The sequence below is a fragment of the Zonotrichia leucophrys genome, chromosome 5 (assembly GCF_028769735.1).
Source record: "Zonotrichia leucophrys gambelii isolate GWCS_2022_RI chromosome 5, RI_Zleu_2.0, whole genome shotgun sequence".
Classification (NCBI taxonomy): Eukaryota; Metazoa; Chordata; class Aves; order Passeriformes; family Passerellidae; genus Zonotrichia; species Zonotrichia leucophrys.
In genome coordinates this window covers 50588123-50873107 of record NC_088175.1, presented here as the reverse complement: position 1 = coordinate 50873107, position 284985 = coordinate 50588123, and the positions used below count along the sequence as shown (strand labels likewise).

Here is a 284985-nt window from a genome sequence, read left to right as displayed (position 1 = left end):
TGGGTCCCCCACACATCCCATGGATGGAGAGGGAAGCCTGTGGGTGCAGAGAAGAAAGAGGAGTTCAGGGCAGCAGCTGAGGGGAAGCATGCCCAGTTCTGATTTTGATCTGTAATTTTCTCTGGGAAAATGGTGATGGAAAAGGGATAGGTAGTGATTTCAGGACACAGTTAGAGAGAGAATTGTGCTCAGTATTGTTTCCTAGCAGTGAGTCAATAGTGAAGGAGTTAGAGGACTTTTTTTTTCCCTTACTTATTCCTCTCAGCAAAATGTCCACAGAAATGGTTTGGGTAATCTAGTAGCCATCAGAGCTGGCAGCATTATTTGCTCAGTTCATTATATTTTTGTGTTCATTCCTATTCCATTAATTGCATTTCTGAAGCAAGAAATACCTGCACGACTCCTCCCAGCAGCGATGCTGCTGCAGCCATGGAAGTGCACAGGACGCCATACAATACACCTGGAAAAGGTAAGGTAGGGAGGCTCTCAGTGCTGGTTAAGGTGGGGATGGCTTCCAGCTCAGTAGTGTCTGAGGTGACCAGCCAGCAGAGGGGAATTGTCACTTCTTATTGCGTGTTTAGAATAGACCATTACACACCCGTAAGTGGCTTGTATGAAGTCTTGTTGGGTTTTTGGTGGATTGATATTTCTTACAAAGTAGAACAATAGCAATGAAATTAATTTAGAAGTTATGCCTCATATAGGAATTTTTCTGTTGCCTTTAAGTATCACTTCTAAAATAATCTAATAAATGAGTTGAGAAATGATAAAACAGCATGGCTTTTTTCCCTTGACACCAGTTTTAACTTTATGGTAGGTGAAACTCTGTATCAGCAGCCTTGAGTAAAGCCAGCCAAAACTTCTGGGCTAGCACACCTTGGTTTCAGATATAAAAATTATCTTTCTAGGTCCAGAGTGAAAAAACTAAGTAGTAAGTGGAAAAACAAGAAGGGAGAAGACTAGAAGCAGTTACAGAAATAGAAAATAGATGAGTTTGGTGCTTTCATTATATTTATGAATTTTAATAGAATTCTTATGGTATTATCATGGTATTTATAAAAAGGTTATGATGTTACTGCTATAATTGTAACAAATGTCATAAAAATTTAAATAATGTTGGATGCTTGATATGTTGATGATGTTTAGTGGTTTTGTTTTGGTTTGGTTTTATGCTTTGTTCTCTGAAAAGCTGAATAACCTGCTTATGCGATACTCTGAATAGAAGTTATCTACTGTATTACTCTAAATAAATACTACTATAGAGTAATATGGTAATAACTACATTAACATTCTTTCTGTGTTATGAAGAGTGTTTTCCAATACTTTCAGTAGACTAGACTTTTCCAAGGATTTTGAGTGGGGGTTGTTCATGCTAGTCTCTGTTTGTTCCTCTGCCCTATGGTGCTGATGATGCTACCAAGGCCTCAGCTGATGTTCACCTGGGGGGTTTATAAAGTGTTGCATTCCTGTTTCTGAGGGAGTCTGTCTGTGCCAGTGCCCTTTGCTGCTAAAGAAAGGGGTCTTATCTGGAGTACCCACACAAGCCTTTGCTGATCCATGTGCTCATCTTCTCAGAGATGTTTGGGAAACCTTTCTTGACCAAGTCTTCAAAGGTAACAGTTGCTAAAGCATTGATGCTGGCAGCTACCGTGCTGTAAAAAGGGAGAAGAATGTAAGTAAATAGGAAGCAATATAATCTGGAATCAAGTTGTATTCATATAGAAATGCTTCCTCTTTTTCAGCACTAATGCTCTCCAAGAACTGTATGATTCACAGTATTTTTCATATATGCTACTTTAACTGGGGAGGTTCCTGCTGCTTCTCCAATTGCTGGGGGCTCTGCTTCGTGCTAGCATGGAACAAGATAAAAACACATCCTAAGTGACCCTTCCTTTTACAAGTTTGCAAAGACTTTAAGTATAGACATGTTCCAGAATTAAAACCCTACTCCCTCACAAATTGAAGGATGTGCAGTAACCCCTACTGCCACCCTGGTCCTCCATGAATGGCCCAACTCTTTTAGCTGGGTGAGTGAGCCTGTTTTTGGTGAATACAGTTCAGATAGACTTAGTGAAAATGTTTATACCCCTGACTATGATATTGTGGCAGTTACCTTAAGTAAAGACAGTTTCACCATGAGCAGCTCCCAAGAGTATTTTGGGAAGTTAAACTCAGTTTTTCTACACTTTCTTTGTATTGGTAACATTATTCTAAAATGTATTTGGGATAAAAAGATACTGGAGATGTGGAGTTAGACTTTATCATAAACATAATCATAGAATAATTTAGGTTGGACAAGACCCCTAAGGTCACAGAGTCCAACTGTTTACCCAGCACAGTCAAGTCCACCACTAAGCCATGTCTCTAAGTGCCACATCCATGTGTCTTTCAAATATCTCCAGGGATGTAACATAATTAAACAAATTCTTAGGGTTTCATATTTTGACCTCATTCTGGATCCTCAAGAAATTACCATAAACAGCTAAAATATCAATTCAGATTAACAAACCTTAGTGTTCCACTGAATGCACAGGCAACAAACAGTCCTGGGACTCCTGGCATCGAAGAAAAAATGTCCATAACAAAGTATGGCATGAGCTAGCATAGAAGGAGCACACAAGCAACACAAGAAATTAATTAAGGTAATGGAAGCAAAGTATTTTATGTTTATTAGCATGTTGCTAAATCTGATGTTGTCCCAAATAACATGGTTTCAGATTTTGAGCGAAGGGAATATCTTTTGGGGAAAATACTCAACTGAATTAATACTGCAGAAGTGCCAGAATAGATATTATTGTAGCCCTGATATGGCACCCACCTTAGTCCCTGAGTGCTGGAAGGACATAGAGCATTGCATAAAATTAAACTGTTCTGATATGTGCTATATCTGAGCCCAAAGCAGCTCCTTAATATTGTAATGGACATCTGTACCTGATCAGGAGCTGAAATGAAAGCAGCTGTCCAAGGGTCACAACTCTTGTAATGAGAGTACATCACCAATCCACAAAATACTGCACACACCAGGACTATCCAAAGTCCCAATAAATTCAGGTAAAGTGCCCTAGAGGAAAAGAGGGAAACTGTTTAATGGAAGATAAACTAAAAAGTTGTTATAAGATACTTATTCTGAAGTTTTTTGGGAGATCTCTTAATTTCATTTGGTTATATAATTCAAACTGGCTGTATAATTCAAAGCAAGATGAAAAATAAAAAAAAGGAAAAGCACACCATCTTTGTGGCTATAGGGCAAGGATAAAGTTTCCAAGCAACTCCATAGAGCTGGGAGAGTCAAGTAGCCTCAATGCAGAATGGGCTGCACTGAGGGCTGGGTCTGTAATGCCTGTCCCTTGTAAGAACAGATTTTTGCCTCTTGGGAGATGCTGATGCTGCTCTCCCTTTAGAGCACACAGAATATTGTTTCCAATGTTACCGTAACAGTCAGTACAGTAACAGTCAGTGGCTTTTTAACAGGACAGTAACAGTCCTGGTGGCTTTTCTCTGTTCCATGAATGGATGTGGGTGACAGCCTCTGCTGGGGAGGTTGTATGGCTGTGGATCAGCAATCCTGCAGGCTCTGAGAGCTGCCAGGATTTACAGAGCTCACATCCTGTTTGGACACACTTTGCACAAGATCTGTTGCTAAGGCCAGTTCAGAGTGTGCTGCCAGGAAACAAAGGTTAACACAACTTGTTACTGGTGATGTTCTCCCTGGTGTGACTTCTAAATGCTTTTCAGACACTGAATTATCTACAGGATGAATTCGTATAGACAGTCATGACCTTCAGAGAAATTAATGGCTTTACAGTCAGCAAAAAAGCTAACTGTTTTAAAAAGGAAAAAATTAATACCTTTATTCTTTAGCTGCATGTGCAGGCAATTGGCCCTAGCTGTGTGAAAAAAATCTGATTGTTTAGTAAAATATGTCTACCTATGAATATATTACTGCTGAAGTTGAGGCAGGTAGCAAGCTGGAGACCTGTATATCTATATTGTGAAGATTCACTTTGTTCTTCATTGATTCTGATTATTCTGACACTGCAGAATTTTAAGAAATTAAGATTTACTTTTATTTAGGTAAGACCTTGTACTGTAGTGCTCCACTAAATCAATAACAATTTGTAATCCTGTATAACATAAACACAGTTCCAATAGATACATTTTTACAATGAGATTGTAGATAGCACAACTTCGGTGTTGGCGTCTTTGCCATACTCTCCTTCTGAGGATTAGTTTGTCAGCCTGATCACAAATTGATAAGCTGCAAGAGATGGATTTCTCTTTTTCCTCTGCATATACTTAGGTCATTTTGAGCCAGAGGTAGTAAGTCTGTCAGAGCAAAATTAGCTTACTACCACCTAATGGCATCCCAATATTTATTTATCATATAAATACATTTTTTCAGTATAGCTGACAAACTTAGTGTAATTCTTGATTGATTGCAGGAATAGGTTAACAGCAGGTAGCTTACAGTTTAGCATGCCTTTCTGATTTGCAGGAAATGCATCTCTGTATTGTGGACTGATTGACTCCATAGAGCCCTAGCCAGGTAAATGTTCCCCCAATAACTATTGTCCAGAAGGTATGTCGTCTCAAAGGATCAACATCAAAGCTAGAAGAAAGAAAGAAAGAAGAAATTATTTTTTTTATTTAAACATATTTTTTTCAGCAAGAGGTAGGTGATTTTTTCAGAACTATCTGGTGTGTCCTACCATTTGAATCAAAAAATTCTGCATTGGTAATATGGTTTTCCAGAACAGACGGCATCGGATGTGTTCAGGTTTGGAAGTTTTTATACTTTTATACTGGAACATATTGTTTTCATGACAGGATAAACAAATATCATTCAGACCTAGTCAGAGGATCACTTAATTCAGATTAATTAAATTTATAATGGTGCTTATGCTCAGACATCTGACCTGTGTCATGCTGTAGCAGACCTACAAGCCATCCTGCCTGGGACCCCATCTTCTATAAGGAGCAAGGTTGTTTACCAAACTCTAAAAAAATCCAGCAGAGTTTTAGTAATAATTTTTAATAATTAATAATAATTTTATTTATAATTAATAATAATAATTATAACTGCCTTTACAAGAAATTGCTTCAGCTGCTGTGTTATCTAACAAAATTCTGCTACTCTGCAAATCTAACTTGTACAAGTATATTTTTCTGTCTCGAATGTGTAGTCTTTGCAGTTCTTCTTATCTTGGTTGGGACAGCAGGTAACATTTGACCTTGCTGCTGGATTCTGTCACTGACTTGCCTTGGTTAACCAACAAATACCCCAAACAACCAAACGAAGATCAGATTTCTATCCCAGTGCACTGGTGCACTATTGCCTGCTGCTGTGGTGAGTGCAAGTAAAACAGTGTCTGTTTTATGAATAGAAAATGAAAGATATATACAATTAGCCACTGAGATAAGCTCAGTTGAGTAGAACATGGTGCTAATGGCATCAAGGTTTCATGTTTGATCCCTTTATGGGCCATTTACTTAAGAGCTGGACTTGTTGATCCTTGTGGATCCCTTCCAACTCTATTCTGTGTATGAAATTGGAAGGTATAATTAGGCTGCATTTGTAGCTACACATGGAAAAATGGCAAATCTCCCCTTCGGTTCAGCAGACCTTTGATTTTTTCAAAGAGTAAAGCTTTCCTAAAGGTCAAATGCACTGCCAGTAGCTGAAGAGATGAGGAATGGACTTCTCTGAGTTTCCAGAGTTATTTAATAGCAAGTTTGTGTATTTTTGACTTACTGAGGGAATGGTTTCTAAACATTAAATATGTTTAGAACAGAGAGGAATGGTTTGCATCATTTGTTTCTTACTCAAATATGTTTAGCCGAGATCCTTCATGGGCATCTTCCCAGACTTTGGTCACTCCACCGTTCAGACTAGTGCCTCGAATCAGAACCGCCACGAAGCCAGCCACCATAACAACCATTTGAAATGCATCTGTCCAGACAACAGCTTTTAATCCTCCCTAGAACAAAGAGAAACTGTACACCCCCAATCTTCTTTCCTGTTGCTCAAGTACTGAAAAATGTAGCAAGACTCCTAATTTTGACAGCTTCTGATCTGTATGTGCAGGACCCAGCAAATCAGGGCTCTGTATTCTCCCACAAAGTGTGTATTTTTGCAGGTCAGAAAATTTCGCAGCCTAAATAGTTTGTTCACAGGCACAGAAGGATATTTGACTTTCAGTTAAAAGCTTTTTTACTGCCTCCTTTATATGCATTTGAAGAACATATGATAGTGTGGAACTTAGGGAGTTTTGGCCCGTTCCTACATCTCATAGGAATCCATATGTTCTCAGAGCCCACAATTAGCACAACACAGAAAAACATCTCCAGACAATTTGCCATTCAGCTTCTTCCATAGCTTTCTTATTTGATCAAATCAGTACTAGAGCACATAATAAGTGTTTTCAACAGGAGTGGAGCGGTATATTGAAAAAAAAAATCATTAGTGGCAATGAGAATGGCAATTATTTGTGTCTTGAGCCACAGGGCTCTGCTGCTTTGCTGCAAATATCTATACAATATATTTGGTTTGGAATTTGGAATCTCACGTTGCTTCCACTCAAAAGTAAAGCTCTCTGACCTTTATTATCCTTCCTAGGTTTTAGTGCTTTGTTCTTGAACACAATTTTCATTGCAGTGTTTTTCAGCTTATAATTTGTAAAAGATAAGAATCATCTTCTCAAAAGAAGACAAGGGAAGCTTATTGCCTCCTTATCTGGATTCTGTCTCAAGATGTCTTGTTTAAACGTGGAGACATACAGCAGAGGATTAGAGAGGTTTTTTTTCCCCACCAAATAGATTTCCTTATAACACAGAATGTGGAAGAAATTTATCTGTGTTCTTCACAGGAGCCATCTTTTTCTGATAGTGTGTAATGTTTAAAGGATGGTTGAATTAACCGTCTGCGTTCCAAGTATTCAGTTACGCCTGTTACATACCAGAGTGCAGTAGAAAGTGCAGACAATTCCTGTTGCAGCTACAGAGCCCCAGAGATCAAATCCAGTGACTGTGAAGCCAATGAAAACAAAATTGTGAGTGAAATGGGTGTGAGTCATCTGGAAGGTAGCAGAAGAGCTGTAATCCTTTAGCTTTAGAAGGATAGGAGCAATTACTAACTTCAATCTTTCGTGTCTATTAGGAACTTTGCTGGATTGTTCAAGTTTTGTAGAACTTCTGGATACTGTTTTTCATTGTTGTTTTCTTTTGAATTGAAATTAACTAACTTTCAAGCAAAAGTAAGAATACTTGCATAAAGCAAAAATGTCATTCTGACAGGACAGAGCTTTATAAGCAATGCTTCACTTCTGTTCTTAGTCCAGACTTCGTCTTGAGAAACCAAGTTCTTCAAAGATTCCCAAAAATCCTAAGATGAATAACCCCCAACCCCTAAGTAATTCCATTACCTGCATCTAAGAATGATTTAATGCTAAAATGAACTTCATTAAAACAAATTTTTGTGTTCATTTTGCTTCGTTTTACACAAAATGCACACATTTTGTTCTGGCTGATACTGAAATTTCACCCACCAGTCATAACCTGTGAGGGCAAAACCTATTTGTAAAGGTTCTCTTATTAGCAAAGTTAGTGTGGTATGATAATGAATGAGAACTTTCACATGGAATTCAGCTGCATGATAGAGGAAGAAAATTTGGTGCTGTATGAGCGGTGGGATCAGTCTGAATGCAACTCAGATAATGAACAAAGAAAAGATATTTACAATCTCTTCCCAGACAATTTTGGTAAAATCAGGTTTTGAGCCACAATGATTCCTTGTGCCCTATGACAGCAAAATTACAAATCCCACCTATGATGATGGATTCTTTATGCCTAATTTGCAAATATTAATTGAAGAAGTCTAGGGGCAGACAGATGAACAGCATTCATCTCTGGCTGCAGGAAAAGGGGCTATTCCCAAGGAAACCTGAACACAAGAGACAGGAATGGGGGCAATCAAAGTACATAGTATGGTTTTGGATCATCAGCTTGTACTGTGGACTTTGTCAGGATGTTGGGAAATTGTTTGCTTCAGGTCTCTTCAGGCGGTACTGAGTGGGAAGGAGAGCAGAAGAGCAACCACGAGGTTCCTGCTAATTTTGGGTGTGAGAGGAGCTAGGGGAGTCAGAAATGTGGAGTTATGAGGTGAAGGCAAAAACCTTCTTATAGCACCTTTGAGCAGGGTTGGGTTTTTATCTATTTTTGTTACTTCTATGTGGTTATTTGGGGTAGCAGTGTAGTGCAGCATAAGAACTCACCTTGGTTGAGTGCCAGTGATGGAGCATAGACCACTATTCCTGTGTACAGGATCTGAAGGAAAAAAATTATATGTTTGAATGCTCAGTGATAGAACTTGTATTTAGAGTAGGGCTGTGAGCAAAATAGCAGATCTAGGGTTTCTCTAGATCAGCTTGTATTGTACTATGGCTTTCTGTTTCAGCCCTTAAAAATTAAAATGTTGTGTTTAGTTCTTTTCTGAGGGGAGAACCATTATCTGTCTTTGTATTACCTATTTCTCTACTGCTAAGACAAGTACATGACAAAATATCCTCATGAAATAGAAAAAGGATATCTCCAGAAAACACAAATAGTGATACAAAGTTGCATTGATATTAGAAATTAAATTTTCATTTTTCCATTCAATCCCTTTCAAAGTAACTGACTCAATACCTTTTATGTCTAAGATCTGAGAGAGCTGATGGAGAAACTAAGCATCAAAGTCACTTAGCATTCAGATCTGTTGCCAAATGTTTGGGAATAATTAAAATGGAATTAATGCAGAAGAAAATGTCTCCTAATCTCCCATTAAAACCTATCTTTCCATTTAATACACAAATAATGTAACCTTTCAAGATGGTCACAGCAGTGACCATCATGGGACCACAGCTAGCAGGGCATCTGCCCTACAAGGATACCTTGTAAAGCAGTTTTCAAATAGGACACTTCACCTCAGTGTCATAAATGGGTAACTAAACATACCCAGTGAAGCTTGACCAGCTTCTCAACAAAGGCAGAATCCACTTGTTTGGGAAGAGAGAGGCTTCCAAAGAACATAATGTGACCAAGAATGTGCTGAGAGAGTACAGCCCAACATGTGTTAAATACAGCTAAAGAGTGTTAAAGACAGCTAAAGAGTGTTAAAGACAACTAAAATGGCATTCTTAATACTAAACAGGAAGGGTTAGGGCAGTTAGACAGTTAAAAATACAATCTGACTTACTTTTCAGCATTCATAGTTCAAGTGAAAAAACTAAGAAAAAAGACTACTCATTAAAACATCTCATTATAAAAAATGTGATGTATGGGACTAGGCTGTGAAAATCAATGGTGAGTGAAAGTAGCATAAAAAAAGAGTCAATGTTGTCTTACCGTCTGGAGGATGTAAATCAGTGTTGCAGCAAGACGGACAATCTTGTTAAATCTTAACTCCAAATACTAGGAAAAAGCGTAATGTCAGTAAAGTGCACATGTAGCATCTGTGACACAGCTGTTACCTTCTGTTTGCCCCAAGTGACACCTTACTGTGCTTACCAGTAAACTTCCTGTCAGCTGGCCCTGCTGCTGTGAGCAGCTAATGAGGAAAGCAAGATTGTCATTAGACAGAATGATAATTAGATTTAAGAAATCAATCTCCTCATCTGAACCAGGGGAAGATCTATATTGGGTTGCAGTCATCAATACCTTCTTTGCACCAGGAATAACTAGAAGATCCCAAGAACTACAAAGAAATTTTAACTTCAAATGAAGGTATATTCCAGCTCTACAATGAGGAAACTTGAGCTTGTCTCTAGTAGAAATAGCATCAACTCCAGTAGTGCCAAAAGTGGAGGTGGGCAGATGGTGAAACAGCAGCATGGAGTTTGCTGGTGCAGGAGCTGAGCTGGCTTTCCCCCTTTTTCTGTGTTAGCCTAAAGCCAAATCTTCACATCACCAATATGGAGAGGCACGAAGGGGGATCTTAGGGACTTCCAGGTTCAAGGATGTGGAGAGGTGTTGCCACCTTCAAAAAAACTGCAGAGGTGAGTGGATCTCTAGACCCAAAAGCCCAGGTTTTAAGGCTGAATCACAACCTGGAGTCTTTGCAGAGTCTCTCTGCCCCATGGCAGCCCCCATACAGGGAGGCTCTTCTTGGGCCACAGTCCCATGTGCCCCCCAGACACCCAGCTGGAGGCCTGTACATGTTTTTGCATGTTCATGGCCTGTACATGTTTTCTCTCTTTACAAGTCTCTAGGCTGTGCACTTCCTACTGCCAAAATATCTTTTTCTTTTCCATTTTTCTCATGTTGATCTTGTGTTTCTTGCATAATAAACCCCACAGTCTGCCATATAAATGCATGGCTAATTTATGTAACTTGATCTTTTTCTAAAAATAATTTGTGAAGCCAACAGTCATCTTTGCAGCATGCTTGAAGGGTCTCTCCATCTACAATGACCCTTTTGCTGGTTCATATGACAAAAATAATTAATTCTCTAGCATTGTATCAAAACCAGCTAGAAAATGCAACTACTTGCAGCAGTGGTCAATTTTGCTCTTCACTGACCTGAAAGTATTTCCAAATACCCAGGCAGATCTGTTTGGCCAAATTTCCTTCCTTGGATTTGGGCTCAGTGAGCATGAGCAGCTTTTCTGTTACCAGAAGGTTCCGTGTGAAGGAACCCAGCTTTGTCATCCAATTCATGCCTAGTTGAAACTGCCCACAGTGGAGCAACCAAACTTGCAGGAGCTGATTGAAGTGAGTAAGAGGCCATCCCAAATGGTCAGTAGCTGTCCTGTGGATGTGCTGTTTATAAGGACTGCTACTGAACTTTGTTATGAAGGAAAAAAATGTGTTCCAGAGAAAATGCCAGGCAAAAAACTCTACAAATTTAAGAAGTCATTGATTTCTTTTCCTAGAGAATGCTTGAATTTATTCTCCAGCCCTGACTGGTTTTTCTTCTTCTTTCTTTTTTATTTTTTTGAACAAGCCTGCCACCTTCTTTCTCTTCTTCCCACCGCAGCTACTTAGATATAGTAACTTGGTCAAATTTACCATATCTAGACTAAGTTTGAATTGGATAGTATTGAATGTTGTTCTTAAAGTCTGTCTCTCTAAACCAGAGCAGAATACTCAAAGACCAGAAACATTTGGATACGCTTAAATATTTTCCAGCTGTAATTTAACTTGATGCTGTGCGTAAACCCTTTTCCAGTCTGTGCTATATGTGCATAAAAGGAGCTCTGACCCTTAGACTAGGATTTCAGCTTATGCCATATAAATAGCTAGTTTAAATAAGTAAATTAAATTTAAATGCAAATTATTTCTAAAAATAATTAGTATATCAATATATTTGTTCTGTAAAACACTGCAGAAAGCTTTCTGTCAAAGATTTTTCTCTAAAAAAATATATTCATGATAATTAGTTAGGCTAGAATAATGCCTTTATTTTATGATTTCTACTTACCTCATAAGTGCTTGTGATGCCAGATCTATAAAAAACAGGTAGAAAAAGTTCAGAAGTAAAAACGATGACAAGTGTGTATGAAAGAAAGAAGAGCACAAAGGATGCCCCATAGCGATAAACTTCGGAGGGTGTCCCCAGGACTGTCACTGCTGACATGAAGCTTGATGTAAGAGAAAAAGCTATGGGTCCACATGTCATCTGCCTACCGCCCACCAAAAATTCCTTTGAAGTTTTCTTTTTCCTCTCTTTAACTGCAAAAAAGACTCCAATGCTGGCAGAGACTAAAAATAGGGCTGCAAAAACAATATAGTCCCAAGTCACAAATTTTTTAACTTCTGGAGCTACAAAGTTTGGCATTGCCAAACCAATTTACCAATTGGTATAATTGATATACCGAATGTATAATTCTCTGATGGAAGATTCTGTTTTCCTGTGTCTGCTGCTCTGACCAGATTGACTCTGTTGACAGCAAAGATGAATCTTATCTGTAGCTCAGCAATGACAAAAAATAAACTGGAAGAGTGTTCAGCCAGAACACTTTTTCTAATCCAGTTCTGTTCTAAGGAGTTAAAAAAAAGGTAGCTAAGGATGAGTTAAGGAGGAATACACTTAGACCCAAGTACTGTGGGTGCTTCTGCCAGGCAAGCTGAAATAAAGGAGTTAGCTGTGAAATCTGTAGTACAATCCCTTTTTATCTGTATTGTGTAAGTTTAAGGTTAAACATTAGCCTGTCACATTGACATGATCCAACTATTTTCTAATGTCTCAGCATTTTCAAATAATGAAACGAGAGCAATAGAGGGGGGAAAAAGGAGAGAAAAAGGAAGGGAAGCTCAGTGTACAAACCTGTAATCTCAGTAGTGAGTTCATTTTCAGAGAAGCAGTTTCCTCATATGGTTAAAAACTGATCTTGAATGCCAGCAATAGGCTTTGCAGCTGTCCTTTGAGATGCTAAGTGTGCTCCTGGGTAGAATTCTCTGGAACTTACCATGGCCATAAGAAACTAAAGTGATTAATGGTTAAAACTAATTATGGTGCTCCCCCCCCCACCTGCTGGAGTTCAGCCTTGGTGTGTTTGGAAACCCAATGGGCCTCCAGATGTGTAGTTTGTGCTGAGGGTGAGTTTCAGTTAGAAACTAATTTTTAACTGACTTCTGCCAAAGACAGTATAGCTTCTGTGGGTTCATGTGAGAAATTGCTTATTTTGTTTGTCCATATAAAACTTTGTTGGACTTACAGGACTACAGAATCATAGAAAAACAGAATGAACTGCAACATTTATCTTAACTATTTCTTTGGCATAATTTTGTAAATTCAATTATTAGGTTTTCCTTTTGTGTTTGTGTTTTAAATAATTGAACATTGATTTTATCCTCATTAATGCCATAAAATACATTTTCCAAAGAAGCAGGAAATTACTTGTCATCCTGAAGGATTAACTTTTACAGAGAGGTAGTGTGTGCAGTCACAACCCTGAAGGAAGAGTGGAGAGTGTATTGTGAGGAAAATTTTAAAAAAGAAATTACGTAACCTGGAAGAGCTTTAAATAGCAGAAGTCCTTTTCTTCAGCCTTGTCTTGGTGAGGGATGGATCCTCACATCTCTCTGTTAAGTCATTGGTAAATAGAGGTGGTTTTGCTATATCAGTAGCAACTTAGTGTGTGACCAGACCTGAAGTCTTGCCTGTTCCCATCTATTGCTCAGGAGAAGAACTTCTTCTGCCCATGTGTGCAGTAGAGAGTGTGCGATTTTATAGTTGATTTTGGTGAGACTGAGTGTGAAGGGGGAAGTTGAAATTCCCCTTTTGTTGCCAAATATGAGCTGAAAAAGACAAATAAAAAACCCAAACCAAAGGTACTTCTTTAAAGGTACTGCTGCATACAGAGAAAACACTTTTAGTCCATGTAAGTTAAAAATATGGAGTGCAGGTTTGGGACCCATGACCCCAAATGTGTGAAAGCCAGGATATGGATGTAGCAGTTGCCATGGCACACCACTGTCTAACCTGTGGCCTGTGGGTGGTGAGATGGAGGGGCCAGAGGAGACAGCAGTGAACCACTTTCCATGGTGTGCATTAGAGTCAGTACAGGTAACAAGCTGAGAGTTTTCACACAACTCTATCCCAGTATGCAACCATCGCTAGTTAATATTTCTCTTTTGTTCAGACCAAATGCCTTAGAGTGTTGCAGTCTCAAAAAAATAGGCAAGCGTTCCTCTGCCTTTGAGAGGGTGAATTTTTTGCCTTTCCCCCCCCAGCTTTTTGCTCTTTTCTCCTTATAAGTGTGGATATGGATTTGAATATTTTCTGCATGTTTTATTTCATACCTAGAGGGTCTTATTAATAAATGTCTCTGGCAATGGTAAGACCTATGCCATTACAACATGGAGTTTCTGGGGTCAACCATCAACCAGGTCTGGCAGGAGGCTAATTTAATGGGGTTTGCCTGCAGTTTGTAGGGCCAACCAGGAAAATCATAGATTGATCTAGCCTGAGCACAGGGACATCAAGTGAATTCACAAAAAGATGCAAAACCCTCAAACTTGAGGGTATTTCTTCTTAAATTTGAGCTGCTGAACATGTGTTATCTAAATAAGACCTCATCACTTATACAGTGTTGAGAGGGCAGAGAACTCAACATTGAGTTCTGCACTGGGGAAACTGATTCTAAAGCCTGGGATAAAAATTGAAAATATAAAGCAAATGAAAAAATAATCATCTGAGTCAGAAGGTTTTTCTCCTAGCCATGTTACCAAAGAAACTGTAAGTGGAAGATCCCTGTAATATCCATTCTAGGAAAATAAGTGTAATGTAAAAATTTCTATTGGCATAAATGTAAGTCTGCAGAAATTTTTTTAAATTACAAATGTTTTTTCCAGCAGAAAAGTGTGGATTTTTTGAATGATAATATTTTACACAAAGTAGGAAAAAACTGATGGAATAACAAACTGAAAATGAAGCTAGAAATGTAAATTTGTGTATTTATCATGCCATAGTCTTCTGACACATTTTCAGCATCCTCTCAAGAGGTTGTTCAGAATAACCATTTTGGCTAAATCTCATACAGAAAAAATAATATAACTTAGAAATACAATTTCTGGAGAAAAAGGTATTTTTAAATAGTATGGAAACATTTGTTATTCTGTCATGATGTTATGTTTTATATGGAAATAATTGGTATTTTTATTTCCCTGAAATAATAAGATTCTTTTAAATTTATTTATGCAAACTCTTGTGAAACTAATTTTTAGCCAGGGTAACCCAAGGAAGAACCTTCATTTTTTGAAGGTTCAATACCTCTTTCAATATCTGACCAAGAATCTGACAAGAAATTCCAAACTGAGTATTTCATTTTTCCTCTCCAGGCTCTATGTATCTGAGGTTCTATGTCAGGCCCCATTTCAACATGTGAAAAAAGCACTTGAGGATAGCAAAGTTTGGGGTGTGACTAATGAGCTGCAGCCTGACTTGCTGCAGTCAGGCAGGAAAACTTGCAAGGAATGCTCTTTTCCATGAGCTGCTATCTCGTTTTGCCCCTGTCTGTGGAGAACATAAGCCTTTTGATGGGGACAGGAGACACAGCTGGGTGTGTGGATATATATATCATTGCATCTTTCAGTTTGGAATCAGGGAAAAGACAAACCTTTATTCAGCATTCTACTGGCTTGAGAGTTGAGCACTTGTGAGACACACCTGCCTTATCCTAAAATGCAGTTATATATATTTTCCTATATTTATATTATTAAAATGATTTATCCTAAAATGCAGAAAAGTGATGCTGTATGTGCACACTGTGCAAATTTACAAGCAGTTCCCTAGGAGGAAGCTGAAGACACCTCTGCCTAATGCTCTCACCACCACAGCTACATTGCCCTTTTTTCTTGTCCTTTTTTCTTCTTTTTCTCCTTGCAGTGAGAGCTTTCAGCTTGGAGTAAATGCCAGTTTGAGAGGATGGAAGTCATTCCTGTCTGAGGCCAGAATAGAATCATGTAGTCTGAGGCTCAGTGATCAGATCATGAACATTTTTTTCTGGCTTCAGCTGAGTTAATCTGGTAGATTTGTCATGTGTAACAGATCCAGGACCTGACCCTTGATCCAAGACAGACTGGTCACTAGTACTGAGAAGAAGAAAAGTGGGTTTTGAATTCCTAAATTACTTACTATTTTTTCATCTTCTGCACTTATTTTGATGCTGAAGTCCAGTACTTGAGTCTGAGATGTGTCCACTGTTATAAACGGGTCATTCTGTGACATAGGATCAAGTCACATGTAAATTTTATATCCCTTTGTTGATATCCATTTGTTGGTGCTTAGGTCTATACATAGAAAATACACTTGATTTAACTTACAAAATTAAGATCTCACAGGTTTTATACTTTGCATAGTATTCATAAACAGCAACAGCCTATAAATATTATTACAAAAAAATAAACCTTACATGTATTTCTCTAAGGAAAGGATTGCTAACACCTAGGTCAGAAAGTTTCTCTGTTTAGTATATTGCTTTCCACTAGAAATCATTTAAAGTGCAACTGTCAGTTAAATACCTGTGCAGTACTGAAGGATTTTTTTTCCTTCTAAAAATGCAAATAATAGAATAAAATATGTGAATAATATATTTTGCTAAAAAACCCAACTATTTTGCTGTACCCTAATATACAACTAAATTATTTTCATATTCCTTTTCATTATTTTTCAATAGCAAGCTGTGAAAAATTCATAGAAAGAGGTACTGGAGGATTTAAGTCACATTTGATTGGATAGGCAAAAAAGAAGTGCTAACTAGTTTATTGAGAAAAAGTAAATTTCTGGAGCAAAAGAAGTGCACTGAAAACTGTATCTTCCAGAAAGAAGTTAAACTTAGGGGTTATTATCTTTCCTTGACAGTGGACTTTGGTTTTTCTTAAGAGGCTCTTCTTTAATGATTACTCTTTCCTCAGAAAGTTTGCTCATTTCTCTATAAAAAGATGATTATAGTCCAGTAGTATGAGGAACTGGAGGTATTGCTTAGAGTTTCAAAATAGATCATTCTCTGGGGACACAGAGTCCTCCCTGTGGGATTGTTCTTCCCTGGAAGTGCCAGGTCACATCAGGGCACCTGGTGGCCTCTGTGGCGAGTGATCAGGACCCATCCAGTCCTGCTTCCCTCTACTTTCATTGTAGGATGCAAAGTTTGTGGAGCTGCTTGCAAACACAATTGTTCACTTTGTGAGCATTTTTCAGGAGACAAATGCATGGTTTACACTGAGAATTGGATTTTCTTCTGCAAAGACAGCTAGAAAGTTGGATGGGAAGAAAAATCTGAAACACTGGATTTTCAATAGTCATATTATTAAGAAAAAAACCAAACCAGCTTAAAATCATATGTCAGTTATCATTTATCCCTCCACAACTGCAGTGGTGTCTTGTATTTGTTGGGTTCCCCAGACAGAGGAAGGAATGATGAATGAGTCCATGTTCTTAGAAGGCTAATTTATTATTTTATGATATTCTATTATATTAAAGAATACTATACTAAACTATACTAAAGAATACACAAAGGATACAAACAGAAGGCTCAAAAGATAATAATGAAAACTTGTGATTCCTTCCAGAGTCCCGACACAGCTTAACTGTGATTGGTCATTAAGTTAAAAAAATTCACATGAAACTAATGAAACAACCACCTGTTGGATAAACAATCTCCAACCACATTCCAAAGCAGCAAAACACAGGGAGAAGCAAATGAGATAATGTTTTCCTTTTTCTCTGAGGTTTGTCAGCTTCCCAGGAGAAGAATCTTGGGCAAGGAGATTTTTCCAAAAAATATGACGGTGACAGTGGCGGAGGGTCCCTCTGTGGCTGCAGTTTCCCAAGGCTCTGAGCCATCCTCACATCTTCCCAGCTGCCTCTTCCCAGCAGTGGGAAGGAAAGTGGGATATAGGAAAGTAGTTTGCCGCTCATCTGCCTAGGGAGTATCTTCCTCTGAAGCCTATAAACTGGCACCAGTGGGCAGACATCAGTGCAGAGCAAGGATGAGACACATCACATCCTGGCACTGTGGCTGGGAGTGTTCCAAAACAGGATGGGACATTTCCCAGTCCCATCTTTCAGGGAGTATTTGCCGCAGTGTCTATGTGGAAAAGAGAGACAACCAAATGAATAATTTTCTAGAAATGGCACAGATATGATGTAGAAAGATGTTTCTATCCAAATATCACCCAAAATCAATCAATCATTGGCTAATGCAGTTGGATCACAAGCTGAATAGCCGAAGCGACAAAGCTCATAACAGACCAGAGTGGGTGAAGGTGTGGAAACAGCTGGTGCAGATCTGCTGGTGAAACAGAGCAGGCTGGGAAGGCTGCTGTGCTCTTGGTGTGGACACCAAGGAGGTAAGGCTGTCCTTTGGTAATTTCTATTTTTTTTCTGACTTTGCCAATGGAAGACTCTGTGAGAGGGAGTATGCATGAGACTGAGCATGGCAGAGAGGAGGGAAGGAGGCTGCCTGAGGGAAGGCAGGGCTAGGCTGCACTGGGGAAACTCACTGCAGTGGCCATCTGAGATCCTTACAGGGAAGAGTAGAATACTACTCTTTACCAATAACTAATGAATAAACATAACTTATTTCTGAGAGAACATGACTTATTTTCTCTTTGGCTTACAGCTTTGCAGACAAAGGCTGTTAAATTTGGTTTGACTTTTTAGTTGCTGAACAAGCCAAGAGGTTGTAAAACTTGTGGACTGACAGATGGACCAGCTGTGCATTCCAGTGTACCTCAGCAAAAGAAAGCAGTCAAGGACTGAACAAAATAGCAACATTACAGTTCTACTTTAAAACGAGGAAAAGGCACAGCAAAAGTAAGCCACTTTATACATGAATTAAAAAGCACTTTGGGGAGAAAATAGTTGCAATTGGTAAGGAAAGAGGGGGTTGAGATATCACTGCAGGTGATTTAAGAATAAAGAAGCAGAACATGCTTTAGGAGAATGAAAAAGTAATGTGCGCTTCATTATTCCTGTGCTGTTCAAAGCTTCCGAAACCAAAGTCATCTGATTTGGTCTTCAGTTGTTAATAAGTTATAGACATTCCACCTTAACCCTGCAAAAGAAGCATTTGGGAACAGTCAGGCAGCAATCCTAGGGACAGACAGATAATATGTACTTTACAGGATTGCAGCTGAGGTCTGAAGGTCTATGCTGTTCATGAGCAGCTTTAATGAGCATCCCTGCCCACAGCAGAGCTGAGGATCAGAAACATCCCCTCACCTTTGTGATACCCTGCTAAGCATAAAGGAGAAACTCAGGCACTCCCTGAGGAGCGAAGATGTTTAACACCAAAGAGGCATGACATCTTCCCCCAGATAAGATGGTTCATGCACTCTAGTGTACTTGTGTTATAAGAAGTGTGTTTTCCCACATCACAGAAATCCAAATTAAAGGGACACCTTCTTTAGTAGGACTTGGAGATTAATCATCTTTAATCATTATTGGCTTATTTTGTCACATTCATTTTTCATTCTTAGTGTTCTTCAGAAAGATCCCATAATCCTGTTTTGCCTACATAATTTCAGTTTCCTTGTGTACTTACATCCTTATCTTTGTATAGATTAGAGTGCAATATTATTACACAGCAAAAAGGTTTTTGTATTTTTCTGCAGAGAATAGCTTCTCTTGAACTGTTTGTTATATAGCTTGTTATCATTAAATTCCCTCAATTATGATATCTTATTTTCTTTCCCCTAGCTTAAAATGAATAAAGTTAAAGAATAAAGATCTAGTCATAGTTAAAATAATCCATCAAAATAAGTGAATAAATAGGATTTTGCTTACAACTGCATGATATATTTGGCTTGAAAGAATCCAGTGGAAGAGCTTCTGTTAGTCATGTTGGTTTTGTTTGAGATTTCACATTTTTCCTTGTATAACAAAATACTTTGGGGTGGTTCTCTGTTTAAGCTGCAGGGAATTTAGTGTTATTTTTATGCAGTGTGAGTCATTCATCCATTTGGAAAATTGACTCTGAGTACACATGTTGAACTGTTTTGGAAAGCTGATCCCTGAAATCATACATATAAAAGAAAAATATTATGATAGTAAAATGCTATTTAGGAATGGCATTAATTACACATCAAAATTAAGGATATTGCAAATGAGCATCCATTCAGCAATAAATTCTAAACCAAGATTTTTGCTGTATGTGATGGCCTATGGTAGAAAACTGCACTTTTGATGTACTATATATTGTTGAGGAAAGATGAATTTTTGTCCTGACAGAACATGTGAAGCTCTTTAAACACATCTCTCTAAGATGAAAAGCTTTTATTTTATTTTATTTTACTTTACTTTAATATGAATGTAAGTGTACATGTAAACAGGCCATCTCTCTATTTCATGTTTATTGAATGCTGCCTTGGTGGAATGAAAACTCAGAAGTGAAACAAATATTGCCTGTCCCCTGCAGGCTTGAGAATAGATCAATTATTTTGCTTCTGCTTTAGATTCCTTTTAAATCTGTGATAGGGCAACTGAAAAATTCATGGTAAATCGCTTGCTGTTGATAATCAACATCAGAGTGAAAGAATTTTTGACATGAAAATGAAAGGAATTGTTTTTCAGCATTTGGCTTTTGCAACGGATCATCTTCCTTTGCCTTCTTGTATGAAACACACCCAGTGCAGAGTAGTAGCTTGTTGAATTTTTGGATAATGTTTTTACTACTGTATGGGGTTTTCCCCATTTGCATTAAATCTGGGGTTTTTTTGGCTAGGGGATTTTCTGCTTTGTCTTTTTGTTGGATGTTTTTGAATTAGCGTATATATTTTTGGTGTTGTTTTGCCCTGTAACATCTGTGGAACATTAACTTTTGCTTTCTGGTTAGAGGAGAGAAGGGAAAAGTGAAAGGCAGCAGTCTTTTTTTAGATTTAATTTTTGAGCAGGCTTTGTCTGCGGGTGAAGACTTGGAAGTGGGACCTCTGATGGGATGCCTAGCTCCTGCCAGCTGGCTGCACAGGTCTGGGTTAGTAATTCAAGTTTTCATTTTCTTTTTCCATAGGAAAGAAAAATAAAAAAGATCAGATGCTGAACTGGAGCTGTTGGAAATGACTTGGCTAATCAGCTTTTTAAGAGGTAGCCAAAGGTTGCTGCAGGGGGAAACCTTTTAGGATCCCCCTCACAAATGCAGAAATACTCAAGTTGCCTTTCCTCAGCTCCACCAGTATAACTTTACAGGCATTTGTAGTTCTGACCTAAATGCTCTTTATGGGCTACAAGTTGTAGGACACTTTGCTTTCAAAACGTTATCTAACCTGGTAGTTTAATGATGCTAACACAAAGGACCCCTGTTGGGGAGGATGAAACAAGAAAGCCTTATAAATATGACTGCTTGGCAAAAGATTTTGAGAATATAGAAACTATAAGCGAGATTGAAATGAAAGCAACCTTTGAGATGCCTTAGTTGCTGAAAAACAATGATGTGACCAGCTGAATGTAATCCCCCCCTGGAGGAAACAATTCCCTCTGCAAGCAGGCAGGCCTAAGAGTCAGAGCAGGCCCTGCAGCTTGGCAGATGGGGCCCAAAGAATAAAATTTAGGGTTTCAAACGTAAACATAGTATGGTAATGTAGTGATTCTTATAGGTTGTATGGAAATGTTATAGGATATGCATGCTGTAGTAGATTAGTTAATGAGAATCTGAATATTCAACACTGAAGATGATTTATTGTATTGTAACAGGAACTTTGGTCTCTTTTCGCGCTCTCTTATCTCTTCTCGCTCTCTCTCCTTTTGTCCCGTACTCTTCTTTGAGCCCTTTTCTCTCTTTGTCTTCTCCTCTGCACTTCTTCACCCCCTCCTTTCTACATGCTCTCTGCTCTTAAACCTTTGCCTTTAACTCTCTTACACTTTAAGCCTCTCTTCTCTCGGGCCTGCTCTGAGCTGCGGCTGGCAGCTCGCAGCAGGGCCCTTCACCCACGCCCTTTGAAATAAACTGCAAGTTATAAGACTTAGCTTCAAAGAGATCTCGTCTCTGTCTGTCTAAACTGTGTGACCCCCAGCAACCCCTACAGACCCCTCTCTGGACTACTTCTCCTGACTACTGGCGTGTACATTAAATATTTGTGAATTCGTTTTGCAATATGCATAGTTCTTTACCATTTTTCTTCCTAAGACATGATAACTAGGCGCAGCTCCATGACCCAGAAACAGCTGAGAACTGACAAGTCTGGAGAAGAAATGAGATAGAAATGAACTAGAAATAGTAATAAAGAATTTGGAACACAACTGTATATAAGGCTTGGACTAATACTGTTTTGAAAAGAAGTGGTTTGGAAGGAGTCCATTTTTTTCTCTTTGGAACTATGAGTGAAATTTGTAGTACAGGGTTTGATCTGCTTTTATATTGATGAAGGCATAGGCAGTGTGATTAAACATCTTGTTTACAAATGAGTAGTAGCAAAAATCATAGGAAGAGTAACATTCTTACACTTTTTTAGAAGCTGACTAATTTTGAAAAAAAGACATAAGGACTGTACATAATTTAGTGAGTAAACACCTTTATAATTGGGGTAAAGCTCCTAGACCAACACAATTTAGTTTGTGTTCAAGTGAATATTATTTCTGGGTTTTGTGTGGGTTTAGATGGTGGGAAAATCATAGTTAAATAGAGAATACTGAACTCAAAACCACATCAAGCTTTGATATTGGTTCCTCTGTTTCTTGAAATAATTCAAGGTAGGCAAGTTGAATGGCAAATTTAGCAACTTCCCACATTGTTAAGGAGAATGAATCAGCATTAAGAAAATACCTCTTTGTTATTTTTTAGAAGGTTCACCATCTACTTGGCACATAGTATAATTTTACTGATGGATATAATATATTTCTTTTTATGTTATGTTTTTATTTATATAGTATTATATATTATTCTATATTAAATTATGACATCATATATTATCATATATTAAATTATACTATATTTGTATTATATACTACTTAGTATAATTATATTTATTTCCTTGCTAGAAGTCCAATATAATTCTTGCCCTCCATGTTTTTAACTCCCTAATCTTGCTTATACAGGTGTGGCAACTATCTCAGTAGGACAGTTCTGTACAAAGAAAGCTGAAAGAGATGGGGCTTGGATTTTTTACAAGAATGGAGTGAACAAAGCTGTTCTCATATTAAATTATTATTAATAATTACTACAAAATATATCATAGTAATTGATATTTAAATATTAAAATAAATCCTAAGATAATGTCAAGTAAAACATGCTTTTGATGCTTAGTGAAAGATTTGATGTGCTTGTTGCTGTTCTGTATAAAGTTTCCTAGAAGAGGACAGGTGCTGCGCCCACCTCTTCATGCACTCTGTTGGGCAGAAATTAGAATATGGCAGAGGATTTCTTTCCTTAAAGGGAACCAGCTGTCTAGATTTACCTTGTAATGATGTGAAATAAAAGAAAAATTATTTCCAAGGACAACCTTAGATAATGTTCAGAGGAAATAAAAACCAACATATATTAATTTTCTATAGCATCACAGTTTGAAAAAATGAGGAAGGTGTTATCCTCAAGATAATTCAAAAGTTAGATTCTACTGCCTAACTCATAAACCTCTTTACATGAAATGTCACCCAATTCCTCACAGTTGTAGTTCAAATGCTGTTTTAATTGAAATCCTGTGTAAGTCAGTAGGAAATATTTGGGAAACAATTGCTTTGTAATTGCATGGACTGGTGTGCAATTCTACTCAGTGCCACAATACCTGTCCTGATAACTTGCTTTGATTCATGAAAAATGGTATTTTAATTAATTACATGGTCTTCTCTATATAAGTAACTTAAAAATTGAGAGTTTCTCTGTCACTTTTTGCTGAATGAATAGCGAAAAAGCCCATGGCATTACCCACAAGAGCAAGTTGACAGTGGTATCACTATTTTTTGAAGATTTTACTGAAATACATTCACACAAATGCATACTTTTCTCATGCTCAATGTAGCACATCTGCTATATATTAATTTTTGGTATTTTTCGTAGACTAATGTGGTATGTTTAATTTTTCAGTGGATGAAAACTCCTGGTACTAAATCTTGTATTAATGAAGAAAATCAAACCCTTAGGGAAGTCCTTGGGGCAAATGAAGAAGGTTCTGCATCTTACAACACTGTCTTTATTCTCCTACTCCTTCATCTCCTGCTTGTCCCCTCTTTTCTTTGCCTTTGTAAGAGTTGTAAATGCTCTGGGAAAGAGGAGTAGTGCTATTACTCACAGGAGAAAGGCTTCACTCCTGGCTATAACTGCACAGTTACATTCAAGGGCAATCTGAGAGCCATAGCATGGTTTGGATTGGAAGGGACCTCAAAGATCACCTGCCATGGGCAAGGACACCTCCCATGACAGGAGGTTTCTCACAGCCCCAGCCAGCCTGGTCTTGGACACTTCCAGGGTCAGGGCACGCACAGCTTCTCTGGGCTAAAGTATTTCCATGTGAGAGCATGCACTTATGTCAATATATAATACAAAGCCATTTGTAAGGCAAAAAAGAAGGTGGATCAAGATAAGAGCAGGGATCTGAGAGGTACAATAAATACAAGGTAGGGTATGGTGAAAAATAGGCTGACCAGGTGCTTAAGGAGTTTAGATATTGCTGAGTCTTGATCTATGTGGTTTTGTTTTTTAATTTTGTAGGGTTACTAAGTTTAAAGCAGTTTTGCTAAAACATGAATGGATATGATCTACACTTTATGAAACTATTTTCTATACGTTTCACTGGGCTTATTTTACATCATTGCTGCTGCTTTAAAACTGGTATTACAGATGGTGTTGTCAGAGTCATCATAAATAAATAAAGGTGTGAAGTGTGTCTATGTGTGTGTAAGATGCCCTGCCAGGCAGGTTGCAAAGTGGGAGGTGAGAGAGTGGAGGACAGAAGGAGAAAGTAGAGGTACTTTGTTATACTTTGCTGCAGGCAATGCCTATTATTAATGTAGTTGCCTGTGAAATCTTCAGTAAAAGCTTTTGAAAATAATGTTCACATGTGGCTATATGTGTCTTTATCAGGTACAGCAACATAAATCCATTTTTCTGTTCTCTTCTCTTCTCTAAGAGCTCCTTGGACAGACAAAATAACCCAGCAGGAAATAAGACACCGTGCTAAAAAATTGTCTGCCTTCTACAGTTCTCCATCTGGAAAATAAATCAGGTAGAAAGAAAAACAGTAAATCAGGAGCAGTGGGGACTTAAAAAATGAAGTTGGTGTTAACTTAGTTAGAGGCTACTTCAGAATGAGAATGATTTATTTTTATTTTTATTTTTTTTAGCTCCCATCACCCCACTCCTCATCTGGAAAACAAAAAATTCAGAAGAAATGGGGAAAAAATACTGACACAGAGCTGGATGATCTTAGTGTGGGGATCATATAATCTGCTTTTTCAATTACATGGAACCTTTGAGTGTGTGTGTTGATGTAGGAATGAGTATTTTTCTTAGGTTTAGAAGCAGATCACTTTTTCAGTACTCCAGCTACTTGTGTTACTATTTTCAATCTGCCTGAGTCTTGTGGATGGGAGCTGGAGTTTCCTTCTGCACACTACGACTTGGATTCTCCTGCTGTAGTAGATAAGCAAATTCCAATTAGATTGGTAAAGATTTATTGATGTCTTTTTGTGGGGGGAGATTTGGGTTTCTGCTTGTTACAAGTACTTAAAGAAGGGTTGAAGATCAGACTTCATAGGCAAGGATGACTAAAGAGATTATTTGATTATTTTATTTTCCTTATGTACAGATGTAAATTTCTTTTTAGTAGTAAACTTCAATTCTTGTTTGTTCAAAAGGTAGTTGAACAGCTTGTCTTTACGGCTGTCATATTAACGAAGCCTGGGAGAAGCCTCTGTGTTCTTTTAGAGGAGAAGATGAAGCAAACTGGTGTTCCCTCAAGAGGGATTGGAAATGTCATCTGCGTCTCTGCAGTGCAGATTTAATCGAAATTGGTATTGCAGATTAGAAGCTGTTGCGGTTTGACACTGGCCAAACACCAGGCACCATGCTCACACACCCCTGCCACAGCTGGGCAGAGGAGAGAAAATTGAACAAAGGGTCCATGAGTTGTGATAAGGACCTGAAGAAAACACTCCAGGGGCAAAACAGGCTCCTCTTAGAGATACAAAGTAAATTTATTACTAACAAAATCAGAGCAGGATAATGAGAATTAAAATAAGCCCTTCAAAACAATTTTCCCCAACCCTTCCCTCCTTCCCACCAACAGCACAGGGAGACAGGAGGTGAGGTTTTGGTCAGTTCATCACCCAGCGTTTTCTTCTGCTTGCTCAGGGATAGAAGCTGTTTCCCTGTGAGACCATGGGGTCGCTCCCAGGAGAGACAGTTCTCCACAAACCTCACTTGACATGGTTCCAGTCTCACCAGCAGCAGTCCCAAAACTGCTGCGATGTGAATTCCCTGCAGGGGCACACAGCCCTCCAAAAACTGCTGTGGTGTGGGTCACTGCTCCATGGGGTGCATTCCTCCAAGGACAGGCTGCTCCAGCCTGGCAGCAGGGCCCCTTCTCCACGTAGTCTCCCATTGGATCACAGCCTCCTCTAGCACCCACCTGCTCTGGTGTGGGCACCTCTGCCATGGGCTGTGGGTGGATCTCTGCATCCCCATGGATCCCATGTGCTTGGGGTGGATCTCTGCATCTCCCGTGGATCCCATGGGCTGTGGATCTCTGCATCTCCCCTGAATCTCTGCATCCCCCTGTGGATCCCCACAGCCTGGGGGTGGATCTATGCATCCCCATGGATCCCACGGGCTGTGGGTGGATCTCTGCATCCCCTGCAGAACTCTTCCAAGAATTGTTCTTTCAGGCCTATCCTGTGAGTTTACATGTTTGAAAAATGTGGATGTACATATTATGTATAAGATGGATCTCTCTCAGCACAGATCTGTACGTGTATTTGTATTTAATAGTTCTGGAATTTTTTGGGGGTTTCTGTTGTTGTTGGGTTTTCTTTTGTTTTGCTTGGCTTAGTTTTGCTTTGTTTTGTTTGGGTTTTCTTTTTTGGTACATTAGCAACTGTTTTAGGACCACAGCTTAATCAGTTAGGTATTTTTAAACTCCTAACTGAAAAAGTTAGATTTTTATATGGCTTCAAATTTTGCACCCTAAGCAGCTAATTTTTTGGATATGCCAGTTCAGGGTTTGGCATATGGAAGATAGAGACTGGAAAGAAAAGGGTGGATTTGCTGTTAAATGGATGGTACTGAAATGAACAAATAATAGTATCCATTGTAAGCCCTCAATCCACTCCCTCAAGGAGGCTTTTGAAAGGGTTTACAATAGTTTTTGTACCTCTGGGTAGGACACATGGGAGAAATACCAACCAGATATTCTCAAGAGGTCAAAACAACTTTCCTGGCAAACTTTAGAAAGTCAGGAAGCTTTAGTAAAATATTTCGTACAACATCCAGTCAATGTAAAACACTTCTTAGAGCATTAACTTGGCCTATTTGACTTAGCAAATATCAAACTCAGTGTTATTTTACTCAAAGAGTTCCAAGAAGAGGGAATTAGAAGAAAAAGAAAGAGGGTGTAGGCACAGAGTTTGTGGTGATTTGGAGTGGGGCCCAGCCTCATCCCTAACTGGCTGCAGCTGTGCAGGACAGGTGAATGCTATTGAAGGTGAGGAGCCATGGAGTGCCCAGGGGTGCTGAGCAATCACACAGGGAGCAGAGGGTGCACAGGGGCAGGGCATCAACAGGAGGGCGTAAAAGGCTGGGCTGAGGGACAAAGATGAGCAGATACTTGCAGCCTTCTGGAGTGACATGAGGTTATTCTGCATTGACAGACACTGGAAGTCTTCTGAAGAGGTGTGGTGTTACTCTGTATGGGCGGGTGCCTGAAGCCTTCTGAAGAGATAAGGTGTTATTTTTATGGGTTGAAGCTTTCTGATACTGTATGGTGATATTTTGTGTATTGGGGCTGTCTCCACTGTGACTTCTGCTGTGATATATGCTGTGACAAGAGGGGAAGACAGAAAAGATACAGGAAAGCATGCATATAGTGGTATTCAGATAGGAACTCCAACATGAAGGTAGGGTCAAGAGAAATGCTTTGTCTTGAGTACCCCTTTGGCCTTCCTGTGCCTTTCCACCCGGGGGCACTTGAGGTAATTTGGCCACTGGGGAGCTGGGTTAGGGCAGAGTAGTGCATTGCCCCCTGCCCTGGAGCCTCTGTCCCTGCCTGACAGTGCTGCCAATCACAGGCACAGCAGTGGCATCCCCTGTCCCCCAACATGATCCGAAAATGTCTTTCCAGTTAACGTTTTCAGTCTCTGCCAATCCATGCAGCATCATGCTTTTCTATGTTTTCTTCTCATTAAGAAACCATAGCTTGTGAGGCAAGTGAAACAGTAACTGTGCTGGTTACTGGGAGACTCCCAGTAGAAGCAAAGAGCTTTGTTTCTTAATTTTGTGCCATGGCTTGCATTGTGAACAAAGTGAAGCCTATTCCAAGTCCAGGAAACTTAAATGGTTGTCAGGTGGTGCAAATGCTGTGTCAGAGCTGGAGAAGGGGTTTTTTTGTTCTGTTTTGATTTTTTTTTTCATGTAGAAATCCAGTGATTTCCAAAGCCCACTGGGCATGAGAACCTCTAATCTTTGCCATATAGCACTGTGTATGGGGTTGCTGTTGCCTTCTTTTCTGTAACAGCCCTACAAATTTGCTCTGCGAATGTGAATGAGCTAGGTAAGAATGTTTCACTTGAGTTCATACATAAAGATAATTCCATGTAAATGTGGTATAAAACAAAATCTACAAGAATACCTCTGCTTTAGATCTAGTCAGGGGAGGAAAAAAAGGCATTTCTTATGGAATGAATCATCTCAATGCAATATGTAAAAGATAGCAGAAGATACAGGAGTATCCAAACACAAAATATACTATGCAAAACTTATTGCCCACAACTAGGTTTAACAGGCTTGACTCATGTGTCTTAGTAAAGCTGCTTTAATAAAAATTTATGATCAGCTCAAGTTAACTGCATAACAACTATCTTATCTTTTCCCCCTTTTATGCTTTTGTTTCTCTCATTGTTGCACCTTAGTTTTGTACACTATATGCTTCAGGCTTCTGGAAGAACTTTTATTGGGATCTGATAAAACCTTAAAATTTGCTTTCATATTCATTAAGGACATATTCTGCTCAGACTATTTGAATGAAGGAAAAGACATGCTCGGTGGAAGGGCTGCCTGAAGGGGAATATTTGGCTAATATCCTCATAGTACTTTATTACATTTTGTTTATGATTAGGAGTTTTGATGTGGAATTCAGAACACTTGAGGACATTCTCAAGTTACACCACACCTCAGTGATATTTTGAATTTTCATAGCTTTCACCTCAATGTGAAGGTTTAATCGTCCGCCCCACAGGGATGCTGCCCTGTGCCTATGTCTCTTTAGTGGTTTGCAGAGAGTTTTGAAATCTGGAAAATTCGTCTTTTATTTAAATGTATGATTTAGCAGTCTGTTGTGACAATGAAAATAATATATTATGTGTGTGCAGGGAATGTGGAATAAGGTTTCAAATCATGGTTCAGTCTTAGGGATTGGCTACCTGAGTACTGTCTGAGCTTATTTTACTTTTCTATTAAAAATTTGATGGTGTTTTCTTTCAAAGAACTTAGCATGTTAAAAAGGGTTTACTGATTTTTCAAAGAGGTAAGGCAATGTATTTACACAGGGGGCTTGGAGGGGCATCATAACAATGGGAACATGTGTGAAATGCAATCTTGTGCATCTGGACATTTTTTCAATATAGCTGCACTAACTGTTGTTACAAAATACTGTGCAAGAAAACCTTGAAGGGATTGTCCAAAATTTTCTGGCAAATCATTTCATGCAAAGTTTTTTTCTTGCTAATGCTTTGGTAGACAGATTGCTCACACCAAAGCATATTTGAGAGATTTCTTGAGGGAGTGAAATAACATGGAAGAAAAGTATATGCGAGGAAAAATGAACTCTTCTTGAAATGCTATACACTGGAGTGCTGTATTCCATTATGTAAACCTGCATTTTCACAGCCCACTGGAGCCAACTAGCCAGGCAGCTGAATGGGTGGTTTGTCTTTGGCTTGTGTGCAGCTCAAGCATCCAGCCTGTCCTGCTGGTTGGTGCCAAGTGGAACAGGTTTTGCCTTGGGCCGTGCTTTGCTGTACTTGCCCTCAGCAGCACGCTGGGATGGTGAGTGCAGTTTGTCACTGCAGCAATTCCCCCCACCAGCACAGATTACCTGGGATTCTGATGGCAGTGAGCACCAATAAAACATCATTTAATTGAAGTGTTAGCTGTTTCCTAATTTGTACATAAAAATGCTCATGAAGTCACTACTGAGAACATGTTTGCCCTGTGGGTTACTTGTAGCCATGATATTTTCTGAAAAATCCTTTCCTTAGGATTTTTTCTCCTGAGAAGCTGAGAGGCCTCAGAAACAAAATGTAAACAATGGTTATCTGCTGCTGTGGAATGCAACAGGTGCATCTGTAATTGCTCTCATGTGGTTGTTTCTAATTAATGGCCAATCACAGTCAGCTGGCTCGGACACTCTGTCCGAGACACAAGCTTTTGTTATCATTCTTGCTTTTCTATTCTTAGCTAGCCTTCTGATGAAATCCTTTTTTCTATTCTTTTAGTATAGTTTTAATATGATATATAACATGATAAATCAAGCCTTCTGAAACATGGAGTCAGATCCTCGTCTCTTCCCTCATCCTTGGACCCCTGTGAACACCGTCACAGTTATTCTTACAAACATTTGGATTTAAGCAACATATAAAGAGTGTAAAATATTATATATAAGCTCTACAGGGTAATCTCATTTTGAGTAATCCAGGCAGAAAGTGTCCTTTGTGGCTGCCTGTGAGGATGCTGCATGCAGAGGTCAGCAGTGAGGGGGCTGACATGGCAAGAGTTACCTCCTGTCATAAAGTGCAAGGGTGCGCATTAAGTGCTTTTCCACATTTTTCCACACCTGTATTGGAATGTCTTCACCTAAGGCAAATTGTTTCCACATACATCTACACCAGGTTTATGCTGATTCAGCCAGAGAAGTTTAGTTAATAAATTTTAGAATATGTAGGGGAAAGGTAATACCTATCATATGTGGAAACAATTAATGTTTTAAGAGATGTGAGTCTGGAGTTACCTTACTGTTTTCTTATTAAAAATGACCTAGCAGTTAAGTTAAAAACATCCATCTTGTTGTAAATATTTTAATTAATTGTATTTATTAGGAGCTGAAATTTACTTCAGCCTTTCTTATTCTTTTACTTTTAACAGCACTGTTCATAAATGTGGTAAAAATTCCACAGATTAGATTTTTATTCCCCCCTCCCTGCTCCACAAGGGTGGATTTCCCTTCTTCCCTTTATGAGGAGTTTAGAACCAGATATTTTCCCCTTCTGCTTACCAAGGGATTAATAATGTAAAACTTGGCAAGGAAATTGCTGTCTGCGTACCAGAGTGAACATTGCTTGATGTAACCCAGATATAACATTTTCTTCTGCAAGCTGAAATTTTTGAAGCATAAGGAACATAGGAATGGTTTAGTGGCTTGTGCAAATAAAGAGAAAGCAACTTTAACTTGTAGGTATGAAGGAGAGAGTTTGCTCTGCTTTGGAAAGAACACTAAGGAAATAGGATTTAAAAATAGCTCCAGTCTGGGGGAAAGAAAAATACACTTAAAAGAATATGAAATTTCAGGGTGGAGGTTTTTTTTTGGTTGGTTCTTTTTGGTTGGTTGTTTTTGTTGTCTGGGTTTTTTTTTTTTTCTGAAACCTTCCAATTTTTTATTTATTCTGGACTGGCATGATTCAAATATTGATGACTGCCAGGTCTTTCTAAATGAACATGAAGCTGGCAGATTGGGACTGTGCAGGCACTAAAAGCACAGCAGTAGCAGCCATGATCTAGAAGGAGCTGCTGCATTCCTTGTTTATAAATACTTTTGAAAGAGGACCGGGGGGGCAGCTCTCCCCATTCTTTATATCAAAAGTTCTCAGTGTAAAGTGAGGTCAGAGCAGGAGCCTGAGTTTTGTCACCTTGTGTTTCTCTGAAAATGCAGTCCTAAAGTGGAACCCTTAGCTTCCTTCCTATGTTGTTCAAAAGAAACATGGTTTTGTAGCCACAAATGCTTCCTCAGATGGGGTATGCAAGAGGATTGCCTACTATAATATTTTTAATCTGAACTTTGGCATTTTTCCCTGTATATACTACATCTTCTTTCTGGGTTTTTTTTATTCACACCCTTTCTTGTCTATACAGCAATTAAGGATATGGTTATTTAAATTTGATGCAAGCAGCTCAGTCTCTGGTTTAGATATTGTTCATTTGTATAAGCCAATATCTGCAAAATATCTCTATCTGTCCTTATAGTGGGGTAAAAATGGCTCAGATCCTCAGCTTTGGATACGTACTGACTTTTGATTTTTTTGGTGCATTCGTTAAGATTCTCATGGCACCACTTCTAAAGCTTGTCCAGGTCCCTCTGAACAGCTTTCTGTCCTTCAGGTGTGTCACACAGTGCTGGAGTGGTGGATATAAACTACTGTACCCTGCACTTGTGATCTCCAGAGTCTGGTGTTAAATGTGTGTGTATATATGTATAATTGCTAAAAAACCTGAGTTGTGGTAAACAGTGGTCTGTTGCTGTAGGCAATTTTAACCATTTATAAGAAAAACTCTATATCTGAAAATGTCTTGAACAGGACATGAAGAGGAGATATTTTTTTATTAAGCTCTCCAGGCTGTTTCTAGAACTTATTTGAAATACTAGCCTTCGGTGGTTTGTTTTTTAAATTAAAGACATCAGTGTTGCTTTTGGAATTTTGCTAAACTTCCTCCAAATGCTATGTATAATTGCAAATTCAGCTAAGTGTTTTAACACATTCCCATGTATATTTTTAATACCATTTTAACCAGTGTTTCAGTTGGGCCCCACGTATTCTTCATGCAATTACTGTTCTTAAGCACCATGGAGTCATACATATTCTTGACCCATTTTCTCCTGACTATCCCTCACCAAAAGGGAGTGTTCCCCACTTAAGACAACACTGAGCTGAATGCTAATTTTTACATCCACAGCATGAAGGAGGAGCAAAGAAAACATTTATAGCAGCATGGGGGCATCTCAGTGTTAGAGGGAGTGCTCTTTGTGAAGCTAAACCTGCATCTGTCTTTGTGATGTGTTTAAAGTTTTCACAGAAGGGTATACCTGAAAAGTTAGGCAGAAAGGCTTTTTTTGCCCATATGCAACTGAAGCCATTACATCTCATCTTCTTTTGAGCAGAGTTCTTTCCTCCTGAACCGTTTGCCTCTGTTGAATATCACTGTTTTCTTTCTTCGGCACTTATGCTTGGTGCTTCATTTGTTCATTTTTGTTATTATTTGCAAGAGCAGCCTCCTAAACACACATTTTATCATCATCATAATAAAAAAAAATTATATACATTTCCACAACTTAAACCTGCTGCATTTAATGCTAATTTTTCATTCTTCCTTTGTTTAGGTTTTTGTTGGCATTTTGCATGCTCAGGCTTTTTTTGCAAGGATAACAATAAACGTGCTTTGCCCCCAGGGGAGGGGCTGCCTGAAAGTTATTTGGCAATAGCTGTGGATATCTGGCTCCAATTTAAAATCTCTTTTTCACACTTCAGTTATATTTCTTTAAACAATACAGCAGAAATGCAAGGATTTGTAGTCAGCTTTGATATGACGTTTGGCTGTTGCTGCCAAATTAATGTTGGTAGCCTTTGAATCATGTCAGTGATTGTGGCTATAACACAAACCTGCAAGATCTTCCATGGCAGGAAGAAAGAAAGGCATGCTGGCTAAAAGTCTTGTGTTATTTTGAAATGGCATTTTTGTGTAGCTATTTTTAATGTAATGAATAAAGAAACTTTTCAGTAGTGGTAAAGTTTTCAGCACCAACTATACTGAAATCAAGGGTAATGTCTTAGACTATTCATGCAAAGATCTGGTATCATGTTTTACCAAGACTGAGGTGTTTGTGTCATTAGAAAAGTAGCATATATAAATTTGCTTATAAATTTGAAAATTGGTCCTTGTTCATAATTACAACCATTCCTCAGGCATAAAACTCCACTTGCTCCTTCATACTGAAATGGCTTTACAGGCTGAGGTTTTTGATATAGTGATGCAGAGTTTGTGAATAATAACTAAAATAAATAAAAATTAATTTCATTTTCCTTTGGTAAATTATCTTCTATTACTTTTTCATGAGGTCGTGTACATACAAAAGGTATTTTAATGGAATGACAAATGTGGGGCTTCATCACACGTACCATGATAACTTTCCCAGCTTGTATCAGGCATTGAGGGTGATCAGAGCTTTACAGCTGTAGGTGTATGTGGAACAAAAACTTGCTTTTTGGGTGAATTCTTGTATCATTTGAAAGAAACCTAACTGGCATCAGAGCAGATGCTCATTTGTTCGCAAACATAAACACTTGATTATTTTCTCCTAGGAAAAAAAAAAGGTGTTTGTTAGGTCCTTCCTACCCAAGCATAGAAATGAGCTGAAAGGAAGGACACTGCAGACCAGTGGATGAATTCCTTTAGTGATTTAATGAGCTTTGAATTGGATCCTGTGGTAATCGAAATGCAAATAGCAGCACATCTTTTGAGACACTTACTGTTTGATAAAAAAGTTGCAGACTCCAGTTTAGTCTAAAACTTGGTTGGATAATTTGATCATTTTTTCAGATCTATATGTTAGGGTTTTTTGTAAAAGTCTGAGGTTTATATTAAATTTGCTGTGTCTATATTAGCAAGTAATATGATGCAACAGATGAGCAGACTGAGGCAGCCAGAGCAAAAGCCTCTAGACCTACATCATCACTAAAATGCAACCTAAAACGCAATGGGTACAACCACGACAGAATGCTGTGGATCCTCTTTACAAACACACGAAAAAGTGTTTATTTATTTCAGAAGCCCTTATATTGTCCCTTTTTTATTTGGTAGAGCACTCTTCACAAATAAAAGGTGCCAAATAAATTTATATTAATGTTTTATTATTTACAAAGAAACTGAGAATCTTGAAGTGGAGCCAAATTTCTTTTAGGTTGAAAGTTTCCAGTCTTGAGCCTTACATGAAACTGTCCTTATAACAAAAAGCATTGGTAATGAGAGAGGTATCCCCAGAACATACATGCATCCATTTGCTCTGTGCTCCCTTTTACTTGGAACAAAGGCAACAGAAAAGCAAACCAGGATTTTTTGAAGACTAACTGAAAACCTCTATTACTCTCCACTTCTTCATGCTTACTCTCACATTCACATTTCTTCTTAAAATCTCTGATACTGATACTTTTATGTAGATAGCATTTGCCTCCCCACTGAAAATTTTTTCCTTCTTTGCTTCAATCTGTTAAAAATTACCACCAATTACATCTCCCTTCTTGCTAGGCTCCCTACACGTGCCAACTGCTCCTTTACTAATATGTAAATTTAAACTTCTTATTTTCCTGCCAGCTTAATATGACTGGATTCTGCCCTTAAGACCTTCTGTAATTTTCTGGTTTTTGTCATTACCTTAAGTATAATATAAATACCCAAGCCAGCTCTTGACTTCCATTTTTTGGGGGCTGTAGCAGTTAGCTTTGGATGTAAGTGTTTGTTTGGCATGTAGAAGAGTTTAAGATGCTGTTTTATGGCATATTAGTTCCAAAGCATTGGCAAAATTGAGCATCATCACCTCCACATATCAGTGTTGTACAGAGTGGTACTGCAGTTCCTGAAAACACAGCATGCTCTATTTTTATTATTTGTAGTTTGCCATCCTTAGAGTCTTCCATGGTAGGGAAAGGACAGGCCTTTGTCTTCTTTTGAAGCCTTCACTTAAAAGCACTTTTTTCCCATGATAGCCTCAGACAGGAGGAGGAATGTTCTCTAAAGCCCAGCAGTTGCCCAAGAAGCTGCCACCACACAGCAGTAATGAGAGTTATTAAAGTTCAGAACATCAGAAGTGAGTGCTTCCAGTTGCAGAATATGACAGTCCTGGCTCATTGCCACCAGCCTGTGCTCAAGCTGTTTCCATTTTTGCTAACCAGCAAAAGAATAACAGGATGTTTATTCCTCTTTTTTTTCTTTTTGTTTTTACTTTTTTTTAGCAAGTCCTATAGGGCTGCATTGAGATTAAGTGCATCATTTTACTTTTTATTCTATAGTTTGCAGGAAAGGGATCTGGTAATAAAAGATGGGAAGGAAGAAAGGACTGAGCAGTTCAGTGTTCACATGGATTAAAGGTTTACTTTGGCAAAGCTCACAAGCACAACATGTACTTGCATCACAGGTGTTTTCCCAAAGCATCTCAGCTGCCTAGACAAGATGTCATGGCAGCAACTCGTGTGTGCTCTTTACTGCTGGAGCAGGGCAAACATTTTGCTTAACCACAGAACAGCTCATGGAAAAAAACCCAAATAAACTCATGATGCTGTACTCTCAATTGTTCTCAATTACGTAAGTGATTCTTGGGGCCAGGGTTATTCAGATTTAGGCTGTCAGACTTCATTCTGTCACCACAGAAAATGTAATCCTACAGCTCAAGGCAGAGAGAGGAGATCCACAGTGGGCTCTGAGCTTTGAGCAGATTGCTTTTCCCTTGCAGGATGGTGGCGACGCTCCTGCCTCTCTTGTCTTTTTCAGATAGATCTGCTGGTAGCATGGCCTTCTGGGCAGGGTACTTTTTTTGGCCTGCTCTTGGAAAGCACTCATATGGTCTGGGTCTGGCTGACCCCTGCAATAGCAATCATAAATAGAAAGATTAGTCAACAATGGGTAAAAGTGAGTACAGTGTGGTAACTGTCTGTCATGCACAAAATCCTTGAATGCAAATTTGTATGGAAATTTGAATTATCCTGGGAATACTATCTATAATCCCTAAAATAATTATAAATGTACTGAGGTAGTGGAATGTAATGAAGTCTCTATATTTTAACTGAAACCAGCACTTTTTAATATGTTTCTTGCTCTGGAACCTGGAATCAGAGCCACTCTTCTCTGCTGTTGAATTGAGCTATTGGTAGATACCTGACACATTAATGATTTTTTTTCTGCATCTATTCCAGAAATTACACCTCTCAACAGTACATGCTTCTGTGAGGAGCATGAGAGTTTTGTTTCTGCATGAGAGTTTCTTCTATGAGAGTTTTGTTTGATTAGTGTTGGTGAACTGGTTTAGTGATGCTGGTACAGTTTCTCAATTATTTGCAACTTGTAATCTAATGTAATCTAAAGCAGTCCTGCATGAGTGGTGAGACAGCTATTTTCTGTGAAATTTTCACTGCTTTCCTAATTTAATTAATAGGAGTTTCCTGACAAGTGAGAGATAGTTTGGGACATAACCTTTTATGAAACAATGCAGGAAGTCACAAAAATGGCTAATAACCAAGACTGAGAGAGAGAATGTTTTTTGTAGAAAGTCAGTATTAATATTTTAAAGAGTTTGGAACATTTGTATGTGTTTTTGTTATGTTGTGATCCCCAAAGAGTATATTAGGCAATGGGAAATTAATTACTATCACCATCCTTACTCTTTAGGATATGTTTGTGTACAACAAACTTACCCAAACCCTATAGAGAGCAACTTTAACCCACACAGTCATAGCAATTTGGACATGGAGTGGTGGGAAGTTGCTTGTATTTGATGAGAGGTTCAGTTTGCCCCACAGAATTCCATTCTTGTAGAATACAAACTCTTCCAGCAGCTGTGTGTCCCATCCTGTACTAGGTCACAGAGACCTTCGTCAGAGATGTACTCAGGGATCTCTCAGCACAGGGGAGCTGGGATGAATCTAGTCAAGTAACACCATCAGATCTTGATCATGCTCTGTGGTTGCTGTAAAATGTAAATGGAAGTTTGACTTGTTTGCCTTTATGAACTTAGAAATTTGTATAATTAATTAGGCCTTTAAACTGCAAAGATATGTGAAATTTTACCCTGTGAAGTTGCCCTACTGCCTTCAGAAAATTATTGTCATTAGAAAAGATGATAGAAGTGCACATAGTTGTGTTATTAGAAACTTCTGTCCTTAATGAATAATGTATGGCAGCCCTGTAGCGGTGTAAAATTTCATGTTGTGACATGTTCAGTGCATTACAGATAACATATCATTTCAGTGTCAAGGGAAAACAGTGATTTGATATTAGTTTCAGCCCTTTAAATTCTGACTAGCAACTTAAGGAAATGAAATTTTCTAAGAATGTAAGAATAAATGAGAGACTGGAAATTTCTTCACTTACATGTTGCAGTAATGCAGTAATGTTTTGTATGTTTGTGGGGAATTACAGCTTTGTGCCATAGCGCCTTTATTTGAGCAGCAATTCAACAACAGTGTTCAAAGTGCTGTTTGTGCAAGATGAGTTTGAAGAAGGGTAGATTAAAAAAAAAGGGATTTGTAGGGCTGACCAGGCAGTACAACTTTGCCTTGAAATTTGAAGATAAAAAGAAAGGAGGACATATAAGCACATTCCACTTTTCAGTGACAAAAGCTCCTGTGGCAGGAAACTGAATTTAATTCTCCTGCAACATAATGGAGTGTCAGTCAGCCACCTAGCTAATAGGAGGGCAAGGCAGCTGTGGGAGCTCTTCTCATAAGACATGAAGCAAGTGAAGAGCTGGCAGTGGAAGGACTATGGTCAGCCATCAGCTTATCTGCTGCTGAGGAAATATCCTCTGTGCTTTGGCATCTTGCCCTGAGGTTGCTGGCCAAATGTGAGATGATTTCCCATTAGGATGAGGCTGCCTGCCAGATGGATAAGCCCCTACAAACTGAGCTCAGACTTTCTGACGTCTCCCACTTCTGCTTTCACATATCTAAGAGCTGTGGCTGGGACCTTGTCAGAGGATCCATTAATGGGAAGGGAACATAGATAGTGTAACTGGTACTCTGGGAGAAACGTGCGGTGTCTGAATGTCCACTTGGACTCCTGCACAGGATTGCAACACAGGTCATGCAGTATCTGCAAGGCCTTCTGTACTTTTGGGGACTTGATCCCAAATGAATTGCTGTCTAATCTGCAAGAGTATTGAAGCCCTGAAGTATTGTTCTGAAGCCTGGAAGTATTGTATTGAAGTCTTGCCTATCCTACTCAATAAAGGAACAATAACTTATTCTTAAGGAGTGTTAATACAGTGTCATGCATGCACATACATGTGTATAAACATGTACATGCATATGGAATTTGGGGGATTGCTTTAGGTTTCCCAAGTGTTTGTTCATCTCAGCTTTGAAAGCAAGTAGAAGGTGAAAATAAAATCCATCTCCTTCCCTTCTAAAGAAAGTACTTTGTAATCACACACATAAAGACACCTTTTATTTTTTAAAGCTATATCCTGTTTGAAATGGGCATGAAAACCACCTGCAAAATACTAATCTTCTCTTTCCAGGAGAAGAGTTGACACTTCTGGGATTTCAGCCTGTGATCAGGCTATTATAAACCTGAGGCTTAAATTGCAAAGCCACTAGTATGCTTTGATCTGCTGTGAAGCTGTACCATCCTGATGGATGACTAGTAGCTTGCAATGAGGTACAAAAATATGATACCATTTTTTCTAACATCAGGTGGCATCCCCTCTACGTTATTGTATGAAATACAACAGAAGTACCCCAGAGGTTCTCACTTCTGGTGTCCTTCTATCTTGAGAGAAAGGAGGGGCAGATTTGAGGAGCTGGGCTGTTGAGGAGGAGTTGTTCTCCCCTCCCTTGGAAAGGGCTGGAGAGGGGACAGTCTTGTCCACGAGGCCAGGGCTGACCTCACTTGTGTGACAGCTCTGAGGCTGTCACTGTTTTCTTACAGATGCTCCTGCCTCTTCTGGCACTGGTCTGTCCACTGAGGGACAACAGGTTGAGACCAGGATTAAAGCCCCATCCCTTTGCTTCTGGCTGATTGGATCACTGGCACTCTCAGTGCAATTTAACCACTTTGGTGCTTGAGACTCAGTTTTATCTTGAGCTGCAAGTTTTCACAGTTTGTGTGCAATTAACTTGTTTGAGAACAAGAATTCCCAAGTGAAACTAATTTTAACAGAAAGTACATTTGGAGTGGGCATTGTGATTTCTATGCATCCAGGCTCTGAGGCTGTTCCATCGGCATGAGTGATAAATCCTTTCTAAAGGCTAACAAAAATTCAAGGCTCTGTGGGCCACACACAAAAATATGATCTCACATTTTCTGAAGTAGAGTCTTTGTTCATTTTACTTCAGTGGTTGTATCTTACAAGTTTGTAGAATAACCAAAAACTTCCTTATTTCTGGAAACTGTTTCCAAGTTTGGAGGCAGGTCAAGAAAGGAAGGAATTCCATTTTCTGTGACATCCAAAGATATCTGGAAGTCTGTGTTTATATGAATATCTGTTGTCTCTCTAAATACAATTTTTATCTTTTCTATCAAAAAAATTGTAAGTCCAGAATGGTACCTTGGTAAGACCCCAGGGAGGACTTAACAGTAAAAGAGGATCTGTGGAAAAGAGAAATTTGCTAATAGTGCAGCCCTTGTGTTTAGCTGGTGCTGCACCAAGAGGGAAGAAATCTCCTTCTGTCTCTGAGCGCAGCCCGTGGGACAAGCTGTGGGGCCACAGGGAGACTGCCTTCCTCTTGCGCCAAAGGAATATATATCATTGAAGCAAAGGAAAAGAAAGAATCCTCTTGTTTCAAACTACCTGCACTGGCCCAAAAGAGGAAGGTTTTATGGCTTGCCAAGAGGTATAAACTTTCACCTGAATAGGGAAATTGCATGGATCTCTCTAGTAAGGGAGAAGTTGCTGGAGGGTGGTTGGCTGCAGTAGAGGAAGAACTCTGTTCCTGCATGCCACACAGCAGTACAGTGGGGTTTATCACTTGAAATAATCTGTACTACAAGCTTTTGTCTTGAGATTTCAAAAAGGGTCCCTACTAATGTAACCACATTGAACTAATCTGTGTTATGTTATCTTGAGCTGTGGCTGAATCTGACCCCAGTGTGTTTTGTTTCCAAGTAGGAAAGGCTAGGAATGACTAAGTACACAAGAATTCTTGTGAGTTATATTTAAAATCAAAGATTCTGCTTCTACATAGCAACTTACATGCCTTGTTTTGCAGACATATGGCTCATCCTTCATGTGTCGTATCATGAAAAACATGGCTTGTAATTCTGCTGTGAAGCAATATGTTTGTGACTATAAATAAAAATTATATAATTTCTGGTTTTTAATAAAGTAATTGTGAGCTATCAGAATATTTTCCATTTAGGGATGGCTACAGGATGATGTTTTGCATTATATATATGCATATATATGTATAACTGTGTATGTGGACATGTACATATATATAAGTACATAGCATTCTCAGACATCAAGATGCAGGTGGCTCTTTCTGAATCCCAAGAGCAGAATGTGTGTCTTGAAAAGCAGATTTGAGGAGGAGATGACTGGTACTGTTATGTTTGCCCTGTTTGCCCAATTATCCCATCAAAAAAACCAAACAATATTTAAGGTAGCAACAATTTTAATTGAATAGTTTAGAAAATATATAAATAAGGGATAATTTGGTTCAAATAATAGCGCATAAGCAAAAACAACTGCAGGGTACGGAGGGCAGGGTTCTTGACCCTTGCCACTTCACGTACAAGCTTGCCAAGTGAAAGTCACCCCTTATATGCCATGTGTGAATGCCATCTCCTCCCATTTTCGGTTCGTCACTTTTCTGTCTCCGCCTTCATTTCCACCTTTACCACGCATGCGCCACCACTCGGTTTGGTGGTCGCACAAGTCTTTGGGGGTCGTCACTGATGAAGGCCCTGTAGTCTTCTTCGTTGTCCTTTAATTCACCTTTGGGTTACACATGTGCACCAAGCCAGTACAATGTAAGCCAAAACTAACATATCACTGCATCTACATATCAAAGCAATAAGTCCCTTATAATTAGCATTTTCTTGGACCCAACCAGGATCTTGGTCATTTTTAGCAACTGTATCTTCAGCTTCTTTCCTGTGGTCCTTGAGAACATCTGCTGGGAAGGGGAGGGTGGGTGGAGCCCCTCCTTTTCCTCTCTTCTTTGGCATTACAACTTTTAACTATTAACTATTTTTTTATTCTCAAATATTAATTACTGTATCAATATTGATTACTGTTTCAATTTTATCAGCACGAATCATACCTATTTATCACAGTACCTAGGCTTTGTAAGGCTGGAAAACTGCACCAGCAGTACAATAGGTTGGAAAAGAAATATCCATAAGGAACAAGTTCTTTAAACCATGGCAGAAGCTCTGTAGCCTTCTTAGTGACATGGATTTTCCACATGCCACCCTGAAGCTGAAATGAGGATGTCTAATGAAACTAATCCTGTTTTCCTGGAAAAGCCTGTTCCAGGACCACTCAGTGCTGCTGATACTGGTGACAGAAGAACATGAAATAGGAAATAGCTGTTTGAGAGCTTAATGAAGTCTCACATGCTGCAGAAGGGCTGCTTTGGAGGCTGTTATGACCCACTGGAATGGGGCATGATCTTTGTTCTAGGTCCTTCTCATGCTGAACATATTATGATATTATGTGTCAAAGAACTCTGCTTCTATTATATATCTGCTTTAGATTCAGCAACCAGACCACTATTTAGACACATAAGGCATTAGTTATCAACCCCTTAAGTTTTAACACTTCTTAAAAGCAGTGGCTAATACACCCTTACTTTTTACATTACATTTTAATAAGCTCTGAAATCCCACAATTCAAAGTTGCTGGCTAAGAGGCCACACTACAGCACTTCTCAAAGGTGCTGGCATAAGCCACAACACTGCTTTTCAAAGGTACTGGAACAAACCCAACACACTTCCACAAGCTCCTCTAGCAACAAACTTCAGGATGGAGTCTGGGGTAGGATATGATAGCTGTTCTTTCCACAGGCAAAGCAAGGAAGGATAGAAATAAAGACAGAAGAGAGAGAAAGAGAACAATGAATATCACCAGTCATTAGATACTACATTGGTCCTGCCACATGGATGGTCCAGAGCTGGGGTAAGAGTCAAAGAGAAAGGGAAGAAAAAGAGCACAAGGGGGCCTGATCCACTTCCTTTTACAGTTACCTTGGTGTATACCTCTGATGCAAACTAGATTTTTCCTGCTGTTTGTTTGCCCGCGTGCAGACAGCCCCTTTGAGCCTTTCTCCAGGAAGCAAGTAGAGGGACAGTGGACTGAGCAGGACTCCCAAGGAGTGGAGCAGGATGTTGATTCAGAACAAGTCTGCACCCCTCCCTGGGACCCTCTTTTGCAATTACACCTTTCCTGTCCTAACAGAACATTTGTGACAAAGCATGTTTGTGTCTGGTCCTTCACGGAGGCTGAAAGGATGGTAAGACACAGTGAGCAAAAAAGGGTTAATAGGGCTCAGAGCTCCTGAGCCTGTCAAAAGACAGCAGAAATCTCACAGGAAAGGTATCTGCTATATCTCAGCATCCTGAGCCACTCAAGAAACCCCAGAGGAGCTTCACTGATTTGGCAAAAAGGGTTGATAAAATGCAGCAAGGCACATTAGGATTGGAATGCAGTGCTTGGCTCTGGAGATGGGGAAAGGAGTCACAGTAAATATATTTTCAGACACACATTGCCTTTCTCTCTCTTTGTCTAATGATTCAAGCAGTCACTACCCTGGAAGTGGAACATGATCTCAGCATCATGTAAGTTACCTTTCTGCTTTTCTTTTGGGTGAAACATCAAATAGAAATTGGTTCTGCTGCTCGAGTAACAAAAAGTGTTGCAGCCCATGAAAATGAGCTTCAAAGTGAGCTACTGATTCTGGTACTGTGGGAGTTACAGGAGGATCCTAAAAAGGTAGGCACCAACAGGACCTAAATTCTGTTTCCAAGGGTCACAACTCAGAGAATTAAATGCAATATGTCCCTCTGAATGAACTACTGAAAAACATGTCAAGACCAAGCTCTAAGGCTGAATTTGATGTCCTTTTCAACCATATTTTAGATAAAATTCTTTGTGTATTTTGGTCATCAAACATTGTCTCCACACTGTTTAAGTGGGCCCAAGGTGAAATCAAGGCACACAAAATCTCAGACTAAAGCAAATCCAGTGGTAGTAGTTCTGTTACTTTTTAAAAAGTCAATCAGTTTAATACTTTTTCTCCAAAATGGGCAAAATATACAGGTGAAATGACATTAGAGTTTAGACTTGCATTATCATTCATATTTTATTTTAAAATCAATTTTTAAAGAATCTTTTAAATCTGTGTGGTTTGGGCAATACATTTAAAACTATCTATGCAGAATTGCTTGAAACAAATTGCTATCTGACATTCCATATATTCAGGTTCAATTAAATTGTTTCAACAGCCATTGCAAGAAATCAAAAGGAAGCTAAGAAATGGAAAAGAATTCTTCTTCTAACACTGAGAAATAGCTTGACAAATAACATTTCATTGCAAATTTAAAATACCAACAAAAGCATAAAACCAGAACAATAAAAAGAAAGATTATTTTGTTATAATTTCAGTGGATAGTTTTTAACAAATTTGTGATTGGTTCCTGTCAGTTTGTAGTAAGAAGTGAGCTGGTATTAGAACCATGGCTTGAGTGATCAAACAAGGACTGGAAAACTTCTTTGGCAGAGATCCATCTACACAGGAACTTGGCCTGCATGCAGAGAAAATACACTGCAGATGTATAAATTACACAGGCTGGAATAGTGCTGGTCAAAACCATCCATACTGGAGCCATGTGGGAAAGAAGGTCTAGACACCATAGATTACTTTGCTTCAACTAAAATCATGCAAACTAGAAATTAGCTAAAACTACATTTGCACAAATACACATAGAGAAGTTTCTAACCAGCTGTGTTAACTAGATGTTCAAGCAGAACAAGAGAAGAAATTCAGCCAGTTGAATTCATTGGTAAAGCTTGCATACAATTTTAGTTATAGTTACATAGTTTTTTAAACAACCAATTAAGTAAGCTTACCAGAGAGGCAAAATCAGTCCACATTTTATTACAGAAAGTAACTTGCAGCCAAAGGTTAATTGTTGCAGTCCTACATTTTCATTGCTGCAAACAAACTTTATCAAAAGAGAATCCAGATTCCTAATTATCAGCACACATGGCCAAATCAAAACAATGTAATTATTTGATAATTTTAACCAAGGACAGGGATTTTTTTCCTGAGGAGAAAAAATCAGAGTAGAAAAGGAGCAATGCAGGATTGTTCAATCATTCTTGGCAAAGATAAGGAACTCTGTCTTGTGCTAATATTCTTTTGGGAAGGCACGAGAAATTGGGGGACTGCTATTGATATGGGTTTATGTAATATATAATGCTGTATTACATATAAATTCCTAATATATTATCACTTTATTTCTGAGATTTGGATTTAACTTCTCTAGCTGCGTCCCTTTTGGTGATTGTGGATAGAGTCTGGCCACTGCAGATAGTCAGGACACAAGTGCTTTTTGGACCTACGTGCTCAGTCCCAAGCAGAGTAGAGATTCCAAAGGTCTAAAGATATTGCCAAGGAAAAAACTGCTCAGGTGATGACATGGACAAGAGAGTGAGCACTACTAAATCTTCTCAAAACTCCTGCAAGGTCTTTCTGTGGTCTGTGTTCACCCAGAAAAACACTTACCTGGGCAGTCAGAAGCTGGCTTGTGTTTGAATATTGTCAGAGAACTTTTTATGGACAGTGAGGCTGAAGCAGCTTGGTCAGCTGCCAGTGTGCAACTGCTGTAGATGGGAGTTGTGCCAGCTTTAGCTGCATTACAAAATAGCTATTTAGGAAGTTTACAACTTCTCCATGTCCCATCTGTGTGCTTCCTTCTAGGTCAAGCCATCTCCTACCCTCAGCATGCAGGCATGACAAAGAATACGTGTGTGACACTCAGAGATTCCTTCAGGGTCTCACCTCTTGCCACCAGTGGTGATGCTGCTTACTGCTGCTTCTCATCTTCTCTAAGCCTCCCTTGTCACTTCGTTCTTTCCCAGGCAGCACTTTTTGTGTGTCAATTCAATTATTTCGACAGCCATTGTGTGCCGTCCCCAGCTGAGCCCCCCAAGCTATCCCTGCAAGCCCTTTCTGCTCTGGGACCTGTCACCCAGCAAGGGATTCACAGCCAACTACTCAGCTGCAGCATCTTCTGAATACATAAAAGATCTTCTGTGATATCTTTGTAATCACACTCTTCACGCCTTTCAGAAGCTTTGACTGTAAAATACAGTGGAGCAGGTATTTGCTTTTTGGCCATTTTCCAGCTAAACTGCCTTCCACAAATAGAAATATAACTGTTTACTTGTCTACATGACTTTTTAATTGAGAAGTTTTACTAACCTCCATAACGGATGTACCAAATAAATTTTGACCTAAAGTTTGGGAAGAACTACAGTAATGCCTGTTTTGAGTGGACAATGAATATGCAAGGGGAAAAAAGATGGAAGTAGGTATGTATATATAAGGCATGGCATGGTCTTTCAGAAGGCATCAGAGAAACATTCCTTCAGCATTTCCCTATATTTAAAAACCAAAAACCCCACCTACAACAGGATTTTTCTGAAAAGGAGTGACTTATCTCTCTATACTGTTACTGAAAGTAAGAACTGGCATCAGTTAAATTGGACATTGTATATATGTGGTATAGATACCTCAGCTGTGATAATGTATGCTGAGGCTGAGGTTTTCCTGAAAAGTTGGCCAAGAAACAAAGTACACTTAAGGAATACGGATAGTGTTTTACTAGGGAAATGCCTAAAATAGTGTGAATCTTTAGTGTAGAATCCTTAAATGAGATGTTTGTTCAACTGGAAATGAAACATTCATGTGAAGGTTTTTTACAGAAGATGCTGACTGTTTTCAGTTGAAGACTGAAGCCAGTTGACGTCTGAGAACCTAACTTACACAGTATTTTGAAGTGCTCAGTGCAAGAAATCTTAGAGCTGGTTTTATAAGTGAGTGAATTTTCAAGATTAAGTTCAGGTCTCCAAGTCAAGCAGCTGGAAAATAAAAAGGACACAACTGGCAGATACCCTTTTCTGGTTGGTTTTCCAGCCAGCTGTAACGTACCTCCCCTTCCAGTCCCCTCCTGCCCCTCCTGGGTGTGCCAGTCCATGTGGCACTATGCCACCCAGTAGTGTCACAGCATTCAGCCATTTTAACCACCACCATTCATCCCTTGTCTATAGGAATGAATGGCAGTGGTTAAAATTGCTGAATGGCTTTAGTCTATATCAGAATGGCTTTAGTCTATATCAGAAAATCATCAATGTACTTTAAAGTTTTAAAGACATATATCAGTCTAGCTAAGTGAGTCAATAAAGATCTAGCTCCCCACTGTTTTTTCCATGTGCCCTGGGATGGCTGCTTTCCTGATGAGCAGCCACTGTGTGTCTTCCTGAGTTGTTGAATTGTGCTGGTTGGTTCCTGGGCTTTTCTCTACTCATGCAAATGAATTCAGCAAACACTCGGCCTCAGTGTCCATCCCTGAGCCCTTTTGCTCACAGAAAGCAGCACCATGTTCTGAGGGTCAGCCACTGCACACAATTACTTCCATGATTTGCTCAAACCTAATTTCTGAGTTCTATCAGTCCTTGGCCTGCGGTGATTTACTGGGAGGATATTTAAGAACTCTTTTTCTTTGATGGCTCATTTCCCTCCATTTTATGTCTATTTCCTGTATGTATGTGGACATATATAGTCATTTAGCCTAAATCGTTCTCATATGTTCCTATGAGCTCATAGTGCATTTATAGAAAGTAACTATATTGCTTCTCAGGCTTTATTTTCATAGCTTTAATGCAATGTCTTCCAGTCTGTGTCATAAGACAGATATTTCTTGCTTTGTGGTGACTTTTTTTTAAAATTTGAAATTATCTTGTTCAAACATGAAATTTCTGCTAGCACCCTGCAAAGTACATTAGTCCAACTAATACAATCACACTAATACTTATTTATTTCTATCCCAAATATCTTGGTTGAAATAGAATGGACTCCTTTCAGGTTCTTCCACAGCTGTAATAGAGTGATTTAGTTATCCTGTGATCAATTAATATCCAAAGATTTGTCTCCTCTTCTGCCTTTAATTTGTTAGTTCCAAACTCAAGACAGAAGTTCTTGCTCTTAGTTCCAGAGCACATATTTTTGCCAAATTTTATCCTGATTCTGCTTGCAAGTTGTAAATTCTTCTTTATCCTCCTTATATTAATTATATAAGGAGGATAAAGAAGAGGCCTTCTTGTTTTAGGGCACCATCATATTTAGTTAGTATCCTCTGGCTCTCTGTGGCAAAATCACATATGAAAATATTAAATAATGTTGGTTCCAAGAACAGCTCTGTAAGAACTCAATAAACTATCTTGTTGAAGATGGGTATTTGTATTTTACTACAATAGAAGCACCTGGTGTTCCACCTTAGCAACACTTAAGCATTTCTGGAAGGAGAGGACTTATCTTGGATTATATAATGCTTGCTGATTACTTTACAAGTAAGACTTTTCCCTTAAAATCATTCATAAGTATTTTCTTACAATAACAAATTACAAAATCATAGTGTGGGGGGTTTGAGCAATTTGACTCTTTTGGAACCATAAAGCAAGATTGACATCAGTCATTAAGAAAAACATTATTTGTAGTGGAAATCTGCCATTCTTGTTAGTTTAGATCCTGCATTTTTCCAGCTCTGTTTAGTGCATGCAAGGGGCTTGTCACAATCATTAAAAATTCACTCTTGATAATTTCATTTGGTTTGAATTTCTGGATTTAAGTCAGTTGAAATGTTTAACTTAGCTTAAAATATAAGGAGGAGGAATTAATGAGAATTTAATCTGCTTTCTGGACAATGAAAGTGTGTTCTTTTTCCCCTTTTCATACTGAACTAAAATGCACAGTAAAAGGAAACAGTTTTAACATGTCTTTCTTCACACAGTTTTAAGTTAGCAGTCACCTAACTTATTAGGTGTCACATAAATGAATTTTGTAATAACTGAACTGCATCATCTTACAAGAGAGTGGGAGCAGATGATGCTAATCAATGATGTATATTTGGTCTTTATAGACAATTAATAAATCACAAGAAAATAAGGGATTCTCTTCAGTTTATATCAGAAAATCATCAATGTACTTTAAAATATTAAAGACATTTGTCACTCTAGATAAGTGAGTCACTAAAGACCTAGCTCAAAACTGAATTATTATGCCTACCATTGAAGAAAATAGTAATATGTGAGCTACATATTTTGGCTTTTTCTAAAGGATGAATTCTTCTTAGCAATCGTTTTTGTTACAATTCACTATATTCACTATTTAAATCTTGGCTATTATTTTGTTTTATGGGAAGTCACTATAATGTTTGCATGAACTGTGTCATGTAAATTCAAAGATCTTGTCATGTGAAAGAGATTTTCTCAAACCCTTTGTGTTTGATTAGTCTGTCAGTGCCTTGGGTCAGCTGAGACCCTTGTGCACAACCAAACCTGTTAGACTCCAGTTTTGGGGGCCCTTCACTAAAATGTCTGGGGAGTCGGACGGCAGTTCAGGGTCACACGGAGACAGAAGGACCTCCTCCCAAGTCTCCACACCTTTAATTGGTTTGTGGTGCCTCAGGGAAGATTCAGGGTAAGAGACACCCCCTCCCAGGTCTCCACAGTCAACTATGTTATCTACTGCTGGCAACTGGTAGCCCCCTTGAAGGACTCACACATGACAATTTTTGGAACACTCATTATTAATATAACAGAAAACTGTTAAGGTTAAGGTTTTAAGATTGAAGGTGATAGTATCTGGCTGAAAAAAAATCTATTCAAAGCAATATACTAACAAGATCTAATTACTAAAAAGCCTAGCCTGAGCTAAGTGATCTGTACACAGACTGCAGTTCTTACCCCACAGGGGTCCCTGTGGTGGAGGAGATATGTTCTGCCTGTCAGCTGATGCCAGAATCATCAATTGAGTCTTCCCTATCTTCTGCACTTTTTAATCTTACTACTTTGATACTAATTTTTGTGCTTTGGTACACCTTGAGTTACAAGTGGTATATCACGTTCCATGCGGGGTGGTCGTGCCTTGGAGGTGGGAAACATCTGCATTGCATCTGAAGTAACCTTTGGGAATGGGGATGGATGTCTGTTGATCTCACCATGGCCACTGGTTCAACAGCAAGAAATCTTCTTCCTCCCTTATTTGACACGTGCTATATGACTAATCAGGCACCAGGTATCACCTAGCATCCCCTTTTGCAAGAATTTTGGCGGAGCCTGAGCTTGGTGATTCTACTTCACTCCACCCTCTATTTAGGCCCCCTCAGCATGCCCTGTGTGTGGGAAGTTGGGCCTGCTGACCACATTCCATCCTGGGAGTAGCCACAGCAGTTTCTCCCTGGAATTTTAAATATTGTTATAACTGTGTCTGTAACTTTCCACCCTGCTCCATCCTCCATTTTCATCTCCTCTCAGCAATTCTGTCTGGTATTTTTGTAACTTTTTTTTTTCTTTAATTTTACCCCTGCTCTTTAAAATGGTAGCTATGTAACAACTAACTAATGGTAACATTGCTTTGATGGTAACTAACAACCATTACTGTAACATATTTAGGATTTTCAAATAGTCGTTACTGGCACCAAAAGATATCTTTGTAATCCACAACATCTTTGTATTACATTTTCTCCAACTTGTTAGATATTAGGAGGAAATTTTTTGCTGTGAGGATGGTGACCCACTGGAACAAGTTTCCCAGAGAAGCTGTGGCTGCCACATCCCTGGAAGTGCTCAAGGCAGGTTGGATGGGGCTCTGGTCTAGTGGAAGGTGTCGTGCCCGTGGCAGGGCAGTTGGAACTAGATAATCTTTATGGTCCCTTCCAAACCAAGCCATTCTGTGGTGGTTCTAAGATTTATAGTGTTCCAAATGTTATTAGAACAGTATTAATCAAAGAATGAAATGCAGTGTAGCAGTCTTATTGTAGAGATGGAAAAAGACTTGATAGCTGAGTGATTTGATCTGGCTGCTGTACTTAGTTTAAGTGACACTTCAATTTTTACATGTTTTAAGATAAAGGACTCTTGTCTTTTAGTCTCCACTGGTTGCATTAAGAAAATTAACAAAGGAATAGTGGCCCAATCAGAAATTGGAAATATCAGAAATTCATAAGCAAAATGTTCCAGGTATTTTATGGAATATCACAGTAGACCTAAACTAAGGATAAAAATGTTCCATTAATTCTGGGAACTAAGTAAAAACCAGTTTACCTTTGAGGGATGATCTATTAGTAAATTTAGACAGTTTCTTACTATGATTGAGGATTTCATAAAATATTATTTCCTGTGAAATTCTTCATGAAACATTTTGAGGTGTCATTCTTTGACAGCTTTATCCTGCAAAAGCAGGCATGCAGTCAGGTAATGGAAAGGATTGCACACATCAGCCACCACAGCAGCCAGGGACTATCCTCAGGGATCCAAAATTCCCTTCTGAAGGTCCCTGAGACACCAGGTTTCAAGCTTCCAGGAAATTATGTTTTCCTCAAAGTCTACCTTGAGTGAAATCAAACGAAATTCAACTCTCTTTTTAGCCAAGTGGCTCTTTCAGACACTCAGATGAGTAGTCATTCTTAAACCTGCTGCTAATGAGTCGTGTTTGTTTGCAGTGTCTGGACCTCACCAGGGAATAATTGCCATAGCATTGGGAAACTGCTCTTATGGGGAGCCACAAATGCCTGTCTTGGGTTCAGTGAAAACATGTTGAAGATGAGGCACTCCAATGAAGCATTTCAGGTCCAATTTCTTTTCTATATTTTTGTCTGATTCTGTTCCTGTGTTAAATTTGTGTTTGAATTCTGAATCTAGTATAGCACATTTATTCTTTATTTATTCTTTACTTGAATTCCACTTACATCATAGAATGGCTCGGGTTAGAAAGAACATTTATAGGTTACAGCATATGAAAACGAGACTCACAAGCTGAGAGCAAAATGAACCAGTTTATTGCAGAGTTAAGGCAGTATTTACACACAGAGTGAGAATCTTTGTTCAGTCCTTTGCACAAAACTGGCTGCAGGCCTGTAATGAATCCATTGGCCTGACTCTTAGTTTCCTCAAGGTTTGCAGGCTTTGAAGAAAGAGGATGTCTTTCCTGCTCTCAGATAGTGTGTAATCTACTTTCTTTCATGCTTCCCAGGAATTTTCTGCAGTGCCAGGCTTTGCTATTTCTTTTCACTTTCCCCTTTTCTTTTTAAAGGAGTAATAGTTAAGGCTAAGGAAACCATTACTTGTTTTTGCATGCTTTTAACAGCTCGATTATTTTAAAAAGGACAAGACAGAGGATTAAAAACAATATTATTGCTAGACAGCTCAGTCCAATGAAAACCCAAACTCATAAATTTATCCCAGAAAACCAATTTTTTTGATTTAGCCAAGAGAGATCGTTTTTCAGATCTGTCAACACCTTTTGTTCCTGCAGAGTTTGTAAAGTTGTGAGTTGATCTTTTAATTGAGTGTGAAGTGGCTGTATATTCTGTTGTAAGGCCTTATCAAGGGCCCCTTGGAGGTGGTTTCTAACTGTCTCCCAATTGTGTTCCATGTCATTCCATGGAAGGGGAGTGACACATAAGGAATTATGGATATCTTCCCAATCACAGTGCAGGGATAGATGAGTTTTTTGGGCCTCAACTCTCTTGCCTACCCTCATAAGAGCACTTACCAAGGCATCTAATATGGCTGTTATTTCTTTATCAATGTTTTCTTGTCTTTGTAACTGCTTTGTGATATTAGTTAATTTGTCCCACAGTATGAGAAGTTTGAATGGAATGAGTTAAGGCAGTGACGGCCACAGAGGCTGTGGTTAATATTATTGCAACACAAACAATAGCAAAGATTAACCAACCCAGAAATTTGCAAACTCATTTGGATTTCCTCTTGTACTAGTTGAGCCAATTGTGAGAGACCATCCTGTCCTTCCCAAGACCGAGTCGGATTTACAGGTACCCAAATTTTAAATCATCTTTTAAATAGAAGAAGGACAGAATAGTTACTCATATCTCCATAGATTATGCATGAGTTGAAAACAAAAGAAGCAACAGATAAAAAAACCAAACCATTTCTATATTCTATCAAGAAATCATTAATTAAAGAAAAACATACAAGTATACGGTGCAAGTCATTAGTAATTGTTCCTCTTGCAGGGTTGAAGTAGCAATTGTAGCATTCTTATCTAATTTTACTTGGTATATCCTATTGCCATAAGCAGGCAACAACATTTTCCACAACTGTTTGCGCACATGGGACTGATTATTACCTCAATAATATTGAATTAATGATCTGGCTATCCCACCACCATGCCAAACAATACTGTGGTTTGCCTTTTGGGATGAGGGAATGGTTGTATTGGTCCCATTGTCTTTCAAGATACCATGTGGTCCCCAATCAATTACCCTCCCATACTATAAGAACTGCTGTTGTGGCTGCTGTCCTGTGCATGATGTCCATTTCAAATGCCCTATATTGGAGATGGGTGTAAAATAACATTCGGGGAAATGAGGTGGAGGGCATCCACAGGTGAGGTGGAGGGCATCCACAGGTTAGTTGGAGGCAGACAGAATGGCTGGCGATGTAGTAGAAGTCAATTTTCTTGCATTGTCTGAGTGTGCATATATCAAATGCAATTGCACAGAAAAGTTAGCACAAGGTAAAGGTCAAGAGGCATTTGTTTGATTCCATGTTAAGCAGATAGGCGGTAAATCAGTAACAAAAGTAGTGTTAATACTCTATGTATCTACAATATCCTGACCCAGGGGAGGAAGGCAAGTTCCTCCTGCCTATTCTGTTCCATTGGTGCTGATGGGAGGCTCTGGATTCCACCAGGTCAGAGGCTGAAACAGAACAGCAGAGGTTAAATGATGTGGGTCCAGCAGATTGTCCCTTCTGCCATTTGATGGCAGCACAGCAGTAGAAAGACAAGGAGGTTCATTGTTGTCATCCTTGGCTGGGTTTGATCTATCTTGCTGGAAGCCAGTACGGTCCTGAAGGTAAAGAATCACACCCATAGCCTCTTCCACAGGCTCCCAGTGGAACTGGACCTTTCCATAGATCACTGTGACATCCTTGTGTGTAACTTCTGAGCGAACTCCTTCTCAATCAGCGGTCTGACCCAGAAGCCTTTTATATGCAGTTAAGTCATCTCTACTGGAGAGATTCAAAAAATTTAAAACATATGTTGCTTTGTCAGGCTGCTCTTGAGGGAGCATGCCTATCAGATTCCCCGTCTTTTGTTTTTGTAGCATGTTTCTTCATGTGAAATGTGTCCTTTAGACTATTGCTTGCCCTGTTGGGGAATGGGTAATACCTGTGATGTGTTTGATACCCCAAGCATGGAAGAATTATTGTGTTTTAAGAGATGTATGGGGCCCATTGTCTGTTTTTATCTGTTGAAGGACACCCATTGTGCCAAAGGCATGGAGCCAATGTCAGGTGGCATCTCTTGATTTCTCACCCTTGTGTGCTGTTGCTACTATGAATCCGGAAAAGGTATCAATAGAAACATGGGCATATTTATAAGTCCCAAAGCTCAATATGTGTGTTACATCTGTTTGCCAAATGTCATTAGGTTTAAACCCTTGTGGGTTTGTACCTAATATTTCTGGCAAAGGAGGAGTCTGCTGACATTGTGAGCAACTATTTAGTACATCCCATGCCTGTGGCAAAGTTAAGTCGAATTGTTTTACCAGTGCTTGGGCATTTTGATGGTAAAAGTCATGAGAATGTTTTGCCTGCCCTAACTTTTGTGGTATAGTAACTCTCATTTACATAAAAGTAACTCTCTGAAAAAGATCTATTGCTTTCTGCAAATGCTGAGGAGTGCTTAGATGTAGAATCAATGTGGTCTTGCACTTAGGGAAATTTGGCCTTTCTGCCTGGGATGGTTTTGGCTAAGGGTGTGTTCTTGCTGCCCTTTGTTTTTAAGAAACAAACGGGTTGTTATTTATTGCTGAGTGAAATGGCAAGCACTATTAATATCGTAGTGCTGACAAAGAAAGCCTTTTCCCAGTTTGCTGTTCTTTTTTTCTCTTTCTGTGGAAATTCCTGTTATTTCCATAAACAGATACAAGCAGACTAAACATTTCCTGCAAAATATGGCAGTGAGGACAAAGTAGCACTAGTAGGGTTATCTTGCTGATAAAAAGACATAATTTTTTGTATGTCTGCACTGTCAAAGCACAAAATTTCACTGAGACAAGAAGTTTTGTGTCAGGGTGTTTGTCTTGAGCCAATTTTGAGTTGTTCTGTATAAAGAGGAAAGATATTCAGGTGCAAACTGCTGAAGTAGAAAGTTTTTTTTACTCCTGTCTTCCCAGCTAGACCACATGATGCCATTTTTTTGTGCTGAGAGTCGCAGCTACAAACCTCTTTTGTGTATATGAGTGGCTGTGATGCTGACATGCACTGCCCTGCCCAGGGAGCCAAAGCCCTGTAGGAGATGGGGAGGCTCTTTGGTGGCCTGGATAAGATCAAGGGATCTGCACACACCAAAATTGCTAGAATTTGTTAAGCCTAAGAACAAATCAGAGTTTGGGGATTTATATAGTTGAAGGCTCTCTGAGCCTCCTGATATTCAGCAGACTCACACTATCCTCAGCATTCCAAACACTGCATACCAAATCTCGAGGCAAAACTGACTTTATGTCCCAGAAACAGCTGACCTTAGACTCAAAAATGCTCTGCAATCCCTGGCTAGTGGAAGCTGCCACCACTGAGACAGGCTGGGAAAACTGAACATGAGCATTCCTCAGTGCATTTAGAAAAATTATATGACCTCAACCTGATACTTTTTGTTCATTTGGTTTGTGCTGAATCTTTACTGAAGCTCTGCTCTTTGTAGTTGAGGATTTAAACACAGGATTATGTTGCCTAGAGGGTTTTTTTCTTCCCTGATATGTAAAGTATGACAAGTAGTCCAGTCTTTACCTCTTCCATTTATCCCTGCTTTGTATCCCAGCAGCACTGTCATAGTGAAAATGCCAGCATCTACTAGATCTGGTCAAGTATAGGTGTGACAATAACTGAAAAAAAAAAAAAAAAAAAAAAAAAGGGAATACTAGTGTTACCACAACCTTGTATGTCTATAGGGAATTTTATTATGCAGCTAGAGTGCTACAGCTTTATTTCCTGGTGTCATGACCCACTTGATAGGGGGCATGATGTTCATTATAAATTCTTGTCAGGTTGAACAAACACACCAGTCCATGTGTCAGGGAATCTTCTGCTTTACTGTAGAATTGTTTTAACTCTGGCAGCTAGCCCACTACTTGCTCTCAAAAGCCTTGGCTCATAAGCCCTTAATTTTTACAACACATTTCAACAAGATCCCAACTCCCACAAACAAACTTCTGAATAAAATCATGGGTATAATATGATAGCCAGACTTTAAGACAAAGCAAGACAGGAGAGAAATAAATGCAGAGGAGAGAGAAAGGAGAAAAAAGATCACCAGGTCTTAGATCCTGTGTTGGTCCTGCTGCATGGGTGGTCCAGATCTGAGGTAGTGAGACAAAGAGAAAGGGAGGAAAAACAGAGGGGGACTGATCTACTTCCTTTTATAGTTAACTTGCTGCATGCCTCTCATGAAAACTGGATTTTTCATGCCATTTGGTCCGCACCAGCCATTTAAAGCCCTCCAGGAACTGAGTTGGCATGGGGAAAGTTGATGCAGATGCAATGAGCATAAGCCTGAAGGCAGAAAAAAAGTTGGATCAGCACAGTGCTGCCACTACTCTGGAGGGGACTTCTTATCCAATCACAACTTTCCAGTCAGAACTGTCAGTCAGAATGTTGGAGAAAAAATGTTCTTACATGCTCATCCCTGATCCTCCACATCTGGTCACATGAGCCTGAAGCTGTGGTACAGTAATTCAAAACATTGATTGGATGTAAGAAATGTAAGAAAGAATCATTTGAGGAAATACAATAGTTTAAACTAAAGCTCAAACAAGATAGAGTAAGTAGTAGTTTCCTGAAGAAAAAAACCTCAAAGCAAACAAACAAAACAAAATAATCAAACCCAAGTGTACTGGAAAAAATCCAAGAAAGTCCCTTCCTCACATCATGCCACTGATGCTACGTGGAGTGAGTCGTGGTGATCACACAGCCAGTTTGAATTGGAAACCCCAATTGCCCAGGAATCTTGGAATTCATCACAAAGTGGCCTGAAGGTGAAAACTTCGGACTTTTGTCATCAGAGGAAGAAGAGAAGGTGACATGTGCTGGGCATGCCCCACCATCTAATCAGCTGCCAGAATCCAAATAGCGATGCACTCTCTTCACTGGTCGTTGCTGACATACTGTAGGAACACATTAGAAATAGAAAACTTCTATATGGAGACCTACACAGTGAGTGCCAGAAGCTTTCAAGGGACAAGGTGGATCAAGCCAGGTTGCAGATCTGAAGGTACAGCTGGTTTTGGACATTACTGAAGAAAGGAAATGGCCAGCACTTTACCTCTGCGCTGACCTGTGGACGGTAGAAAATGCTCTATGATGTTGTCTCCCACAGAAAAGAGTCATCCACAAACTTCTCCAGTGTGAGTCCATGCCACAGGCAACAGTTCTCCACAAACTGCTGCAATGTGGGTCACTATTCCATGCAGGCAGGCTGGGCTAAATGACCTTTAAAGGTCCCCTCCAACCCAAACTACAGTGTGATAGACAGCATTTAACCACAGAGGTTTACTCCGGGCTACTCCAGTGGAGAGGGTGGGCTGTCCTGTCTTGCCTTCCAGATACTTCTTCTTTTTGAATATACCCTCTTAATTTTAATTTCAAACAGTTGTCACAGCATCGCTTTGATTTTGCTGAACCTTCTTAGGGCTCTGAATAGGGAATTGTTTAAATGGCTCCAAAGCTGCTTACTGTGAAACTGAAGCATTCTGTTACTAAAGGGAATCTACTTTTCTGTGTGCTTCTGTGGGTTTGGGAGATCCTTTTGCATATTGACACTCAGGCATCACCTATCTAATCTTGTGGGAAACCCTTCCAAATTTGTCAAGGTACTACAGCACTGCTGCCTCAGACTTTTCAGCACCCAGAAAAGACACAAAAAGCTTGCACAGCTGGCACAATCTCTGGGAACATGAACAACAGTGGGATCAAAAAACCTGAACAAACTGATATTTGAGCCCAAACATTACGTTCAGAGGCTGTGAGTGACACCCAGTGGGGCTTTCTCATCCAAGGCAACCAAGCTGGAGGAGCTGTAATATTTCCTAAGCCTAAACTAGACCCCAGACTTTAAAGCCGGCCATAGGTCTTTGCTTTTTGACCATAAACGTGGAAGCAGGCAGGTCATATTCCTGCAGCTCTGAGAAGCATCCCATACACTGTGGTTCAGAGTCAGGGCAAACAACCATGCTGGGGCTCCAGGTCAAGCTGCAGAGGCAAATTTCACCAGCATCTATTGAAGGATCTGCAAAGCCATGAGGAAATAACCTTGAATGCCAATTCCTAAGCCATGCCATTCCAAATAAAAGTCATAAATTGTAGTAGGAGGTAGAAATTCCATATTGACATTCTGCTCCAGCCTCAAGCATGGGAGAATAACACACTGTTCAGGCTGCTGAATGAGTGCTCTGTGTGCACTGAGTCATTAAAAACCTGTGGAATAGTCAACCATGGCTGCACAAAAATAAATATACAGCTGACTGTAAGTAATTCCTTCACCTACTTTTTCTAGTAGAATTTTATAAAAATGTTTGTTAAAGGGAATGTTGTTTTTTGTGGTTTTTTTTTTTAACACAGAGATTTTGGTATATTTGAATTGAAACCATATGTCTGGGTTTATGCTGCTCACATACAATGTCTGACTAGTTTTAAGTTTAATACCCTGCTAAAAACAACTAAATAAAAATCTGAGTGAATGTGTTAGGATACAAAAAGGACATTTTTCAACTCCTAAAAAATAGATCTGTGAATACCAGTGAATTTTACTATAGAAGCATGGGGTAGGGGTTATTCTTTTTATGCTACAATTGGAAAGATATGGCTGAGAGGAGATTAAACTAGTTAAATCATATGTATTTTTTTTACATTTTCCATCTCATCTTACTTTTATCTGCACAGAGAGATACTATTACATATATTTGAGTTTTACCTCAGACAGGAAAGCTAATCCTCTGTGGAGACATGTTTAATAAAACTACATGCATTTGGTTATCCTAAACAGGTAGGCTCCCCCTTTAAATTCATGAGTGAAGACTTTAAAAGATTAGTGAGGAGAGGAAATTTGATGAATAACCAGTATAAACATGTCAGGATCTAGCTTTTATTCAGAAATTCATGCATGATCTTAATATATAAGATTACGTATAAATCAGAAAATACTATCCTTGCAAGGGTGGTAAAACTGGAAATTCTTTAGTGTGTTTAAATTGTTGGGGATTTGACCTGAAAAACAGACCTGGTGAAATCCAGCTTTCAGAAAATTTATGTCCTCAAGATCTTGCCTCAAATCAATACATTAGATCACAGATCTACAAAACCTGAGAAACTGTATAAATGGATTAATCCCATTGGAGATGACATCAGCATTTCCTCACCAGACTCTTCTAAATTTCTTCCAAGGCTTTTATTTAAATTCTTTACTACCTTTGCCTGAGAAGGACATGTCAGATTGTAAGCTTTCCCTACTTTGTGAGACAGGGAGAGAAGGAAAAAGAAACTTTAGGGGTTTTAAAATCTTATTTTACTCCTAACAGGTTAGATGGAAGGAGAAAGTATCTTTTATGAATAATTAGTGAACTATGTTTCTGTAACAACTGCAAAGTATGTGTTTTCATGCTTACAGAGAACATTAAAAATAACACAGAAAGGATTGAAAATCAAACCATCATGTTAAAAGCATGATATGCTGTCTCTGTAACAAACCACATTTACAGTAATTGGAAAATTTCTCCATGTGCTGGCCAGCAATGATGTTTTTTAAGTGTTTTCATTTCCAGTGAGGAAGTGTTATTATTTCCACTTCAGGAACCTTGCCGAAGAGATGCTAGCAATATCCCTCTTGGGGTTCAGGATTTTTCATCAACAGGCAGAAACTCCACTACTAAAATACCAGTACATGTTTATCCTGCTTCAACTCTCGTTTAACCTTTTCCCTTCTTAGGAAGCATCCAGATGCATCGCTTCACTTTATAAAAGCAAACTGAGCATAGCCTCAGTTTTCTGCATTAAGGAAATGATATTTCCATAAAGTAAACTAGCACCCACTACAGAGAAGGGCTGTGGTAAAATCTTTTTCCATATTTTTTTGCCGAGGCCAAGGTCATTTTGGTGTTGGCTAAAACTGAAGTAGGTTCAATATTAATTGCAAACTCTTCTGAGACAAACAGCCTGACAGACCTTTTCCATTAGTTGTATTCACATTCAGCCTCATACCCAATCTGTCTATAGCTACTTGTGTTTTTTTAATTTGGTTTTCTGTAATGTTTATCCAAGACAGGCCAGTGCTAATGGACTCAAAGGATTCTGTGCCCAGATATAGATGTGGTTTCAGCCTGACGCTTGTGAAGGAGAAAAGGGTTATCATGATCAGGTAGCTTAAATAAGCTAACATTAAAGTTGTTTTCTCTAGAAATTTGTTTTTGAGTTATCTGTTGGTCAGCTGTTCCAATTCTGAATTAAATATGCCTTTTTGAGAAATTCAAAATGTTTTCAAATTCAAATTTCAGTGAAACTTCAGACATTCTTCTGGTCCTGGAATACTCAGTATGGTTTGTGCTTCAGCATACTGATTCTGAATTTCTGCTGTATTGCAAAGTTATACTGAATGAATACTAAATGCCTTATAAAAGCTTCATTTCCCAAACCTTTTTTTCACTTTATAGAATTCCTGGTATGTTCTTATGGCAATTTTCCTACAAAAACTCCTGGCATTACTCCTTCATGGACTATTTCACACCTCCCCCTCACTTGATGCCATTTGAGCATTTAGCACTGCACCCTCCAATTAGAAATTACATACACATACTTTTTAGTCCTGTTTTAAAACAAGGTTTCTTTATGTAAAGGCATAGTACTGTTCATAGCAGGAAAACAGAAGCCAGTTGTCAGAAAACATTTATACTCTGAAGCCTGTGGGGCCTTTAGGACCATATAACATATTTCTGTTCTCTGAATAAACAGCCATTTACAGCTGAAATATTCTGATGTTGCAAAGTTTACCATGATCTGCAACAGAAATAGCAACTACATGTGAGCCAAAAACCAAAGATGAAGCATAGCTTGCAGAAGAAATTGTATACAACTGAAATCACCTGAAATCCAGTGCTGAGCTGTGCATTTGCCATCACTTTATAGGCAATTTCTGGGCTGGAGGCTGATTTTGGTGCTGCATAAGCAGGTTATGCAGAGTAAATTCTGCAGTTCTTTATGTTATTCTAAACTTTGTTTAAAGTGTTGTTCAGTGGAAAAACAGTAGCTTTACCACAGCAGAGTATATAATGCCAAGTATTTGTAAGACAACACTACCAGTATGCTGCTTTATTTTTTGCTTCCTGTACTTTTTCCTCATTTATACAGAAGGAACTTTTAAATGCTTGAGCAGGCATGGAGGATAAAATACTGAAATCAAGCAGTCTTTTGACAATGCCGGGATTTAAATGGGGGCCTTCATGGGAGCGTGCCACAAGGAAGATCTGTTTCTTGGATGCATCCCAAAAGCTCCCCATATATCTGATGTCATGCAGCAATCCCTATGGACTCCTAGCAGAAAATGCAACATCCAACAGGAAAGTGCTTGCTCATTTCCCTGGTTCTCTGCATCCCAGGTTTCTGGTATTTCTGATCAATTTCCTTCTGTCTTCCTTCAGTTTTATTGTCCTCTAAACTTCCAGCTATTGCCAGAAATTACTTTACAAAGTTCTACACCGACTGATTTTTTTTGTTTTTCCTTCAGCCTTTGCTGTGGTGTGCCTGCTGCTGTTAACTGTGATTAAGATTTCAGACCCTTCATCTCAAGTCTTCATAGAGAAAGGTAATTGTTACTTTCAGTACATGTCTTTCAGAAAAAAAAACAACCTGATTTTCATTTGTACCATTTCATGGTTTCGTGGACAGCTTAAGGGTATTCATATTAGATTATATCATTGCAGTCTTGAGACTTTTGTCCTTTAGGTGTGATTTTGGAACGGATGGTGGCTACTCATTCACAGTCTTGTTCTGTCAGTGTGAGTCTTCATCTTTTCCAACATTTGATGATGTTAAAACTTAGTATTCTGTTCCTTTGTAATCCTGACCCAAAATAGGTATTGCCTTATATCAGGCTGTTTTGCATCTTTCATCAAGTTCCAGTTTTTCCAAACCTATGCCCACTGAGTAACTAAGACTGCAGATCTTGAATTGCAGACTTCCTTAAAAAATAGACATTCCAAGTCTGCTTTCCATTGGGGTGAGACTATTTGGTTATAAAATTTAAATTAAACCTGGATAATGTGAGCCCGATTGAAAACAGCAGTGGCAGGCAGCAGCTGTAGCAGGGAACAGCATATACTCAGTCTCTAAATGTACAAAGAGACGACATAGTCACTAAAGCTAGGGGTTTTTTACTCTCTGTGGCATTGCTGAAAGCATAACCATGCTGACAAAGCCATAACTGGGTGATTTACAGTCCAGTACTTCCATGAGGAGACATCAAAATGGAAGTCCACTAGAACCCAAGTATGAGCCAAACCAGCTGGCTGTCAGTTATACCAGCCTGGGTGGAAATGGATGAAGACTATGTACCATGATCGGCAAAGAACAGGAATGCAAACAAAACATTAGGTGAAACAAGAGCACCCTGGGAATAGAAATTGTTTCAAGGAGCCCCTGTTGGCTAACACAGACCAAGGACAAATACCAAACAGCCTCAGTTGAATAAGCTTTAAACATTTTATAGAAAGCTGAAGGACTTAGTCTAATCCAACCTATTTATGTGAGTGTTTTGTGAACTTAATTACAAATTTAAAATGTTTTAAATGAGTGGAGTGCTTCTGTTACAATAGCTTGTCTAGCTGGGCTTCGCACCAGCTGCCTAGACACTGAAAATATTTCTCATCTTGAGGTGCTTGTGATTTCAAAGGACTCCAGAACTTGCAGAGACTACCTTAAATCAATTAAGTAGATGAAGGCTTCATCAGTTATTGCTCTTGCTGTCTCTGGTTAGTTTTTTGTTGGTTGTCTGACTGGTTGGTTTATTTTTTGCTTTTGTCTCTTGGTGTAAATCTTATGACCATCTGAGCTTATGTGAAGTGCTGCAGTAGGCTCTGAAGTCAATACCCAGGCACACTGATATCACAGGTTACCATGGAGTATTTATTAAAGGCCACACAGAGGTGAAAGCTTGCTCTCAGTAACTTTGTGTCTTACATTAAAGGGCCTGGCCTTGTAGTTAAGTTTATCTCTGAGCTCCCAAGAACCTACCAGACACATGGGAATAGGTGCCTTCTCTCAAGGAACAGTCAGCAAAGAAGGGAGCAGCTTGTGGAGCTCAGTACGCTTGAAATTAAGATGAGGAGCTGGTCTCTACAGCTGTTATTTGCTTCACATGTGCCCAGAGACAGGATAGCTTGTGGTTACAGAAGAAGCTGATGTGAGGGAAGGGGATCAAGACAGCGTTTGAATTATAGGTGTCTAAAATGAATGGCAGCATAAGAAATTGTAGACACAAAGGCCCCTGAGCCCCATAAGCCTTTAATCTACAATGCCCAGAATAATAGTGAAAAAAAGCTGGTCTGGCTTATTTTCCCAACTAAATTAACTGTAAGCACCATAATTATTTACAACATACAGAAAGTGTCAAGATGACTGTTAAAGTACTTACTTTACAGAGGCAACATAAATATTGTTGCATGTAAATCTCTCCCAATCCAGACTGCAGGATTTGGTATAAACTTTGCTAGGTGGTGATTTTTTTCCATGAAAGAGGAAAAATGATATGAAAGGAGTTGTAACTTTACAGACCCTTTCTTTTCGTGATCCCACCTTGATTTAACAACTCAAAAATGGTAAAGACAGATTTCTAAAAGTCATGTGCACAGTTCAGCTGTGCCACAATTCTGCTACTAGATTCACCCAAAATACTGTTTAATGAAAACAAACACTTCTTACAAAGTCAGCACCATAAGATGCACTGTAATGGGGTTTTACTTGAACACATCAGACATCTTGTTTAAGAGCATATTTGTGTTTCATTTCCCCATCTTACCCTATCAAGCTTTATTGTTTTACAGTTTCTACTTGATCCTGCATCTTTTTCCCATCCAAGTTTTTTATCAATGACCAACTATGTGCCTGAGCAACTTAGCGAAGTTCTTCTGTCGCAAGTCGTGCATTTGAGGCGCTGCACAGATCAGGCTGTCAGCAAAGCCGTCGTTTCTAACGGGAAGAGGAGTGGAGGTCAGGTTTACGGAGTTTTCCATTGAGAGCAGAGCAGTGTACGTGTCTCGCTCCCTCCCTGCCCGTGCGGCAGCCCCGGGGGCGGTGCTCGCGGGCCCTGCGGCCGCTGCCCAGGGCGGGGGCGGCCCGGCCCTGTCGGGCTCGGCGCGGGGCCGCTTCCCCCTCGGCGGGGCCGCGGCTCTTAAGGCGGCGCGGTGAGGCCGGCCCCAGAGCGCCGCCAGCCCTCCGGCCGCGCTGCCGTGCTCGGCCCGCATTGCAGCCCAGGCGAGGCCGGCAGCGGCGGGGCGGGGAGCCCCATGCGGCACGGGCGGCCCTAGGCTGCGCGCCGGCCGTAGCATGCCGCTCCCTGTGCGCTTGGCGTGGCTGCTGGGGCTCTGCAGCCTCTGCCGCGGGTACTTCGAGGGGCCACTGTACCCCGAGATGTCCAACGGGAGCCTGCACCACTACTTCGTCCCTGATGGGGACTACGAAGAGAACGACGACCCCGAGCGGTGCCAGCTGCTGTTCCGGGTGAGCGAGCAGCGGCGGTGCGGCGCGGCGGCGGCGCCGGGCGGCGGGCTCACCCTGCGCGAGGAGCTGACGGTGCTGGGCCGGCAGGTGGAGGACGCGGGCCGGGTGCTGGAGGGCATCGGCAGGAGCATCTCCTACGACCTGGACGGGGAGGAGAGCTACGGCGCCTACCTGCGCCGCGAGTCCGCCCAGATCAGCGACGCCTACTCCAGCTCGGACCGCTCGCTGAGCGAGCTGGAGGGCAAATTCCGGCAGGGCCAGGAGCAGGGCGGCCGGGAGGAGTCCCGCCTGGGCGACAGCTTCCTGGGGCTGCTGCTGCACGCCCGCGCCCTGCTCCGCGAGACCCGCCACGTTTCCAGCGGGCTGCGCGACAAGTACGACCTGCTGGCGCTGACGGTGCGCAGCCACGGCGCCCGCCTCAGCCGCCTCAAGAACGACTATCTCCGCGTCTGAGCCCGCTCAGCCGCCTCAAGAACGACTGTCTCCGCGTCTGAGCCCGCTCAGCCGCCTCAAGAACGACTGTCTCCGCGCCTGAGCCCGCTCGGCCGCCTCAAGAACGACTGTCTCCGCGTCTGAGCCCGCTCAGCCGCCACAAGAACGACTGTCTCCGCGCCTGAGCTCCCCTCGGCCGCCTCAAGAACGACTGTCTCCGCGTCTGAGCTCCCCTCGGCCGCCTCAAGAACGACTGTCTCCGCGCCTGAGCCTCCCGGTTGCTGGGGTCACCGCCGTCCCGACCGCCCGTCCCCCGCAATGCACGGCCCTGGCACCCGCCTGGAAGGAGCACCTCCTTGGACAAACCCTAGAATTATGGAGCTCGGAAAAGACCTCCGAGTTCATCAAGTCCAACCTTTGAATACCACCACGCCTACTAAACCACAAGTGCCGCATTTGGTCGTTTTTGAACGCTTCCAGGGATAGTAACCGAAAATACATTCTTCTTCATGGAAAAAAACCCCTTATTTATTTTACCTTTCAAACAAATAGCACAATTGTATAAACCAGGAGGTTCGAGGTATGTTTAAGTTAATATCCGAGGTATGTTTAAGTTAATATCCCATATTCAAAAAAGCTACCTTCTGTTACATCATTCACCTTTGGTTGCAAAGTGAAGTAAGCTCTCTCATGTCTGATTCCCTGTTTTTTGTTTTTTGTATCACCTGCCCTCCTGTGGCTCACCTGCCCTAAGTGTAGTTGAAGTGAGGTGCTGGCCAGCTCCTTCCAGACTCCTGTGTAGCAAATTCTTATACCGCTTTTGTTGTTAGTCCTTCAGGGTGACACCTCTGGCCCTCTGTTAAGTTCTTTTCTAATGCTATGTATTATATGCTCCTTAAATGTTGTTCCACTACGTAAAGCTGTGATTTTCATTTGTGTTTGGAAAGATGGGAACTATTCTGGCAGGATTGGTACTTCCAGGCTTGCTTATCTGTGACTCTAAGCTATCATAACCCTGAGAAGCAGCCAAAAAGGCTTATGTCAGATCCTGAGAATGCTGGTATTTTTATAGCAAAAAGAATGAGCCCTAGCACTGGTTAGAGTTTTGGATCCCAGATTTGAGAGCAGGAGCATGTTTCTAAACCTGACTAAAAGGTTTTGTCTGTGCAAATACATTGACTTTTCTTGTTGGTGCCTTTTTACTTTTGCTAGCTAAGTTATTAATATAACTTCGTGGTCCTAGACAATAGCAAAAGTGTCCTAGGAAGGAGAGTGGGGTTTTTAGACTCGTTGCTGTTTAACTGACAATTTTGGGTAATGTGGCTATTAGGTTACAGATACTGCAGGCAGAATACCTGTTGGGATGAAAAGAGTTTATGTAAATATTTGAAAACAATGTTATAGTACATTTTTGTTATTAGTTTCCGAGACTCTTGATTTTAAAACATTCTGTTGGATGTGTCTTTTCAGCAAAACATTGGAAGTTTGTAGCCCTTGCCAAGTGAAATAACTTGCTTTTTAGTAAAAACAAATAAAAATGTAAACCCATGAAGTAATCAAGTTTCATTAAAAGCAACAATACAAAAGGCCTTGTGGGCCAGACTTCTTTGAGTTTTTAAGCACCCATGGAAGAGAAGCTGATGTAGTTCTGAGGTCTGTTCCTGTTAACCCTGCTCCCATTTAGTTATACTTCAGTCTGCAAGCCATTCAGTGGGTAAGTTACTCAGCATTGCAATGGCTCAACATAAGTCAGCTTGGACTAGAGTGCTGAAGGCACCAGGAACGTCTCATGAAGGTAGGTGCTTACAGAACCAGACAGCTCATTTTGCTGAAGGCAGTGAAATGTAGCCTACTGGCAAGATACTTTTTACATGTCATTTTGCATTTTTAAGTCCTCAGGAGCTTTAAAGATTTGCTGGGAAAAAAAACCAAAAAACCATTTTATTGGTTGACTCTTTGACTCTGGTGGAACCACTCAATGTTATTTTTCTGTTCTCAAGTTAGAAACTATATGACAAGTTCTAGCTCTTAAAAATTAATTTATCGGTGATAGTTTCCTTGCCACTAGAGATGGATGGCACAACAGAAGAGTGAGCCAAGTCACTGAGTCTTGTGTGCTCACTCTCTTAGCAAAACATAAGAGCATTTCTGGGCTGGACCAAGCTCCAGAAGTGCTGAGGTCAGTCTCCCCCAAAGATGTCATGCAGTTCCATTTGTGCCCAGAGGCTTCTTAAAGGAAGTTTAAGTCTGTGTTTTACCCACTTTGAGTCATTTGTTATAACATGAAGTAAATAAACATCAGCGTTTGTTATAACATCAAACTGTTTGTTACAACATCAGTAAATAAACAAAAATGGCATGAGAGTGCTATTTTTTAGGCATATGAGAGCAGTATTCAAATCCTAATAAAAAGCAGTAGTAGCATAAAACTGCTTCTTGAATATTCTTTAAGCAGCTTGACTGTTCTGTTTGCAGTAGCAAATGTTTGGTCAAGCTGAAACTATTCCAATGTGTGCAGCATACCAAAAGAGTAAATGTTTGCAGAATGCTTACTTTGCAAAGCAGGAGATGTGTGGGTATTTACAGAATAACTCATTCCACCCAATGCCCTGTAAATTGTCATCTAATGAAACAAGACTGTGGTACTTTATAGTCCACACTAATGTTTCATATCATATATGAATAGTTGACATTCTTTTATGTTTCAGTAAAACATAAACATTTTTCTATTTTAAATATGGCAGAATTCTGATTTTATTTAAGTAGCATTGATTTCAGAAGGCTTTAAATGGTCCTTTCTAGGAGAAAATGAAGATATCTGAGTCTGGTTTATGTATAAGTTTAATAGAAATGGTCAATTTTATGTGGATTTGAAGAAGCCAATACAAAAATCTTTTAGGAAATTTAAATCTACTAGAGCTTGATTTACATAATTTTGGCTGACCAAAGCAAATGTGTACATTAAATATATCATTTTTTGAGTCAGAGCTGATATATTTGTCATGGTTTGACCAGGAAGAAGTTGGGAATTCTGGGAAGCTGTGGTCAAACCAATGAAGGTTTTGAGTTTCATACTGACACCTGGTGTAGCCAGTGGGGTTTGGACACACCTCCGAGAATACACAGGGGTTAAAAGCAGGGCACTGCCCTGGCATTTCCTCTTTTTGGACATCGCGGCCGAGGAGTTCAGACCTCTCTCCCTCGCCCGGCCCGCTGCTGCTGGGCGGGGGAGGGGCCAGCCACATGGTAGGCCCGGGGCCTGGACAGAGATGGGCTTGAGGGGGCTTCGGGGGGGCTTCGAGGATGGAAGGGTGGCGGAGCCCCAAGAGACATCGAGATATCGGGCAGCCAGCCCCTTTCCCTCCCCCCCCCCCGGAGAGAGAGAGCCGGCGGCACCGAATGTGATGGCAGCCAGCCAGGAGGAGAAGGGGGAGGGAGAGAGAGCCCGGCCGGCCGCAGCAGCAGCACGTGTGGGAGTATCATCTCCTCCCAGGACAGACAGAGACTGAAAACTTTTAACCCTTTCCTGCATGATTGGGGCCTTGCGAAAATGCTAATCCTCCTCGAAGCTGAATAAGAAGGGAGATGAGAGATGATATGAGATAAGGACCTTGGCCCGGAGTTTGTGGAGATGATTGGATGGGGAGAGATGATTTGGAGTGGCCTTTGGGCTGGACGTTTTCTTGTAGCCATGGACTCAGTTGTTCCTGTGACACAGACTGCATTTAGGGGGAGGCAGTGCCTCAAAACCAGGAGGGTTCATTTGTGAGGACCCCCCGGCCCCAGGGGGTTGGAAATATATGGGGGGGACAGTTGTTCCAAAAGCAGAGACTGTGCCTTTTTGGAGTGAGACAAGGCATCCTTGAAAGACCACCCTAAAAGCAGCTCTGGCCATGTCTCGGTGGTGAGAGCACTGAGCATGGAAGGAACATGTCACAAGCGGCAAATGGACTTTCCGGGCGGTGCCAAAGTGACAAAGAAGCATCCGGGATTTCACTGTTTCCAAGAAAAGCCTATGGAACAAGAAGGACTCCTTTTCCTCTCCATGAACTGCAGTTTGAGTATACTAACGTGTGGGGCCAAGGCTGAGCAGTTGTTTTGAGAGAATGTATTGGATTGGGAAAGTTAGGGAGTGGGGAGGAGGAAAAGTGGTTTTTGTAAGGTTTTCAATTTTTTTTTCTTTTCCTTATAGTCTTTCCTATTTTTTTCCTGTAGTTTTAGGTAATAAAGTGTTATTTATGTTTAAGTTGGAGCCTGTTTTGCTTATTCCTGGTCACATCTCACAGCAGACACCAGGGTGAGGCATTTTCATGGGGGCACTGGCTCTGTGCCAGGCTCAAACCATGACATTTTTTGGGGAATTTTTTGAGCTGGCCCGGCTAGCTCAGTCGGTAGAGCATGAGACTCTTAATCTCAGGGTCGTGGGTTCGAGCCCCACGTTGGGCGCCAAATCATGTATTTGTCCAAGTTTAGAGCAAATTTGGGGAAGAATCCCCCAAAGGAGCTCCGGTGGGAAAAGCAGATCCAATCGGCCCCTCCCCCCCCCAACTGGTCCGGGAGGAAAGAAAAATACCTCCTAGGAGAAAGGTGGAAAAAAACCCCCTGTTTATTAAACAATAAGACCAAAACAGTATCAAAACAATGAGACCCCTTGCCACTCTAAAAGAGATGACAAACTGAGAAAAACCCCGGGTTCAAGCAGCAGCTCACTCAGTCTCTGATCAGTCTCTCAGTGCTGGAATTGTCGCAGGCCAGGCCCGGCCTGGTGGGCCACAACTGCAGCTGCCGGTGCTCTCCTGGGTGTTCAGTCCAGAGCAGTTCCAAGAGGTCCAAAGAAAAAGGGAAAAAACAGTCCAGGGAACTTCTTTGCCTCAGCTAGCTAACACTAACTAAAAAGCAAAAGAAGAGCTCTCTGTCCCGCTGTCTGTCCGCAGACAACACAGTCAGGAGCAGGAATGTGGAGGAGTGGAGTGCAGTGTCTGAAAAACAAACTGCCGCTTCTTCTCTCTCCTCCTTCACTCTCTGTAACACTCTTAAAGGTACAAAACTTATTATTATTCAACATAAACAGAATGAGACGATTGGGGATAAAAGCATCATATAGTCAACCCAGGACATTATTAAATGTTTTTTATAGAGCTGCCTGCAAGAACTGAGTGCTTAGTGATATTCAACAGTTTAAAGTTTTAAATTCTTTTTTTTTCTTTAAAAACTATGAAAACTATATTGCAATACTCTTTGCAATCTTATAAATGTCTTGCTTTTGCTTTTTATCTAATAAAACTTATTTGTTTGGGAGGTATGAAGATGCCCTGGATCTGGATCTTCATGCAGCCTATTTTAAATAGTAAAGGCCCTTTTATCATTGAAAATGTGGTAATTACCTCTAAGCAGAAAGCTTTAAAAGAATGATTGTAGCAGCAGTAATCCCCATTATGTTCTTATGTTAAAATATTATATTGGTACTAGATTTTTTCTTTTTCAGAATGCAGAAGTTCGAGCTGAAATTTAGGTGATAGCAGGGCTTTTTTGTAGTTTTCTAAAGATTTTCAAAACATGTATTATTTCTGAATTTATTAAAGAGTTGATGGTGCTGAAGAGCAAATGCCTTTTCTGGGGAAAAAAAAGTGCTGCAGCTGGAACAATCATAGAGAGCTCACTTAATATTTAAGTTTTTCATCAAGGGGAGCAGGCTGCCCAGAGAAGGTGTGGATGCTCCATCCATGAAAGTTCTCAAGGCCAGGCTAGGAGGAGCTCTGAGCAGCCTGGTCTGGTAGAGGCTGTCTCTGCCCATGGCAAATGGATTGGAATGAGATGATCTTTAAGGCCCCTTCCAACTCAAAGTGTTCTATGATCAAAGAGCAAGGCACTAAGGGACCCACCTGCACTTCTCTCCAGGTAGCTCACTTTTGAAGGCAGTGCTCTGATGTGGGCATTCTCACATCCACTGATACACACAGAACAGGAGAAGCTCAGAGCATGCACCAAACCATTATCAAAAACTTGAGAAAGAAATTGTGTTGCCTTGTACCAAGTGAATGGGTGGGGATTCGGAGGGGAGTGTGCAAGATGGATTTCAAAACTGCGATGTTCAGTTTCACAGGTTGACTCACCCGGGACCATCATCACAAAGAGAAGTTAAGGGAAACTTTCAAAACCTCAGTAAGTCTTTAAAAAACCTTATGTGTGCCAAGCTGGGGTGTATGAATTGTCTGAAGCTAAATTGTTGCTCCTATGGGTTGTCATGTACTCAGATGCAGATTGGCAAGATGTAAACCTCATAAGCAAAAAAATATACCTGGTTTAGTCACCAGAAACAACCTTGTGAGCTACAGAGCTCTGGTCATAATCTTGTCTAGGAAATGTGTATTTTATGGAGAAATTCTTTGGATGTGTCTATTACTGTTGGTGTGACTGTTTGTTTAGATGGCCTTCATGTTGCTTTACCAGTTTCTTGCACATGCTTCTTGAATATAAATTTTGTGACTATTAAAGAAATTTTCAGGTAATGCTGAAGTGTTGTGAGTGAAGTGCATTTCACAGCCACTATTCCTGAAGTACGCCTGTGGATTCAAAGTCTGTAATTTTTCTGTCTTTTAAAATGTATTTTTACTTGCAGTTCATTGGGGAAATTGTTTTTTCATTACCAAGATCTTTTTTTGGTGACCCATTAGCAAAACATAGTTCAATTTGTGGGTCTGCATTTCATTCCTATAATATGTGCAACTGGCAAAAAAAACCTGACTGTGCTTCTTTAAAAAGCTGTTATTAGAACATATGTGTAAAAAAAAAAATACTAAAACTGCCTGTTTTATTTTCTTCATTGAGTTGTCATCCTGCCTACAGGATCAATTTATCACTGGAAAAGGCAGAATTTAATGACTACGTCTGTAACAAGGAAAACATATGGTCTCCATAACCATTACATTTTTAATGATGTGGCTTGGACAGAGCCATTCCTCCTTGAAAACTACCTTACCTTGGGGAGGTACTGCTGGCAGTCTCCAGCATGCCATTAACATTCTTTCATAAGAAAAGACAATGCCAAGAGTATCGTGTTTTCTCAGATGACAACCTTACTTTGACTGCAGACACTCCTTGTAGGTGCTTAGAAACTGTTTAGTAGTCATTGTTTGTGTCTAAACTCTCTTGGAGGGTCGGGGAGGAAAGTCATTGGGGAGGGTTGGCTTAGGAAAGAGATTCATTATCCAGTGAAGTGGATAATGTGAATATTGTTAAGAGTGTGATGACAAAAAAAGATATATACTTGCGTGATATTTTCCATACATTTTTCCACTCTGCAATTTTTTCCCTGTGACAGGGAAACCATAGAGTAGTTTTAGTGTTATAATAGAAATTTACTATTATTAATGCTAATAGTCTGGTATTATATATTTGGTATATAGTGTAAATACTATTATGTACACTAAAAATTTGGATATACTCCAAACTGCAAGATGGTTTTTTTCTGTGTACTTGTTATCTCTTCTTAGTTTTGTGTTAGGTTTTAATCCACGAAAATCAGTTCAGTGGACTTTTAGTTTCTCAGCTGAATTTATCTAAGACCTTTTTATGCCTTTTTTGGGGTAATGATTAAGAATTATTTCTTTTACACTTTCTGTGTGGACAGTTTTTTGGTTAATGAAGAGCAGTTAATTTTTCTTAGTAGCAGGCTTTGTCCTTTCTTAATTAATATTATTTTGTTTCTAATTTACTGTAATTTATCTGAGATTTGTATTAAAGTAATGCACTTTTTACTCAGGATTCAAACAGAGGTACAACAAAATGCAAGCTAATTCATAATTCATAACTGGATCTGCATATAAATTAGGATGCTATTAAATTTGTGACTTTAAATAATATTTCACATCCTCTAATTTCAGAAGAGTAACCCCAGAAAAAAGAGCAAATGAACAAGAGGCCATCTTCATCTAATCTACCAGATGTAGATTACATCTGGTGTTTAAAAGCCCAGGTTCTTTTGTTCTTTCCACACACCACCACCACTCCCTCTCCCTCCCAGGAGGCTGAAGTGGTTTTCAGGCAGTGTCTCCACTGCAGAGCTGTGCAGCCATGAAGGAAGGTGGGTACACAGGGCTCTGTGCCTTCACAGGGCATATTTGCTGTTGGCTTGTGAGGTAACAGCATCAGACAAATGTTTTTGTGCAGACACTGGCACATGTGGGCACAGAGTTTGTGGTGATTGGGAGTGGAGCTGTGGCTGATTCCCCATGGCTTCAGCTGTGCAGGTGAGCAGCACTGACAGCAATGAGCCATGGAGTGCCCAGGGGTGCTGACCAGCCATACAGGGAACAGAGGGCACACAGGTGCAGTGCATGTAAGATCAAGAATATAAAAGGCTGGATTAAAGAACAAGATGGGCAGATGTCTGCAGCCTTCTGAAAAGGTATGGTGTGGCAGTGGGGGTTTCTGAAAAGGTGTGGTGTGGCAGTGGGGGTTGGAAGATGTTTAGTCTCTCCCTGCCTGTTGCGGGGGCCGAGGAATCAGCCAGCAAAGGAGTGGTTGCTCTCCCCTGGAGAGCCAAGCCTTGAATGAGGCACACCTCAGTTAGGGTGAGGAGCCCTTCCCGCCCATGGTCCTTTGCAGTTCTATGTTAATTGTTGTACCTCATTGGTTTTTCCCTTGTCACTCCTCCAAGTTACGTGTATCCCATTCATTACTAGTTTCTCCCCGCTCTCCAGTTCCCTATATAAACCCCTCTTTTTCCCTGTGAAACTGGAGCTGCTGTCCCTGGCTCCCTTCACAGAGGGCCCTGCTCTAATAAAGGTCTCCACTCTGTGGAACCTGCCACACAGTGCTCGAGTCTCTTTTCTCTTGTCACCGCTGCTGGGCTGAGAGCTGAGAATCACTCTGCTGCTGGGATTGTGAAGACCCAAGGTCCTGTGTAGCCTAGTTCTAAACTGCAGCAAAGGAAAAACCATCTGATAACTCCAGTAGGCCTTTGTGAGTCAAAATACTGAAGCCCAGGACATTTTTTTTTGTGCACAAATTCAGCTGGCAAGAGTTTGGTCCTGGTAGCATCAATATGTTGCCATGTGAGCTTAAGAACAAACAAGAAGATACTTAATAAATATGCAATATTTGACATTGATAAAGTCATTAAAATACAAATGTAATGACTTATTGATTCAGGGAGCGTCCCCTGAATTTTTCTGAATATGCAAAAACATTAGACCATAGCTTTTCTAATTCTAGCATCTGTACACCATCGTTCTGCAGGACAGTATGCAGCTGGCTTTAACTAAAAGAGTATATCCATAGAAAGGCTGTGAAAGGAGAGAGGAACTCTCACAGAACCCTGTTGCTAAAGTCATGTTTACAAAGCTTTTCCTTACAGGGTGGTGGATTCCATGTTTTCTATTCCACAGTATCCACAGCAGGAGTTCGTGTATGTACTTTCATACTTTGGATTTTGAACATGGTTAGTAGCAGCTCTGGCTTTTGGTTTGTGGAATTGGTTTTGAGGTGTCTTTCTGTGAGAGACTGAAACATTATGGCTAAGGGCTCAAGCATTGTTATGAAGGAATTTGCCCTTTATGGCAAAACTGCACAATGAAACTGTAACCACCAAAGTCCACCCCTTCCTGAATGTGCCTTTTGACTGGAACTTTGGACTGAGAGTTCAGCTGCCTAAGGGGACATGAGATAACAGTGACAGTACTGTCCAGTTACCTCAGGGCTAAGGAGAAGTAAACAAGGCTGGGGAAGAAAAGGTATCCACAAGAAAGCCAGACCCAGCATCTGTCCTGAAAATGAGCTCTGGCTGTGTCCAGGGTGGGGGAGGCCACAGACTCACCTGTTGAGGCCAGGTTTGCCCTCCCCCCAACCAAGGGGAGAGGAGGTTTCAGGGCTGTTGCATCATCTCTGGTCAGAGGGCATGGCAACGAAAGACAGCCAAGATGACAGATCAAATTGAAGGGATTTTTGAATAAATATGTCTGACTATACCCTCTGTCAATAACATATTGGGAAAAATGCCTATTTTATGATTGGCTTTTTGCAAATATTGAAATGAATATTATATGTTAGAAGGTTATGCTGAATTAATTTTCTTAAGTAAAGTGTTAAATATGGTTTTAGGTTATAACATAATGTTAAAATAGAAACTATGTATGTGGGATATTTTTTTAAAGACAGGAATGAGGTATTTGCACCAGATAGCAGCCACAGGACACCTAAATCTTTCAGAGAAAGAGAATTTATTGCTCCATTATCAGAATAAATGAACTTCTTCCTGCCTCGCTCAGTCCTGAAGACGCCATTAGGATTAGGAGGAAAAAGTTGACCCTGACCAGAGAGAATCCTGTGCTTGAATGGAATTTATGCATCATGTATGGTGTATGAATATGCAACAGGCTGTTGCTTTTAAGGGTTAATATTCTGTTAACGGGTGTCCATTTTCAGGCTTATTTTGCCCAGAAAAAGGTACATGGATGTCCATAACTATTTGTTTCTATTGTCTCATGTCATCCTAATCCAAATTGTCCAAATAATTATTACTCTAATTATATTGCTATTTTTATAACCATTTTATTGTTATTAAACTGTTAACATTTTTAAAACTTTTTTTAAAAAACATGTCTTTTTAAAAACTTTTTTTTTAAATTGCGTTTTTCACAATATAATGAATATTCCCGTAGTCTAGGTAGTTGGAAGGGAAGGGGGAATTGTTGTAACACTGTCCTTGTGCTGTTCTTGCTTCTTCAGTAATAAGCTGCTCTTGGTGGTGCTTTAGGATCTCCGTGACTGAGTTCCCTCTGATGTTTTTGCTATAGGACCCAAAAGGTAGAACCCAATATACAATACAATACAATACTTTTTATAACTCTGCCATATGCTTCTCCATCACCAGCTGTTGAAAATACAGACATTTCTCATGCATTTAATCGCACTTACACTTTTCCCTCTCTTTATTCTTTAAGTAAACGGCTTGAAACTCTGAAAAACAAATGGCAACTGGTTTCAGGAGCTCCATGACTTCCCTCTGACGTCTCCCTGTGACGTTTTGGCTACGGAGTCCAGAAAGCGGAGGAGGCGGCAGCGCTGCAGAGCGGAGTCCCGGTGTCTCGGAGTCCCGGCGTCTGAGCATGAGCGCGGCCGTGCGGACGGTGCGGGCTGCGGGCGGGGGCCGCTCGGTGTGCGTGCAGTGGGAGGACGGCAGCGAGAGCAGCTACCCGAGCGTGTGGCTGCGGGACAGCTGCCAGTGCCCGCTCTGCTTCCTGCCCTCCGCCGGGGCGCGCAGGCTGCGCCTCGAGGACCTGGATGTGGACATCGTGGCCAAGCAGGTTGCTCTGGCAGATAGCAAAAAGGTATTTGAAGCAAGCCGTCGTTCACCTTCTCGTGAAAGTTGTCTAACGATGCTTATTAATTTAAATTCGAGACAATTGCAAGTCGCACTCTAATGACAGTTTGCTTGTTTGCGCGCCTTAGCAGGTATTTGCAAAGCTTTCAGGAAGAATCGCATTTTGGGGAATTCGGATCTTTCCACCTACATGTGAAACTTCACTGTATGGATTTTATGCAGAGGCTGCATAAACTCAAGCTTCAGCTTTTATAATATAATAAGGCTTTTCAAAATTCTGCCATATCCTTCTTCATCACTAGTTGTTGAAAATTCAGACATTTCTTGCACATTTAATCACACTTACACTTCTTCCTCTCTTAATTTTTTAAGTAAATGGCTTGAAAATATAAAAAAATAATGGTAAGACAATGAATGACTTTAATCTATAACAAAAATATCAGCTTTATTAGGAAACTTTTGATGCAAAATAACCTTTATCTTGAGTGAACGCTCGAACCAAAGTTAAAGCCAATAATCAGAATTGGACTAATGTCTGTATCCCTGTCTACTTATCTACATTAACATTTCTTCCTGCAAAATAGAAGGTTATCAGGCAAGAGAGGATAGGAGCTGCCCTCCTTATGAATGTCAACCTTTCCTGATATATAAAATCCTAGCATATTATTTAGATTTTTTTAATGTTTTATTAAAAACAGTTCGTGGCTCCTTTGGCAAACTGATTTCCTTGGTTTTATACTTAAAGATATTTTAAACATATCGGAAATGCAGCAGTCAGCCCTGTGTCAGATGTGGCAGCCTCGCTGCAGGGACAGTTTGCAGAGGCTGGCTCATGTGTGAGTAGCTCAGCCACAGGATAAGGGTCCCTGGTGAGGAATTCTGGGCTCCCAAGTTGATTGTACACAAAATAATTGCCATGTAAATTCAGTATTTGATCAGGCAAATTAGGAATTGTCTGCTTCCACTTAAATTCAGAAACTGATAAAAGCACAGCATTAATACTAAAATGATACTGACAGTGTTTTACCATCATGTGAATGAGCAGAGTCATGTGAATTGGGAATTGATACCTATTCATCCACCTTAAAAATTCAGCTAGGGGTCTGTGCTGGACTGATCTCTTTCAGTTCATGACAAGCAAAGCCATATGCTTTCTATCCATGTTTTTTTTCAGGAATTTGAAAAACTCAACACTTTTTAAAAATTTATTTGATAGAGGGAAGACTTCAAAAGTAGGAGGTGGACTTCTCTCCTAGAAAAAGGTCCTTGTCTGTCTTGTTCTTTTTCTTTTCTCACGACCTGTCAGTGTTTTGCAAGAAATTTTTGCTCTTCTGAGCTGGGGTGAGGTGCTCTCCCCAGTGATACGTGCCAGTTTTTACAATTCCCTTCTTTCTGTTAAGTGCAGCTCCCACAGCGGAAACAGCCCACACAAACCAGCAAATTAGGTCATGGGTTGAAATGAAAATTAACATTTATAAGAAGTAGCAGAATGTGAATGGTGTTTCAGTTGGGTTTTCATTACTTCTTTGCTATCATGCTTCAGGAAAAGTTTAACTCTGATATTATTGATCTAAGTATTACAACTTCTGCTGTTTCTAAGGAATTTTGTTGTTCTAGATGATTTTATCAAATATTTTTTTTCTAAATTCACCTTTTCCTTTGTGTTGAAAGATCTCTATTACATGGCCTGATGAACACACAAGTGAATATGAAGCTGAGTGGTTGAAAAAACGATGCTTCTCTGAAGAAGCCAGAGCTGAAATGCGAGTAGATTTATTTTTGCCAGGTAGGAATTAAATCCATGTCTGCCATGTTTGTGACAAATGCAAGGGGTTTGACACTGACAGTCCTGGTTGAGGTGCCTGTGTGAGGACCAGGTCTACCCAGCTGAAGCTGTGGGAACAGCCCTTGGTGCCCAGTGCCAGGCTGTGCATGTGTGACAGGGACCTGTGGTTATCTTTTCCCTCTTCTACCTTCTATACCTGGGAGAAGTGCAACTACTTGGGCTGCACTTACTTTCCTAAAAGCCTTCTCTTTCCAGAAAGTGTTAGTAGGTCTCATAAATGAGCCATGGACCACTAGTGGTCTGTGGCTATGCAAGTGTCTGAGTGCTATTTAAAATATTTAATTTTTTTCTAAATTTTTCTAAAAAGAAAGTTTATTTGGAACTGCAAGGGAGTTACAACTGAAATATTTTTTCCCCTTTTTCATGGCCGTCTTGTTAAAAAGTAACTGTGTAGCCTGGCAGTGTGTAGTGCTGAAGTTCAGGTTGTGTTTGCTTTGCTTCCCGTGCGTGTTTTAGTGGTAGACTGTCTTTTGATCACAAAGTATTTTGTTCAACTGTCTTTGTGACATTTACCCTGTACAGATCACTTACCCTTTAAAGTGGATAATTATAGAGCCACGAGGTTTGGCATGATGCATTTCATCAGTCAGAAATTTGACAGCATTTCAGACTGAGCATGGAGGTGTGAAAGCTTGGAGGATGCCTGTGATTGCTCTTGACGATGTTCCTGTGAGATCTGCTCTTGCAGAAAGCTGTGCATCTGTGTTCAGTGTTAATACAGTATCTGTTAAAATAGGACATTACTGGTTTAAAAGATAAGAAATATCTCCATTCATTTCAATGGATGTGTAATAAACTCTTCGTAGTTCAGAATGGATCTATTTCCCCTGATAACATAAATGTTTCTATCTACTTTACTTTTGGCAAAAATAAACGGTTGTGTTTAGTATTTTGAAGAGTTTGGCATGCTTCCAGAGTGAATATGGTGAAGATGCAGACCTCATTCAGGGAAACTAGATTTGGTTTTCAGATGGCAAGAACTTTTATTTGTGAAAATGAATGTCCTATGAAAGCTAGCAGGATGTTTTGTAGTCTTCAAAGGGATCGATGTAAATTGCTTTAATTAGTACCCATGCAAAATAATCTAGATCTCAGGTTGAGTTTATTGGCAAAGGTATTAATTACTGAGATTTCAATATTTCAGATGTAATGCTACATTTTTCACCTATTATGAAGTCTTAACTGACTGTGATTTGCCTTCACATGCATGCACTTGCGCAGTGGTTACCTTTGGCATCTAAATACAGTGCATGTTTTGGAAGCCAGTTCTCTGCTCTGCCACTGCTCTTCTCCGTTAGAGCCATCCAGGTTAAAATATACACCAAAGATCTGTTTCATTCTTTGGGCAATGCTTTTTCAGATTCTGTTTCACATGGTTGGTCTGAAGAAATTGTGTATAAATGTTACACCAATTAACTGGCTTTATTTTAGTGGTGTCATTAATCTTCCTCATGCTCTCAGACAATGATAATAATGAGTTCCCTAGCTCATTATGATTGACGCCTTCTTGCAGTTTTCCCCAGGTTTCAGTTGCAAAAAAAGGCTGTGAGTTTGCTTGCTGGCTGTTTAAGATCTGGTTTTCATTGTATATTTTGGTAAGTTTAGAACATGCTTCCTTGTGGTGATGCACACTGCAAATTACATGCCCTTAAGCAGCTAACCATAGCCCAGCAGTATAATGTTACAGACAGTGCTATGAAACGCCAGCCCTGCATGCTGCTTCAACAAAGAGAAATGCAAGCTTGCCAGACTGCTGTAGTTAAAGGTTAACTTTCCTTCACTGCTGACATTCAGAGCTGTGGCCGGTTTTTTGTGTTTTTTTTTTTTTTCTTTTGCAAGGGGTTATTTGCTTTTAGTGCTGCTTTTTTTAAAAAAATGTTTTTCCATCGTGGTTTCTGATTCAAGAAACATAGATGTCAGACATTGTGTCAAGCCCAAAAAGAAGAGTAGGTCAGATTTTCAGTGCATGATGAAGTGACTAAAAATAGCTCTATGGCAGTATGTCAAGATTTCTCTTTTAAAACATTGCCAGATCCTATCCATGCAATATGCAAAATCAAAATCTGCTATTTGTGTATATCAAGGCTCATTTCAGCCCCACTTACAAGATGCTCCCAAAAGAACAGCCAAAGAGCCATATTCTACTTCTCCAGCTGTGGTGTCTCAAAGATACTCTTTTTTCTTTCTGTTTACTGGAGTTCTACACAGCAGATGTCGCAGGAATGATTTACCATGTCTGTAATTCAGATGCTGGGGTTAGTAGAGGGTGCTTGTGAGAGACACAGAGTAAGCCAGTATCCAGTATCTAACTCCATTGTGTTTGCTGAGGCTCATTTTCCAACATGCTGGTATTCCAACAATAGGATGGGGCTGGGGGGTTCGGGAGGTGGGGGTGGAAATTAGATAACATCACAATCATATTTTCATGTTGGGCGAAAGAGAAGATTCTGCAGAGCTAGTCTGTAGTGGTACCTAATATTTTTAATATTAAATTAGGTTAATGTTTAAACAGCAATTTAAAGGTTTCAAATGATGATAATTCTTTAAAATGTGATAATATGGTACTGAATGTTTACATCCAGCTCCATAAAAGTTTGAATCAGGGTGCTAACAGTATCAATGCTGTTTTCAGTTTCTCTGCTAGGTCCTGAGAGATGAAAATTTTAGGAGGATGAAGTTAAAAGTAGTCTTTTACTTTAAGAGTTTGGTCATTTGAATTTATCCTGCAGTAATAACTGATAAGGGCTTAATGACAAGTTAGGCTGCCATATACATAACTTACGATACAGCAAAAATACACTTGGCTTTCAACAAACATTAAAATACATGCTGTAGGCAAAATAATTTTAGATGAAGTAATTTACTCTAGTGGTGTCTAGACTTTCTTTTATTACTCCAGAAAATTTGATCAGCATTGTCCCAAGTTGTGTAGTAAATGCTGGATAATTCCAAGTGTTGATGCATGCACACCATCTGCAGGTACTGAACAAAGGCGATCTTCTCATTTTATGCAAACTCTAATGTAGTTAGGACTAGCCTGGTATGATCAAGAAATGGGATTTTTGTTTTTCCTTTCTTTCCCCCCCCCAAATTATTGTTCTGAAATTATTGAAAGAGGCATTAATTCTTTCAAAAGATTTTCATTCTTCCCGTTTTGAAAAGCACATAGATCTGGGGATTTAGTAGTCATAATATAAATTATCAATAAAGATACAAAATTATTTTATAAGACTTGTTTTTATCCTGTATGAGTTGTTCAGTTACATTTGCAGAGGGACCTGGGCAGATTGGATAGATGGGCTGAATCCAGCAAGGTGAGGTTCATCCAAACCACAACAACCCCTACAGCACTACAGGCTGGGGACAGAGTGACAGGACAACAGCCAGGCAGAAATGGACCTGGGAATGCTGACTTGTGGCAGACTGAATGTGAGCCAGCAGTGTAGCCAGGTGGCCAAGAAAGCCAATGGCTCCTGGTCTGGATCAGGAATGGTGTGTCCAGCAGGAGCAGGGAGGTCATTGTTCCCCTGTTGGGCAGCACCTGGAGTGCTGTGTCCAATTTTGGGCCCTCACTTTAGGAAGGACGTTGAGATGTTGGAGCATGTCCAGAGAAGGGCAGCAAGGCTGGAGATGGGTTGGAACACAAGTCCTGTGAGGAGCAGCTCAGCTGTGTAGCCTGGAGAAAAAGGGGCTCAGGGGTGACCCCATCACTCCCCACAGCTCCCTGAAAGGAGGTTGGCCCAGTGAGGGTCGGGCTCTGCTCCCAGACAACCAGCCACAGAACAAGAGCACACAGACTAAAGATGCACCAGGAAGGTTCAGGTTGGATATCAGGAAGAATTTCTTCACAGAAAGGGAGCTTGGGCATTGGGATGGGTGGCCAATATAAATTGATAATTTATAAATATTTATCAATATTTATAAATTGATAATTTATATTATGATTACTTTAATTTTGCAGCTGTGCTGTGCAATGAGACCTAAGGCTGTCCAGACACTAATGACTCATCCTTATCTTTCTTACCCCTTCAACTTTCAGAGCATATGTTCTACTACTTCTACTATAGTACAATGGAAACTGTATTTACTGCCTTAGCAGGGGGAAGAAATTGTTCTATGATGACATGATAAAACAATGAAGTGCTTGATTGGGATCTACAAGGAAATACTGCCAAAGAGTACAGTCCCTGTGCAGTCCAGTGCAGCTCCTTGATAGATTTTCAGGCTGAAGAGATTTTGTGAATAAAAATGGGTAGAAAGTTCCTGTTGTTTGGTATGTGGAAGAATAACATGCCATGGGGAGCATACAGTTTTCTAAGACTTTCAGGAAGTCTTTTTAAAAACACTTTTAAGTGGAAGAACCTGCATACCACAAGATCTTTTTTCCATTCTCTTTTGCTTTCCTGTCCCTTTTCCAATTAATTATGGACCTGGTAATCTGTCAAATTGTAAATATTGGTCAACATACAGCATTTTCTTCTGGAGCCAAGGTGTAAATGCTGCTTCTTTTAGCATAGATCTATGACTTGTCTCTCACCTATTGCTGTTGTGCTCACCTGACTATGATGCTCTCTGGGACCAGTCAGGAGAATTCCTTCACTGTTTTTTGTACAAATAAGAATTGTTTAAAAGCTGTTCATGTGTATACCATAAGTGTGAGAAATTAGACCTCAGAACTATTGCAGCTACTAGAAGGATCAAAATTGGCACTAAGGTATTTAAATTAAGCTCTAAGAGCTCTTTGAAAAAGCCCCACAATTACTAATATGTAAAGCATAAAGATTAAAAAGTCTGCTGGAGATCCTGTGCTAAAATTAATCATTTTCTTTGGGATAATTAGTATTAAATGGTGTGGTCACATTCATATTACCACTTGGAGCTATATGCAATGTTCCAACCTCTGGTGTATTTACCATGGTGTCATTATGGAGTACACTGGCAAATGTGAAGAGGGAAAGGCTGCTCCTGCAGTAGCTCAAAGGCCAAGCTCTTGACTGCATCAGCATGTCAGGAGGGGCTGGAAACTTGGAGCCTTTCTTCTCTGAAATTTGAGGTGGATTTACATGCATTTGTGTACCAGCTTGCACCTTTAAAAAGAAAGACAAACCTAAACCATTAAGGGTGCTGGCTACACTTGTCACTGGAAGGGAATTTATATAACAAAAGTGAAGCTTTGGGGAAAAGAGTTTATGGCTTTGCACGGCAGGATTGAACTGTATTTAATCTCTAGCTTTTTTGTTTTGTTGGTGTTTGGCAACTATTTTTGTTTGTTGTTGTTTTTAAAATGCAAAGTGGTGAAGCATTAAAGAAAAAAAAAAAGCTCTTCAGTTTTAGTAGCTGTTTTAGGAGTATCAGTGTAGAGTTCAGTTTTGTTGACACTTTGCAATTTCCACCTTTAGCAGTACCATAGAGGTTAAATATCTCTTCAGTCAGCAGGCATATTATGGTTATAGTATTATTCCCAAATACATTTCAGAGTCTGGCAAAGGCTAAATTCTCAGAAAAATTATTTCTCTTCAAGTTAAGTGATATGAGGAGCATTTTGAATTTAGCTTTTACCTCCCTTTGGCTCCACAGCTTGAATCTGAGGCCAGAGGACAGGCACCAGTGCTGCAGGTCTGCTTGGGTGGAGGATGGAGGGTGGTGGTTCCACAGGGCAGCTGTAGGGGTTGGCAGGTTTGTCATGCCAAAATCCAAGACAATCCCAGCCTGCTATGCTGAGCATGTGCTGTTCTGCAGTGCTGTGACAAAGCACAGGTCTGTAACAAAAGCCAAACCCACTGGAAAACCCAACACCACAGGCCATGCTCTGCTCCAGAAGGATCATCTCATATCAGGTGAAACTTCTAGCAAGAGCAATTGGGAACTTGAACAAGAGCACACAAGGGTCCATGTACCCTTGGAAGCCTAGGACTCCTGGAGCTGCAGTTCAATTCTAGGTGCATGTATTTATTTTCCAAAGTGAAGAAAATATCTTGATATATTCCTTGAAATTCTACTTCTTGTTTCTGGAAAATTAGGAAAATATTTATTAGCAAGTCAGTAAGAAAACTGGGATGGAAAAGATATAACTTAAAATGTTCTATTAGTTTTCACATAGTTATTCACCTGCTCTGTCTTTCAAAGGATATTCTTATACAACATACTTACGTCTATTTAAATTTCTTAACTTCTAATAGAGTAAAGTGAAAATATTCATATTTTATTTTTTCACCATCTTTCAAACATGTGAAAAGATGTATATTAAGTTAAACACAGTGGATCAGTGAGTAACTGACCACGGAGTGGTATCAAAAAGGAATTTAATGATGTGAGATTATATGTCTCCTCAAGATTTGCATTTTTTTATTTCACAGACATGTGTTACAAAATTGAACAGCTTGTTGAATCATACTGCTGCTTCTTTGAAAATCAGGTAGATCATAAAAGATGGTCTTTGTGGATAGCTTATTCCTGGCCATGTGTGTTCTGATTCTTGAACCATCTCTAAGTATCCTTAGCCAGATGAAAGAAGAACACTACTGGTTAAAAAATATTTTAACTCTGTAGTGTCTGAGTTAATCTTTTTTTTTTAAGAGCATATTGTATTTTGTGCTTCCTACCTATATCTAGAAAGAGGTAAAAAAAGAAGCCCAAACCTGATCTTCGCATTTGTTTGAACTATAGGATGTCCTTCAGTCACGAGGTAAAATTACCCAAAGTTCTCAATTCTGAAAGCTCCTTGGAATTTGTAGTTTTTATTTGTCCTGTCCACGAAGAGACGTTGGAATAAATGGAGATACAGGCGTTTTATAAGTCATGCCACCTGCATAATTTTACAAATGTTTATGTGGTCTCATTTTTTAGTGTGTGATCTCTGTGATTGATGATTGGGCAAGTTATCTGAATATTAGCTAAAACACTAAGTAAGGTAGTTATGAATTAAACAAAACAATTATTCTAGATAAAATATTTTCAAGATTTATAATACACTCTTCTAAGAATAGCAGCTTCAGATTAAATATATAATAGCAAGGAAAAACAATTATGTCTTTACTGTAAGAATAAAAGCCCTGATTCAATATTTTAGAGAATGCTTGACTTAAACCAGTAATGTTTCAAGTTTTGCAAAAAACTAGAATCAATGCTAACTTTACGCGAAACAAAAAAAGTAAGAATTAGTATCTTTGTCCTTTTTACCCATTCCTGTGCACTATCTTTGAATGTGTGTGTATGTTTGTGCATACAAGCCAGTAAACAGAAGAGTTTTGATACTAAAACAGCTAAGAACTTGTTTCTCTATTTCTTCCCTTTCAGAACATCAGTACTGGGGCTCAGACCTTCAACTTCCCAAAATACCTTTTGAAGAGATCATGTACAATGATGAAAGTGCATACAGGTGGTTGTGCACCCTAAAGAAAGTAGGAATTGTTCTACTGACAGGAGCTGCTACAGGGCAGGGAGAATTGATTAGACTTGGCCACAGGATTGGGTTTCTGCGTCTCACATTTTATGGGTGAGTTTGTTTTATAAAATCTTTGTTTTGCCAGTGTTGTAATCACCTCTAATGATCTTAGTCTAAGCTTGTTATATCTCTTTTGAGGATTTATATGCTAAAGCAAGGTGTATGTTTTTTTTCTCTATATTTTAGAAAATTTGGCATCAAGTTCATATACTTTAAAAGATAATTGCTCTGCTGTTACAGGTAGGGTATGTAGAGAAGAGCAGAAATAACACTAACTGCAAAGAGAAGGAAAAGTTCCTAAAAACAAATGCTGTTGAATATAGGGTAACAGTGAGACAGACTTACTTATCTATGCCATGAAACAAAACCAGAAATCCCTAATTCAGTCCTGTTCTGAACAGAGGAAGTTATCTGTTCTTAAACTTTTATTTAGTCTGATTTTGAGTTATGGCTATAGGTAAGACTTAGATGATGGTATCATGGCCTACCTCACCAAGAAAATGGGCTGAGTACCCATTTTCCTGCTTTCAACAGAGCCTGCTCTGGAAAGCCATAGCCAATCCCAACAAGCAGAGTTCAGCTTGAAGGTGCACAAGCAGGCACTTGGAAATTATCTTTTTGATGCCAAGAACTGGCAAACTGAAACTCTACCTCTGCAAGCACCTACTAAATGAGCAGACAAACCATGGTGGCAACTCAGATCTTGCTGAGCTGAATCAGTAACCTCTATCTAACTAAGAAAAAGTGTTTGTAGCTAGTACTTACCATAATTTTCCTCTCTAAAACAGAAGTTCAGTTCTTGCTGGCTTCCAGTCCTGGGGTGGCTTTTACAACTGTAATAGAGTAATAACTCTGGGTCATTATTTCCCTGGTGTTTTACTGGGAGCCAAATACATGGCCTACAAAATATGAGAAATAAAAGGATAAACTTGGAGTTGGCAAGCCTGCCAAATTAAACATTACCGCAACAGAACCCTGAATTTTAAACTGTAATGTAACAGCAATGAATACAATTCTAACACATAAAAGAAAAAAGCCTTTCTTTGTGTCTAGATGTCTGCTTGGTGTGACCTCCCTAAAATGTCATTACTGTAAAAAGTGGAAACATTCTCTATATCAGCCATATAACAGCACCAAGAGTTTCCACTTTTTAAATTAACTTTTTTCTTTCCATTATGGAGACCCAACTGCATTAATGAAGTCTCCAGTCATTAATTAATGAAGTCACTCCAGACTGCTATTTGTTTCTCCAACTTCTCACCTTGTGAGACCTTGTGTTCCTCCTCTGTTCTGAAGCCTTGTCCAGTGCTTGGTGTGATGTGAAGGCCTTCCTTCAGGGCTCCAGCATTGCCATGGAAACAGCCAATCCATCAGTGTCACCTGGAGGTCCTCAGCAGCAAGAGAAGGACATGTGTCCCAAATCTCATATGTATAAGACATACACTTTTCATGAAGTGTAAGATCAAATGATTCAAATGTGTCTTCAGCTCCTAGTGCTGCACTTTGGCAGGACTAAGGAGGTGACAGTCAGCCTGGTTTTTTACTGATGAAGGCTGAACCCATGTTGCTATTTAATGCAAAAAAATTGCTACACCTGCTTGGTGCCAATCTTCCTACTCTATCAAACAGCCTGAACAATGGGCTTTGAAATCTGACCCTAATTATTAAACCACAAACCATTCCAACCCACTTTGCTCTCCTTAAGGTCCCAGAGTCCTCTAATATAACCTTAATACCTGTGCCCCCAACATGGCCAAGATGCTTCAGCTCAGATGAGACTTAGACAAAGTGAGGTTGATTTTTCCCTATTCAATGCTGAGCTCCCCATTAGCCTCTTTGACTTCAAGTCAGTAACTTGGGCTTTGACCAAAGCTCACTGTGTGGAAGGAAAGCTCCTGGAGAGCAGCTTCCCTTGCAAATCCTGACAATACAAAAGCAATGACTGCTTTTACAAAAGCTTCTGATGATTCTATAAAATGTTACCACTCCAGCAATTTTATATATTTTATCTAAATAAGACGGTGTTAAATTGTTTTAGAACCATCAAGTGACACCAAAGCTTATGAATTTAAAGATGGAGCAAATCTAGCTGCCTTCAGCACTAATTGCAGGAATTATAAAAAGGGGCTATTTTTTGGTTGTCAGACTGTGGAAATGTGGTTGAAATTGTCACGCTTGAGTACTGAGGTCATATGATAATGAATATGTGCTGTTACTCAAGTAATGTACTGATGAATATGTGCCATACCAAATAATAAAAATTATTTCTCCTAGTCAGTTAAACACATTTGCAAATACTCAAGAGGGTTTTCCCTCTGGAAATTGTAGAAATCTAATTTTAGCATTTTTCATAATTTCTATACTAAATACCACTCCTAGAACAAAAGTATTTATATACTATATATAAATAATTTTATCTGCATGATATTTAACCTATTTTCTTTTTAAACTGTTATTAAGAAGCAAAAGTAGGCACACACCATCTGGAACATATTTTGTCTATAGTATTCCACAAGGGAAAATGAGTTTCACAATTTCTTTTTGGTCACTGATGTGCGTGCAATTATATCATCTCTGTATGGTAAATTACACTTTTCCAGACAAACATCTGGATCTGTAACATGCATCTGCTGAGGATTGTCTTCCATCACATGAGCTTTGTATAAACAAAACCTGTGGTTCTAGGTCTCAAATGCTCCTGCATGGTGTGTCACTCAAAACACATTTTGTCTGTGCCGCAACATGAGGCATTCATGTCATTGTCATATAGCTGTGACTTACTTTTTTCACTGCAGTTGTCAGAAAACTTTTTACTGAATTGTGCCATATTCCAAGAGATGAACTATGTAATAAAATAAACAGAGCTAGTTCTCAAAAAGGATATCATAGAAAGGGAAGATGTTTCAAAGTCTTTCATCAAGACATTTTTCTCCAGAAGCAAATTTTCAGCTTACAGGAAAGATCCCCCTGTAAAGGATATTCTATATTTTCTAAGATTATGAAGCCTTAAAAATAACTTCTGGAGAAAATTACATGGCCTTTACAAGTTCTGCATTTCATTGATAATGTGCTCCATGTGGCAGAGGGAAAGTGAAAGGTTGATAAAAAGAAATGGGCCAGCTTCTACTCACTTATTTCTGAAGCATCATTACTAGGATGATTTCTACCGGCAGAAGCCTCTTGGTTAGTGTCTTCAGCTGGCCTTTTCCACCACTGGAAAGCCATCCTTCTTCCAGGTACTGCCCTGATGCCAGATGTCCCTTGACACACTGAAGTTTTATCTAGGACTGCTGAAATAAGCCTCTGTTGGGGTGGAGGGACACTGCTAAATCTTTATTTCCTTATAATGTTACAATATTTTCGTGTCCAAAGATGAAGTGACTGTTGTGCTGTGATTTCACAGTTTCAATGTGTCCTGTCTGGCATGCAGGCTGGATGTTCTAATGTGTTTTCTCTTTTCCCTTTCATTATAAAGACCAACTTGGCAAGTGCAAGACAAAGCAGATGCTAACAATGTAGCATACACAACTGAGAGACTCTGTTTTCACACTGATTACCCTGCTCTGCAGCATCCACCTGGGGTAAATTGAGTTTACTGGCTTTTTCATTCCACAGAAGGAGAAAGGGAAATGTTCTTGTAGTGTGAAAAATGGTTGATGATCAGTGGCTCTGAATTTTGTCTTAAAAGAGCAATGTAAAAATATCGATATATTATACTGCAAATGCTGATCTATATACACATGACATACAATTTATATGGTATTATATAAATTCAGCATGTCTCCCATATATCCCATAATTTTAAAATTAAATTCACAAAGTATTGAAAATATTGCCATATGAGAAAACTTTCAGGTCCTTTATATGCTGTGAGTACTGCTCTCATTATTTCACAAAAGTTAGCGTCTAAATGCTATAGTCAGGTTGTGACATTTTAGGACTCATCTCTTCAGCTCAGGAGGGTAACAGAGAAAGAATGGAGATTAAGATGTTATATTCTGTTTTCTGTGAATTGGTAAAAGATAAATACTTTTTTGCCCTTTCATAACAGACAAAAAATCAGGGCCCTTCTGTAAAACTGGACAACCACAGAAAAGTTGTTTTCACCCCGTTCCTGTCATATCAAAGTGTAATCCACATAACTCACATCATTCCAGAGAACTGGAAAGTAGTAGGAAGAGAAAGAGGGACTCAAAGGAAAGAAGCAAGACCTCTTTGCCACTGACTCACAGGTTGCAAGCATTAGAGGATATCCCAATGGGATGGATTTATGAACACGCTATTTTAATTTTCTGCCTTTGTGATACTGGTGGCAGGGTGTCGTGAGCTGCAGTAAATGAGAGCTCAGTCTGTCACTGGGAAAAAAACCAAACAAACAGAATAAAAGAACCACAGATGTGAGAGAACTGATACTAATAAACTGTTAAATATGCAAGCCAATTATTTTTTTAAAGAGCTGTTAATTCCTTCCAGGTTCAGTTTCTTCATTGTATAAAGCAAACAGCTGCAGGAGGTGAAAGTGAAGTCGTAGATGGATTTCATGTATGCAACAAGCTGAAGAAACAAAATCCTGAGGCATATCAGATCCTGTCCTCTACTGCTGTAGACTATACTGATGTTGGGGTGGATTACTGTGATTTTGCTGTGCACTGTAAACAAAGGATTATAGAGTGAGTAGTTTCAACAACACCTTAAAAGAAAATCCCTGTTGTCATCTGGTGGATGATGTGTTGGTAAGAGAAGGTCTGCTCCTGCCACCTTGTGGGAAAACACTGGTTTAACTTGGTCTGTAGTTCTAGGTTTGGGTGGAGTTTTTGTGGTTGATTGGTTGGGATCTTTAGTCTGTTTTTTCAGGGAAATATGTGACTTGTACTGTGCATTGTGCCACTTAGTTGGTTTTGCCACACACAAACAAGAAGTGGTGGTAATTAGAGTTACTCCTAGGCACAGGCACCGGTGAGCAAACAACCAAATGCCAGCCAATGTACATGTATATGTCATGCCAAGGAGAGGTCATAACTTGAAACATTTAGGTTAAGAATTATATACTATCAGAAGATGAAATGTAAATGTTCATATTCTTTCCTGATTAAAAAAAAAAAGTTGATGATTTATTAAAAAAAGTTAAAGAGTGTATAGTATAGGTCTTTGAGCAAATTAAGCGTCTACACTTTTTCCTGGTTATCCCTTTTCCTAGTTAGTCTTAATTAGCAAAATCCAATCCAATATCAATGTGAATTTTACTATAGAAACATACTGATATTCCAGCAGAAGAATTCAGTTATTGTTTAATCATCTTGAACTGTTTCAGTAAAAACAGAATACATTCCTTTTTCTTTTTTCTTTTCCTTTTTTCCCCCTTTTCTTTGTTTTATAGCACAGATTCTAGAGGTCAAGCAATTCGCATCAATTTTAACAATGCAACAAGAGACACAGTGTTTGATATACCAGCTGAAAAAGTGAGGCCATTTTATGCAGCTCTAAAGGAATTTAATGATTTATTGAACAGCGCAGAACACAAGTTTACTTTCAAGATGAAACCAGGTCAGTAAGTTCCTTCTCCTCACAACAATTTTTCACATGTTTTTCCTGACAATCAAAATACTTGAACACTGCTAGCACTAGTACTGGGAGGAACTTCAAGTCTTTCAATCATCTATTTTATTTCATACTGCTTTCTTGCATTCATCTCGTAGATTTCTTTTGCCATTGTTACACTATAAAGAAGAAAAAAGTGGCAGGGGAGATTAGTCTACCTATAGATTAGTCAAATATATCTCTAAACTAAATACAAAACAGCTACATAGGATATTTTATGCTACATAGGATATTAGAAATTGATGTTTCAATAGCACCATAGATTGGCAGTCCTATGTGTAATGTCTTGTGTGGCCTTAATCTCTGTTCTTTCATTCCTCAGCATTAGAACAAATATATGAATCTCTCGAGAGATATTACAAAAGTAAATTCATCTTTGTATCTGACTGCCTCATATACTATGGTACTTGTGTCTAAAATGTCTGTGAGGAAATTAATCTCTCTCCTTTGGAAACACACAATAAAATAATATGTAAGATCACATTAATGGAAAAACAAAGTGCCTTACATTACATTAGTGGCATCCATTTTGTTGATTAATGCAAATGGTGGTATGGGGAATGAGGAGAAGATAAAAAAGACTATGAGTTTATTTAATTCAAGATTTACCATAATGGAGACACACAAGGGAGAAAAATTAAATTGGTATTTGGTATTCTAGCATTATTTATGCAATTTCCTAACTCTGTGTTTTGACTTTGTTCTCATGAAATTCTCTTAACAGGGATAGCATATATGTGTATAGTACAGCTAGTAGTAGACTGGTCAAATAAAATGTATCCTAGTGATTTTCACACATTTTATTTATTTCAGCCCTATGGATTTGCATTCTCCTCAGGGCTTGATTTTCTCAGTATGCACTCCTCTAGCAGCCTGCTTTTTAACTCCTCATTATACAAGAAATGAAAGAGGTCTCAAAAGGGAACTTGCCTCTCTGGTTGAGAAAGTTAAAATTACTGTGTTGTTGCTGTGCATCTCCAGCTGGGCTACTTAAAATTATTGCTCACTAACTGTTGATATGAATCTGCCTCTGTGTCTTTTGAAGGAATCAACTCTAACATTCCAACTACTGACCTTTGTCTTTGGTGCAATCTCTTTATAGGAGACGTACTGACATTTGATAACTGGCGTGTGCTCCACGGTCGCCAAGGCTACCCATCCTGTCCAGAAGTGACACGTCACCTGGAAGGTGCCTATGCAGACTGGGATGTAGTATTGTCAAGGCTCCAGCTCCTTAGGAAAAGGGTCCTGAAGAGGGATTGAGCTTTCTCCTAACTAGAATGAGCAAAACGTAGATTATCTAACCTCAATCACAACAGCAATATTTAAAAAAATGAGTCTTCTTTTCAGAAACTGACATCATTTTTGACAAGGGCTTGTCATAGAACCTAGGTAATGGCTTTAAACTGACAGAAGGGAAGTTTTGGTTAGATATGAGGGAGACATTCTTTACAGTGAGGGTGCTGAGGCACTGCAGCAGGTTGCTTGGAGAAACTATGGCTGCCCAGTCCCTGGAAGTGTTCAAGGCCAGGCTGGGTGGGGCTTGCAGCAACCTGGGATAGTGAAAAGTATCCTTGCTTAGTGAATGGAATGAGATGGTCTTTAAGGTCCCTTTCAACCCACACCATTCTATGAGTCTGTCATGAATATATTTTTGGTTTCTATAAGCTGAGAAACATTTTGTTCATATCATTATGTTCATATAAATTTTGTTCAAAATTTAAGATTCATCTGTGCCCTCGTCTTTGAATCTAGGAAATACATTCCTATGTCTCTAAGTTTATGTGCTTTTATAAAAGCAGTGTGCAAAGTGGCTTGAAAGATTATCAATTCACTGGACTGACTGCAGATCACAATGCCTTCCTTTGTTTCTACATATCTAACTGCCCTCCTAAAAAGGCTTGAAAGGTAAAAGGAAAATAGTATCATTAACTAAATTTTGTTATGAACAGGCACCTTTCTTTATTTTCCGGCTTGCATTCTTTATTGCATAGATCATAACTAAAATTCACTATCAAAAAAAAAACAAAACAAAAGACTGCCATGATGCCATTTTTAAATACAGACCTTTCTAGGTAGGACTCTGCTGTAATACATGATGTCATTGAACAGAGGCTATATTCTCTATATCCCCCTCTACATCTTTTCATTATCACAGCCACAAATAATTTTTCTTACATGCCCAAGTCCATAAGCTCAGAAATCATAAACCCATCAAAGAATGCATCATATTAATGTTCCTCTGCATTAGGAAGATAAATCACTCTCAGTGTAGAGGTCACAGACAGGATCAGAAATCCTATCAGAAATCCTAATGTAGAGGCCTCGTACAGACCTAAGGTCTCTACAGCAGTTTTTTGAGTAAAGTCAAAAGGAGGAATGCTGATGGTGCTTGGTGGCTAGAAATTACAAAGCAGAAGTGGCTATTGACTTTTCATGTGACAGAAATTTGGCAACTAAACCCAAGTCTTTAGGAATTTTTCCTCTACTCAACTGTGATTTTTATTCAGAATCCAATCTAGAAATGACTGCAGCCAAAGTAGTGGAGTTCTTCCCTACATTCAAATGTCAAATGGAAAAAGAAAGAATTTTAAAGTACTTGGTTTCATACTCAACAACATGTCCACTGAGTTTATTTTTCACTGTTCTTATAGCTGCAGAGTTAACAGGATGCCCTCTCACCATGCTGAGAGCTGGACAAAATAGCTACTCTTCCACCCCCAGATCCTTCTGTTCAACTCTGTATTTTCAAGCTGTCCCTTCCAAGTCAAATAAATCCTAGTCTCTTTTTGGAAGGGTAACACAATAGAACCACAACTACAGAATTAAATAACCAAAGAATTAAAATAAGGCCAGGTTAGATGGAGCTTTGAGCAACCTGATTTAGTGGACGGTTGTGGGGGGATAGAATGTAAGAAAATAAAGATAGTGCAAAAGGTAATCTCGCCTCTGAGGATTGCAGTTGTACTAATTACCAAAGATTAGGAACAAGCCTGCCCTTAACAGGCCACAGCTGTGTCCAGTGAGGATGAGTGCTATAAAAGAGTGGGTTAGGTAGTTGAGAAAAGAGTTGGAGTTTGTTGGCTGTGCTGTGAGGAGCTGCCCATGAGAGACCACCAAGAAGGTATGGAACTTCTGCAATATGATGACAACAGACAGTTTCCCTGCCAATGGAACCGGATGGTTTTTAAGGTCCCTTCCAACCCAGTCCACTCTATTATTCCGTGACCTAAAATCAGCTTGCAAACACTTCCATAGCTCCTGCTCATCATTTAAGAACAGATATCAGCTGAATAATCAGATAAAACTCAATTAGGCCTTTTTGTCATAGGGCTGTTTGAATGTAGTCCTCTTTATTAAATAGCGAAATGTTTTTGTCAAAGTTATGACCTCATTAAATAGTCTAACAAAATTGGGGTTTAGGGGTAATTAAATCTCTCGGTGCCTTATTTAATAATTAATTCTGAAAACATGAGGAAAAATTTTTCTTTTTGTTTTTGCAATAAAAGAGGGAAAAGCTGAGGAAAGATTAATACCTACATTCTTAATGCTCTGCAATAACTGTGTTATTTTCCATATAAAAATGGAGTGAATGTTGCAATTTATAATTGTTAAGACATCTTGTGCTTTATATTAGTCGTTAATAGGGAAGAGATATTTTCCACTTGTATTCTATACTTTTCTGCACACTTTAATTTGATTTTCTTTTTATTAAAAGCTTTTATGAAACTTATTGCTGGTTTGGGCTTGTATCTAATCTCACACATAACATCTTGCACAGGGATAAAAAGTCATTCTTGTTAGTTACAAATATTGTAACTATTATTAGACCTGGATCCATTTACATTTGTCCTGTATACTTAACATACATTTCAAATATAACTAAACCCATTGCTGTGAGCAGAATGGAGTACAAATAATGGTAAAAACTGTTCATCAGTGGAAACATGAAGTCCTGCACAAGAAAAGAAAAAAAATTCCTGTAATGCCTCCATGAGCACAATATTCAGTTAAACTGGAAAACGGTCAGACTACCCACACAAACTGAATGCAAATCAAAACTTATGCTTGTGCCTGAAAACCCTCTGCTCAATTTCTAGAATCCAGGTACTGTCTATATCAGAGATTTTAGTTCTGAATTCCTTTGCCTAATAGTTTAGTCGTACTGGAAAAAGAGAGTATTTCTGTAACTATCTGCAAAGTAGATCTCTTGATGACTATTGATACCTGGTTAGGTATCAGTAGAGGAAGCCTAAATGTTGTTTTTTTAGTCCCTCTCTTTTCCAAAAGCACACAGAAGATGACATTGCAATGGTGAAGAGAGCTCTGGCTTCTGCGGCAGCTGCAGTACACATACATGCTGGTCACCCAGCATGGGTACCTCAGCCTTCACAGACTAAAAGGTCTTTGCCATTTTATAGCAGCAAGAAAAGAATCAGCTGGCAATAAGTGTTTGCAAGACAACACTGAAGAAGCTTTTGGACTTTATCCAGAGGGTGGTGCGGGAGACCCCCTCCTCACACGGGGCACCATTAATGCGGGGGAAGGGTAGATATAGGTCCAATTGTGTCAGGAACCCACGTCTTAAAAAAGGAACCCACTTGCCGCGGCAGTTACGTCCAGATATGGACAACACTGGACAAACCAGACCAGTGAAGAGCTTTTTTATTATCAGCACATCAGTCTCAAGACATTGTTAGACAATGGAGACAGGATGTTAACAGCTCGCTGATCCACAGGGAATGCCAATGAGGTGGAGTATTACAGCATAGCATAAAACCATCTCGGCCTGGATTTCATCCAATCATACATAAAACAACACATATTGATAATCATTCCATCCAATCTTATAAAACACACGTAATGGTAGTCAAAACAAAGACTGGTTCATAAGAGACAAAGAACAGAGCTCTATTCATGCTAACCTTCTAAAGATATACATTAAACAACCTTGTTGCCATCCTTAAGCCATTTCTACAGAGGCCTATTGTTATTTGTCACGTATGCTCTACTGCTTGGGAAACTTTTCTGCTGTATTTGCAATGCTAACAAAACTTCAGTCTGAGGCCTATACTTTTTTAACCATTTCCTAAAAACCCTCTAACTTTATGGATTCCAACAGGTGGTACAGGACGTGATTTCACTCAGCTGTTGTAATCCAGAAGTTCTAATGCTGTCTTGTGTTAGCTTTGTGCTGTTTGTGATACATCAACTAAGCAGGCTGTGGTCAGCAGCTGGCTACAACCAGCACAGGAGAAGAAACAGAAAAAAATACAAACCCATTTTACTATTTAAAAATGCCTTTTCTCTTTCATCCTATCTTTCTACTCCTCCTACTGCATTTTGTAGCAATGGATATTGTAACCAAACCCAAGGCACTGTTTTCATGTATACTTTTTAAAATCTTCCTTTTATATAACAGATTTCCAGATATTGTTTAAGGTTTACTGAAAGTAAGTAGCACTTGGGCAGATCTGTGCACTCACATCTCTGTGGATCACTTCAGCACAAGTTCAACTCACTTCAACAAGAGCAAATAAACGTGTTCTCCCCTTCAATTTTACCCGCATGAATAGCAGAAAAGAAGGGGTTTTCCTCAAATTATGGTAAAAAGGGGATTTTTTAACCTCAATTTAAACCCTTTAAAAAGAGGGACAACAGGGCTGCCTCCTCAATTTAAACTTTAAGATAATGAAAACTGGGAGCTACCCACACATTACGACAACAATATTTTTCCCCTTCCCTTTAAAATAGAACACAGGATTCCCTGAACACCTGTGATACCCCTAACAGCCTGGAAAAGGCAGGTTCTCCTTCATGTAATACACATAAAACCACAGGTCGGGACGACTCTCTGCTCAGGGCGAGAGGGGCTCCGAAGGTGTTCAGCATCTTTGCAGGCTCAGCACTCGGCTCCTCACGTCCAGACATCACTTCAGTCTCTCAACTCTTATTTGGCTCGTTGTTTTGGGGGTTTTCTCTGTGCCTTTGGAGTCGGGGTCCCAAAAAGCATGCTGGTCTTGGAGTCACTTTGCATAACCCCCCCCACCCTCTCAGGTGTCTTCACTATGCTGGGAAAAGTACACCTTAGCCTCGGGGAAGGGCCATTACCTCACCCTAGCCAGGGCTTTTACTAATACAAAAGGGGAGATAAGCTACAAGGACCCGTGATTACAATAACAAAGCACGCAGAACCCTGGCAGGGACAGAGATCCGGCTGCCTCCCTGTAACTCTTTCTCACAAAAAAAATATTAACTGAATTTTTGTTCATAACATTAACTCTGTCTCTGCCTGGACTAAAATAGGGGCCTTACTAACACCTAAAGCTGAGCAGGGAGATGGGACAGTTTCTCAATTTTTCCCTGTGTTCCTAGTACTTTGGAAAGAAGTCCTGAAGAGGGATTAGAGAAGACAGCCAGATGAATTCTCCCCTCCTGTAGCTTCCCCCACCTCTCCTCCCAAACCCTCTGCCTCTGAACCAAGAGAGATGAGCAAGATTTCTCAGCAATCCCAGGGTACCTGGAACTGCCAATGCTCTCCTGGGCCTCCGCCTCTCTCCCAGTACCCTGGCCCTGGCAGCTGTGTACCAGCTGACAGAGCATCTTCCCTGCACCCCTCTAACCTAATCCCTGTTACCCCTTTTCCGTGTTCTAGCCCCCATCCATGCCCAAAATGGCGGCAGCCACATGTTTCAGCCTTCCACTCACCCTTCTTCTCCCCACAATCCTTTTTGCACACCTGTCCCCTCCCCCAACCCCTCTCCGGTCCCACAACCCCTTCCTTCCATTGGACGCTCCTCTCCCTCCCTTTGTGTCCCCACCCCCCATTGCATCATCCTGTGACCCCACCCCTGGTTCCCACGGTTGCCCCGCCCCCCTGCCTGCTCTCCACGCCCCCTTGCCCAGGATCCATGAGGGTGGGGCCGAGGGTTGAGGGGGTGGGCCCCTGCCCAGTTATGGGGGTGGGGCAGGAGGAGACATCCCTCCTCCCAGGTACCAAGCCACCGGGGTGGGAGGGGCAGAGGGAAGGGGTGGTCCCCTTCCCAGTTCCCAAGGCAGTGGGGCTGTGGGAGGGGGTGGTCCCCCTGCCGGGTCCCATGGGAGTGGGGCTGAAGGGAGAAAGCCTAGGGTCCAAATCAGGGAGGAAGAAGTCATCCCCATGGTGGGTCCTGTTCAGTACACGGGTGGTAGGACTGGTCCTAGAACTTACCAACCCTTCTCATATCACTCAGTGTTGTAGTGTGTTGTTAAGTTTCTTGTATTACTCCCCGATTTTATGTATTGTCCCCCCTGTGCAATGCAAATGGTTCTGCCCTCCCCAGTTTTCCCGCCATTAGCTCCTATGTCAGTTATGTTACTATGGTTACCTCTTCCCTTAGTTGTGCCCGTTACCCAAGTTATATAATTTCTCCTCACCCTTACCCCCTTATAAGTAAACTTTCTCTCCTCCCTGGGCCCAGTCAATCACCCCCCACTCCTCCCAACTTTTCAGTCTTCTTCTCGCTGGGGGTTGTGGTTGGCTGTGGTCCCGGGGCCCATCCTTTACTTTGTATTCATTGGATTCCCCTTTATGTCAGTTATGTTAAGTTCATCCCTCCACCCTTCCTGATTGGTTCTGTGTCAACCCCTCCTTTGTACACCCACCCCCTTTATAACCTTGTGTCACCCCCATTTCTTTGTCTCTCCCTGGGGTTTCTCCCTGGATGCTGTCTTAGACTGTTCATTAAACTGAACTTAACCCCAACGAGAGTCCAGCTCTTCATTTACAGTCACATTGGCGGTGAGATTGGTCCGCAGGCGAGCACAGCCCGAGGCCCTCAGACACCAAGGGGTGCTCCCTTTGGATTGCAGCAGGGTGTCGGCCTGCCCTCTGCTAGCCGGACACTGACCATCCCAGGCCAGATACACCCTCGCCGCAAGTTGGCGCCCAAACGTGGGGCCCGGCTGGACAGCTGGACGACTGGACGCCAGGTCACCGGACCCCACTGACCGGATTTATAAATTCCTTTTGGCTGCCAGCTACCCCGGTAATGGCAGACTCCGTTCTAGGGGTAGCGCTCCCAGGGGACCCAAAGCGGCAACTCCAGGTACCTAAGGAGGGCTTCGGCGACTGTGACCATCTGCCCAAGTTTTCTTTGACCACACCGCCGGAACAGGTAAGCCCTGGCCCTGCGCTGGGGACTCTCAGGTCTTTAAGTTTCCCTAGGAGTTCATGCCCTGCGCTGGGGACCGCTCCCGCCTCTTCTTTCCTTGAGGGCTGATCCCCAGGCAGTGTTTCTTTCTCTTCCCTCACTGCTTTTCTTCTGGGGGCAGTCCTCACCCCCTTTGTTTTTTGTTTTACCTTCCCTGTGGGGTCTGTATCCCCAGACTTGGGCCAGATCCCACCACCCAACAACCTTTTTTTCCCCTCGGTGAAACCCCAGACTTGGGGACAGTGGGGGGAGCAGGGGTCCGGCGGTGTATGTCAGTGTTTTAGTTCTCATTTCCCTCGAGCGGGTGGAATTTTCCATCAAGGGATTTGCTCCTCCTAAGGCACCCTTGCTTTGAGGTACCTTAGGAGTAACCATGGGTGCTGGGTTGAGCAAATCCCAAAAAGGAGTTTATTATGCTGTTAAGGGTTTGCTTCTTGGGGGAGGGTTTGCTGCCCCCAACAAGGAGTTAAAGTTGTTAATTAAGTGGACTTTTTCTCATTTTCCCGAAGTCACCCCGGAAATTGTTAGGGAGCCACAGTTTTGGGCAGCCGTTGCGGCAAAATTAGATAGCGAAGTTAATTCCGGGGAGACACATCTATCTACTGTGGCGTATTGCGCTGGCAAAGTGCTAACCACACTGCGCCCACCCGGGAATTTGAGGAAAAGCCCATCTCGTTTTAGTTTGCTCCCCAGTTCTCCCGGTTCGTGTGTTCCTACCCCCCATTCCTCTCCCTCTTCCCTTAGGCAGGAGCCCTCTCGAGGGATTTTCAAGGCCAGTAGGAAGCAGGGGGTCCACCCTGCCCCTGCTCCCTCGCGACCGGCTCGGCCTCCCCCTCCGAAGAGCCCTGGCCAAGCTCTTCGGAGCTCTCTTCCCGATCCCCCTGTTCCTTCTCTCCCCAAGTCCCCGGCTGTAACTCCTAAGGTTGTGAGGTTTTTTGAAGTTACCCAGGATGGCTCCCATGGAGTCCAAAATGGCGGAGACCACATGGTCTTTCCCGCCTTTTCCCCTTCTTCTACCCCGAATCCCTTTCTCCCTAAAACCAACCCCTTCCTTTCCCCTGACCCATCCTCTTTTCCCATACCTCCACCCTCGGTTCCTCCCTCTGTTCCACCCCTTTCTCCGCCCTCGGTTTCTCCACCCCTCCTCGGTTCCTCCCTCAGCTCCTCCCCTTGCCCCACCCACAGTTCCTCCCTCTGTTGACTCCTCCCATGTTCCACCTTCTTATTCCACTCCGCCTCCTAACTCCACCTTGGAGGCGGAGAGAAAAGAGTCGCCACGTCCCTGCCGGTGCCCGGCCCAGGGACCGAGCCCCGCCTCAACCTCCTCCAATTCCAGTTCCCACGCTCCCCCTTTCGGTTCCCACGCTTTGTGTTCCGGGAGGGAGGGGGGGGTGGTGAGAGTGGATGACCAGAACCCGGGACAGGTGCCCTTGTTGGAAGCCGCCCCGCTTACATACTGCCTCAGCGGGGAGGGGAGTGCTCAGGCCCAATGGGTGCCTATCACCCAGGCCCGGATCAAGGAGCTGTGCAAGGCCCAGAAGGAGTGCTCCCGGGAATGGGAGTATTTCAGCCAGCTCTTGCACAGGGAGATCTGGTGCCCGCGGACCTGAGGGCTCTCTTCTCCAGCCTTTTACGCCCAATGGAATTCAGGGTCTGGGCGAGTGAATGGAGGAGGGAGATTGTGGAGGTTCTCCCAATGCTTTGGTTGAGTCCCTCCACATCTCATGACACACCGAGGGCTTGGTGATCTCTGAAGATCATCTTGTGGGCACTGGGCAGTAGGCAAGCAGGGCAGCACAGGCCAAGGCGTTGTTCACGGAACAGCTGATTGAAACAGGGAAGGCTGCGGAACGCGCATTTTATAAACTAGCCACCACTACCTCCCAAATGGAAGAAGAAGAGATAAGGCAGGGCGGGCAGGAACCTTACCTGGCATTCAGGGAAAGGCTTTATAGGTTCGTTGAAGCGCAGGTCCCGGGGGAGAGGGAGAGAGAGGAGATGTTAAGACAGATGGCCTACTATAACGCTAACACAGCGTGTAGGCGGGCCGTCTGATCTCTCCCTCAAAACCCCCGGCTCATGGTGGAACAAATGATCGAAGTGTGCACCAGGGAGGTTCCACTGCAAGATCTGAAATCGAGCCCTAAGAGAGCGTCCGTAGCTTTCGCGGACTTTCCAAAGCCAGAAGACCCTGATGCCGAAGCTGCTGCCGCTGGACCAATGACACCTGGGTCCGGCAGAAGATCAGTGGCGACTCACCCCTGCCACCTTTGTGGCAAAGTGGGGCACTGGATGCCTCAGTGTCCCATGCGACAAGACTATATAGAATATAGGAGGAGGAGGGTGGAAAAAGAGAGGGAGCAAAAAAACTAAAATCAGAGCGCAGTCCCTCCCTGCTCGTGGACACAAGTGTGGCAGGCACGACAACATCCAGCGGGGAGGGAGGAGAGAAGGGAGAGCCGCCGCACGCCTTACCTGACTTGTCTTTTCTAATACCGGACTTGACGCACACCTGTGGTATTCAGCTCCAACCTGCACTTAACACCTTGTCCTCTGTTTCCCCATACAGGCTGTAGCTCGCTAGGGATCTACATCTCCCCAGTAGTGATTTACAGCTGGTGTCTGTCGACCTCCAACATTCTGGTCGCTGGAGGAAGTTAGGACATTGCAGGTGGACCATCGTCGGACACACAAAGCACACGCCGCAAGACATTTACATCGTCCCAGGACTGGTCACCACAGACCGGGACCGTTTCGCGGTAGGGCTGTACTGTATCCAACCCCCACCTTTCCTCCCCAAGGGTCAGATCATCGCCCAGGCCATTCTGTTCCTGGACAAAGATCATCGGAACAAGCTGGCGGAAGAATCATCGCCTCCGACAGTGGCCTGGGTGCAAGTAGTGGGGAGGTAGAAGACCCGCCTGACAAGTCAGCTTTCGTTGGGTGGGGACCGCAAGACCGTAAGGGGTCTTCTGGACACGGGGGCAGATGTGACGATCATTCCCTCTCGGGAGTGGCCGTCGCATTGGGGCTTACAAAACGCAGCTGGCACGATTCAAGGTGTAAGAGGGCTCCAATTGGCTAAGCAATCAAGGAGCGTTGTACAAATTACGGGACCCGACAGGCAATTGGCTTCAGTACGCCCGTTCGTATTGGATTACACCGAGCCTCTCTGGGGAAGAGACCTACTGGCCCAGTGGGGAGCCAAAATTGACCTGCCAAAGGCTCCCCAGGTTTTTCGGGCAGTGACCACTGATGAGCGCGGGACCTGGAAGCTGGATTGGCTGACTGACAAACCAGTACAGGTCTTGCAGTGGCCACTTAAAAAAACAAAAATTGAAGGCGCTCAACGAGCTCGTTCAGGAGCAGCTACTTAAGGGCAACATCGTGGAGACTGTCTCCCGGGAATTCTCCAGTTTTTGTTATCAAAAAGCCCAATAAAGATAAGTGGCGGCTCCTGGCCGACCTTCAGCAAATCAATGAAAAAATTGTAGATATGGGGTCTCTCCAGCCAGGGATGTCCTCCCCAGCAATGCTCCCCCGAAATTGGAATCTGGCTGTTGTTGACATCAAGGATTGTTTTTTCCAAATTCCTCTACATCCTGACGATGCCCCATGTTTTGCGTTCACAGTTCCCTCTGTCAACCGTGAGTCCCCAGACAAGCGCTACCACTGGAAGGTCCTTCCGCAAGGAATGAAGAACTCCCCTGTGATTTGCCAGTGGTTCGTCGCTTCTCTGCTGTCCCCGATACGTACAGCCCTCAGGGATACCGTCGTGATTCACCATTATATGGACGACATCCTCGTGTGTGCGTCCGATGATGATCTGCTTGCCCATGCGCTTGACCTGACAACCAATGCGTTGGTTGCTGCGGGGTTCGAGCTCCAGGCAGAATAGATTCAGAGGATGCCACCTTGGAGGTACCTGGGCCTTGAAATCACCAAGTGGACCATTGTTCCGCAAAAATTTGCTATCCAGACGAAAGTCCAGACCCTAGCAGATGTTCACCAACTGTGTGGGTCTTTAAATTGGGTGAGACCCTTGGCTAGGCATTCCAACCGAAGACCTGGCCCCCCTTTTCAATTTGTTAAAAGGGGAAGAGGGGCTTAGTTCCCCTAGAGCTCTCACCCCAGAGTCTCAGGTAGCACTGGAGAAGATCCAAAAGGCTATTTCAGCCAGGCAGGTCCATCGCTACCACCCGGGCCTGCCTTTCAAATTTATAATACTGGGAAAGTTGCCACACCTCCGTGGCATAATCCATCAGTGGGAGAAGACCTTAAAGGACCAAGGCTTGGGAGACAAACTCTTAATCATAGAGTGGGTCTTCCTGAGTCACCACCGGTCCAAAAGAATGACAAGGCCACAGGAGTTGGTAGCCGAACTGATCCTCAAGGCAAGATCGAGGATCAGGGAGTTGGCAGGGTGCGATTTCTCATGCATTTACATACCCATTGAATTAGAATCGGGCCAACTAAAATTGAAGACCTTCAATGAACTGCTGCAAACAAATGAAAACCTTCAGTTTGCGTTGGACAGTTACACTGGGCGCATCGCAGTAAATCGGCTGGCCCACAAATTGTTTAATTCGGAATTCAAATTATCACTTAAAAAAGTTCAGAGCAAGGAGCCCCTGGATGCAGTGACAGTTTTTACAGACGCCTCCGGAGCATCCCACAAGTCAGTGATGACTTGGAAGGATCCTCAGACTCAGCAGTGGGAGACAGATGTTGCTGTTGTGGAGGGTTCTCCACAAATCGCTGAGTTGGACGCAGTCATCAGGGCATTCCAGAGGTTCCTGGGACCTTTCAATCTGGTAACAGATTCTGCGTACGTTGCAGGTGTAGTGTCCAGAGCTCAATTTGCAGTTCTCCAGGAGGTCTCCAATCAAAAGTTATTTCATTTACTCACGAGGCTCGTCAACCTAGTCTCCCACCACGAGCATCTCTTTTATGTGATGCATGTGAGATCGCACACAGATCTGCCTGGGTTCATTGCCGAGGGCAGCCGTCGTGCCGATTCCCTGGCCGTGGCTGCAGTTGCGATGGGCCCACTCCCAGACGTGTTCGGCCAAGCTAAGATCAGCCACCAACTCTTCCACCAGAACACACCTGGCCTGGTCTGGCAATTCAACCTGACCCAAGACCAGGCTAAGGCAATCGTGGCCACATGCCCACAATGCCAAAAAGATCAGATGCCCGCCATTGCCTTGGGGGCTAATCCCCGAGGTTTGGCGAGCTGCGAGGTGTGGCAAATGGACGTGACACACATCTCTTCCTTTGGTCGATTGTGTTACGTCCATGTCTCCGGTGGACACCTTCTCTGGGGCTATCTACGCCTCTGCCCACGCAGGGGAAAAGGCCATGGATGTCCAGAAGCATCTGCTTATGGCATTCGCTGTCTTGGGCATCCCTAGGGCCATCAAAACAGATAATGGCCTGGCGCATACGTCCAAGGAACTGCGGAGCTTCCTGCAGCAATGGGGAATAGTGCATAAGACCGGCATCCCCTATTCACTGACAGGCCAAGCCATGGCGGAGAGGGCCCACCAGAGCCTGAAGAAGATCTTGACATGACAGCAAGCAGCTGTAAAGGTGGAGACCCCCCACGTCCGGTTGTCAAGGGCACTCTACACCCTCAACTTCCTTAATTGCTCCTTTGACAACCAGAATCCTCCAGTGGTCCGGCATTTCGGCAGTCACCAGCTGCTGCAGCCTAAAGCCAGGCCACTGGTCCTTATCAAGGATCTGGAGACCTGGCGGACGGAGGGGCCCTTCGACCTGGTGACCTGGGGGAGAGGATATGCTTGCGTGTCCACTCCCTCAGGCCCCCACTGGATACCATCTAAATAGGTCAGGCCCTTCGTCCTGAAGCAGAGGACGCAGAAAGGGGCTGTGCCAGAGGTACAGGTGGCGTGTTGGCGGCGGCGGAGGAAACCCTCCCTCAAAAGGTCATCACGCTCCTCCGGTCTTCTCCCTATCCCAGAAGAGTCCTCTCCTCCTTCTTCCCCTCCACCTACAGATTTTCTTCTGATTTTTGAGTCCAGACCCTCCTCTCCCGTTTCCTCCCCATTTTCTTCTGACCTGGATTTATTTTTTGGGGCAGAACCATCTAAGTTTTTCATGCTTTAACTGTTCTCCTTTTGTCTTTTTAGTACATCTCCCCAACTCACTGTTGATTTTCACTCCCCTGATCCGCAAGCTGGCCATGAGAAACTGACCGTACCGGGTGCCGCTGCTCAATACATCGGGCCCATGGAGATAGGTGACCCCTCTTCTTCGACCTCTCTTCAGAAGCAGAAAGAACCGCTGAGGAAGAGGGGCCGACCTCTTTGCCATCTAGCTACCCATGGGCCGATGAACTGTGTTCCAAAGAAATCACTTGGCCGGACCAGCCGCGGATTCCTGCATTTAAAGTTTTATAGGGACTTTTCCGTTCTTTCTATTTTATTTGGTGAAAAACGGGGAGATGTTGTAGTGTGTTGTTAAGTTTCTTGTATTACTCCCCCATTTTATGTATTGTCCCCCCTGTTCAATGTAAATGCTGTCTTGGGTTGTTCATTAAACCGGACTTAACCCCATCAAGAGTCCAGCTCCTTATTCACAGTCACATTGGCGGTGAGATCAGTCCGCAGGCGAGCACAGCCCGAGGCCCTCAGACGCCAAGGGGTGCTCGCTTTGGATTGCAGCGGGGTGTCAGCCTGCCCTCTGCTAGCTGGACACTGACCATCCCAGGCCAGATACACCCTCGCCGCACTCAAAGCATTAGTTATGTAAAAGTCAGTTGGAATTTGGAAGAAATAGTGAAATTTTTAGAAGCATGATAAAAGCTACATTAATATCCCTTGAATTTGTTCCTGCTGACATCGTAGATCTCTTCCGGTGCCTGCTTACCCAATCAGAGTTTGATCTATGGGAAAGCTCCTGGAAGAGATCTCTCAGGGATCTTGTGGAAGAACTTAAACAAACTCCTCAAGGTGCCAAAGATTTAGAAAATAATAACATTACTTACAAACATCTGGGCGGCAAGGGGGAGTGGGCTAAGCCTGAGGACCAGGCTCGGGTGTTATCAAAATTCATTCTAGATAAGATTTCAAACGCTGCAGATAAGGCTTTTAACCAGCTATCAACTGCTGAAGCTAGTGGTAGTTCCTTGATATTAAACAGTTTCCTTCAGAAAGTTTCTTGCAGTTTGTTGACCGGCTCCGTGCACAGGTTGAGAGACAAGTACGGGACCCCAAGACACAGATGGAGATGGTGAAAGAGATGAGCAGAGGAATGCCAGTGAAGTCTGCAGTAGGGTGCCCCTGGGACTGCCTCTCAACCTCCCGCCTACACTGGCAGAGATGATGGAAGCCTGTGCTAGGAAGGCGGAACTGTTTGCTGCACGGGAGGCGTGGTCAAGGCCGACAGACTCAGAGACAGTGGCAGTTGTATCTCCAGGAGTGAGGAGGCCACAGATGTCACCAGAACAACTTCAACATGTCATTTGCTTCATATGCAAAAAACCAGGACACTTTGCACAGGACTGCCCCCAAAACCAGCAACTAAAGACACCCTTCACACCAAAAAACCCCGATGCCAGCGCCCACCCACCTGGTGCCATGACATAAATGCAGCAGGCTTCCCTGAAGGGGAAACCTCCCTCAAAACAGAAAAGGGGGAGGAAGGCAAACAGGGTGCGAGAACACAAAATAGCCATTTACAGGATAAAATCTGGTGGTCTCACAAGCGTTTCAAGCTTGTGACCACTAAAGCTTTTGCTTTTAAGTCTACCCAGTGGACAGTCATTGGAGTGGACCTGCCAGAGGACTTGCAGAACTTGACAAAAGATTGCACAAGATTGGACAGTGAGTACTTTGTTATCGGGGACACTGCACACACACCCATGGAGATTGAGGTGGCTCCCATGACCATCAAATGGGACATACCTAACCTCATTCTCCTGGCGCGCTGTCCACAGCCACCCTTCTATTTGGCCAAGGGGCAAATCATCGCCCAGGCCATTCCTGTTCCAGCAGAAATTTCAGTAGATGACAAGGCACCAGGTGTATACTGGGCAGAAGTGGTTGGCGAGGACAAACCCATTATGGGATGCAACCAAATGCGTGGAACAGAACATCTCCACGTGGAAGGGTTGCTTGACACAGGGGCAGAAATGGTAATCATACCTGAAAGGCTGTGGCCGTCACACTGGGATTTGCAACCCATGGCTGGTCAAATCCAAGGTGTAGGAGGAGTCACATTGGCAAAGATATCAAAGAGCATTGTGCAAATTGAGGGACCAGATGGAAAATTTGCCAGTGTCCGTCCATTTGTTACTAATTACAAAGCTCCCTTGTGGGGTAGAGACACCATGTCCCAGTGGGGGGTCAAATTGGTCATCCCAGGATTTTTAATAGTGGCCACTGTAGAGCGCCCCGCCCACAAGTTAACATGTCTGAAAGATGACCCAGTCTGGGTAAAACAGTGGCCCTCAGTAATGAAAAGATAGTGGTGCTTGAGAAGCTTGTAGCAGAACAATTGGCTAAAGGACACATTGAAGAGACATCTAGCTGCTGGAATTCCCCGGTCTTTCTAATAAAAAAGCCAGGGAAGGATAAGTGGCAGCTCCTTCATGATTTAAGAGAAATAAATAAAAGAATTGTGGACATGGGGCCTCTCCAACCAGGAATGCCCTCCCCAACAATGCTCCCCCAAAACTGGCAATTGGCTGTCCTAGACATCAAGGACTGTTTCTTCCATATTTCCCTACACCCGGAGGATGCACCACGGTTTGCCTTCTCGGTTCCCACCACCAACCGAAAAGCCCCAATGAAGCACTACCACTGGAAAGTATTGCCTTAGGGAATGAAATCAGTCCATCCATCTGCCAGGGGTACGTGGCTTCATTGCTGTCCCCAGTGCGTGCCCAGAAAAAGGAGGCAATCATCCTACACTACATGGATAATGTGCTTGTGTGTGCCCCCAATGATACAATACTTCAAGACACACTTGACCTAGTGGTTAAAGTTTTAACCTCTGCTGAATTCCAACTGCGGGAAGACAAGGTTCAGAGAATGCCACCTTGGAATTACCTGGGCTTGCAAATCACTGTGTTCCGCAAAAATTGGAAATTAAGACTGATCCCAAAACCCTGGCAGATCTCCATTCCTTGTGTGGGTCTTTGAACTGGGTCAGGCCTTGGCTAGGTCTCACTAACAGAGACCTAGCTCCCCTTCTTAATTTACTTAAGGGAGAGAGGGAGCTAGCCTCTCCCAGGGAGCCTCCCCAGAGGCAAAAACCGCCCTCCAAAAAGTTCAGGAGGCTTTGGCCGAGAGGCAGGCTCATCGCTATAAGCCCCAGCTGTCTTTTGAGTTCATTGTTTTGGGCAAGTTACCACACATACACGGGCTGATATTCCAGTGATTTGAAATACAAAAAGATCTACTTCTAATAATAGAGTGGGTTTTCCTCTCCTATCAGTGATCCAAAACCATCACACAGCCACAGGAGCTAATAGCTCAGCTAGTCTGGAAGGCCAGGCTAAGATTGCGTGAGCTGGCTGGTTGTGACTTTGAGTGTATTCACCTTCCAGTCCACCTTTCTAATGAGGGAAAGAGCTCTCCCGAGAGGTTAACCATAAAGAGGTTCGAGGGTGGGCTCCAGAGCAATGCCAGTCTCCAGCTATCCCTGGACAGCTACACTGGACAGGTATCAGTCCAAGCCCCGTCACACAAGCTGTTCAACGAGGAATTCCACCTCATTGCTCCTGAGAAAAGGAATCATAGGTCACTCAAGGCGCTTACAGTGTACACTGATGCATCTGGAGCATCCCACAAGTTGGTGATGACTTGGAGAAATCCCCAGACCCAGCATTGGGAAGCTGATGTTGAGTTTGTGGAAGGGTCGCCCCAGATTGCTGAGCTAGCTGCAGTCGTAAGAGCCTTTGAGAAGTTTTCGGAGCCAATTAATTTGGTTACGAATTCAGCCTATGTGGCGGGGGTGGTGTCCAGGGCGGAGCAGGCAGTCCTCAAAGAGATCGAGGATGGGCATCTCCACAGGTTGCTCTCAAGACTAATTCATTTGGTTTCGCAGCAGGAGCACCCTTTCTGTGTGATGCACATGAGGTCACCCACCGATCTGCCAGGCGAGATCGCAGAAGGTAATCACAAAGCAGATTCCTTTGCCGCTCCAGCAGAAATGGCACGCCTTCCAGACATCTTTCAACAGGCAAAACTAAGTCACCAGCAATACCATCAAAATGTTCCAGGTCTACTCTGTCAGTTCCAGTTAACACACAGTCAAGCTCGAGCCATTATGGCCACCTGTCCCAATTGCCAGCTTCAGGCAGTGCCATCCCTTGGTGTTGGGGTTAACCCCCGAGGCCTTGGGAGCTGTGAAGTGTGGCAGACAGACATCACACACATTCCCAGTTTTGGTCGCATGAAATACGTACACGTCAGCATAGACACATACTCAGGCGTGGTTTATGCCTCTGCCCATACAGGGGAAAGGCCTGCGCATGCCAAACAACACTTGCTGCAAGCCTTTTCAGTATTGGGGGTCCCTAGGGAGATTTAAACTGACAATTGGCCCAGCGTATGCCTCCAAGGAGTTCCTAGAGTTTGTCCAGCAGTGGGGAGTGGAGCATAAGACAGGCATTCCCCACTTGCCCACAGGTCAAGCTGTGATCGAGCGTGCCCACCACACACTCAAAGAGGTTCTGGCTAGGCAGAGCAATTCTGCAGCATGGATGACTCCACAACAAAAGCTCTGCAAAGCCCTATTTGCCATTAATTTTCTGAATTGTTCATTTGAAAACATGAATCCTCCAGTCATACGTCATTTCAGTAATAACAACCGGTTTAAGTTGTTACAGCGTCCACCAGTTCTCATTAAGGACACAGAAACTTGGGAAACCAAGGGTCCTTATGAGCTCGTCACCTGGGGGCATGGTTACACGTGTGTATCCACCCCCTCAGGCCCTCGATGGATACCCCAAAAGTGGATAAAACCTTTCGTCCCCAGAAATCCAGCTCCAGCAGACAGGAATAAGAAACAAGCAGCTGTTGCTTCCAAGAGAAGACGCCACCGGAAAAAGAAGGAAGACTCTTCCTAAGAGAGTTAGCTACATTCCGGCAGACCCATGAACTTGTATGTGTTTGGTTTTTCTTACAAAAATGTTTGTTTTCCTTTGTAGAACAGAAAAGCTACCTCCTACCTAACCTCACGATGAGCCCTGTCCAAGTTGCCATCCTGTTCAAGCTGAGCAGTCTCACAGCTGCGTGGATCGTTCCTCAGCCATGCCAGAACGTCTGGGTGACTCTGGCACAGGAAAATATATGCCTGTCCACAGCAGCAGCGAAAAGACCCCATGTCTACCTGCCTGGTAGGGATTCCATTGCAAGCTAGAGAGTTCACAGACAATGTAAATACACCTATACCTCACCCAAGTCCCAGACCAAATCACACACAACCACACAAAATCCATCACCAACAAGCTGCAACAACAAAAAACCCCATAGAGGAGTGGCTGCCAAAGCTACCCCAAGATGCTCAGGAGCCTCAAGAGTTAGAGCTGTTGGGCTCCTCCCCTGCACCATACTGCATACACTTCTTTTTTATCCCATGTTCCAACACCAAACCTTTTAACAACATTAAACAGTACTGAGAGGAATTCACTGCCAATAGGTGGTGTAAGGTTTTAAGCCATGTTGCAGCAGACAATCCAGACCATTCACATCCCAAGAGCCTCCCCAAAGGTTTGTTTTTAATTTGTGGGGATCGGGCATGGGCAGGAATCCCTTCTTGGCTTTTAGGAGGGCCATGTACCATTGGGCGGTTGTCCCTGTTGGCACCAAACCAAACCATGATTGGCGAGTGGACTCATAAGAACAATTCGGTCAGCAAAATTCATAAGAGAAGCATAGACAATTTGGACCCAAATTGTGATGCAGAAATCTTCCATTGGGCTAAGTCAAAAAGAGTTGCTGTATCCCTGTTCCTTCCATGGGTTGCAGCAGCCAAGGCTCTAGGTGAATTGGGCCACCTAGAGTGCTGGGTAGTCAAACAGGCAAACTTGACATCCACGGCCATCAGCTCCCTCCTAGAAGATGAGGAAATTACCAGGCAGGCCACACTCCAAAATCGTGCATCCTCCTGCTGCTGCATGGACACGAGTGCCAGGAATTTGAAGGACTGTGCTGCCTGAACCTAGCATCAAAAGCACCTAACCTCCATGCAGCTCTCCAAGAAGTGAAAAGCCTAATCGGACGATTCAAGCAGGAATCCAAGGACTGGTTCAGCGAATTGTTCAAGGACTGGGGACTCTCAGGGTGGTGGACCTCTATAATGAGGACAACTTTGTTGGTTTTTTTTGTTCTTTTCCTAATCACGTTAGCATTCGGAATTCTACGTTGCATGCTCTTTAAGGCTATCAATGGTTTGGTCTCCAACACAGCAGAGGTCAATCGCTCAGAGTTTGTGGAGCTAAAGCAAATTGACAAGCCTGCAAACGGTGAGTGGGCAAATTCATAATCAGCAGCAGAAATAGTCCAACATATTTCCTTTAGTTTTAGTTAACAGAAAAGTTGGAGATGTTGTATTGCACTAGATATTTAGCTGGTTGCACTGGGTGTTGGGAAAAAGTGTTATTGGGTCATGTGGATGGTATATTCCCCCTCACATGGTTCCTCCCTCACACCCCTGGTCTCTGTATCCCTGGTGGTCTGTCCCACAGGTGGTCCCTCCCTTCGCCTCTCCCCAGTGTTATCCCATTGACTGTGGCCCTCTTTCCCTGCCCCCCCCACCTGGGGCATAAAGCCTCACCACAGGTGAGGCACGCCCTCTTTGATTCCGGGTGGTCACCTGCGCCTGAGTGACCTGTCCCACAAGAATAAACTGGACACTTTGACCCACATGGCAGGGAGCGCTTCTCATCTTTTATCTCGTTCATGCGGATCTGTGTGGGCTTGGGTCCTGAGGGAGCCGGGTTTGGACTCATATAAGCCCAGAGACCATGGATACTGCAACCCTAGAAAAAACCCCAAGAAGGACAAGAGAAAACTCAGAAAAAAACCCCAAAAAAACCCCAGGAAAAACCCCAAGATTCGCAAGAAAAACCCAGAAAAAACCCCAGAAATAGACCAGAAAAAATCCCAGAAAAAAAACCAGAAAAAACCCCAAGATGGGCAAGGAAAACCCCAGAAAAACAAACAGAAAAAAAAACCAAGATGGGCAAGAAAAAACCCAGAAAAAACCCCCATATAGGCAAGAGAAAACCCAGAAAAAAACCCCAAGAAGGGCAAGGAAAAAAAACAGAAAAAAAACCCAGAAAAAAACCCAGAAAATTCCCAGGAAAAAAAACCCAAGATTCCCAAGAAAAATCACAGAAAAAAAAAACCAGACAAAACCTCCAAGACAGGCAAGAAAAAACCCGAAAAAAAAAGCCAGAAAAAAACCCTGGAAAAACTCAGAAAAATCTCAGAAAAAACCCAGGAAAAAAAAAAAACAAAACAAGATGGGCAAGAAAAAAACCCAGGAAAAAAAAACCAAACCAGAAAAAAACCCCATGAAGGGCCAGAAAAAAACCCCAAGATGGGCAAGGAAAAAAACCAGAAATAAAATGGAAAAAAACCAGGGGAAAAAAAAAAACCAAACCACAAAGGGCAAGAAAAAAACCCAGAAAAATTCAGAAAAATCTCAGAAAAACCCCAGAAAGAAACCTAGAAAAAAAAAAAAACCCACGAAGGGCAAGAAAAAAACCCAGAAAAATCTCAGAAAAAACCCAGGAAAAAACCCCAAGAAGGGCAAGGAAAAATCCAGGAAAAAACCCAAAGAAGGGCAAGGAAAAAAAAACCAGAAAAAAAACCAGAAAAAAACCCCAGAAAATTCCCAGGAAAAAAACCCAAGATTTGCAAGAAAAATCCCGGAAAAAAAAAAAAAAACAGAAAAAAACTCCAAGATGGGCAAGAAAAAACCCAGAAAAAAACCCAAGATAGGCAAGAAAAAACCCAGCAAAAAACCCCAAGAAGGACAAGAAAAAATCCAGAAAAAACCCAGAAAAAAACCCCGAAATAACCCAGAAAAATCCCAGAAAAAAAAACAAAACAGAAAACCCCAAAATGGGTATGAAAAAATCCAGAAAAAAAAACAAGAAAAAAACCCCAAGATGGGCAAGAAAAAACCCAGAAAAAAACCCGAAGATGGGCAAGAAAAAATCCAGAAAAATCCCAGAAAAAAAACCAAGAAGGACAATAAAAAAATCCAGAAAAAACCACAAGAAGAGTAAGAGAAAACCCAGAAGAAAAAAACAGAAAAAAAAACCCAAAAAGGGCAAGAAAAAACCTAGAAAAAAACCCCAATATGGCCAAGAAAAAAACCCAGAAAAAAAAACCCAGAAAAAAACCCCAAGAAGGGCCAGAAAAAAAACAGACCCTTGGAAATGCTTATGAATTTTTTGTGGGTGTTTAGACAGGAAAATCAAAAGGGTTTAATTTCTTCCTGGGTGTGGAATCACCTGGGTGACAGGTGAGCTGTGCGGCCCAAGGACCTGGGGGTATTTGCTGATGGCAGCAGCGATGGTTTGTTCAATGACATCTCCCAATTCAGGGACTGATAGCTGCAAATTACTTCAGATCTTTTTAACATCTTTAAAGAGGGAACTTTGTGCTTTGCCACCCTGGGAGCAAATGCAAGGTTCCACCTGCTGTAGGATTTGCAGGAGGGAGAGGTGTTGACTTCATACTCCTGGGTTTTCAGCCCATCTTTGACTTTGTAATTCCTTTAATGGAAATGAAGAGCCCCTTTTTTTTTTTTTTAAATTGCACCCGTCTTTATAGAACATCCTTGTAACCCTTCCTCTGGTGTTCTCTCTGAGCTAACATTATCACCAGTGAATTTACACTGTCTGTGGGCTTGCTGTATATGTTGTTTGCTTGGGGTTTTTTTTTTCCCAGTGTTTTTTTAAATAAAAATGACTTTGTTTACATGATCTTGCATTGGTATTTTAACTCAGGGAGGGAATGGGGGGTTGGAATGGGGAGTCCCTGTTCCCCCCAAGGAGCCAAACCCATGAACAGGTCCTTATCCTCATCCCAGTGACCAGGCACAGGGCCAGGGCACCTTTGTCCCCCCAAGGATCGGGTGTTCCCCTCACTCCCTCCCCCCTAATCTCCAGCAGAAGTTATCCAGACACGTTAGCAGGGAAATATTTCTGCGTGACTGTCCCAAAAGGTGCTGTAAAGCACGACTGCCGTAAAAACTGCCAAAAAGCGTGACTGTCGCAAAATGCACCGTAAAGCACGACTGCCGTAAAATGTCCCGTAAACTCAGCTGTCGTAAAAACTGCCGTAAAGCGCGACTGTCGCAAAATGTGCCATAAAGCACGACTCTCGCAAAACTGCCGTAAAGCACGACTGCCGTAAAAGGGGGTGCCGTAATGCCCTGATTGAGGACACTGCTTCTGCCACATCAAGGTTGGTGACACACTGGTCTAATAATGGGACACACCCGCTCTGCCCACACCAGAAATCTCTATAAGCAACTAAAGCCTGTCTTCAGTTCCATGCCAAGTCAGTTACTGAAATGGGTATTTAAAAACCTCTTAGAATGGACTTTAATATATTCCCCAATGCTGACCGTTCAGCCGTCTTTACCAGAGACTTTTCTGACACAGTTTGGATAAACCACTTTAATAGTATCTCCCGCCGAGTCATGGCTGTCATGGAGCTGCTCCCAGCTTGCAGGGCATTGCTGGAGCTCTTTGCTGCACGGGGGATGGCCGCAGCAGCCGCGCCGCCGAGCTCCGCCCCTGCTGCGAGTCCGCCCCTTGCCGCCGCGAGTCTCCAATGAGTCACGCCCCCCACCCCCCCGTCGGACCCCACGGCTCCGGTACCCGCAGTCCTGCTCACCCGTGCCGCCCGCTCGCGGTCCCGAAACCCGTCCCTCCGGCCCCAGCCAACCTCCCGGCCCCTCCCACCGCTCCTGCCACCCCCTCTTTGCCATCCCGTTGATCCCTGCTGTCCTGGCTTTGGCGGTTCCCGCCCCCGGTTTGGCCATCTTCGCGGACCCGCCCCTCCATTCCGCCTCTACGAGCCCACCCAGCAGCGTCCCCGCGGCCCACCCCCACCCCTGCCGAGCCCGCCGCTTCCCCTTTGCTACCCCCGAGTGCGGCCGCTCCTCCTGCCCCCCGTCCCAAGTCCCCGTCGTTCCCTTTGCCGACACAGCGCCGGCTGCGGCCCAAGGCCCGTCGCTGCTGCATCTTTGCGATCCCGTGCGGCTCCCGGCTCTGCGGTGCCGAGCGCACCTGGCGCGGCCGCGCTGGTGTCCCCAGCGCCCCCTGTAGACGCTGACGCGGGAAGCGCCCCCCCCGCCCCACCATCCCCGCGTTCAAGCGTGTGCAGCGCACCCCGAGCTGCCAACGGGCCCCACGGCAGGGCAGACGCCCATGGTTAATGTTATGAACAAAAATTCGGTTAATATTTTTTTTGTGAGAAAGAGTTACAGGGACGCAGCCAGATCTGTCCCTGCCAGGGTTCTTAGTGCTTTGTTATTGTAATCACGGGTAGTTGTAGCTTATCTCCTCTTTTGTATTATGATTTTAACTCAACTGGAATGTGAATGCACTTAAAATCACATCCTGCTAACTCCCTGATCCAGGTCCTTGCTTTCCGGATCAGTTCCGCTAACAGCTCCTGAGGCTTTGTCAGTTTCTTGGACCTTTTATGACTGAGGAAAACCCCTTCTATGATCAAGAGAGAGTCCCTCTGGTCCCGGTCCTTTTTTGGTGTGTTCTGTGCCTTAGGTGTTTGTTTTTCCTCCCACTGGAAAATAATTCCATGGAGGTGTGGCAACTTACCTAGAATGATAAATTTGAATGGCAGGTCAGGCTGGCATCGGTTGGCCTGTCTTGTGGACATTGCAATCTGAACCTTTTCTAGAGCTTTCCGTGCCTCTGGGGTAATAGAACTAGGAGCACCTGGGTCCTCTCCCTCTTTCAATAAATTGAAGAGAGGGGCAAGGTCTTCATTAGTCAGACCAAGCCATGGTCTTACCCAATTCAAAGACCCACACAACTTGTGGACATCCGCAAGGGTCTTGATCCTTGGATTGATTTCTAGTTTTTGAGGAACAATGGTCCTATTTCCAATTTCTAAGCCCAAATACTTCCAAGGTGGCATCTTTTGAATTTTCTTTTCCTGGAGCTTGAACCCTGCAACAATCAATGCATCGATTGTTAGGTCCAGCGCATGTGTGAGTAAATCATCATTGGGGGCACACACAAGGATATCATCCATATAATGATAGATGATGGCTTTCTCTGCGGCTGCACGTACTGGGGAAAGCAGGGAAGAGACATACCACTGGCAGATAGCTGGCGATACCTTCAGGCCCTGAGGAAGAACGGTCCAATGGTACCTTTTCATAGGGGATTCCATGTTGGTGGAGGGGACCGAGAATGCGAAACGCGGTGCATCGTCAGGGTGCAATGGGATTTGGAAAAAACAATCTTTAATATCAATAACAGCTAATTTCCAATCTTGGGGAAGCATTGTTGGGGATGGCATACCAGGTTGGGGAGAACCCATATCTTCAATTACATTATTAATTTGTCGGAGGTCGTGAAGAAGTCGCCATCTCTTTTTGTCAGCTTTTTGGATGACAAACACTGGAGAGTTCCATGGGGACATGGTCTCCACAATGTGGCCCTTTTTTAGTTGCTCTTCCACTAGTTCCTCAAGCACCTTTATTTTTTGTTTACTGAGCGGCCACTGTTTCACGTCAACTGGTTCGTCTGTTTTCCACTTCAGTTTTTGGGTGGGGCACTGTTGTTCAATGACTGCTGCACAAAAATGCTGTGGAGAGTCGGGAATATCAATTGTGACACCCCACTGGGCCATTAAATCTCTCCCTAACAAACGTTCCGAATAATCTAACACAAATGGACTGATATTTGCCAATTGTCCGTTTGGTCCCTCGATTTGAATAATGCTTTTGGATTGTCTTGCCAATTGCAGACCTCCTACACCTCGAAGGTGACCAGCAACATTTTGCAAAGGCCAATGTGCTGGCCAGTCTTGTACTGGAATCACTGTGCAGTCTGAACCTGTGTCTACAAGCATCTCAATGCGTTTTGACTCCCCACCCCCACTGAGGTTACACCATAATTTAGGTTTGTCTTTCCCAATAACTTGGACCCAGGCGACTGTGGGCCCTTGTTTTTCAGTACTTTCAGGTAAAGATGGTACAGGGATAGCTTGTGCAACAATTTGTCCCTTGGGAAGAAACAGGGGTGGGTGGAAACAGTGCAGGCCGAGAACGAATTGCTCAGGATCGGATGTTGTCATTCCTGGAGCAATCTCGATCTCTTGTGGTGTGTGTTTGGTGTCCCCAATGATGGTGTACTTACAACGAATTCGGTGCCAAGTACCCTTCTGTTCAGGATTGACAGAGACAAAATGCCAGTCAGTGTCCTTCAGGTGGAGTGACTCTGTCAGCTGCAACCTGTAAGGCTCATTGACAGAAGACGTGGTTAACATAGGATCACCTAAATCATAACAAAGGTTATTTTGTTTCACTTTCAACAGTGGACCAGCAGACTTGGTCTTTGAAGCACCTGCTTCACTTACACAAATATTAATATTTTCACGCACTTGATTTGTTTTGCTACCCTTATTCCCTTGGCCTGCTCTTTTTGTGTCTGCACGCCTGGCAGGCGGGCGCTCTCTTTTCAGTTTTTTTGTTGTTGTTGACCTTCAGGGAGGGCTTGTAGTTCTCCTCCCCTGCTATTTCTGAATTCATCAAATTGCTTTTTCAGGGGGCACTGGTTACTCCAGTGCCCAAGGTTGTTACAAAGCAGGCATGGTTTTGTAGGCTCAACTATTGCTGGTCTCCGCTGCTGCCCAGGGTGCTGCTGTGCTGAGGGAAAAGGCGCAGGGCTGGCAACGGCGACACGCTGAGGTGGTCTTGGCAGCAGCCTTGGTCTGGTGTCTTCAGCCACACTCATCAGAGGCACTTTCCTGTTACAGACTAGAAGCATACCTTTTAGTGTAGGGGGAGGTTCTATAGGAAGGCTCAGGATTGCCGCTCGACACTGTTCATTTGTATTTGTAAATGCCATTTCCTCTAAAATCGCTTCTCTAGCATTCACTTTTTCAACTTGCATTTAAATGGCTCTAGTTAACCTTTCTACAAATTTCAAAAAAGGCTCTGATGGTAGCTGTTTAATTTTACTATAGGGCTCAAAAGGCCCCTCAGGTTGGAGGGAAAAGAATGCTTTTTCAGCTGCTTCTTTTACTTTCTCAAGTGTTTCTGCAGGAATTGCAGTAGCTTGGATTGAGGGTAAAGACCATTGGCCCTCACCACAGAGGTGCTCAATGGTGATAGGGTTACCACTGTTGTCCTTCGCTGTGTTTGGATCAGCATGCAAGCCTGGGAGAGCATCTTTTAGCAGTTGTTTCCATGCTAATTTCCATAATTTGAATTCCGTGGAGGTCATGAGGCAGGAAAAGAGCTGTTTTAAATCATGTGGGATCACCACAGTCCTACTCAGTTCAGAATTTTAATGACCAAGGAAGTATGGACTGTGTGGACCATATTCTTTATGAGATTTACAGATCTCTTTAATCAATTGTCATCCAAAAGAACTCCAATTAGCAGTTGGAGCTGCCCCGGCCTGAGCTGCAGGCTGAGACGTAACAGGAGCTAGTGACAACATGGGATTATGCATTGGGTCTGCTGTTCCCTGCTCTGTATCCCTTGAATCAGAAGCATTGGGATCACAGCTACAGGTCTGGGGACAGGCAGTGGGTGTGTCCCCACTGTGGGAACTCAGGGAGGGGGTGGGGACGCAATAGGCACAGGGGGCGGGGATACTGTGGGAACAGGGGGCGTGGTCAAGGGGCAGGCAGGGGGCAGGGACACCGTTGGAAGAGGGGGCGGGGTCAAGGGGCTGGCAGGGGGCGGGGATGCCTGGTGACATCATGTCAGCAGACGCCCCCTGGGAGGAGTAGAGGGGTGGAGCCAAGGGTACTGCAGGAAAGGGAGGGGGAGGGGGGAAGGGGTCACGAGGAACAGGAGGCAAGGGGGATGGGGATGGAATTTTAGGATGCTTAAGAGAATTTTGGGAAAAAGAAGACCAGGTTTGGGAAGATGCCACATGGCATCCACCATCTTGCGGACCCCTAGGGACTGGGGGCCATTTTGGGCATCACTGCTCTCTGGAAAGCTGACACGTGCTCTGGGTTTCAGAGGAGGGGACAAAGGGGATTGGGAAAGGTTCCACGCAGCCTGGCCAGGGTCTTGTGGACAGGACAACTCAGGCATTTTAGCAAACTCTGGGAGTTGACTTCCCAATGAGTGTGCTCTCTTTAAAATACCAAGTTTTGGGGAAAGAGGTTTAGGGGTTTTAGAGCTAGGAGAGGGAGAAACAGGGCGAGCAGAGGTACATGGCTTGGCATTTGACTTTTTCTCCAAATCCTTTTGTTTGAGCAAGACTGTTCGAATTTGTGAACTCCAGAACACAAATTTAGCTGAGGGTGCATTGCCAGATTGTCCTAAGGTTATCAATTCATTCCCAACTTTACCCCAGAATTGAATATTGTGGATTTCTTCAGGGGAGATTTTTGGGAAGTGTAGAAAAAGACATCTTATAAATTGTTTCAATTTTCCTTTTGAGAACTTTGCATTACCACTGACTAAAATGCTAACAATATTATAATACACCCCTTTTTGTACAATGCTGAGTTTCGAACCCATGTTAGATGTAAAAGGCAAAGTACTAAATCCTGCCTGACAGAAAACAAAGCCAAAATCAGCTACTGATTTCTAAAAAAAAAACACAGATAGGAAAGCGATAACGAATAGACAAAAGCCTTACAATGCAGCTGTATATACTGCCTTTAAAATTCCCGGGCAGCAGCAGCAGGGCACGCCCTGCCGAGTCGAGGCAGACACAAAGCCTCCCCCACCGTGGAATGCAGCCCCCCCGCGGAGCTGAGAGAGCAGCCACGCCACGTGGCAAGCCGAAACCGGGGCCCCCCGCGCCGCGTGTGCCGAGAACACCTCCCACCCCACACGAGGGAGATCCCGCGGCCACGTGGCAAGCCAAAACCGGGGTCCCCCACGCAGAGAGAGAGAGCAGAGTCCCCCTCCCCCGCACAGAGAGCTGAGCACGCTGCGCTGCCAAGCCGGGGGGAAGGGCAGAGAGCACTCCCAATCCGGCACGAATTCTAAGAGAACAACACATGCGGCAGAAAGCTAAAAGCCTAGAACGCAATGAATTCCCGTCTGTGGGGCTGCGCAGCCAAAAATGCAAAGGCAAAAAGGAACAGAACTCACGGCAGAGTCTGTTTTTGAGCTTCTGCTCTACCGAAAGCAGAGATACTCACGTGAAATGGAAGCTGTAGGCTGGGTACAGGCAGGTTTGTCTCTTCACCGGAAAAGGACCTCTCTCTGGGTGCAAGAGAGGCTCCCCTCTTCTTCCTCTGGAAAATCTGCTCACAAAACAGAAGCTGGGCTTTCCAGAGGCGCCGAACAGTCCACGAAACTTCTTCTGGGAATATTCCCAAAGTCTCTAGCTGAGGGCGATGCAACCAAAGCCCTTCTAGCTGGATGCACGGCTGCCAGAAACTTCTCTGAGGTACTGCGAGTCCGTTCTCGGGCTGCGGAGTCGCTTTGCCCACCCTCAGGGACGCCAATATATTGGAATAAGAATCCCAATATAACCAGTTAGATTGTGCCTGGGCCAGTTCTGACCCTCGCTGCTGAGCCAAAGGCGGCTTCTGTGGTGCTTTACCCCAGAGATACCTTGGCTGCTGGAGATTGCAGCAGGGCACTGGTGCAAGTCCAGGCTTGTCAGGAACTCCGTTTACCTCAGGAGAGAGAGCTTCTGGCGATGGTGAAGAGAAGAAGGAGAGGATTCTGCTGGAGGGTTGCCAGATGTTTATTCCATGGTTACAGAGGTCTGAACCGGGGCAACTGCTGCCACCAGAATAAGGCCGCATGGTCTCATTAACCTTTTAAGCTCGGGGACAGGGGAAGGGGAGGGGACAGGTGAGCTACCAACCAGGTGAAAGGGGCAGGGTCTCAAGGGACTAGGGACACCTATACGGGCCAATGTCCCCCATGCCTGAGGAGCATCCTTTGAAATCGACGAACCACACGACGCCTTGCTGGTATGTTAGCCTGATTGACAGGGCTCACTCAGCAAGGGGCGAGGGGGAAGGGAGAAGGGATTATTGGCACACCTGAGAAAGGGACCCGGAAGCTAAAAACACACCACAACAGTCTTCCACTGAGTTTGCTGCATATAGAGATCATCTGCACACAGGTATCTTTCTGCTACACCTCTTAGGACCCGTTCCCAGAGGCTGTGAGAGTTAGCCCCCCTCATCATTCCTTGGTCTATGACAGGATCCTGTGGCAGGGATCCCAAATGCCTGGCTTCAGTGCCATCCAGAATTGTAGCCTCGCCTGCAGCATCCCAGAGACGGACCAGCCAACTAATTATGGATTCATCAGACCTTCGAGTGTAATCCTTCCGTAGGCCACGAAGGTCCTTCAGGGAGAAGGACTCAATATTGGCATCTGATCTTGCACCTTCTGCTTTGACTCCTGACTTTACGTCAGGAGGCACTGAGGTTCCTTCTCCTTCATCATCATCATCATCGTCCACTGGTCGATCGGTCTTGTCTGTGCATTTCCCACTTCTAGTGCTGGTAGCAACAGCCATGGGTTTAGCTGCTGGCTTCAAGCCTGGAGTGTTAGCTGCAGCCTGAGTTACCAGGGCAGTTGCTGATTTATCTCCCTGCCCCCCTGCCTCTGTCTGCTGCCCTAGAGTATCTAGCAGTGTGCGATAAGCATATGCCAGGGCCCAGCTCACTGCAAAGACCTTCCTCTCCTTAGGCTCATCCTGGTACTTCTCTTTCAGATATTTCCCCACCTCAGCTGGGTTCTGAATTTGTTCATGGGGAAAATCCCAGACTATAGGATCAGAGAATTCCTTCAGGATTTGGCCCATATCCTCCCATTTCCCACACCACTTAGGATTTTCCACACTAGGGTTTACTCCTGAGTCAGGGGTCTCATCAGCCCGTCTAGAAATCTCAGCCCTCATTCTAGAGAAGCAGCAGGCTGTATAGAGGACGGTTACCAGATTGAATACCAGGAAGATGGTTTCTTTAACATTGAAGGGAAACTGAACATCCTTCACTAGTGATGGAACTGATTCATAGGAGAAGGAGGAAAGCAGAGGCTGAAAAACCTCATTCTCTCCTGCTCCTCCTGCAACAAACTGGATGCATAACCATAGCCATGAACCATTCATACCTGGAGCAGACCCTAGCATGTTTATAAACTTCTTGCACATTATTGCCACCAAGCCCAGCAGGATAGCTGTTCTGGTCACTGTCCCTCAGATGTAAAAACTACGTATTAGGGGCAATACTAAAGCTATTTCTGGATAAAAAAAATAAACCTAGGGACCAGAGAGGTATTAAAATCTCAAAAAACCCTAGGGACCAGAAATGCATGCAAACCTTCACCCCAATAGACATTATGAATCCAAAAAGCATGGCTATTAGCTGATTTAAATGAACACAGAGTAATAGCAGCCAAAATGCAGTCAAAACAGGGTTTTTCCACTCTCTCTCTTGCCTCTTGTTTGGGCGCCAAAGATTTGTCAAGGTTTAGGGCAAATTTGTTAAAGAATCTGCAAAGGAGGGCCCCTCCAGAAAGCAAAACCCACACGACCCCTCCCCCCAAACGGTTCGGGAAAAAATTCCTTGGAGAGAGGTGGAAAGAACCTGTTTATTTGACTGGCCCAGCATCCCCCAGCACACAAAATGAACAATACCCGATGACACATCTTTGAGAAAGATGGCAAAATCAGAAAGTCTCTTTCGAGGGGTGGTTGCTCTGTTCTCAGTCCCTCCGGCGCTGGGCCAGCTGCTGCAGCCGAACCTTCGGTGTTCCCGGGTCCCAGTCCGGAGCAGGTTCGAGATGGTCACAGGAACAGGAGAGGAGAAACAGTCCGGGAAGGAATGTGGACTGTTTATCTAGAACTAGCTAATAAGCAGAGGCGAAAGCAGAGCAGAAGCAAGACCAGAAAAAGAGAGCAAGCAAAAGCAGCAAGCTGAAGCCAGAAGTGAAAAAAAGCAGAGCAGAAGCAAGACCAGAAAAAGAGAGCAAGCAAAAGCAGCAAGCTGAAGCCAGAAGTGAAAAAACAGCCCTATGTACCGCTTGTCTCTGTGTCTCTGATAAGAGAAACCCAAACAAAACTTCCACTCTTCAGAGCCGGTCTTAAAGGCACAGAACAGATGAATGGGGATATACAAGCATCATAACGTCACCCCAGGACAGCATGACCTTCAACACTGCTGGGGATGGTGGCAGCAGAGCCAGAGTGGGCAGTGGATGGACCGGCACCTCTTGATGCTGATGAATGTCAGTGTGCAGAGCCACAAGCTGTAAGAAAAGAGTGACGGCCAAAAAAGGAACCTTATATATGACATGGGCATGATGTTAGAACAGGACACGTCCTCCACCAGGAAAAGCAGAGTGGCGGGCAACAGAATGAGGAGGAAGAAGAAGTCCAGATGAGTCAGCACGAGGATGTAAAGGATGGTTCTGTTCCTGGATGAAGTGCCGGAGCCAAGGAGCCAGAGCACAGCCCCATTCCCAGCCAGCCCACAGAGGCAGATGAGCAGTGTCACACTGTGTATGGCCACATCAGTGACATCTGTCTCACACAGATCATCTCCTTCAGTGGGTGAGGCAGGAGATGGGGACATGGTGGTCACCTCCGTGGATGGACGCTGGGCAGGCAGTGGGATGTGGCCCCTGGCTGTGGTCAGAGTGGATGGGCAGTCAGTGCTTGGAGAATCCAGGGATGGACCATGTGGCTCCTCAGCAGCTCCCTGCAGTGGGAAGGATTCAGTGGGGAGGAGTGAGATGTGCAGGGGAGGAAGGCAGAAGAAATTGTGGGGTGGGAGAGGGAGTGTTGGGCTGTTTGGCAGGGGATGTGGAAGCAAAGCTCAGTGCAGAGGAGGGGGGAGCTGGGGAGGGCAATGTGATCACTGGGAGTAGGTGTCAGGAACAGAGCAGCTGCTGGAGGAGAGGAAGGTGGGGTAGGGAGGAAGGCAAACATTCCACTGACCTGTTCCCTGTGGGGCAGCAGCAGGCAAAGGGGTCTGTGCAGATCAGTGGCGCTTCCTGGTCCCTCTTGCTCCTTTGGGATCCATGTCCTAAAGCGGCTCCTGCCAGGTCAGCGACATGAAGGAGAAAGTGCCCAGATCACCAGGAGCTCCCCATTCCCATCCTGCTGGCTCCTCTCTGTGCCCTGTCCTGGTGTTGATCCCCAAGGCTCGGTGGAGTCATGGGAAATTCAGAAATTGCATCTTTGGCTATGTAAGAATTTCACTTCCTCACACTTATTTGTCATGGCTTTTTGCTACAGATGAAGTGACTTTTGTCAAAAGCTCCAAATGAAATATTTTGCAGATGGTTTATCATTCCCTCCTGATGAGAAACATTTCTTCCCTGCAGAGTGTTCCATTCTCCGACAGCCTTCCCTCTCCTGGCAGGTTTCTATCATTCCTTGCTTCCCTTCTCTGAGAGAGGTCACTGTCCCTCCAGCTGCAGAGGGATGCTGGTGGTGCTGGTGATACTGGAATGCTGGCAGTGCTGGCAGTGCTGAGGAGTCAGGTGGGTGCTTCTCAGAAGTAACTCCTGTTTAGGGAGGAGCATGCGATCATTGACAAATCTCTCCTGGGCCCAAGGAAGCAGAGCTGAGCTGCTCCCTATCCTATCCTATCCTATCCTATCCTATCCTATCCTATCCTATCCTATCCTATCCTATCCTATCCTATCCTATCCTATCCTATCCTATCCTATCCCCATCTCTGCACCCCATTCCCACCCCGCTCTCCACCCTCACCCCATCCTATCACGTCCCACAGCTTTCCCAGATGGAGCCACTCCCCCACTCTGAGCGTGGCCTGTCAGGCTCTGCCCTCCTCTGGCTTTGCCAGCATCCAGACCCCCCTCCAACCTCTTCTGACCCTCTCCTGACCCCTCCAGGCCCCTCTGACACCTCAGAACACATCCAGACCTGATTTTTTTTTCACCTGACAGCCCCACTCCTGCCCCACTCCACCAGGGACCAGAGTCCCTGTTCCTCTTGGCCATAGGGTTCTAGGACCCAGGAGGGAGGAGGAAAGCCCAGCTCCAATGTGCTCCTCAGGATCGCACAGGATGGTAAATGTGGCTGGAGACAGTGCAGAAACAGATTTGCAGGCCTGCAGTTGTTTTGGGGCAAGTTCTGTAACAAGAAGCAAGAGCACATGGCCAAAGGAAAAGTTGAAGGCAAGGTCACCTTTAATATCTCAGCACTCAGTGAATGTGACCACCAGAGAACGCTCTGAATGATCCTCCAGGATAAGGAAATGACTTGGAAAAGGAGATGGATGCCTGGAAATGAGTCCTAGGAAAGTGATGTTTATGTTTTAGATACAAAAGACACTTTAATGTCCCTGTGTGGTTATGATGGGTACAGCCCCTGTTGTAAAGTCTCACCCCAAACAGAAATATGGAGAGATGTGTAAGAGCTGTAATGAGAGATGCAGGACTCCAGGTGGGTCCTTAAGATGCAGTTTATTACATCCAAAATGTTCCAGCAGTCCAGTGTCGTGGGTGACAGAGCCTGTGCCCACAGCTGTCAGCTGCAGGCAGGCCTGGAGACCCTTTGGTTTTGGTTACATTGCATTATATACTTTTCTTGGCTGAGCATCTTGATACAGTAGAATCAATCTATACCTTAACTTTTATCTCTAGCCTATCCTCGCTACTATAATTACCATATTCATGTTCCTATTCTCCAATCACTAAAAGTTAGTACATCACAGTTTAAGGTAGAAGTTGTTAATCAGTTTTCTTGCAGTGGAAAATTCTGAGACCTTTTTTCTACTTGCAACATCAGCAGGCTTGTTTGCCTGTGCTATCTTTCTGGTGTGTAAAAACATCTTATCTGAGGTGAATTTATCCTTTGCTCTAAGTCATAAAACCCCCTTCTCACTAACTTGCCCTTTGCCTCCTTGGTTCTCCAGCAATATTGGCAAAGCAATTCTTTTCTTCCATGTCAAAACTTGCTTCCATCTCTATTCCTTCTTCAGATTCTACATTCAAAAATCTTTCTGCTAAGCATACATATATGTGAGACATTTTTGCCAAACTTTCATTCTTCCGAACAGACATTGTACAGTGTGTCCTTTGGAGGTAAAGAATTCCTGATTCCTAATGCTTCCCATTGTGTTTGACAGTTTATTCTGGGTGATTTTGGTATCACTCCCACTTCCCATCTCCACCCCACTCCCTATCCCATCCCATCGCATCCCATCGCATCCCATCCCATCCCATCCGGTGGCTGCTCCCCGCCTTGAAGGGCTGTCCATTGGGCTCTGCAGCCCTCCAGTCAGGACATTTAAGATCAGCAGCCTCCAGACCCTTCCTGACCTCCTCCAGACCCTGTGAGAACTCTCTGACCTTTCCAGACCCCTCTGACAACTTCCAGGCCTACTCTGGGACTGGATTTTCCCCAACACTCTCACTCCATCTAGGACCATGAGCAGTGTCTCTCCTGCTCCCAGCCATTCCTGCTTTTGTACCTTGAAAAAAAAAAATTAGCAAAGAAATAAGACTTTACAGCATTTAGCTGGAACGGTTTAAAGCTTAACCTTGCTTCCAGACCTGCCCCACTAAGATGTCTCAGGTACTAACACAGCTGAGAGAGCAGCATTTCTGCCACATTTGCCCCAGCAGATGCAGACGTGTGTGCACACAGCCAGCCAGCCAGGCAGAGTGAGTGCAAGGTGCCTGTGAGCAATTGCCCTGGCAGGCAGTGAAATGCTCCCTGCGGATCCCTTTGCATCTCCTCCCTGGGCCAAGGGCTGGGCCTGCAGCCCTGGGGGGATGGGCCCAGGAGCCGTGGGCGTTCGGGGATCAGCCCAGGGCAGCAGCCGGGAGAGATCCCAGCTGGGAGAGGCCCCAGTGCCAGGGAGCTTCTGCTCAGCGCTGCTGGGCCCAGCAGAGCTCCAAGGCTCTCCTTTGGGGCCGCTGCTCACAGGGCCCCAAGGCATGGGCGGCACTCACAGCAATGGTTCAGCCTGGCCACACTTGGGGCCGGCAGCTTCCTGGGACAGTGGCAGAGCAGGGATGCTGTGGCATCCAGGGCAGTACAATAATTTCCAAGGCTCTTGATAAAAGTCCAGGAGGTGGTTGGACAGCAGCAGTTGCTGGGAGCAGAGGGTGTTTCTGATCAGCGCCACAGGAGCTGAGCCCAGGGGCTGGTCCTCAAGGCTGAGGCCTCCCAAGCATGGACCAGAGCCCAGAGCGGCCTGGAAAGGGGCTGGGGATGCAGCAGCACAGGGAGGGTGATCCTGTGGGTATTTATTGATCAGGAGACTCAAGGAATCTCTCAGCCACTATACAGGGTCCTTCAGCAGTGCAGGAGGAGTAATCAACAGACTCAGAGTTCTGTGTTCATGGCAGGATCATTGCTGTGGGCAGTGTTTTCTTCTGGCTCCTCAAAGATCCTCTGGAGGGAGAGCTGGAGAGACCCCACAGAGCAGGGCCTCCAGCACCTCCCTACCAAGAAGTAGATGAAGGGTTTGATGCTGCTGTGGATGCAGATGAGCAGGAAAAGAACCTGGGAGGGCACAACAGTGTAGCTGACCTGCTGCAGGAAAATCCAGAGGATGAGGGGCAGAGTGAAGAGCACAATGAGGCAGATAACAATGTCCAGCTTCTTGGGTTGCTGCTGCTGGGAGCCAGGCTTGAAATGAGTGTAGAGGATTGTGCTGGAAATGAGCATGGAGGGAGCACAGAGGAGGAGGTTGGAGGTGTATATTAAGCTGAGAAACACCCAGCAGTGCTCAGATGGCTGGAACATGCACAGGGAAAGTGTCATGGCAAAGACAATTACAAGAGTGATGAAGAAGGCCCTGAGCAGGGCAAGCATGACCTTCAACAGGTGCTGGGGATGGTGGCAGCAGAGCCAGAGCAGGCAGTGGATGGACCGGCACCTCTTGATGCTGATGAATGTCAGTGTGCAGAGCCACAAGCTGTAAGACAACCGTGACATCCAGGAAAGGAACCTTATGTGTGACAAGGGCATGATGATAGAACAGGACACGCCCCCCACCAGGAAGAGCACAGTGGAGGGCAAGGGAATGAGGTGGAAGAAGAAGTCGAGAAGAGCCAGCAAGGGGATGGAAAGGATGGTGCTGTTCCTGGATGAAGTGAGGGAGCCAAGGAGCCAGAGCACAGCCCCGTCCTACCCAGCCCACAGAGGCAGATGAGCAGTCTCCCACTGTGTATGGCCACATCAGTGACATCTGTCTCACACAGATCACCTCCTTCAGTGGGTGAGGCAGGAGATGGGGACATGGTGGTCACCTCCGTGGATGGACGCTGGGCAGGCAGTGGGATGTGGCCCTGGCTGTGGTCAGAGTGGATGGGCAGTCAGGGCTTGGAGAACCCATAGATGGACCATGTGGCTCCTCGGCAGCTTCCTGCAGTGGGAAGGGTTCAGTGGGGAGGAGTGAGATGTGCAGGCAATGAAGGCAAAAGAACTTGTTGGATGAGAGAGGGAGTGTTGGGCTGTTTGGCAGAGGATGCAGAAGCAAAGCTCAGTGCAGAGGAGGGAGGAGCTGGGGAGGGCCCTGCGGTCACCAGGAGAGGGTGTCAGGAACAGAGCAGCTGCTGGAGGAGAGGAAGGTGGGGTAGGGAGGAAGGCAAACATTCCACTGACCTGTTCCCTGTGGGGCAGCAGCAGGCAAAGGGGTCTGTGCAGATCAGTGGCGCTTCCTGGTCCCTCTTGCTCCTTTGGGATCCATGTCCTAAAGCGGCTCCTGCCAGGTCCGGGACAGAAGGAGAAAGTGCCCAGGTGAAGGCAGCTCAGGATCTTCCCACTCCTGTTCCTCTCTGTGCCCTGTCCTGGAGTTTCTCCCCAGGGCTCGGTGCAGTCCCAGGTGAGTGGGAAATTTCAACTTTTGCTATGTCAGAATTTCACGTCCTCAGAGACCTTTGTCTTGGGGTTTTTACACTAGAGAGGGAGTGTTTTTTTGTCTAAAGCTCCAAATGAAATATTTTGCAAATATCTCTTAATTTCCTCCTGATGAGAAACATTTCTTCCCTGCAGAATGTCCTTTTCTCCAACTTCTTTCCCTCTTCTGACAGATTTTTACCATTCCTCATTTCACTTCCCACAGGGGTCATTGTCCCTCCACCAGCAGAGGGATGCTGGTGGTGCTGGTGGCACTGAATTGCTGCTGGCAGTGCTGGCAGTGCTGGCAGTGCTTTAGAAGCATCGGGCTGCTTGTCAGAAACAGATCCCATTCTGTGAAGAGCTCTAAAACCACTGCCAAGTCCTCCCCTGGGCTCATCGGATCACCCCTGGGCCATGAACTCCCATTCCTGTCATGGCAGTGCAGGCTCACGCAGCCCAGGGGAAGGACAGCACTCAGTTGCTTGCAGCCAGGCTATCAGCACTTGGAGCCCACCCTAATTACTGCCAATCCCCTTGATGATGCAGTGAAAGCTATCAGGGACCAGGGTGCTGTGAACTCCCTGCCAGCCCTTCACCAGAGCTGCTCCTGCTCCTCCTCAGTCCTGGGAACACTTGGGGATATTTTGGTGGTTGTCTGATCCCAGACTGTGGTTCTGCCAGCAGGGATACTTTCCACTATGCCAGGTTGCTCCAAACTCCATCCAGCCTGGCCTTGGACACTTCCAGGGATCCAGGCACAGTCACAGCCTCACAGGGTAGCCTGTGCCAGGGCCTCAGCACCCTCACAAGGAAGGATTTCTTCCCAATATCCAATCTTACCCCACCCTCTGTCAGTGGGAAGCCATTCCTCCTTGTCCTGTCACTCCATGCCCTTGTCCAAAGTCCCTCTCCACCTCTCCTGGAGCCCCATCAGCTCCTGGATCATGAAGTGTTTGCCCTTGAAAGGATTGGGCTGGTGAGGGGATGTGAGATTCCATAGCTGGGGACACAAACACGGTGTCAGCAGGAAGAGAGGTGACAGTTCTGGTCCCAGGGCCAGCAGTTTCCAGGAGGAGCATCCCAGATCCCTGAGGCACATGTCAGCCTGGGCAGGAATCATCTCATTCAGCTTTTGAGGAATTCCTTGCAATTCACTGTAGGCTGCTGTCTGAGTGCCAAGAGAGTATAGAGGATAACTCAGATAAGACCTGTAACTTTCTAAGGATTAAAGCCACGGTGTCATCGATGAAGAGAGATGGGGAGACTGACTCGGTGATCAGAATCCAATCTTATCGGGGGATACAAACGTTTATATACTATTTCAGAGACATTAGTAATGTGTACTACAATTATTAGGTTAAAATCACATACACAACTTTATGCATTTAACAACATCTCTTGCTTGCAGAGTTTAAGGGGATTTTCTTTTTCCGGTAAACCTGCCTGATTTATTCTTTTTGCAATCTAGGTCTAATCTTCAAAGTTCTGTTTGCTTTTGCCAAGGCATTCTGTTATCAAATCTCTTATGTTAACCAGGTCCAAAGTCCATCATCAGTCTTGTGTCGCCCAACATTCCAATACTATGGGAGTAGCATTGATTTGCCTCTTCTCAGAAGAAATGACCTGGCTGAATTAAATAATCCATCTGCTCTCTGCCAGTGCTCCAGCTCATGCACAGAATTTATTATTGCATTAATCTTCTAGGAAACTGTATGGTGAAGGTGAAATACCACTGAAATTGCAGTACACAAGTGGGAAAACTAGATTTGAATCAGAAATAAAAGTTTAACTGCACATTTGCAGTGCAGGGTCCTGAGGATCCAACTCAAGAACGAGAGGGGGCAAGTACAGGCTGTTCAAAAGACAAGATTTTTGGAATTGGGGTTTTTATAAAATGAAAGATGCAGCTGAGATGGAGCCCAAGTGCTTTGGGCACAGGTGTGGTTGCTGAGGCTCTCTCCCGTTGCTCATTTCCCGGGCAGAGTGAAGAGCAGCTGAGGAGCAGAGCCCTGAGCCCGTGGCAGGCTCTGAGGCAGCTGCCTGTGTGTGAGAGCCCTGGAGAACACGAGGCAGCACGGAGAGCAGGGGCTGTGGCAGGAGCTGGGACAGAGCCCGCGCCGGACGCTGCTCGGGCTCAGCCCGCGGGCTGCGCTCCCCTTTCCCAAGGGACCATTCCAGGGAACCTCCTGCAGATCCCGGCCCAGGGACAGCAGCTGGAGCCTGGCAGCTGAGGGCAGTGCACTGTGGGCAAGTTCTCCAGGCTGCCAGAGGAAACCAGGTCAGACTCTTCTCTTCCACCTTCATCAGGGCCCCCTCATTGGGTGGAACCTGGTTATTGATTTTGGGGGCAGAACTGAGGTCTGTAGGGAATTAAGAGCTATAAATAGTGTGGGAAAAGGGAGGGAATATTGAAAGGAGTGTCCTGCTGAAGGAATCCAGCAGCTCAGTGATATCAACTGACACCTGAGAGTCCAGCTCAGATCCATCCCAAAGCCATTTGCTCTCTGATATCTCCATGGGCAATCCTCTCTTTCCTTCTCCAATTTTTCTCCTGCTCCAGCTGTGTGCTGTCCACAGCCAGGAAGGAGGTATCTCCCTGGCTTTTGTGCCAGGCACACAGGACCAGGCTCCCACATCCTCCTTGCCATCTGTCCTGTCCCTCACCCCTCCCTGTGCTGCTCCACATGGAAGCTGTGGGTGGGAAAAGATGGGAAAAGCCACGTTTGGGAGCCAGCAGTATTGCTCTGGTGTGTCTGTTTGTCACCCCTGCAGCTGTGTGAGGGCAGGAGAAGCAGCAGAGGTGTCACCATGAGCACTTTGTCCCCTGCCACAGAGGGAGCCAGCCCTGCCTGCTGGAGCCAGCCCGGTGGGAAGGCATCCCAAGGGGGGCTGGAATGAGGAGAGCCACGACAACTGGAGCCAGTGTGACAACAGGCAGTGGAGCAAAGTGCCTGTCCCGCTGCTGCTGCTGCTGTGCCTGTGTGGGATGGTGGGAATGGGGCTGTGCTCTGGCTTCTGGGCTAACAGCAGTGCCCACCCTCTGATTGACTTCCTGGCTGGGAGCTGTGCAAAGGAATTCACCCCCTCTGGTAGTGTTGCCTTCCAGAGGGCTTTTGAGAATGTGCCAGAGCCAGGGAAGAATGTGCCAGAGCCAGCGAACAGGGACAGCCCAGGGGTGTCACCATCCAGTGCAATCATCATGAAATAGAGGCATCATAAAATAGAACCATAAAATATCCAGAGTTGGAGAAGACCCACAAGGATCATGGAGTGGTATAGTTGTTACCCACTGCAAGAGGCCCAGGTAAACCTGAGTGGGAACGAACATGCAACACATAAAAATCTGCTGCCGGCTGTTAATCAAAGTTCACCATGTTCTTAACTCTGTCAATAAAAGATGTTATTAACATGTTTTAAATAGAAGATACTAAATGAAACACAACATTGGCAGCATATGAGGAATTAATTCTGATGTTTTTTTCTTCTGTGAAAATAACTGAAAGTTATATCTGATAGCAGCCAAATCTGCATCCTTTAACATTAATACCCTTTTATGCCACTGGGCAGAGTCACCTCCATGCCAAATCACTGCAGCTTTGTGTGTTTTGCTGGATGCCTGTGTAAAAACATTTGGTCTGTTGACAGAGGTCAGGGCTGTGGTGACAGCTTTCCATACAGGGGGAGGTTTCCCATATCTGTCCATAAATGATGTGAGGGATAATGGATAGGTAATTGCCGAAAAAATTTTGCAAGCATGATTTGAAAATTGGTGTCCTCTGGTAGCAGCCATGCCACATTGTCTTTACTTGCAGGTATGTAGATGGGATGTGGATCCTGGCCACTGAGAGTTTGTAGTCGCTCTCTACCTTTCTTAACTGAGAACATATCATTAGCAGTGCACACAGTCTTTGTTGCTGTGTAAGGCAAGCATAACCATTCTAACACTTGCAAAGGGTCTTTATCATTAACAAACCAGCTGAAGGTTAAAATTTGCTAGCAGTTATAGCAAGGTACACAGATTTGTCAGAATCCCATCTCCAATTCTGTCAGTTTTCTATTGCTTGAGCACAGTGTGCAAGGGCAGTTTTAGCTTCTGGGGTCAATTGTCAAAGTGAGTACAGGTGGGGGTTTCTTCTGAGTAAGCCAAATAAAGTGTGTAAAAGCTCTGTAGACAAACCAAAAACAGGACACAACCAATTTAAGGAACCTAGCAGTTTCTGTAATTAATTTCAAGTTAGGGTGTCTTTAACACAAAGCCTTAAAGACTGAGGGCTGATGGTCTGTTGAGTAATTCTCCATCCTAGATAATGCCATGGGGACTCACGATGAGTCTTGCATTTTGAATTGCCTGCATGACAGCTACCTGAATAGAACATAAAATGGATTGATCATGAGCTGCCAGTAAAATGTCATCCATATAGTGATATATGGTTGCAGTAGGAAATTTATGACAAACAGGCTGTAGGGCAAGATCAACTACCCTTTGGCAACACCTGCCTTGTGGCAGTACAGTCCAGTGAAATCTCTTCATTGGTTCTGTGTGGTTTAAGGCAGGCACAGAAAAGGCAAACTGAGGTGCATCATCAGGATGTAGAGAGATGGTAAAAAAAAAATTTTTAGCTCTAAAATTAGTAAGGGCCAATTGAGGGGAATCATTGTGGGTGATGGAAGCCCAGGCTGCAGAGCCCCCATAGGTTCAACAATTGCATTTATTGCCCATAGATCCTGTAATAATTGTGGCTTGCCATTTTGCTTAGGTGTACAGAATATAAGGGTGTGCCAGGGGCTAGAAGATGGACTGATATGGCCTAAGGACAAGCGTTCTTCCACAAGCTGTTTTAAATTTAGTAGCTGTTCCTTTCCTAGGGACCATTGTTCGACCCACACAGAGTCTTCAGTCCGCCATGTGAATTTACATGTGTCCAGTACTTGAGTTTGGAATGGCTGATCAATGGCCCCTACGAAAAAGGCCCTGCTGTGAGGTTGAGTCTATTTGTATGGTTGTTGCAAATTGTCCCAGAACATCTCTTCCCCATTACATGTATGGTATAGAGGCAATGAATGGGGCAGTCCAGGCAGTTTGCCCCTCAGAGCCAAGGACAAGGCAAAGGTGAGTGCTCTGTCTAGGGTGCTGCATCCCTCCCACCCCAATTAGGGATGATGCACAGCTGATTGTGGGCCAATTACTAGGCCATTCATTAGTTTTAATGATACAGACATCAGCTCCCCTATCAACAACCCCTTTAAATTTTTTGCCATCTAACATTGGGCTAATTAAAATTGGCTGAGCTGTTGTAATAGAGCTTGTCCAGAAAATCTGTGGCTGACCTGTGGTGTCAAAGTTATCTGTGGCACTTTTGCCCTTGCCACTAGGGGTTTTGTTGGAGAAGGGAATAAGTTGTGCTAGACGTTGACCTGCAGGTATAAAGCAGGGTGGCATGGGGGCCCATTGTATAATCTGTATTTTGCCCTCATAATCTGAATTAATAATTTTGGGCAGTACAAAAAGTCCCAACCTGGTGGCAGAGGAATGCCCTATTAACAAAGCATGAGTGTTATTACCAAGGGGTCCCCAGACCTAAATGTAGGAGCTAAATGTACCAAAGATGTCATTAGAGTTATGGATTCTCGGGAGGCAAGATCCAGCCTGGCAGTGCCAGCAGTTGTAGTCAGGAGCTCGCTTGCTAAAAGTCTTGTCTTGAATTGTTTTTGGTTCTCTGGGGCACGTGGACCAGCCCCCAGTTGGAAGTTTCCTGGCTGTGCAGCATTCCAATTCACAGGGTACTGGGAGCGGCAGTCAACAGCCCAATGCTTTCTCCTTCCACACCTGGACAATCTTTAGATGGTATTTTTATCCCACCCCCTTGTTGAGGGCAATCCTTTTTAAAATGACCCATCGAACCACATTTAAAACAGCCCCCCGACTGCGTGTCCGGAATGCGGAAATGCGCAGTTAAAGCCGCTGCCAGAGAATTAGTGTTACCAGCAGTCATTCCCATATTTTGGCATGCTCTGACCATATCTGCTGTGTGGCTTATGAACAGCGAGCAATGCTTTTCTACAATCTTTGTTTGCACTTGTAAAACCAAGCAGCTGCAACTGTTGACCCACCAGGGGAGCGCGGCTTGTAGTCTGTCCAGGAACTGCATTAATAACTCTGCTGGAGCCTGTAAAGTCTTAGCAAAGACAGGTTAGAATCTATACCCGTCCCTGGGAGTCGCCGCAGGGCCTGCAGGGCTAGGCAAGCGATGATACCACATGCATCACGCGGGTGGCCTGCCTGCACTGCACAGACTGCAGAGGGACCCCCTCCGGTCAGCTGCACAACAGCGACTGGTGCATTTCTGTCCTGCAGCGCTTCCGCCTGCGCTGTACACAGCTCTTGCTAATCTGAGCCAGACTGCAAACTGAGTCACTGTTAGGACCATTTTCATGATGCTTTTCCATTATGCTTTTCGTGGGGAGTGAGGATGTACGTGGTCCTGAAAGATCATAGGTGGCTTAGGGCGTGATGGGAGGATACGTCGCTTTCTTTTACTAGCGCCCTCAGTTCTGTAATTACTTTATAGTCTAGCTCCTGATGTGCCGGCCGATGCTTCAGCTCATCTCTTACTGGGCAGGCTGTAACAACCACCAAATCACCCTCCTCAGTGGCAGCTTCCTGCCATTTTTGCCAGTGCTGGACTGCTGCATGGCCATCTAGGGCAGGAAGTGAGCCGCTGCCCACTTGCGAGATGAGAGTTCTGCACCCAGGGGTCCCGCTGTGCAGGAATTTTATCGGGATAAGGCAGTCCCCCAGGGCCTGGGTTGATCTCAGGGTAAGGCAATTCTGCAGGGTTTGGATTAATCTCGGGGTCGTATATGGGTTCTAGTGGCACTGAGGGTTTGGGGGAATTAATGTCCAAAGCTGCGAAATGGCCGACATTCGTGTGACTTCCTTTAATGGCCGCCATGATTGTCCCCCATGTAGCGAGGTGCCCGCAAGCTTTGGCACTGCTGTACCTGGCGATATCAAAAAGTCTCTGCTGTATTGCTTGCCAGGTTGCTAATCCCGCTAAAGGGAAAATCTTTAACTTGATTAGATACCCAGTCCAGCAAGGTCCTTAGTTTCACATCAGCCATATTAATCGATTGCTGATGTAGGAGCCGCCTTACCTAGCCCAAGCTCCTACTTTGTTCCAGGGATATTCCACCTCCAATACATTCTCCCACAGGCCTACTCACCCCCTAGGAGATGTTGGCACACTTTTAAATTCCTGAGTTCCTTCCCGAACTTCTTTCGGATCCTTCACCGGATCCTTTTCCCAGATTTTCTCGGCTGGCTCCTTGACCTAGTGGAAGCTGCTACTGGACTGGACAGCACATTCTGTGCCGCCTTTGTAGGTCCCGATTCGGGTCTGCCATTTGTAGCACTTGGAACAAAGCGACATGGACTCCCTTATGCATCCAAAGGAGATTGCTTCATTGTAAAAATCGGCTGCTGTTTATACCTTTAATCTCAACCTGACATAATGGAAACCAAACTGAGGCCTAATAGAACTTAACAGAAGGAGGGCACCCATTGACTGGCTCAGCTGCATTGCTGCTATGAACATGTCCTACCATCCAATCAGCTTCCTGCTCATACGCTGTCTGCATGTTCCCCCAGCCAATCAGCTTCCTGCTCATATGCTGTTCATGTGTTCCCCCAGCCAATCACAATCTCACTCCCATCTGACTCTCCCCTCACTCCTGACTGCGCCTCAGCCCTCGGGCACCTCCCACCCGCCCAGCCTGCAGCTCTGCCTTTGCCTCAGGGCCTTCTGGCAAGCACAAGGCTTAATAACTTCAACAATTATAACAACTATAACCCCGTGTCCTACAGTCAGTTGTACCACACTGGAATCAAACTGAAACCAGAAATCCAACTCTCATTTAGGAGTAGTTACAGAATGACAAAGATCAGGACAGGCTGGACTGTGGCTGGAGCTGCTGTGCAGAGTGGCTGTGCAGCTCCTCCTGAGGGTGGCCAGGTTCAGGATGGAGGTGCTCAAGGGCTTCCCTGGACACTGATGCTGGGGAGCCAGAGGATGGATGGCCCCATTCTGCAGAAGAGCAGCATAACCCCCTAATTTCTGTGCAATTAAATGGTCCAAGCATCTGGTGATGGGAATTTCCATATTCCATGTACTTTCTGGATACAGGCACAAAGGATCAGTGGAGTTCACTATTGACCCTGCACTTTCCTCAGAAGGATTTAATTCTGGAATTGAAGAATGTGAGACATTCCCACGGAAAGGATAAGGGAATGTTGCTGTCCCTCCCCAGCTCTGCAGCCCTACCTGGTGTCCCTTCCCATCAGCTGGGAATGCAGAGCAGGCTCTGCTGGACAGAAGGGGAAGGATGCTCCCTGTGATCCCAACCCCTCTCCTGCCATCCAGAGGCACCAGCCCTGCAGGGATTTGGGAAATCACCTTGCTGGGTGTGTCCCCAGGGATTAAGGTGTCCCATTCTTTGCAGGCAAGAGCTCCCTGGAAACACCATGGAACTCATCTGCTGAGCCAAAGGAGATGGAGTTCATTCCCTGGGGCTGAGGCCATGAGGGTCATTGCATGGGGAATAGAGCTGGGGAACAGCACTGAGCCCAGCTGCACTGCTTGGAGCCATGTGGATCCAGGAGGGAGGAGGAAAGCCATGCTGCAATGTGCTCCCTGCAGAGCATCCCACAAAAATCACCCAAGACAATGCTCCTGCTCCCTTCTCCTGCAGGAATACACCAATAAAGGAGAGTGGTCCGGTGGATATTGATTAATCAGGAGGTTCAAGGAAAGCTTCAGCCACTCTCCTGGGGTCCTTCAGCAGAGCAGTGGAAGGGATCAGCAGGCTCAGATCACTGTGTCCATGGCAAGATCCTCGCTGTGGGCTCTTTTTCCTTTTGGCTCCTCAAAGACCCTCTGGAGGGAGAGCTGGAGGGACTCTATGGAGCAGGGCCTCCGGCACCTCCCCACCGAGAAATAGATGAAGGGTTTGATGGTGCTGTGCATGCAGGCGAGTAGGAAAACAACCTGTGAGGACACATCGATGTAACCAAGCTGCTGCAGGAAATTCCAGAGGCTGAGAAGGAGAGTGAGGAGCACAGTGATGACGATAACGATGTCGCGCCTCTTGGGCTGCTGCTGCTGGGAGCCCCACTTGGCCTTAATTAAATCAACTGTGCTGGAAATGAGCAGGGTTGCAACAACGAGGAGCAGGGTGATGGTGTACACGGAGATGAGAGCTGCCTGGCAGTGCTCCTGCTGGTGTGATGGGCACAGGAATGTCACTGTAGGAATGACAGCAAAGAGAGCAAAGAAGGCCCAGTACTGGACACTCTCCAGGACCCACACCAGGCGCTTGGGAAGGTCACAGCGGCAGCAGAGCGAGCAGAGCTTGTCCATATACAGCACATTGCTGCTGTGCATCAGTCTGAATAGCACCCAGTAGTAGGACACCACTGAGAGCTGTAAAAGGTAATTCAGGTACAGCCGGGGCAAGATAGGAGAGCAGGACACGTCCTCCACCAGGAGGAGGAGGGCGGAGGGGAGCACAAAGAGGAGGAAGAGGAAGTCAATGATAGCCAGGTCAAAGAAGCGAGAGTTATGAAATTTCAGTCGGAGAAGGCCGATGACAGCCCCGTTCCCAGCCAGCCCACAGAGGCAGATGAGCAGTGTCACACTGTGTATGGCCACGCTGGTGACATCTGTCTCACAAAGTCCATCCCCTTCAGTGGGTGAGGCAGGAGATGGGGACACGGTGGTCACCTCCATGGATGGCCGCTGGGCAGGCAGTGGGATGTGGCCCTTGGCTGTGGTCAGAGTGGATGGGCAGTCAGTGCTTGGAGAATCCAGGGATGGACCATGTGGCTCCTCAGCAGCTCCCTGCAGTGGGAAGGGTTCAGTGGGGAGGAGTGAGGTGGGAGGGTCGGGTTGTTCTGTAGGGGATGCAGTAGGGAAGTACAGGACAGAGGAGGGTGGAGCTGTGGAGGGCACTGATCACCCGGAGAGGGTGGCAGGAAGAGAGCAGCTGCTGCAGGAGAGGAAGGTGGGTAGGGAGGAAGGCAAACATTCCACTGACCTGTTCCCTGTGGGGCAGCAGCAGGCAAAGGGGTCTGTGCAGATCAGCGGCGCTTCCTGGTCCCTCTTGCTCCTTTGGGATCCATGTCCTAAAGTGGCTCCTGCCAGGTCAGGGACATGAAGGAGAAAGTGCCCAGGTCACCAGGAGCTCCCCATTCCCATCCTGCTGGCTCCTCTCTGTGCCCTGTCCTGGTGTTGCTCCCCAAGGCTTGGTGGGGTCATAGGGCAGGTGGAAGTTGTTTTACAACTTCAGCAACGTCACAGCTCCACTCCCTCGGAGTTGTTTATCTTGAATATTTTTTTTTCTTGGCCACAAAGGAATTGGCTTTTGTCAAAAGTCCACATGAAGAACTATGCAAGTGGCTCCTCATTTTCTTCTGATTAGAAACACTCCTTCCCTGCAGAATGTCCCATTCTCCAACTGCCTTCTCTCTCTATACCATTCCTCATTTCTCTTCCCTGAGGGGTCATTGTCCCTCCAGCAGCAGAGAGCTGCTGGTGGGGCTGGTGGCTCTGGAATGCTCCTGGCAGTGCTGGCAGTGCTGGTGAAGAGTCTGTCAGAAACTGCTCCCATTCTGGGAAGAGCTCCAGAACCATTGCCCAAACCACCCCTATGCCCAAGGAAGCAAAACTGAGGCAAGAATTCCCATTTTAGCATTCTCCCCCAGGCTCACAGAGCCCAAGGGAAGGACAGCACTCAGTTGCTTGCAGCCAGGCTATCAGCACTTGGAGCCCACCCTGATTACTGCCAATCCCCTTGATGATGCAATGAAAGCTATCAGGGACCAGGGTGCTGTGAACTCCCTGCCAGCCCTTCACCAGAGCTGCTCCTGCTCCTCCTCACTCCTGGGAACACTTGGGGTCGTTTGTGACACCTGATCCCAGACTGTCCCTTTGCAAGCAGAGATAACTGCTACTGTACCAGATTGCTCCAAACCCCATCCAGCCTGGCCTTGGGGACTTTCAGGGATCCAGGGACAGCCACAGCCTCACAGGGCTGCCTGTACAAGGGCCTCAGCACCCTCACAGGGAAGGATTTCTTCCCAATATCCAATCTGACCCCACCCTCTGTCAGTGGGAAGCCAGTCCCCCTTGTCCTGTCACTCCATGCCCTTGTCCAAAGTCCCTCTCCACCTCTCCTGGAGCCCCATCAGCTCCTGGATCATGAAGTGTTTGCCCTTGAAAGGATTGGGCTGGTGAGGAGATGTGAGATTCCATAGCTGGGGACACAAACACGGTGTCAGCAGGGAAGAGTGGTGACAGTTCTGGTCCCAGGGCCATCACACATACGGCAGTTTCCAGGAGGAGCATCCCAGATCCCTGAGGCACATGTCAGCCTGGGTAGGAATCATCTCACCTCAGCTTTCTAGGAATTCCTTGAATTCACTGTAGGCTGCTGTGAGACTGCAAAGGGAGTGTAGAAGACGACTCAGAGGAAACCTGCAACGTTCCAAGGATTAAAGCCACGGTGTCGTCGATGAAGAGAGATGGGGAGACTGACTCGGTGATCAGAATCCAATTTTATTGTGGGATACAAACGTTTATATACTATTTCAGGGAGACTAGTAATGTGTACTACAATGATTAGGTTAAAATCAGATACAGACACTTATGCATCTAACAACATCTCTTGCTTGCAGAGTTTAACGGGATTTTCTTTTTCCGGTAAACCTGCCTGATTTATTCTTTTTGCAATCTAGGTCTAATTTTCAAAGTTCTGTTTGCTTTTGCCAAGGCATTCTGTTATCAAATCTCTTATGTTAACCAGGTCCAAAGTCCATCATCAGTCTTGTGTCGCCCAACATTCCAATACTATGGGAGTAGCATTGATTTGCCTCTTCTCAGAAGAAATGACCTGGCAGAACTCCTAAATAATCCATCTGCTCTCTGCCAGTGCTCCAGCTCATGCACAGAATTTATTATTGTATGAATCCTCTTGGAAACTGTATGGTGAAGGTGAAATACCACTGAACTTGCAGTATAACAGGGGGAAAACTAGATTTGAAACAGAAATCAAAGTTTAACTGAGCATTTGTATTGCAGGGCCCTAAGGATCCACCTCAAGAATGAGAGGGGACAAGTTCAGGCTGTTCAAAATACAAGATTTTGGGATTGAGGTTGCTATAAAATAGAATAGAAGCTGAGATGGAGCCCAAGTGCTTTGGGCACAGGTGTGGTTGCTGAGGCTCTCTCCCGTTGCTCATTTCCCGGGCAGAGTGAAGAGCAGCTGAGGAGCAGAGCCCTGAGCCCGTGGCAGGCTCTGAGGCAGCTGCCTGTGTGTGAGAGCCCTGGAGAACACGAGGCAGCACGGAGAGCAGGGGCTGTGGCAGGAGCTGGGACAGAGCCCGCGCCGGACGCTGCTCGGGCTCAGCCCGCGGGCTGCGCTCCCCTTTCCCAAGGGACCATTCCAGGGAACCTCCTGCAGATCCCGGCCCAGGGACAGCAGCTGGAGCCTGGCAGCTGAGGGCAGTGCACTGCGGGCAAGCTCTCCCGGCTGCCAGAGGAAACCAGGTCAGACTCTTCTCTTCCACCTTCATCAGGGCCCCCTCATTGGGTGGAACCTGGTTATTGATTTTGGGGGCAGAACTGAGGTCTGTAGGGAATTAAGAGCTATAAATAGTGTGGGAAAAGGGAGGGAATATTGAAAGGAGTGTCCTGCTGAAGGAATCCAGCAGCTCAGTGATATCAACTGACACCTGAGAGTCCAGCTCAGATCCATCCCAAAGCCATTTGCTCTCTGATATCTCCATGGGCAATCCTCTCCTTCTCCAATTGTTTTCCTGCTCCAGCTGTGTCCTGTCCACAGCCAGGAAGGAGGTATCTCCCTGGCTTTTGTGCCAGGCACACAGGACCAGGCTCCCACATCCTCCTTGCCATCTGTCCTGTCCCTCACCCCTCCCTGTGCTGCTCCACATGGAAGCTGTGGGTGGGAAAAGATGGGAAAAGCCACGTTTGGGGGACAGCAGCGTTGCTCTGGTGTGTCTGTTTGTCACCCCTGCAGCTGTGTGAGGGCAGGAGAAGCAGCAGAGGTGTCACCATGAGCACTTTGTCCCCTGCCACAGAGGGAGCCAGCCCTGCCTGCTGGAGCCAGCCCGGTGGGAAGGCATCCCAGGGGAGCTGGAATGAGGAGAGCCACGACAACTGGAGCCAGTGTGACAACAGGCAGTGGAGCAAAGTGCCTGTCCCGCTGCTGCTGCTGCTGCTGTGCCTGTGTGGGATGGTGGGAATGGCTCCACCTTCCTGCTCTCCATCACCATCACCCTGGGGATATTTTCTGTCCCAGAGAGCTTCTGCCACCAGCTGGGCTCGTGGGCTGTGACAGCTGGGCTGAAGGTCCCCATCCTCTTGGCTTTCACTGCTGCTGTCTCCTCTCTGACAGCCCTCAGTGCTGTCACAGCTCTGTTTGTCCTCCCGTGTCCTGCTGGCCCTGCCCCTGCTCCCAGTGCTTCCTGGTGCTCCTGTGTGCCCTGCTCTGGCTGCTCTCCTTCCTGCTCACTGCCACCCTCCATTGCTGCCCTTTGGTGCCCATGGCCTTGGTGCTGAGCTGCCCCTTCTCAGTGCTCAGCCTGCCCTGTTCTGCTCTGGTCCTGCTGGCCAGGCTCCTGTGCTGCTCATGGAAACAGCTCCCAGGGAAGCTCTGGCCCTGCTCCTGCTGCTCCTGTCATCTCCTTCCCCTTCTTCACTGCTGATTTTGGGCACTGGCTCTTGCTGAGGGCGTTTGACTTCTCTGTCTTTGCCCCCAGCCCCTCTCTCCTGCTCACCTGTGCCCAGAGCAGTGCCCTCCCTCTGACTGCCTGGCTGGGAGCTGTGTAAAGGAATTCACCCCCTCTGGTAGTGTTGCCTTCCAGAGGGCTTTTGAGGTTTTAGTGCCATAGCCAGGGCATAGGGACAATGCAGGGGAGTCATCATCAGGTAGAATCATCATGCAAGATAGACAGCATAAAATAGAACCATAAAATATCCGGAGTTGGAAGGGAGCCACAAGGTTCATGGAGTCGAACTCCTCACCCTGCCCAGGACACCCCAGCAATCCCAGCCTGTGCCTGAGAGCATTGTCCAAATGCTCCTTGAGCTCTGTCAGGCTGGTTTCGTGTGCAGCAGGGGAAATTGCCTTGGGAGGGATGCCCTGGCTGAGTTGTTCTTCCATGGACAAGAGGTTATACCTTGGAAAGTTTTGTCTTTCCAATGGACAGGAAATGGGAGTCCGGGAGAGAAAAACCCTCTCAGATGTCAGTCTGTCTTTTCTGTTAATTATTACCAACTCTGTTAATAAATGCTCCTTATATGTTCAACCTCATATGTGTCTCCAAAGCCCGACTCACCACCCATGGCTTTCACTCTCACTTCCCTTTCCAGAAGCAGTGGCACATTGCTTTCCCCTGGATTTAAGGCAGAGGGAAAAGGAGGGACAACTTCCCCCTGAGCAAGAGATGTGGCTGCTGCCTGCTGGAGGAATCGGGAGCTCTTGGCACTGCCAACATCATCCCAAGCATTGCAGGCACGTGCCTTAGGAAGGGCTCTGGTATAAGACAGGAACCTGCCCTGCTCCCAGACAAGCCAGATGCTTTAGAATGGGATAAAAGAAGGAAATGAGCCATTTTGGACACTGTTTAACAGAGACAGGCTCAGCAGTTAAACATGGATGTTGTTTATTCAACAAAGTCAGGAGCTGGAATTACTACAGAAGCAAACAAAAGTATGAATGTAAACTTCATTTAGGGGTAGTTTCAGAATGACAAAGATCAGGACAGGCTGGACTGTGGCTGGAGCTGCTGTGCAGAGTGGCTGTGCAGCTCCTCCTGAGGGTGGCCAGGTTCAGGATGGAGGTGCTCAAGGGCTTCCCTGGACACTGATGCTGGGGAGCCAGAGGATGGATGGCCCCATTCTGCAGAAGAGCAGCATAACCCCCTAATTTCTGTGCAATTAAATGGTCCAAGCATCTGGTGATGGGAATTTCCATATTCCACGTACTTTCCGGATACAGGCACAAAGGATCAGTGGAGTTCACTATTGACCCTGCACTTTCCTCAGAAGGATTCAATTCTGGAATTCAAGAATGTGACAAATTCCCACTGAAGGCATAAGGGAATGTTGCTGTCCCTCCCCAGCTCTGCAGCCCTACCTGGTGTCCCTTCCCATCAGCTGGGAATGCAGGGCTGGCTCTGCTGGACAGAAGGGGAAGGATGCTCCCTGTGATCCCAACCCCTCTCCTGCCATCCAGAGGCACCAGCCCTGCAGGGATTTGGGAAATCACTGCCACCCCGTGCTGGGTGTGTCCCCAGGGATTAAGGTGTCCCATTCTTTGCAGGCAAGAGCTCCCTGGAAACACCATGGAACTCATCTGCTGAGCCAGAGGAGATGGAGTTCATTCCCTGGGGCCGAGGCCATGAGGGTCATTGCATGGGGAATAGAGCTGGGGAACAGCACTGAGCCCAGCTGCACTGCTTGGAGCCATGTGGATCCAGGAGGGAGCAGGAAAGCCATGCTGCAATGTGCTCCCTGCAGAGCATCCCACAAAAATCACCCAAGGCAATGCCCCTGCTCCCTTCTCCTGCAGGAATACACCAAAACAGGAAGGGTGATCCTGTGGATATTTATTCATCAGGTGAATCAAGGAAACCCTCGGCCACTCTCCTGGGGTCCTTCAGCAGAGCAGGAATGGATCAACAGGCTGGGGGCATCATTTCCGCATGCAGTTTTTTCTTTCTGCTCCTCAAAGACACTGTTGAGGGTGAGCTGGAGGGACTGCACAGAGCAGGGCCTCCTGCACCTCCCTGCCAAGAAGTAGATGAAGGGTTTGATGGTGCTGTGGATGCAGGTGAGCAGGAAAACAACCTGGGAGGGCACAGTGATGTAACCGACCTCCTGCAGGAAATTGCACATGATGAGAAGGAGAGTGAAGAGCACAATGATGATGATAACAATGTTGCGCCTCCTGGGCTGCTGCTGCTGGGAGCGTTGCTTGGCCTTAATGAGGACAATTGTGCGGTAAATCACCACAGGTGCAACAAAGAGGAGCAGGATGATGGTGTACATGGAGATGACAGCTGCCTGGCAGTGCTCCTGCTCTTGTGATGGGCACAAGTATGTTACCGCAGGAATGATAGTGAAAAGAGCGAAAAAGACCCAGTATTTGGCTCTCCACACCACCCATATCAGGCGCTCAGGAAGTTGGCAGCAGCAGCAGAGCTTGCAGAGTGAGGCCACGTCCTTTCCTAGGCTGTGGGCTGTCAGGCGGAACAGCCCCCAGTAGTAGGAGACCACTGACAGCTGCAGAAGGAAACGCAGGTACAGCATGGGCACAATAGGAGAGCAGGACCCGTCCTCCACCAGGAAGAGGATGGCAGAGGGGACTGTGAAGAGAAGGAAGAGGAAGTCGGCAAGAGCCAGGTCAAAGATGCCATAGTTGACACTTTTCAGGTTGAGGAGGCCGATGACAGCCCCGTTCCCAGCCAGCCCACACAGGCAGATGAGCAGTGTCACACTGTGTATGGCCACATCAGTGACATCTGTCTCACACAGATCATCTCCTTCAGTGGGTGAGGCAGGAGATGGGGACACGGTGGTCACCTGCATGGATGGACGCTGGGCAGGCAGTGGGATGTGGCCCCTGGCTGTGGTCAGAGTGGATGGGCAGTCAGGGCTTGGAGAATCCAGGGATGGACCATGTGGCTCCTCAGCAGATCCCTGCAGGGGGAAAGATTCAGTGGGAAGAAGGGGAGAGGAGGAGGGTGGTGGAAATTTTGGTTTGGGAGAAGGAAATGGAAGGATTGGGATGTTCAGCACGAGATGCAGAGGGGAAGCACGGGGCAGAGGATAGGGGCCTGGGTGAGGCACTGCGGTCACCGGGAGAGGGTGGCAGGAAGAGAGCAGCTGCTGCAGGAGAGGAAGGTGGGTAGGGAGGAAGGCAAACATTCCACTGACCTGTTCCCTGTGGGGCAGCAGCAGGCAAAGGGGTCTGTGCAGATCAGCGGCACTTCCTGGTCCCTCTTGCTCCTTTGGGATCCATATCCTAAAGCAGCTCCTGGCAGGTCAGGGACATGAAGGAGAAAGTGCCCAGGTCACCAGGAGCTCCCCATTCCTGTCTCCCCAGCTGATCTGTGTTCCCTATCGCAGTGCTGCTTGCAAGGCTTGGTAGGGTCATAGGGCAGTTGGAAGTTCTTTGCATCTTTGTCTACGTCAGAGCTCCACTCCCACATAGTTATTTATCTCGAATGTTTTTTCTTTGACATAAAGGAATTGGCTTTTGCCAAAAACTCCAAATGAAATATTTTGCAAATGGCTCCTCATTTACTTCTGATTAGAAACATTCCTTCCCTGCAGCGTCCCATACTCTGACTGCTTTCCCTCTCTCAGCAGGTTTCTACCACTCCTTGTTTCTCTTCCCTGAGTGGTCACTGTCCCTCCAGCAGCAGAGGGATACAGGCTGCACTGGTTGCACTGGAGTGCTGGCTGTGCTGGCAGTGCTGTTGAAGCACCTGGCTGCTTCTCAGAAACAGCTCCCATTCTGGGAAGATTTCTGACATCTTTGCCAAAAGCTCGGCCCGAGGCGCCACAACTGAGACAGGAATTCCCATTTTTGTCATCCTTCCACAGGCTTACAGAGCCCAAAGGAAGGACAGCACTCAGTTGCTTGCAGCCACATCAGCAGCACTTAGAGCCCACCCTGATTACTGCCAATACCCCTGATGATGCAATGAAAACTATTAGGGACGAGATTTTGGAGTGCTGTGATCCCCTTTCCAGCCCTTCATTAGGGCTCATCCTCTTCCTCCTCAGACACGGAAGCCTTTGTGTTTGTTTTTACCTGACCCCACCCCACTGAGCAACCTGTGCCAGGGCCTCAGCACCCTCACAGGGAAGGATTTCTTCCCAATATGCAATCTGACCCCACCCTCTGTCAGTGGGAAGCCATTCCCCCTTGTCCTGTCACTCCACGCCCTTGTCCAAAGTCCCTCCAACTCTCCTGGAGCCCCATCAGCTCCTGGATCATGAAGTGTTTGCCCTTGATAGGACTGGGCTGGTGAGATTACACAGCTGGGGACACAAATGCAGTGTCAGCAGAAAGAGACGTGGCAGTTCTGACCCCAGGGCCCCTACACAGGCCAGTTTCCAGCAGGAGCATCCCAGATCCCTGAGGCACATGTCAGCCTGGGTAGGAATCATCTCACCTCAGCTTTCTAGGAATTCCTTGAATTCACTGTAGGCTGCTGTGAGACTGCAAAGGGAGTGTAGAAGGTGACTCAGATGAAACCTGCAACTTTCTAAGGATTAAAGCCAGGCTAGCAGCATGGATTTGCCTCTTCTCAGAAGAAATGCCATTGCTGACATCCAAAATCATCCTTCTGCTGTGTGCCTGAGCTCCAGCTCATTCACAGAATTTACTATTACATTAATCCTCTTGGAAAAAGCCTGGTGCAGGAGAAGTACCACTGAAATTGTGGTATACAAGTGGCAAAATGAGATTAGAAGCAGAAATCATAGGTTTATTCCTGCTGAGTCCTAAAAATCCACATGTGCAATGCAATGTGGAGATTTGAGCCTGTTCACAGACAAGATTTCAGGATAAGTGCGGCTAGGAGGAACCTGACACAAACTACTTTTCCTAGAAGGAATGAGGTGCTCTTGGAACTGTCAAAAGATGGCTCAATGCAGACATTGGAGGCACGTGCCTTAGGAATAGCTCTAGTGTGACACAGGTAACCCAAAGTGGCACCAGTGCCACATCGGGCTGGTTTGATAGTACCAAGTGGCTCCTGCAATCTGCCATCCAGAAGCGGGGCAGGTGAGTTTTGTTTGCCAGGGAAAAGGGCCGTAGTTTGTGTTAGGGGGCCTGTGGCTGGGAGTGGCCTTGGTGGCTCCAGAAAATCCACGGTACCCAGGATAGTTCCCAGACCCAAGGTGGCACCAGTGCTAAGTAGGGCTCGTTTGATAGTACCAAGTGGTTCCTGCAATCTGCCATCCAGAAGCGAGGCAGGTGAGTTTTCTTAGCAAGAGAAAAGGGCCGAGGTTTGTGTTTGGGGGCCTGTGGCCGGGAGTGGTCGCCTGGCTCCTGAAAATCCACCATATGCAGGATGGTTCCAAGACCCAAGGTGGCTCCAGTGCAAGTCGGGCTGGTTTCATAGTACCAAGTGGCTCCTGCAATGTGCCATGCAGAAGCTGGGCAGGTGATTTTTGTTTTCCGTGGAAAAGGGCCGTGGTTTGTGTTAGGGGGCCTGTGCCTGGGAGTGGCTGGCTGGCTCCTGAAAATCCACGATACGCAGGAGAGTTCCCAGACCCATAGTGGTAACAAATCCAAGTCGAGCTGGTTTGATAGTATGAAGTGGCTCCTGCATTCTGCCATCCAGAAGCGGGGCAGGTGAGTTTTGTTTGCCAGGGAAAAGGGCCATGCTGTGTGTTTGGGGGACTGTGTCAGGGAGTGGCCAGCTGGCTCCTTAAAATCCACGGTACGCAGGATAGTTCCCAGACCCAAGGTGGCACCAATGTCAAGTCGGTATGGTTAAATAGTCCTAAGTGGCTCCTGCAATCTACCATGCAGAAGCAGGCCAGGTGCGTTTTGTTTCCAGGGTAAAGGGCCGTGGATTGTATTTGAGGGCCTGTGGCTGGGAGTGGCCGGCAGGCTCCTGAAAATCCACATTACGCAGGATGGTTCCCAGACCCAAGGTGGCACCAGTGCCAAGTCGGGCTGGTTTGATAGTACCAAGTGGCTCCTGCAATCTGACATCCAAAAGTGGGGCAGGTGAGTTTTGTTTGCCAAGGAAAAGGGCCGTGGTTTGTGTTTGGGGGACTGTGGTTTGGAGTGGCCAGCTGGCTCCTGAACATCCGCCGTACGCCGGATGGCTCCAAGACCCAAGGTGGCACCAGTGCCAAGTCGGGCTGGTTTGATAGTGCCAAGTGGCTCCTGCAATCTGCCCCCCAGAAGATGGGCAGGTGATTTTTGTTTGCCAGGGAAAAGGGCCGTGGTTTGTGTTTGGGGGCCTGTGGCTGGGAGTGGCCGGCTGGCTCCTGAAAATCCACAATGCGCAGGATAGTTCCCAGACCCGTAGTGGCACCATTACCAAGGCGGGCTGGTTTGATAGTACCAAGTGGCTCCTGCAATCTGCCATGCAGAAGCGGGGCAGGTGAGTGTTGTTTGCCAGGGAAAAGGGTCTCGGTTTGTGTTTGGGGGCCTGTGGCTTGGAGTGGCCAGCTGGCTGCTGAACATCCACGATACGCAGGATGGTCCTCAGACACAAGGTGGCACCTGTGCCAAGTCTGGCTGGTTGGATAGTACCAAGTGGCTCCTGAAATCTGCCATCCTGAAGCGAGGCAAGTGAGTTTTGTTTGCCAGGGAAAAGGGCCGTGGTTTGTGTTTGAAGCCTGTGGCTTGGAGTGGCCGGCTGGGTCCTGAAAGTCCACATTACAGATGATGGTCCTCAGATACAAGGTGGCACCTGTGCCAAGTCCGGCGGGTTTGATAGTACCAAGTGGCTCCTGCAATCTGCCATCCAATCTGCCAGGTGAGTGTTGTTTGCCAAGGAAAGGACCATGGTTTATGTTTGGGTGCCTGTGGCCGGAGTTGCCGGCTGACTCCTGAACATCCACGGTACGCAGGATGGTTTCCAGACACAAGGTGGCACCAGTGCCAAGTCGTTTTGGTTTTATATTATCAAGTGGCTCCTGCAATCTGCCATCCAGAAGCGGGGCAGGTGAGTTTTGTTTGCCAGGGAAAAGGGCCGTGGTTTGTGTTTGGGGGCCTGTGGCTGGGAATGGCCGGCGGGCTCCTGAAAATGCATGATACGCAGGATAGTTCCCAGACCCAGAGTGGCCCCAAAGCCAAGTCAGGCTGGTTTGATAGTACCAAGTGGCTCCTGCAATCTGCCATCCATAAGCGGGGCAGGTGAGTTTCGTTTGCCAGGGACTGGACCATGGTTTTTGTTTGGGGGCCTGTGGCCGGGAGTGGTGAGTTTTGTTTGCCTGGGAAAAGGTCCGTGGTTTGTGTTTGAGGGTCTGAGGCCGGTAGTTGCCGGCTGGCTCCTGAAAATCCATGGTACACAGGATTTTTCCCAGACCTAAGGAGGAACCAGTGCTAAGTCAGGTTTGTTTGATAGTACCATGTGGCTCCTGCAATCTGCCATCTAGAAGCGGAGCAGGTGAGTTTTGTTTGCTAGGCAAAAGGGCCGTGGTTTGTGTTTGGGGGCCTGTGCCTGGGAGTGGCCGGCTGGCTCCTGAAAATCCACAATATGCTGGATAGTTCCCAGACCCAAGGTGGCACAGTGCCAAGTTGGGGTGGTTTGATAGTACCAAGTGGCTCCTGCAATCTGCTGTGGGGGCCTGAATATATGCTGTATTGTGGGATCTGTGTGGGTCCGAGTTTCTCCAAACGAGCTGCAGGGTCCTTATTTGGGCAGCAGCTGTTGCTCGTGAGGGAGACGGAAATGAATAGGGGTGGGTCGAGAGCCCAGGAGGAGCCCCCGAGAAGACAAGAAAGACTGTGCTGCAGAAAGTGGAGAAGAGCCCCAGCAGAGAGGCAAGAACAACACTGCAGCGAAGATGACAACAATCTGCCATCCAGAAGCAGGGCAGGAGTGTTTTGTTTGCCAGGGAAAAGGGCCGTGGTTTGTGTTTGGGGCCTGTGGCTTGGAGTGGCCGGCTGGCTCCTGAAAATGCATGATACGCAGGATAGTTCCCAGACCCATGGTGGCACCTGTGCTAAGTCGGGCTGGCTTCATAGTACCAAATGGCTCTGGCAATCTGCCACCCAGAAGCTGGGCAGGTGAATTTTGTTTTCCAGAGAAAAGGGCCGTGGTCTTTGTTTGGGGGCCTGTGGCTGGGAGTGGCCGGCTGGCTCCTGAAAATCCACATTACACAGGATAATTCCCAGACCCAAGGTGGCACCAAAGCCAAGTCGAGCTGGTTTGATAGTCTGAAGTGGCTGCTGCATTCTGCCATCCAGAAGCGGGGCAGGTGAGTTTTGTTTGCCAGGGAAAAGGGCTGTGGTTTGTGTTTGGGGGCCTAAGGCTGGGCTTGGCCCTCTGGCTCCTTAAAATCAATGATACACAGGATAGTTCCCGGACCCAATGTGGCATCAATGTCACGTCGGGCTGGTTTAATAGCCCTAAGTGGCTCCTGCAATCTGCCATGCAGAAGCGGGGCAGATGAGTTTGGTTTTCCAGGGAAAAGGGGCATAGTTTGTGTTTGGGGGCCTGTGGCTGGGCGGTGGCCGGCTGGCTCCAGAAAATCCGCAATACGCAGGATGGTTCCCTGACCCAAGGTGGCACCTGTGCTAAGTCTGGCTGGTTTCAGAGTACCAAATGGCTCCTGCAATCTGCCACCCAGAAGGTGGGCAGGTGATTTTTGTTTGCCACGGAAAAGCGCCATGGTTTGTGTTTGGGGGCCTGTGCCTGGAAGTGGCCAGCTGGCTCCTGAAAATCCACAATACGCAGGATATTTCCCAGCCTCAAAGTGGCACCAGTACCAAGTCAGGCTGGTTTCATTGTACCAAGTGGCTTCTGCAATCTGTTGTGGGGGCCTGAATATATGTTGTATTGTAAGATCTGTGTGTGTCATTATGGGGGCCTGAATATATGTTGTATTGTGGCATCTGTTTGGGTCCGAGTTGCTCCAAACGAGCTGCAGTGCAGGGTCCTTAGCTGGGCAGCAGCTGTAGCTCGTGAGGGTGACTGAAATGAATAGGGGTGGGTCAAGAGCCCAGGAGGAGCCCCTGAGAAGACAGGAAGGACTGTGCTGCAGAAAGTGGAGAAGAGCCCCAGCAGAGGCAAGAATAACACTGCAGTGAAGATTACAACAATCTGCCATCCAGAAGCGGGGAGGTGAGTTTTGTTTGCCAGGGAAAAGGGCCGTGGTTTTTGTTTGGGGGCCTGTGTCCGGGAGTGGTGAGTTTTGTTTGCCTGCGAAAAGGTCCGTGATTTGTGTGTGGGGGCCTGAGGCCGGTAGTGGCCGGGTGGCTCCTGAAAATTCACGGTACGCAGGATAGTTCCCAGACTCAAGGAGGCACCAGTGCCAAGTCGGGCTGGTTTGATAGTACCAAGTTCTCCTGCAAACTGACATCCATAAGCGGGGCAGGTGAGTTTTGTTTGCCAAAGAAAAGGGCCGTGGTTTGTGTTTGGGGGACTGTGGCTTGGAGTGGCCAGCTGGCTCCTGAACATCCGCCGTACGACGGATGGGTCCAAGACCCAAGGTGGCACCAGTGCCAAGGCGGGCTGGTTTGATAGTACCAAGTGGCTCCTGCAATCTGAAATCCAGAAGTGGGGCCGGTGAGTTTTGTTTGCCTGGGAAAGGACCGTGGTTTTTATTTGGGGTCCTGGGGCCGGGAGTGGTGAGTTTTGTTTGCCATGGAAAAGGGCACTGGTTTGTGTTTGGGGGCCTGAGGCCAGTAGTTGCCGGCTGGCTCCTGAAAATCTACGGTACGCAGGATCGTTCCAAGAGCCAAGGTGGCACCAGTGCAAGTCGGGCTGGTTTGGTAGTACCAAGGGGCTCCTGCAATCTGCCTTCCAGAACGTGGGGAGGAGATTTTTGTTTGGCAGGGAACAGGGCCGAGGTTTGTGTTTGGGGCCTGTTGCTGGGAGTGGCCGGCTGGTCCTGAAAATCCGCTTTACGTAGGATGGTTCCCAGACCCAAGGTGGCACCAGTGCCAAGTCAGGCTGATTTGATAGTACCAAGTGGCTCCTGCAATCTGCCATCCAGAAGCAGGACGGGTGAGTATCGTTTGCCAAGGACAGGACCGTGGATTTTGTTTGGGGGCCTGTGGCCGGGAGTGGTGAGTTTTGTTTGCCAGGGAAAAGGACCGTGGTTTGTGTTTGGGGCCTGTTGCCGGGAGTGGCCGGCTGGCTCCTGAAAATCCACCATACGCAGGATGGTTCCAAGACTAAAGGTGGCACCAGTGCAAGTCGGGCTGGTTTGATAGTACCAAGTGGCTCCTGCAATGTGCCATGCAGAAGCGGGGCAGGTGAGTTTTGTTTCCAGGTAAAAGGGCCGTGGTTTCTGTTTGGGGGCCTGTCCCTGGGAGTGGCCAGCTGGCTCCTGAAAATCCACAATACGCAGAATAGTTCCCAGCCTCAAGGTGGCACCAGTGCCAAGGCGGGCTGGCTTGATAGTACCAAGTGTCCCCTGCAATCTGTTGTGGGGGCCTGAATATATGTTGCATTCTAAGATCTGTGTGTGTCAATGTGGGGGCCTGAATATATGTTGTATTGTGGGATCTGTGTGGGTCCGAGTTTTTCCAAACGAGCTGCAGCTGCAGGGTCCTTAGTTGGGCAGCAGCTGTTGCTCGTGAGGGTGACTGAAATGAATAGGGGTGGGTCGAGAGCCCAGGAGGAGCCCCTGGGAAGACAGGAAGGACTGTGCTACAGAGAATGGAGAAGCGCCCCAGCAGAGGCAAGAAAAACACTGCGGCGAAGATTACAACAATCTGCCATCCAGAAGCGAGGCAGGTGAGTGTTGTTTGCCAGGGAAATGGGCCGTGGTTTGTGTTTGGGGCCTGTGGCTGGGGGTTACTGGCTGGCTCCTGAAAATCCACGATACGCAGGATAATTCCCATACCCAAGGTGGCACCAGTGCCAAGTCGGGCTGGTTTGATAGTATGAAGTGGCTCCTGCATTCTGCCATCCAGAAGTGGGGCAGGTGAGTTTTGTTTGCCAGGGAAAAGGACCGTGGATTGTGTTTGGGGGCCTGTTGCCTGGAGTGGTTTGAAGGCTCCTTAAAATGCACGGTACACCGGATAGTTCCCAGACCCACTGTGGCACCAATGTCAAGTCGGTATGGTTTAATAGTCCTAAGTGGCTCCTGCAATCTGCCTTGCAGATGCCGGGCAGGTGAGTTTTGTTTGCCAGGGAAAAGGGCTGTGGTTTGTGTTTTGGGGCCTTTGGCTGGGAGTGGCCAGCTGGCTCCTGAATATCCACAATACGCAGGATAGTTCACAGACCCAAGATGGCAGCAGTGCCAAGTCGAGTTGGTTTGATAGTACCAAGTGGCTCCTGCAATCTGCCATCCACAAGCGGGGCAGGGGAGTTTTTTTTCAGGAAAAGGACCGTGGCTTTTGTTTGGGGGCCTCTGGCAGGGAGAGGCCGGCTGGCTCGTGAAAATACACGATACGCAGGATATTTCCCAGACCCAAGGTGGCAGCAGTGCCAAGTCGAGCTGGTTTGATCGTATCAAGTGGCTCCTGCAATCTGCCATCCAGAAGCGGGGCAGGTGAGTTTTGTTTGCCAGGGAAAAGGGCCATGGTTTGTGTTTGGGGGCCTGTGGTTGGGAGTGGCCGGCTGGCTCCTTAAAATCCACGGTACGCAGGATAGTTCCCAGACCCAAGGTGGCAGCAGTGCCAAGTTGGGTTGGTTTGACAGTACCAACTGTCTCCTGCAATGTGCCATCTAGAAGCGGCGCATGTGAGTTTTCTTTGCCATGGAAAAGGGCCGTGGTTTGTGTTTGGGGGCCTGTGGCTGGGATAGGCCCTCTGGCTCTTTAAAATCCACGATACGCAGGATAGTTCCCAGACTCAAGGTGGCACAGTGTCAAATCGGGCTGGTATGATAATACCAAGTGCCTCCTGCAATCTACCAATCAGAGGCGGGGTAGGTGAGATTTGTTTGCCAGGGAACAGGGCCGTGGTCTGTGTTTGGGGGCCTATGGCTGGGAGTGGCTGGCTGGCTCCAGAAAATCCACAATATGCAGGATCATGCCCAGACCCAAGCTGGCACCAGTGCAAAGTCGGGCTTGTTTGATAGTACCAAGTGGCTCTTGCAGTCTGCCAGCCATAAGAAGGTGAGTTTTCTTTGCCATAGAAAAGGGCCGAGGTTTGTGTTTCGGGGACTGTGGCTTGGAGTGGCCAGCTGGTCCTGAAAATCTGCGATACGCAGGATGGTTCCCAGACCCAAGATGGCACCACTTCCAAGTCGGGCTGGTTTGACAGTGCCAAGTGGCTCCTGCAAACTGACGTCCAGAATCAGGACGGGTGAGTTTGGTTTGCCAAGGACAGGACCGTGGATTTTGTTTGGGGGCCTGTGGCCGGGAGTGGTGAGTTTTGTTTGCCATGGAAAAGGGCACTGGTTTGTGTTTGGGGGCCTGAGGCCGGTAGTTGCCGGCTGGCTCCTGAAAATCCACAATACGCAGGATGGTTCCCAGACCCAAGGTGGCACCAGTGCCAAGTCGGGCTGGTTTGATAGTACCAAGTGTCTCCTGCAATGTGCCATGCAGAAGCGGGGCAGGTGAGTTTTGTTTGCCAAAGAAAAGGGCCGTGGTTTGTGTTTGGGGTCCTGTGCCTGGGAGTGGCCGGGTGGCTCCTGAAAATCCACGATACGCAGGATAGTTTCCATACCCAAGATGGCACCAGTGCTAAGTCGGGCTAGTTTCATAGTACCAAGTGGCTCCTGCAATCTGAAATCCAGAAGTGGGGCCGGTGAGTTTTGTTTGCCTGGGAAAGGACCGTGGTTTTTGTTTGGGGTCCGGGGGCCGGGAGTGGCCAGCTGGCTCCTGAACATCCATGGTACACAGGATGGTTCCCAGACCCAAGGTGGCACCAATGCCATGTCAGTCTGGCTTGATAGTACCAAGTGGCTCCGGCAATCTGCCATCCAGAAGTGGGGCAGGTGAGATTTGTTTTCCAGGGAAAAAGGGCCATGGTTTGTGTTTGGGGGCCTGTGGCCGGAATTGGTCCGCTGGCTGCTGAACATCCACAGTACGCAGGATATTTCCCATACCCAAGTGCCAAGAGTGACTTGTCACTCTTGCCACTCAGTGCCAAGAGTGACTTGTTTGATAGTACCAAGTGGCTCCTGCAATCTGCCATCCAGAAGCGGGGCAGGTGAGTTTTTTTGCCAAAGTAAAGTGCTGTCGTTTGTGTTTGGGGGACTGTGGCTTCGAGTGGCCAGCTGGTCCTAAAAATCCCCTTTACGTAGGATGGTTCCCAGACCCAAGGTGGCACCAGTGCCAAGTCGGGCTGGTTTGATAGTACCAAGTGGCTCCTGCAATCTGCCATCCAGAAGCGGGGCAGGTGAGTTTTGTTTTCCAGGGAAAAGGGCCATGGTTTGTGTTTGGGGGCCTGTGGCTGGGAGTGGCCGGCTGGCTCCTGAAAATCCACAATACGCAGGATAGTTCCCAGACCCATAGTGGCACCAAAGCCAAGTCGGGCTGGTTTGATAGTACCAAGTGGCTCCGAAGTGGCTCCTGCAATCTGCCAGCCAGAAGCGGGGCAGGTGAGTTTTGTTTCCAGGTAAAAGGGCCGTGGTTTCTGTTTGGGGTCCTGGGGCTGGGAGTGGCCGGCTGGCTCCTGAACATCCACAGTACGCAGGGTGGTTCCCAGACCCAAGGTGGCACCAGTGCTAAGTCAGGTTGGTTTGATTTTACCAAGTGGCTCCTGCAATCTGCCATGCAGAAGCGGGGTAGGTACGTTTTGTTTGCCAGGGAAAAGGGCCATGGTGTGTGTTTGGGGGCCTATGGCTGGGCATGGGCGGCTGGCTCCTAAAAATCCCCAATACGCAGGATAGTTCCCAGACCCATAGTGGCACCAAAGCCAAGTAGGGCTGGTTTGATAGTGCGAAGTGTCTCCTGCAATGTGCCATCTAAAGGCGGCGCATGTGAGTTTTCTTTGCCATAGAAAAGGGCCATGGTTTGTGTTTGGGGGACTGTGGCTTCGAGTGGCCAGCTGGTCCTAAAAATCCCCTTTACGTAGGATGGTTCCCAGACCCAAGGTGGCACCAGTGCCAAGTCAGGCTGGTTTGTTTTACCAAGTGGCTCCGGCAATCTGCCATGCGAAGCGGGGTAGGTACGTTTTTTTCCAGGGAAACGGCCATGGTGTGTGTTTGGGGCCTATGGCGGGCATGGGCGGCTGGCTCCTAAATCCCCAATACGCAGGATGGTCCAGACCCAAGGTTGCTCCAGTGCCAGTTGGGCTGGTTTGATAGTACCAAATGGCTCCTGCAATCTGCCACCCAGAGGGTGGGCAGGTGCTTTTTGTTTGCCACAGAAAAGGGCCGTGGTTTTTGTTTGGGGGCCTGTGGCTTGGATTGGCCGGCTGGCTCCTGAAAATCCACAATACGCAGAATAGTTCCCAGCCTCAAGGTGGCACCAGTGCCAAGGCGGGCTGGCTTGATAGTACCAAGTGTCCCCTGCAATCTGTTGTGGGGGCCTGAATATATGTTGCATTTTAAGATCTGTGTGTGTCAATGTGGGGCCTGATAGTTGTATTGTGGGATCTGTGTGGGTCCGAGTTGCAAACGAGCTGCAGCTGCAGGGTCCTTAGTGGCAGCAGCTGTAGCTCGTGAGGTGATGGAAATGAATACGGGTGGCAAGAGCCCGGGAGGAGCCCTGAGAGACAGAAAGGACTGGCTGCAGAAAGTGGAGAAGAGCCCAGCAGAGGCAAGAATAACACTGCAGTGAAGATTACAAATCTGCCATCCGAAGCGGGAGGTGAGTTTTGTTTGCCAGGAATAGGGCCGTGGTTTTGTTTGGGCCTGTTGCGGGAGTGGCCAGATGGCTCCTGAAATTCTGCAATATGCAGGATGGTTCTCATACCCAAGCTGGCATCAGTGGCAAGTCGGGCTGTTTTGACAGTGCCAAGTAGCTTCTGCAGTCTGCCAGCCGGAACCAGGGTAGCTGGTTTTTGTTGGCCAGGGAAATGAGCTGAGGATTTTGTTTGGGGGACTGTGGCCGCGTGTGGCCGGCTGGCTCATGAAATTCCACAATACGTAGGATGTTTGCAGACCCAGTGGCGACGGGGCATTGCGGGTTATTACACCGCCAAGTGGATCTGCGAATCGGATCCAGAACAGAGGCTGGTGAATTTTGTTTGCCAGGGAAAAGGGCTAGATTGTGTTGGGGGGCCAGGCCCTGAAGTCACGCGGCTCCTGCAAACTTCAGCAATACACAAGGATGGCCAGACCAATGCTGGCACCAGTTGCAAAGCGGCTGGGTTGTCTATAGTCCAAGGGACTGTAATCTGCTATCTAAGGGCCGGGAGGTGAATATATGTTTGCAGCTAATTAAAAGGTGCGAGGGCTGTGTTCAGTGGCTTTTGGCCAGGAGTAGCCAGCTGGCTCGTGAAATTCCATAATATGCAGTATGGTTCCCAGACCCAAGCTGGCATCACTTGCAACTTGGGCTGGTTTGACAGTGTCAAGTGGCTCCTGCAATCTGCCGTGAAGGACTGGTGCTGGTGAGTTCAGTTTGCCAGGGAAAAGGGCTGAGGTTTTTGTTTTCAGGCCTGAGGCCAGGAGTTGCCGTCTGGCTCTTGAAAATCCACGTTGCGCAGGACGCTGCCCAGACCCAAGCTGGCTCCAGTGCCAACTGAGTTTGGGTTTACAGTGCCAAGTAACTCCTGCTATCTGCCATCAGCGACCTGGGCAGGTGAGTTTTGTTTTTCAGGGACAATGGCCAGCGTTTTTTTCTGGCGGCCTGTGGCCCAACGTAGCCAGCTGGCTCCTGAATTTCCGCGATGCGCAGGATGCCTCCCTGACGCAAGCTGGCACCTGCTGGAAATCGGGCTTCATTGACAGTGCCAAGTATCTCCTGCAATCTGCCATCAGGTACCTGGGATGGTTGAGTTTTGTTTCCCAAGGAAAAGGGTGGCTTTTTGTTTTGGGCCTGTGGCTGGGAGTGGCCGGCTGGCTCCTCAAATTCCGCATTGCGCAGGATGCTTCAAAGCCCTGAGCGGGCACCACTTTGAACTGGTGCTGGTTTGACAGTGCCATGTGTGTCCTGTAATCTGCCATCAGAAACCTGGGTGGTGAGTTTTGCTTGCCCGGGAAAGTGGCTAGCATTTGTGTCTGGGGGCCAGTGGCCTGGAGTGGCCAGCTGGCTCCTGAAATTCCGCAATGTGCAAGATGCTTCCCAGACCTACGCTGGCACCACTTGCAAGTTGGGCTGGTTTGACGTGGCCAAGTAGCTCTTGCAATCTGCCATGAGGAACCGGGGCTGGTGAGTTTTGTTTCCCAGGGAAAAGTGTTGGCTTTGGAATTTGGGCGCCTGTTGCCCAGAGTGGCCTGCTGGCTCCTGAAATTCCGTATTGCGCAGGATGCGCAGAAGTTCAGGGTGGCGGCCACCTCCAGAAATTCATCACGGCACACATGCCTCCCACACTCAAACTGCCACTATTGCATTTGTGCTGCTCCCAGATGAAAGCAGGAATGATGAGTCTGACTCCATGTTCTCAGGCGGTTAATTTGTTATTTTAAGACACTATATTATAATAATGGATACTACACTAAACTATACTAAATAATGTGGAAAGGATATTTACAGAAGGCTAAAAAGGTAATAATGAAAAGTCGTGACTCTCTCCAATCTCAACATAGCTTTGCACTGATGGCCACTGAGTGAAAACACTCACACCAGAAACCAATGAAACAATCACCTATGGGTAAACAATCTCAAACACATTCCACATGATCTAAAGACAGGAGAAACAAATGAGATAATTATTGTTTTCCTATTTCTCTGAGGGTTCTCAGCTTCCTTGGAGAAAATCCTGGGCGAAGGGATTTTTCAGAGAATGTGAATGCCACACATCCACATACAGCTCCTTGCTCCCTCCTTCACAGTGGCATGGGGGAGGGAATCAGGAAAGGGAAAGAACTCACAGGTTGAGATAAATATGGTTTAATAGGTTACGGAAAAACTGCGCACAAAAAAAGCAAAATAGGGGATCTATTCCACACTTGCCCCCTGCAGGTAGATGTTCAGACATCTTCAAGAAAGCACGGCTCCATGACATGTAATGGTGACTTGAAATGACAAATACTATCACTCCTGACATCCCCCACTCCTTCTTCCTCCAGCTTTATGTGCTGAGCACGATACCATATGGCCTGGGATATTCCCTGGGCCAGCTGTCCTGCCTGCGTCCCCTCCCAGCTCCTTGTACTCACCCAGACCACTCCCTGGTGGGTGGGGGTGAGATGCAAAAAAAAAAAGCCTTGATGCTGTGTAAACACTGCTCAGGATAACACCCCTGTGTTATCAACATCGTCTCAGCTCAAATCCAAAACTATGCCCATAGCAGCTACTAGGAAAAAAAAGTAACTCTACTCCAGCCTGAGGACGCTCAGCTCAGTAGTTTTCACAAAGTCTGGTTTCAGTAGCAAAATAAAATTCAGTTGGTCATGTTCTATATTGTCAGGTGCTGAAAATTGCACTAATTTATGACACTTTTCACTTTCGTTTTAGATTATAACAGTTATTTCAGAACAGCTTCTTCAGTATTTCCACTGTTCATGTCTTGACAAGCAATCAACAATCAAACCGCCTTTGCAGCTGTTCTCAATTGTAGGTTCTGATGGCCACAAGCAGCTGCATCAGGAAACCTCTTTCCTAAAGAGGTGTCAGAACTCTTTTCTTCTCTCCTGAATCACTGCAAACTGCTTCCAGAACCCTGCTACCACCAAGGGTAAGGCTACCTCCCAGCTTTGGGATTTCTCAGGAGTCTCAATACACAGCATCTTTTCTTAAACTCCAAGTTAATTTGGGAATGGGGTGATTCAGAGGGGTATTCCAATTACAAGAGTCTTCTAAAAAAATGGTGCAGTTCAGTGCCTCACTTCAGTTACTTTAAACACAGTATGCGTGCACATTTCTTCTTTTTTCTTTCCCCTGCATCCTGCATATTTTAGCCTTAAAACACCCCGGGTAGGAGCCGGTAGCGCACTACAGCAGTGTAGCACTTCCAGTCCTTCCCATACTTGCTGCTACAGCGGTGCTCGTCCCTGATGCAGCGGTGGGTGAGCAGGATGGTCATGTAAATGATGTAGAAGTAAGGCAGCAGGTGCTCAAAGCCACAAGCCAGGCAATAGGCTAGCGAGCCCATCAGGTCTCCTGTGTAGTTGAAATGACGTGCCCAGCCCCAGAATCCCGAGGTCATCAGCTTGCTGTAGTACTTGGTGCCATCCACAGACATGTAGGAGCATTCAATGTACTCTGGCTTCTTCCCCCAGATCCTGCAGTTGCCATTGGTGCGACGGAACAGGTCCTTCTGGTGGTTGGTCATTCTGAAGATGTAATAACCCAGCAAACCCAACATCAAGACCCCCATGGCATAATCTGTGCGTAGCTGGACGGGATGGTAAACCAAGTACAGACCCTGGGGAGCACAAAAAACAATCAGCTATTTACTTCCAACAGAGGCTCAGCATGCCAGATCAATTCCTTGAAACAAGAAGAGAGAAGTTGCAAGGATGCAAACTGGACAGAAGGAAAAACCCAAGGAACAAAACACAAACAAACCACCACTAACCATAAGACCCTCAACAAGGAGTAAAAAGAAAGGAGACTGAAACGATTTAGAAAAGTATGCAGACACAATTGTCAATGACAGAAACGAGCAAAAAGGAAGGGCAGGAGAGGAAAAGATGTCAAAGCCATGCCGGGACAGGAAGCCTTCCTACAGGAGAATTGGTACAAAGAATGTTGCAATGATTTCTCAACAGTGGGACTACACAGAAACATTTCAGGTACAATTAAACTTCTAGAAAGAATGTTTCAGGAAGGTTTCAATCCTGTTAGCCCAAATACACAGTGTACACATTTTTACCTGCAAAGTATAGAGGTAAGGCAACCAAACACAGTCTCCCCAGCCCAAATACCATCCAAAATGGTCATGGCAGATATCAATGGTTTTCAAGTACCAGGCTTCATTCCAAAAGAAGTCCAGAACATAAATACCCTGCAACATAATAATTTCACATTAATAACAGAGCACTGTCACCAGTTACCCTGTTTAACAGCATCAGCTTAATGTCTGTTCTGCCTTGTGATATGATCTCAAACTTGAAGTCCCATTGCTGAATGAGCTTATTTCAGGCCAGGAAAAATGCCTCAGTTTCATTTCCATGGAAGGAGTTTTTTTCTTACTTTCATACTGGCTTATTTCCCAACTTGTTTCTTAATTTCCTCCTCAGAATTTACCTGGAGGACATTGACAAGGATCATGGAGTTTGTCACTTCACCATGCAGCTCCTGTTGTTTGGCAGCAAAGGAGAGGTTGATAAGAGTCCAGGCCACAATCCCAGGGCGCCCATTGAAGAACAGCTTGAAATCAAACCACTTCCCTATTCGAGGGTTAAATTCAATCCCCATCATGTAGTCATAAAAGAAGTTGCCAGTGATTTTGCTGTAAAAAAAAAATTAGAAATGCACACAGTTGTATACAAATACAGCTAACTGCTACTCTGCCTACACAATTCAGATCAAGAATGTAGCGATAATAAAAATCATAAAACCATGTAACGTTGTGCAAGGTAACACAAACTGGCCCGACCAAAGTATTATATTAATAGACCTAAATTGTAGAATTTCAGAGGTGCCTGAGTTTACTCTTGGTAACACTTCTGAACAGTCTAACTATAACTATTTTTAGGATGGGTGTATCTGTGACATTGAGGCTGCCAGATCCATGGTGTGGAGCAAGAAACATAGGGGATGGTGCTAGTGAAGGAATGAATCACTGCCATACACTGGCCTAGCTCTCTGTGCCAGTAAAATATACTCGGTCATACAATTTATATATCTTATTTCTATTTAACAATTTTAATCTCTGATACCTAGTATTCTCTCACTACTAAAATCCACATACCAGTCTTTTGCATTAGTAGGGAAAAAGTAGCCTTTGATTATTGCAAAGGTGGACACTGCATATCCCAAGATATTGGCACACCACAGGAGAGGAATCCAGTTGTCAAAAATGATGGTAGGTGAGAAGAAGTGGAAGCAATAAGCATTTGCAAACCAAAGCACATGGCTAATGATCCACGCCTGAAGTCCATTTATTTCATATTTATTCACAGCACCTAAAATATGAAGAAAAAATGGAGTGTTAGTGACCCTACATTAATGCAGGTTTTAATTAATATGCACAGAATACACAGAAGCTCAATCAAGTGCTCATTAAATAACCTCTCTCTCCTCATTGCCCAGTTAAATACCTTGAAAGGTATTTAATTTTCTGAAAGTTCCATTAGACTCTGCTGTACCCATCAGGCTTTGTTGTACTGAGTTTTTCTCCTCACAAAACTGAATTTAGACTTTCCCCACAACTGACTAGAATAACAAGCCACCAGTAACAGTTCACATCACACATTTTGTCCAAGTCCCTTGGGTTAATGGAGCTTGAGCAGGTAAAACTACCTTGTCAAATACCAGCAATAGTCCACTGACAATATTAAGTACCAAAACTATCAACCAGTACTTTTCCATTGCTGGTGTGGTGCCTACCAGATCAAGACTTTTACCAATTATAAGAGATAGAAATGCTATAACTTATTCTAAAAGATGACCTAGATTGCTTTCTAGTTTTGTTTGAACTGAACATGTGAGGAAGGTGAGAGCATTTATGTCCATGTTTCCTCTGGTTACACATGGGTTATTAAAGACTCTAAGAACAGAAATACTTTAATTTCGGAAGATTACATGGTGTGCATGTATTCCAAGGAAGACCTTACCAGCAGGGGTGACAGCACCTTCTTGTACACCTCCCACATATCCAGGCAGAAATTTATGGCAGAAATCAGGAATGGACACATACAAAAACACCTAAAAGAGAGAGAATGCCTTCACAGTAAGTACAGACAAGACAAAATCCCTCAAAACACTATCCCTCACATATTAATACCAAATATAACATTTCTCCTAAGTTTCTAGTAAGTATTGGGTAAGACAAAATGGCAATATTTGCTGTTGTGCTTTTAGGCTAGTAATACATCTAAGCTACTCTACAGCTCTAAAGATGTATTCATGTAAGGCTGTCATCTTTTTTTGGTGGGGAGGCAGGACAGTTGGTAACTACATTCAGATCCTTGTCCTTTGATTTATTTCTTGTGTATTAATTTAAAACAAATGGATATTGTTGTTATACAGGTGCTTTTTCTTAAAAACCTCATTAAGGAATATGTCACACAAGAAATATTTTTGTATATTCCCATTATACTTATTTTCCAAGTACATAACAACTTGGAAATTGTGAAACACCAAAGAGTAAATGCCAGTGCAACCTTTGTGTAAAAGGATTCATCCAACACCTGTGGGAGAAAGCAGACACTGCATCCAGATCATAGCTCGGTAATGTACCTGGAAAGTGACCCAAAGGGAATAAATGGCAGCAGCCCTGTAGGTCAGCATGGGAGTCCTGTTCCAAATGTCAGACAGATGCTTATTCCCAGTCAGCAAGTCCAGGAGTGGATCAGTCAGAGAGCACTGGTACTGGTCACAGGACATGATGAAGTAATATACAATCAGCGGTGCAAACATCAGCAGGAAAAGGATGCTTGCCAAGGAAAACCAGTCCACCTCCCTGTAATCCAAAACAGAGCATTTTGTCTCCCCAGGTTTCAGACAGATGAATTACATCAGACAATTTTTTCAGTGCACCTTCTAGACTTAACTGGATGAAAACTGGAAATGTGTGCTTAAGGCACAGACATGTCTGGGGGTCAAACAGCCATAAAAAGCTCAGCAAGGAACATACTTTGCCACAAACTGCTCTAAAACTATGCTAGTTGATCAGAGCAAGAGATTAGACAAAAACTCCCCCGTCCAAACCAGACTTTTACTACAGACTTCACGTTTTTTGATGGCAATCATGGCTCTAACTGGTGGAGTATTCTGTTGGAAGTGATAATGGAATCCCAAGAGCATTATGCAAAGCTTGGAAACTTGGAAAAGACAGACCTTGGACAGCCATACGTTGGATTTCCTGTGCCGCTGCTGCTCCTCCCAGCTGCAGTACAATGCCCTACTAATACCTGCCCAACTCTTTGACAGCTGGGACATGAGTCATAAATCTTGCTGCAGCAGGACTTGTCAGCAGGGAAAGCCACAGATGCCAGAATGCCTGTTTTCCAAACCTCAGGAAATATTTATTTCCTTGAAAGAACCAGAAATTTGACCAATTTTTATGACTTGCTTTTCTTTTTTGCAAGAAGTGTGTTTTAACCCAAACCATCTGGAAAACTCTCTGCCTTAAAAAACCTGAAGAACTTTTCTTCAGCACCTGTTGCTACAGCAAATTACCCATGAGCTTTCTGGAGCTGAGCAACACAAAAAGCTGTTACTAACAGAGGGAAGTTTAAAAGGAATATAGCATTTCTAAGAGTAAGAATGAAGCAATTGGAAATACAAGGACTACTTGGGGTCATTGGCCTCTCTCACCATGCTCTCCCCCACTGGCCTTGAGATGTTTTAATATCATTTTGCATGTTTTGGTGTTTTCTTTCTTCAGCAAGTTTTTTCTCCTGATGGGCTGCCATGATGTCCTGTAGGAAAGAAAATATGAATCCCATTACTCCAGCTGGTTCTCAATAATTCCTATACCTCTACATGAGAATCACAAATAAATGTTACTAAAATCTATTACATAGACTGCAGACCACACAAAATTTAGGGGTGGAGGACAGGAAGCAAAAAACTTTCACCAATTAATTCCCTATAAACTTACATTCAGCAAAACCTAATCAAAACACTGATATCAAAGTAATCCATTAAACTTCTCACTAACTGGAAATTTCTTTTAAGATGCACAAATAATAAATCACTTACTACTTACATGTAGACATAAAAGGGAAAAAAAATGTTGCACCATATTGTCCTAAACCTTTGTAACTTAACTGCCTTTTTAAATTTGAGAAATTGTTACTGTTGTAACATTATTAGTAAGGGACTCTGTCAATTAGATACAGAGTCCTTGCTCCATATATGTCATTTACACCATAGAAAACAAGACATAATCCCATCTAAGTAAAAAAATCAGTGGGAATGGAGAATTATTTACTTGGCACCACTCAGCTATCTCTGTGGAACATGCACTGTAGCTTGCTTTCATTCTGATCAAACACTTGTTATGCTAAAGATCATCATCCTATAACTGGCACTATGGACTGACGTCCCAGCTCTACGTGTCTCATCACGGTGAACCCGATCCACTATCTGATGGATAATTATTCCATTAATCCATTACCCAATTAGTCCATATCTATAGACTGAGCCCGGCCCTACCCTCTGCATCCACCTTCTCCTGGGCAACCTGTTCCCACGACTGACCACAAAAAAACTCTCTCGCATCAAACCCCAATCTCCACTACCTCGCCTTTAGGCAAATTCCTTCAGTCCTCCCCCCATAGGTGCTTTTCAGAAGCGATGTGAGGCTCGCGGCTTCCCTTTGCCCAAACGGCTGCTCCCTTTCAGGCCGGATCCCAGACATGGTAAGGAACGAACGCACTCACCTGCAGGGCCGGAACCGCTCTCTCACCGAGGATCACTGACGGATCACTGATCAGGGATCACTGATCGGGCACCACTCTCGCTCCGCTCCCCACAGCCACCCCGGCTCCACATCTATCCCACCTGCGGCCCCTTCAGGCGACATCGGCCCCTCCGGGCCCCGCCCCCGCCCTCAGCCAATCCCCGGCGCGGCCCGCCCATTCAGCGGCTCCCCATTGGTGGCGCGCGCTCGTCCCATGGGCCGAGGAGCGCGAGGGTCGCGGGCCCCGCCCCCTGCCCAGGGGCCTGCGCTCCGCCGGCAGCGAGCGCGGATAAACCCCGGTGCGCCGATAAAGGGAGAATGGTGTCCAGGGAAATAGGTTACATCTGCACTTGGGTCACAGCATGGATCCCCTAAGCCAGACGGAGCCGCCTTGAGGCGTTACTAAGTTCTCCACATTGCACTGACCACTCTGTGCGATTTCCAATGGTCCCGCAGAAAAAGACCTGGGGGTGGTGGCCGAGAGCTGCTGCACACGAGCCCAGGTGGCCAAGGACAATGGCATCCTGTCATTGTCAGCAGTAGTGTGGCCAGCAGGACCAGGGCAGTGACTATCCCTGTGTTCTGGGCACCGCTGAGGCCCCACCTTGAATTGTGGAGTCAGTTTTGGGCACCGTAATTCAAGACATTGAGCTGCTGGAGTGTGTCCAGAGAAGGGAATGGACCTGGTGAAGGAAGGGGGGGGGGTGGCATTCTACAACTCCCTGAAGAGAGGCTGTAGCCTGAACCCTCAACTCCTAATTGACAAGCAACAAGTGAAGAGGAAATGGCCTCAAGTTGTGCCAAGGCCTGTTTAGATCAGAGATTAAAAAGTTTCTTCATGGAAAGTGTTGGCAGGCATTGGAACAGTCTGCCCAGGGTGGTGGTGGAGTCACCATTGCTGGAGGTAAAAGCCGTGTGTATGTGGTGCTTGGGGACATGCTTTAGTCCCAAGCTTTAGTGGTGTGCTCAGCAGTGCTGGATTAGTGGTTGGACTCAGTGATCTTACAGGTCTTTTCCAACCTAAATAATTCTGATTCTAGTACAGAAAGAAGGCTGCCCACGTGTAAGGCGGCTCACAGCAGCCAAATATGTCATGAGGGACATAAGAGAGGAGATTGGCTTTTGAAGGCACCCTGAGAGCTGCTGGGATGATGCTGAAATGAGAACAACACCCTATTCCAGTTACCTTCAGCACCCGAACTCTGAACTCGGTTTGAGGGACACTTCTTAAAAGAAGCTGCAGGGTAAAGAAACGGGCTACGGCTGCATTCCCGTTATCCAGGGCTCTGGGGAGATAAAACTGCGAAAGTGCGGAACGGCGTGCAGCATCACACGGCGTCGGAGGCACCACAGCGCGGGTGGGCAGCGGCTCTGCATGGAGCCCGTGCTTGGAGCACTGACGGTGCAGGGGCTGCTGCGGGTGCCGGAGCAGGAATCGGGAGAAGGAACCGTGAGAAGGGACCGGGAGGAGTGGCCGGAGGAGGAACCGGGAGGACGGACCGGGAGGAGTGGCCGGGAGGAGGGACCGGGAGGAGTGGCCGGAGGAGGAACCGAGAGGACGGACCGGGAGGAGTGGCCGGGAGGAGGGGCCGCAGCAGGGCCGGGAGGAGGGACCGGAGCAGGGACCGGCAGCCCCAGCCCGGCACCGCCCCGGAAGCAGCGCGGAAGGCGGCGGGGCCGTCATGGGCCGGGCGGTGACCGTGGCCACCTGCGCCCTGAACCAGTGGGCTCTAGACTTTGAGGGCAACTTGGAGAGGATTTTCAGAAGTGAGTGTCGAGATGGCTGGCTGGCTGCCCCCGGCCATTAGGAGCCTCTTGCCTCTCTCATTCCCTCCCTCCCTCCCACCGCGGGCGGCGCAGCGCAGCCCCTGTCTGTTTCACGCACTGCACTCCCAACACTTTTCCAGGTATCGACATCGCCAAGAGCAAAGGAGCCCGGTACCGGCTTGGGCCAGAGCTCGAAATCTGGTAAGGGCGCTTTGCTGGCTCTGCTTTGGTGCGATTCCAGTGAACTGTGCAAGAACAGTCGGGAAGAGCATTGGCCCCGAGGCGCTGCAGTGCCCAGAGCCGTGCTTGGAGCGTGCGGCCGTCAAAGGGGCAAAGAAAATCACTGTAGTGGTGAGCACAGGACTGGATCTCTTGTCTTGGAAACCTGACTGGAAGCGACAATTTTTAACCTATTTCAGTGAGTTTTCCTGCAGGGGAGCTGTAGTGCTTTGATTTCTGCCTGCTGTCCTGGAAGGAATATCATGGGGTGATATAGAACGCTGCAGAATTTTAAATGCTGTAAATAGGGATGGTGTTGACAGCACTGCTTGTTCATTTTCTATATAAATTACGTATGTGGGTGAAATTCTCCCTGTCTGAAGTAGTGTTGGTTCTTTGGCTCTGGTGCTCATCTTGCTGAATTTTTGGTTTCTCCTTGTTTCTATACACAGTGGGTATGGCTGCTCAGATCACTTTTATGAGTCTGACACACTCTTGCATTCGTTTCAAGTTCTGGAAAAGCTCTTGGAGTCTCCAGCTACTCAAGATATTATCTGTGATGTGGGAATGTAAGTTTATTTTGTTGTTGTAAACCTGTGATAAAGGCATAAGTCCTTAGGGAATACTGCTTGTGCCATGCTCTGGATAGCGAGGGCTCTGCACCGAACTCTCAAACGTATCTTAGGAACTGCACTGCTTTTCCCTTTTTAACTACCATGACCAGGATTGCAACATGCAGACACTTTCTAAAAGATAATCCTTCCAAAGATTGCCGGTGGCTAATCCTTCAAGAGAGAAATAGGATAATTGCAGTTATATATTACAGTTATATATTGGATAATTACAGTAATATATTGGAAATCTTAATGTCTCGTACTTATTGTCACAGGTCAGACTTTGTGTGAGGTGTGACTCAAAGGGTTTTATAAATTGACTGTCTTGTGGGAATGTGGGGGCTGTTTTCACTGACAGACAACATAAGTATATGTGAAACTCACTGAAGCCATTGTAAGCCTTGTGCTGACACACAAAGAAGGGTGATAAATTATATCTGTAAAATTAATGTGTTAGTATTGATATAATTGTGTAAAGCTGGTTTGATTTTGAACTGGGTTGGCAGTGTCACAGGAGGTCACATTTGATTAAATAACCTGGCCCAGCCATGGGGAATCTTCTGGTGTGCTGCTCATGTTCCTAAGGCTCAGGTAGCAGTTGATATATCTGAGATTGACACCACAGTCAGTAACTCAGATTTTTTCTAGCTACTACTTTAACTAAAAAATTAGAAGCTAAAACATCACATATTGTTTTGCTTGATTCCCTCCAGTGAGGTCTTCTGAATATTTTTGCAGTAAAGTAGATTCTGTAGCTTTTTATAATTTCATTTAATGAGTGTAGTCATTGCTGATTTTGGTTCTTATTTTCACAGGCCTGTTATGCACAGAAATGTTCGCTATAATTGTCGAGTGATCTTTTTAAATAAGTGAGTAGTTCTTGATATGTTTTGTGAGGTAACGCATTATCTTTTCACACACCAGTTTGGCCTTCAAGCAAGATTCTTCAGTGCTACTTAGAGGGATGGATTTATCTTCATATTTGCTAAATTCTGAGAGACAGCTAAGGTTTCTCATGATCTATTTTTTCTTTTCTGATTTGTGGAAACTGAATTCCCACTGCTTTCTGGAAAAGTTCAGAAAAACCCCTTGAGTCTGCAAGAAACTTTAAAAATGTTACATTATAAAAGAAGAAAAGAAGTTGTTCTTAATCAGTGTTCATATATAGGCTTGTTTGGCTGTACATCCTGTGTTAACCCAGTTTTTCTGTTTTGTTTTATTTAAGGAAGATTCTTCTGATCAGACCAAAAATATCACTGGCAAATTCAGGAAACTACAGGGAACTTAGATGGTTCTCCCCATGGAGCAAAGCAAGGTATTCTGGCAACTCTAGGAATTGTGTTAAAAAACACAGCTTGCTGTTTGCAGCCACAGCAGCAGGGTTGAAATATCTACAGCAAATACTCACTGGCTGCTACAGGGAGAGCAGCAGGACAGAGTCAGCCAAGCCACATGGTTGCAGCTTGGTTAGGAAGCTTATTGAGCAGTCAAACTCTGAGTTGCTGAGCTGGAGGAAAAAAAGTGGGGCTGCTTGATCCTTGATCCTACAGCCAGTGTAGAGTGTCATTTTCCTGGTGTGTGCTTTCTAAGAATGGCCAGCTCAGGACTGGAGGGGCTCTGTTTGTCTCCTGAGTGCTGCATCCCAGTCCTGAGCTGGCAAACACCGAAATGGATGAGCTCTGTCAGAACTTCTGCACTGAATGAAAGCTGCCTACTGTATGATGCTGCAGAACACACCTGGCACTCATCTCTGATGCTGTGCACTCCTCTTGTAGTCAGGGAATGTTTCCAGCTCCAGGGTCTCAGCAAAGCACTTCTGATCCTCCTCTGAGCCCCAGCTGGTTCTGCACTGCTTGTGTAGTAACCCTGCAAAAAGAGAAACTTGCACCTGGCATTTGCCTTGCATGGTGTGTTCTTTGTTAGCTCTGCTTTCTAGCCAGGATGGGGCATTCCTTACATTGCCTTTCTGAAGCACAGATGTTGCTATCTTAAAATGTTAGCATTTCTGATTAATTCCACAGAAAATATGAAGTTCGTTTTTTTTTCATTTTTTAAACACACACAGCCCTGTGCAACTGCAATAGAGTTTCTTTAACCAATGTTAGAAGGTGAAATGAGAACCAGTTTTTATGCTGTGATTTATGTAATGATGTATTCACAATCTCTTAACTTGATTTAGACATGTGGAGGAATATTTTCTGCCCAGGATAATTCAGGAAGTGACTGGACAGGTAAGCTGTTGTTTGTTTTTTTTTAATTTTGCATCTTCCAGATTCAGCAATTAACAACTGTAGTCTCCAAAATTCTGCTGCCAGTCGTGATTTAGATTCATATATTTCAGTGGTGGTTCTAAGTTGCATTAAATGACAGCATAATTTAACATTATTTATGTTAGTGTGTGGCAGCAAAGCAAGTAAATTTTAAATCTGCCTCAGTTATTTGTACATACAGAACCTCGATTGCCATATTTTGCACAATTTTGGTACTGAGTTTTTCTGTGCTTGAGACTAGAATTGAGTATGTGTTTTTAGGTTAAAAAAATTAAATTAAAAATCATTTAAACCTTATTTGCTCAGAAGGATCTAAAATTTATGCTAGTTCCCACTAAAGCATGAGTGTGATTTCTAGCAACAGACAGTCTCTGTTTTGTAGATTGTTTAATACCTGTCCTTAAGCAAAGCATTGGATCTGTAGACTACTGAAATAAAAACATGAAATTTCAATCAGTCCAGAAATTTGCATTTCAGAATTTTTTAATTTTTTTTTTAATCCGACTTGGTATAAAATGAAAGAAGGTATAATGTGATTGATATTGTGTCACTAATTTCACATAAGTAAGCACTCAAATTTATGTTTTCTTAAGATTTGCAGTTCAAGTTTTTGAATTGAACAGCTTATTCTACTGCATGTGTGTAAGAATGTTCTTGTTTTTCCTCAGGAAACTGTTCCTTTTGGGGATGCAGTGCTAGCGACCAAAGATACCTGCCTAGGAACAGAAATATGTGAAGAACTCTGGGCACCAAACAGGTAAAGGAGAAGAGGAAATAAAAAGTAATGTAAAACATACCCTGGAGCTGCCTGAATCAAATGTTTGTAGAGATCTGCTTATTATTCTTCTGTGTAATTTATCTTTCAGAAAGTGCCAGTAAGATAAAATATAATTAGGAGCAATACATACATCATGGGAAAGACCTCATTAGGCTAGGTGCAGGATGGCAAAGAAATGTTGGTTGTTAAACTAAATCAACTTGAAACAAGAAGGTAGGGAAGAAATACCAAAAACAAGCAGAATGAAAAGAGTGACCTAAGGAAATAAATGACAGGTAACTTTTGTGCTCACATTCCTGATACTTTTCCAAATCTTCCAGTTACATTGATTTCCTTGTAACTGCAGATGTGGTGTGTTGAAGATGCGATTTTTGTTTTTTAGTATTTCTTTCTTATGACATTGGAAAAAGAAAAAAAGCAGTAAAAATCTTCTCCTTGTAGTTCTGTTTTTGGATTTACTAAAAGACAAGGAAAATGGGACAACTGACTTTGCAGTGTATATCCATGTTACCCTTTCAGACCAAGATTATTCTCTCTTTCTTTGAGATCTGGCCTTCTATAGAGTAGAAGGCATTTTGTTTAGAATAGAGTGAGCAAAAGCCCTCCTGACCTCTGCAGCCACTGCTGGTCTTTGACAGAGGAGCTGGGCAATGCAAGAAAACAGATATTTTTGAAAGCCCTATCCTTGATTGAGCTAAGACATGCAGAAAACTGACAGTGACATAAATGTTTCTGTTTGTCAGTGATTTTTAATGACATTTGCGGTTTTCACAGCACAGTAGTGATTTATTTTTGTGCCTTTTGCTTTGACAGCCCTCACATTGAGATGGGACTTGATGGAGTGGAAATTTTCACCAACTCTTCTGGGAGTCACCACGTGCTGCGGAAGGCTCATGCCCGGGTGGATTTGGTGAATTCTGCCACAGCCAAGGTGTGTGTTTTTCTATTGGAAAGTTCTGTGTGTTTGAAAAATGATGAGAAGACACTTATTATTTGGTCTGTAATTCTATCTAACAGTGATAGGCACAAAAATAAAGCAATGAGTGTACATTACTCTGTGAAAAAGCTGCTTTGTCATTGTAGTTTAGCATGCTTTGCTTATATTTAACAGTATCTGCTCTCTCCTCTGATATCCAAACACAGCTTCTGTCATCACCTTCCTGCTTTTCCCAACCTCAGTTTGAACTCAGAATTTTAATTTAGAAGTGCAGCTCTCTCTGTTTGGGTTGAGGGAATGACTCTTGCTACTAAGAGACTCCTGTCAAGAGAGAATCCCAGCCATAAATCATTCACAATGTAAAGGGAGAGGAAATTTGTAAGGAGAGCAGGAGCAGAGAAGCAACATTTTGATTTTAAACATCCTGTCAGGTGCTACATTCTGAACAGCTTTTTTTTTTTTTTCTCTTTCCTGCATGTTTGTTTCTCTGGCAGAATGGTGGAATATATATTTTAGCAAACCAGAAAGGCTGTGATGGTGATCGTCTGTATTATGATGGCTGTGCAATGATTTCCATGAATGGAGAAACAGTTGCACAAGGATCCCAGTTCTCTCTGGATGATGTGGTAATGTATTCACCCCACAGCTGCTGGGACATTTATGCTCAACACTTCCAAACATTCCAGATTTAGGTCCATATCTCTAGACTAAGAAGGGTGTATTTTAATTATGCTATTCAACTACATCTGATTACCTACAGTAGCTCTCCTGCTTTTGTGATGAAGGAAGAACTCTCACAGTGGAAGAACTTCATGAAAACATTTTTGTATGCAATCACCATGAGGAGGAGAAACTCTGTTAATTGAGATTGTCTTATTTAAAGGAAGAAAGGGCAAAGGCTGCAATGTTCTAATTATGACCCAGTCTTGTGGGCACAAGGTTTCACTTTGATTTCAGAAAGTAGTAGATTTGTCATCTAGCTTTCCTCACATTATGTGCAAGCTCCATCTCTTTCCCCAGTAACGTTTCTTGCCTTTTCCTTTGCCACAGCTGTTGCTGTGGCATTTCTTGATGACACTTCTTTTGCCAAACATTGTTTATCTGTTTGTGTAGAGTGATCTAATATTAAAAGCCTTTCCACAGGAGGTGCTGGTTGCCACTCTGGACCTGGAGGATGTTCGAAGTTACAGAGCAGAGATTTCATCTCGTAACTTGGCGGTAAGAACTCTTTCTGTTTGCAAACTGTGCCAAGTTTGAATGGGTATTGGATATAAGAAGTATTTGCATGTCTTGATTTTCACAGTATCTTAGAGAGCTGGTTTTTTTTAAACTATGTTAAAATTGGTGTCTTCTGAATTCTTCTGTACTATTGCTTAGGCAAGTAAAGTGAATCCTTATCCCAGAGTAAAAGTGAACTTTGATCTGTCGTGTCCTGATGATTTAGCTGTTCCTACTTGTATGCCAATCCAGTGGAGACACCACAGTCCTGAGGAGGAGATCAGGTAATCGAATGCTGAATCTGTTGCTTGAAAATTATTTTGGTTTAAAAAAAAAAACAAAACTCAAAGAAAGAGATAAGATGTTATTCAGACATAAGTAAAGAAAATCTCTCATTGGAAGACCACAGTAAATATGTTGACTTGCCTTAGGTGTTATTCCCTAACCTTCTTAGAATAATCATGTTCTGTAATTTCAGCCTTGGACCTGCATGTTGGCTCTGGGACTATTTAAGGCGCAGCAAACAGGTAAGAACAACTGGGTTTGTTTTTCCCTTGCAATACACAACTTCTTTTGTGCCACAGGCACAATCCAAATTGTTTTCCTGTGCTGCTGGTAACCCAAACTGATGTTAGTCCAAGGTGCAAAGTTTGAGTTTTTCACTGGTAGCTCAGTCAGACTTAAAAATTGTATTCCAAGTGTGATTTCAGTATGCTCTGTGCACCTTTCCCTTAGGAATTGTGCTTTCCTAAGTGCAGCAAAGTGACATGAAGTTGTCGTTCAGTGTAATAGTAAAGTATATATGAAAAATATTATCCTTTTTTATTAGCATTTCTGTCTTACTAGAGGGTAAAGACAACTGGAATTTTTTCTAGGCAAAGGGTTTTACACTGACTGCTTATTTGATTACCCAGTTGACGAGAGTTTAGAGGAATTCCTCTGGGTGGTTTGTTCTGTTTTTCCTCAATAATACATAAGCCTTGAACAATATGAAGTCTTGAAAATACCTGTCATTCTTCTACAGGAGTGTGTTTCTGAGTGGTACAATACATATTTTTTTCCTTATTTTGTTATGTGGAACCTCTTCCTTGCTCTGTTTTGAAGGCAGGATTTCTCCTACCTCTGAGTGGTGGAATTGACAGCTCTGCTACAGCTTGCATAGTTTATTCCATGTGCCACCAGGTTTGCCTGGCAGTCAAGAATGGCAGTAAGTAAATCTATGTGTCTGGCCAGCTGTGTTTATTAATGGTTATGGATAAGTTAATATTAGCTGGGTGCTGTAGCTGCAAGAGCTTATTAATTGCAGACCCTTTTTTTGTCGTTCTAATGGTGTCCTTTGTATCTCTTCAGAAATTCCAGTAAAAATGTGTGTCCAAATTCAGATTCTCTGAATTGGCATAATAGTTTCTGGTTTGGGTTTAAGACCTGGATGTGGAACTCAGACTAGTTTCTGTCTAAACTATTGTTCAAATGTTGGCTGATGTAGTCTCCAGTTTATTCTGAGAATTTTCCCCTTCTGTTAAAAGCAGCACTACAAAGCATGGTTAGGAATGGTTTAAGTTCTTTAAGTTCTGGCTTTAAGCAGACTTCATGCTTTTAGCTAAGTCTTTGTGCATACTGGATCGTGTTTTCTATGAAAATTCTTCAGTAGATCTAAAGGATTTAACACTTCTGTGCTCAAAATCAGAAGAAAAATCAGCAATTCTTTTATTTGATAGATGAAATTTTTCTGGGAAGATAGATGTAGTAGTCTTATTTGTCATGGGCACTGTAAAGCTTGATTGGAATACAAGAGGCGTACAAGATATTTGCACATTTTGCAAAGGCAGGAGCACAATAATTTCCACTCCGGTTCTGTTTCTTCTGCTCTGTCCTCAGATGCAGATGTGCTGGCTGATACACGCAGGATTGTGAATGATGGGACCTACATCCCTGAGGATCCTCAGGAGTTCTGCAAGCGTGTCCTCACCACGTGCTACATGGCTAGTGAGAACTCCTCCCAGGATACCTGCAACAGGGCCAAGCTGCTGGCTGAGCAAATAGGCAGGTACAAGCTCAGAAGTGGCGGGAAAAAACCATCACGTTCTGCAAAGACTTACATCTAAAATGTTCTAAAAGGGGAAAAAAAATAAGAGAGGAATAGGAGGTGGGTTAAGTAGGAATGCTACAGATGTTATTACTAAAGTGTTAAAATGATGCCAGCTTAGAAGCATTTGGCAAAGGACATGCAATTTTGGAAACAGACTCTGAGAAGTGTTATTCTTTCCCAAGTTTCTTCCTACCAGATCTGAGATTTTAGCACCTTAAAACTTCATTTGATGGGTGGATTTTTGGTGGGTTTTTTTCTATTTTATCTAGTCAGATTGTGCTGGCTGAGTCACTTGTGCTTGAATTCTTCTCAGCTACCACATCAGCCTGAACATCGATGCAGCTGTGAAAGTTGTTGTGAAGATCTTCAGTGTGGTGACAGGTCGAACTCCCAAGTTTTTTGTCTATGGAGGGAGCAGCAGAGAGAGCCTGGCACTCCAGAATGTGCAGGTGTGTATCCTCTAGGCTGAATCACATCACACTCTTTTGGTTCTGTGGGCTTTGGGTTGATTTTTTTTATTTTCTAAACTAACCAACAACTCTGCTTTAGTTCCCGAGTGTTAGTTATCCTGTTTGATAGTTTTTGTTAATTTGAGGACTTGATCTTTCTCTGTTACTGGAGAAATCCAGCTGTTTGCTCTGGAAGCAAACATTGAATTCTTTGTCAGCTTTTTGGCAACAGGAGAAGTTTAGGTCACAGAGGAGTGTGGATATTTGCTTAACATTACCAACAGTTCTGCTGGAGCTGCATCCTAGGTTGGTTTGGCATCCTTACAAAAAGCTGAGTTTCAGAATGGGGACAAAAGCAATGTAAACTTTTTAGAAATGTTGTCTATTAGACTAGAGAGATTTATTTACTCTACAAAAGGATATGGTTTATCTGCATGCTTCATCCATCATGGATCCTTGTTAGTGCTATCAGAGGTAGCAAATGGCAACTACTCCCCAATTTGCAGTTGGCCAGGAGAAACTTCCTCAGTCTGTGGCAGTAGTACTGAACTGTAGTACTGGTACTGAACCTGGATTTCCTGACTGTGTTCAGCAATTTCTCCACAAGACTATCCTTCTTGCAGTCATGCTTGGTCACCCTAATTCTTTAAGATTTTCTAATCTTTCTGATATTTACATTCTTGTAACTAACCTTCTCACACATTTTCTGTAAATAACTCATTGTTTTGCATTCTTTTATAAGAGAAATGTGATAGACTGTTAGTTTGTCCAGTGTCATTGGAGAGGTGACACTGTCACCCTCCAATCCACTGTCACTTTTAGAAAACTATAAATGTTAAAGTCAGAAAATAATCTTCCTTTTCTCTTCACCTTGAGAGCAGCAGTGTGCGCTTGTGTTCTTTCATGTCCTGTAGTGACAAAAAATGCTTACCCTGCCCAAATTTTGTTCTTCATGAGCTTGTTTAGACAATTGATTAATAAAAGTGTCTGGGGAGAAATCACTCTGCTATGTAAATTTTGCTTTCCTTTTCATTTTTCTCTGCAGGCTAGAATAAGAATGGTCCTTGCCTACCTGTTTGCTCAGCTGACACTGTGGGCTCGTGGGATGCCAGGGGGACTGCTGGTGCTGGGAACAGCCAATGTGGATGAAAGGTTGGTGAAAATTGGGAATCCAAACCCACGTGTAACAGGTCACTGTCATTTCCTGCAACTCTACCAAATACCTCTGTAGATTATGCTCAGAAGAGGTAACAACCTAAGAATGCACTGGTAACAGTGAAATTAATGAAAATAGGTAAATCAGCTTGAATGGGAAATTGTGTATTTTTCAGAGGTTTAGCCAAAGTATTGCTATAGCATTTCCCATAAAATGCTGTTTTCAGTAGAGCTTACCTATGCATTCACTAGGCTAACTTCCCAATTTGTTGAATTTTCAATTACTGTATTAGGAATGAAGATGTGAACTTTTAGCTGAAAAAGCACACCTTAAAATCTGGAGTACTGATAGTAGAGCTGGTATCTGAAGATTAAAGCAATCCCTGTAAGATTGTGGGAGTGGTAACCTCTAAAGCTGTGGGAGTACTGTGTGCTGGTTGTGTGGGTGTTTTGAGATCTGAGATTGTTTTAATTAGTCATCACAGTATTTTAATTGTTTTGAACATATTGCCTCAACATGGATAGTTTTGCAGTGCTTTATGATTGTTTAAAGTATCATCTTCTGGAAATGTCATGGCTTTAGGATAGCCCTGCTGCAGTTAAACATGTTGCCCTTTAGGTGTAAATATGTTACTAATCTGCAGTTTGTTTCTCCCTTTCTTTATGCTACATATAAATTCTCTATAGTGTCAAGGGTTATATATTATGGTGCAGTTACATTATTATTAACTGTTGCTGTATAAAATTTCCTGTTTTGCTCAGTCTCCGTGGTTACTTGACCAAGTACGACTGCTCCAGTGCTGATATCAACCCCATTGGTGGCATCAGCAAGACTGATTTGAAGAGCTTCATTCAGTACTGCATTGAAAACTTCCAGCTCACAGCCCTCAGGAGGTGAGCAATGATTCAGTGACTGTGTTTGTTCATTCTACTGGAGGAACTGTCTGAGCCAGGTGCTTCATTTTTTGGGATGAAGTGCTGTTTTAACAAACCAACACTGATAAGACTGCATGGAATCCATGTTTCTCCTTTTCCCTCTCCCTTTCAGTATAATGTCAGCTCCACCCACTGCAGAGTTGGAGCCCCTGGTGGATGGACAAGTGGCTCAAACTGATGAGGTAATGTGGTGTTGTTGGGTCCGCAGGACGAGGTGAGAGATGAGAATTTGGCCCCATGTTCTCAGAAGGCTGATTTATTATATTATGATATTATATTCAAAAAATTATATACTAAAACTATATTAAATACAGAGAAAGGATACAAACAGAGGGCTGGAAAAGAATGATAATAAAAACCCATGACAGACTTGGTGAGTCTGACACAGCTGGCTGGGATTGGTCATTAATTAAAAACAATTCACATGGAACCAATCAAAGATGCACCTGTTGGTAAGCAACTTCAAGACCACATTCCAAGCAATCAAATAATTATTGTTGACATTTCCTTTCTGAGGCTTCTCAAGAGAAAAATCCTGGCAAAGGGATTTTTCAGAAAATATTATGGTAACAAGGTAATAGTGAGCAGTGCCATTAAAATGCTTAGCCTTACCCCAAAGTCTGGGGTTTGTCCCATAGCTCTTGTTTACTCCTGTATGTAACCATGCTTACTGACAGGTGGGTTATAACCAGTCTTAAAGCTGTCAACAAGGCATTAGTTCCCCACACCTGCCCTATCTGTGTTGACAATAGTTTCCAAAACAGCAAATTAACATTTTTGAATTATTTTAGGTTTCTTGGCACTTAAAAGAATGGGTGTTGTAAAATGCAATTTATTTTATGTTTTTTTTTACTATTACAAGAAAGTCAGGGCCTTACCGCTATGAAAATGACTGGTGGCAAAGCACTCTTCTCCCCACATCCTTTTCTTTGCTATCACTTTGAAAAGGAGAGGACTGATAAAATGGCCTCTGTAGCCTCCAATCTCCCAATTCAGAGAAATACCAGTGTTTTTTTTATTTCTGCTCATAGTATTACTATGTCTTTTTGATATTGACAATATCATTTTGGTGTTTCTTTGATTTAACTGGATTATTTTAATTGCTCTATGAAAGTATTCATTAAAATTTGCATAGTTAAGATTTTCTTTGACTTTCTGTGTGCGTTTTCAGGCAGATATGGGGATGACATATGCAGAGCTCTCAATCTATGGGAAATTAAGGAAAATTGGAAAGGCTGGACCATACAGTATGTTCTGTAAGCTGATTGATATATGGAAGGAAATTTTTACTCCAAGAGAGGTAATAACAAAACCAAAGAGAAAAAAAAATCAAGTAGTTTAATGCTTTGGCCAAAATAGAGCATGTTTGGAGAAAGGTCAGGTTCTTTTTAACTGAAAGTAATAGTTTCATTATTTTGTGTTTAGAGATTATTCTGCAGGTGCAGCAGAGTATGCTGGAAAAGCTGGCCTGAATCTCTTAAATGGAGCTTGTTGTCTCATGCTGCAAATTGCTAAAACATTTGTTAATTGAGTAATTTGAAAACAATTACTTCAGAATTATACCTTGGGGAAAATTGTTCTCTAAAATACAGATGACCAACTACTCTTGAAGCCTTTGGTTATGTGTTCTGAGACAAAAAATGTCTCTTGTTTTGAAAGAATATTTAGACCATGTAAAAGTAGAAAACAGTCTCCAAAACGCTGTGCTCCTCTCAGTTTTTAAATTAAAATACTAAGAAACTTCATCTGGTTAAAAGCTACATTCTTTGTACACCAGGTGGCATCCAAGGTTAAGCATTTCTTCAGGATGTATTCAGTCAACAGGCACAAAATGACCACCCTCACTCCTTCCTACCACGCTGAAAACTACAGTCCAGAGGACAACCGCTTCGACCTGAGGCCTTTCCTCTACAACAGCTCGTGGTCCTGGCAGTTCAGGTGTATAGACAAACAGGTAAATGCCTTCTGACAAGCAGGTAAATGCCTTCTGCTTCTGGAATGATTTTGCATTTAAATTATTCAAATTGGGTCAAGCCCAGTTCCAGTGAATCTCAGGAAAAGACAACTAACACATAGGGTAGCAGTTATTACAGAAATAACTGTGATTGTTCTTTTCACATAACCGTGAGGTGAAATCCCCTGATTTCAGTGTAGGCTGTTTAGGTTCTTTTTTTGTCATACTGCTATGAAAGCAAGAACAAGAAAAAATAAAAGAATACGTGTACTGAGGACTGAAAGTAATAGGTGTACCCAGACTCGTGAAGTTCTGTGCTAATGGGAGAAACAAGCTTTTGTGTTTTGGTTTCAGTTCAGGACCTGTCTGAAGGGATCTGCTTAATTGCAGAATTAAGACTTGATCCACGTCAGTGTGAGGAGAGCAAGTGTAAGAGGCAGCAATTCACTGTGAGTGCTTCTCCCAGCTGCTTCTGCAGCAATTCCTTTTTTGAATCTCAAGTTAGCTGACTCACAAATTCATGTTTGCTCAAACACAGCAGCATTAATGGTACCATGCTCAGTTTGAGCACTGAGATGTGGAGGGGCCCAGGCAATTATTGAAACCATGCTTTACTTTTTATAGTTTTTAGCCACCCCTTCAAACTTATTTTTAATGTCTCTTTTGTGGCACAAATGCTGGGGTGAAGAATTTTAGCACCTTGAAGTTTTTCTGGCAGAGATTTTACGCCCCAGTTGCTTTTAAGAATATGTTTATACATGTAATAAAATACTAATTCCTTCATCTGTGAAATGCCAGACATGTTGTAATAGTATTTTAATACCTTGAAACCTGGGATAAATGCTACCATGTGCAGTACTTAATTGTAAAATAGTATAGTGAGGGATTTTTACATCACATTGGACTTTTTCCCACTGAAGTCCAGGACAAAAGTTATTTTGGTCTCAGTGGGAGTCTGGGAAAATGTTTTTGTAGGGTCTGGACCAAAATGTAATTATTTTATGCTTACAGTAAATGTGATTAAGATCTTTTAATGGTGCAGATATTCTTACATTCTCTAACTAGATTTGTATGTAATAGCAGTTGTGCTCTGTAAGGGTAGTGGTCATTGCAATTTATTCCTGGGAACCAGGAGTCAAGTTTAGGGAAGATTTTATTGTGTAGATTAGAGTAACCTGAACTGATAGCTCCTGCAGCTCTTTGCAAGATTGGAAAATGATAACTTGCAGTGGTTTGAGTCAAATCTGCCCTATTCAAGAAAAGGAATATAGGAAGAGTTTCTTCTTACTGAAGGCGTTCAGCACAATTGTAATTCTGAAGAGAATCACTCTCTAGGACAGTGTGCCACTGATGATTCTGCTCCTGGGACTCAATCTGCACTTAAAATTTTTCTAGCATAGTAACAGGACGGTGAAAATATGGCATAAACTTGACATGAACCCCACCTTTAGTTAGGTAATGCCAAGTTTTCCTGTAGGAGAGTCATGTTACAGCTCAAGCTCATTTGTGAATGGAAATAAGTTGGAGTGCTAATGATAGAGAAATCTGTTGGATTTGTAGAAAGTACTTTTCTGCTTTGCATGTAGTCAAGCCAGTTTAGTTATCCACTCATTTTTAGTGCAAAATGCCCTTTGCATTTGCTGTAGAAGGAACAGGGGTAAAAGGAATTTAAGATCATAATTTAAGATCATTTGCTGGGAATTACGAGATTTGCTCTTAGAATCTTCGTGTCATTCTGCTCTACCTGGCTAAGGGGGTTTAGAACAACCCTAGGAACTCTGTAACTTCTGCCTTGGAGCTGTGTCTGAACTAAAGGATTTGTGGTCAGAGCAAAAATGATGCACTTCCAGGTGCCAAAATATTCACTGGGATTTTAATAGCTGCCACAATTTGAAGGAACTGTGATGCAGCTCCTTCAGATTTGCCAGAAGAAAGCTGGCAAATCTGCCTGCAAGGACGAGATATCTGCAGGCCATCCTCTGCTTTTTCCAGTGTTACACCACAAGATTAGCTGCATTTGGTCAAACCAAAAGATTTATTCGCTTCATAAAAACCTGATCTTTGTGTGTCTCTTTTACAACCAGTGGGAGATGTTGATGGAAGAAGCAGCTTATTTTTGCTACTGAATTGGTTTCTTTTTTACATGCAGGTATCCAAGCTAGAAAAAAAGGAAGGAATTTCTGTAGTTGAAGATGTGGACTGACTTCCTGTCTTTTTTAACTGTGGTAATTAATTTGCCAAACAGAATGTTCAAAACTGGATTATATTGTGATAATGAGCAGGGATAACCTGCTTAACAGTTCTTGAGCTGACTGTTGTAATCAATTCTTTTAATTGACTCCCTGTTTTACTCCCAATATACTTAAACTGTAGTTTGGCTAAGGGATCATTAAGGATCTCCTTCAACTTCTTGAGTTAATTGCCTTTAATTTAAGAACTCACCTTACTTTGCAATAAACTTGTCATTTTGTCATGCTAATTGACTCAGTTCTTATTCTACATGTTTTGTTATTTACCTGGCACTGGCTTTGTAAACTGGTCCAGTGTTTTGAGTGGCCACAAAGTCAAACTCTGTAAGTTGTTGGAGGCATGTCTGTCTTGAAGCAGATGGATGATCTTCATGTTAGTGGGGTCGAATTTAGAGTTTAACTTCTTGTTTCCTTTGAATGTTGCAGAATGAAGTATAAAACCAGTGTCCTCTGAGCTCAATTAGAGTGTTACCCACATCCATTTTTAACTTCATGTCTTCAAACTGATCTTTTCCATTTGTTCAGTGTCGTGGAGCAATAAAAAAGGATGGGTTTGTTCCTTTGTCTGAGGCCCTTTTCTGCCTTTTCATTTAATGTTTAGCTGTTCCCATTTCTTTTTTAAAGTTTGATTTGAAAGGTGCACTTCTCATAGAGAAAACAAGAAATGCATTTCTGCAGTTCTAGGCAAACAATATTCTTAACTGCAGCAACAGGAGAGCTCAGGCCCAGTGAGACTTCTGTTGAAATAGTCTTATATTGTGCTAGCAGAAAATGTCTGCTAAAAAGGGCACATTCTCCACATTTGTTTTCTACAATTCAGGAGTTGATTCACTTGGAGTTAAAGATGCTTCAGGAAGAATGGAAAACCCCAGCTGTGATTTGCCTTCCTTCACAGTTAGTTGGACACTTCCAATTCCAGCTATAGGGAGTGGATGAATTCTGAAGAGAAGTTCAAAAATTTGTTGTGTATTTGAAGACTTCTTATTTCTTTGTTTCCTTTGGAAGCTACTGGTTTCTCTTTCTGGACAATCACAGAAGAGGAAAGAGGAAACATTTGCTTTCATTCAAATAAAAAATAAGAGCACAAAACCACAATATTTACATATGTCTGCTGTGTTGTTACAGTTAGCATTGTTACCCAATCTATTTCAGACACTTTTCTTTTTTAGCAATTGCATTTACAGCACATGTACAAATTGCATTTTATTTCTTACCTGCTAATGCTGTACCAGGTCACTCCTATTTGCCTTTTACTATCCAGAAATTTTTACTGTTGCCTCTAGTTTGACTGTTATCAACACTTAGCTCCAATGTTATCAGTGCATTGTTGCCTACTGAGAATGGGAAATAATTCTAACATCTAGCTGATGATGTTCACTTTTTACTGGAGACTACTTGTATTTGGTTTGTGTGGCCAGGTTTTAGTGGCCGGGGGGGGTACAGAAGTGGCTTCTTTGAGAAGCTCCTGCAAGCTTCCTGCAGCAGAGGCAGAGCTAATCCCAGCTGGCTCCAGGATGGACCAAGGCCAAGCCAACCAGTGATGGGAGTAATGCCTCTGATAACAGAATTTAAGAAGGAAAAAAGGTGTTGTGCAAAAGTAATTGCAGCCAGGGAAGAGCAGGGTGAGAAGATGTGAGTGGAACAGCGCTGCAGACACCCAGGTCAGGGCAGAAGGAGGAGCTGGAGCTGAGATTCCCCTGCAGCCCCTGGTGAGGCAGCTGTGACCCTGCAGGCAATGGAGGGAGGACACAGGGATACACAGATCCACCTGCAGCCCATTGAGGAGCCCACACCAGAGCAGGGGGATGCCCAAAGGAGCATGTGAAGCGCGTGCTGGAGCAGGGTCCTGCCAGGGACCTGTGGCAAGGGGAGCCCATGCTGGAGCAGGATCCTGGCAGGACTTTTGGCACTGCAGCAAACCCACAACAGGCTGTTCCTGAAGAACTGCAGCCGGTGGGAAGGACTCGCATTGGAAAAGTTTGTGGAGGACTGTTCTCTGTGGGAGGGAAACCCCCAGGCTGAAGGAGAGGAAGGACTCATTGCCCTGAGGAGGAAGCAGTGGCAGAAGCAATGAGAACTGACCATAACCCCATACTCTACCTCACTACACCAGTGAGGGAGAGGGGTAGAAAATCAGGAATAAGTTTAAGCCCAAGAAGGAGGGAGAGCTGGGTTGTCTTTAGGATTAGCTTTATTTCTCATTATCCTGTTTCGTTATGATTGGTAATAAATTAAAATACTTTTGCTATGAAAATTCTGTTTTGCCTATGACGATATTCAGTGAGTGACCTCTCCCTGCCCTTAATTCATATTTTCTCTCCATGTCCAACTGAGGAAGGGAGTGATGGAGCAGCCCAGGTCAATCCATTGCACAACAATATAAAGATAACATCAAAGAGTTTTTGTTTTTATCTTCAGCTGGGTCTTACCCTGACTTATTTGGAAGTCAGTGTTAAACTTATTTTTTGACTAAACAGTGGTGCAGGTGAAAGCAAAGGCTACCCCATTGCTCTTTATCAAACATATATCAAATTATACATGTTCCTCTCAGAGTTAAATAAAGGTGGCCCTTAGAGACCAATCAATTTTTTGTCATTTGGCTGAATTTGATTATGAGCTTGTTGATTTCCCTACATAGCACCAGCTACCACCAGAAAGAGAGCTGGCCTATCACACACCATTGTCCACAGTGAACATTGCTCCCTGGTCCATGATTTTATTTGCAATTCAACTAGTTCTTACAACTAAGAGTCACCTTATAACAGTCTTGACTAGTAAATGTGTAAAATATTCACTGAAGTAAAGAGCACTCCGTTCGATTAACTAAATGTAGCTTTCAATTAAAGAGCAAAGGATGCGTCTACTTTTACTTGCCAGGCTAGAATACTAAAATGAGGGATTGATACGCTCTCGTGTTCATCATTATGCTGCCACAGATCCCAGTATGCGGCAGAAAAGCGCTGGCAAATTGGCCTGATGCTTCTTTTGAAATTGCAGCTTTATGAAATTGACCAGGGGAAGGGCGTGTGAATGGGAGCGTGAGAAAAGCGGGCGAGTAGCAAAAGTGAAGCATCTTTAACAGTGAAAGCAACATGAGTGACATTCACGGCTGCTCATGGAATGTCAAGGTGATTAAATACAAATTAAGTACTTTCTGCAATCAGGGATGTGGACGGTTTTTTAGGACTGTGATTTATGCGGGAAGCTGCCCCTCAGCTGCCCTGAGGCACGCAGCCAGGAGCCTGCAACCAGCCTGAGGCAAAAATGTGGAACACCTTATCGGGGATGTATTTTTTAAAGCCCATAATTGACGTGTGGGATGTGAAAACGCGACACTTTCCCCCCCACACCCCGCATGCTCCAGTACCCCAGGGACGGGCGGGAAATGGCGCGCAGGGCGCCAACGCCGGGGCAGCGCCGGGCCCGGCGGGAGGAGCCCTGCGGGCCGCGGCTCCCGCTCTCCCTCGCAGCCGGTCACATGCGGCGGGCGGAGCCGCCCGGGGCGGGCCGAGCCCCGCTCCCCTCCTCTCCTCTCCCCTCCCCTCCCCTCCCCTCCCGCCCCATCCTGCCCCATCGCAAGCCGGCTCTGGTGCGGTGGCGGCGGCGCGGTCGGTGGTGCCGATGGAGGCCGGTGCTGAGGCGGAGCCGCTGCTGCCCCCGCGGCGCTGGCGGGCGGGCCGCGGGCTGTGGCGGGAGCGCGGCGGTGCCCGCTCGGCCGCCGAGGACGGTGAGTGCCCGGGCGCTGGAGCAGGCGGAGCTCTTGTCTTTCCCGCAGAGCTGGGGCGCTCCTGGGAGCGCCAGGAAGCCCAGGAAGCCTCCCCCGCTACTGCGGGGCTCGGCCGCCCTGCCCGGGCTGCTCCCGGCAGCTCCGGCGGGGACGGCTCTGAGGGAGCCGTCAGCGCTGGGTTCAGGTGCGAGACGTGCGCTGCTGCTGCAGCCCCAGGCTTCTTTAGTTGCTTATGTGATTTTAGGGTTTTCCTCTAAGTTGCTGACAAGGTTTTCTCGAACCCAGTGGCTGTCCTAGGTGTGACATCTCAATTCTCCCAGGATGGAATCCTTTGGAGACCTCTGGTTCTCTTTTTTCAGGATGTTGCATCACCTAAGGGAACCTTCACACTTGATTGCTCTTTTGTGCAGTTCCAGAAGTGCAGCGCGGTCTGGGATGGATTCTGCGTGCCCAAACCGAGACGCTAGCGCTGTGTTCAGGGTCTGGGATGGATTCTGTGTGCCCAAAGCGAGCCACTAACGCTTTAATCATCACTTGTGACTAAGTGTCACTTGCTGTGACTAAGAGTTGCAGAATAAGTTGGATATCCATGGTAGAATGTATGGAGAAATTGCTATAGTAAACATTTTTGGCTAATTTCCCTATTTTATTTTTATACTGTAAGCAGCCACTTAGATTCTGCCCTTCCAAAATCCTTGGCATCAACACTAGTGGCTTGCGGTGTGCTTCAAGTACCTAAAGCTTTTTCTGTCCTTGCAATCCTTTTAGCTAATGGTTCCTTTAAGCAACTTTTGGTTTTATCTCACTAGTGTGAGATGTCATAAAAAAAAATAATGTCTTTACTGCCTGAGCCTGGCTTGTCTCCTGTTTATGCTCAAATCTTTCTCGTGCCATGGTTCATATCAGGATCAGTACAAAACTGTTGTTGCTGATGCTCAGATAAAGGATGACATTTGAAAACCGTTTGCAGTCTTTGTAGGAAATTGATGCTGCTGAATCATGTGGAACATAAAACTGTCTGTGGCTCTCATGAATGGTGTTTCTGGCATTGCTTGGTGTGTGTGGGAGGGCATTGTGTTACTGCTGGGATCGACTCCTTCGTGTATCCCGGGTTGTCATTGCTGTCTCCTGGGTGGAGATGGTGCGAAGTGCTCCTTGGGACTCTTCCCCTCTGTGGGAAGGTTACACTAGCATATGTTTTTCATATCTGGAATCCCCCTCAATTTCTTATCTCTTTTTATATATCTCTTTTTTTTTCCCTTCCTTATTTTGACCTTAACAACCTTTATTTCTCTTTTTTGCTTAATTGCCAGCTAAGTTCTTGAAAGGTCTTACTTCAAGTAAATACAAGTGGCTGCCCTTTATTTTTTATGTGTCTATTTTCACATAGACTTCTTAATTATGGGTTTTTAAAAGTGTCATAGTAACTAATTTAGTGGTATTTTATTTCAAATTGTGTTCTTTCACCCCTTGCTGTGTCTTGAGCTCTGATCTGTTTGGTATGGTAATAGTAACTCTCAGAACAAATTTAAAAAGCACTTAATTTAGTTCTCATATGACTGGAGATTCCTGCTGGTTTTGGAAGAACAAATACCACAGTATCTTTATTAAACAAAAATAAAAACTGCCATAGTAATAGTGCCTGATTTTCCTGGCTTTGCTTGACTGTATACTCTGTCAAAGAACAATTTGAATTTTCATTATTTTGTCTGTTAGGACTTGTCTCTGTGTAGTTTTGTGGTACTTAACCACCAGTGTAATCTGGCTACTTAAACCTAAAAGAGAACCTTTTAACAAAACACAGAAAGGTGCATGATGTGTTTGATATTATTATTACATATTTAATGTAATGCACAGTGCTGCTGACAGAGCAGATGTGGCGGGAACTCTTTTTTTTGTGTGTGTACAGTGCCCTTGGTCATGAGAACTGTGACTGTGCACCTTCTCTTAACTGATAAGCAGTTTTATCCAAAATACAGCAAGTGATTCTTATTTCTTTTTTACTTCATAGGTGCTGGAGCTGATAATGACCTTTATATAAACCAAGCCATAGTATTTATTGAAGATGCAATACAAGTAAGTAACAATTTTTTTGTTAGCTTTTATGCTTCCCATGCTGGGTGTTTGTCACACACTCTGCCAATTTTTAAGTTCTTCTGTGTTCAGGCAATGTTTGTAAAACCATCTCAATTCACAAAGCAAAATCAGAATTCCAAATTCCTGTGGTATGCAAGTCTCAGTGAACTTCTGCCTAGGAGAAATATATTTTTCCCTACAATGAATCTCTTTCAGGGTTTCAGAAGACATGCTGGTTTGTGGAGTGATTTTCATGGTGTTATTTTGTTAGTTTATTTGTTTGGGTTGGTTTGATTGTGGATGTTTTGCTAGTGACTAACCAACCTACTGCTAAGAGAAACGATTTGAGCAAACCCTGTAATTTGCCTCTCCATCTGACTACTTGCACATCTTAAGAGCTGGTAAAAGCTCAAGAGTTTAAGACTGGCTTCAAGTGTGAAGCTGGAACTCCTCAGCTGAACTTGATGCCTTTTGAAGTCTTGATTCCCTCTTTGTCGCTCCTTTACTGACCACTACTGCAGGTTCCTAGATCCTGTTTTCTCCTAGGCAGTGGGAATGCTGAAGGGCATTTCTTGAACTCTCTTGCTGCTTGGTTGGGAGATTTCTGGGGGTCAGATGTATTTAAGGTGTGGCCACCTTTCTGGAAGCATCTGCTCAACAGGGGCAGAGTAAGAACAGCCCAGGATCTGTCACAAAGGAGGGACGAATTTTGTGGATTCCTTAAGAATCACAGGCACTTCCTGATCTGGAAGCATATTTTATTCAAAGACATTGGTTGAGGTCTCTTCTGTTCAGAATTAATTTGTTTGCATTTTATGGCCTGTTGGAGGAGAAAGACAAAAGAAGAGCCATGAGTGGAATGAATGTTGGAGAGGGGAATTAAGTGGGTGGACCATTTTGGCGAGTACATAGAATAGTCAGTTGTGACGGTGGTCACAAGGGTTGCAGGTGAAGAGAGAGGCGAGAATGTTGATTCCATATTCAGAAGGCTTGATTTATTATTTTATGATATATATTACATTATGACTATACTAAAAAGAAATAGAAGGAAAAGTTCTCAGAAGGCTAGCTAAGCTAAGAATAGAAAAGAATGAATAACAAAGATCTGTCTTCCAGCAAAGAGCAAGACCCAGCTCTGCTGTGAGTGGTCAGTAAATCCAAACATCCACAGGAGACCAATCACGGATCCACTTGTTGCATTCCACAGCAGCAGATAACCATTTACATCTTGTTGCTGAGGCCACAGCTTCTCAGAAGGGAGAAAAATCACAAGAAAGGATTTTTCACAAAAGATGTCTGTGACAGTCACTGAATTATTACAAATGCTGTTATTTGGAATGATGACAGTGCTTGCTTGAGATGACTGGCATACAGTTTATTTGAGCAGCTCTGTAGTCTTTAGATAGCAGAAATTCTTTACAATCTTCCCCTTTTCACACATGTAGAGCACCTTTGTGATCATGGGTGACCTGATACTTTAGTAATTAATAACATGTACTAATTTGGTTTGCTTTGGTCACTTGATGTTTGTTTTTGAGCCAGACTGAATGTAATGTTTGAATGATCCTTTTTGCTTCCTGCCTTCAGTACCGATCTATAAATCACCGTGTGGACTCCAAATCCCTGTGGCTTTATCGATGGTACTATTCCAGGACTTGCCAGTGGTAAGAACTTGGTTATTCTCTTTGCTTTTTTGTTTAGGAGTTAGTCTTCCTGAAAAACTACTCTTCCTCTTTCTATTTGTTAGATAATTAGTTAATTGTGTTTTTATCTTTATAAGAACTTACTCTAGGAAGCAAGTAAGTTCTTATGACCACATGTGAGCATGATAGAAGTGGAAACCAGAAAATTTTATGGAAGTTGGATGACAGAGATAGCTCTTTGGAAACAGCCACAGCATTGTTGCATGACTGGAGTAATTAGCATGATTTAAAGCACTGTGCCTTAAGAGTTTTCAAAGTGTATGTTTCTAAACATGTTGGATTACCAGCAAGATTGTTTGCTGCTGTCAGTTTCAAAAGGACACCACCTCATGTTATTTGGTGGTCAGCCATTACATATCCAGTGCCGCCAGCAACATGCTAGTCAAGTGCTGCCTTGTGGTCTAACCCATTTGATTGAAATATGGTATCATAAAGCTTGGTTTTCTTCAGAGAAAATTGCTTTACTCTTAAGTATTTTGTTATTATTTTGACTCATTTTGTGGCTGGATTATGTGGTTTGTTTTGGGGTGGTGTTTTTTGATACTTTTTTTATGGTTTTGTTGGTTTTATTTTTGATTTAATCTCTGTCCAAACAGGATTTTGAGCCTAACCATTACTGTAATCTTGGCTTTGGCTTTCATTGAAGAGCCTTCCTCACTCACCATCACATCCGATGTGCGCTACCGCCTTCCCGCCTGGAATCCTCCCTGCGGCCTCACGGAGAGCATTGAGCTGCTCTGCTTCCTGGTGTTCGTGGTTGATGTGTCTGTCAAGGTGAGCATCTCCTTCATCTGGTACTGAATGAAGCAGTAGGTGTGTGGTAGAATTGGTTTTTAAATCTTGAGTTTGCAGGATAAAATTGCCTTGCTTTATTAGAGCATCATTTCAGGAGAAATTAGCAAGTGAATATTTACTTAATTAAGACGTTTATTCCCTTTCTTTTTAACCTGATTTTCCTAATTGAATAAAATGAAATAAATTTTGCTCAGAGTGCAAGTGTTTTGGCTTAGCTGCTTGTATTAGGCTACAAAATCAGGGAATATAATAAATATATGTCGGTTCATTTACACGAAATAAAAGTTGTCAGAAACTCACCTTTCTTAGGATAGTTATTTCTGGAAAATCCCTTTTTTATGTTTATTAAGTGGAGAATTTTCTTGCATTCAGAGAATTTCTTTCTCGTGACCTTTGTGCAACTTTTGCTTACCTTTATTTAGTTCTTGTAGGAGAAAAATACCTCAACAATGTATTTTTGTTTGGATCTTGGAGAGCTTTTTAAGAGCATTAATGTGAAATTGCAGACACTTGGAAAAAAATTGGTGCTGACTTATTAGGGTATTGGATCTTATTATTAAAGTAAGTTATGGTTGTTCCTTTTATTTCCCTTGTCCAGAGTTACTTAATTGGATGGAAAGAATTTTGGAAAAATAAATGGCTAATGGCTTATATACTGACATTAATTGTTTCCCTTGTTGATTGGATTGTGTCACTGAGTTTTTTGTGCAAAGAGGTAAGAACAGCTTTACTTTGATCTTTCATATCTGGATAATTCACTGAAGCACACAAAAAGTTTGGTGTAATTTAGCTTAGTAAAGAATTCTATTTTATTCTTAATGTAAGTTTTGTGTTTGTTGATAAAATTAAATAGCACTCATTGCTTTAGTTTATCAGCAGTTGAAGGGTGCAGGGAAGACTCATTGCCTGGCACTGATTTTGAAATGCAATTGGAGAATTATGTGCTTAACTTGAGTGAATGGCAAAGCCTCTGTAGTGAAGTGTAAGAAAAAGGTAATTAAAAAGGTAATTAGGTAGTTTAACATCAGCTTTCTAAGCTGAAGCTGTGCTGTGTTCAAAACAGCTGTGTTTTGAGAGCAACATCAAGTTTGGAAATGGTTCTAAAAGTGCCCTCCTTGATGCAATACTGCACTCTCCCAGTTGGTTTTGCCTGCCACAGATTTACATTAAATGAGTTGTTGTGCACTTGCAATCCTTGTTAAGAGAACACTAATGTGGTAAAAATGCTGGGAAATGAATGAGAGAGACATGAGCTTAAAATGTGAAATCGTGAGGTGAGATAGTGGACAGGGAGTTTGAACAGGTGTCGCCCAACACAAAGCGGTGGCAGAAGGAGCAGTTGAACTGCTGGGATGGATGAACAAGAGAATAGAAATAAAGTAATTTCTATGGAGTTTTTTGTGCTGCTAAGTGTGGCTCACAGAAGACTGATCAAAAAGTGCAAGATGCTGAAACGCTTGACGTAGCAAATAAGTGACAGGAATAACTTGAAGGCTTGCAAATGTCTTGACTGCAAGAATCAAAACGATAATTTGCTGCAGTGTTGTGGGGGAAAAAAGCCCTGACAGCTTGAGTCTTGTGAGAGACAGAAATTGCTAAGTAATTACCAGGCCCTTTAGTTATAAAACAGTCTGAAAATTGAAGTTAAGCACTTATTTTTAGAATATATATTTGTTTTTATGGAAAGTAGCTCTCTATTAATCCTTTTCTTGAGATGGACCTTGGCAAAAAATACAAAAATGCCATCTCTTGCCAGATTATGTCTATTGAGCAGTGAAGTTAGATTGTTTCCAATTAGTGGCCTGATGAAACTATTGAAATGTCAATGTGTGTTTTTAAAGCAATCTCTCCTCACTTTAATGAGGTGTGGAATCTGTTTTTGTCTTTTGTGAGCTCAGAAGAGCAGAGTTCAGTTCTTTTTCTGTTCTGCTGTTGGCTTAGTCAGTGTGTGTCCAGTGCTTACTGACGAACTTGCATTCAAAATATTTGAGCTGCCAGTCTTGCAGGAACTCAGTGTCTGATCCTTTGTTTTTTGTAGAGTGTGAGAATAAGGAGAATCCTTCGCCCCTTCTTTCTCCTCCAGAATTCCTCTATGATGAAGAAAACATTAAAAAGTATCAACAGCACATTGCCTGAAATGGCCAGGTGGGTTATAGCACAGAAAACATCCTTTCACAGGATGGCTGGGAGTAGAGGGTTGTTAGCCTTGGACTTCCAGTTTGGGGCATCTGAGCAGCTTCCTTCTGGATTGGGTAGCTAAGTGCTCAGTGAGATCAGGTCGCAGAGGGTGAAGGTTGTGGTAACTTTTTGATTCCCGTTAGTCTCTACAGGATCTCTAGATTTTGACCTGACTATGTGTTTGACATAGGTTTTTTAATGCTAGTCAAGTGGGAGGTTTTGATTCTGCTTTTCTAAACCCTTTTGTAAGGGAAGAACTGAGGCACATAAGTGTGATTTTTATTTTGTATCAAAACTCACATCCCTTCCTGTTATCTCCATATAACTTCTTAAAAACATGCCTGGTTTTCTTTATATGGCATAATTTTGCATTTTTAGAAGAGGATATTAAGAATAAGACAAAGATACTGTTAATACTTTGATATATTTGCTTTCCAACAGTGTTCTTCTACTGCTGGCTGTTCACCTGTCTCTCTTCACCATGTTTGCCATGCTGCTCTTTGCTCGAACAAAGGTAATTAATTCTATGCCTGCTCTGGTAGATCTGGGTGCCTTTTTCCTGTACTTGCACAGCTGCTTCTTGTCTAGTTTTATAGTCAAACAAGTGAAACTCGTTTTCCCTGAGAAAGGTCACGTTGTCAGATGTACTGAGATGAGTTTGAAGTCCACTTGGAGAGCTTTAACATGTGCATGGTATTGTGTATGCAGGAGATTTCCTTATCCATTTACCCAGTTTGATCCCTTGAGTTACTTTCTCTGCTTTTGTTGAAACCCTCTGTGCTGTTCTGTCTCCAAAGCTCTTGTCACTCTTTCATTTATATTATCACTCATTTTTTTTTTCTCTTCCCTATCTAGCTTTTTGCTAACTTTAGTTTCTTCTGTGTTTTCTCACTCTTCAGTACTGGTATTTCTACCAGGCCATGCCCTGGTAGGTTTTTGCCTGTACTAGTTTGGGTTTCTGATCCGTTTGGGTTTTCCTCTTGTTTCTCTCTTCCTGCTTCTGAAAAGCAAAATTGAAATTTTGTGGTTAAAATTATTTTTGTGTTCTGGTAATCTTGATATGTTCCTTCTGTTCTAGACTTCCTGTATCTTAGTGTATCACACTCGGATTATATAGGGTTTTTTTCATTCTTATTTTTTAAGGCCTTCCATAAATATGTTACTGTAAACACAACAATTTCTTGCCTACTTCTCCCATTAATTTTGTCCCATCCTTAATCTCGATTTTGCACCTTCATTTCTGCTGTAATTTGCACTTAAGCCAGCTTCTAGTCTTCCTCACAATCAGCAAATTCCCTGAATTCCCATGTTACAGAATCTTTAGAATTAGAAGCAGAGGTCTGTTTTCCCACTGTTAGTTGCCTTCTAGACCTTTGTATTATCTCTGTTTGTCACATCTAATTTCAGCTATGAGCTTGCCCAGCAGATGTATATTTATAACTTTATACCTAAACCAATCACTTGTGTATACATTGAAGTAAAAAATAAAAATTAGAGAGTGGACTTTCCTATTTTGGTGTGCTGCTCTGACATCCATACAAACTAATTTTATCTAAGATGGCAAAATACTGCAGGCAAATTCTAAAAGTAGGTTTATTAATGAAATTCATTACTCTGCATTTTCTTGTGTATGTCCTTTAGAGTTACGTATTCCAGTCTTTGCAGCAGATTCAGAGCTGTTTGTCCTGTGGTGCCTGACTCATGTTTGTGTTGGTCGCACTCCGCTTTTTTTTTTATCTGTCTCTTTTGACCTTCAGAAAAAAAAAAATATATATGTGGAGGATCCAAGGATCTGAGATCAGCCTCCCAGTGTGTTTTTGATGAAGGTTCTGAGTCCCACACTGTCCGTTTGTGGTGTGATTGTTCTTCCTGGGTCTGAGGTGCTAGCTAGACATAATTTCATGTGGGGCTTCCTGCTCTTATTTGTGCTTTTTTATTAGTATTAGTAAGTGATGTGATTGCTCTGTATTCTTACACATTCTCTTAATTTTTATTAAGAGAATGTGTAATTATTAACTTTTTGGCTTTTGCTTTTTCCGCAGGGTAGATTTGATCAGGTGTGTAAGAAATTGATTGTTGACTGATATTAATTGTTTAAAAAAATGTAAACTTTTTTCCCCCTTCCTTGCATAGACAGTGGTTCCTTGGTATTTTTCTTAACAATGAACACATCTTTGCCCAGGATAACCAGCAGGATAAGGAGTGGGTGGTGTATTTCCGGAATTTGCCGGATTCCCTGACGTCACTGCTGGTCCTGCTGACTACTGCAAATAATCCTGATGGTGAGCAGTCTTTCAGAAATAACACTTGTCTCTCCTTTTGAAGAACAACAGAGTAAGATTGCTCTGTTCAGAATACTGTAACCATTCTTTCAGCTGCTGGTTCTTAGTACAGCCACAGGAAGGTTGTGTAAAGGTTTTTCATGCCTTTAGTAACTTGATTTTTGCCTTTCTGTGGTGTAATTATATATGCCACTCTAAAATCCAGCCATATGAGAGCTTTTACCAATTACCAAAAGTTCTCAGAGGTCTCTATTGTGCATCTCAAGCATTAAAATATTATTTCCTATTTTTGTTAAATTTGATTCAGTGATGATACCTGCGTATTCTAAGAATCGAGCGTATTCCATCTTCTTCATCCTCTTCACTGTGTTAGGTAAGTTACCTCTTGTCTTTAATGCACTTTCAACTTGTGCATACCATCTACACAGTTTTATTTTTCTAGGAAAGTTTAATAATGAATTTCTCACTTTTGTGATTCTTCCAGTTATTGCAAAGTGTCTGTGAGATCATTTTCATGGAAGGTGCTTATGGTTTGGAGTTTCTTGATAACATGAATATACATTACAGTATATTCAAACATTAAAAACCTTTTGGAAATCAAACGCAAGAAAAATAACCTTCTTTAAGTTTTACTTTTGATTTACTGCATATGCTGAAACTTCTTTGAGAAACAGATATTTTTCAGTAAATTTTACTGCCTCTTTTTCTCTAACAGGCAACTTGTTTTTGATGAACTTGCTTACAGCAATAATATACAACCAGTTTCGAGGGTACCTTCTGGTGAGTAAAGCATTCCTAATTTCTATGTTCTGCCATAATTTTGGACCTTTGAAGAATTAAGGTATTAAAGGAGCCTTCCCATTCTGGTTGCAGATACACTTTTAAGGTACTAAATGCTCTTCGATGCAGATTTTTTTCCCTTTATGTGCTGTTACAGCTTGATCCCCTCTGGTGGCAAAACCTGCTTGCATATTTCCAAATATGCTATGGATCTCCAATTTTGACTGTTTGTGAGGGGGTAGGGGGAAAGGAACTGTTGTATGACTGACCAAGGACAAGTGGCTGAGTAACTTAAACTGTGTGAAGGAAATCTGCTGTGCTGTTTATATAACTGCTGTTGCAGATCATAGAATATTAAGGGATTGGAAGGTACCTTAGAGATCATTCATGGGCAGGGGCACCTCCCACTAGACCAGGCCTTACCCAGACTGGCCCAGTAGCTTTTCTAGTAGAGTTTCAGAGAGAAGGTGAAGTTTGTTGGATACTAAGCCCAAGGTAATATTAGTCAGAATGAATGGCTCCCACCCTCTTGTGGCAGAGGAGTGAGTAAACAGAATATGTGCAGAAAGAATTTTTGGTAATCCTTTCCTCCTCCTCTGTTTCATCCCATTTTTCTCAATTTTCTTCTTTCTTACATGACAGCATGACATAATCTGACTATTAATAAAGTAACTAAGTTTGAAAGTGATTCTTGTAATTAAAAAACCCATGAAGAAACATAGCTCTGGATTTGTGCTTTTAGGCAAGAAGCTGGAGTGGGACAAGCTCTCTAACTCTTCTCTCTGCATGCTAGTGTGAATTTCTGTGAATGCTTGAGCTTTACTGTTGCCAGTGCCTCTGGAAGAGGCATATGCCTATGCAATTCAGAATAGAAAATAAACCATAACCTGCATGCTTACTTGAATTCCAGGGACTTGTTTGCTTACTTGCTTCCTTCCTCCTTGTACACGGAGTTCTTGCAAGGAGTGCGGCCTAGGGCAGTCTCCTGTTCTGATCTCTAATCACAAATCTGGGATGTGTGCCCGAGGATCAGTGTATTATTTGGCCATAGGACACGGTAGTGCCTGAAGTGTGAGTAAATTGTTTCCTCTGTGGTGTTTTTACTGCTCAGAAATCAGTTCAGTCCTCGCTCTTCAGGAGGCGGCTGGGAATCCGGGCTGCGTTTGAGGTGCTGTCTTCCCTGAAAGAGACTCCTGCTAGTGCACAACAGTAAGTGAAGGACCTTGGAACAGTAGATTATCTAGAGAAAAAAAGAAAAAAAAAGTAGATTTTTTGGTAATTTTGTTTTGTTTTAATATATTTACTTGAGGGTGCAGTCTCAAAAATGGCAGTTTGTTGCTCATCTAATTTATTTATTTTTTCTGCAACTGGATGTTCATAACACACTGTTCTTCTGTGACTTCTATGGGGTCTATTTCCTTTTTTACTACTTCTAGTTTCGTTTGCTTTTCAAAACAAAGAGGTAGGAATACATTTGGAGCAGGTAATTTTGCCATCTATGAACTTATCTGTAGCAAGGCCCATTCTGTTTTCTTTTAAATAGGTCCTGTGTCAGTGTTGGGTCCTTACTACAGGTGCTGCAGAAAGCTGAGATGGATTCTCGCTGCAAGCAGGCCATCATGAGAGTAGGAACTTTATTTTTAAATATTTTAAAATATTATTTAAATAAATTTTTAAATATTTTCGTAGCCTTTACGTTGGTGACTATCAATCCTGACTAGCAAATCCAAAGATCTCCTCTCTGTTGCAGCATTCCTTGGATCATAACAGAATAGTGGCACTACTGCACGGTACTAAAATTTTAGTGAGTCAAAAGAGCGTGTGATCCCAGAGAGGGAAAACAGAAAAGGCCAGACATGTCCTCCAGTCACTTGGAGTGTTGTGTTAAAGCAGAGCAATACTGAACCTTACTCAAGCAGCTTGAATTACATCTTTATTCCCAGATTTCCAAGGTAGTCTGAGGGGTTTTGGTAAACTTTGCAGATGTTCCTATTGCAGATGTTGATCTGAATGTTTCTCTTTCATGTGAAGTCGCTCAAAATGTGCTCCTGTGACCAGCTGTCAGCTGCCCAGTTCCAGAAGCTCTTTGAAGAACTAGACAAAGATGCCATTAAGCAAGTATGTATGCGATCATCATTTATAAAGCATCAGAAGTAGTCTGACCTTGTGCAAAAATAAGTGAGAGTACTCTAGTATAAAGTGTGTAAACAAAGTTTGCAACATGTGAGCACAAGGTGTGGTCACATTGATTTTTAAGCTTTTTGTGAGCAGCTTTTATAGTCACAGACAAAATTGCTCTGGGGGCTTTTTACAGGATTAGTTTGGGATTGTTAGGTGGTGCTAAATGTACAAAATACATCTTTGTTTATTCTGTCAGCATTTGAAAGTGAGTTGTTCAGGCAAAATGGTTCAGTCTTTTCCCCCAGTCCCTGAATGAAGAACAAAATGTGGATTCTCTCAGTGTTCAGATGAAGATGGGCAGAAAGCAGTTTTCTCCACTTGGAGAGAGAGAGAGAAAGAAAAAAACAAAACACTAAATTATTTCAGGGTTAAGAAACGTTCTCTTCTATGTTTGCATGTATCTAAGACTTCTGAATAAAATGTTGGGAAATGGGGAAGGGATGTATACAAATAGTAGCTTGGTGTTTAGTTTATCTGCTTGGGGCATTGGAGAGAGGTTGGATTATCTTCTCTTGCCATTACCTTGTGCTGTGCCATAATCAAAATGGTCTCTTGCTGTTAGTAGCCACAGCTGGAAAGCATTTTCCTGCTGAAATGTCAAAATTAGCCTGTGGCCCTGCAGATTTGCTTTGAAACTGTCTGGGGTTTTTTAAATCTGAGACGGGGTGTGTTTTTAAAATTATTGTATTATTTTTAAAATGCTTATGCTTTGTGACTCAGCAAATCCTTTATGTTCTTTTCAGCACCCTCCCAGTCCAGAGTACCAATCCCATTTTATGCAGAAAGTGCAGTTTGCCTTTGGCCATCGCTACTTTGGCTACTTGGGGAATGTGGTAGCCCTGGCAAACATTATTTCTATTTGTGTAAGTAAATGGGGTTTTTTCTTGTGGGGCAGTGGTTTTCTTTCTTTTTCTTTTTGTCGTTGTTTTTTGGTTTTTCTCTGCTAAAAATTTAATTTCTGCTTTTGTTCTTTAATTTTCATTAAATAACTGCTTTTTCTAGCAATTGGGTTTTTGGCATGCTTTAGTCATGCAAAGTGTTAAGAGGGAATACTTGCAGTTAAAAATGTAATTTAAGCTGCTTGAAAAGGTCTATGCAAAACATGAAAGACTGTTCTTGTGCTTAAAAATCTGTTTAATGTAGCAGTAAAGCAGCAGATTCATAAAATATTTTTTGTTTAAGGTGGTTTTGGTGATGGATGCAGATAAGCAGCCATCTGAAAGAGATGACTTCTTCCTGGGGGTAAGATGCAACAATATTCCAGTTATTGCTGTTCCCTGAGATGTCAGGAATTGTAATGGTTGTTTTTCTTTTGGGGGGGTGAAGGCTATCAACTGCTTCTTCATCCTGTACTATCTGCTGGAAATGCTGCTAAAAATCTTAGCAATGGGCTTGAAAAGATACTTGTCTTACCCAAGCAATAGATTTGATGGACTTCTGACTGTAATTTTGCTGGTAAGTGTTGTGTTTGCTTACACATTCTTGGATTTGTTGGCTTGGAAGGTTTAGGGAACTACAAGAGTTGGTGGGATTGCTTTTTTTTTCTAGCACTGATCTGCTGAGCTGTACAACATGAGCTAGTGTTGAGGGTTTCTGTGGCTGGAAAGTTTGCATGGTAATACATGGTTCTCTTAATGTCTGTGTTCTCAAGATAGGCTTATTTAAATCCATGGAAAAGGTGCTTTTCCTGATAAGAAGACTTTTAAATTTTATTTTAAAAAAATTCAGCTCCTGGAATAATTGCATAAGGCATTCTGTTCCATAGTTTAAAACCACTTTTCTCTTTAAATTTAAAAACAATTGTCAGACTATTATAACAATTATTTGGTCAAAGCCTGACACCCCTGTGGCAGATGAGGTCAAGTTAATGGTTAATGGTATTCACTGTATATCCTTTTGTGAGTCACTGTTGGATGCTCTATGTACATTTGGTTTGTTTGGAGAATAACTAGGCAAATACAACAATTCAGAGCTTTAAAGTGAGTCCAATTAGTGGCTTAAAGCTCTTGAAAATGTTTCTTGTCAAGAAGCTTACATAATTTCTGCAATTCAGATTTATAAAATAAAGTTTTGACTTTTGTTTTGTTTTGGTTTTTCTTTCCTAACTGAAGATTTTGGAGATTGCAACTTTTGCTGTGTATGGATTTCCTCACCCTGGCTGGTGAGTAACATCTGTGACCTGCTGCCCTTTGCTCAGTGGCTGTGGTGGGTCAGGGAAGCACACACATGTCATATACACACGTGACATCATATACATGTCACGATGCTGTGATCATCAGCCCAGTGTTCAATTTACCAAATTTGGTAGAATTTTGCGCCCTTGTAGTCACTAGATGCCATGCAATATGGATAAGTGAAAAAATCTTTCTTTTTTCCTAGTGCTTTAGAGTTGTGTATCGCTTTTCTGAGAAGGATGCATTTGTTTTAATTGTAATGTGATTTAAAATAATATCTTGGCAGGTCTGTGCTTACCAGGGGTGCAGGAGTGGGAATAAGGTTGTGTATGTGGTACCAAATATGTTTCAGTATCAGCTTGTCCATAAATCCAGTTAGATGAACTCCCAAACCGCTGATGAGAGCTCTTCAACCCTGTGTGTAGATTGAAGGCTGTAAAATGCAGTAAGAAAGTGTAGTAAGAAAATCCCATGGACTAAACACTATTTGTTGATATTGTAATAGCAAACAGTTGTTTTTTGATTTTCTTAAGTTCAAACAGCTTTTGGATAACTATCCTGATTTCTTTTTTTGTTGTAAAAAACATAAATATCATTGCTTCATCTTAACATTTGAAAACTGTCTCCACAAGAAGAGAGGAAGGCAGAGGAATTCTGGAAGGTTTCCTGAATCTTCACAAGTGATTCATAACACATTCTGTTACTTTGTGTCTTCATGCAAGCTCACACTTAAGACACTGACACTCCCTGATTTTTCAGGATATTTGTTATGTTGCCATCAAGTGTCAGGGATGGAGAGAGACAGAGAGACTGATTTGGTGATCAGAATCTGATTTTATTCTGGGATACAAACACTTATATACTATTTCAGGGAGACTAGTAATGTGTACTGCAATGATTAGGTTAAAATCACATACACAAACTTCTGCATATAACAGCATCTCTTGTTTGCAGAGTTTAATGGGATTTTCTTTTTCTGGTAAACCACTTTGATTTAATCTTCTTGTAATCCAGGTCTAATTTTCAAAGTTCCATTTGCTTTTGCCAAGGCATCCTGTTATCAAATCTCTTATGTTAACCAGGTATAAAGTCCATCATCTATCTTGTGTCCCCCAACATTCCAACAATCAAGAAGTTCTCTTAATTTCACTAGAATCTCTGAACAGGGTTAGACAAGTCAGACCTTATGGTTTTAGAAGAGTTTATATTTGAATACTACTTGTATTCCTATCACCTAGAAGTGATAGTTGCCAGAAGAGTAATTGCTACAGACTATTAACTAATTATGTTAATTATTGATGTTATCCTTATATTTGTGTTTGATTCTGCCCTTTGATTCTTAAATGTAAGCAATCGCTTGCTCTGTTGTCTTGGAGCACCAGTAATTCTTGTTAGGTCTTTGTGTCAGTCGCTGCAAGCAGGTTACAATCCAGAGGATTCCCTCTGAGTCCTGATGTGTGCTGCTGTCACATCCACAGACCAAGCCACTGCCACCTTCAGGGCAGGACAGTGATATTGCTGCTATCTAGACTATGCCTTCTATGCAGTGTTATCTTAAATTATTTCATTCATTATTGGGGTTGAATATATTGGAGGTACAAATCATGACTTAGTATGTGTTACCAAGCCATTGGCAGCTTTAGATCCCCACCACCTGCCCTCCTTTCCAGCCAAGAAGCATTCAGCATGCTCATGTAAAAGCCAAAATTCAGGGCTGGGTTTTAAAGTGTATGCCCATCTCCTATGGAATGTTAACACATAAGGAAGAAGGTTGACAAGACAGTCCTTTGACCTAGTGCTGCTTTCAAAGCCCTTCTTCAGCCAGGCATGCCCTGAAGGATTAATGCCCATCTTTGTGCAAGTTCCTGAAGTATCTCACTCTAGCAGTCTTTTTGATACACTTTGTTTTCTGAAAGGACCCTCTTTGGTGCCTCCTCCCCAGCACAAGGCACAAACATGCTCTTCAGAGAGCTCTCTGTACATATTTAAGAGCCCAGTTCTTCCTTCATCAGTTATTAGTTTAGTGTAGCGGAGATTCCTGCTAAGTAAATCAATGTATTTACCTGTAGCCCAGTAGATTTAACTGTGTTGTTCTGTCATGGGCTGTTCCTCTGATTTGTTCCTTTTTCTGCCCTTCCTAGGAGGCCTGAGTTCATGGGCTTGTTGTCCCTGTGGGATATGGTGCGTCTGGTGAACATGTTAATTGTCTTCAGGTTCCTGCGGATTATCCCCAACATGAAGGTGATTGCTCTTTCCTCTACAACCTGGGTTTCCTTGGTGGTCAAGCTATAAATTTTGTTAGAGCCTTTCAGGTTCTAACACATGAGTGGAATAGCTCAGCTCTAGCTGTCCTGACTTTTGCACAGTCCCTCACAAAATCACTGACTCTTGCCTGTTTCCTCACCAAAGAAAACCAGCTCAAGTTCTCTTGACATGATTTTTTGTCCTTGTAGTAAAAATTTTATATGGATTGGAAGTGTGATGAATGTCATAGATTCAGAATTCTGCTCTGTTTTAGTTCATGGCTTTGGTTGTTACTACACTGCTGGATCTGGTGAAAAACTTAAGAGCCTTTGCAGGAATCCTTGTGGTAAGTGATGATGCAAGATTGTAATTTCCTTTGTTATAGTTTAATAAGGATATGACACCAACATAGTTAACAAGGTTCTTGTATAATCACCATGAGCAGTAACATTTCACCTTAACCAGCCAGTTCTTCTCCAGGGCATGTCTTGGAAAGCCACAATAAACTGGTTTGTGATAGCAGCACACAGTGGCAGTGCCTCCTTTAGGAGGAGTATCTTTAAAAGATTAATTAAAGCTTCATTTGAGTGTTTGCCTTAGCTTGGGTAGTGTGGATTCAAAGTAAAAATTAATCCATGCTGAAAGTAGATCAGTTTTCCTTACATGGTTTGCATATGTTAAATTAAATAGCAAAACAGCTTTAAAATTGTTTTTGGCTGAGAGGGTCTTGAGATGGCATGTTTGGACATGATTTTTTAAGAGCCTCTGCCATCCTGTTTTAGGTGTGTCTGTGTAGAACGTAGACTCAACAAATGTGATTAAAGGGTGGATCACAATGTGTGATGTCCATTACATAAATTCTCCCAACTCTTGAGTTTCTGGTTTTGCAACTGTGTCTTCCTGGTAGGGCAAAGAAGTGCCTGGCTAGGTTTGGTTCTGCTATTGTTCTTGGGTTTTTGTAGGGTACCTTAATTTGAATGGTTAAAGATAATGATTTGTTGTTCTAGTCTATATACCTAGCATGCAATTTAAGCAGAATGTAGGGGGATAGAATATAAGAAAATAAAGATAGTGTAGAAAGTAATCTTACCCCTAAGGAGTTGCAGCTGGGGCCAATTATCAAAGATTAGGAGCAGGCCTGACTTTACCAGGCCACGGCTGTAACCAATGAGAAGATGATGCTATAAAAGAGTGGGGTGGCTGGGTGAGAGGGGAACTGGAGTCAGTTGGCTGCTCTGTGAAGAAGGAGGAGTCAGTGCTCTGAGGAGCTGCCCACAAGAAACACCAAGAAGGTATGAAACTTTTGTGCTAAGGAAACAACAGTATGGAACCCCTGCAATAAGATGGCAATACCAGAATATCTATTTTTGTCACTAATAATTTCTCTTTTTATATGTAGAAGATATACCTTAAATTGGTTTATGTTGCACTTTGAATTGAAGATATTGGTTGGGGCAAATCTAAGGTGGTAAAAACCTTGTTGTGCTGTACATCTCACACTTCTGAGACAAGTCTGCTGTAGTGTTTGCCTCTTCCATCAATTAATTTGCTTTTACTTGAGGCTACATGGAAGTTCTCACTGAGCTTCTGTTGTAGTCAAATCTGACTCCATTGCCAGCTGATGCAAAATATCTTTCCTAATGTTAGCATGGAACACACATGCAGATAAAATAATGTAACTGATTAGCTAATTTCTCAGGCAGTGAGTGATTTAAATACTTCTTTTTTCAAAGAATAAAATTAATTTTACTGCCAGGCCTGTTACCCCATCTAATGGCAGGCTATGAAACGTCAGCTTCAGCTTATTCCAGTGGCATTCAAAGTTTGTAGGCCAGGTCATCTCTCTTCTGTTCTCTCCAGACTTCCCATTCTTGGGTTTGTTTTGTAGCAAAATACCAAAAAAAACCAAAACCAACCAAACAAAAAAGCCCCACACCAGACTTTTTGTTTGAAGACTCAGCTTGCTTCAAGCTTTCCTGGAATAAATGGTTCCTTCTCAGAGAAGCAAAGCAAAACTGTAGGTTATTTCTAGAAGAATCTTTTTAGGATAAAAATTGCAATATCACCTAGGCAACTGCTATAGACTGAAAGGTGTCACTTTAAAAAGAAACTTGCATTTCTAACAATTAGAAGATATGAGTTCCCAAATCCTTTGTCTTACTCAAAACCTTATTTTTAGACTAATTAGCATTTTTTAGGGAAGTGCTGATGGAATATAAAATAATGACATCATTTTGTCTTTCAGGTAAACTCACTAAAAGTTTATTTTCATTGACTCTAGCAGAAAACTCAGATATTTAGGTTGTTCTTTGCAAATACTGGTACTGAGCTTTGATTTTAAGTTGCTATTCTGCAATGTTTGTAGTTAAGTATCAGCATTCTGAGACACAGAGAAGTAAAATAGATGATAAAATTATTCTATGCATTTTAATAACTGAAAATTAGGTAGAATATTAAAAAGTAAGAGCAAGTAGTTGAGAAGTATTTTCAGTTTAAAAGCTACAGGCACTGTTATTGATGCAATTACCTCAACTGTGGTACTAATATAAATTCTGTGTTAATTGCATTTTGCTTTCTTACTTTGTGACAGAAATATTCAAAGCTAATAGTTGTTGTGTTCCTTCCAGGTGGTTTTCTATGCATTTGCTATAACTGGAATAATGCTGTTTAAAGGTGCTGTTGTTCCCTTGGGAAATACCAGGTAAGATTCTAAACATTGCTCAGAATGAATCTCTTTTTCCAAAGCATCTGCATCTTTTTACCTCTGAGCTGTTTGTGGTTGGTATTGTTCAGGTTTTTTTGCTCTCATTTTCACAGCCACCCTACTTTTAATGTTAAATCACACAGCTTCATTATCTGTTACTCCTTCTGTTTCTTTTTGCTGCATTGAAACACTTATCTGTAGTTTAACCCTGCTTTATCTGAAATACATTTTTTGAACTGTTTCCCTTATTTTCTGCCTGTATGAGATAATCTAACTTTCTCCAAGGGGCACAGAAGAATTCTAAAGCAGAGTTCACAGGAAGCTGTGTTCACATCAGCCTGTAATCTCTTGCAGTGCTGCCAACACCACACATGATAATGGCACTCTGCAGTGTGGGACCTATGAACAGCTGGAATATTGGCCCAACAACTTTGATGACTTTGCTGTGAGTGTAATCATGGATGAAATCCCTTGTTCTTCTACTCTCTGCTTGTCTTTCCTCCTCATTTTCTGAGGCTTAGATCTGTGATACAGCCCCTTAAACACTGTTCTGCTCCTGTTCTTTAGGCAGCAGTGGTGACCCTCTGGGATGTGATGGTGGTGAACAACTGGCAAGTCTTTTTGGATGCATTTTCAAGATATTCAAGTCCGTAAGTAGCTGTAGTAATACTGAAGTCCCATATAAATCCAGCTTATAATGTGCCTGTACAATAAGTGTTCACACAGCACAGCTCCTATCATCTGCTCAGAGGGGTGCTGCTTACCTTTTTTTTGAACCAGTTCAGATATATAGGAAATAAGTCCAATGCTTCTGTGTTGTCTGTGTGGGTGAACAATTTTTTCTAGACTTGAAACCTTGGACATACCTTTCATTTGTATTTACTGACTTCATGGGGAATATTTGAATGAACTGGATAGTGCCTGGGTTGAGCTGTTCCAGTGACCCTTGGCTGGTTAACTTAGGAGAGTGAGTCTGTTTAGCTAACTTAATGAAAAGCAAACATTTTTTATTTTTAATTTTTTGATTCAGACCCCCTTTTCCATTAAGAAAGTAGTAGTATTATAGTTCAAGGAAAAAAATATGATTTCATGGTGCTCTGCTCAGGCTGAGCTTATTTACTGCCTCCTTTATATATTGTCTGTTCATCTGATCTGCAGGTGGGCAAAGATCTATTTTGTGGCCTGGTGGTTGATCTCCTCTGTCATCTGGGTTAATCTCTTTGTGGCTTTACTTCTGGAGGTAAGGAAGTGTGTTTATTTGGTGTGAGATCCTGAAAATGGCTTCTAATTTGTGCAGGAAATGAAAAGAAGCCCGACAACTTTGTGCTGGGTTTGTGTGTGTGCTTACTTTACTTTTCTTGCTGCCCTGTGCCCAAGGAGCTGAGGAATTGTTTTCTTTTTCCTGGAGAATTGTATGTTTTATTTGCAATTTTGTCACAAAACTGATTGTCTTATTGGGTATGTACAATTTCATTGTAACACTCTCCTTATTAGAAAAATGAGAAGTATTTAAAGTATTATAAAGTTACTCGTCTCTTATATGTTGCCATTTAAATTCAGCATTAATTATTCAGGTTGATGGCTTTTTTGCTTTTTAATTTATCAGCAAATGAAGTGAGCAATTTAAATTTAAAATTTTTTTTTTTGGTTCTCCTGTGTTTCTTCCCACCCCAGTTTGAATTACCACCATTGCTCAGTGCTACTCTAGAGAAGTAGAACTGATCAGTTATTTTCAAGAGATCCTATTCTAGAGTTTTTCAGAGAAACTGTGGGAGTGCAGTTGCCTGAGCAATGCCATGAAGAATGTGTGGTTCTGCTAGTTCCTCATGGCATACTTTCCTGCAAATCCAAATTTCTGATGGAGAAGGGAATGCTAATCATAACAGTCTCCTCCAAGTTCACCATTGTAGACTTCTCTTATAGGTAGTGGAAGGAACTGAGAGCCTGTAGAGGGCACTTCACCCTATCTCAAACCCTATGAAAGTTTGTTGGAAATGTTCTTGAAATTGCTGAGTGTACTGAGGATAAAAATTTACTACAATAGGAAGAAGGGCAAACTTTCAGTCTAGGACATCTTCTGCCGACTTGTTTCTGCAGGGCTGTGGCCCGATGTTGTTGTCAGAGCCAAGATGCAGCATTCCATTGCAGGAGAGCAGGATGTTGCTATTTTTGTGTTGTTTGTGGTTTTTTTTGGTTGGTTTTGTTTGGTTGGTTTTTTGATTGTTGTTTTTCGGGGTGTTTTGTTTTTTGTTTGTTTGGTTTTTTGGTTTTGTTAGGGTTTTTTTTTGCCTGAGCTGTGTGTATGTTCCCTAGGTATTCATCTGTCAGAGTTATTCAAAATGGGTAAGGGAACATGGCAAAACCTGGACTAGCAGTATATTTATATGTTGTTGGGTTTTTAAAGAGGAAGAAATTCATATCAGGTGAATTCATATCAGGGTAGTTCACACAGTTGTCTTGGGGAGGCAGTCCTTGCTAGGAGCTGAAGGCAGCAGGGCTGTCTTCTGCTCTGCTCTTCTTTCAGTTTGTGATGAGAAAGTTATTTCATTGCTGAACAAAGGCCTGAGTAGGTCACAGTAATGACCTGCACCAAGTAAATAAGCTGATGCCTAAATAAATCAGTGTTCACCATGTAAAATCAAACCTCACCTGCCTCCCAAATCTTATCTGCAAACATAGTGACCAGATATAACCTCTTTTCTGGTGCCATCAGAAGAAGCTTTTCTATCTTTTGCTGTTTTACATTTCAGAACTTTATTCACAAGTGGGACCGTCGCTGCCAGCGAGAGTCTCTTTCAGATATTGAATACCAGAGGACAGTTGAACTCATGTTCAGGTGAGTTGGGCTGGATTTGATAATCAATGTCGCTTTTTTTTCTTTGTTTTAAGAAATGTGTGCTGGCTGCAAGATGTCTTCTGTTTCCTCCCTCTGAAGCAAACTGTTTAAATCTGTTTGTTTGGAGAAATCCAGCAAGTGCTGTAGTTAAGCCTGCTTTAAACTGACTTGGTAGCCTAATCTTTATATGCTTTGTGCTCATTGTAGGATGGGAGAAGAGGTGCTGGGGGTGAGGGGAGCAACTGCAGAGGGAGGAAAAAACAAGTGATGCATGTTCTTGGCTTATTATGAAATTGTGGGTGGTGAGTTAATACTTGATGATCGTGCATTAGGGGAACTTGTGGTGCATGTTGGATACTCAATAGTAGCGCTGGGAGCATGTTCTCATTTGGGAGTTTTTTTCAGGAAAACAAATCTACTGACCTTCAGTTGTATTGTACTGTGTGCAGGAAATTACTTCCCTGCTTCTTGTGGGAAAACAGCTGCTGGTTTCCATGACACATCTGTAGAGGATGGATCACTTGCAACTACATGCATCTTTAGGGAGAATCAGCTTATTGTAATTTTAATTCCTTATTTCATTCCTGAAACAAGTACATGTTACATCTCAGTATAAGCATTGCAAAAACAATTGCTGGGAAGCTCCCTTTGCTGCCCCTAACAACTCATGCTTTTTCTTTGTAGAGATGTTTTGGAAGAACCTACAGAGGAGGAGTTGATGGAAAAGCTGCACCAGCACCCACACCTGCACTTATGTAGGTGACTGGTGGGAAGGACTGATTTATTTAGACCTCTGTTTTCTTGAGGTTGTCAGCTGGAAGAAACTGAATGGATTTTCTGAGAGATGCTGTTAGGAGAGGGGCTTGTAGGACACTATGTGAGATTTTGCTTGGGAATTCTCTGCAGAAAGGTTTTTTATTTTGGGTTCATATCTTTTTTTGAAAAAGATTTGAATCCTGCTAACTTGATTTTGAGTTGCAATTTCAGAAGGAGTATTGCAGCTGTTATTTTTATAGGGTGTTGATATCAGAAGGTTTTATTTACTTTTTTAATAGGGAAAGTCTCTTTAAAATGACAGTGCACTTTAAAACATGAACTTTATAACCACTAAGCCTGCTACTTTTTTTAGCACAAGAAAATGGAAAATGGACTGCCTTTTTTTGCTGCTGAGTGTGGCAAGGGCTGCACCCTGCAATTCATGAACAGATTAGGCAGGACCAGAACAAAATCCTTAATCTTCTAGTGAGAGCTGAGACACTATTTTTATTGTAATGTGACACCAGCATATCTTACCAAATTTTTGGGAGTTAATCACGTCAGAGCACAATCAATTCCAGCTTGGTAACAGGGACTGCCTGCTTTGCACATCCTCTGTTTTTCTTTGCTTTCCATGGGGGGTTCTTGCTGGTTGTGCCATTTAGGTCACTGAGAGCTGTTAGAACCTGGACTGGAGCAGTTGCATTCGTGGTTTTCAGTGTGGTAAAACTAAGCTCTCTTTCAGAGTCAGTATTCTCATGTTACTCTTTACTGAACCTCTTCCTTTCACTTTCTTCCAAGTCCTGTTCCACACTGTGTTGTATTTCATGGAAAAGCTAAGGGGAATCAGCTTTGGCTGGAATGTTGTACCATGATCACTGGAGTCGCCCACTCAAAGGGGGAAGAGGAAAAAAAAAAAGGTTGAATGGGATAATCAAAGTGCTTAACTGTTGAAATTTTAATTTGAGCCTGTGGGAATTGAAGGTGCTCAACCAGTATTTCAGGATCACATTCCTTTATGGCTTAATAACCACATGCTGTGCACCACTAAGTTTCTCAACAAATCCAAAGTGGAAGATTCGCCGTAAGCTGTGTTCACATGCTTTTTGTTATCCCCTGGTGTTCCTCTGTAAAGGGGTTTTTGCTTGAATCTCTTGCCACATAACTAGTAAACTGCTATGAAGAATAGAATCAACCACAAATACTGGTTTTATATGTAAAAATGAAATTGCCCTTTGGGGCACTGCCTTCTCCTCGAGACACTTGTCACCAAAATAGACATTATTGTGGTCATCTCTGTATTGACTTGGGGGGAGGTAATTGGCTTCTATATATAAGTCCCTCGATTCTTTTTCTAGTTTAAAAAGGTTTTTTCAGAAGTACCAAGCAGTCATCCTCTGTACCTTTCCTCATCTTTTTTCGTCATTTGCCATTTCTCTCTGCATGAAAGAGAGCAAAATATCCAGGATGATGGTGCCGATATTTTTTTTGAGGTCAAAACCATATTTTTGCCTTGTTGTCTTACTGCTCAGAAATTACTTAATGATCCTTTTCTGTTTCTTTACCTTTCTGCTTGTATTTTCTTTGTGCTGCAGAGCAAAATATGTTGTAGATTTCATATGTGTGGGACAAATGTGAGCTGAGTTCTGAGCTACTCCTGCAGTTTTTCTTGCTTCTGTAATCCTGCCTCTTAAGCCGTGCCCTTGTCTGCATGCAGTCTCTTGTCTCTGTTTCAGACTAAGCCCCACAGTAACTCATTTGCACTGGTTTTAGTGGCATCATCATGCTTATTTTCAGTCATGCACTTAAAGCACTCATCATGGCAAGCTGATCAAGGCATCAGCACACAGTTTTCTGAGTTTTGAGTTTGTTCTCTTCAGTATGGCTTCATGTCAGGATGGTTTCTGTTCCTTCTAGTGGGATATATAATCACTGCCACCACTGTATTGGGACTTATTACACAGTGGTTAAACACACATATTTTACTTTTCTACTGAAAAAAAAAAAAAAAAGTTTTGTTTTCTACTTTTCTGAATACTTGAAATAGCTTTACCTTGCCAAAATGAAGTGTCCGGTTCTTATCAGCTTACCAGTTTGATTATTTTTTCTGGCCTCTTAAGGTTCTTTGGGGTTTTGTGGTAGATTTTTTTTTTTCTTTTTTGCCGTTACTTTACAACATTACACTACAATCTACCAAAGCAAGACAAATTGCTGTGGGATTACCATAAACATCACAACTGTTTCCATTATGCCATCTTTACATCTGGATAAATGTGGAGAAGGTGTTCTAAAGGGAATAGTCCGTCTTGTTCTTGTTTCACACTTGTGTAATCAACTGAAAGTGTAACTATAATTTAATACAAAATTGTGCTACCTAATGTCACTTGAACTGGAAGATGTAAATAACCACAAATCTTATGCAATAATTGTATAAATCATGGAAATGAATGTACATCATTAGGTAAAATTTGAGGTTTGAATTATTAAAAAAAATTTTTCTTCTTGAACCATGAAAATAGTTGGGGTGTTGAAATGATTCCTGTGGTTTGTTTTTGCCTTTCCCTTGTTACTGATTTCTGCAGTGCCAGGCATTTCTGTTCCCATTGTTTTTGCCAGTTAAAGGTTGGGCCCATGGAGGAGGTTGCGTGCAAGTGAGATATAAGTGCTTGGTTTCAAAATGCAGAGCTAAAGATCACTGCTTTATTTTTCCAATTCTGGAGGCACATAGCATCCTCTGTGCTAAGTTTTAAGGTGAAACCTCATTGGAACTGAGCATTGATGGTTTTAAGAAGGTTGATTTTTCATTTGCATTTCTATCTCTAAAAACCAGGTATTCCTTCATCTCTCTTTTCCTCAAGAGACTGGTGGAAAAGCATTCTCAGAGCATTTCAGCTGGGGCAGATTGTACACATAATTTAGCAGAGTCCATGGTATTCTCTGGTAGCATATAGTGGTTTAGAAGGTGGGTTTTTACTAAGGGTAGAACAAAATCAGTTCTGGAACAGGCGCCTCTGGCTGTGGTTTTTGTAGGTGCTTAGGTAGAGCATGTGAAAGCCAGAGCATAGAGAAGATCACCTTGTGTTAGTAAATCAGGATCTGATTTTTCTAGCTTCTGAAGGAAGACCTTAATCACCTAATTAAGGCTAATTTGAGATTCCTCATGTATTTTTTTTCCTTCCTGGTTTGCCATGAATTTTTATTGCTTAAAGATTTAGGAGTGGAGGGAGAGGAAGGATTCAACTGAAGTGTTTTTGATTCTTTTGGTAAAAATACAGAAATACAGTGATGAACCTCACAGGCACACTCAGCTATGAACTTGGCACATTTTGGGGAATATTGGTTTGCGTCCCTCCAGCACTTCTTAAAGTGCAGGAAAAAAAAATTAAATGGACATATAAAAAAAAAAAAAAAGAGAGTCTGTGGGGAAAATGGTGCAGGGTATAGATTAGTTACCTTTACCTCGCATTTCAGAGCTGTCTCTTATCTTGCTAGATAGTTTATCTTTTCACCTGCATGTATAACAGGAATAATATAGGGTGTTACCCCAGCTTCTGTAGTTTAACATGGTGCTTTCATCAGATCCAATCATTCCAGCGCTCTGTCTTGGGGTTTTTATGGAAAACAAAATAAAAATAGCTGTTTGCCTATATTGTCCACGTAGGTGTTAATGATTTTTTTTCTTCCACTAGATTTTTTGTCTAATTAAAAGTGTATATAACTCTTGTGAGCTTTCCAGAAATCAGCTGGTTTTGACTTAATCTGAAGTTGTTACAAATATGCAGAACCACTTGTTTTCTGAATTCCAGGTAGGAATAATTTGGGGTTCAAGGGTGGAGGAGTAAAATTGGCTTTGTAGTCCATCTCTAAGCAATACACTCTATTTGATGCTGTTTCAAAATGACCTTGATAAACTGGGGCAAATCACCAAAATTAGTAAAGTAAAATTTGAGATAAATATGCACTGTTAAAACTCACCTATATATGGCAGGGAAGAAGTAATATTAGGCAACAAATATTATGGGGCTGGTAGTGTACTGAGAATTGAATGAGCTAACAGCATCTGAAAGAGATCAAAAGATAATTGCTTTGCTGTAACTTGTAATAGTACTTCCCTTTGTATCTCTCTCTGTCCTTTTTGGATATTTTAAAATAAATAGTTGGGGGAAGGTGTTCATTACAGGACAAGAACAGGGGTCTTAAGACATGAAAGTTGTGAGTTTATAAGAACTTTAGAGTAAGCAATTTGTTCAGATCAACAAGAGACGGACAAATACTTTTAAAACCAATACTCAAATATGTAAATGGCTGAGAGGAGCGAAGTGTTGATGCTGTGTAATTGCTGTGTGCTACTTGTAGGAGAAGCTGTAGTTTGGACTTGGGGCTGCTCCCTAGCTCTAAGCACTGTATCTGGGAGGGAGCAGGCTCCTCTTTGCTGGAGAGCTGTTTCAGGAGGGATTTGACAGTCACCTGCTTTGTCTGGATGTTTGTAAAGCTGCCCCAGCGTGGTGGTGGCTCAGCTGCTCCCGAGATCCTGTTCCGCCCACCTCTCTGTGCTTCCCCGGGAAGAATTCCCGTGGCTATAACAAACCTAGCTTTTGTAGTTACAGCATGTGCTGCTGGGTCTGATGGCTTACAAATATTTACAGTGTGCAAGTGTTGTACAAGTAGGGATAGCAAAAACAACATTATGCTCCTTCAGCTTCCCATTATACCCAAGAAGATGAGCTTGAGCTGTGTGTGCTGTGTTGCTGATACTTGACCTTGCACTAGCTCCCTGTAGTTTCCCATGCAATTCACTCTGCTGGGTTCCCTTTAATCTCATTTCTAAAGCCTTTAGTTTTTTGGGCAAGAAGAAGGCATGTGTTGCCCTTCTCCCAGTTTGTGTTGGCTCACTGACAAGCCAAGTAGGTCGGATAACTTGATTTTTCCCTTGATGAGGACACTTAGTTCAGGCACTGCTCTGCCTGCTACCAATGTCACAAAATGACTTTCATACCTCTCACACTTCAGCTCTCCTTTCAAACTTGGTTTGGTGAATGAATTCAAAAGTTAATACCAGGACTGCATAATACCAGTGGACTGATGCAGCATAAATCCTAGGAACAACTAGAAAACATTAAAAAAAGCAAAGATGTAGTAACTAACCTTAATATTACAGAACCTTGCCTTACCAAAGGTAATGATGATTAAAAATTAATTTTATTAATTGAAATAGGTCTGATGTTTCCCTGGATCTAAGGGAATCCGAAGCCTTTCTGGATTTCTTTTCTGCAGACATATGCTATCTTTTTTAAAAGATAAAATAGATCATGAAGTATCGAAGTGATGAAGTTAAGGTCACAGGAAATCTAATGCTAATTCAGGAATAAATACCACATCATCAGACTTCCTTAAAGTTCATATTTCATTATGAACTCAAAACCTCTTCTATATTTGTAGAGCTACAATTTTCCCAGCATAAAGTAAAAGAAGATGGTCAGAAAAAAACCCCAAACCTCAAGGCTGAGCTGGCATTTTTCAAATACTAAGTACATGGGGATAAGTCCAGCAAGCCACTGGAAGAGCCACCTATCATTATGTCCCACAGAGAATATGAGAGGAATATGTATAAAATGGAATCACAAGGCATAAGAAATGCTTTTCAAAAGTGTCTTAGTTAACTAAAGTTGTTGCAATCCTTGGGGAAAAACTGATGTCCATTTACCTCCATCATCCATGAACTTGTTTGCAAAAGGATATTTTTGTCATGAACAATGTATGTTACCCACTATAAGAGATAACCTAAATGTTGCCTCTGATCTGGAATTCTAGCCATTGATGTAGTTTATTTGTACTTTCTTGTCTAGTCCTATACTTAAATTTTTCCACAGTAGTTGTATAAAAGAATGGCGCACTGATGCTGAATTTCTTAACTGTAAGCCAGAGGCAATTGTAGCTTGTCCTTTAATGCTAGAAATTCCTTCTAACAGTCTCAGTCATCTTTTTCCCATTAACCACTGGAGCAGGTGTTGTCTTTGTTCCGTGCAGAGGCTTTCATGGACCCCATCACTGCAGTGAGTGCCTCCCAAGCACTCTTCTGAAAACATCCTGTTGGGATAGGAAAATATTGCTGTCCTTATTTTGTAGATGATCAGCTGAGATATTTGGTGATCTGCCCGCAGCTGAGCTTGAAATCCGTGGGAGACTTAAGAATAAAACCTGCAGTCCCTGCTCATTGCCTTTGCTAACACACAATGCTGCCTTCTTTTTTTTTGCACCAGCTGTGACCTTCAGTTGCATGTTTAGGAGGTGATGTTGACTTTTCCACATCAATTGGTTTATAATTTTGTTGCTGCCTATTCTTGTATATAACTTTATTTTGTTTAAAAGTTTAAAAAAATCCTGGAACCCCTAGATTTCTATATCTGCTTGTTTCCTATCTTATCCAAAGAGGAGGGAGGACTATAACTGGTTTGCCATCTTATTTATAAATATTTAGTGGGGATGAGCTGAGGCTAGCACATGTGCTGGAAGTTTGGTAAGTGTAAGTAAACTGATAGATTCTAGTTATTAAGTCATTATTCAGCTGTACAAACTAGAGGGAAACTACAGGATGACCATCCTAAGCAACAGCTCCAGCCTTCTGTTGGACCTGAAGCACACTTCAAAAATGCTTTTAGCCTCATTTTCCTTTGTAGTTCTTGTATTTTGTTCTTGGAGGTGAGTAAACAGTCTTTTTCAGATCTGGTGAGTGCTTACATCATCATCCTGAATTTGGAAAACTGCCCAGGAGGCCAATTGCCCTGCACAATCTCACTGGCAAAGGATCATCAGCTTTTAAGAGGGTGGAGATTCATGTCAAAATAGAAAACTGAGTGCATTTTTTAGACCAAGTTCTGCTGTGTAGCAGGTGTGTGTGTAAGGTGAAATACTACCTCTAATACAACCACAGGTTGCTGGGCTGGATGCAGAAATTACAATTTAATTGTAAAGACTGTGTTACACAGCCTGTCACATTAGGTAAGACCAGAAGGGACTTTTATTTTTGTGCTTAAAATTCGGGTTATTGTGTAGGTTTCTGGGTAAAAGCAGACTGGATTTGTTAGTTCCCAGGGAAGAACTGCTGGTTTGTGTCTGGTGTAAAACTGTAACACTGTAGTATTGAGCTGGGCGGTGGTGTAACAATGGCCTTGTACAAGGAGCATCCTTCTAGAGTGAGCTGGGAAGCCAGTCTGGCCCCTACTGTGTTATTGTGTTAGGCCTCCTTGCCTTTAGGAGTGAATTGGTTCCTCACATGATGTGCTGACCTGCTGACAGTGCTTTTTTTTTTTTTTAATAAGTACTGCTCTTAGAAAGCAAAACTTGAGTCTTTAATGTGTCTTCCCATACATATTTAATACCAGTGAGAGTAATCTTGTATTTCACCAAAACTACAAGTGTTCAATTTCCAGCATCCTGGATAATTGGTGGTTTCTCTGAAAAGACTTGGACAATTGCAGTAGGAAAATGCCTCCAGAGAAGTTCCCTGTGAAATCAAAGGTGAAGTTGTTAAGCCCAGACAATAAAACTTAAATCAAAGTAGCCAGCAGAAGGGACCATAGAAGAACAGGCTGTCCTTTAAGCTTCACTGCCTCGTGTGAGATGTCACCCCTCTCTTTCTGTAATCAGATTTCATGAAGGAAACAAAGCTGTTCTTTCCTGATGTAATTCAATCAGAGCTAGATGATCAGCAGGAAAAGCATCTGCCTTCCTTGCTTTAGGTTTGGTGATAGATTCCAGCTTTTTATAGCAGTTGGTTAATCCATAATCCAAGTATGTGCCCACAGCAACACCTGCCACACAGGTGAGCTTTTAATCTTGTTAATATACAAATATAATATAGATTTTTGTATTAACCTCACACACATACACACCCCATAGTAAATATCACGAGTAGGAAAATTTAATAAAATGAGATTATAAATGTCTAATGGACTTTTTGTTGGGCAATAAAGTTGCCCACGTGCTGTAATTGAGGTCTGAAGTTAACTTGCTTGCTGAGACCTCTCTAGGGTAAATTACACAGACTAAGAGCATGTGAAATAATGTTTTTCATGCTCTGCTTTTCTTCCTGTTTTGTCCACTAGCCTTCCCTCCTTAGCTCTGTCTTGGGTTGTTGCCCACTGTAATATCTACTGCCATCAAACTCAGCACTTTAAAATTAGGCACATGTTTGAAACATCTGCTTAGTTGAGACCCTCCACAGTGACTATTAACTTTTGCCTCTGATGTTTTCCAAAGCCTTTGGTTCTCTTCTCATCTCCTGAGTGACCCTGATGCAGTCCTCTGGAGATGTGTAAAGCAGGATCCTCTACTTCCTAATTGTGTAGATGTGGAAAAGTGAGGTATGAGGAAAGTTTGGGTTCAGGCTTAAATATTCTAAGGCTCACATGTGTGGGGAGCCTGGGGAGCATCCCCTAAGTTAGGGAGACACAAGAAGCTCCCCTCAAAGCTGTTTGACCCCATTGGTTCATTTTCCTGTTCCTATGTCCTTGAGCAATCCCTCCCTATTCCCTGATTGGATCTCATCTTGGTACTGCCCCCGGACCAGGTTCAGCCTCTGGCCCCTCCATATGTGTGTGCCTTGGACCTGAATATCTTACCAGACAGCTGAATAAAACAGCTGTGGGTACCATGCAAAGGCCCTTTTTGCTTCTTTACCCTGGACTTTACCAGCTGCTACTCAGGCCACAGCACATGTGCATTGTGTAGGTGTACTTGTGAAATGTAGGTCTGAGGCACCTCACCTGCAGTTCTGCACTGAATTTTCATGTTTGTTGTTTCTAATCTGCACAGAGCGGTGCTACCTGGCTTTTCACCAGACACTCATGACCAGGTGTTTGGAGGAGGACCACATCTAGTTCATTAAATGAGGAAAAGCTGAGTTAAATCCCAATCTCACACAGATAACTGTCATATCTTCTGAAAAATCCCTTTGCCAGGATTTCTTCTCCTGGGAAGCTGAGAAGCCTCAGAGAAGAATGAAAACAATTATCTGATTGCATCTCCTGTGTTTTGCTGCTTTGGAATGTGGTTGGAGATTGTTTATCCAACAGGTGGTTGTTTGATTGGTTTCACGTGAATTGTTTTAACTTAATGACCAATCACAGCCAGCTGTGTCAGGACTCTGGAAGCAGTCATGAGTTTTCGTTATCATTTGTTGTAACCTTCTATCTGTATCCTTTCTCTATTCTTTAATATAGTTGTAGTATAGCATAATATAATATAATATAATAGCCTTCTAACAACATGGAGTTACGGTCTCAATTCCTCCTTTGTCCTGGGGACCCAGCAAATACCATGAGATGGAGGTTTGGATTGAAAGATTTGTGACCCATCAATGCATGTCTGAATCCCACTTGTGGTGGTGTTCAGGCTTAAGTAGAATATGTGTTAAATATTAGAATATGTGTTAAATATTGCTATTTGAGCTGGGCTTACCAGTGGGGCTAATGGAGCCCTCTGACCAGCAAAGGCTGCTTTGGCATTTTTGCTTCAGGTCATTTTATAGGGGTGCTGTTACAGTCCTTCTGACTGTGCAATATCTTCTTGGCTGCTTAATTGTGATGTAGGGATGAATACTCCCATGCAATGTGGTGGTAGGTCAGACACAATGCTCTCAAAATAATTTTGGAAGAATTAAAAAAAAAATGGATTATCTATCACAGAAGGCACAGAATCTGCTCTGTAGGTTCCTTGGGGTAGAAATCATCTCTCTGGAAATTGAGATAGATAAACAGTAGGAACGCTTTTCAAGGAAAAAAACTGAGCCAAAATAAATTGGAGCACAAAAAAATCTCCTAGGACTGGGGACTGAACCCCATTTGCCACTGTTACCTCTAGTAGACTTTTCTCTTCTGTAAATTTAACCTAAAGTTATAATTTTGGTCCTTCCAAAATACATCTTAATTTGCTACTATGATGGTGTATTTTTTCCAACAGTTCTCCAACTTTTTTGTACAGACTGGTTGGCGTTTCATCACAGTTGCTGTCCACTTGGTGATCTGTTGGCAGTGCTTAAGAAGGAAATTGTGCAGGACTCATCTGCAGAGCTTCCCAGTCACAGACCAGTGTTTCATGGGAGCAACAAACAGTGGAGGTCAGGAGTTTTCCTTTCAGGTACTGCAAGATTGCTTTGAGATGCCAACAACTAAAAAGAGGAAAATCTCTGAAGAAGAGATCAAGATTATATTTATTTATTTTTAAAAAGTTTTTTAATGTACTTTTATTTTTTTGGACGTGAAAGGTTATTTTAACTCTTTAGCTGTGGTTTTAGCCAGCAGAGGGCGTTCAAGCCCCCATTTTACACTGACGGTGCAGGCTGGGCTGTGTGATCCGCACTTCTGGATGTACTTAATGGAACATTCTCAGCATAGTTAAGTGCTGGGGCCTGAATCAAGGGGGTTGGAATACAATCAAGTTTTGTTTTTTAATGGCAAAACATAAAAAGGTATGTTTTGAGACAGTGAATTATCAGTAATACCCATCTGTTTGTACCAAGATGTTTGTAGCTTTAACACTTCTGCACTGTGCTAAGAGTCTGAAAATGTAAAGGTAAGAAAGTGGCACTTCTTATAAAGTGCCAAATCCAGGGTTTTTTTGTCTCATAGTTAAGTACCATTAACTGTTAATGAGCCTCAAAAGAATCTCTGATCTTTGAGAATCCCAGAGAGCAGCAGTGGACAGAATGTTTTGGAAACAACTTCTGTCTTTTAATGCAGTGATCAAATATTCGTGTAGATGCTTATTGGAAAAGAAGTTAGTTCTTCCTTCCTTTTGGTTTTTAGTGTATTATTCTACAACCTGTACATTCTGGTGAGAGGAACATCCTACTACATGTTGTGTGCCAAAACAAGAATAGTAATGAAATAGGTGAAAATAAACCAAGCAGTGCTGGGTTTATTCCTTCCTTTAAACCTGTAATGGTGGTTCCTCTGTGACAAATTCTCAACTGAGCATTCACCCCTGAGCAGTTGGGGTCTTTTATATCAGCTCAAGCTGATAACTGAAAATGTAAACTACATTTTAAAGTAAGTCATTGTATACTCTGGGCTGACAAATGTTAAATTACACTAATTTGAGCAGATGCACATGTTGTTACCCTAGAATTCTGGACAGGTTCTTCAGAACTGAGCAGCTTGTTCTTGTGTGCAAATACATATTGACAAAAATGACTTGTCTAGTTTCTTAAATTTACTTTAACTGGCACTGTACAAATGTCTATTTTTACTCCAAGGAAAGCTGAAGCATTCAAACTTTTGAGGACTTAATTATAGGTGGGGTGAACCTAAAGACCCACGTTACAGCATTTCCCCTTTTTCACTTAAACCTGACAGGCTACCACTTGTGTTTATACAGCATTGCAAACTAAATTTAGATGAAGTAGTAAGGACTAAAACAAATTGTGCTTTGTCAGGAGGGTGAAGAAAGGAACTGAGCAATGAAAGCAGTGCAGGGAGTCAGCGTGTCTGGCATTGACACAGCGCTGCGAAATCAACACTTTGATGGCCTATAAAGCCTAATAACAGCTGTGTGAAAGGTCTGCTGTGCTTAGCTGGAATTATCTCTTGTGCACAGGAAAGCACATTGTAAACCAGTAAAAATTAACTGCCACAGCACAATGATGGTTTTGTGGCTGGGAATTCAGATAAAGTTTTGCCGCTGTTGGCGGAATGATGAAAAGGACTGGGGCCATTTGCATACAGGTGAGGTGGTGATGTCCTGTGTTCCCCAGAGGCCAAGGCACCACAGGTATGCAAAGTGCTCCAGCTCTAAGTGCTGCTTTAATTTAACCTGATTTTTTTTTAAAACCTGGTGGTAGCGTAGGAGAAAAGGGTCTTGGGAAAGGAACAATCCCAAAAAACGTCATTGGGTGGCAGCAGAGCCCTTACCACTTGCCATGGCATCCCACCAAAATAAAGCCAGAAACAACTGCAGTTCTGCATGTTTGTGATAGATATAACTGCAGATGAGATCTCAGAATGGTCTTTATGGTGAGATAGCCTTTTGTACTTGAGACACAAGATTTCTTTCCAAAAGTGTGTTTGCATGTGTCTATGTGTCTGTGTATATATGTAAAAAATAGATATTTATATATAAACATGCATATGCATATAAACATAGAAGCTATGTGTCTGCAGGTGAGGTTTGCTCTGTGATAGTGAGTGAGGAGCTTTAATGTGATGACTGCAACTACTACCTCCCAGATTAGATCCTATATCCCCAGCAGACCAGGCTTGTCCCCAAGAGATACATCTTGGAGCTGGTGTGAATAAAAGCATGTAAAAGTTCTTAATTAATTTTTCTACTGGAAAGAATCAAGTGGGTCTGTGAATGTTACCAGAAAAAGTGATAGTTTTTATTAGTAATTTCTTGTTTTCTGTCATAAAAATATTACAAACAGGACAGTATTTGTTATCCTTTTAGGAAGAAGCTAACCTCTCCCTATTTATTCTTCAGTGTGTGTATTTGCCCTTTTGGATAATGTAGATAGTGCTTGAAAGGCTTCAAAAATCCATTCTATATTTGGATCTAGCAGCTAAGCGTGTTTTGGGTGTGTTCATGTTGGTGAAGAGATAGAGCATTTGGTTTTCTTTGTTTTGTGTTTTCCTTTAACACCTCACTATGTAGCTCTCACAAAGGGTTGTGTCATGGCCTTAAGGAGAACACAGTCTGCAGCGGGCATACATACAAACACGCCTGTTTCCTTTATGGACTTACATCTTTGTTTGCTAACTTTTAAAAAATTATTGTGAGTTGCTGCTATTGTAAGTAAATCTCTTATATTCCAACTGCCCATTCTGCTATCACCACTGTGGAAATGCCATCAATCTCCTACTTTATGGGCAATGCCACTGCAAATGTGGAAACTCAGTGACTGGAAAGAATTCAATATCTTTCTTTTGCTACTTCTCCTGGGAATAAGAAAGTTAAAACTGTCCCCATGGACTTCCTTCAGGCATCAGGGACAGGTTGGCTTTGGGAATTGTTTATCCCTGAAATAGGGAGGGACCTCTGTGGTTCACTGCTCCTACTGAGCACTGGGTGTCAGGTACCAATCCTTACAGGCTGGCCTGAAGATCTTGCCTTAGTAATGCTGAGGTTTTCTGAACTACACTGATTCCTGTTGGTTCAATCCCAAGGCCCAAAATCCACAGAAACACGAACGAGATCTGAACAAGAACTGCCCTGTTTTGAAGCTCTCACTGAGCTCAGGATTCAGTGCTTGCTTCTGTATCTCCAAAAGTTATGATCTTGTATGAATAAAAGGCAGCATTTTCTGGATCCTTGGGAACATAATAGGTTCTCTGGTGATCAGTTGACTCTGTTTGCTGGTGGCATGTGGCCTCTTCAAGGAATAAAGGCTTTTGGATCCTGCAGAGCTTAATAAAGCTTATTTTTATAAGAAAGGTGTCTCTAAAATTATACTGCTATTTTGATTGTTCCAATTACTGCAAGAGGTTCTCAACTGATGTCTCAACTTCCAGTGACTAAGACATCAGATGCCCCTTGTCTTGAAAAGCTTGGAAAATGAGGCAAGAATCAATGTGAGAAAAGAAACCTGTTCTGTCATAGGAAGGTTCCTTGTATTTGAATCAGATGTCATGAGATTATTTCATTAGGTCATCTTGGTTCTATCTGCAGTGATTTAGCTACAGTGAATTGACTTAATTCCTGAATTTTTCTCTTATTAGTTATACCCTTGTTAGTTGTTGCACCCACACAGCTCTGGTATTGTCTTTATTTGCCTATACATGGTTGAAATGTCCCCTTATGCAGTGTTCCATTATTTGCTTCCATGCTTTGTGTACCTTTTTCAGAAACTTTAAGGTGGTAGACAGGAAATGACAGGAATTGTGGTACTGAAGGGAAAATGTACAAACTCTTAGGATACCCCACTTTGGCTCTAATGTCTAACCTAGGAATGCAGTCATCAGTGATAATGTGATGGTAGAGATAACCATCTGAGCTTTTTATCTGTAGGGAATTGATTAGAAGCCACTTTGGGATTATGGTGGAGGAAAATGTTGGTGACTAATAGGAATGTTCTCATTTTTTCATGCGCAGTACATGTAGCAGAATTGTCTTATTTTCTTTAGGACAAAGACACTGCTTGAGAAAAGAGGCTGATACTGGAAAAACTTATTTTATTAGAGAAATCCATTTTACCTGTTCTAATACTGAAGTTTCATGTTCGGTTCCAGGCTCAGTGCTGCTTCTGTCTCTTTGAGGAGTCAGCTCTCTAAATCTCAGCTTTATAACCCTTAGTTAATTAATAGTTCTTTGGAACACATTGCCTCTGGCTTTCATTTTCTTCCCATTCAAGGATTTGCCAGCCTGACTGCAGAAAAATGTTGCATGTTGTCCTGTGCCTATTTTGCATGCTGACAATGGAAAACTTGTTTTTTCCCGCAAGTTTGCAATGGCTTCCTCATCTTCTCTAGAGGTTACTTCAAGAGGATAGCCACCATTTCCTTCCAGTTCAGCTTCCCCACGTCAAAGATACTTGATGGTTTCCAGTGGGTGGAGAAAGGCAGTTGCAGGCTGATAATTCCACGTGTACTTGTTTCAAACTATATATCTTGGGGCAAATCTCCAATGTATCTTAGTGCAAATCTCCAAGAGGCATAAACTATCGTGTTGACAAAATAACACAAGGATCTGTAAGGTCAGCACTGACTGTAGAGCCCTTACAGCCTCAGTGACTGCAACCAAAACCATTCCTGTTAGTAACACTGGCAGGAATTTCAGAAGGTGTCTTTGGATCTGCCGTGGATTTGGCAAAAGTGCATCCAAACCTCACATGTTTAAAAGGTTGAATTTTGGGCTCAATGACTTGCCCATTTTAAAGAGAGTTTGTTTTAGCTAGAAAGCTTCAGAATATGCAATTAGGGAAGACCCTACACAAATTCTTCAGCAAACAAGGAGGAGAGAAGGTACTGCCATTGTGAAGGAGGGCACCTGAAATCATCAGAACCTTCAATGCATTTTTGGGACACTTTGTTACAAATTAGGGGTTTACCCTCTTTTCCAACGTACCACAGACCTCTGGAATTTCATGTGGTCCCATATAAAAAGAAATAATGATATATTGTTCATAAAATAGTGTTTCAATCATTTTCACTGTTTCCCTCAATTCACCAGCAGAGGGCTGAAGGATTGATCACCTACCTAATTTAGCTTGAATTCACAGCTAAAGTACTCAAACTATGCTGTTCTTGCCACAAACCAGAGTTTGTCGCTCTGTGCTATCTGAATGCATGTTAGGGGCTGCAAACTTTGCTGAGCCTGGAGGTGCATCCTCTCCAGAGCTGAGTAATGCTCACAGCAAAGTTGTCAGATTCTCAAGGAAGTGTGGCATTTTGAAGCATTACTGTTTTACTGCAGAGCTGCCAAGTGGATGCCTTTCTGGAATGTGTAGTTTTGAGCTTTTTAGATCTGCCTGAGGTTTCTTGTCTGTGTGAGGGATGATGATTAGATAAGGTGGCTGTAATGCCCATCTTGATCTGAAACTGATGTCTCCATCAGAGACAGAAGCCTGGGCTAACTGCTCAGTACACATTCAGGAAAGTTCTCCCACTCTCCTTGTTGCATGCCCTGCTGAGTTGGGTTAAAAACAGAACTTTGTATTCTGAGAACATAGCCAAAGGTGGAAACCTGAGCTTAATGGGAAAGAAAATATATCCTTTTGGCATGTCAGAATGGGTTAGTTCTTGCAATAACCCCATGCCCACTTCCTTAGGAATGGTAGAAATTCAGCTCCTACTCTGCAGAATTTGTGGTTAATTTGCCTTTGTGCTGTTCTGGAGAAGAGTGAATTATTTCTTCATTCTAACTCCACTTAAAGGTCTGAAAGATTTCTTCTGGTTTCAGTGGCCTTTGGTCAGGTCTGGCATGTGTTCTGTAAACAACAGGGACTGTTCATGTGGCTTTTATTGACCCTAAAGCAAATTTTCAGGTGACACCAAGCTCAGGGTGATGACACACCTGAGGGATGGGTGCTATCCAGAGGAACCTGGATAAACTTAAGCAGTGGGCCCATGGGAATCTCATGAGGTTTAACAAGACTAAGTGCAGTGCTGCACATATCTGGGCCAGGTTAGCCCTGGGCATCAATCCAGGCTGGGGATGAACAAATCCAGAACATCCCTGAGACAAGGATCTGGGGGTGCTGGTGGGTGAGAGGCTGGACAGGAGCTAGGAATGTGTAATAGCAGCCCAGAAAGCCACCTGTGTCCTGGGCTGCATCGAGGCACTGTGGGGGGGGAGGGAGGGAGGGATTCTGCACCTCCCCACCTGCAGTGCTGCATCCAGTTTTTGGGTCTCAGCACAGGAAAGAGATGGAGCTGTTGGAGTGAGTCCAGAGGAGACCACCAAGGTAAAGCAGCACCTCTCCTGTGAGGAAAAGCAGAGAGAATTGGGATTGGCCAGTCTGGAAAAGAGGAGGCTTTGGGGTGACCTAACTGTGGCTTTCAGTACCTGAACAGAGCCTGCAAGACAGATGGAGAGAGGCTTTTCCTAAGAGCATGGAGTGACAGGACAAGGGGGAATGGATTCAAACTGAGAGTAGATTTAGATTAGATATTAAAAAGAAATTATTTATTGTAGGGTGGTGAGGCCCAGGCACAGGCTGCCCAGAGAAGCGCTGCTGCCCCATCCCTGGAATTGTTCAAGGCCAAGTTGGTTGGGGCTCTGAGCAACCTGGGACAGTGAAAGGTGTCCCTGCTCAGAGCAGGGAGCTTGGAACGAGATGATTTTTAAGGTGCCTTCCAACCCAAACTATTGTAGGATTCTGTGATAAACACAGATTGGCAACATACCTCTTGGATTTTCCAAGAGCTTTGCCACTGAGAAAATGAAGTACATGGTTGCTGTAAAATTATCAGTAAAAAAAGTATTTAGATGCTAAACATGTTCAGAACCAATTTTTTAATGTTTTTGTGGGTGTTTTCCTGAGTATTTTGAAATATTTCTATATCCAATTATGGTCTTTCATAGGAAAATTTTTGCAATTTGAATGTTCTTCTAATTGTATTCAGGTAGCTCAATGAAAAGGGTAATTGTGAACATGTAAAATTTACTCCTAAGTACCCTGAAAAGATACATGAACAACACTCAAAAATAAAATTTCCACCTTGGTTTAATATTTCAGAGATGCATAGAATAAATGTAATTCCATTTCATGCTATAGAAATTGTTTAAAATGCGTATGTTTCAAAAGAACTGGTGATTTAGGTTCTATAATGTTTGGCAGTGCTTTCTGGGATTCCTGTTGCAAAGAGGGAAAAATATGATTGATATCACTGGAAAGCATTTACCTAGGGCAAAGGCAGTCTCTTTCTATTCTCAATTTCTTACGGTAGTGCCTTGAGGCTGGTTAAGATCCAGCCTATGGTGTGTGAGTGCACAGAATAGTAACTAATCCCTGTCATAAACCTTTAACCTAAAAGGCAGCATAAGGAGAGGGGCATAGAGAGAAGTAAAGATATAACAAAATAACATTAATTCCAGTGTTTTGTTTTCCTGTTGAGGCAAGGTATGTTCTGGGGGAAACTAAGAGGATTGGTGGAGAAAAGATGCTGCCTGAGCCTTCACAGGAGGTAAGGGATGTTGGAAGGAAGCTGAGGTAAAAGACTAAGACAGAAAGGGAGAAACATGACTCTAAACTGTGCAAAGGGATGAGTCAGAGCCTCTGGATGAGCCCTGACTCAGGAACTGTTTCCTTCCTGTTGAGAAGCATAGGGTGTTTTACACATATATTTATGTCTACTCAAGAGCAGACATCTGCATGAGCTTCACTTGTGGTGGTTTCTCAGGAAGAATGCCTGCTTGAATATTTAGCAGCCTATTTATAACCTTTATATGCAAAGGTTATAAAGCCTCTTCAGGTTTTCTGTGTTCCACAGAGCATAGCAACACCTCTGGATTCTGAGATCTCCCAATCCTTTTTGAAGCTGTATGCATTTTGTGTCTCTTTTCACACATGAGTTATTTCCCACACGAGTTATTTCCCACACAAGGTTCAGCACTCCGAAATTAATTTGAGGTGTGTGAGGCTTCTTGTTATCAGTATATCAAATTTTGATTAATCTCCTCCTCATTTGTTGATGGGGGAAAAGAACAGGAAAGTTGGGAACTGCCTTGATTTTTAAAACTCAAAGCACACTGAGGCCTGCTCTCTTTGCAGTAGCATCTCTGCTGAAGTGCTCAGGAAAAAAGTGAGAGGTGAAACACTGGATCTCTTTTCTTCCTGCAGCTTGGAGATGGTTTGGAGAAAGTTTTTTGGGTTTTTTTCTGTTTAGCCAGGAAAGTTGATTATAGTTATTAATGCTACCTCTAATGTTGCGTTGTAATCTTATTTTAAGGAAATGTTGGGGCATTAAGCATTTTTTCCCACAGCAATGAAACAATGTGCCTTTCCCTGCCAAAGATCACATTCACTTACATCCTCTTCATTCCTGTAGCTGAAAGGTGAAGCTTGGAATTTTTCCAGTAGCCTGGCTGCCCATTTGCCATCATTGATCATTATCAGGAGCCATTTGGCTGAGGTGTCTCAGGTATAGCAAAGCATTTTCTTGCTGTGTGTGATGTATTTATTACCTAGGTCAGGTCTTGGGGTCCTGCTTGTGCTGGTTTTTGGAAGGCTTTTTCACTCCATACCTGGCTGTGGTTTGCTAAGAGGTGGCTCCTATGAAATAACTAAGTCCTAGTGCAATGATTGGTTAGGGGGGTATATGTGATGAAGCACAAAGAGTTTGCTGGCATCCACACCATAAGCAGACCTAATTCAATCCCTTGGCAGTCTGTGGAAGTTCAGCTGTTTAATTCAATGAGAGGAGGTGCCTGCCCAGTGCTCTTCTGACTTAATATTCAGTTCTGTGCCCCGAAAATGTTGCAATGTCTGTTAAGGAAGTGATGAGATTGTGTAATTCACATAGATTTGGTGTAATCCTCAGTTAAGTAGGAATAAAAAAAAGGAGGGAGGTGAGGGTGGAAGAAAGAAAAGCCTATCAGCAGCTATAACTTCAGTTGCAAAGAAATCAGATTTTTGTCATGTGAAAGTACCTGACAGTGTTTATTGCTTTAGGGTTTACCAGTAAGTGACACTGCAAGAGCTCATCATATCTCGATAATACACAAAATACTGTAAATGCTTTGCATGCTGATTTATTTCTAAACCCAAAACTTCATCCCAAATGGGATTTACTTTTTTTTTTCTATGACAGCTAAGCACTTAGACTCAGCATCATACTGTTCATCAGTGCCTTGTTTTAGCAGTGTGGCTGTTAAGATGAGATATAGGAACAGAAGGAGTTTTAAAAATTCAATTGATCTTAGTACTTTGTGATCCATCTAGTGATGCTTGTTGCATGCATTTTGAGGTTTTCAATTCTGTTTTATTAGCATTACATATGACATATGAGAAAATGTGTAAAGGCCATTTTTATTCAAAGTAAAACAAAAACTGGAGATTTTCTGTTAGTCTAAGGTTTTATAACAGCTTGTTTATTCAAAGTATAAATTCAGAGACAAATTTGTCTCATACTTTAATAATAGCCTCAGAATACTGCTAATAAATGCTGGAGAACTTGTCAATGCTCAAACAAGCTTGAAGATATTTGAATTATTTGCCAGACTTGGCCTTCACACTGATGGAGTTGTGGCTAGAATGTATGTTCTAGATGGCTGATCAGTTAGTACTGGGTGCCAAACAGCTATTCTTAGTGTTTATAGTTGTCTATGCTCCTTTAACATTTTCATAATCTATTAATCATTATTAACCCTTCAAAAACCATTTATAAACATACACTGAATAAAAAAGTGTGACCATTTAGGATTTTTTTTCTCAAGTTTAATATTAAAGGCAAGTCCAAGGTCAAGATGGGCACAGGGAGGCTTTAGGGAGCTGGTGTAGTTTATATTTTGGCCAGTCAGCTGAGGAACCACGTGGAACTAAAATTAGTAAAGTGTGGGCAGTGAAGAAAGTTCACACGGTGTAATATGCTGTGGGCAGTATTAATGTTGATTTACCCAATCTGTTAATGCCACGGTCTGTCTAGACCTTTGGAACATTCCTCAGCTCCTTATTTAATGTAGGAGGAATCATTTCTGAAATTAGCATATAAATTGTCCAGAGTCAGCAGCCCTTTAAAGCAGTGTTCTACCCTTGTGTCATGGCACAGTAACTGTTCTGAAAAAAATAAGTTTCCCAGTCAGGCATGTTCTCATGTAGAAGCTCTTGACTTTACATTGCATGCTGAAAAAATACACAAATCTGAGAAAGTTCATTAAGTTTAAAATGGGGAAATAGTCGGGATTTAATTTGGGTGAGTTGTATTTATTTAGTCACGTTAACAGGGGGAAGTGGATCATGATAAGGAAGCACCTGGCAGGGTCTGTCCATGTAGGTTTATGTGTATGTAGTTCAAACTGGAGGCTTTTCTGACTTTTACATCAATTTTTTCTTTTCTTTTCTTTGGTCTTCCACATGACTTGTATACAAACCATGTTGTAGGTGCACTCATCCCAGGGTTCACTCTGACTGGCACTTGTGTGAGAACAAGTCTGCTCCTGGTGCCTGGCACTGGGATGCTGCCAAAATAAGGCACCAGGAACTTGATGGAGGCAAAGCCTCCTCCCTGTCTCTTTTGTTGCATCTTCTGAAATCCTGTGCTTACTCCTTTCCACTTTAGTTGCCAAGAGTAATGCATATTACTGCACTGCCTTCTAGGTTATAATTTTCAAGGGAAGATAATAAAACATGCATTCAGCCTGGGAAATCCCACAGGAGCTGGGAACTTGCTGTTTAGAAAGAGTAGGTTTAGCCTGAAATAAAATATAAAATATCAATATGATGGAGAAGGTTTATTTGGCATGAATCTGAGATGATCACACTGAGCAGTGAAGCCAATAAAATCTTTGTACTAGGAAATCATGTGTTCTGAATGTGCCATGCACTTTACAGAAGAACTACTCCAGGAATGTTGCTTGAGAGTTTTATATGTTTATTTGGTACTTATTTTTTGTCTCCCTTGCTCCAAAAGCCAGGTGCTTTCATCACAATGAAATTCATTGCCCAGGTCATGGAGGAAAAAAAAAAAAAAGGATAATAATGCAATTATAGCAAGCCCTAAAAATTATCTAAAATAAAATTTTTATATGCAACTGAATAATAATTTTAAGTTGGAGTATTTCCTTACCTCTCCAGGGTTAAATAGTGAATTTCTTACTGAAAATGCCTTATTAAAAAGCTTTTTTCCATTCCAGAAAAGTATGGCTTGTGGCCAGGAAAGATGCTGGATCTTAAATTTGTCATGGGCCATGGGCCCATCCTATGTGTAGTCCTAGTATTTTGAAGGAAACGTGTCAGGAGAGGGGGAGAGAAGTTTTCTTTCCTGATTGAATAGTGAAAAACTGTTCAAGAAGATAAAAAAAGCCCAAGAAAACAACAAAAATCAGCTCCCTCAAAACAATTTTAGAAGAATTTATTTCAAAAAAGCAAAGCTCATGTGAGTAAACACAGGAGTACTGAGAGATACATACTACGTGCAGCCAGCAGGGTTTGTGTTCTGTGCTAGAACAGAGAGGCCTTGACTGGTGTCTGTGGGCCCTAAGCTTGACACAAAGCAAAAGTTACAGTACAAGGTGACAGGCAGAGGGTATGGCTTGAGGGGGAGCACGAGGGTCGTGGCCTGTGTGTGGATGTTCCAGCTGGGGTGGGATGGGCACGTGGAGCCTTCCCTCCAGAGTAAGTGATAGCAGCTATTCTGTGGTGTGAGCTTAGCAACCCAAGGCTTGCGTGTGTTTCACAGGCTTCAGGGTGTCTGACCCAAAGATAACTGTGCTCAAAGGTGTCAGAATGTACCAGAAGAACCAGTGCAGGCTCATGGGGGTGGTGCTTTGGGACAGGCAGGGATTTGGGGAGGTGCTCTGCAACATCTCAACGCACTTCTCTGCTGTAGCTCCTGAGAGCTGCCTCTGCCAAGCTTGGGGTGGTAGCTGTGCTTTTGACAGGTACCTCTGAGGGACCAGACTTGGGAGTATTTCAATGAATTTGTGCCCAAGTCAGCCCCAATTCTGTGACACAGTGGGCACAGTGTCACATTCTTATGGTCTGCCTTTGTTTGACTGGTCTGCAGAGGAAAAAGGGGTTTGAGTTTTCTTATCTGTGCTCCCCTGATATGTTGTAGCTCATGGTAAAGCATGCATGCTTGTTTCTATGTTTTCCCCTAAAAATATGTCTGCTTCAGTGGCACTTTAAATGTTTGAAGGGTTTTCCCCTCTCTTATTACTCAACTTAATTGGAATTATGGTGCCTATCAAAAAGTATTACTGCAAGGTGACCTGGAAATAATAATTTCCTTTCATCTATACCAAACATTCGTAGATCATTAAAATGTCACAAATAAAAAGAGTCTTAGTCACAAAGAAATGGTTTTATATGAGCACAGTAAAATATGAGATTTCATTATATACAAAAGGGCTATGTTTTGTATTCCTTGTTCACAGAGGAAACCTCCAACACATGTGGAATGCATGGCAGGATGTAGGACCCTCTAAGGGCTGTATACAGATATGTGAAGGGAAAGAGGAGGGGGAGAGAGGGGGAAAAAAAAAGACCCAAAAAAAAAAAAAAAAGGCACAGTGGTTCTGAGGAAACAAGCTCATTCAGTAAAATTGGAGCATGTGCTGTGGGTGTGCAGGAGGATTTGTGCAGGGATCTCTGCGCTCTGCATGTGCACGCATTCCTCCGAGTCAGACAGGTGTTAAAGGGAAATGGTGCCCAGGGGACGTGGCACCCTCCCCTGCTATCAGCAGCCCAAGCACATGACGGATCCAAAGGCAGCCAAGCACAACTGCTGAGGGCTTTGCCAAGGGGTTTGGATGCCAAATGCTGACAGAGAGTATCCTTGCCAGCTTGGCACCTTTAGGCCATGTGGCTGCTGCTGACATGGAGTTGTCATTGTAATGTGCTGGGAAGAATGGAACCAGAAACTGTCTTAATAGTTCTGTGTGAATGAAGCTTTCTTATTGTGAATATAAAATATTAATTACCTTACAAATGTGTTTGAGTGGCTGTACATGACTTTGGCACCTGGCCAGGCTGGCAGTGGTGAAATCAGAGGATTGCCTCCTGGCAGCCAAATTTATTTATCCCCCTGCCCCTCCCCAGCATCACACTGGAAATAAGAGGGGAACTATTTGAAAACAGTTGACATCTGGGGGAAGATGTTCATTGGTTCCTGGGATTTGGATCAGTCCCTGAGCTAGTGCCTGAAGAGTGGATTTAACTCATGCTGTAATCTTCTGGCACCTGTTACAGTTTTTGGCAGTGGCACAGGACAGCTCCGATTGCGCTGAGACTGAAGTAGTGAACATATGCCTAATTCCCATCCCAGAAAGAATGACTTAGTGCCCTTTATGCCTTTCCTATTGTTTTCTTTTCCACTTTCTCTTCTCTTATTCATCAAGCTGCTGTTAATAGTTATCATTACATGCAGGCAAGTACCCACCAGCATCTTCAAACAAATCAGGGATAAAGCAAGAGGTAAACAGGAGCAGGAAAAGTTCTGTCTTATCAAAACCCAGCTACTTTGTGCATTTGATTTTCAGTTGTTTGTCTGGCCCTGGATCTTTAGGAAGCATGGTAAATTAAGGACTTCAGGAAAAATTATACATATGCCAGTGTCTGAGATGTAATCAGAAGAAGAGTATTCGGTTTTCTAAACATGTTAATTAAAATGACTAAGTATGTGTCTTCAGGAAGAGAATTCAGAGGACCCATGAAAGGAAGTCTCTTCCTTCATGTCTCTGTACTGATTGTACATCTGTAAATGGCTGCCATCCAGCAGAGCTCTTAAGTGCATGCTTAACTCCAGCACAGGTTGGCTTCAGCAATGTTGCTAGCTTTGGCATGTTTGGGACATTGACGTGCCTGGTGAGAGGCACGTGCTTATGTGCCCTTCTGGATAACCAATTCTTCCTTGTGTCCTACAGGCCAGTGGCCAGGAGAGTGGCTCCAGTGTCCAGCTCCCGTAGAAGGTATTGAAGATGGCAGTAGGGTTTCACTTCATCTGCAGCTCCAGGGATTTTATCCTTCTCTTGGACATCACTGGAATACAGAGGTACAGAGTGCTGAAAAATGGTCTGAAGCCTACCAGCAACGTGTGTAACTTTACCTTGCCTGGTGCCTGTGCAGGATTTCATGGTGTTTGTTTAAAGTGACTCCATAAAAAGTTATGGCAAAGACTGTGAGCACAGAGAAAAAATATCACACTCAGGTATCAAACAGTTAATTAAAATCTACACTGCTGCATCACAGTTAGAGTGATTGTACAGAGGGATAGCTCAAGGGGTGCGTGTGTTAAAATGTATCACTGTGTTTGGTGCCTTGTGAAAAGTCAGTCTTGAGATCTGGGGTGATTGATTAGGTTTGAAGAGAAAGTCCTTGTATACTTATGGTGGTTCTCGGAATTACAACATGGCTTGTTTATCTAGGGAGCCAACAGAAGACCTTGGGCTTCTTATCTAGCCACAGATAAACACTGGCAAAGGCTCTTGAGTTATAATAAATGCAGATGATTTAATTAAATATAATCTGACCACTCACTGAGTACCTCTGAGTACGTCTCATGAAGTACCTCTGTCAAAACACCTGATTTAGGGGAAAAAATATAAAGGGACAGGAAAAAATTCCATCAGTAACAAACAACTGTACCCATAAAGTGCAACTCATACAGTAAAGTCCAAGCAAGCAAACTCAGTGAAATATTCTTGTGTGTGCAGTTCATAGTTCACTCAGATATTTTCCAGACTATCATCTGCATCAGAAATTTGCTGGACAAATAACTCTGATTCTCTCCAGTAGCTTCTTGGTATGCCTGAGGTGGAATTCCAAAAGAGGAAGAGCTGGCAAGTTGTGTTTTGTTTTTACCTTCACCAAAGCCTGTTTGAATTACAGGGATCATAGTGCATCTCTGGTCGTTGGAACCTGCACTCATTTATTTTAAGAGAGTTAATTTCTTGGGGGTCAAAAAAAACACCCAGATGGGGAGAAGCTATCCTGTTGTGGGAAAGTTCTTATCTGCTTCATTGCAATAATTGAAAATGGCTTTTTAAATAGTCTAAAGAAGTTCACTTATTAATAAGACACAAATTTCTTGGGGGGGAAAGAAAAAAAAGCAATTATGAGAAACATTTACACTATCTTTGTCCAGCTTTTTGCCCCTGGAGGAGGAAGTGAGATATTGAGAAAGCAGCACATGTGACAGATGCTGCTCAAGATGCTCAACACATTACTTAAAGATGCTCTGTGACCATCATGCTGTGAGTACTGAAAGAATGTGACTGGGGTGGAACAGTCCACATTTACTGTAACCACATCTGTAGCCTTGCCACTCTCATGTGATGGCCAACAAATTCCTGCCAGTTCCTGGGGTTTTCCTAAACACATCAGGGCAGTGCAAAGCAGCACTGGCTTGGGGAGCCCTATGGTTACCTCCAAGTGAGCTGGCATGTCTGTAGCAGTTTGCCACACAGGGACAGCAGCATCGGTGCCAGAAACAGTAAAGCTCTGTTACTGCCACACATAGTTAATTAGCTCGGGTGTCACAGCAAACAAACACGGCTATATTGCTCCTGGTTCTGCAGCAAAGTTAATTGAGACTGGCTTGGCGATCTCTGCCCCAATATGTGGTGCAGACATACCCAGGAATGCACTCCTATTGTTGACTGAATACTGTATTTTCACATAAATGTGGCAGGAATATAATTGCAGGGTGGAAAGAGAAGGCCAGTATACATTCACTTCACTTTAGAAACCAAATTAAACCTTTGACTTAACTCACTTCTATACCAGCTCCCTGCAGGCATTTCTACAGGCTTCGTTAGAGCCAACCTAGAGGCCATGGAAAAGGTCTTACAAAAGACTAGCCAGGAAGCCAGTCACAGCCCCAGATCCTGCTGCTACAGAACACAATCTGCCTCTTGGCACCTCAGGCTTGCAGCTGCCAGGCACTCTCCTTATGTGGTCACTGGTGTTGGCTCGGAGGCTGGGGCAGATAGATGAGGAGGGCTGAAGGGGAAACACATTCATCACTGCCAGCAGCGAGTGGAGGCAGTGCCAAGTCACTATGTAACCAGGCACATGTGCCAATTTGCTCAGTAATTGGATTGCTATTTGAAAAATTAAAGTGGTGTCTAGAAAATTCTAACCTCTGCATTTATGAAGTATGAGATTTGGGACTGAGAGGCTGAACAGGAAGAGTGGAGGGGGATCAAGCAGAGGTGTTTTAGGAGACCAAATGTAGGAAGTAATTTGATTGCTTTCCAAAGTGTTACAACAGCTTCAGAAGCAGCCTGTCTGTACCAGAGAGACAAAGAGCGAGACACAGTGCAGTGGAAAGCTGTGACATTATGGACAAGCCGTAACCCGTTGCTGACTATGGAAGATCAATGAGGACTTGTCAGCTAAAAGTGATTTTTATAACGAAAACATCACTGGAAGGCAAGGCTTAATGCACTTCTGTAACAAATTTTTCCTTATAAAGAAAAAAGTTCTTAAAGGGGATTATTTTATATTTTCAGGGTTTTCTCAGAGCCTGTGAATTGTTGCTTCTGTCTGCTGTATACATTGCTCTCAAATACATTTGGTGAACAAATGCCATTAATCATAAATTATGTTGAATTATCCAGCTAGAGGGAGAATTTGTGACTCAGAAATATACCTCTGCCATGAATTATTTCTACTCTCATTGCACTCAAATTCAGACTTTGCTTTGACCCCAGCAGAAGCACAATTACATCCGAAAATATAGTTACACAAGTAGTCCTTCAGGCATTTCAGTATTCTTTTTAGTTGAGCTCACTGGCCACCCTTATTTAGCTGAAAACTTCGAGCATATGGGGATGATGGATTATAAATGGTTCCTAAGATAATATTTGTAGTTTAAAGTATAGTCCAGTTGCTAGTAGGTGTACAAAAGTGGTGCCTGTGTTCTTCATCACTGTTAAGCAGAAACTCAAGCTGGAAGCTCTGTATTTAAAAAATGAAAAAGTAAAAATATATGGACTCATACTGAAGAAGAGCTATTTAGAACCTCTGTGAAATGCCTGATTGCTTCTCATGCACTCAGACCTGGTACAATGAGGTTAACACATGTCAAAGCAAAGGCTAAGGAAATTTTGAGTCACATTTCTGCCCCTAGATGGAGTATTCTGCACACTGGGTTGGTTTTTTTGTATATATATATTGGGAGAATGGAGCTGTGTTAGAAGCCTTGAAATGCCTCTTGTTCTGTATTCCCTTTACAGTGTATCAAGTGCTGCTCATTGGGACTAGACTAACTGGGTCCCAGAGACCATTTAGAAGAGAAAAATCAAAATAAGGTTTGTTTGTATAATTGATTGAACACTCTAAAGGCCACTGCAATTTTGTAGCATCTCCTATTTGCTGGTGATAGATATGTGTGTTAAAATGCAAGAAGCCTCTGCTTTACAACGTGTCACTAATTACTATGGAACATCTGATATTTGCAGCTTGCAGTGCTGGATGTTTCTGTGATTTTCATGGTATTGCCTTCTAGGAGTATGCTGTAAATGCCATGGTAACCTTAGTTGCTTGTAAAACATTTTAATAGTGACCACTGTAATATAGTGGTTGTGTGCAAACAGCATGCACCACTGCTTCGGAGGTGTTTGGAACACTTTGTTTTGGTCACAATTGGAGTAAAAATGTTGCCAGACTTTAAGAACTGAATCCTAAACTTGCCAAACAGGGAGCTGAAAGTAAGGTCTCCTGTTCTCCAGCTCCTGTCTTTGATCATCTCTGGAGTTTCATTGATACATTCCTGCCCAGTACTCATATGCTAAGTGAACCACGGCTCCAGAAAGCTCAGAGTTGCTTGGGAAAAGTACTTGGCTGCAGGCACTGGATTTGAAGGGGGTGGGTGTCAGATTAGAAGCCATCTTTTGAAAAACCTCGCTTGTTTTGTGTGTGTGAGTGAGAATTCAGCTGCAGGCTCCTAGCTCAGGTATGTTCTCATTTGGGCTTCTGGTTTAGCCTATTCTTAACAGGAGGGACCAGCTGTAAAGTTTGTCCCTGGGAGTTGAATTCCTGCAGAATCCAGGATTTTCATTTGGACCTTTTTAGATACGATGTAAATGCCAGCAGCTTCCTAACAACTGTTGTTGAAGCTCAGAGCAGAATTTAGAGTAGACCCTTGTGAGTTAGGGAATTGCACAAGATATCCCTTCTCAGAAGGGAAAGAAAAGGCCCAACAAAACCTAAGCCATCTGACTGGAGTCCTGAGAAATGCTTTCCAGCTTTCAAAGAAAGAAAGAGTCTTAATTCAGATTTGCCAGAATCGTCTAATTAGTCCCTTTAATGCCATGCACCTTATAGTCTGTGCCACCGGATTCGTCCTATAAATGAGACGATGGGCTAATTCATCTTGGCAGCAGTAAACAGACCTTGTGATTGTCCTCCTTACAAACACCGGCCTGATTTTAGGAAAACGCTTTGACCAAGCCTGTGTCCCTGCTCCCTCCCCCGCGACGCCCCCTCTTTTTCTGAGTGCTGCCTGTGCTTCTTGCCCTCCTTCTTCCCCAGCACCCCCGCCCAGCCCGTCTCACACACAGTGACATACCTCACACGTTTGCCACTGCTAACAACAACCTGTCAACTCTTTCTTTGCACCGTGCTAGGCGCCTTTTGTTTCTGCAGCCCAGCAAGCCTTGCAGCTGTTGTCCAAGGCCTGCTCCGACAGCCTGTGATCAGTCAGCTGCAAAATCCTCCCTGAACAACTCGGTATTCACAGCTCTAATCGGGCCAGCGGACTGTTTCCTCCTCTCTCGCAGTAAATCTTTATCACTTGCGCTCTGCTCGTCAGTTCATGGCGCCAGCTCTTTGGGCTGGCTGCTCGATCCCTTTCCCATACTCTGCTGGGCTGTGTGCTCTGAATGCTAACTCCAGCCTTGTTTAGACTCGGGGCTGCTTCAGTGCTGCAATCCACATGTTGGGAAGGTCTGGATTCCAGCTCCCCCCACCTCTCTGTTTTTAATGTGCATTAGGTTTGTATTGCTCTAAAGGTGAAGCTATCAAAGGCTCCCTCCCTCTTTGCCCTCCCTCGGCCTGTTTCATACTTTGTCCATATAAGTTAGTTGTGTGATTATCTTTGTGTTTCCTCCCAGCAGACTGTTGTGCTTCTGTTTAAGAGCTGTCTTTGGAGAGGAGATGAGGGTGAGCTGCCCAGCCTGGGGAAGCTGCTGATGGCAAGGGAAAGCCTGGGGGAACTGGCGCTAACCTTAATTTGATCGCATGCCCAGGGCTATTAACCCTCCTCCTAATGGTCCCCCCACAGAGGAGTCGGAAACAGGTTTTCCCCTATCCTGTTCCTTACTTGGTGCCATCACAGTCTTTTAAAGGATTTACATCAAAAATGTTGAATTGTCAAGCACATTTCCAGGAAAAAAAAGAGGATCAGAGTTTGCTTCGTTAGTATCCTCAGCTGAGCTGAGGAAAGTCCTTGGAGAGTTTAGGGTGGAGGTTTCTGTCAATGTGGAGTTCCTGAGGATTTATTCTGGTGGAGCTGAAAGCACAACTTTATCTGTGCCTCTTGCCTCTTTACAGGATACAGTGTGTAAACTCCTGCCTCCTTTGGGAAAACATTGTGGGTTTTATTTCCCTGTATTTGGGCCTGGGATTGTAGATGATAGTCTAGTGAAACCTCAGTTAAACAGCACATTTTGCAAGGAGGCTCAGCTAGCTCTTAGGTAAAGCTTGCTGGAGACCATTTTTGAAAAATGTAAATTATTCAGGAAGGTTTTTTCAGTTTATAAGGAACCTGGGAAACTTTTGTCTGAGCACCTGCATGAGGGACAAAAACTGATGGGTTTAGTGTTCTCTCTGAAACTGAGTCCATCTTTGACACCATTTCTCTTTCTTCCTCAGTTTTTCCCACCTTGAAGTCTGTTTTAGCTGTTCCAGGTATCTGCGTGTGCACGTGTAAGCAGGAGTGAAAATTAACCAAATACAGAAAGTCCTTCAAGAATACAATATGACCTGGCTTTAAAAATGTTGTTTCTCTTAGCTTCAAAAGGTAGCTGTAAAATAGATGCCCCTTGGAAAATCTGGGTTAATTTCTATTCAGACTTTCCACACCTCAGTTTCTTATCAGTAGAGTATTTGCTTGGTCAAAGATAAGCCTGTGGTTATGGGATTCTTACAGTTTTGGCATTGGTGGTCAGTTTGAGTCTGTAGAGAGATGCCATCCTTGTAGGGCTTTGTTGGCTCCCACTGGTGCTTCCAGGTGGGTCATGTTTTGTCTCTGTGTAAACAAACAGACCTGTAAACACCCTTAAGGCTTCATTTGGGGAAATGGCTCAGATTTTGCTGGTATCTGCTATCAAAGTGCCTTTCTCAGTGTGTTCTTTGGTGAAATTGAATTGTGTGAACAGGATCTGAATATTGACGCTTTTTCTGTAGGCTGTCCCCAAGGGCAGCAGTAGAAATCTTCAATAGTACAGAGAATCCTACAAATAAGCTGATTGTACCAGTTCATATAATGGAATAATATAGTAGTTTGCAAGGGACTTTAAAAGCCACTTTTTTGGTGTTGAATAAGAAGTTAGTGGACATGTTTATTTTGTGATATGATTGACTTCTATCTTGTGAAACGCTGGTGCTTTACCATGCAGTAAAGCGCTGCATGGTAAAGCACCAGTGGGGAGAGTGGGATGGGCAATCCACCTGCTGTCCCCTGCACAAAAAGCAGTTAATTTTTAAATTGTTCCAAAAGAACTTGATAACCTCTAAACGTCCTTGGATATCCTAATATTTTTTTAATTTATTTTATTACATTTCAGAAAACCCATTGGGAGCTAGAATTTACATGTTGCCCGATAAGGTGGAAGGAAATATTTTGTCTTTAAATTACAATGGAAGATTCTGGGAGTCTGAATTGAAAGTGAATGGAACAAGGAGAGAAGACTTTCTCAAAATTATTTTAATTTTTTTGAAAATGAAAGCAACTCAAAACACAAAATACAAACAGTATTTTGAGTCTCTTCATGCAGAAGTAAGCAAGGATGTGCACAGCTTGTCTCAGCTTTCCATAGTAGATTGCCACAGTCCTCATGTCCTGGTTCTCCTCACCTGCTAATTTGAACCTTGAAGTGAGGGGTTATTTTGAAGGATGCAGCTGGTGCTGACCTTGGTATGGTTGTAATTCTGTGGTGGTTGGTGATGTGGGCTTAGGATGGTTAATTGGGAAATGTCAATGGAAGTTGTGACGTGTAGTCTTTATCTGTTCTTTTCCTCAGAGCTTTGTAGCATAGGGGAAGACTCCCAGGAGGCAAATATTCCTAATGGGGGAATGTATTGCTGTTTTGAGAGTTGAGTTCAATCCTTATTTTTACCCAGACCACAATGAAGGCTCTGTACCTTTTTCTGTTGGATGGCTGCTAGAAGAGGGCTTGTTTATGGCTCTGGGATGAACAGGAATTTGAGAACAGCCTGTCTGTTCCCAGTTGCAGATTGAAACTGCACTTGACTCACTTTTCCTAATGCATCTGGATGCATATATTGGAGCAGGATATTTTATTTCCCTGCTTCTTTATTTCTGAGGAGCAATGTCAACTTTTTTTTCGTAGCTCCTCCCATATCTGTCTTCTAAGAAAATCTCAGATGCTAACAACTTACTGTTTGATTTTTTTTTTTTACAGGGTTGTTGATAGTATGCTTGCACAGTAATTCCATTTGAAAATAGTATTTTAGACTAGGAATTTTCTTGTCTGATTTGCCTCAGACTTTCCTGAAAAATTCTACCTTAACATAAAGTTTGCACCTGTAGAAGTTTAAGGAAGTCTGTTTAGCTTTTGCTTTGTGAGGGAGGAACTCTGCCAAAAGTGAGTTTCTGATGAAAGACTAGTATAAGCATGGATAGACTGCTTGCATCATTACTAGGTAATAGTAATGTATAATCAATCTCATCAAGAAAAAACATGATTTAATGGATTTTATATTCCTTATAAAATTTTTTTTTGTTTCTTCTTTGGCTACACAGCGTAAAATATTCACAACTAACCTATCATGTTTAATTTTGTGAGTTGCTTTCAGTGTGCGCATTTCCTGTACATCTTGAACAAAACCATGCAAAAGTGAACGGGGAATAAAGGGAAAATTTATAAATGGTTCCATGTGACTGCCTCTTCCACAGAGAATTTTTTCTCCCCTTACTTGAGAAGTTAAGAGGGAATGCAGGGCCATGCAGTGTTTGTTAAAGCTGATGGAATATCTTTCTCCCTCTGGGTATCTCTTTAATCAATGTTTCTTTATACCATTAGGTCATCTCCTCTTTTTTCAAGGCTGTTTTTTTAATTCCGAAGAAGGCTTGTTTTGTACATTTCCGTACATCTTGATGTTTATTCTAAGAATTATGACCTGATCACTTCCTCTCTTTTCCTCAAAATTTCTGTCGTTTTATCTATTTTAAGTACCAGAGCACAAAGATAACCCCATCATAGTTCTCTCATTTTCCCCAGCAGTTCCACCCCCCTGCAATGAAAAAATGAAAGGTCTCATGGTCTTACAGATTTTCTTTATGCTTATTTTGGCTTACTTGCAACCCAAATACATCATCATGCTATAAGACAGCTCTCTAAGGCTCTTGGATCAATTAAAGGTAGCCCTATTCATTGCCAGTACAAACCTTTGCCTATTAACTCTTTCAAAGGGCATTTGTCATCACAAAAAGCTGTGGATGCTGGCTGGGTACATTGATTTAAAAAAGGTATTGTTTTAAGGCTGCTGAATATCTTAATTAGTCGTAATCAGAGGGGAGATTGTGTCTGTAAAGTGATACAGTTACCTTTCACCTACTTGCTTTATTTTCTGAGGTTTTTTTGAAAAAAATCTCAGACATACCTCAATCATGCTGTTTTCAGGGTACAAGAGGAGTGCACTTGCTGATCAAGCTCTAACTTATGACATTATTTTGTAAAGCTAAATATTTAGTGTGGTAATCCAGAATGCATCTCCTTGGCCTGTGATCAGCCAAGAGCAAGTCAGTGTAGAGGCACTGCTCCTTGCCAGCAGCCATCGTCCTTCTCTTCCCTCAGAAATCCTGGGTCTGTATCCTGGCAATGCAGAAATCCACCCCAAATCTTCAAGCACTTGCACCTGTGCTCAGCTCAAGCCCACAAATTGTCCATTAATGCAGAGTGTACACAGCCCTGTTTGGCAGGTCAAGGTAGAACAGGGTAACTTTTTTTAGACCAGGAGTTCATTTGCCACAATTATTGTCTCAAATGATTTCAAACAGTTTGTTGATGTGCTCTGCATCTCTGGGGAAATATCTTTTTCTGCTGTTCCTTGAATCAAAAATTTCTTGCAGTAGTTAATCATAAAATTTTTTTTTATCCAAGGAGACCCCTTTGAAAATGAAAATCTGTGCTTTTCCTTGATATTCAAAGTTTTCTTTGTGCTTATTGCTTCCTTGGGGTTTTTTTCTGAGCAAACAGCATAGTTTATATTTAATTTAAAATATTTTATGCGAATCAAACATTTTTTAATGTGCATTTAATGGAGGCATTGAGATATAGACAGAACCCTTCCAGTCACATGGCTTGGTGGTACAGCAATGGCTTTCATCATCTGACCGTCACTCTCTGGAGGTGCAATTCCAGAGAAGAGAATTTGGGAATATATTCTTTTCTTTCCATATTTATGCAAATATCTTCTTACAGGGAGGAGGAAACACTTGGCAAAAAAAAAATGTACGTCACATTTCATAAAAGACGTGCTTTTGTGCTTTATTAAAATACTAGATACAGTGGTGATGGTAAAAATAGCATTTAATTTGTTTCATCATGGGAAGGGGAGGAGATGCAACTGGTGTCTTGCAGGGGTAACTGATGTCCCCCTCTTTTCTGAGACAAAAATTCTTTAGAAAATACCTGGTATACCAACCATGGATATAAAATGGCTCATGCAGTCTGGTCATTTGGAAAGCAGGACAGTGCCATGGCTGGGAACCACCTGACAAATGAATCCCCAACACTCACACTTAGCTGGTGCTTTGCTTGATGAATTTTGTTATAGGAAATGCCTGCATGCACAGATTCTCAGGGAAATGTGGCAGAGTCATGTAAATGCAAGTAGTATTGTCCTCAGTCTCTTGTTTTTCAGTGAATAAGTGTGCTGAACAATGTATGGCTTGAAGTGAGAATATGTTTATGATTCACCTAATTTTCTCAGAATCCAGGATGGTACATGCATTTCTATCACAAGAGCATATTTCTCTATGTGTCTAGATCCTGCATGAAGTAATTCTTGTGAGTATTTTATCTCCTTTTTAAAATTTTATTGTTACAAAAATGCTTCAAAAATTTAGTTCTGTCTCCAAAGTGCTGTACAGTCAGAGCCTAGTATAATCTCCATTTCACAGATGAGGAAAACCAGCCTGAAAAAGATTGAAGTTCGAATTCAAGGAACTTAAGCACCTCTTCTAATGTTCCTGTGATTTTGGCATAAGCTATTATGAAGAGTTTCTCTGGGATGCTGTCAGAGGTGAAAACAGCAAATGCTCTGAGTTGCAGACAGTACCTCAGCCACAGTACTGCAAATTTTCCTTGTTATACTTGATGAAAAACATGAGGCAATGAGATTGTCATAGAGGAGAGAGATTTATTTTTGTAGTTAGTTATTCAATATATGTACTGTGGTATTGAATCTCATTTTAGCATGGAGGTTAGTGAAGTTCTAACCTTTTCTTTCAGCTTTGTAGATTTTCCCAGAAGTGTGTAGCATCTTTTCTTTGGTCAGGTGCCTCAGATATAAAGTCAGAGAAATAAATCTGCACATTTCTCCCATGGCTGTGATAAGCATATGTATTTATACAGAATGGCATTGTGTGTCTTGCTCTCTGTAACATTATTAGGTGTCTGTACAAGTAGGAGATTTATGGAGTGTAACTCATTTTTCCTTCTCCACACTGTTCCAGTGGAAGAGCTCAGACTGCGATGAGAAAAAGTAGTACACATTATTAAGAATTCTGATAAAGTAGGCTGAATAAATTTGTTTTCTTTGTGAGCCTTAATCCCGTGTTTTATTGGCTTCTTGGATATGGCTAATTTATTTGGAATTCCATTCTGTTCCCGACAGCATTCCTGATTAGCAGTTTGATCACCCGGAGCAAAGTTACATACCAGCTTTCAACTCTTGTAATCTAGCAGTGTAATTTTTTCAAATGGACTCTTTTCTTTCCTTCTTTGCCCCAGCTCCCCTTCTTTTTGTATGCAAAGAAACTTTAAAAGTAAGCAGGATAACCTGTTAATAGAATGAAAAACCTCTTCAAAACACAATGTAGTTTGCTGAAAGCCTGACTTTCATTTTTGAAGTGAAAAAATGAGGTTTGGAGCAGTGTCAATGCAGCATGTGAAATGTTTGCCTTCCATCACTTATAAAGGGTAACAGTTCTTTTCAATAACTGCATTTTATGAGTGGGGTGATATAATATTCAAGTCATTTCCAAGGTCTGTAGTTCACCAGAGCACATTTTGCTTATGATTAGTTTCAGAAAGTTTGAATTTTTCTGGAGTTGTTAAGTTTGTCACATGGTGGACTTTGTAGGAAAATGGCAGCTTGTGGAGGCCCAGGGACCTACCATTGGAACTTTAACCTCAGAGCTATTGGCTCATGCAGTCAAAACAAAGGATGACCAGGACACCCAAATTTAATTGTAAACCAGAGGCAGGTTTGGGTCTGAACTCTTTTTGGTACAATGCAGGCAGAGCATAATCCTAGTGATCTGGTCTGCCAAAGACATGGAGTTGCAGATGAGAGAGAAGTGAGTTTTCCATCCTGTGACATTTCTGAAAGTCCCAGTCTGATTTTTGCACAGTGAAAAGGAAACAAGGATCTTAAGTGAAGGGAGGCTTGGGAATAGCCCAGAGACAGGTGACCACAGCACTCATCAAAAGGCTCAAACTGTGGTTTTATGCATGAGTGCCTTGGCTGCATAATGTTTGAAGACTGATCTGTCTGGTTTGTACTGATCTTGAATTGTAGGGCTCTGGAAGGCAGCTCTTGGCACATACTTTGTTGAAACTGAAGCACATTATGCCAGTTTTCTATGTTTGAAAAACTGACACTTTGTTGAAAACGTTTTGTCAAAAATAGTACTCATTAAATTCTGTGCTGTATTGGTGTGAATTCTGTTAATTCAGTGGGGGGAAAAAAAATCTACTGATGAAAACCAACCAGAAAAGGTTGGTTTAGGGCTAGATCATTGTGCCTGGTCAGTTTTGGTGAAAATTCCTTAATTTCCTCAGCAAAAAACCCTGAGGTTCTTTCTACCCCAAAAATTGGGCATCCGAGTGTGAAAACTTTGCAAATTGTGTATGATCTCTCTGATCGCTAAGAAGATAATAATTACTTGATAACACACTGCTCTGAACTTTATAACGTAAATTTAAATATGCATCCCTGGTTTTTATCTGTTGAGTCACAAGGTATTTTTGTATTTTTATACTTGTTCACAATTAGGTGGACGTTTTGGGCATTGCTAATCTTTTAATTGATTGGTGCCATTAAGTATCTTGGCCTGTACGTGATCTATTCTGCTACTGTTGGGTCGTATTCTGGTCACATTCCCAGTAAGAAATTCCTGTAAATGAAAGTGAACCAAGATGTCTCCTGCTGACCATTACCCCATCCAGCAGCACATGGAGGTGGTCATGGAATGACAGCAGAGGTTTCATCAAGTCTTTTTGGAAATACAGATGTCTTTGTGTAATCACTTTTAAGACTGATTTATAAGGTTTTGTTACATTTCCTTCTAGTCCTTTCCCTTCACTTTTATTGCTATTTCCTGTGATTTGTGCTCTTTTGTTGCATTTAAATCTCACTTTTGACCCCTTTGAGGATGAGCAGGGGTTTTACTAATACTTATGGTTTTATGGAGGCTGAAGTTAGTCTTAAGGGATGAAACATGTAATAAATGAAGTATCTTCTGTCTGTCCTTGTTGTTCTTGATCATAGAAATGGGCATACTGAGCTGATTACAGTGGGAGGAGTGTGTTTGCTGGGGATTTTCCGGGAGAAAACTTGTGGGGCAGGTGTTGACTTTGCTTTGACTCAGTGCAGGGCTTAATGATCTTGATATGTGCATGTTATCACAACTCAGGTGTGATAGGAAATAATTGACTCTGAATGTCAGATTTTTGTCCTCTAGAGCGGTAACATCTTGATCTGACTCTTTTTAAGTGGTACTTTGTTTTCAGTGTGATGTAGAATGCTTGCTCAGGAGGTTTCACGTATGTAACCTGGAGCAAGGTGCCTTTTTTGACTCTGATAACTGTAGAAGGAATGTGATTCTGACAGATAAGTGCTGGTTTTGAATTTTTCCTTTTTTTTTTCAACAAGAACTCGGGACTTCTTATTAGCCTTGCCAACACCTGCAAGTCTTGCCTGCTTCCTTTGGTAGATATCCTGACTTTTGAATGTGTGGAAAATGCAGTAAGTCAAATATCCTGCTTTTTAATTCTAATTTGCTTATATTTTGGGATATAGTTCAAACTGGTGATAAGTGTTTTGGGATTATTGTTGTAATGCCTGCTTTGCCACTTGTAAGTTTGCTTGATATTTTAAAATTTTAGGAGTGTAGTGATACTTTACGAGATTGCTTTATAAGGGAATTGGAAAATGAGATGTGAAATCTGTTGCCTTACATTTTGAAAGTCAACAAGACTGTGTAATATGTACTTTTTCCCCCTAAACTACCCTTCAATAGACATTTACCAGAACAATTAATTACGTGATAATTTAAAAGCAAGGTATTAAATTTATCTTGGAAATAGTTACAGATTAGAGGATTTTAATAAATATTTATAGCAGAATAGGGTAGTAATATTGGTTGTGTGCTGAAAACACATGTTAGTGATAAAATATTGCCCATCAGAAATACTGTTCTATCATGTCATTGTTCCCTAGAGAGATGACTGATTGAAAAAATGATTTTAATAAAATAAACTTTGAACAGAGAGGATGCTTTTATGGGTGATAAAGCACATATTCTTCAAAAAAGGCACATCATTAAAAATGGTGCCAGACATTAGGAACATCTGTTGAGTGAAAAAGTAAATTTGGGAAAATCCAAATAATAATGCTCAATGTATAGGCTTTACATAGTGCTTTTTCCTCACTTGTTCTCAAAATACTTTGCAAAGAGAGGAACAACTACCCATGTTAAACTGCATTTTCTAAAATCCAGCCACACCAGTTTTCATTTGGCATTTAAATTTGCCCTGCTCATGCCGTGCCATTAATTTTCCGTGGGAGGAAATCTGTCCCAGGGAGCGAAATCCAAGCAGGAAAGCATGTCCTTCCATTTTGGGCAGCATTCCTGTGTGTGAATAAAAGCAGGCTGCCAAGCTGACAGCCGTGGCATGTGGAGCCAGGGAGCTGCCATTGCCCAGGCAGCTGGCAGGGAAGTTGTGTCAGCCTGTCCTGGGCACATCCCGGTGCCAGGCGCCAGGAATGTGCCGCCTCTGTTCTGGCTTTGACACCTCGCAGGGACTGCCGGAGCTGAGCACCGCTCCTGAGCCCAGGCAGGAGGAGGCACCTGTTCCCTTGGCAGTGCAGTGAACCCCCAGTTCATCCCTGGGGTGTGCCCTTAAGTAGCCACCAGGCTCCTCGGGGCTAGCATGGTGAGCTGGAGCTGGTGGCCAAGGCATGGGATGTGCTGTGTTGCAGCTCATGCTGAAATCAGTGGTTTTCAGCAATGCTGCTGGAGCACAGACAGCTGCCTTGCACCACGCTGGAGGAAGAGGGTTGTCACAAAAGATGCACTTTTCCTTAGACCTGTCCAGATGGGCTGGTGCAAAGATACTGCTTCTCTAAAAAAAATTCAGGTATTGTCGCCTCAGCCAATAATTAATTGTACAGCTACCAAATGAGCCAGTTGCCCAAGTGAGTGCATACTGTGGAGCCCCGTCTTGTTGCAGCAAATGGACCCACTCAACAGATTGTCAAACTGTTTTTGCTGCTGAAATCCCTTTCAGATGAGATGATGATTTTCTTTTTTCTCATCTGTGTGAGTGTAGGTCTCTTAAAAGAAAAGAGCAGGTTAGAGAAACAGTTGTCAGGAATGATGTAGTTGATTTTGCTTTAGGGCAAGCTGGTAGACCTTTTGGGCCCCTTTATCCATTTTCCTGTAGCTGTAGGTGACCCTAGTAATAGATACATGTGTATTTATTTGTTCTCTCCAGCCTGCTGCATTTTTTCAGCAGTCTTTGCTAGTTGAAAGGAGCAGTCCCTTTAAACTCAGCAGCTTTTGCAATCTGTAGGTATAAAAAAACATTGTTTGGTGTGCCTCCTCAAAGATTCCTCCTTAATCCTGATTTTGTGTACTCATCCCTTCGTTGAGCCTTCCTGAACAGAGGAATTTGAGTTGATTCCCATTCCCTCATAAACGCATGCAGGGCAATATGTCAGACTTTTTTGCCTTTGAAGCAATCTGATCAGTTCTGACACTTTCCACCTCCATTAAGGAATCCATATGATAGTTGAGAACACCCGTTAGTGTGAACAAACTCCTGAAACCCCTGAAAGTATTTGCTTTGCTCTACCATTTAACTGTTTACAAAGTCCAGGGCTTTTCTTCGGATACACATTCAATAAAAGGGAACAGATTATTTTATTTAGCTTTTTTAATTGCAGTGTAAATGTGATTCTGTTGGCTGTGTAGTAGGCAACATGTTGACTTTCATGAGGTTACCCCAATCAAGGACAAATTTGACCAGAAAGTGATACTTTGAGAGGATATTGACAGCCAGCATTTTGGTAAGGCATTTGGCCTAATGCAGAATTTTTAAAAATTGAGGAAGCACCTCTGACACAGAGCTATTGCTTGAACCATATCCAAGTCATTTCACTTACTGCTGATTCTTCCCAGTTTTGCCATCATAATTCCACATGTCCAGGCCCAGGCAAGGAATAGCTTAAACATCAATAAAAGTTCCTTGTTTTCTTCTGAAGTGGGTCCTGGAGTTTGTGCTAGTTCTAATGAGGACTTGGCATCTCTAAGGATATTACTGTATCCTGTAATCTCAAGGTATTACTGTGCCCTGAATTTAAGGGAAAAAGAACATAGAATTTTCAAAGCCTTATGTCTCTGAATCAGGCTTTAATTTCTTTTTAGACAGAAAGTGCTGTTTCTGGGGAAAGGAACTTGCTAGTTAGTAAGTCTGAAAAGATCTTAACAGTTCCAGTAATTACTCATTTCATCAATCCATCTATATTTAAAGTGAGCTAAACTGAGTTCTTTCCTATAGTGTCTGCTTCAAATAATGCTGCTTTACATTTGGAGAGCCAAATAAGGAAACAGAGGATAATCTTACAGGAGTTTCATTCCATTTCAGTTTGAGCAGCTCAGACTTGCTGTAACAAGAGCACTTCTTTCTATGAAACCTTTTTAACATATTCGACTAAACAAACTATCTCCTAAAGAAACTAGGACCATTTTTTTTGTGTTTGTGTGTGTGTGCGCTTTGCTCCAGCCTTGGCTGTTGAGGACATTTCTGCATTTGTCCATGTACTAAATGAGCGATGCATTTTGGACAGCTTCTGTGTTCTGATTTGTTTTCTTGTGCTTTTTTGTGTCCCCCTCTTCCCCCTCCCCTTCTTCCCCTTTTCATTTGTCTAGGGGGGGAAAAATAGCTCCTCCAGTGTTGTTTCCTGCAAAGACCATTCTTAAGAGCTGGTTGGACAGCGCAGGACTCTTGAAGTGATAGCTAATTGGTGAAAGAAAGGCCCTGATTGTCTTGAGGGAGCTGGAAAGTGCTGCGTGTGCTGCTGAAAGGGACTAGGAAGAAGGTGCCTGGTTTCGCTGAGCAGCTGCTGCTGGAGATGTTTGGAGATTACATCAGCATTGGAAAAGAGGGGCCAAAAAAAAAAAAATTCAACTTCACAGAGACGGAGTTTATGGAGGTTTTTTCCCCCCTTCCAAAGGTCTTCTGACAATACTGTCATTGTCAATATAAGAGTTTGTTAATTCTTTATGAATAGCACATGGGGCCTCTTGACTAAATAGTACGTTACATGTCCCAAATCTGTCAGCTGGACTCTTCTCTCACATGCTAGTGAGATCACTTTGATTGGAATGTTAGAGGAATTGCTGGGCTGGCTGTGTAGAACTGAATGCTGCATTATATAATTAGATCTCCCAGTGTATTTTTTTTCACATTACCTCTTTATTCTAGCTTAAATATGGAATCAGTCCTTTTGATGGTTTTGCTGGTTGTAATTATATTAATACGGTTCATTTTGTGGTCCTGTCTTAGTGCTTATATAGATTATAAACTGTCCCAAAGGTTTCCTGGCACAAAAAAAGAGGACTAAGACTTCAAAAGGCTCGTTCAGGTTTGAATTGACAATGGGGAGAGCTGGGTAAGGTAAATGGAGCTAGAGCAGCTTTTACCGTGGGATCTGATGAGAGAGAAATGACCTGCTGAGACTGCAGCTGAGTGAAGATCCTTCGGAAAGCCCTATGCTGACAGAGGGGAAGCAATGACAACTGATTGAGTCAAATGACTTCCTATCTGACTTGGGCATGGATTTGCTGTTGGGAACAGACTTGTGGACTTCTGCCAATTAAATGATGTGAACAAGCTGGAAAGAACCCTCTTGCTGGGCAGTCCAAGAGTGCTCAGTGTCCTCAAGCCATGCTGTGGGCTGGCAGGAGCACATTTTCACCTGGCTGGTTGATTTGTTACCAAATTTTTCATGGCTCTTCCCAGCCAGTCAGATCTGAAACTGATTGAATGATTTTAGCTGACCATAATCTTCCAAATATTCACATTTCTTAGCAAGTGATGTATATGAGTTACCAGTACAAGGTGGATACCACTGGAATAATCTGTTCCATGGAAGACAGATTTGTGTCTCAGAGATTGTTTGATGGACTCTCGCTGTGCTTCAGCACCAACAACAAGTGGGATGACAACATGAGTGAGTTTTGATACCAAAGCCTGCAAGTGACCTTCATGCCTAGCCTGAAACAAGCACGCTACTAGGACACTGGAGGATTTGACTATTTGCCCAAGGACAAAGTGACTTGGGATTTCTTGGTAATTTCTTAACTTCCCTGGCAAAAGCAAGCAAAGTTTTTCAAATGAACTGTCTTCTTTAAAATAGTGTTGTATTAAGTCAAACAACAGTGTAATACTGTCTTTTAAGAACTAAATTTTTCTACAGTAAAGATAAGGAAATTGTGTTACCTTGCCCTAGAAATGCTCTATCCTTGGCGTAGTTAATCTTTAAAAATTGTTTTTTAAAAAATCCTTTTTTTTTGTTTCATCATTTTCTATCTCATGTGAAAGGGAAGGTTACTACTTCATATACTTATTTTTATATATCTTGGTAGCTCACATGATGATATCAGAGTTGAGCTAGGTAAAAGCCTACAGTATTCCCATACAGAGTTTCTGGCCCATTCATGAGTCACACACTCCTACAGGCTTGTCATTAGTAACTGCTCATCAGCCCTTGTAACTTTGTCTTTTAGAGCCTCCTGAAAATCAGACATGAGAGTTGATATGTGCTTAGGCAGTGAAGCAGGGTAAATGTCAGGTCAATTGATTTCAGCATCATATTTTATTTATGGTGGATGACCAATCTACAAAACAGCCTGTAATGCATGAAGGTGCATGTCATGGGCTTGAAATCCTGCCAGACAACAATAAATTATATGTAGATATAACTAACTCCTTGTCTGTTTCTTAATTTTAATGATAGTTCTGTCCATTTTTTGTTTCTCCAACACCAGCAAACCACAAAAGGAAAGTGCATGTTGTCTACTTGATGTGCCAACATCCCTTTTATAAGGAGTAACTGGAAAAATAGTGACAGTAATCCATTTTTCTTCTTTCAGTTAATCATTGCTATTCTGAGCTGTTTTGTGCAAAACAAAGCTTGTGGAGAAATTGATAGTGCCTTTAAGAAATAAATCTTCTCATTCTTTATTTCAGTCCTATGGAAATTGCATTTGACAAGCAATACAAAACAGTATACTGTTTGTATTAATTAAAAGTGCGGATGTAATGAGAAGCCATATAGGTGAAGTTGTGGTTTACTGCCTTTAACATTTGGGGATATTGGCACTGACATCAGTGTGGAATTGACAACTTTTCATTTTTTTGTCCCTGCAGGGCAGTGTTTCAGGTTTTCCCTGTAAATCAGAGCTTGTGGTCTTGTTATGGACCATACCCTATGGACTGGATCTGTTGGTATTTATGTACCTAAAACATCTGATTTGGACCTTATTTTAGTCACATAAGTTGCACTCTGATTATAAGAGTGGTCTGGCCAAATATAATTTGGCATAATATTGCTCTGTGTCCTACAGTGGTAAAACTGGCTGCAACTCCAAGCAATTTATTAGAACATCCATGTTTTGAAGCATATTTAAATAATTTAATAATCATAAGAATTTTGACTGAAGAGTTAATTTAGATCTTGTTGCCTACTAGACTCCTTATGCATTCAAAGCAATTTTAATAGCAACTTGGTTAATTTCTCATTGCATTCATATTGTTGTTATCCCATCCTGCAGGATGTGGGAAGCCATCCTCTTTATCCTGCATTACAAAATTAGAACTATCACACTTTTAGGAGTGAAAAATATAAAGGAGATTGAGATCTTCCTCTTTACCCCCATAGGTCTTTTCCCTCTCTCTTTCCATGGAGATAAGAAAAATCTAAGCCCCTTAAGTGTGGTATGATCTGAAAGTATCCACTGGTATTTCCTATGGACCAGTGTGCTGACATTTAGATATTTAAAATATATTTATACCCTGTTGATTTTGTGTCTGCATTTAAGAATTTATTTAAAAATAAACAATTGCTTAATGTCAGTTTTGAGCAGTGGACAGAGTGAATGAAGATTACAGGGTGGAGTGCCCTTTCAAGACATGAAACAAAGGTATGTGTAAAGAAAAAGAAAAATTGAAGTGAAATACTGTGATATTAAAATCCTTGCTAATGTAAAATTATTTTTATTTTTAATATATTGATTAAAATCTACTGTATATAAATCTATTTGGTATGTTTATATTAATTTATATAATTTGCATGCTAAGCAGTGGCCAAAATTACCATGTAACCTACTGAGAAGGTACCCCACTCTTTGCCTGAAGACATTATTGTGGAGAACATATATATATATATATGGATATATATGTATATATAGATTAAATAGATCCTTTTTATGCATCTAAACCAAAAATAAAACTGTATGATGTATGGATGAATTGGTCTGTGTTAGGACTGTGCTAATTTATGGTGACCTTTTTTGTGGTAACAATGGAACCAATAAAACCAAATTTACTCCCAAAACAAATAGCCATTTTCAAGTTCTACAATTGATACTTTTTTTTTTTTTTTTAACCAGAGATAAAACATCTTTCTGAGCTGTAAAAACTCAATTGTTTGTAAATATCCTAATCATCTGCCAACACAATTCCCATCCCACATCATGTAATGTGCAAAAAAGTTGACATTTTATGGGCTGTATGTAGAACTAATTATAACAACTCACGGTAGTCTGAGCACGTAATTATATTTATTGACTAAAATAATGCCACAATTTCACTTTGCAGTGCCATTACACTGGTACAATTAAGCAATTCCTGTCAAACCGTGTAAACTGGAGCGCCGAAGAACTCCCTTAAATGGATCTGGCGATGCAACAGGTGGCCTAATTACTCTAGGTAGGTCCATTACAGCCAAATTCAGGGAGGAGAGGCTGCAGATACAAGTAGGGCTACAACTGACTCTGACAGAGGGAATCTGGACAGCTGGGAGCCCAGTCACCAGCTGTTTGCCATGAACTGCCACCTCAGAAACTGGGGCTCGGGGCGATCTCGCAGTTCATGTTCTGTGTCACAGCCCTGGAGAGTGGAGAAGTGTTCTGAGGGTCTCCCTGTCAGGATTCATGGAGGCACCAAATTGTTGGACAGTTAAATGGCGGAAGTCCTGCCTTGTTTGGTTGGCAGGGACACAGCGTTACTCCAGAAGTGCAGTTGGGTTATGCTTGATTGTTCCCGAAGGGGCTGACCTGGTAGGGTGGCTCTTGCACTGCAGGCAGGGCTTGTAACAGCATCTACTGCTATGGCTGCCAGGCACTTCCAGCCCTTAAGGGTTATTTTCAGCTGTTCACAACTTTGTCAAAGTAGCTTTTCAAACTAAATTTTTCCATGTTTCATTTGGTGTCTGCCTCCATCTGAATTCTCTTCAGAAGGTTTCAGCCCGAACAGTTTAATGTCTTCCAAGAACAAGACTAGAAAAAAATACATTGTTTTTCCCATGCTAAAAAAATACTGGATTTTTTTTTTTTTCCTGAAAAGATGTAGTTGTCCCACTCTGGGAGATAATTTTTACTCAGCCCTGTCAGGGATATGTAACTCTTGTTCACATCAAGAAAATTATGTAGCTACCTACCACAGATTCAAGGCGTACAAGATCAGATATGATGTGAGGAAATGAGGATAAGGAAGCTGGCAGGGAAGTAAAAGAAATTATGGTGAGTTTTAGCTAAAGAGGGTAGGTGGGCCATGCATAGTTAATGAAAGGCAAGCTGGACTGCACCATGTAGGAGAGAGTATTGGCTCCAGGAGTGAGTGAGAGTGGAGACACTAATGAAATTGGGATAATTTGGACAATCAGCAGACAAGACAAAAGTGGAGTTGGAAATATATGACCTACAGCATTCTATGATTCTATGAATCAGGAGGCTAAGACTTTTTACCAAACTGCTTTGAACTTGGAGTAGAGAGTCCAGAAGCTGTCAGAGGGATAAGAACTGGATAAAACATTTGCTGGATCACTATCCCTTTAGAATATTGGTATCAATCCTAGAACCTAAGTAACATTCTTCTTTTTGGGTGTCAGCAAATTTCTGGTTTTGCTGGTGGAGCATTTTATGCTGAGCATCTACTGGGCTGTATTAACAGGATGTGACAAAGTTGAGCACTGACATTAGGACAGTAATAGAATTAAGGATTTGTATGCAATTTTTGCTTTGTTCCCTGAGTATCATGGCAGCTTCTTTTGATCATTTGTTGCACAGGGCAAAGTGCTGTGAGACTGAAGCTTGCAGGAGCGATGCTTTGAATATCCCAGAAACAGTGTGATAGTCTATGAAATGCAGAGCTTTAGGAAGACTCAAGTTTTGAGTGCAGTGATGAGGAAATTGATTCTTTGTCAGTCATTGAGTTCTAAATGAAAACACTTAGAGATACTTATTCTTTGCTTTGTGGCTGTTTACCTGAAGATCCTGGGCCTAATTTGCTTATTTTGCTGATTTGCTATTTGCCTTTGCCAATCACCATAAACTCCAGATTGTTGGTTTAACCAATAAATTAGTACCAGTTTAACAAACTAACAACTACACTGAAAATCAAATTTTGAGAATCTGAAGTAAGATGTGTAAAATAAGTAGATTCAAAAGGAGGAATTCTTCTGTAGTTTGGTTTTTTAATCCATATTGAGATAATGCAGATATATGCAAAAGTGTCAATCAACATCTGCAAAACACGCACATTATGGAGGAAAATTAGGAGGAAATTAGTAATTTCTACAATGTGGACAAAGTGCTGATAATGAAGAAAGCATGAGAATTTATAAAGCAACCACTGTCCATCCTGTCCAGCAAATGGGGCAGGAGCATCTGGGAAAAATAATCTCCTTGGCAAATGAGTATAACGAAATGGAGGAAAAGTACCTTTACCTCCCTCTATGAATTAGGAGAAACCAATACTTCTTTCTCTCTAAGGTGCTAATATGTGTAATTAGTGTCCAGACCCTTTTCACAGTTGACTATCCCACAGATGTGGAGCTTCCAGCTCTGAGATGTGAGTACTCTGGGTCTATGAAGAAATTAAAAAAAAAAATATTTCGAATGAAAACACCCACAGCATTTAGGTATGTGTGGGAGACTTTTAATTTTGTGTGTTGACCTTAGATCTCCATACTGAGTATGAGTGGTACATATCTAATTTTTTTTTTAAAGCCCAGGTGAGTTTGAAACCTGGATCCTATATTTAAAGGAATACTTGAAGCTGTGTCTATAGCTTTGAGTTTAAACCCATTTCCTGACTGCCTTCCCTTTGAGAATTGGCAGTCTTAAAACTCTTCAATCCAGTTTCTAACTGATACTTATGAGGTGGAGAGTCCCTATTTTGCTCTTTGAAGAACACTTTTTTCTTTACCATAGGTTTTTTAAAAACTCCATATAATTGGTGCTCTTTTCTGGGAATTATTACCAAATCATAAAATCTAGAATTAGTTGTTTATTCTCCCTAGTCATTGTACGAAGACAAATTCATGGAAGAAGGCTTCATCAAGGGTTGTTAAGTGCTGGGAATTTTTATGCTACAGAGTGCTGAGAGCTGAAAAGGGTATTAAAGAAGCATCACTAAATGCTTATCCTATTCTTAGTCTTTTTGAAGATATCCCCTGTCATTATGATGGGAAAAGGTGCAGAGTTAGCTGATTTTGCGGGGTTCTTCCCTCCTGGTCCAGGACACAGTATTTCTCTTTGCATTTGAAAAACAAGAATCTGTCCGTGAGTGTACTTAGAATAGATGACTGGGACAAATGTTTTGAGAGGGTTGGAAGAACTGGCTTCAACTCTCTGTGTCCTGGACAAGGCAGTGCTGTACTAAAAGGATGCAGAGGAGGATGGCAGGGATATCTGGGAGCTGCCTGCAGACACGTGATTCCCACACTGTCTGTGCTGATCCCAGAGCAGGTACTTCCAGGAGCATCCCTGGTGGTGAGATAATCTGGTTTTGTGTCTTGCTCCCTTGTCCCTTTCCTTAGATGTGCTTTCCTTGGCAGGCACCTCAGACTGAACACAGCAATTTCCAGTTTTTTATTCCCTGCAAAATGTCTCCCACCATGCCTACATTTAGAAGGGCACAGGGTCCGGCCAGCTAATTTGTTCCTAGGCAGTTAAACTACTTCACATGAGCTCCAGACCCTGCAGCAGGTTTAACATACTATTTAAAGAATATGTGAGCAGTGCTGTGTACAGGGACGGATCTGTGTCTGTCTTAGAGCAATAATCCAATTGGAAGTACCCCTTTGTGTAACCCTGTTAACATTTTAGACTATTCTGGGAAACCCCATGGCCCAAGTACTATGGAATGTAGTCAGGAAAAACCGTGTTTTCTCAAATATTTCAGATGTGGAATATTTATTTTGTAGCCAGAGAAACTTGTCGCCAAGCAACTGACCTTGAGTAGGCTCCACTGCCAACTTGAAAAAAAAGGAAAAAAAACCTGCTTACCTTTCCTCAGGCTGCATGTGAGAATTACAATGCAAGGTGGAGAAATTTATTACAAAATATCCATCTGACAGGATTCATCATTAGTGGCCTCAGATCAGTCAGGTCTTTTCTCTCCACCTGCCCAGAGTTATATAATTGACAGAAGCCACTAGTGAAGGTGTTGGTGCAGGAAAACCAGTGATTTCAAATTCATCCTGTAGGAGGACACAGTATGGGTAATGTAGAATATAATCTTATCCCCCAATTTGTTGCAGCTGGACCCTATTACAAAAGATTAGGAGCAGGCTGGATGATAACAGGCAACACCTGTAGCCAATAAGAACTAGTGGCATAAAAGAGTGGATTGGTGGGAACTGAAGTCAGAGGAGTCAGATGGCTGCTGCAAGGACCAGGAGCAGTCAGTGCTTAGAGGAGCTGCCTATGAGAAACATCGAGGAGGTATGAAAATCTGGTGCTATGGAATCCTTGCACTACAATGGTAAAAGAACTCTTGATGTATAAAATGACATATAATGATAATAGAACTGTTGTAATATATAAGACAACACCATCCCACTTTGAAGACTGTGTTTTCAAAGCCCTGGGTAATGGAGTTTGATTGTGCGTTGTTTGCTGATCCAAAATCAGACAAGGACACAACTTGGAATTGTGTCTCTGCTGAGATTATTTTATTGACTGTATTAATTTGCTTGAGCAGGCTTCCAGAGGGTCAGGTATTATTTGTTTTTAGAGTTCAGGTACCCAAGCTGTTTTTTAGAAGGAGCTAAAGATGCTCAGCCTGCACACAATGGATGAAGCCCAGAATGGGACATAAATTGCTTTGAAGGAAGCCTGGATCAACGTGGTGGTAAGTGTTCCACACAATCGAACCATTCCCTACTGCACAGATCTGTTGAATGGGGAGTGTCTGATTGGGGAGTTCTTGGTAACAAAGCTGCCCATTTCACTGGATGCATCTGGAGCAAAAAAGTCATTCTGGATTAATTCTGATGTCATGGAGATTCATTCCCTGCAGTGGGAAGGGCTGTGGTCTGTGCTTCCACCTCTGCTTCTGGACTCAGGCCTTTACCAGCCGTTCTAATGGGGAAGAATGTTAATTAACTGCTCCTTTGAAAGATAAATAGCCTGTTTTGCCACAGGTGGGCACAACACAAAATGCCACTTGCCTGGATAATGAAGAAGAGGAGAACATTAATGTTGCTTGATACAAGTCTTATGGAGAAATGAGTCACAAAACTCTAAAAAGAGCTGTGAATTTGTAGGGTTTTAGAGCAGTCTCAGTGATGTTTCAGAACTTTTCACAAGATGCGTGAGCACTGTTTCTCAAAGCATGGATCTTCAGGGGTTTCCCAGAGACACCCAGGAAGCCTCTGTTTGTCCAGTGAGTCTTGTTTTATCTGCTCTTTGTTGTGTGGACAGTGCACTTCCATGCTTCACTGCCTACTCTGGAGATGCTGCTTGGGTTTTTCTCCTAGGAGAGGTCAGATGTCAAATTCTTTCTGTTTCTGAGCACAATAGGAGCTTGCTTGTGAGGCTGCTGCTCGGCCTCCCAAAGCTTCCTCTCCAACCTTGCCTCTTCTTTCCATGTTGTCCCCTTCCTTCAGAACAGTGCCTGTCAGTTGACCTCATTTAGCAGTCAAGGCCCCACATGGTGACATCACCTGTTCTGCAGCTTGTTCTTTAACTGCTGGTGGAGATTGTGTGCACACATGGTGGCTTGGTCAGCTTCAGTGACCATGGATGATTTTAAAATTGCGGCTCGCAGGAATTAATTGGAAAGTTCAAGTGGTGGATTACTTAAAAAAAAAAAAAAAAAGGCTATTTAAAATATATTTCCATCACACAAGAGTGATTATTCTTCAGTAAGACAGGAAAAGATTTTTTGGACGTGAAGATAAAGATGTTTACCAATCTTCTGGTGTGCTTGGGAGGATTAGTGTCTCCCCCAAATTCTACTCGTTATATTTTTCTCTAGCTAAGAGTATGTGTTACTTCTATGCTGATTAGCTTGATATTTTAATTAACATGGTTGTGTTTTGGGAAAAAAATTGAGGTTTCAGGCTGGATTCCAAATATGTAGAGTTAATCAAAATATTGTTCTCTACCTTAAAACCAGATAAATTTATCTTTGGTGCAAAATGGTTCATGATTATTAGTGATGAATATCACTAATAATTCAGTTTCTGTCGTCTGCATGTTAGAGTAATATTCTTAACAATATACAGAGAATGTATACTGAAATGTATAACCTTTTTGATATAATCATATGTGGAAATGGATATGTTCTCAGCAATCTGTGTCTCTATCAGTGTCTCTAGATCAAGACTATAGAGACATGTTTGGGAAGTAAAAGATTTTTTTTCTCATAAATATTAACATATTTTCAGGAGAACTGGGGTCATGGTTCTTCCCAAGTACTCCCTCAGTCTATTACCTGGGAATTTTGTCTCCCAGAAATTCCTCACTGACTAGGATCAATGCTGCTTGTGTTGTGTGTGAAAGGGAGAAACATTTCCTGGATGTATGTTTCCTTGTCTTCAGATCACCCTGATTTAATTTATAGGAGAGCTGGAAATCCTGACAGTTCTTAACTCAACTCATAGCTCGCTGCATTCCATAGGTGAGCAAAATTACTAAAATATGTGGCCTCAGTTGTCAATTACTTCTCAATATTTACTTCCACCAGTGGAAAGCATAATTTTTTTTGTTTGTTGGCTTTGTTTTGTAGTACAGTGGATATAATTTCCCAAATTTAGTCAGGTGTTGACATGCCTATGGTTTGTATCAGAATTTCAGCTTAGCCATTTAACACCTTGATCTCAACAGAGTGGATATAAAGTTTGGATATCAAGTTTGCACTTGATATCTATTAATTAATGAACCTGCTTTCTCCTTTTGCATAAAATTTAAAGTTAAATGAATGCTAAAGAACGCAAAATCAATTTTTTTTTGATGACGTGGGATTTCAGTTTATTTCCTGCAAACTTTTTTTTAAAATTACTAAGTATGACAGAAATCTTCAAAATAATCTTCACATTTTGCCTGCTTAAAGATCCAGTGTGGAAATACTGTTCTGTCATTTTGTTGGCATCACAGAGTAGTGTGAGGAGGGAGCAGAGGCAATAGGATCTGGCTTTGCTGTCCAGTCATAAACAAGGGTAACAGTTGATGATAGTATGACCCGGTCCAGTGCTTTTCCCAAATCTATGGTCAGAAGCATGGTTGCACATTTGTTTTATTTTAACAGCTAATTTTGAATAACAGATAGGACAGGTTTTTGTAAGATTGGGAGCTACACATTCCATCTCTTTTGATCCCAGCAGCCACTGCAAACAGTACCAGCTGAAGCTTTCCCAGCTCCAACAGAAGCACAGTGGCTATGGTCCTTTGTGCATTATTTTATTTGTACTTTGTGCTCTCACTACATGTAGTCGCTGCACACAAGGTCCTCATTACTCATCCTGGCTGGGGCTCCTGGCTCTGCTGTCGGAGGTTTTGCTCTGGATTTGCACCACAGAAGTCACTCTGTGAGAGACGCAATCCTCTGCTGCCCCTGTCTTCCTATGCTCCACAGACTAAAAAGCCACGAGTGTGGTCAGAACATCCCAACAATGCCTGAAACCTGGGCCAGCTCTGAGCCCCTGACAGCTGATGAAAACAGAGCAGCTCTGAAGATGCTCTGCTTTCCCCCGAGGTGTGACCTGGAGGAGCCTGGCAATGTGTACCTGCCCTGGCTCCTCTCTGGGCTATTTTTGCATGGTTTGAATGCTGCTCAGAGCCTGGCTCAGTGGGTGCGTGCTGCCTGTGACAAGGCTCATGTTTTCTGAGTGCCTTCTGACTGCTGGATGCACTTTGCCTGTGACTGGGGCTGCAGTGGATATATGTATAAGCCACATCTGGTAAACAGGAAAAATAGAAGTGAGTCAATTAGCAGAAATGTCTTTTCGTGCTTCTCTTGATTTGCAGTTAAATTTTGTTTATTTGCAATAAAATGCCTTGATGCACCTGATGCAAAACCAATATAAAATCATGTGTCTGCTGAAATGCTGCTTCTGCTTTTTCCAGGATCAGAAAGTACTGAAGTCTTTTTTATTCTTCACAAAAGATAGTGTTTGAGGGTGGTGCTAGGTCATTGCCAGATTACTTATAGTTGCTTTTTTTGTCCCCTTTTTACTTCTTCTGTCTGTCTTGAAAAAATGAGCTGTGCACCTTTGGTCACCTGTGGAATATTCAGAGCAAAGCATAATTAATTAATCTGAGGCTTCACTTTCCCAAGGTTTCCTGAAGGAGTCTCTGTTTATCATTCAGCCTGCAGTGCCTGTATTGAGTTATGCCAGGAATGTGGAAAGCTATACGGGAAAATCTGTCAGGCTGTGAAAAGGTCTCAGGCTTTGAAATTTTATGGAGCATGCTGGCTAATGCACATTCCATATTTCAGGGTGTCTGGCTCCCCTTGCTCCGGGTAAGGATGTGACGTGGAATATGTGGGCATGTTTTGTTACAGGCACTGCTGAGCTGATAAACAAGGCCACGGAGCTGGGAAAGCACCAGAGAGGAAATCCCATGAAGGAATAAATTACAGTGACACCTACTAGTGTTGGTACTGCTAAAGGTCAGTCCCCATTTACAAAACATGATCTCTAATATGCCAAGGAACGCTGGTGTAACTCTTTTTCCACCACAGCCTTCCAGTAAAATCCCAGTTTAAGAGTGGGACCGCACTTTTCCTATAAACAAATATTTGAGAGACTCATATACAGCTAGGAACTTCAGCTGTTGTAAATCAAAATCATGCTCATAAGAGGGTTTCCTTTCAGATATTTCAGCAGGACCTAAATTTGCAAATTACCAAGTGCAGTAAGTGGGACTTGGATCATGTGCCCCGAGTTGTGCACGTGTCAAGAACAGTGTACATTTTGTGTGCTTTGTAAAATAAAATAAAAAGAAAATTCTTTACCCTTTGTACACACAGTTTCAACAGTCTAAAACTGTGGATTGTACTGAAGTGAATTTTTTCCCCTGATTTTTAACTTCAAAATGCCTTGTAAGGTTACCTGTGAACCCTGGTATGATAATTTAAAAATAAGACAAATCAAAATCTTGGGAAATGAAAGGCACTTCCAAATGAAAAAACTACAATGAAAAACCTTTAAACACTATTATTTTCCCCCTCTCTGCTGATTGTAGTCACCAAGCAAATCAACCCTCTTGACTACCTCTTAAAAAAGGTGTGATGTTAAGAAAAATCTGTTGGTGTGTGGTTGGCAAATTGAATTTTCTCTGTGCATGGACTTAGAGAAGGTGAGGCACAAATTCCAGAATTGCAGGAGTTTGGCTACATCACCACATCCAATACTGGTTCTATAAAAAAAGAGTCCGGGTTTAGAGGTGTGACATGCAGTCAAAGCCAGTCCCCCAGGTGGTGTATCCAAAGCCGTTTGAGTATTTTATACATCAAATCAAAGATGGCAAATCTGGCTTAAAAGGCAGCAGACACACCATTCACATCCGATCAGTCCTGTAGGTTCAGGGAGAGACTCTATGTTAAAAAACTCCTCCATACATGCACCAAAAAAAAACCCCAAAAATCCTGATTGTCTGCTGTATTGAATTCTGTGGCCTGGTTTATGCAAATCAGACCACAGTGTTGTAATTTGACTGTAGAATGACTTGATACATTTTTTTTAGTAGTTCTGTCTTCTTTGTCCAGCAGCTCCCTATTTCAAATAGCAGTAGTGGTTTAGAAGCTACTGAGGTTTTATTTAAAAAAAAAAAAAAAAAGAGAGGGAAGTGCTGGTCTGGACAGCTTGCTTGGGAAGACCATCCTTTAGAAAACATGGCCTGGATTAAACTTGATGAGGGTTATGAATCTGTGATGCGCTCAGATGATTGTTGGCCACACCTAAGCTTGTGCGTATGGATTCATGGATGCAGTAAGGGTGATGGGTTATGGACACCTTCCCCTAACATTTGTGTTGTTTTGTCAGGCTTATGTCCAGACCTTAGTAATATTCAAACTTTTTTGTTTAAAATACAAAGCAAATGCATTGTGAAACTGATCTATTTCCAAATAATTTTGTCACCAGGCGATTAAAATATCATGTGCTATAAACATCCCTAGGACGTTGTGGGTGGGAAACTTGCCAGTTTCACAAGTCACATTGCTATCAAAAGCACAATGAATGTACAGTTCTCTGAACAGTCTGGAAAGAAAATAATTTTCCAGCTTTTAAAATCCTTTTATAGCTTTTTGCAGTGCTCTGAAGTCAAATTATGATGATTTTAAGGACAAAACTGTTAAGTGCCAATGATTTGTCAGTACTGGCACACTTAAATTAATAACATGGTTGGGCCCGTGCTTAATATCTCAATTGTGCATATGAAATTCCTTTAAAGTGAAGCTGGCCAGAAAATGCATGCTTCTTATATTTAAAAAAAAAATCACTTTTTTATAAAAAAAACCCCTTCAAATAGCTTACACCTTTTTATTTCAGTGTTGCTGTTTCTGCTTAAGAAATATGATTTTTTTTTAGACTAGGAATTTAAAGAGGAGTCTGTAAGGGTTGACTCTTCTGCCATGATTATTCACCAGACTATTTTCCTGGACTTTGAAAATTGCATTGCTCATGGCTTAATCAAATTGACTTCAATTTATAAAAAGTGAAACAGCATCTCTTGAAATTATTTGTTAGCTTTAATAGAAAATGCTGTGAACTTGATGGCTTGGAAATATAGTTGGAGTTCTGAATGTGATGTTGTTAACTAAGTCCATTAAGTGAAAGATCATGAGCTAGTCAACTGTAATCTTCATGTGGTCAGAAGGATCTTCAGTGCAATGTACTAGGGAAACAAAGTAATAACACTTCACAGCCTGTAATTGCTGTCTGAAAAAAGGAAAAACAATGTAACAGCTTTAATGACCAGTCCCAAAGTAAAACTGTTTGCTTTAGCCTATTGTTGGTCTTTAGGAACAAGAATTCCAATGGCAATACCCCAGAGGAGTGTTAACAAATTGGAAAAATTTACCTAAACAATTAAGACGACTGTCCTGACTAATGGAGTTACTTGGGAAGTCCAGCAGGCTGTGGGTGCTGTAGGTTGGTGCTCTGCAGACACACACTGGACAAAGTGCTCATGTCCAGGGGGCTCTGAGCAGTCTGTCTCAGCCCAGGAAAGGGGGATTGTTTCTTTCTTCTTCTCTACTGATGTAGGAACAACAGAGCAGACATTGAGGCTGAGTTTACAATCCTGACTCAACTTCAGCCAGAAACTCACTTGATGGGGCTGATTTGGGGCAGTGGATGAAGCAGGAGAGGCAGGGGCACAGTGAAAGATCCAGCAATCAGCATCCCTCCTCCCAGCCCTTGGTCCATACAGGCATGCTGCATAACTGACTTTCAAGGTGGATTTTGAATGTTTTCTCAGTAAAATGTATGTTTATAAAATGAGAGTATTTTCAGACACAGGAAAGACAGCTCCAAAGTTTTTGAAGAGGAAAAGCCTTCTGAAGAGATGCCTTTTTGAAAACAAAGCCTTTGTCTCCTTTATCTTACCTAACCTATCCTTTTACTCTGCTTTGGCAGTGGGAAAGGACCCTCACAATGAGGATCTGCTATTTAATTTAATGCTGCTACTCCTGGTACTATGTTGCACTTCAGGAATGATGTCAGGAGAAATAGGTAGATAAAACTGAGAATCATGTAGATATGGATGCATGCTGGAGGATATTATTGTATCCTAGTCTGCAGTATTTTTGGAAAATTCTCTCTCAAATCTTTGTTGGAAATTGTATGTGGAAAAAACCCAAAGCAGTTATTTCTTCTTTTCTGATGCTTAGTAATGTGGTATATAAATATGACCAAAGCAATGAGCATGCGATTTCACTGCAAGTGCTGAGGGAGTAATAAATGGGAATTAGCAAAAGAATAGGAGGAATGAATGGGGATATGCACTGAGAGTTTATTCTCTTTGAAAGATGATCTCTTCCTGAGTTACTGAATAGCTAATGGCTCATACAAATGGTTGCAGACAGGATAGATTGCCTCAAGATTGATGGCTGACTGTTGTTGGTTTATGTTTTTAATCCAGGCTTCTGCTGGAATGCAAAGTTCCTAGCTCAAGATCAATTATCCAAGGACATAAAGAAGAAAAAGACAGTCACAGTATTTGTCTGCTTCTCAAACTACCCAAGATGTGAAACTGGTTTTGCTTGCGGTGACATGCCTAGTAATGCAATGTAATGTTTTCTTACTACAACCCTGTGCTTGCAGTTAAAGATTAAAAAAAACAGAATTTCTGAAACACAGCACCTTTCTTGCACTTTTTGATGCTTTTGGTGATGGTGTTGTCTACAAAGATAAATCCTGGGGGCCTGGGAGGTTACAGCAACAAAGCTGAATGTGCCCAAGTCACTTGGAGGGGGCAGCACATAATCTGAATTCATTTCACCACACTGCAGAAATGCCAGGGTACAGCAGGAGACACAGGAATCATACAGCAAGCAGAGATGGGCCTGAGTAGCTGTGAAGGAGGCACTTCCACAGAGTTTGTCTGAAACATGTGCCTGGTCTTCACTGGCATTAATGAGACAGGCTGGGGCAGGGAATGGAGCTGGGTTAGAAGTCCAAACTTTCCGGTGTGGCTCCAAAGCACAAGCCAGATAATGGCCATGAAGCTGTTCTCTCACGTGTAAGTGGTTCCTTACAACAACACCTGTAAAATTTCCTTTGATTTTCTATTAACTAAATACGAGCATGGAGGTACATGTGTAAAGAAGGCTGGGAAAAAGATAGAACTATGACATTTTATGGGGAATTTAAAAAAAATGGGAACTCCAAAAGAATGCTTGCTATTATTTTTATCTGCTTTTAGGTTCTGATAATTCCTCTGATATACAGAGCATGAAAATTAGATAAATGCTTATGCTTAGTGCACAATTGTATGCATCAAATTTTGAAAATGTTTGCTCATTTTTCTTCTGTAAAGAAGAAACCATTTCTACTCAAAGCAAGTGAGACACAGAAGAGAGTTGTTAATTTTAAGATGATGAAATCAGAAATAGATACAAATCAGATTAAATTTCCACACAAAATAAGGACAAATTAATTTAATAACTTCCTGCCAATGGTGAAAGTCAAAAAATAATTGAATCAGAGAAGAGAACTAGGTTTATTGAGCACATAAATTCTTAATTACTGGGCCGCTTTCAATTGAAATACATTACAATGGTGGTTATTTATTTTCAATGAAAGCTTACATCCAAATATCAAGAGCTGTGACTTCCTGCACTTTCTTAGACAGCCAGCTGTGTTAAGAATTCCGTACAAGCGAGGAACTGAGTTTTTAAAGATGAAAGTGAAAGGATTTAAAAAATTTGTTACTTATTTGTGGCTTCTGAAGAATTCTCTAATACAGCTCATAATGTTGATGCTTTTTTTGTTTTTCTACTTCCCATTATGCCCAAATAAGCCACCATAATAATTTTCTATGCAACATGTGGCCATTGGACTTGGAGGTGATGTGCAAAAGTTTGGAAGTTATCCCTGCTCTCTTCTTAGAAATAAAAGGCACCACTAAAATAAAACCCACCTCCTCTGCTCTCTCTGATCCACAGAGGTTCCTTGACTCATGAGTTTGGCCTATGAGACAGGACATCCTGTGTGATTTCAGCAAGTCCATATGGTTCTCCAGAGCTTTTCCCAAGGTGAGCATTAGAGAACATCAAATGCTTCTCAACAGAGAGAGGAAATCTTGTGTAATGCTTTTGTTCTGCTAACATCTATGTAAAGAGCTGCCTGGGAGTTTTGGAATGGAATCTGTCATCGCTGTAATCCTGTTCTGGAAAATTGTGATGGAGACAACACAGGCAGTGATGTCATTGGCTGTCTGGCACAGCCACTGCCCACAGCAAACTCATCTCCTCCCCAAACTTCCCTTTGTCTCTGACTTTTGAATGCCCAATTAGCAAAGCTTATTGGTGGGGCTTTTTTTTTTTCTCTTTCACAGCTGTGTTAAAATTCAAAACATAGATATGTGAGAAAAAGGCTAATACAGAGGAGGGTCTGTTCAACATTCTCTGCAGACTTCAGAGGAATTTTTGTGCACTCTGCCTTCAGTGTCATATTGCGGAAATTCTTCTTCGGTTCATACAATGCAATAAACAAGCCTCCTGTGTATTAGCTTTTGATTGTAGTACTTCTACTCACAGTCTATGGCAAGTGGTAGAACTACAAGAAAGAAGCAATTTGCTTTGTAAGGATTCTGGCCTGCCCCTTGTTGTCACAGATACCTATTTATTAAGGACTTGTTGCTGTGTAGGGCAGTGGTAGTTGTGTGATATCATGCAAAAATGCTATTTATACACTGTGTGCTAGCAATTGTGTTTGACAATCATTATTATCATTCCATGCCTTTGTAAAGGAAGTGGAAAGAGAGCCTGTGTTGTAACCTTGTTTTAATGGTGGATTGCCCTTTTTCCCAGGTAAGTTACCTGTTTATAAGGTAATGTTGCAGGTTGTGCTTCATGAATTGTACATTTATAATTGAACATCTTTAGATATCTGAGTTATTGTTTTACAGATTATAACTTTACATATAACAGAGTGCCTTGAGTTTAGAGAAGGTAATCCCAGAATGGCTTGATTTGGATTATGGCTGTGAGTGCTCAGCATCATGGAGGGAGATTTTGATAAAATGCTTAAAGAATACACCTTCTCCCCATGATAATTCTTGCTTGCATGTTGTACAAGTAAAGAACCTACAAAATGTTGGGAGTTGCTAAAGCTGTACATCGGGTAGCTGCTGGTGTTTCTCAGTTCTCACATCAGTGCATGTACTCTGGCTCCATCACAGCTCCATTGTGGGATGAGACCTGTACCACTCCATCCACATTGTTCTCGCTTGTCACTCTGCTTTCCATAAGCATGAGAGCTGGATGGGAATGGAGAAGGGATGTACTGAAGCTGTGTCCTTGATCTGGGCAACAGGCAATTTGGCTGATGAGTTGGATTTTTTGCCTTTTGGACTTCATTTTCTGAGTGTCACTGAGAGGTTCAATTTTATTTTCCAACCTGATTCTTCTGTTGCTGTCATGATGTGTCTTTGATTAGACCATTGAGTGACAGCAGAGGTGTGAGGGAGAGAAGCAGGAGTGAAGTGTGACCCATTTCTTCAAAGGGCCTTCCTTTTTCCCTCTGAAACAAATACTAATGAATGGTCAAACTCTGTTCAGTGGCTGAAATGATGTGGTTCCTGTGTACAATGGGTAGTTTAACTGTGTTCAGAACCCACATATAGTGGGTTTTGTTTTGTGTTAGAGAAAAAGTAACTGCATGGATTGTTTGGATCCACCAGAGCTCCAACACAGAAGGAGAGGAACAAATATTATCTCATTACTGCCAGCACCACCACCTGCTGGGGTCATTGCCAGAATTTGAGATACTAGCAAGAGGACTTGGTATCACTCTTACTGCCCAGTGAGTCTGATCAAGTAAAGGAAGTTTATGTGTTGCTGAGAGATCTATAGGTCGGTCCCAGAGGCTTTTTGCTGGAGACTAGGAAAGCTTGGCTTTAACCCAGGTTCAGGCAGCATCCCACATTGTGAATTTGAAAGTCAGCTTGGCTTTGGAATGAAGGTGCTGGAAACTTTGCAGACCTGTGGATGAAAAATGCTGCATCAGTGTTTCCTGTGAGACAAATCTTGGTTATGTACTCAGACCAGAAAATACCACATCACTTGCTGGATCTCTCTAAGTGATGGAGTTTTTCCTGTGGACAGTTTTTCTGTTAATGATAAACTGTTGAAGCAAGTTCCACAGAAGCAGCTGGAGGCTGAAAACTGAGGCAAATCTCATAGCAAGGATTTATCCAAAGCAGGACTGACTGTGTTTTTAACTGGAATGTGCAGGGAGCAACAGACAGCCATGTAGTCTGTTGGAAACACTCTACAAGATTTCAAGTCTTTAACTTTTTAACCTTTGCATAATTCCTAAAATCTTTTTATTATTATTTGCTATAAGTGTCTGTGGGTAACAAATAGTTTTCTTAAACAGCTGTAACTCTGCTTCCACGTGGACAGTGTGTTTTCCTGCTTGGGTTTTGATGCTCTTGGGTAATATTTCGTGGGGGGGGGGAAGGGGAACAGAGCTCCCAACTGGGAATCTTCAACACAAAAACTGTTAAGGGGTGATAAATCATTGGAGGCCCAGCATGTGATTCAAAGCTGTGGCCACCAGCAGTGACCCATGGGGCTGGAGATATCCGTGACAGGGAGCAGGGGGAGGTGTTCGGCATTCCTGATCGGAGGCCTAACCAGGGCACCGGGGTTTGTTTATGTTTCTGTTCCACCGACTCCTGTGAAATGCCCTCTGTCTGTGCAGGGAACACACATCGAGTCAGGGAAAGTATCCTTGGTATTTCTTGAAATGTCAAGGCACAGATACTTGAAGGTAAAGTGTGAGGAGAATTATCTGGGATTGCAGAGTGGAAACCAAACACTTGATTCAGGGCTCTGTGATTCAGCAGTCAGCCTCACACAGCTATTGCGGTTTTAGGTAAGCTTTGCACAGATGCAAAGCTTAAAATATTGTAAATCTAACTCCTTTCCCCTAAGATAAGTCCATTCTAGAAAAATAATTTCTGTTGGACCAGACATGGGGACATCCAATCTCAGGTTCTTCTTTGTTCATGGTTTAACAGCAGATTTTATTAAATAAGAGTTTAAAAAAAATGTGGGGAAACACAATGTATGGTTTGACCTGATTTGACACACTTTTGAAGCAATAATATGTTTTGTTGCTGTGCATCAGACAGTGGAGATATGGGAGTATGGTTCTAGGGACATTGTTTAGTAGTGAACATGGATGGTGCTGGTTAAGGGTTGTAATCTCCGATACTAAAGGACTTTTCAAACCTTAATGATTCTGTGACATAATTTCTATGTGATATTTTATATATCAGCTATTTCCAACAAAAAGATTTTCATCAGCAAGTGCAGAGAATTGTTCCAGTTGCAAAGTGCTGGCAAGACAGAGTAGCAATGAATGAAAGAATGGGTTTGGAAGGCAGTGAAGGATGTGTGGGAGCTCCAAGGCCTTACGTGGTGAGGGTCTCTGAGTTATGTCAATAGGGAACAGTCTTGGTTTGATAAGTGGAAAAAGGTCACAAGAAAGGACTTGAACAGAGGGAAAGTCACAACCATGTAAAATGGTAAAAAGGCAACTAAAGCATCTTTTTGAGTGCCATGCTGTTTTGATAGACTCTAGCTGTTCAGAGACGTCCTTTTTCCCCTGTAAATTTATCCTACAATGTGGAAAAGACACTTCAAAGTATTTTAGGGATTCCTTTATGGACATGTTGTTGGATATGTTTGACAGCAGGAACCCCAGACTGCTCCAGAGAAAAAGCCAAAAAACCTCATGTTAAGTAGATGTGAAATTACAAGAGTCTTCTTCCCATCCCCTGTATGCAGAGCTTGGCTTAAGGCCTGAATCAGAAGATTTTATATTCCTTCCTGTGCTCCTTTTATTAGCTTGGACTGGATGTTTTCAGCTGCCATGTAATACTGAACAACGAAAAGACACCTCACTGTAAACTTCTCGACTTTTCACCAGCACCAGAAATGTCTTAAAAGTTTCACTGTGCTACAGAAGAACAGGTGATTATTGTATAATTGATGCTGCTCAATTGGTGCTGTGTGGGATAAATGGGGGTGATGCAGGCCCACCTTGTAAAGAGAGAACATGACACAAGGAAGTTGGTAATAATTTGATGTAAAAGGACCCTTAGCAAGTTTGGAAACATTATGATTGCCAGATGTGCTCTTCCAGATGTCAGGATTTCCTATTAAATGCTTCTTCCGGTCAGAAGGAGCGGTGCCTGTGATACAGTGTTGGAGCCTTTGAGACATGAGGGTTACCTGACCCCAAAGATTAATTCTGTAACTTTTGCAGCAAATTATGCCTGTTATTAGAAAATATTGTGATTAACTCCCAGCAGAACTCTTGACTGTTCAGGAACATGCTGTGCACAGAGGTGGAATTGTCCTGCCAGGATGCTGCTCAGTCAGTGACTTCCAACATTCCTGCTGTATTTGAGTAACCTTATAACATGATATAACCCCTGATGATTTCATACACTGCTGCTGCTTCAATTCCTTCTCCTTGGACTTCTCTACAACTGCAGCCAGATGTTTGTGAGCCAGTTATCACCTGCTGCAGAAGGGAGTTTGCTGATGTGGTGGAACTAAACCGAGTTTTTCTCATGACCTTGTAGCTCCTCCAGATCCTAAGCAGCACAGAATTGCTTTCTAAACTTGCATTTCTGTTTGAGTTACCTCAAGCCATGTAGCTTTGTTAGTCAGTGCTTCTCTCCATTAGTCTACCTTGCCCTATCTGAATCCCTGGAGTTGTCTTTGCCTTAGTTATTCACACTCATTTTCCTGTGAAGGCCTCAGGTCCCCAAATCCTTCATGGTAGAGAAGATTTGACCTGTCCCTGCTTAGTTTGACCTGTCTCAGGCTTTTATCAACCTGAGCTGAATCCCTGTTCCAGGATCAGCTCTGTTCCCTGGGATGCAGTGATAGCACACAGGGAGCAACCAGGCCTAAGATCTAAGAGTGACTGTAGAGAGATGCAAGAATCACATACAATTCTTGTGTGTCTCAGCTCAGTGCTTTATCTGCATAACAAATGAAATATTTGTTAAAAATCTATTTGGTTATTAAATACTTTACTTAGTAACTAATGTATATTAATTTTTAGCTTATATTCCAGTACCTTGCATTTTTCCCCAGTTATTTTTGACTTGAAATGATAGAGAAATAAGGTGGAAGGATCTTATAGATAGTCACAACAATAATCCAGTACTTTTAGGAGCATCAGCCATCCTAATCCAATCCTAGAAGGTGATTCTTCTCCTGAGACTAATTGCTGTATGGACCATGTCCCCTGACAGAGCCACACATTGCTACATGGAGTTCTCTGTGAGCACAGGCTCTCATTAATTAATTAGAAAATCAGCCCTCCTGACAACTTGTGGGTGTTCTAGTAAGGCTTGAGCAGTGTGGAGAAGTGTTTATGGGTTGGATAAAATATTATTATGAACGATATTGATTATATGCTCTCAGCAGCAGTCCAAATTGGTTATTTCACATTTTGGCCTGGGCTACTGCTGAAAGTGCATGGTGCTATCTCTTTTTAGATAGTTATCTGTGGCCACTTCACAATTATTTGGCTTGATTATTTATGGAGAAACTTCTCAAAACTCATCTGTTTAAATGCCAGCCTGTGGTTATGGTAAATGGTCCTCTGGCTTTCTGTGCTCCCTCCAGCAAAGTGACTCAGCCGGATTATGGGTAAAAAAGCAATGGTGTTGTGAAAATCAGTTTTTTGTAGACCCAGAGGGTCAGAGCAGCAGCCTGGAAATGCATTGGGGTCACCATGGAGAGAGGAGAGACCTTTAACAATTACATTTAATTTGACTTGCTATCAAACAGAAGTGGATGACAAAGCAGGAAATGCAATCTTTAGGCACGACATGAAATAGTATTGCTGTCAACTTGAATAAGAAAATCTGACTTTATTATAGCAGCTACATATTTAAATAGCCTGTAGGGTCAAACAGCATTTCCTAAAGCCTTCTGATAGCTGGCCTGATAATGGCATAAGCACTATAAATATCCTAAATCAATAATCCTGTATCACTGCTGAAAACAGGCGTGTTCACATATCACAGCAGATGGGAAGAAAGCAAATAATATTTGTTTTGCTTTTCAAATTGATTTCCCATTTTTAGTAAACCAGAGTATGTCCATATGTTAATCAGATTGCTAAGAGAGATAGATGAGGGCAGCAGACTTTTACTTTACCTGCTTGCAGAAGAGGGGCAAGGAAGGGAGGAGGAAGTCCTCCATGACCCTAAAAATATCTGTGGCAAGAGCTTCTGCAAATGTGATGCAAAGCCTGTACTTCCCTGGAAATGCCCTCCTGTCCTTCCTCAGACAGATCAGCTTTACAGGGCTCAGTGAGCAGCACAATCAGACCTGTTCCGTGAGGGTTTTCTAACCTTCCTTTGCTCTCCTTTTGTAGAATGTTTGCCATGATGAAAATTCCAGTATCCTGATGTCAGGCAGGAAGATCCAAGGTTCCTGGGAAGTGCAGAGGCTGCAGCCCCTCTCCTCTGCCTTCCCTTGCCCCCCTGCAGTGCCATGTGTTTCCCTGCTCCTGCACACTTGCACTGACACAGGGCTATTTCAGCTGTGCTGTGCCCTTCCACAGAGCACAAAGGCTGTCCATAATGGCTTCCAAATGCACTCTCAGGTCCTATTATTTTTTTTCCCTTCAGACAGGAGATTTTAATCAAATTTAACGACAAATAGTTCAGAGATCATTTGTGTGCACATAAACTCCGATGATGTTTATGGGCAACGTGCAACTGCCTGAGAGGAAATGATGGCACCCTTGGTGTTCTGAGCATATTTTCTGTGGAAGGCATTTAGGTTCCTTCTACAGGCTTAAGTTTTATCCTATATATACAGTGTAAAAATTTGAGAACATCATTTTAATGGACCCTTGGTTGATACCCTGGCCTGCCAGAAGCTCACATGGCAGCTGCAATCCTGCAGAAGTTGTTTTTGTGTGTTCATGCCAGCGTGGCACACTGATGTTGTCCCAAATATGAACATCAACTAAACCTAGGTAACATCTTGCATTTCAAATGCACAATAAGTGTTGCAACTAATTGGCAGTGGCCCAGTTTTCTATAATTTATTGTTTTATGCTTGGCTGATATGAGTTAATATAAGGTGGTACTAGCATCCACATTGAGTCCCAGTTACCTCCTTCATGCTTTTGGCATGCAGGTGGATACAACAGGTGAAGCTCTGAGCTTTGAATTAGGAAACTACTTTCAGAAACCTACCTTCTGTTTCATTTTTATCAACTTCCTGGTCTACGCCTTTGTTCCTCTTCTTTTGATGAAGACCTGTGCTTCCTGCCTTGTAGATTTGAAAAATACACCAAAGGCTGGGATGTGGTCAGATCCCGTGGAGACAACTGAAAGAAAAGTGAGTGTGCTGAGGATTAGTTTGTTTAATCTTCATTTAGATTATTTGCTGCTGGGAGCATGAAGGGGAAGGAATGAGATTAGAATGAAGCTGTTCACTTCTTTCCTATGTTCAATGTGCATTGGCCATCCTTGGGAAGCATCTAGGAAGTCCAAATGCAGGGCAGGACCTGAGCTGATCATTCCTTATATTCCTGAACTTGAAAGGCAAATACAGAGTACCACCCATTCCTGCAGTTGCTTTTATTGTTAGAAAAGACAATTTTTTTTAGAGAGGAAGGATGATTTTATGGAGCTGGAAGCCAGATGATCTAACTTCTAATCCTGGTGTTGACACAGATTTTCCTGTGTGACCTTGGAAAAATCTCTTGCTACATTCCAGTTTCCAATCAGTAAGATGCAACAGTAATTCTTTGTTATCTCTAAGGAGCACTCTGCAGTTAATGCATAGCTTCCAGACACACCTATAGGTGCTCAAAGATGATATTTTCATACCTAGTCATTTTTTTTGTGGTGTTCCTATAAAAGCATTTAAACAAGTTTGGTCTTAACTCCTGTGGCACTTTGGGATCTCTCTTTCTGTCTTCCATCCACACGTAGCTTAATCCCTTTCAAAATTCTGTCGTGGACTGATGTGCTGGCATAATAGAAGATCTCTAGGAATAAATTCAGCCATTAAAGTACATTTTAGCAATTCCATTAAAGAGAAATCAGCAGATGTAATCAAGTCAAACTGTTAAAATATTTTAAAGTCACTTTGCTAAAATATGGAATCATCTGGCCCTCTTGGTTGAGAACCGGGCTGCATCTCTGTGCTTGTGCTGCCCACTCCCCACATTGCTGCTTCTCAGGAAAAGAATGCAATATTTTCTTCCCTCATAATTTCTGCCGTCATCTGTCATTTTTTATATGCCATCATGTCATCAGTGCTGTGTTTTCTAACACATCCTCTGCCATTCCTTCATACCTAAATACACCCTCAGCACAGTTTCTGTGTGTTGCTCTTTCTTCTCACTGGGGTTCACAGGAACCAAGGAATCTGTGCTGCTCCAAGTGTTTGTGCTCCCTACATCCTGCAGTTCCTGCCAGTTCAGCTGATCCGTGGCAATTATGGATCACAAATGAGGCAGATATTTTGCCTCACTGCTGCTTTAAGCAGGGTAGTGATGGTGTTCTCTGAGTACCCGGGGTGTGCCATTTCCAAAGAGAATTTTTTGACACCTGCCTTTTTATTTTGCAAGGCATGGGAAATGTTTGCAGTGGATCTCAGCACTGAACCCTATGTTGGTGACTCTTTCATGTTGGTTTAATGGGCAGAGCCTCAACAAAGATCAGAACATTTTGTAGAAGCCACTGAAAACAGTCTAAGGGAGAAGCTAGAGACAAAGTGACCTGTCTAAGGTTATGGAGCAGTTCAGCACCCAAATCAGGAGCAGGTTGCAGTCTCCTCAGAATAATTGAGATCTTTACTCTTTACCTACCAATTTATATCAGATTCCAAATATCCCAAGTGTTTATCCAGATCTTTACTGTGTGTACAGCTGAGTCATAAAGGACTTTTCCTTTTTTTCCTTTTCCAAATAAGCACCATTTAAAATTCATCACCATTTTGTTTTTGTTCCTTATATTTACTTGGAGTGTCTTTAGCTACACATCTGATTCTTGATAGAGACAGGTAGTGTGTAATTTCTGTGCTTTTATCTCATCCATTTAATAGTGTGTGTGGCTGGTTTTGAAAGCAAATAAATAGTAATCCAGTTAGACTTTATTTAAATCCATCCCCTAGGAAAAATTATCTCAAGTGCTACAACTTCTGACATTCATCAATCTAAAAAGAGTACAAAGATGTGTATAAAAATATGACCACTGAACTCAAGTGGTGCTTCAAGGGCATAAGAATAGACTCATTCTATTGCAATAAATAATGTTATGGGGTTTAAATGTGACTAGCAGGTCTTGATTATGGCCATTAATATTGGTGTTTAATAAAGAAGGTCTCATAAAGGCACTCTACAAAGGTTACCAAATATTGCAGAGAGTTGCTTTGCTGTTTGCATCAGCAACTATTTTAGGTAGAGGGAGAAAATTGTGAAGTGTTGGCTGTTAATCTTGGGTAAATGTAATAGATTCAATTATGTAATGTGACAATGACTTTGTTCTGCTTTGCCTTGGGTTAGTTAGAATTTAAGCTTTCCCCTTTAGGTTTATTCAGATTGTTAAGTGGCTGCTGAGAAGCTTGAACCTTGTCAAACAAACTTGGCTTTAAATTTTAAATTATTTTTAATCAATATGTGAAGAGGCCAAGCTCTGCCATATGTTACTCACCATCTATTAGTTGGTCACTGGTCATTAAACTCTCACTAAAGTTTCCTAACTGTGACTATTGTGGAGATTGTTTTTCTGTCTTTCTCTCTCTCTCTGTAGAGTATGGGCAAAGGGGAGCAATCGTGGCAGATTGCCTTGAGGACAATAAAAACTCTCATGTAGTATGGTTGTTTGTTCAGACACAAACAATAGAGACATTTTGCTATTACCATTTGCCAGCTATCAAGGGGTTTCGAGCCCCCTCCCCCTTGGTGCCTACAACTCAAAACAGATGCAAAATCTTTCTTTTCAGTCCCCTTGAAATGACCTGTGGTGGTGCAGTGTCATTTAGAGGAGAAATTATTGGAGTGAGAGTGGCTGGTAACAATAGGGGCCTTGTGCCAGGCACATGACAGAACAGTGAGGGGGCTGTTGGTGACTTTATTGGGGAGGGGAACAGCGATCTGGCAGGTGCTGCCATTGTTGAAGGTCCCTGCTCCTAGACAGCGGTGCAGATGAGTTCATGGCACTTTGTTCCAGCTCTTTGCTCGGGTTCAGTGGAGTGACACTGGTCAAGTAGCTGATCCAGCTTTTTTGATCTCCTGGGCATGGTCCCTTCTGTAACACAACCCTTTATTGCTGAGATATGTCAACATGCTTCTGGGCCATATGGCTTCAAGCTAGAGTAACTTTTATGCTCTCTGAAAGGGACATAATAACTTAATGTTTGCTTTGCTGCTGCAGCCCTGGTCCTCAGTCCTGACCCTGGCATTGATGCCATCCAGAAAAACAAATTCCAGTGTGTTGATACAAAATAGATCCCTGGGTTTGATGCTGAATTCGACAACCACCTAAAGCAACTGTGGTCACCAACTGAAAGCACTGGCTATATTTAGGTATGTGGTCTCTGAGTGTTTTCCTTTTGATCCACAGAACCAGGGTTCTGGTGGTGGGATTGCAGCAAACTGGGGTGAAGAAGTTTCAATTTCCCTGCATCACAAGAATAATGTGAATGATATTAAGTAGGAGAGGTTAAACACACTGAAGTAAATGGTGTTAAGTAGGAGGGGTTAAATGCATTGAAGTAAATGTATTAATGCATTAATTTTACCCGTGCTGTCCCCTTGCTCAAAGCACCAGGCCACACCATAATGGCTACATCTGCTTCTGTTGTACATATTGTTTAGTTCTAGTTTTTTTGGCTCAGAGAATAGAAACTGGTCTTTCTGTGGGGAAACAAAGAATTTGTTTTTGTAAATTGCCTTTTCTTTTTCCTGAATAAATAATGAAAAACCTGGCAGATTGAACAGATCAGCCATATGGAAACTGGCAAATTTTAGTCTGCTAAGGATAATTAAACATGGATGTTATGTGGTCTAATGAGATACATGTTTGTGGTACAGGGGAGGACCAAATGAGGAGATAGTGCTCAGAAAGAGAAATTACATCTTTAGATTTTGAACTGCTGTCAGAGGAAAGATCTGAGGCTGTTTTGAAAGTGGTTAATAGACTTGGGGTAGGCAGGTCTCATCAAAACAGTGGTTGTACATCCAAAACTGGAAGACAGTTTATGAAATTCCAAATAAGGGATAGCTGGTTTCTTAATGAACACCCCAGAGCAGTGCTGATACATTAGAGTAAGCAAAGACTTAATATGTGGAGGAGCTCTGACTGTGTGAAACCATTTGCATTGCGGATAAATGTTAATGTTCTCATTAGGCAAGTTTGCCTACCACTTGATTTTCAGTATATAATATAAAATAAAAGATAAATCAGTTTGCAAGTAAAGGTCTTGAAAATTTGACACTGAAATGGACCTGTAGATGTCTTTTTTTAAAAATAGCATATGTAAATTACTGTAATTGCAAAGTGCTCTATAGTGATCAGATAGAGAACCAAAGCCTGAAAAGAACCACTGAAGATAATTTTGCAGGAAAAGAAAACTATGTAACTCTTGTTAGGAAGGATGCTAAATCAAACGTAGCAGCTCTTTTGAGATATGCCTCCTCATAAAATGCCATGGTGAAAAGCCTTCCAAATTCCAAGCCTTCCAATTTATTTTGTGGGAACCCTATAAATGTACCACATTTATCATATATTTTAAATGCCTACCTACAGGGTCTTCTTAAAAGCTGATGAAATCTTCAGTTAGGATGAATAGGTAGCACAAAAGGGAGAAGTTACTAGAGTAGAACCTGGAGTATGGGCGAGGAATGTGTTAGGAAAAGGCCATGGGGTTTATAGGAATGTTCAGTATTCATGTAATGGGAAAGGGCTCAAGGATGCAACCAACCTTGTCAACCACTCCATCAACAAACATGAGCTTCTCCCCTCAGCCCCAGAAATAACAAGCAGAAAAACAAACTGAAAACAAACCTAAGCAGTAGCAGAGGAGGGTGTGGCGAAATGTGAATTGCTGAAGAATATCCCTAATCCTCCCAAACTGCACTACTTGGAGTTCTTGGGTGAGGGAAAAGTCCCTTCTCTGCATGTGCTACTTGCTCACATTCTGACCTTTTGATGGAGTGAAATTCTGCTTTCTCATCTGTGTTAGAAGTAGCAGAAGGAGAGGGATCACTGCCCAGGTTTGGGGAGGTTTTCATCTGGTTTAAGAGTGCACTCAGATCCTATGGATGGCAGAGCCAAAAATACAGAGGGAAATGAGAGCACACTAAGCCCAAAACTCCTCACATTCCATTAAGGTTGTGTGGCCAGCCTTAAGTCTGACTTTTACGGTTTTCTGAATTTTAATGACTTGATCTTGCCACCCTTTTCACATCTCTGTGTTTAGCCATTTTCTTAAGCTGATTTCTGTCTGGATCCTTAAATATTCTCAGAGCTGTCTGTAAGCTTTCTAATAAATAACATGCAAAATAATAAAGGATAGACTGAGCTTCATAATGCTGTTAGCAGCAAGAATTTGGAAACAGGTCATCTATGGGTTTGTTTTTTTTTTTTCCACAAGAGGGTTGTGTATCACAGAGGTAATGATGGCAGATTAAGGTCCATCTCACCAGGCTGAGTGCACAGGAATCATCCTCAAGGCTTGTGAAGCTGAGAGTATTTTGACAGTACTCAATAACCACCCCTCATTTTAAGCAGGAAGTAGTAATGAGGCTGAATGATGACACAGTTTACATTAAGGGCTTCCTAGTTAAGCTTTTTTTTTGTTAAAGTTTGAGAATTTTCCCTGAAACAGAGATTTATATTAATGAGATGGGCTTAGCAGTGATTTCCTCTTTGTCATTAAGTAGACTTGGTTACTGTGGGCAAATAATATAGGAATATATAAGGAATACATCACTTGTGCAGTTATGAAATTATTTCTCTCCATTTTTGTAATATAAAGTCTTGAAATGGTCATGGAATTTGTTTGTGGGGGATTTTTTTGTTTGGACTTTTTTTTTTTGCCTTTGGGATTTCTTGAAAAGGTAGCATCACTTAAATGACATTTGGTGTAATACTCCAGTGTGATGCTGCATTTGAACCCTTGTGCTTTATACAGCAGAAGCTACAATTAGCTCACCTTATTAACTGTAAACAGTAACTACCACCTATAAAATCTAGTTGGTATATAAATAATATAATTTTTTTTAGTATCTTTGCAGAGTTCTTACTTTTCTTTCTTGGAAGAAACAAAAACGTTCTTCCAATCCCTGTCTGCATAATTAACTCAAGAGGAGACACTCGTGTAAAAATAAGTTACTTAAATTATTTATTTTTAGTTATATTAGCCTAATTCAATATTTTGCCTCATCTACCTGTCTGAGACTGAAGCCAGAAATTATACAAGTGGTACTATGTATTTTTTTCAAATTTATGTTATTTATGTTTGTAAATACTTGTCCTGCGTGAACTGTGGTCTACCAAAACACTAAAGTTTATCTCAGTGGAATGAACAAAATGAGAAATTACATGGAAACCTTGAACCTCTCTCTTAAAAATACCTAACCTGGAAATGGCTGTCCTAGAAGTTATCTTTTAGGAACATGGCATAAGAAGTCTAAAAATTATCCCAGTATAACTTTATCTCCAGGATAAGAAAATGTGATCAAACCCAAGCATGTCAGCAGGATGGTGCAAGGCACTGGGGGCATACTCAGAGTGCTTTGTACAGCAAGAACTATCAGGCTTTTCATTTGCTGGGCAGAAATCTGTATTGAGGAGTATAAAATTATAGGGTTTTTTTGCAATCCAGCTTGCTTTCTTAAGCATACACACTCCAAAATGGAAAATACAGAATGGTAAGCACCAGCAGACTTTCTTGTGTTAAAAAAGCAGAACTGTGCTTGATCATGTCTGATGAAAGTGCTGATGTGTGACTGGGTGGGTAGGGTAGGTACTTGTTGGGAGCCATGGGTGTGACCAGTCCCCAGAGATCTGCTTTAACACAAGGGCCATCACTGGTATCTTGCTAGAGAGGAATCAGGTGTCTCACTTGCAACATGTTTGTTCAAAAAGGAGAGTTAGAAATACGGAGTGGTCATGGAAGCAGTACATAGAACATGGGAAATAAACACTGAGGAACGTCATCAAAGCTTGTTGCTAATAGAACTGAAAGTGTTCCACAAATTTCTTTGGGCTTTTTTATGAATTCAGTGCAGGTTCTCTGTCTTCCATTGCCAATGGTGAGGGTTTCAGTGGTTCCCCTGCCTGTGAAATCGAATGCTCGTAGGGGATTTTTCCCCTGCAGTTGCATCTTTGTTTTGCTGAGGAATAAAACTATACAAATGAGACTGAGGCGACAAAAAAGAAATCAGGCCACAACCAAAGCACCAGGAAAAGCATTCATAAGTCAATTAAAACCACTGTTCTTATGTAAGGAAGATATTTTAAATGGTTTGATTTATTAAAAAAAAATCCTAAGGAATTACTATTAATACAACCAATCAACTATTTTTAAAGACTGTTTTTGTAGCTGAAGGGGAAGAACAGTAGCTCTTTTATTATGACAGGCTAGCACTCCTGGGAATACCCTCTCCCTGTTCTGCTGGGCACAGAGTATGTCTGAAGAGATGATAACAGCAAGGAGCGTATCATAGCTTTATGATCACTCATCAGCTTTGGGGAGCCTGTGAAATGAAAGGCCCCCAGACCAGCCAGGGTTGAAAGGTTGAGGCTATAACCAGACTTTTTGTTCCTGAGACGGCCAGAGCCCTTAGCGAACAACAGACAACTGTGAATAGATGATGGGCATCTTTGCTTTGCTGCTGCTCCCTGGTTTAAGGATACTCTTGTCCTCCTTCTGCCCCTTCTATATTTGACAAGTTTGCTTTCAGCAGATATGACAGGCACTGGTGGGGGTCACTGGCCCAATTCCACATTTCCACACTTGGCTTACTCCAAGTTCACTGGCCTGAACTAATGTCTCCAATGGAGGTCGTACTACTGAACATTATGAGTTTTTATATATTAAACATGCATTAGTGGGTTTACCCTGCTTATCTGACAGCTGTAGAAAAATAAAGAAAATTCAGTTTGAACTTTAAAAAGCAGGGCTTAATTTATGTCCGCTACTTTTGTTCCTCCCCTTTTTTCAATTGCCAATTGCAAAGCTCAAGGGAGATAATAAAATGGAGGAGCTGCTACTTTATACTTCCACGTGCTTCCTAGTGCCTGTGCCTTACTGGGTGAGCTAAATCTAAAACTAGGAAAAGAGTTTTCAGATGGAAATTTGATTAAACAATGCAATCATCTGTCTCACAATCTGTTTTTTTATAAGGGGAGAATTTTTTTTTTCCAGGGGGAATTTTCTTTCAGAGGGTTTTGTATGAAAAGGCAGACGTCATGAATACTGATGGGAAGGGCTCAGTGTTTTGTTATTTCTGTTTAACAAAGACAAAATGCTTTAATAAAATCAGAAAACACAGATGTTACTTTGAGTATATTTTGCATCTTTTACTTTTCTTTTTTTTTTAAGGTTGGGAATTATCCCTCCCTCAGACTGACAATAGCAGCTCATGACAGACAAAATTAGCAGCTGGAAACTTAGCCAAAAGTTTAGGCTCCTTAGTTTGTTGTTATTGTTTGGGATTTTCTTAGATGGTGAAAGGCACACTTGAAGGAAGAGGCACGGATGAATTGAAAGCCCTTGTTTCTCACTCTCAGTACAGTTTGACTGGGTTTTAGTTTTTATAAACAGTTTAATATGGGAAAATGCACAACTCTTTGTTTAGAAATTAGCCCATTGTGTTTTTCTCTTTTTTGTGTGTGGGGACTTCAGAGGGGAGTCCATGTGGTTTGATAATATATACTTTTCATGCTCATTTAAAAGCACTGCATTTTTGTTAAATAAAAAATCACTTCCTGTATGTCATTGAAAAAACAACACCTACCCATTTCTCCTAAGTAATCTCTTTTTCATGGGAGGAATGAAGAGATACTGGAGATATCTTTTCACCCAGACTCATAATTAAATGAGTAAAGCAAAATAATTTCCTGTTTGCCCAGGAATTCTGAGGCATCATGGTTGTATAAAATTCTGTGCATTTTAGAGTGGAAAAGGTGGTTATTAGAGCCTTTCCAGAGCCCAGAAAAAAGTCTTCTGTCATGACCGTGCCACTTCTATCATCTGTGCTTCTCTTCATTCTCTGCTCATAAAGATGGACACTGGATTGCTCTTGGAGTGCCTGGAGATGGGAAGGGACCATGGCTGGGGACCCCCTCCAAGGCCACCTGACTGCAGGAGCTCCACTTTCCCCAGGGCCAGGAGACCACTGAGTTTACACTTTGTGTGATGTTAAAATGCTTCTGAACACAGTGGAGGAGCAAACCTTGAGAGCATCCCTTTCCATGAGATCTACCCTAGATCTGTTCAGTGCTGGTTTGTGGGGAAACATGGGGTTTTTTTTGTTTTCATGTACCTTTACTGCATCTTGGATCTCTGTCTTGATGAGATTGTACTTTAGAACATTGGCTCCTTCAGAGCTTTTACCTTAAGAAATGAGATTTTCTATTAAAGATCAATGGATTCAGAGGCAGGATTTTACTCTTTTCCTGGTTTTCTACAGTAATGTCTCTCCTTTGTTCAAGGTGCCTGGGGGTTTCCTAATGAAACTCGACTTCCTGACATTGCTGGGTGGTCAATCAGTACCTGTGCAGTGTATTTGTAAGTGGATCTTTTCCCTATGCTCACTGTTGTTCTTTCAGGGTATAATGTATTCAAAGAAGATACTTCTGGATTCATTGTGCCTCTAAGAAGTTGGAGAGAGTACCAGGAAAATCCACCTATCTGCCAACACTGCAATGTAATATGATCAAATAAAAGTATTAGGATTTGGGAGGATTGCCTTCTCTTTTTTGATGTCATGTGGGCTCAAATGTTCTCCAAGTATGTGGCAATGGAAGGGAACACCTTGTAAGGATTTAGCTTTATTGCAGGACAGCTGTAGCACCTACTGGATGGAGCTAAACAAAACATGTGACTAAGAAATGATGTTGTCATGAGAATGGATCACAGAGAAGAGGAGGAAATGCCGCTGTCCTTATTCCACTGAAAAGGTAAACCAATGTCAGATTCCTATGTCAAACAGCCTAGCTTGTAAACATTCCTTCTTAGAGATTTGTTACCTGAGATAGATATAAATCAACACAACAACTGGATCTGATTTCTAAGAATGTTCCCTGAAATACTCTGTGA

At 42.6% G+C, this 284985-nt stretch overlaps 9 protein-coding genes, 2 long non-coding RNA genes, 1 other non-coding gene and 1 pseudogene across 25 annotated transcripts in view; 8 read left to right on the top strand and 5 right to left on the bottom strand.

Moving 5' to 3' along the window:
• SLC5A12 (solute carrier family 5 member 12) overlaps positions 1 to 11812 on the bottom strand; it is a 14794-nt gene extending 2982 nt beyond the window's left edge. The window contains exons 1-11 of the mRNA XM_064714479.1: positions 11456 to 11812; positions 9382 to 9447; positions 8271 to 8322; positions 6957 to 7024; positions 5824 to 5978; positions 4469 to 4609; positions 2932 to 3061; positions 2510 to 2598; positions 1540 to 1652; positions 393 to 460; positions 1 to 37 (exon numbers count right to left, since the gene is read on the bottom strand). The exon at positions 1 to 37 is cut by the window's left edge and continues 50 nt beyond it. Of these exons, the coding sequence (XP_064570549.1) occupies positions 1 to 37; positions 393 to 460; positions 1540 to 1652; positions 2510 to 2598; positions 2932 to 3061; positions 4469 to 4609; positions 5824 to 5978; positions 6957 to 7024; positions 8271 to 8322; positions 9382 to 9447; positions 11456 to 11812 (1276 nt within the window). The remainder of the gene's footprint in view (positions 38 to 392; positions 461 to 1539; positions 1653 to 2509; positions 2599 to 2931; positions 3062 to 4468; positions 4610 to 5823; positions 5979 to 6956; positions 7025 to 8270; positions 8323 to 9381; positions 9448 to 11455) is intronic.
• A 15363-nt stretch (positions 11813 to 27175) lies between these two features.
• On the top strand, positions 27176 to 45794 carry LOC135448816 (uncharacterized). The gene is made up of 3 exons (XR_010440588.1): positions 27176 to 27293; positions 43196 to 43305; positions 45296 to 45794. It is a non-coding gene; the product is annotated as an uncharacterized LOC135448816 (long non-coding RNA).
• A 12260-nt stretch (positions 45795 to 58054) lies between these two features.
• Positions 58055 to 94756, top strand: BBOX1 (gamma-butyrobetaine hydroxylase 1). 2 transcript variants are annotated; one of them, XM_064715534.1, is made up of 9 exons: positions 58055 to 58141; positions 61391 to 61468; positions 75756 to 76142; positions 77807 to 77921; positions 85278 to 85476; positions 88901 to 89006; positions 89899 to 90095; positions 90803 to 90969; positions 92126 to 94756. In XM_064715534.1, the coding sequence occupies exons 3-9, from the start codon at positions 75921 to 75923 to the stop codon at positions 92284 to 92286; spliced, it is 1167 nt and encodes a 388-aa protein (XP_064571604.1). In that variant the 5' UTR covers positions 58055 to 58141; positions 61391 to 61468; positions 75756 to 75920; the 3' UTR covers positions 92287 to 94756. The 2 variants fall into 2 exon arrangements, with proteins under 2 accessions (XP_064571604.1, XP_064571605.1); XM_064715535.1 differs by lacking the exons at positions 58055 to 58141; positions 61391 to 61468 and adding an exon at positions 73834 to 74254.
• On the top strand, positions 63922 to 66401 carry FIBIN (fin bud initiation factor homolog). Its single transcript, XM_064715536.1, has one exon. It carries the CDS (start codon positions 64207 to 64209, stop codon positions 64831 to 64833), a length of 627 nt encoding a protein of 208 aa, XP_064571606.1. The 5' UTR covers positions 63922 to 64206; the 3' UTR covers positions 64834 to 66401.
• TRNAK-CUU (transfer RNA lysine (anticodon CUU)) lies at positions 69186 to 69258 on the top strand. The gene has a single exon. It is a non-coding gene; the product is annotated as a tRNA-Lys (tRNA).
• Positions 94757 to 127716: 32960 nt separating the features above from the next.
• Positions 127717 to 129587, bottom strand: LOC135448726 (mas-related G-protein coupled receptor member D-like; annotated as a pseudogene).
• Positions 129588 to 137109: 7522 nt separating this feature from the next.
• LOC135448512 (mas-related G-protein coupled receptor member H-like) lies at positions 137110 to 139528 on the bottom strand. Its single transcript, XM_064714599.1, has 2 exons — positions 139330 to 139528; positions 137110 to 139133 (listed from the first exon to the last, which is right to left on the bottom strand). Exon 2 carries the CDS (start codon positions 139020 to 139022, stop codon positions 138102 to 138104), a length of 921 nt encoding a protein of 306 aa, XP_064570669.1. The 5' UTR covers positions 139023 to 139133; positions 139330 to 139528; the 3' UTR covers positions 137110 to 138101.
• A 5382-nt stretch (positions 139529 to 144910) lies between these two features.
• Positions 144911 to 145972, bottom strand: LOC135448492 (mas-related G-protein coupled receptor member H-like). The gene has a single exon (XM_064714564.1). It carries the CDS (start codon positions 145902 to 145904, stop codon positions 144939 to 144941), a length of 966 nt encoding a protein of 321 aa, XP_064570634.1. The 5' UTR covers positions 145905 to 145972; the 3' UTR covers positions 144911 to 144938.
• A 13929-nt stretch (positions 145973 to 159901) lies between these two features.
• On the bottom strand, positions 159902 to 166678 carry DHCR7 (7-dehydrocholesterol reductase). Its single transcript, XM_064715530.1, has 8 exons — positions 166526 to 166678; positions 165456 to 165559; positions 164376 to 164598; positions 163751 to 163841; positions 162886 to 163099; positions 162219 to 162423; positions 161845 to 161976; positions 159902 to 161394 (listed from the first exon to the last, which is right to left on the bottom strand). The coding sequence occupies exons 2-8, from the start codon at positions 165551 to 165553 to the stop codon at positions 160930 to 160932; spliced, it is 1428 nt and encodes a 475-aa protein (XP_064571600.1). The 5' UTR covers positions 165554 to 165559; positions 166526 to 166678; the 3' UTR covers positions 159902 to 160929.
• A 1462-nt stretch (positions 166679 to 168140) lies between these two features.
• NADSYN1 (NAD synthetase 1) lies at positions 168141 to 183410 on the top strand. 2 transcript variants are annotated; one of them, XM_064715527.1, is made up of 21 exons: positions 168141 to 168312; positions 168453 to 168513; positions 168984 to 169100; positions 169961 to 170014; positions 170371 to 170460; positions 171325 to 171376; positions 172084 to 172172; positions 173007 to 173124; positions 173625 to 173756; positions 174274 to 174348; positions 174508 to 174632; positions 174827 to 174875; positions 175453 to 175555; positions 176227 to 176395; positions 176751 to 176886; positions 177932 to 178038; positions 178804 to 178935; positions 179090 to 179159; positions 180149 to 180277; positions 180755 to 180931; positions 183081 to 183410. In XM_064715527.1, exons 1-21 carry the CDS (start codon positions 168228 to 168230, stop codon positions 183132 to 183134), a joined length of 2124 nt encoding a protein of 707 aa, XP_064571597.1. In that variant the 5' UTR covers positions 168141 to 168227; the 3' UTR covers positions 183135 to 183410. The 2 variants fall into 2 exon arrangements, with proteins under 2 accessions (XP_064571597.1, XP_064571598.1); XM_064715528.1 differs by lacking the exon at positions 183081 to 183410 and adding an exon at positions 181286 to 181387 and having other exon boundaries at positions 168177 to 168312.
• Positions 183411 to 186707: 3297 nt separating this feature from the next.
• TPCN2 (two pore segment channel 2) lies at positions 186708 to 234397 on the top strand. Of its 10 annotated transcripts, none has more exons than XM_064715520.1 (27): positions 186717 to 186907; positions 188919 to 188983; positions 190571 to 190647; positions 191283 to 191460; positions 192080 to 192196; positions 193520 to 193626; positions 194101 to 194173; positions 195842 to 195941; positions 196249 to 196314; positions 196657 to 196721; positions 197833 to 197930; positions 198265 to 198346; positions 198753 to 198839; positions 199646 to 199765; positions 200085 to 200144; positions 200229 to 200357; positions 201014 to 201063; positions 203218 to 203317; positions 203595 to 203666; positions 205948 to 206021; positions 206379 to 206469; positions 206592 to 206674; positions 207183 to 207264; positions 208775 to 208860; positions 209545 to 209615; positions 219598 to 219733; positions 233632 to 234397. In XM_064715520.1, the coding sequence occupies exons 1-27, from the start codon at positions 186802 to 186804 to the stop codon at positions 233681 to 233683; spliced, it is 2427 nt and encodes an 808-aa protein (XP_064571590.1). In that variant the 5' UTR covers positions 186717 to 186801; the 3' UTR covers positions 233684 to 234397. The 10 variants fall into 10 exon arrangements, 8 of the variants coding, with proteins under 8 accessions (XP_064571595.1, XP_064571590.1, XP_064571587.1 ...); XM_064715517.1 differs by having other exon boundaries at positions 219598 to 219753; XR_010440630.1 differs by lacking the exon at positions 209545 to 209615 and having other exon boundaries at positions 233632 to 233767.
• Positions 234398 to 234587: 190 nt separating this feature from the next.
• On the top strand, positions 234588 to 252355 carry SMIM38 (small integral membrane protein 38). Its single transcript, XM_064715526.1, has 4 exons — positions 234588 to 234960; positions 236947 to 237021; positions 247058 to 247150; positions 250338 to 252355. The coding sequence occupies exon 4, from the start codon at positions 250832 to 250834 to the stop codon at positions 251030 to 251032; it is 201 nt and encodes a 66-aa protein (XP_064571596.1). The 5' UTR covers positions 234588 to 234960; positions 236947 to 237021; positions 247058 to 247150; positions 250338 to 250831; the 3' UTR covers positions 251033 to 252355.
• Positions 252356 to 258338: 5983 nt separating this feature from the next.
• On the top strand, positions 258339 to 284526 carry LOC135448595 (uncharacterized). Of its 3 annotated transcripts, none has more exons than XR_010440514.1 (6): positions 258343 to 258419; positions 258712 to 258828; positions 262486 to 262593; positions 266070 to 266217; positions 267595 to 267684; positions 284496 to 284526. It is a non-coding gene; the product is annotated as an uncharacterized LOC135448595 (long non-coding RNA). The 3 variants fall into 3 exon arrangements; XR_010440513.1 differs by lacking the exon at positions 284496 to 284526 and adding an exon at positions 278091 to 278210; XR_010440512.1 differs by lacking the exons at positions 267595 to 267684; positions 284496 to 284526 and having other exon boundaries at positions 258339 to 258419; positions 266070 to 266286.
• Positions 284527 to 284985: the final 459 nt, after the last annotated feature.

Coding starts and splice junctions, on each gene's coding strand:
- FIBIN (XM_064715536.1), top strand. CDS start 64,207: ATGCCGCTCCCTGTGCGCTTGGCGTGGCTGCTGGGGCTCTGCAGCCTC.
- BBOX1 (XM_064715534.1), top strand. CDS start 75,921: ATGAGCGCGGCCGTGCGGACGGTGCGGGCTGCGGGCGGGGGCCGCTCG. Junction 90,096..90,802: donor TGTAAACAAAGGATTATAGA/GTGAGTAGTTTC, acceptor TTTGTTTTATAG/CACAGATTCTAGAGGTCAAG. Junction 90,970..92,125: donor TACTTTCAAGATGAAACCAG/GTCAGTAAGTTC, acceptor ATCTCTTTATAG/GAGACGTACTGACATTTGAT.
- LOC135448512 (XM_064714599.1), bottom strand. CDS start 139,022: ATGGAGGTGACCACCGTGTCCCCATCTCCTGCCTCACCCACTGAAGGG.
- LOC135448492 (XM_064714564.1), bottom strand. CDS start 145,904: ATGCAGGTGACCACCGTGTCCCCATCTCCTGCCTCACCCACTGAAGGA.
- DHCR7 (XM_064715530.1), bottom strand. CDS start 165,553: ATGGCAGCCCATCAGGAGAAAAAACTTGCTGAAGAAAGAAAACACCAA. Junction 163,842..164,375: donor CCCTTTGGGTCACTTTCCAG/GTACATTACCGA, acceptor TCTCTCTTTTAG/GTGTTTTTGTATGTGTCCAT. Junction 163,100..163,750: donor AGGTGCTGTCACCCCTGCTG/GTAAGGTCTTCC, acceptor TTCATATTTTAG/GTGCTGTGAATAAATATGAA.
- NADSYN1 (XM_064715527.1), top strand. CDS start 168,228: ATGGGCCGGGCGGTGACCGTGGCCACCTGCGCCCTGAACCAGTGGGCT. Junction 174,349..174,507: donor TTTCATCTCGTAACTTGGCG/GTAAGAACTCTT, acceptor ACTATTGCTTAG/GCAAGTAAAGTGAATCCTTA. Junction 174,876..175,452: donor ATTTAAGGCGCAGCAAACAG/GTAAGAACAACT, acceptor TCTGTTTTGAAG/GCAGGATTTCTCCTACCTCT.
- TPCN2 (XM_064715517.1), top strand. CDS start 186,802: ATGGAGGCCGGTGCTGAGGCGGAGCCGCTGCTGCCCCCGCGGCGCTGG. Junction 186,908..188,918: donor CCGCTCGGCCGCCGAGGACG/GTGAGTGCCCGG, acceptor TTTACTTCATAG/GTGCTGGAGCTGATAATGAC. Junction 203,318..203,594: donor GGATTATCCCCAACATGAAG/GTGATTGCTCTT, acceptor GCTCTGTTTTAG/TTCATGGCTTTGGTTGTTAC.
- SMIM38 (XM_064715526.1), top strand. CDS start 250,832: ATGCTGCATTATATAATTAGATCTCCCAGTGTATTTTTTTTCACATTA.